At 38.8% G+C, this 288,358-nt stretch overlaps 1 protein-coding gene across 1 annotated transcript; it reads right to left on the bottom strand.

Annotated features, from left to right (window-relative positions):
* Positions 1-56,039: 56,039 nt before the first annotated feature.
* ATP8B4 (ATPase phospholipid transporting 8B4 (putative)) lies at positions 56,040-263,868 on the bottom strand. The gene is made up of 27 exons (XM_061181446.1): positions 263,796-263,868; positions 262,645-262,703; positions 225,022-225,135; positions 222,269-222,367; positions 219,673-219,734; positions 183,154-183,226; positions 174,304-174,374; positions 169,435-169,517; positions 159,327-159,485; positions 152,715-152,803; positions 144,089-144,285; positions 138,267-138,475; positions 135,478-135,521; positions 130,801-130,966; positions 126,011-126,199; positions 114,427-114,542; positions 110,919-111,083; positions 109,837-109,948; positions 107,984-108,089; positions 99,710-99,857; positions 96,702-96,885; positions 95,795-96,018; positions 76,017-76,100; positions 67,267-67,512; positions 61,594-61,732; positions 58,644-58,774; positions 56,040-56,987 (listed from the first exon to the last, which is right to left on the bottom strand). Exons 1-27 carry the CDS (start codon positions 263,866-263,868, stop codon positions 56,706-56,708), a joined length of 3,624 nt encoding a protein of 1,207 aa, XP_061037429.1. The 3' UTR covers positions 56,040-56,705.
* Positions 263,869-288,358: the final 24,490 nt, after the last annotated feature.

The raw sequence follows: 288,358 nt of genomic DNA, 5'->3' as shown, positions 1-288,358 counted from the left end.
ATTTATTTTTGGCTGTGTTGGGTCTTCATGGCTGTGCATGGGCTTTCTCTAGTTGTGGCAAGCAGGGGCTACTTTTCATTGTGGTGCACGGGCTTCCCGTTGCGGTGGCTTCTCTTGTTGCGGAGCACAGGCTCTAGGTGCACAGGCTTCAGTAGCTGTGGTGCTCAGGCTCAGTAGTTGTGGCTCACGGGCTCTAGAGTGCAGGCTCAGTAGTTGTGGCGCACGGGCTTAGTTGCTCCGCAGCATGTGGGATCTTCCCGGACCAGGGATCGAACATGTGTCCCCTGCATTGGCAGGCAGATTCTTAACCACTGCGCCACCCTATGAAGCTAATAAAGCTTCATCTCAAGATTCTTCACTTGTATGAGCTTTGTCCAATGTTCTATACCTAATTTTGTGTTCATGTCATTTTTCTTAAAAGTGCTCCCCTAAATCATATCATATTTATATATGATAAATCATATATAAATCATATAAGATTCAGGTCCCACAAAACCCAGATCTGCCACTGGTCTCTACTTACCCCTGGATCTTCTCTTACCCATTAATTCATTTAAAATCAAAATACAATGAAAGAAGAACCAAACTTACTTTTTCTTTGAGTCTCTCCATCAAAGAGACAATTCATCAAAAGATTTTTCAAAGCCACCTTCTCTTTCTTCCTCAGTTTTTCCCATACTTATATGTGCCATCAGGTTTTCTTATCAATTGATAAAAATCTAGCCCCAAATTAAAAACTTTTGGCTTCTCCCTGTAACTTTATTATCTTCAAAATGGAGGGTTAAGTCAAACTGGGGGACAGCTCTTAGCCTTTCACCATGACTCAGGACGCTGCTAGTCTCCAAATGGAAGAATACAGGAAGGGGACATTTAAGATGTATGTCTTTGTAGCCCCCAAAGGGCTGGACACTTTCTGCAATGTATCATTTCCTTAGGACTGGGGTTTCAAAGTCTTTAGGAATAAAAATGAGGTTATGATCCTAGTGTCAGTCTTTCTGCCCAGCAGAGAGGACCCTACATACATAGTTTTGTGATAACTTTTGCCAGTGTTTACTCACAAGATGAGTCTTCACATACCTGAGTAAGTGATAGCAAGGCAAGGAAACAAGAATAATTGGGCAGGGAGTCGTGACCCTGCCCTACTAACTGCCTATATTGAGTTTGATCATCAGAGGGGCCAGAGCCTGAAGATCCTTGAATAAGGTAAGGGGGGAAGTGAAAGAAGCAGGTCCTCAGAACTATGTGTGGCCCCCTTCATCTGAGCAGCCCAAGTCTTCTCTTTAGCTAGAAAAACTTGTGAAATGCAATTCCTATCTAATCTTCCCCATCTTAGACCTTTTATTTGGCCTTATGCTTTTCACCGTCCCCCCCCCCCCCAGTTTTGTTTTAGGAACTTTGGATATAACCATGTAAGAATCAGCATTAGGAGCACAGGCCAAGCAGTCCTGGGATTGTTTATTATATCTGGCTTCTGTCACTCCTTCTAGCCTTGGGTTAACCTTATTAAGCTTCAATATTCTTATGGACAGAACAGGGTTAGAATTAATGTGGTTGTTAGAAACTAAATGAGATGTCTGTAAAGTCCTTAGCAAATAATAGACATTCAATAAATATTAGCTATTGTGGTTGCTATGATTATTTTTTGGAAGTCTCCTAGACAAAGTGAATCATCAGGTATTTAACAGGTAAGAGCCAAGTTATATAATACCAAAGAGGATGGAAAGACATGCCTATTGCCTATTCACCCTATCCTTTTCCTAGACCATTAGGAGCCCGGAGATGGGGGAAGAGGATGAGGGGCCAGAAACAGGAAAAGAAGGAAACACATAGAAGACAAGTGTGTTGAAAGAATATAAATCCTCAAGGGCCAGAATGGTCTAGGGATAGACTTTGAATTCCTGATGACCATTAGAGGAGCATCCTTAATCTCTATATGAGCACCTTCCTCCAACTCCACAGGGGTTTCTTCCTCCAGATGAGTTTGATGAATCTCAAAGTCTGGGAGGGGCAGCAGAGAAAACTGGAGTCTACAGAATAAGTTCTTCCTATTGGCAGAAGCGTCCTGGTTAACTAGTCAAGTCAGATAAAATATGTCCACTTACTGAAACTAGGAGGTTTATGGCATTTTGAAAGTAGAGATTATTAGTCTATTTCATAAGAGAAAATTGTGAAGGGCTTATTAAATTCAATGTAAGTACCACAAAGTCTCATGGCTAGAAGGCAATTTAAAGACCATTCAGTTCAATCCTGTTGTTTGTCAGATGATGTAACTCAAAGTTCAGAAAGGCCAAATGACTTGCTCATGGGCACATTGCAAGTTTGACCAGGTAACCAAAATAAAATTAGCTGGGACAGACAAATAATTGGCTTGGCTTTTAACTTTTTATTAATTCAAACTTGATCAGTCAAATTGGTTTAGAAATGTAGACACAGATTAAGAAATGCCCGTAAGTGAATGGAAAGAAAATAAAAAGACTTGGATCATATTTATACTGATTTTTCTTCTCTAAAGGATAATGTTTATAAAGACATTGATTCATAAACCATAAACTTTAAGAGGAGGTAGTTTTACATGTTCCTCTTTAATTTTTTTCTTTAAACATGGGAAAGTAACGTAAAATACCGATTATTAGTGTCCTGCTATTCCCAGACCTCCCCTCCTGCTGTGTCCATTAAGGAGCAGCCCACCCCTCCCCATTCCACCTCCAATTAGATTCGAAAGAGGAAGACTTCTTTCCTCCAGAAGAGTAATCAATCTAATAAAAAGCAAACAACAGCAACAAAAAAACAAAACAAAAACAAAAGTTGGAGTTAGGCAGAGGAGGAAGAGGAGAAAAAGTCTTAGTGGTTTGAGGTGGAGGAGGACAAATTTTATCAGGGTGTTTGAGGAATTTGTTTTAAGCTGTATGTCTTGATCTTCTTCAATAGACTTCGTTTCTAATTACTGTTTTTCTCTTAAATTGGACTATGCTTCTTCCAAAGGGCACTTTTGTAAAACAACCTCTCCTAGAAACCTTACCCCTAAGCCTCCCCTTTTATAAGGTTTACAAGTAATGGTTTACTGAAACCAATTTGTACTTGCTCACAAGAGCAAACTCTGGGCATCTCTTTTCAATTCCATTCAGTGGCCTCACATTGGTAGCTTGAAATTGCCATGGTGGAAGTATTTACACCACAGAAATTGGCAAACACTACAGATTAGGGCTTGTTTTTCTCCCCTCAGAGAGCCAGTTTACCAGCACCCACTGGACAAAAAAAAAAAAAAAAAACCCAACAAAAACAAAAAAACCCCACAATGATAAAAGAATCTTCCTCCCAATTCCCATGTTCAGATTTTGTTTTTTAGCCATGATAGCTGTGTTCTCTCTTTGGACTCTCTCCACTGAAAATAAATGCTCCTAAAAATATAGCATTGGGAACTGGAAGAAAAGCAATGGAAAACTAACTTATCAGTTCTTTCAAGTAATAACTCCAGTGTCATTTGTTTGAGTTAACTTAATGTGTTAAAATGTGTCACTTGCGTAACAGAAAAGTAACTGTAGCAATCCAGACACTCCAGTTTTCTTCATTCAAAGGGAGAAAAACCAGCCTTTGTTCCAAGGTCACACTCCATACACTAGAACACTAGCAGCTGTTTCATGAACACGTGTACATGTCAAGGAGGAGAGGTTGAAGGAATGTTTATAGTTTCATTCAAACCCATCCCTCACCATTACAATAACAATGTGTGCTCTAACAATAGATGAATATCGTCATTTTAGTGTGTGAAAGATAGCTTATTTTTTCTTCCTTAAGTATTTAAATTTATTATTATAGCACTCTTCTAGGAGACTTGGCACCTATAAAATATTTTTAAAGGATTCCTATTCCCTTTTGTCATAAATACCTTTAAAAATAATAAAATAACTGTTCCTCTAACTGGAAAAATATACAAGACAAAAGTCTGCACCCAAATTCAGTTAACTGCAGGTTAAAAACCTGCTTGTACATAAGGTCCCTGTTCTCAAGGTATTTGTAGTCTCCTTGGGGGAACTTTTTTGAGAAATTTTGTTCTGAAATTCCTTAAGAATCATAACACTTTTCATGCATAATCTTATTAGTAGCATCTTTATCCTCCTGGCTTAGATTTAACTTATAAGAAAAAAAAAAAGCCAAAGGTCACTTATCGCCAAACCATAAAGTGGGCAATGAAACTGGACAGTACGTTTTTTGGTAAAAAGAAGCAAAGAGAAGAGTAATAGGGCTGTTTTTCTTTCGACTCATAAACTGGCTCTGTAGGTAACTCCAAAAGAGGATTTCTGGAAGAGAACCAGGCAATGTAACATCATCAGAATAAGTGGGTATCTTCCACTCATTCATATAACAAATATTTATGGGGAAGTCGATAAGGGAGATGGCTCATTTGGATGCATAAGTTCTTAATTTCCACTACTTTAATTGAAAGAAATCAGTCTCATTACCATATATCCTATTTATAAAAGTTCTCAAACTTTTTTCATGTAGCATACACTGTGTTAAATGCTTTCCATGCATTTATCCAAGCTCTGTGAGATATATGTCATTGTTACCTTTAATATATAAATGAGAAAACTGAGGCTTAAAGTGGTTAAGTCAGCAGCAGCCTGGAATTTGTAACATGAGTCTTTCTAATTCTCAGTCCTGTACTCTTAACCACTGTTAGGAGATCTTCCTCCTGTCCATACAAAAAAATCACACACTACCTTCCATCGCTAAATGAAAAGCCACTAGAATGAAGCAGGTGAGAATTGAAACAGGAGTTCAGAAGAAGCAGCCACCTGTGTGGGCTCTGATGCAATAGAATTGTGTGGAGGGGCAAAACTTTGGCTCAACAGGATTAGGAGAGAGGAAAGAGGATTGGTTGCAGGCAGCAGCAAGAGCAAGGGCAAAGGTTTGAAGTAAGAACAGTAAGTTGCTTTTGCTAGGGGAGGATACAAAGGAACAGAGCAGAATAGGTAGAATGACAGCAAGGCAGACAGATAAGTGATTGCGAGTGGTGGTGGTAGCCCAGGAAGACAGGGTATCTGGGCAAAACAAACAAACAAACAAACCAGCCATGTTGCTACCTAAACCTAGAGGCAGAAACCAAGAATAGCATCTAGGGCAGAGGTTCTTACCCCAAAGTTCCTAGGGAAATTTGAAAAAAATCCCAGGCCCAGATATAACCCACATCAGTGAATCTGGATTTCTGGGGATGAAGTCCAGGCCTCATTTTGTTTGGTTCATTTTGCTTTAAGTTCCCCCAAAATGAAAGCCACTGGTCTAGCACCTTCCGTTAAAGTAGATGAAGCAGATAGGAATGGAGTTTGAGTACATAAAACACAAGTTGGCAATCTGAGAACCAGGCCACAAAGAGGGACACAGGCAGAAAGGCAGTGAGGATGCAAACATAGACTGGTACCAAGAGATCAGATGGGGTAGAAGAGCCATGACAGAAGTGGACCCTATGTGTAAGCAAAAGGTTTTTGGGCTCAAACCAACTCTGTTCACACCAGTCTGATGGAGAATCACATCCAGATGCAGAGGACGAGTAGAGTGACATGAGTAAAAGTATGGACTCTACCACCTGTGAGCTCTGGGACCCCAGGCAAGTTCCTCGACCTCTGTGAGCCTCAGAGCTCTCATATGTAATGGGAATGCTAATCCTTTCTGCCTTTCAGGAATATACGTACCCTAGGCATAGGAGAAAGGTTATGAGCTGACAGTCCTCTAGGAGATACCAGCTCTAAAAACAGATTGAAAACTGAAGTGAAAAGTGCTCATCCCTGAGAACAAGGAGATGGCAATAGAAAAGTAGATTGCTGCCAGGTGGTAGGAGAGCTCACTCATTTTTTTGTAGTAATGATAGGGAAAAAGAAGCATAACATTTTTGGAAGGCAATGTGGAAAAATATATCACGGGCCAGAAAGATGTTTATACCATTTTATCTAATAATCCCACTCTTGGAATTTATCCTAGAGAAATAAATCAACAGAAGAAAAAGAAGCTACACTGTATAAAGATCTATAATATAAAAGAATGGAAACAACCCAAATTGCCAAATATAGGTCAATGGCTAAGTAAACTGTTAAACATCTACTCAGTGGAATATTAACTTTGGGATTCAGGAACCTTGTCTTATTCATCTTTTGATTTTTAAAAGTTCATCCTTAATTATACAATGAATATTTAAAAACATTTAAAAATACAGAAAAAGTTAGAGTCCCCTTGACCAATCTTAGTTTCCTGTCTAAATGTGCCCACTGTTAACAGTTTGGTATGGACTCTCCCAGACATGTTTTAGTATATTTACATACACACACACACACACACACACACACACATACACATACACTTATGTATATACACATATCTGTAGAGCTATATATTTTGTTTAGAGTGTGTGTTAAGAAAATGCCATCTTGCTGTTCTTGTTTTTCTGCAACTTTTTTGTTTAACATCTTTATTGGAGTATAATTTCTTACAATGCTGTGTTCATTTCTGCTGTATGACAAAGTGAATCAGCTATATGTATACATATATCCCCATATCTCCTCCCTCTTGCATCTCCCTCCCACCCTCCCTATCCCACCCCTCTAGGTGGTCACAAAGCACCAAGCTGATCTCCCTGTGCTATGCGGCTGCTTCCCACTAGCTATCTATTTTACATTTGGTAGTATATATAAGTCCATGCCACTCTCTCACTTCATCTCAGCTTACCCTTCCCCCTCCCCGTGTACTCAAGTCCATTTCTTTGTTGGCTCATTTTCTTAGCAACAAGCCTTGGAAAGTTTCCATGTCAGTACTGATAGAACACATTCTTTTTAGAATGAATATATCTCAGTTTATCTAACCATTCCCAGTATAGATGAGCAGTTATGTGGTCTTCAATTTTCAAGATTACAAATGTTACAGTGAACCCCCTTGTTTCTGTCTCCTGAAGCACATGTTTCTTGAGGGCAGATATGGAAGAGTGCAATCAATGGTTGGGTGCAGAGTGTCTGTGCATTTCCAATGTTAGTAGTTAAATGGCTGCACTGGCTTCCTCTTGGCCAACAGGAGAGGGCAGCACCCATTGTCCTACACTCTAAAGTGGGTGTTATCAAACTTTCTAATATTGCCAATCTGCAAGGTAAACATTATAATTATCGCTTTAATTTGCATTTCCTGACTTCTTGTTAGGGTAAGCCTCTCTTCTGGCCATTTATATATATTTTTTGGCATGTTACCTGTTTGTCACCTTTGCCAATTTTTCTAATTTATCATCATTTTGATATCCCTGTCACATAACAGAGTCAGTTGTAAGGTAAGTGCTCAAATATTTAGTGAATTGAATTATACTACTAAAAATAATAATTAAATCCTCCATAGAAACACAAAGTATTTATGACATAGTATTAAATTGAAGGGAAGAATATAAATTATGTGCAATATGTAACAATATTCATGCATTTCAACATAGGCTGGAAGGGAACACAAAATAATAACAACAAAGCTTTTGAAATAGGAGTTAACATTTACATAGCACTTAACAGATGTTAAGCACTGATCAAAATGTTTCCCGTGTTGTATTAATACCTTTATTCCTCAGAACAATCCCTATTAGATTTCTTTGAACTCGCTAAAAATCAGTTTGTATAAGTGGCAAAGCCAGGATTTGATAAAACTGAGCAGTCTGATTCCAGAGCCTGCATTCTTAACTACTACATTATACTAATATAACTTTTAAAAATTCTTTATCATTTCCATGTTATTATTTTTACAATAAAGAAATACCAGTAGAGAGAGTTTGGGGGGCTTTTTCAGTCATGGATCTTCATGGGGTATCCGCACCTTAGTAGTCATCGTGGCCCTCTACTTTGCAAGTTCATAAACTACAGTCTGACAGTACATCAGTGTGACCAGGTCCCAGGGAACCAAGCCATGTTAACCAAACTCACGAGAGACTGACTGTAAGTCAGAACTATGTCAATTTTGTTCATTGATACTGAGAGCTTTCATTGCCAAGAGAAATGCATTATTCACAGCAGTCCAAACATGCTCTTCCTGCTGGGAAAGTCTAAACTGGAAATCAGATTAAAGATTAAAATTTCCTCAGTGAGAGCAGAGTAAAAGCAATGGGAAATGGATGAGCTTGGGCAATAGTGTCATCACAAAGTAGTTACAATGACTCTCAGTCCACAGACACAGGGGTACAAGAAAAAGTGACTTTTTAATGATGTAATTTCATTCTTAATCTTCCTCCCACTAAACTACTGGGAAACCTAACTTTGTTTTCTTTTTTTCCCTCTCCTCCCAGTGATTTCTGGAATCCTATGCAAAGCCACGCTTTTTGGGGTAGGGGTGGGGGTCACCTGGTATGTCATGTGGTCCTTGATCCTCTACCATCAAGCTACCTAAGTTGCCAGTGAGATATTCTCTGTCCCTTCCAGCATGCTGTCTGCTACTTCTGTGCCATTCATGGCATACAGGAAGCTTTCAACTGCCCCCAGACCCCACTTGGGGCCAAGGCTGCCTGTCATTCCATCAGCCTAGTTGCCTGTGCAGCCATTCCTGGGATGTGGGGTATATGTCCTCTCAATCAGGGACACGTTGGCCTTCATACTTGCCTCTTCTCTCACTCATTCTCCCAGGCAACACCAGGAGAAATGCCTTTCTTAGGTGGGGTAAATCCTGCCTTCATGATTCTGGCCAATTTCTACACTCATTCAGCATTCCTCTCTGGGACTTAGGCTTATGTACCTATCTAAGACAACTATTAGGATACTTTCTTCTTTTTGTACTGGTGGATATCTCCCTTGACATAATGACCTCAGAGACAACTGTTGGCTTGGGGTTGGGGTAGAAAACTAGAAATACTAAAAAAAATTAAGTATAGATCTATGCAGATTTAGATAGGAAGGAACGAAAGAGGGAGAGAGGAAGGAGGGAAGGAAGGGAAAGAAAAGAGAGGAAGGAAGGAAGAAAGAGAGAGAGAACCTCAAGATATGCTGCCACATAACCTCATTTAGAGATGAGAACATCCAAGGCCTTCTCTGGACAATGTTGGTACTTGGTTGGGTCTTCAGTAGCCACCTGCCCTTTTTCTGATTTTTATAACAACTGTACAAAACCTTTGTCTTTCCACTGTTACTTCTGACAGACATACTGCATTTACTTTCCATCATGTTTTCCTTCTGTTGCTGTCCCTGTTGGTGTCCTATGGACAGCCGGGGCCGTCTGCTCGCATAACAGTTGGCAGTACACAGTGAAGTGTCCCAATGTGGTCCCAATGACTCAACGGAAGGGTAGCTGGAATAGCATTATTGAGGCCTTGTTGCCCTGAGGATAGGGCCTGCTTCGTGGGTATACAACCTGTGCCATCAAACATAGGACCCCACACTTGGTTTAATGCTCTGCTATCATCATCCTTAAATTCTTAATAATTTTTTAACAAAGGGCACTGCGCTTTCATTTTACGCTGGGCCCCACAAATTATACAGCTTGTTCGGCCAAAAGGTCATCATCTCAAAAGGGAATTTGCAAGGTCTGCATTTAGACACCTGTCTCCAGGGTTTCTGAGATAGGAAACTATAGAGAGAAACCAGACTTCAACTGCATTAAGGATTCAGTTAATGGCTAATTTGGGTAAGTTTGGTTAAGAAGTATTGATTCAGGTAATTTTTTTCAGTTTCAAAACTCTTGGGCTTTTTGAGTGCTTTTAGTAATTGTAAGAGTCCTGTTTGTGAGCTTAATGTGCATATTATCGTCTTCATTTATGGCTATATCCATACCTTTATTTATGGATGTAGCCCCGCATATACAAACTGATTAGAATAATAGGATGATTGCAAACTATATTAGAATGTTAGAATTAATTCAAACAACTGTTTTCAGAATGACTGGTCATTTACTGGGATGGTGTCTTTCTGTAGCCCAAATGTCTATGGAAGCCTAACTGGATCAATGCCATGAGCCACCCGAAGCTCATAAAGTTTCTGTCCCAGGCTGACTCATGGGTCAATAGGCACCCTTTACCATACGCTTCCCATTAGCTGTGGCATCAATCTGAGACAAGAGCATGACACCTAATCTTTAGGCTCCCTAATGTGGTTTAGAGAGATTGCTGAGAATCAGTTTTATCAGCCAATCCTGCTCCATTCCATCCTGTCAGGGTTAATAAAATACTCAAGGAGTTGTGGATAAGACGATAACTTTATGTCTCCAAAGAGTTATAGTTTTTAAAAATATTTGTATCATTTCCTGTCAAGTGAATAATAACTCAGGCATGGAGTTATTATTAATCAAATCAATGTATTATCCCGCCTGCTTGGGAGAGAAGCCACACTTCAAACTAATCCCGGTATTTATGGGAATTGACAGATGATTCTGTCTTCAGACAAGGATCTATGCAACGTTCCAGAAAACTTGGAATGTCTTTCATCACAGAAGGAAGAATGTTGTGATCTATTTCCTGAAATAATTTATGGCTCTTGGAGATGAGCTCTGGGTACCCAGCCTTCGGCTGACATACAATGACTTCCCCTATAAGCAGCATCATGTGCTGAATGTCTCTTGACACTTAACACATTATGAATGTGACGTGCATATATTGGCCACCAAATCAGGAAGGCCCTATCTTCTCATTAGCACTGCCCTTCTTTCCTTACTACTGTTACTTAAATCTGTCAATAAGGAAATCAGAGTTTTTGTTCTGAACATTTACACAGTCTAGAGTAGAAATGTGTTATGTATTACGGTCCAATGAATGGTGTCCACTGACAAACTCTGAATTTAGGGAGTTACAAAGTAATGGAAAGAGTAGAGGGAGGCTGGAACCATGGGTTCAAGGATTATCCCTGCCATTACCAACTGTCTGTCCGAGGGCAAGTTATAAATACTTAACCTCTCTGAGCTTCATTTTTTAAAATATTCAGATTGAGACTAATGTCCAAGTGTATAAATATACTAATATACAAATTCAGATGAACTGCTTCATGGGGTTGTTCTGAAGCTTAAAAATAGATTATTTCTGTGAAAATGTTTTGTAAGGGGTGGTCTTAAAAACAAATGGTGATCAAAATTAAGACAACATGGGAAGATTCTGTGTAGATTTTATTAATTCCTAAGACAGCAATACTCAATCTTAGCTGCTTTTAAGATTCCCAATGCCCAAGCTGCATTGAGATCAATTAAATCAGAATCTCTAGAATTGGGATTCAGACATCAGTATTTTCTTAAAGCTCTCCAGGTGATTCCTATACAGTCAAACTTGAGAATGACTCAAGGAAAAAGAAAACCACTTTCATGCTTTGCTTCCTGTAGCTTGACCAAGCAACTTAACAAATGATTTGGTTATAGGTTCCCTCAGGCACCAGGGATGCTTCTAGGCACGTTGCAATTGCTAAAGAAATATCTGTTGATAACCCCTCCAAATGACTATGAAAAGAATTGAAAACTCCTCACGTTAAGTCCATATTATGGCAACTCATTTCTTGTTTGGTGAGTTATTTGTGGCTAAAGGATGGTAGTGCCTGTCAAAAAAATTAAAAGAACTTGGCATGAGAAGTCAGGTGGCATGTTGACCACAACCACATAGAAATGAGTAGTGAAAGGAGGCAGGAGAGAAAAATGAAGCTGTGCTGGGGGCCCCGGCCAGCACGTGTGCATGCAGCTTTCCTTGCCAGCATGTGGTGTGCAGCGGGCTGCCTTTGGTGTCTGGCTGATGGTGGAAGATGACAAAAAAGTGTGAAAGCCTTATAAATGTGTCCGCTGAACATCACTGACAAGCAACTGGACTCCAGCTCTCCCATCTGTCTCTGGCAGGGTTGACGTCAGCCTTCCAAGTCTGGGAGAGCAGCTGTGTGATAAATCACTCAGTGGCCTTGGAAAGTTAAGAGTTTTCTTGTGGTAGAGAGGTGGCTGCCCTCCAGGTAGTGATGGCTGTGGGAGAGAGACAGATCCCAGTGAGCAGAGAGTCCCATGCAGGGAACTAAGTAAAGGTTTAGGAAGGGTCTCCAGAAAACCTAGAGGGACCGATATTGTTGCACTGGGCTGGGAATTTTATATATGTGATCACATTTAATGCTCACAGCCATTCTATGAGATGGGTATCTTATTGTCTCTGTTTTTACAGATCCAGAACTTAAGGTTCTGAAAGCTTAAATCAGTCTCTGCAGATCACATATCTAGGAAGTGACAGAGTGGGGGACTTAACAAAGTCAGTTATCTCCCAATTTGTGTCGTCTCTGCCATAAGGCCTTTCCTCCAAAGGTGATCAATTAACAAAGACTTCACTCAAACCAAGCAAATCTTTGTGGTTTCTATCCATTCATATGCCCTTCTCCCATCCTTGAGCCACTACTTATGTTATTTTCATCCCCAAAAGTAAATCAACCTACTATGTGACTGTGTCCTGTCAAAGAAAGCCTTGCTACTTAGAGTATCGTCCAGGAACCAGTAGCATCGCCTGAGAGCTTAGTAGTAATGCAGATCAAGCTCCACTGCATTTTAACAAGATTGCCGAGGGATTCATTAAAATTTACAAAGCCCTGGTCTACCCAGAAATCTTTATCTGAAAAGGAATTTAGATCAGTGATTCTCAAATTTCTATGCATTAGAATTACCTGGTGGTTGGGGGTAAAATGAAGATTTCTAGGTCTTTCGCCAAAGGGTTCTAATTTGGGAGCTATGGTATGGGACATGGGGTATATATGTGTTTTAGCAAAACAGCCCAGCTGATTTGGCTAAAGGTGATCTGAAAAGACGGCTATGATCAACATTGGCTCAGGAAGGTCAGCACCTGCCTTCATTTACAGATGACGAGACTGAGGTCAAGGAGAGGGAGATGATGACAAGGTCACGAGGTCATTGGTGATAGAACTAAGATTAGACTTACGTTCTTGAAGCAGACTAACCACACCAGGTTCAGGACTGTAGGTCTTGGAGAAAATCACTGCCAAGACTCTGCCCCTTTGTTCTTTCTAGCACTTTAGAATTCTTGATACAATTGCAGTTGATTGACTCCTTGATGAGAAAGGAACATTCTGGACATGGTGTTGGAGGAAACAATGGGAGTCACTGGATCTCACTGAAGTCTTTCATAGACCTGGTTTTTAAAGTTTGTTTTATTTTTAATGAGTTAAGGGATTGCTTTGGCAAGCTAGAGAAGCACAGGGACCTGAGTGAAACAGTAATACTCACACCTCCATCTGTATGTGCTTATGTGTACATTATCTCATTTAACCACTGCAATAACCCTGTGAGGTACCATTTTACAGCCAGCAAACTGCAGTCAGGGATGGAACCCAGCCCTCTAGCTTCAGGGATCTCTCTGCTGTACAATTACCACCTTCTGGGGAAAGTTAAGAAATTCCACCTAAAGACTGTAAGCAGTTGGTGGACCATAGTTTGTAAACCCAAAAGACACAATTAAAATCCTGCTTAGGTCATACTTTTAATTTTATCACCCTGACCATGGAACTCTAATATCATCCCTGGCACTTTACTGCATCCTTTAGGAAGAAAGGCAAGAAAAAAAAAAAAAAACTTTGGGGTGCTTTTATTTGGAAACTGTACTTTTCTTTTTGACATGACATAGTGGAAAAAACATAATTTTTTGTTAAATCATGCCTCTCCATTTATTAGTTGTATGATACTGGGAAAGTTCTTCTGATATCTATAAGCCTAGTTTTTCTTATCTGTAAAATGTGTCATTGTGAGAATCATGCAGATAATGTTAATATATAGTCTGACGCAATGCTTGAGATACATGTGAGGACACGATGAGATGATAGTCATCTATGAACCAGGAAGTAAGCTCTGGCCAGATACCGAATCTGCTGGCACCTTGACCTCCAGAACTGTGAGAAATAAATATTCGTTGTTTAAGATATCCAGTTTCTGGTATTTTTGTTATAGCAACCCAAAGGACTGAGATACCTCCTTTAATCTGAAGCATTCCCACAGGCTTTCTTTGTCATGTTTTAGGGACACAGTCCCTCTCCTTTTTTTGTTAGTATTGGGTTGGCCCAAAAGTTTGTTTGGGTTTTTCGTAAGATGTTTCAGAAAAACCCGAACGAACTTTTTAGCCAACCCATAGAATGTTCCTCATTTTGAGGGTTTTTTTTTTGATGTTTCCTTATGGTTAGATTCAAGTTGTATATTCTCAGTCAGAATACTGCATAGATGATGGTGTATCCTCAGGATATCCCATGGAGCCGTAAGATGTCCATCTGCCTCAATAGTCATGTTGATTTTGATTACTGTGTCAAGTTGTTGTTCAGTTTCTCCATTATGCAATGAGTGCTTTTTCTCCATCACAACTAATAGGTAATCTGTGGAGAGATTTAAGACTGTGCGAATATTCTTCTCTTCATCAAAACTTTCCCCTATATTTAGCAGTTATTGATGATTCTTGCCTGATGCAATCTTTACTGTGATGATTGAAAATGATAATTTTCCAGCTCCCATACCCCCGCCACATTTACATGTTGGCTGTCAGCATTCTATGGTAAGCAAGGATCCTCCATTCTTCCTCATTCATTTATTCATTTATTACCAGTATGGACTCATGGATTTAAATTTTTTTCAAAGGTTTATAATTCATCATCATACTTAAATCATCATGCTCAAATTATCCCATATTTGGCCAGTTGGAACCCTTTTCAGCTAGCACCTTGGTCCTTGTGACATGACCCCATCTTTTTTAATGCTTTCTTACTTGCAAGAATAACAATATGTTCCAGGCTCACATTTTACCTACATTGCCCCATCCCTGGGGTCAGCCATATCTCCAAAGAGCCTTGGTTCCTTTTAGTAGTTAATGGTATTTGAGACCAAGGTCTGGGTTTTAGGTATGATCATTGTTACTGAGGGGTCTTTGATTCTTGGCCATTTCAACAGATAGAGCTAGGAAATAGTTACATGAAAATATACCTGTATATATACATATACAAACATACATACAAACACATACATACATGCAAACATATACTTGTATGTTTGCATGTGCATATTACAAGCATAGACATAATTAAGAAATCATCAGTTCACACTGATACCTCTAATTACAGTCTATATCCATGAAGTTCTATCTTGCCTTCTCTCATGCTATATTTGTATGTCCCTTCTGCCACAGTGAGAATTCTGACTCTCATCAACATTAACCCATTTACTCATTTGCTCAATCCTATAGTACATCTAAAATAATTTCAGAATTGCTTTGCTCATATTTCTATAATTGAAAAAAAACTACTAAAAAGAGCTCAGAATTTATTTGTAATTCTCCCCTCACTCCTCATGCTCAACCTTGGCCAAGATTGTGGGTATATGGTCAAAAATTGTGTTCCTAGCCACTCTCCCCATATGACACCTTAGTCCTTTAGAGCCCCAAGGACTGCAGTAAGGAAATAGAGTGGCAAAAGATCTAAATGAATCCAGGATGTCTAAAGAACCTAGGGGGTTGGTGTGTTCTATTCTGAGAGACCCACAGGTCTGCTCTATGATGGGGACCAAGGTTCATGGCCTGATTTGTTTCAATTCTTGTAAAAAATACAAATGGAATTTTTTCGGGCTCAGAAATTAGGAGGCATCCTCCTCCAGATTGTTTCTCTCTTTGATCTAGTCGATCCTCCACTATTTGTGAAGTGAACCATAAATTTGGTCTTACTTCACTTCTCAAAACCTGCAGGCTACCCACTTGTCACAGAAGCCAGAGTGCAGCCTCCCATCTCCAAGCTCATCTTCCAGAGTTTAATCCATGTCCTTTGGACGGGGCCAGTGTATTAACTGGCAGACAACTGGAGGAAACACAATTTTCCTATAACCATTCTGAATTCCTCCTTTGATGTCAGGTTACAATTCTCTCTTTCATACTGCAGTGCACACAATTTCATCTGAATCAGGTCCAGCTCTGATAACCCTGGGAAGCCACAACATGCCAGAGGAGAAAGATTTACACACGCAATTCTTTTCCACAGCAAGAAAATAATCAAGGTAGAAAAGATTGTCATCGAAACAGCTGTGCTTCTTTCCAAGAGCTTTCTGCTGTCTGTTTGAGGTGATACTATTCAGTCTTGACCCCTTTGGTTACAATCTTCTGTTCCTAATCAGTGCATGTTCAGTAGAGAGTTAATAAAACAAATGCAGGTCCCTAATGACAACAGGAATATTATCTTTGGGTAGCAGCAAAATACCCATATGATCATTGATGTGATTTGCACTCCTCTTGGCTTTCAAAAGTGACTGGGAAAGGAAAATAGAGATAGTGAGTGTTGGAGTGTGGCAGTATCTAGTGAGGACTGGGAAGGGACTTTGTTCTAAGGCTTATCCCTGGTCTCAGAGCATGAGTTTGATGAGTGCACCTATCTCAAAATCCTGCCTTTCTTCTCTGTATCTTTTTCCATCTTTATCACAATTTGCTTCCTCTATCTGGGGGGGACTTCCTAAGACAGATTCAAACAGAAAGTATGTTTTATCACAGCACTTCTCCTTCCACTTGAATCTCTACAATGCGCAAGAGTGTGAGTCACGTTTTCCTAGTTTACCTCATCTTTTATGCATACTTATTAGCCATAACACAATTCATAACCCTTGAAATATAAACATAATGATCTTGCTCTTTCCAGTTCTAGCTGGCCATAGCAATCATAGACTGTGGTAGGCAATATTGGAAACTCCCCTTTCCAATGATCTTCACTTTCTGTGTAATTTCCTCACCTTGAGTATGGTCTGGATCTGAGGACTTGCTTCTAACTCATAGAATATGGCAAAAATGATGAGATGTCACTTCCAAGATTACATTACAAAAGGCTGTGATTTCTGTCTTCCTCTCATTCCCTCACTTGTACTCTCATTTGCCCTCTCACCTGTTTACTCTGATGAAGCCAGCTGCCCTGTTGTAAACTACTCTATGAAGAGACCCACAGGCAAAGAATCAAAGGAGACCTCTGGCCATTAGCCAGTGGAGAACCAAGGGCCTCAGTCCAATAGTTCACAAGGAACTGAATCTCATCAACAACCATGTGAGTGAGCTTGGGAATGGATATTCTCCAATTAAGCCTTCAGGTGGGACTATAATCCCATCCTTGTGTGAGACCCAGAGTGGAGGACCCAACTAGGCCAGGCCCATGGAAACTATAAGATAATGAGTGTTGTTTAAGCTGCTAAGTTTGGGGGTAATTTGTTACACAGCAATAGATAACTAATGCACAAACTCTTACTCAACTGTGCCATGAAGCTGACATTGTAACACATCAGTTCATCTCACCAGCTCCACCTGCATTCTCTCACCCTCATGAATGAAGCCCATTTCATTCTGTGTACCTTGCTTTATAATGTCATTCAATTTCCATATTTTCTTGGCCTGTTCCTTAGTCCACTCTGCCACCACTCAAAATCATTTCTGCTGTTGCACCTTAATAACTCATAGCATTTTCCTTTCTCTTTATCATCAATAAGCCTCAGCACATTCTTCCATAGTAGATGCTCAGTAAATAATTGTGGATTGATTTAGATGTAAACATTCATTTCAAATCATTCACTTAAAAGAGTTATTGAATACCTATTCTATGCTAGGTACTAAGAATGAATTGATGAGTAAAAATATACACAAGCCTTGCCCTCATGGAACTTACCATCTAGAGAGGGAGGCTGATATTTGCACTGGTCATTTACACAACAAATGCGTTGGATATTAAGTTCCCTGAAGGAGAGGTAAAGATGCTGCAAGAAGGTTAGAAATAAAGATTTTACCTAGTAAGGGAAATCAGGGGAGATGCTCAGAAAAAGTGATAACTGAGTTAATTTTTCAAAACTGAGTGGGTATTAACTTAGCAAAAGTGAGCAGGGGGTGGGGGGACAGAGGGAGGAGGGAAGCATTCTAGACAAAGGGAACAGAATGTGCAGGGTAGTCTTTGAAGTACTTGAGAGTCCATGAGTCTTGAGATTAAAAAACAAGGAAGAGTGTGATGTGAGATGAGTGAAGAGGTAGATGAGGGTTAGACCTGATCCTATCTTTTCTAGGCCATCTTTGAATAATGGACATTTCAGGAATATCCAGAAAGTTCCTGTACTACAACTACATTCTCTTGGTGTCATTACAGCCCAGCAGGTCTCAAATATGTTTTAGTCCTATTTTAGGTAGCTGTTTTTTGAAACTTGCTTTGATGGTACCCTTGAAAGAAATCAGGACCATGAAAAAATGAAAAGACATGGCCCATGACCACAAAGAGTGAGTGTTCTAGTTGGGGACTCATCATGGAAAAAACTTACCAGTCTCTGAATCACAATAATACAGTGCTCATAAAATAATAAAACAAACCCCTAAATGCCAATAGAGAACTCAAAATTAAATAACCCTAGAGGATAAAGGGGAGATGAATGATGAGTAAATCCCACCTAGTCTTGGCTCCCCCCCAAGCCCACTTTCAAGCCTCTCTTTGGCTAGCCAGTGAGTATCAGTCCTCTCAAAGATGTCTGTGGTACAGTCTGGACCATGAGAGGGGAGGAAGAGATCTCCAAAAATAGAAATGGAGACAAGGCCCTGTGAAACTGATGGAAGATAGCAAGAGAAGAATCAAAGATACTTCTAGGGAACTCTGCTGTTCTCTTAGGAATACTGGAACAGTTCTGCTCATTTTGTATGGAAATGTTAGAGAATGGCAGACACAAGTGACTCATGTGCCTGGCACAAGTTGATGGTCAGTATACACTTACTGAACAGTTGGAGAAGGGTCATTCATCATATAGGAGATCCTTCGCCCACCGTGAGGATAGAGGTTTCCATAGGAGGAATTATATAGCTTATGAACTCAAGGCGTCCTGGAGCCTTGTTTAGAGATTCTGTCTCTCTCTCCTCTCCTCCCTAACTTTAAGATACAGTCAACTTGTATGGATGGCCCCAGAAGACCTCCTGTAAGAGGATAGGTCATATGGGCAGAAGAGGCAATGCATGAGCTTATAAGTGAAAGCCGTGTTCATTAACTCTATTTGGCCATATGAGTGTTGGGAATCTGACTCTTGAACTCACTCCTAAATACTGGGAATTTCAATGGATCTTGGACCACCCTGACAGTCTTCAGTGGTCCTGACTGCAGGATTATAGGCTCAAATGCAACCATCCATGAAACAACAACTTGAACAGCAAATTCCAAATATGCCTTAATCTTGGGGGAAAAAAAATACCCACATGGAATTTTTAGGCATATGCAGATTTTCAGTGATTAAAAATGGCCACCATTTAAAAATTACTTCCTATGTTCCTGGAACACTACTCCATATAAGTTATGTCACTCAATCCACACACAAAGCCCTTTAAGATGGTGCCATCATCGGGGCTTCCCTGGTGGCGCAGTGGTTGAGAATCTGCCTGCCAATGCAGGGAACACGGGTTCGAGCCCTGGTCTGGGAAGATCCCACATGCCGTGGAGCAACTGGGCCCGTGAGCCACAACTACTGAGCCTGCGCGTCTGGAGCTTGTGCTCCACAACGAGAGGCTGCAATAGTGAGAGGCCCGCGCACCGCGATGAAGAGTGGCCCCCGCTTGCCACAACTAGAGAAAGCCCTCGCACAGAAACGAAGACCCAACACAGCCATAAATAAATAAATAAATAAATAAATTTAAAAAGAGTTTAAAAAAAAAGATGGTGCCATCATCTTAATTTTACAGATGGAGAGACTAAGGCTCAGAAAGTTTAAGAAACCTTCTCCAAGATCCCAGAGTAAAAGCAGCAAAGATAGAATTTTAACTCAGGTAGGTTTGTTTCTGGGATTCAACAGCTCAACCCCAGCGTCTTTTCTTCTGGGAAGGCTTATGTGAGTTCCCTGCCCACTCTGCCCCCATCAGACTTTGAATGCACTTTTATTACAAACTGAAAATATTATATAGTAGTAACTTAGGATTTCATGAAATCCCCTTTGAGGGTATTCCCTACCACTGTGCCTGGCACATGGTGGGTCCGCCAGTATTTATAGAATAAATAAATGCACATTAAGGTCGTTTCTCTCTAGGAACAAAGCATGCACTAACTGTAGAGAAGAGAATAGCAATTATGCTCACGAGCTTACTGGAGACTACTTTCTCCTCCCCTTCTGACCCCAGAAGAGGACATTCTTCTCTGAGGCAGGTACCCAGCCTCTTCTGCAGCTGCCACAGGGGCTTGGAGGACCCCTGGAAGCCAGAACCCTCTCCTGTAACCCCCAGCCCCCGGTCAGCCCCATCAGAGCATCCTGGTCTGAGCACTGATCCTGAGGCTGTAGGCACACATTCTCTGGCTTCTGTAAAAACATCTCTCTCCATGGGGCGAGACCCAAGAGTGACTTAACATGACTCAGTGAGAGCCCAGGGAAAGTGAGGGCTGCTGTGGTTTCTCCTCTTCCTGTGGAAAGATCAGTTGATCCTGGGCCTGGGCTTCTCATGGGGCCTGGGCTGCTAGCCTGATGTCTCTGCTCTGTTCACTCGGCTCCACAGCCCCTCCTTCTCGTTCCTCAGGGCCAGGCTGACACCTTAGGGGACTCACATCTGAATCATATCAGGAGGTCAACAGGGAGGAAATGAGAGGTGAGGACAGATGTCCTTTCCCCCAGCTGGGTGGATAACAGTCTTAGTAGTCACAATAACCAGCAGCCTTTGGGCATGTCCGGTATGCCAGCCACTGTGTCGAGGGCTGCAATGCACAATAAATGTTCACTCTTCCTGTTATTGAGTGCTTACTCTGTACCAGTCACTATTCCAGGAGCTTTAGAAGTATTAACTCATTTAATCCTCACCACAATCCCATGAAGTAGGTCCTATTATTACCATCACCATTTTGCAGGTAAGAAAACCAAGGCAGGGAGAGAATAATTAACTTGCTCAAGGCCACAGAGCTGGAATATGGTAGAGAGGGGTTTGAACTCGAGCAGCCTGGCTTCAGAGCCCATTCAACTATTTACATATATAAGCTAATCCTTGCAAAAGCCCTTGCAGTGGTTATTATTCTTCCCATATGTAGATGGGGAAGCCAAGGTTCTAAGGATGTTAAATGACCAGGGTGAGATGTAGAAGCAATTAACTGATATAGGAAGAATATGACTGTGTTCTGGTTCCAGAGCCTGAGCTCATTCCCCAGCATCATGCAGACCTGAAGCTCAAATTGGGTCTCTAACAGAAAATATTTACAAATCACTAGAAGGGCAGAATGGTTAGGGACGGTTCTCTAGAGGTGCTAGGGCTACTGATCTTGTCCTTGCACAATATGCTATTCTCAGAATGGCTGCTGCCGTCACCCACCAACAGGCCAAATGTCCCTCCTCAAAACTCTCACAAATATGAGGCAAGCCAGCCTGGCTCCCAGCTCCACCAAGCATGGCTCTCTGAAACTCACTTCAGCACCCAGGAAGGAGCTCAGAGACCAGGGCACAGGCCCCATCTGTGCTCCAGCCCTGACCTTAAGCTCAGACTGAGAAGCTGCGATGCCAGATGAAACCCCTGATGTGTGTACTATCTTCCCTCTAATTCCCAGCCCCCTCTGTGGTTTTTTAAGGAGTGAAAATGGATGGCTGCCTTTTCAGGAGCGTCAGATGCCTAGTACAAGTGCACAATAATTTTCAGGACTGAAATTTCTGATTACTTGATAGTTTTGAGCAATACCTGGTCCATGGGAGAGGGTCCACGATGCAGACCAGAAGGGGCCACTTGCTTACTTCTTGCCTGTGGGGGAACCATACTCACCTTGATTCCCCTCCAGGCATATAGTTCAAGTTACCTCAGCCAGAAACAGCAACTGGGGCCCAATCTGCACTGTGTCCCCTTCACAAAGGTTTGCATATGGAAAGCATTTGGGGCTGTGTCAGTCTCGGCTGTGGGGACAGGTGGGGCACAGCTGGCAGCCTGGCTCTCAGCTGCCAGGCTGCAGGCAGAGGCCCTGCCTCCTTCTACAAGGTGTTTCCAATAAAGAGGGCACATTTCCTTCATTAGAAAGAAAACAAACCCAAATGGGCAATGTCATGGTGTTTCTCAGGAAAAGAGGAAAACCGTCTTCATATGTCCTCGGTGAGCTCCTCTGATGCACCTTTGTGTGGGGCCGGCATGGGGAAGAGAGCAGTGCATTTATGTGGAAAGCAAGAGGAGACCTCTACAGTTCCACCACAAAACCTGCTTCCCCAAACTAAACGATGCTTGTTTGGCTGCATCATAGACTGTCAGGGCTTGAGGAGGCACAGAGTCCAGCCTCCCTGTTTGGCAGATGAGGACACAAAGCCCAGGGAGGACAAAGAACTCGACCAGCAGTTAGGGCAGAGCTGCAGCTAGAACCTGCAACTCCTAAACCCAGTCCAGGGTGCTTTCTGGCATATTCCATTCCAACAACCATCTCAACAATTGAACACACATCTACTCATGTGTAGTTGATGCTTTAAAGCAATGGTTCTCAACCTGGATGCATGTTGTAAATGCCTGGGAGGCTTTGAAGAAACACCAGTAATACCCAGGAATCATACCCTGAGATTCCTATTTAGTGGGTCTGGCATGAGGCCCCAACATTGGTATTTTTAAAAGCTCTCCAGGTGTCCTGCATAGGATTGAGAGCTCAGGATTGCACTGGCAAATATATAAATAACTCCCAAGCTCACATGCGAGGTGCTATAGATGGTCCAAGAAGAATGCAAGTGTGATCCTGACTGTGCTAACCTTTTTTTGCCCAGGAGACTAATCCAGGTAAACACTACTGTTTATTCCACCTAAGCAAAGCTTGCTCCCCTTTCCAGGCCAATCTCAAATCACCCCTCTTCCATAAAGCCTTTTTAACGAGACCCCAAATGAAGTTGGCATACCTCTTCTCTGAACTCCTACACTACCCACAGGCTTTAGGCAAACAATTCAGCACCAAATTACATATGATTTCTATTGTTATGCTGTAGTGATTATGAAATGGAAGCTTCCATTTATTCAGTGTATACTATGTGCCAGCAACTCTGCTTTATGCTTTCCATACATTGCCACCAATATTCCCAGGAGCTCTGCAAAGAGGGCATCAATATACCTATTTTACAGATTAAGAAACTGAGACTCATAGATGTTAAGTATATTGCTCCAAACCAGATAGCTAGTAAGGACGTATGAATCTGTATGCCTCCAAAGTCCTCTCAAATGCATCATTTTATATCAAATATAAACACTACTTCTTTATTATAACATGTACTCCTGATATATTACTCTGCAAGCTGTAAAGTTCTTTGATGTTCATTCTCTTACTTAATCCTGGCTATAGCTCTGCTATCAGCTCTATTTGACAAGCAAGGGAATTAAGTCTGAAAAATTAGATAAAATGCTCAAAATCCCATGGCCTAGCCAGGAACCCAGTTATTCTGATTCCAAGTGCAGGACTATTTCTACTGCTGTCATATGCCATGTGCCAAGCTCCGTTCCATGTTGACCTGAAGTCCCATGAGGGTCTAAACTGTGTTTTGTGCTTCTCCTGTATTCCCTTTATATACCAGATATACAGCCTGTTGCTTTATTAATTGATTTTTCAAGAAGTAGCAAGAATGTCCTCATGAGGCATTCTGTCCCTAAGGGACCTGAAGAACAGAACGCTAAAAACACTTTTGGGACTGGAAAGAACTGCTGAGGAGGCATAACTGGTTCTTTTTAGTGCCATGACTAAGTCATGTTCTTTAAAAAAAAAAAAGCCTTCCAGTCACTCTTTATGAAGGTATGATTCTCAACGATCTACATCAGCTAACAGAAGCAAAGAGCAATGTGAATTAAGTGACCTGCTTATGATCATGAAATGAACCAGTGGAAGAGAGAAAATTTCCATCTGCCTCCTTCCAAAGTCTCTGATTTGAATCCCAGTCACCTACCTATGACATAGCAGTATCTTTTTATTTATTTAATCATATCCAAACTCATTTCCCAAAGGACTCAAAGTGGTTTGCAATATGAATAGATACAACAAGTAAAGGTAAAATAGAAACAAGTAAAGGCAACCAAGGCTGAGAAAAACGTAAATGTAAAAAGTCAAGTCCAAGGAAAACTACTTTATTAGTCAGATAGGAAACAGTGCCTAAAGCCCAAAACACTGCAGTGAATTTAAAATAGATCTTCCATGCGTGGGGTTCAGTTGATGAGGTGCTTTTAAGGGCTCAGTAATTCCTGTGGGGTTTTACTCCATGCCAGATATTGACCCAGAAGAATGATTAACGCAATGAAACTATAGAATTTATCCCCAGGATGTGGTCAACACACTGTATTCATGCATCTGTAGTTAAATGGGAAGTGTGTCCTCCAAGTCTAACGTTGCCAGAAAGACCACGTCAATGCTTTGCTTTGTGCAGAACAGAATTTTTATTTCAACAAGTCTGAATCATGTCCATTCATTCATTTAGCAAATATTGTGACAGTAAGTCATCTGCCAGGAGCTGGGCAATGCACTGTAAATTCGAAGGCAAATAAGACATGGACACTTTCCCACAGGACTTCTCTGTCAAGAGGAACAAACAGGCTTATAAATATATAATCGGCACAACTGTAAGGGGATTCTAGAGGTATCTATAAGGGGTGTAAAAGCAGAGATGGGGACAACCACTTCACTGAGATTAGCAGGTGTTTCTTATCTTCTAACCAACACAATCTGGTTACAAGAGCACTGGGGTTCTGGGTTGAGGGGGCCATCCTTAGTAAAGTAGACCTGGGGGAAACCATAGCATAAATAACTTACCTTTGTGACTTGCTGAACAGTTCCATATTTCTGATTTGTTTGTGTGAAGAAATAGGCAGGCAAAAGGCAGCAGTGCCAGCTTAAAAATGGAGGCCAGCAGGAACAGGATGAAGGAATGTAAAGGAATACTGTAACAAATATTTTTGTAACATCTAGGTTAGTGAGGCTGATTTCTTGGCATGGCATAGGCATTTTACTCTTGGCAGTCCCCCATATGATAAACGTTCAGAATCAAAATCAACTTTCTAGCAGACTATGCATCCATTCGAACCACCTATGATCACATTTAAAACAAAAATCTAGCATCTTGAGAGAGACGGAAAATGGCAGGTGTGTGTGCAATGATCAGCACCAAAAACTGAAAGCTAGTAACAAAAGTGACCAAATATTTTAATTCTTTGGATCTCTGGTGCAGATTCAAAAATTGGGAGCAATCTCTTCTGGCTGACCTGGCTGAAGAAAACTTTAATGGCTATTAAAAAAATGTAGTATGAATGCTGAAGAATTTACAAATCTATAGCTGCAAAAGCGACCTGCAAATAGAGTTTACTGTGATTCATTCCAGTATATGTGTCTGGAGAACTCCCAAAGCAGAGCTTTATGGAAAACTGGCACATGCTTGGTGTTAGCTCAAGGCAGGTGCTGACTTTCTCCTGTAGAAACGAAAGCAGATATGGTAACTTTTAAAGAAAATAACAGAAAATAACCTGCTCTTTTCTTACTTGTATTAACTCATAGGTTGGAAGTTGAAAAACAAACTTAAAAATCTAAGAATTACTGAATACTGGATATATCAGGGAATCAGATAAAGTGGAGAGCTTTAAAGAGAAGTGTGCACACTTGTGGCCAAAAACTAAGCCACCAGAAACTAGAAAGATTGAACCCATGACTGAAGTGTTTATGAGAGATGACACTGGGTTAAGAGTACAGGCCACAGGGGAACTAGACCCCTTGGGTTAGACTCCCAGCTCCTCCATTGTATGTCTCTGGTCAAGTTACTGACAGTTCTCTCACTTGAAAATAATGACACCTACCTCACCGGGCTGTTGTGAGGATTGAATGAGATAATGCACGTGAGGCGTAGCACAATGCCCAGCACTTAGTAAATGTTAAAATAAAAAAAAAAATTCAGCTGCTGTATTATAAGCATTCTCTCACATAATTCTCACAACCCTGCATGGAATGTCCAATGATCCTCATTTTCCTGGTATGGGGAAGGTAAGTGTCTTAGCTAAACATTCCCACAGGTAATGGACTTTCTAAGTGATAGCCACGCCCTGCCTTCTTCCTCCCCTCCTTTTCCCAGGAAGTCATGCTATCCGTAGTGTAGATAGTCTTTCACTTGTTTCCCAAAACTCAATCTGTCCCATGGCTTTCTCCCCAACTATTCCCCCTTCATAATTCTCCATGATCCTCAAGTCCCTCCTTTTACTATGGAAACATATTTTGTTTTGTCATTGAATTTTTTCATCAACATTTATTTTCAAATTATATTCCATTATAAGTTACTATAAGATATTGGGTATAATTCCCTGTGCTATAGAGTAAGTCCTTGTTGCTTATTTATTTTATGTATAGTAGTTTGGGTCTGTTAATCCCATACCCCTAATTTGTCCCTCTCCCACTCCCTCTCACCTTTGGTAACCATAAGTTTATTTTCTATGTCTGAGAGTGTTTCTGTTTTGTATATACATTCATTTGTATTATTTTTTAGATTCCACACGTAAGTTATATCATATAGTATTTGTCTTTCTCTGTTTGACTGACTTCATTCTATAGGTCCATCCATGTTGCTGCAAATGGCAATATTTCATCCTTTTTTATGGCTGAGTAATATCCCATTGTATATGTATACCACATCTTCTTAAGTCAATCAGCTGTTGATGGGCCCTTGGGTTGTTTCCATGTCTTGGCTCTTGTAAATAGTGCTTCTCTGAACATTGGGGTGCAAGTATCTTTTCAAATTAGAGTTTTGTTTTTTTCAGATATATACCCAGGTATGGGGTTCCTGGATCCTATGGTAGCTCTATTTTTAGTTTTTTTAAGGAACCCGCATACTGTTTTCCATAGTGGCTGCACTATTTTACATTCCCATCAACAGTGTACAAGGGTTCCCTTTTCTCCACACCCTTTCCAGCATTTATTTTGTAGATTTTTTGATGATAGCCATTCTGACCAATGTGAGATGATACCTCATTGTGGTTTTGAATTGCATTTCAATAATTATCAGTGATGTTACACATCTTTTCATTTGCCTGTTGGCCATCTGTATGTCTTCTTTGGAAAAATGTCTATTTAGGTCTTCTGCCCATTTCTTGATTGGGCTCTTTGTTTTTCAACATTGAGTTGTATGAGCTGTTTGTATATTTCAGATATTAACCCCTTGTTGGTAGCATCATTTGAAAATATTTTTCCCAAACTGTAGGTTGTCTTTTTGTTTTGTTGATGGTTGCCTTTGCCATGCAAAAGCTTGTAAGTTTGATTAGGTCCCATTTATTTAATTTTGCTTTTATTTCTTTTGCCTTGGGAGACTGATCTAAGAAATTATTGTTACAATTTATGTCAAAGAATATTTTGCCTATGTTCCTTTCTAGGAGTTTTATGGTGCCATATCTTACACTTAGATCTTTAAACCATTTTGAGATTATTTTTATGTATGGTGTGAGGGAATGTTTTAATTTCATTGATGTACATGTAGCTGTCCAGCTTTCCCAACACCACTTGTTGAAGAGACTCTCTTTTCTCCATTGTATATTCTTGCCTCCTTTGTCATAGATGAATTGACCAGAGGTGTGTAGGTTTATTTCTCTGCTCTCCATTCTGTGCCATTGATCCATGTACATCTTTTTGAGCCATGCTGTTTTGATTACCGTAGCTTTGTAGTATAGTGTAAAGTCTGGAAGGGTTATACCTCCAGCTTCGTTCTTTTCTCTCAGGATTGCTTTGGAAATTCTGGATATTTTGTAGTTTTATAGAAATTTTAGGATTATTTGTTCTAGTTCTGTGAAAAATCTCATGGGTATTTTGATAGGAGTTGCATTAAATTTGTAATTGCTTTGCATAGTATGGCCATTTTAACAATATTAATATTTCCAATCAGAGAACTGGGATATCTTTGAATCCTCTTCAATTTCCTTTACCAATGTTTTATAGTTTTCAGCGTAAAGGTCTTTCACTTTCTTGGTTAAGTTCATTCCTAGGTATTTTTTTGATGTAATTTTAAGTGAGTTTTTTTTTTTTTTACTTTCTCTTTCTGATATCTCACTGTTAGTATATAGAAATGCAAGACATTTCTGTATATTAATCTTGCATCCTGCTACATTGCTGAATTCATTTATTAGTTCTAATAGTTCTGGGGCGGAGACTTTAGGGTTCTCTATATAGAGTATCATGTCACCTGAAAATAATGACAGTTTTACCTCTTCCTTTCCAATTTAGAGATCTTTTATTTCTTTTTCTCACCTGATTACTATAGTGAGGACTTCCAAAACTTTGTTGAATAGAACTGGTAAGAGTGAGCCTCCTTGTTTTGTTTCTGAATTTAGTGGGAAGGCTTTCAGCTTTTCACCATTGAGTATTATGTTGGCTATGGGTTGTCATAAATGGCCTTTATTATGCTGAGATATGTTCCCTCTGTATCCACTTTGATGAGTTTTTATCATGAATGGTTCTTAAATTTTATCAAAGCTTTTTCTGAATCTATTGAGATAATCATGTTTTTGTCTTTACTTTTATTAATGTGGAGTATCACATTGATTGATTTGCATATGTTGAACCATCCTTGCAACCCTGGAATGAATTCATCTTGATCATGGTGTATGTTCTTTTTTATGTATTTTTGGATTTGGTTTGCTAATATTTTGTTGAGGGTTTTTGCATCTATATTCATCAAAGATATTAGCTTGTAATTTTCTTTTTTGGTAGTGCCTTGGTCTGGTTTTGGTAATGGTGGCCTTGTAGAATGAATTTAGGAGTGTTCCCCCCTCTTTGAATTTTTTAGAATAATTTGAAAAGGATAGGTATAAGTTCTTCTTTATATATTTGGTAGAATTCCCCAGTGAAGCCCTCCAATCCTGGACTTTTGTTTGCAGGTTTTTTAAAATTACAGATTCTATTTCACTTCTAGTGATTGGTCTGTTCAAATTATCTGTTTCTTCTGAATCACTCTTGGCAGGATGTATGTTTCTAGAAATTTGTCCATTTCTTCTAGATTGTCCAATTTATTTAGCATATAACTGTTCATAGTATTCTCTTGTGGTTTTTTGTATTTCTGTGCTATCAGTTGTCATTTCTCCTCTATTTTAAATTTTGTTTATTTGTATATTATCTCTTTTCTTCTTGGTGAGCCTTGCTAGAGGTTTGTTAATTTTGTTTGTCTTTAAAAAAAAAAACTCTTGGTTTTATTGATCTTCTCTATTGTTTTTTATCTCTATTTATTTACTCTCTGATCTTTATTATTTGCTTTCTTCTGCTGACTTGGTCTTTGTTCTTCTTTTTCTAATTCTTTTAGGTGGTACGTTAGGTTGTTTATTTCAGACTTGTTTCTTGAGGAAGGCCTGTATGGCTATGAATTCCCACTTAGAACTGCTTTCGCTGCATCCTATAGATTTTGTAAAGTTATATTTTCATTTTCTTTTGTCTTGAGGTATTTTCTGATTTCTTTGATTTCATTGGTGACCCATTGGATTTTTAGTATCTTGTTGTTTAGTCTCCATGTGTTTTTTCTTTTCTCGTTTTTTTTTCTGTGGTTGATTTCTAGTTTCATATCTTTGTGATCAGAAGAGATGCTTGAAATAATTTCTGTCCTCTTAAATTTGTTGAGGCTTGTTTTGTGTCCTAGTATGTGGTCTATCCTAGAGGGCATTCAATGTGCACTTGAAAAGAAATGTGTATTCTGCTTTTTTTGGATGTAGTGGTCTGTAGATATCAATTAAGTCCAACTTGTCTATTGTGTCATTTAGGGCCTTTGTTGCCCTAATTTTTCCAGATTTTCTGTCTGGATGATCTGTCTATTGATGTCAGTGGAGTGTTTAAAGTCTCCTACTATTACTGAATTATTATCAATTTCTCCCTTCATATCTCTTAGTATTTGCTCTATATATGGAGATGCTCATGTATTGGGTGCATATATGTTAACAATTGTAATATCTTCCTCTTATATTGATCCCTTTATCATTATATAATGCCCATCTCTGTCTTTTGCTAGAGCCTTTGTTTTAAAGTCTATTTTGTCTGATGTCAGTATTGCTACCTCTGCTTTCTTATTGCTTCCATTTCCATGATATATGTTTTTCCATATCATCACTCTCAGTCTGTGTGTGTCTTTTACCCTGAAGTGAGTCTCTTACCAGCAGCTTATTCCAGGTTTTTTTCATCCAATCAGGAAGCCTATGTCTTTTGATCAAAACATTTATTCCATTGCCATTTAAAGTAATTATTGATATGTATGTACTTATTACCATTTTATTCCATGTTTTCCAGTGGTTTTTGTATTTTTTCTTTTTCATTTCTTCTTCTTTTTCTTTTCTGTTGTGATTTGATGATTTTCTGTTGTAGCATGCTTGAGTTCCTTTCTTTTGGTTTTTGTGAATCTATTGTATGTTTTTGATTTGGGTTACCATGGTGTTCATGTATGTTGATCCATAGCTTACCTACTTGCTTTAAATTGATAGTCATTCAAGTTCAAACACATTCTAAAAGATCTATTTTTTAAATCCTCTCCTCCACATTTTATGTTTTTGATGTCCTGTTTTATATCTTCATGCTTATACTTCTACTGCTTGCTGTAGTTATAATCTCTCTTACAATTTTTTCTATTTGTTTTTCAATCTATGTACTGGCTTATTTATGTAATCTTCAATCCTTACTTTATATCTGCCTTTTCTATTGTGGTTTTCCCTTTCCTATAGATTCTTAGTACTTTTCTATTTAGAGAAGACCCATCAATATTTCTTTTAGGGTAGGCTTAGTATTGCTGAATCCTTTTAACTTTTGCTTGTCTGAGAAATTCTTTATCTCTCCTTCTATTCTAAATTATTATCTTGCTGGGTAGGGTATCCTATGTTGCAGGGTGTTCCCTTTCAGGGCTTTGGATATATCATGCCACTCCCTCCTGCCCTGCAAAGTTTCTGCAGAGAAATCAGTTGATAGACTTATGGGGGTTCCCTTATAAATGACTCTTTGTTTATCTCTTGCTGCCTTTATAATCCTTTCTTTATTTCTAAATTTTGCCATATTAATTATGATATGTCTTGGCATGGGTCTGTTTGGGTTTATCTTGTTTGAGACCTCCTGTGCTTCCTGTACCAGGATATGTGTTTCCTTTTTTAGGTTTGGGAAGTTTTCAGCCATAATTTCTTTTTGTAATTTAATTTTTATTTTATATTGGGGTATAGTTGATTTACAATGTTGTGTTGTTTTCAGGTGTACAGCAAAGTGGTTCAATTTTACATATAAATATATCCATTCTTTTTCAGATTCTTTTCTGATATAGGTTAATACAGAATTCTGAGTAGAGTTCCCTGTGCTATAGAGTAGGTCCTTGTTGATTATCTATTTTATATATAGTAGTGTATATATGTTAATCCCAAACTCCTAATTTATCCCTCCCCTACCACATTTCCCCTTTGGTAACCATAAGTTTGTTTTTGAAGGCTGTGAGTCTGTTTCTGTTTTGTAAATAAGTTAATTTGTATCATCTTTTTAGATTCCACATATAAGTGATATCATATGATATTTATCTTTCTCTGTCTGACTTACTTCACTTAGTATGATAATCTCTAGGTCCATCCATATTGCTGCAAATGGCATTATTTCATTCCTTTTTATGGCTGAGTAATATTACATTGTATATATGTACCATATCTTCCTTATCCATTCCTCTGTCAATGGATATTTAGGTTGCTTCCATGTCTTGGCTATTATAAACAGTGCTGCAGTGAACATTGGGGTGCATGTATCCTTTTGATTTATGGTTTTCTCCAGATATATGCCCAGGAGTGGGATTGCTGGATTATATGATACTTCTATTTTTAGTTTTTTAAGGAACCTCCATACTGTTCTCCATAATAGTTGTACCAATTTACATTCCCACCAACCATGTAGGAGGGTTCCCTTTTCTCCACACCCTCTCCAGCATTTATTGTTTGTAGACTTTTTGATGATGGCCATTCTGACTGGTATGAGGTGATACCTCATTGTAGTTTTGATTTGCATTTCTCTAATAATTAACAATGTTGAGCATCTTTTAATAACACTGATGAACATAGATGAAAAAATCCTCAACAAAATACTAGTAGACCAAATCTAACAATACATTAAAGGATCATACACCATGATCAAGTGGGATTTATCCCAGGGATGCAAGGACTTTTCAATATCTGGAAATCAATCAGTGTGATACACCATATTAACAAACTGAAGAATAAAAACCATACGATCATCTCAGTAGATGAAGAAAAACCTTTTGACAAGATTCAACACCCATTTATGATAAAAACTCTCCAGAAAGTCAGCATAGAGGTAACCTACCTCAACATAATAAAGATCATTTATGACAAACCCATAGCTAACATCATACTCAATGGTGAAAAGCTGAAAGCATTTCCTCTCAGATCAGGAACAAGACAAGGATGTCCACTCTCACCACTTTTATTCAACATAGTTTTGCAAGCCCTAGCCAAGGCAATCAGAGAAGAAAAAGAAATAAAAGAATACAAATTGGAAAAGAAGTAGTAAAACTGTCACTGTTTGCAGATGACATGATACTATACATAGAAAATCCTAAAGATGCTATGAGAAAACTACTAGACATCATCAATGAATTCAGTAAGGTTGCACGATACAAATTAATACCCAGAAATCTCTTGCATTTGTATACACTAACAACAAAAGATCAGAAAGAGAAACTAAGGAAACAATCCCATTTACCATGGCATCAGAAAGAATAAAATACCTAGGAATAAACCTACCTAAGGAGGAAAAAGACCTGTACTCTGAAAACTATAAGATGCAGATGAAAGAAATTGAAGATGACACAAACAGATAGAAAGGCATACCATGTTCTTGGATTGGAAGAATCCATATTGCCAAATGACTATAGTACCCAAGATTCAATGCAATCCCTATCAAATTACCAATGGCATTTTTCACAGAACTAGAACAAAAAATTGTAAATTTGTATAGAAACACAAAAGTCCCCAAGTAGCCAAAGCAATCCTGAGAAAGAAAAATGGAGCTGGAGGAGTCAGGTTCCCTGACTTCAAACTATACTACAAAGCTACAGTAATCAAAACAGTATGGTACTGGTACAAAAACAGAAATATAGATCAATGGAACAGGATAGAAAGCCCAGAAATAAATCCACACACCTATGGTCAGTTAATCTATAACAAAGGAGGCAAGAATGTACAATGGAGAAAAAATAGCCTCTTCAGTAAGTGGTGCTGGGAAAACTGGACAGCTACACGTAAAAGAATGAAATTAGAACATTCTCTAACATAATACACAAAAATAAACTCAAAATAAATTAAATACCCAAATGTAAGACCAGATACTACAGAACTCTTAGAGGAAAACAGAGGCAGAACACTCTTTGACATAAATTGCAGCAATCTTTTTGGATCCACCTCCTAGAGTAATGAAAATAAAAACAAAAATGAACAAATGGGACCTAATTAAACTTAAAAGCTTTTGCAGCGCAAAGGAAACCCTAAACAAAATGAAAAGACAACCCACAGAATGGGAGAAAATATTTGCAAATGAAGCAACTGACAAGGGATTAGTCTCCAAAATATACAAACAGCTCACACAGCTCAATATCAAAAAAGCAAACAACACAATCAAAAAATGGGCAGAAGACCTAAATAGACATTTCTCCAAAGAAGACATACAGATGGCCAAAAAGCACATAATTTCTTTAAATACATTTTCAATACCCTTTTCTCTTTTCTCCTTCTGGATCCCCTGTTATACATAGGTTAGCATGTTTTATATTAACTCTTGGATCTTGTATTTTGCTTTCACTTTTTTTTTATTTGTCTTTTTGTCTGGTGCTCTGATTGGTTGATTTCCATTATCCTATCTTCCAGATCACTGATTCATTCTTCTGTGTCATTTAGTCAGCTATATATTGCTTCTAGATTGCTTTTTATCTCAGAAATTGAATTATCTCTTTTTGATTTGCTCATCCTGATAGTTTCTAGTTCCTTGTTGCAGTGATCTGTGTTTCTATCGATAATCTTTCTTAATTTAGTTGGCATTTTTATTACCACCTTTTTGAACTTGGAATCTGTTAGACTGGTGAGCTCTGTTTTACTATTTATTCTTTCAAGGGATTTCTCTTGTTCTCTTAATTGGGAGTAGTTCCCCTGCCTTTTAGTTTTACTTAACTTTCTCTGTATCTATGAATTAAGGAGAAATAGTTATCCATCATGCTCTTGAAGGGGTGTTTTCATGTGGGAGCATCACTGTGTAGACTGTGTGTGATCAATGTTTTAGATGTGAGAGCTGGTTTTGTTGTGGATACCAGCCATGTCTTTCCTCAGAGTGTGTTGGCCACTATCACCTTGATAGGGGGTGTGGTTGGTGTTGGGGGATCTAAAGCCTGTGCAGGGTGTGAGGCAGGACTTTCTCTTGCTCCATAGCTGTTGCCGCCCTGTTAGGGGCTGGATCTGCTCCCCAGGTGTTGGAGTAGAAGCCCTGAGGATCGGGCTTGATCAGGTTCCATTCCCCTTGAGTGCCTGCCCTGCCCCAGAGGAGATGATCGCTGAAGCCAGTGAGACCCATGCACTCACAGAGTCACAGAGGACTGATGCTTTGCCTGTGTAGGAATCTGTTGTTCCACTGGGACACAGTCCAATCACGTCCCTCCTCCTATGTGTTCATCTCAGATCTAGTGGAAGGCTGTGGTATGGAGTGGGCAGGGTCAGAGCATTCACAGGTTGTGAGATGGATCATGGCATGCAAGTCAAGGTATCTCCTGCTCTACCACCGAAGCAAGCAAGCCACCACTGCCCCACCTAGCCCACACCCCAGGCTCCCTGGGCTGTCCCTGAGCTGCTAGACCAAGTCTTCACTCTAGACCTGGCTGGCTCAGACCTCAAGTCAAGTTGTGGCATCAAGTGATCAAGACCAGGGCGTTTGCTGGGCTGGAGTGGGGACGGGAGCAGGCAACATGGTGCACCGATTCCCAGTGCCACTCCAGCAATCACTGACAATGGCTGCTGCTGTCCCACCCGGACTTCACTCCAGGCCCCCGTGCTGTCTCTGAGTAGCTATACCAAGTCTTTTCCCAGTGCCTGGCTATCTCAGATCTCACACCAAGTTATGGTATAGAGTGAGCAAGGCCAAGGTGTTCGCCCCGCTTGGATTCGGGAGCGTGGTGAAGCAGCAGCCAGCAGTGCAAAGCTCTCTCCTCCCTGATTGTTGGCAAGCCAGCACTCACACACTCTTCGCAGGTAGAGTCTAGGCTTCCCCAGCCCTTCTTTCTGTCCCAGCAGTTCTCTCAACAGCCAAGGGAGCTTGTCTCCTCCACATAGACCCCAGGACTGGGAGCCCCAGTCTTTGGCTTGACCTGCTCACTCCTCAGGGTGAGGGTCCACCTTTGTGGAATTATTCTTCCTTTCAGATCCCTCCCAGAGGTGGAAGTTCCGACTTTATGCCTTTTTTCCATCCTACCCATTTATGTGGAGATGTTTCTTACAGGTTTGTTTGCATAGATGTTCTTCTGCCAGTTTCCAGTTCGTTTTTCATGTGAATTGTTCCACATGTTTTGATATATTTTTGATGTGTTTGTGGGGGAAGGTGAGCTCCACATCCTCCTACTCCACCATCTTGATCCTGTTCATCAACTTGTTTATGCCAAGGACACACAGGACTACTCCACATTAAGTACTGGTATTAGGGAAACCACCTTGGCTATGTGGATGACAGCCTGCCAGTCTTTGGATACTTCTCCCACCATTATCTTTTCCTTAGTTTCTATTTTTCCATATTTTGTCAGCCTCAAAATATTCCATTCCATATCTGGACAAGGTTCCCAGGGAAGATGAAAACATTTTAGAGATCACAGATGATTCCAATTTCCATTATCAGACTACAGTCCCCTTTAAAGACTACAGGCAGTCAATAGAACCTGCTATGTAACTCAGAGAAGAGAGGAGGCCAGAAGGGAGAACACCTGTTTTCAAATATTTGAGGTACTGTCATGAGGAAGAGAGACTGATTCAGCCTCTTCTCCAAGGGCAGAAGCAGGCACTGGGTGGTGACTGTGGGAACCAGATCTCAGGTTGAGAGAAGGAGCTGTTTCCTCCCAAGGGGGCTGCACTGTTAGGGGGTTGGCTGCCTTGAGCTCATGAACACTGCATCACTGGGAACATTTGAGCAGAGGTTGAATGCCACCTGTAGGCTTGTTCTGAAGGGGGTCCCTGCATGAAGTAGAACGTATACTGTCCCCTGTTTGAATGCAGGAGTGTCACCTGGAATAGTTCTATAGGTGTTTAGCAGATAACTGAAAGAACAGTGAGACAGACTATGAAGAGCAACCTGGATGGGGTATTAGGTGGTGAAAAGAGTGTACAGGCTGAGTAAAGGAGGATGCTTAAGAAAAACTACCCACCTTACCACTCTGTTTTAATCATCACTGATATCCAGAGAAACATAGTTCCTCTTTGGAGCCACCCAGGACTCAGAGAAGGCACTCTACTCGTCCTCTTCCCCCTTTTATCTGGTAGGCCCTCCCATCCAGCAGCAAGTCAACTAAATGCCTCTGGCTGCTCTATGATGCTATTTTGGAGAAAGTCCCCAGGCCTGGAGGATCAGGTAGAAAGTCCATGTAAAGGGTAAGTGGCAGTAAATAAGAATGAGTGTATAATTGAGAATAGCCTTTGGGGGTTTAGATCTAATATCCTTGATTTCAGCCTAAAGGGTGGATGGATTAAGGAACACCACTGAAGTGTAGCTAAAAGGAGGCAGAGTTGGGGGTAAGCATGGGGTGATAAAAAGCACAAGAGCCCGACAAGCAGCTTGGACTGGACGCATGTACCTCACATTAGAACTCCTCAGAATGGGCTGATGATGATGACTACTATACAAAATAGCAAGTCAAAGAATTATTCAGTGAGTATGGGTTTGCTCCACAGAAATTAGATGTATGAGGTATCACATTCTTTTATCTTTCTATATCCAATTAGACTTGCTCTGAACCTCTAGTCTCCCCACCCCATTCCCTTGGCTTCTATAAGAATCTCAGGTCTTACTTGGTCCCAGGAACCAGGAGAGGGCCTAGTCCTTAGTCCCTAATGGATGCTATTATTTCCAAGGCTCCCATGTCACTACTGTTGGTGTCTGGCTCTCCCAGCTCTCAGCTGGCGACAGGGAACATGGACCATTGCTCTGAAGGCCTTGGTACTTGCTGATCATACCCCAGGCATCACTCTACCTGCCACCTCTTGGGGTTTTGGGAGGCAAGTGGGATTAGGATCTCTGCCATCGAATAGAATGCACAACCCCTTCATCTCCCAAGTTTGAGAAATGCAGATCGATCTTTCCAGCATTCAGTTACTAGGGCTTCTCCTTAACCCTCAAAGTCCCTCCTTCTCTCTGACAATCCAACTCTATCTAGGCTCCCTGAGCCAAAAATTTCAAAACGAAGTGCTGGTAAATCTCTTCCTGGGAAAGCGAAATACAGCCCTCTGGAGTGCAAACATGTGGTTGCTCTTCTGATGACCTGGACAGTTTTTAGTTATTTATTTGTATTTATTTAGCTTTTCATATAAGCCAGACACTAGGACAAGTGGTTTTGCAATAAGCATTGTTTCATCGAATCCTCACAAAAGCCATACAGGCAGGTAAGATTACTATTCCAGTCAGATGTGTAAGACAAGTGAAGCTTGAAGTGATGGTTAAGGAACTTGCCTGAGGAGGTGGAGCTAAACCCAGGCTACGGATCCCAGAGCCCTGACTCACAATCACCACACCATCTACTTGCCTCTATGAAATTAATAAATTAATCCATCAATATGTAACTTTCTCATTCTTTTTGTGAGGATGCTACAGCAGAAAATAAGATACAGGTAAATTAAGCAGGTTAACATGCCAGAATGATACCAGTTAAATCCCAAAGACTCCACACAGTAGGGTTTTAAGAACCTAAGATGCTTTCTCAGCACTCGGCAGACCCCATAGGCCCTGGGGAGCTGCCCTGGAGCTTTTTAATCTTCTCTGTGGGCTGCAGGGCGGAGTGGGGGGCGGGAAGTGCATCTGCCTGGGTTAATTGTAGCAGTGCTCTCGTTGTTCTTGGCATCATGAATGCTCTGTGAAGAGACCCTCTGAAGTGTTCCTTTGAGAGAACGCTCCTTGCTTCTGCCTCTCTAGGCTCTCCCTGTCCCTTGGCTGCAAAAGAGATCATTGTGTTTCTTTTCTTTTTTCATAAAAATTAAAAATATTTTCTATCCCCTAATAACTATTAAAACTATTATCCTCTTCAAACATCTTTTAAAAGGTAGTCACCACATGCAGTATTTTTTCACCAGCCATTCTTCAACTTCCTAGAGTCTAGTACTTACTATATGTCATATTTCAATATCTCTGAAATTAGAAATCTTACATGCAGTGGCATCTTTACAACTCTAATTGGCATTCTTTTGTTTTCAAGTAGTGTATAAATGAATGGTGCATCTTTGAAATGATGGCATCTTAAGAGTCAATGAACTATGATATGTATAATGCACAGTGGAAAGATTCCAGATTAGAACCTCCCCAAGGTCAGGTAAGAGAAACTTTCTTATTTATCTAGTGCCCTCGTCTCCCACACTCAGTGCTTAGCCCAGTAGTGCTAAGTGTTTTAGCACATTTCGTTTGAGATAATGAAATGTCTACTAGATGTAAACTATGTGTCAACCTTTGACAAAGTCCTGTCAATCACAAAGGTTCTTCCAGTGATCTTTTCTACCACTGAAAATCTAACTAAACCACGAAACTCCTGAACTATAATTATTTATAAAATTTTTATTTACAAAAATATTTGATCAATAATGTCAGTAATTCATACACATAAGAAATCATTCACAATACCTCAGGATATTTTGTTATTAATGTTGTACAGTTAGAAACTATTCCTATTGTTCAAACACATGGTTTTAGAGCTTTAGAAAACAAATTATTAGCTGATATAGCAAAGCAATACCAAGAAAATATTTTGACCTGCCCTATAGTATCTATGGATTACTTAGCTTAGAAATCTTGTTTTCATCTAGTTCAGACCGAGTAGGTACATTATAAAGAAAAATAGGGATTGTTTTCATATGTGACTTAGAATGTGATCAGAACAGGGCTGAATGCCAGCCTCCATTAACAGTAAGGCAGCGTCAGTCATTAATGGCCCTGTCCATTCTTATTGGTCAGTGTCCTTGCTGAACTGATTGATAATAATTTTAATATCTCTTCCAATCACCTAAGTATGATCCCAAATTAATTCTTCTTCAATCATTGCTTAATAAAAATGTCATCATCTCAAGAAAGTGACAGGAATTTTATTCAGAACTTTTCCAAGGATGTGCTGGAGTCAATGTAATTTCTGTCCAATCACTGTGCATCACTTTGTACTTATATATTTATATAGTGCTGCACACTGAGGAGAGAGTCAGAAAGGGGACCATAAGTAAAATCGTCAACCATCAAAGAAACACCCTACTCTCTGCTCACATTTAAGAAGACAGGGAGCATAGGAACATTTGTGACAAGGATGAAATGACTACATTTCTCCTTGGTCATTACTTTATCTTCCAAAGTAAGTTAACCACCATCTTACTATGCATCCTGGTCCAATAACATTTTTTTTTTTTAATAAACCCAGGGCTGCAGTTTATTAAAAACTTAAACTTGCCCTTATAAACCTTACGGGAATCCGAATTTAGATAGCCAGAGATTTCTGGCCAACTCATCATTATTATTTCTTGAACTCTGGACATTTACGTACGCGGCTCCAAGCTGATTTGCATTCTGCACCAGTTACAGGAATGGATCTGCCAGGAAGTTTTGAAACGCGAGGACAGATAGGCCTCTTTCTTGGTTAATTCATAGCTCCAGTCCTACAGATCAGCCCAGCCAGGTCCTCCAAATCTTTTGCAATGAGCATTTTGAAACACATGGGTCATTTAGTTCTGGCTTCCAGGCAGTTCAGCAAAATGCTTAGCCTAGAGAATTGCAAAAGTTTATGATTTCTCACCGAGGAATGAAATGTGACGCAGTAGAGCGCACTGCAGACATTTAATACCAGATGTTAATGTAAAAATTGGAAAATTGTGGCCTCACATGATTATCTGATCCCTGACCCGCAAAAACCCATTACAGTCCAGAAGCCATAATCATTTCTGGCTTCTTCCACTATTAAACTTTGTGTCTAATTTTTTAAATGTGAAATAGTAATTCTGAGTTACTTAACTGAGATAATTAGATCATATCAGTCTCGAGGCATTTTGCGCACACACTAAGAGAGTAATGCAATTCCTAACCATAAAAATCAGAAGTAAAGCAATTCTGATTTGTTGCATTTTCTAGTAATTAAAAAAAAATAGTGTGAGGCATGTTTATTTCCCTTGTCTGTACTCCACCCCTATCTAACTTCATGAAATGCATAAGGGAAAGGAAGGAAAGGAGGAGATCTTGCTAACTTGCACCAAGAGGGAAAGAGAACACCTGAAATACAAATTTCCCAGCATTTTAACATTTGTTTTCACTCTTTCCCTGAATCTGTATCCTTAAGAAGTAGAATGACTGTTTTAGGAGGAGGATGGACTGTTTAGAAATCCCAGATCTATGAGGAGAGCTTGGTGTAGAATGAGTAGTTGCAGGTAAGAAGCTGCAGATTTGGTGTCACATCTCAGTGAGTTCTAGCTCTTTTACTTCCTGTGTGATTTTGGACAAAGTGCTTAACCTCTCTGTGCCTGAGTTTCCTCTTCCTAAAAGTGGGTTCAACATGAACATTCTGCCCACCTCACAGGGTTGTTGTAAGGCTCAAAGAATACATAAACTGAAAAGTTCTAAATAACTATGAAGGAAATAGCTCAAGCTCTGTTGTTTCAACTGGAATCCTGAGGAAGCTGGGACCCAAAGAATCTCCTCTAAGCCCAGGGACAGGTAGAGAGAACTTTAAAGTGGCCTCTTTTTACTGGGCATGAATATCTTACTTTTATTTCCTTATACTTTCGATATTTTAAAGGGCAGAGAGGAAAGCAGATACAAGATCTTAATGAATCACTAGTAAGAAATTGGTTCAACTGACCCAGACAAAAGCACTTCTATAGGGTTTAGCACCTGTGTGGTGAGGCTGAGAAAGACCTGGAGATAGTAGGACACCAGGGACTGTTCTAGAGAAATAGAAGCCGGCAGAAAAGCCAAGTCCTGCCCTCAAGAGAGCATCCGATCTGATCTCTTTCTCTCTCTCTCTCTCCCTCTCTCTCATTTTCTCTCTCTCTCTCTCTCATTCTCTCTCTCTTCCCCATCTCTTTCTCCCTCCCTCCCTCCTTCCAATCAAAAACAATTGCAAATGCATAGCAGGCAATACTGGCAAAAACAGCTCAGAGAATGAGTGAATAAGAAAGGATCTTTGAGACCATGTGGACCAATTTCTCCGTTGATGGATGGACACTAAGGCCTGGGGAAGTTGGGTGGCATGCCCTGCCCCACACAAATCAGCAGCATCACTGCCACAAGAAGCCAGAGCTTGTGGCCCCCATTTCCAATGAATTTTTTTAATCTAATTTTCATTTTGTATCATTGATTTACAATGTTGTGTTAATTTCTGGTGTACAGCAAAGTGATTTAGTTATACAAATATCCATTCTTTTTCAGATTCTTTTTCCATATAGGTTATTACAGAATATTGAGTAGAGTTCCCTGTGCTATACAGTATGTCCTTATTGATTATCTGTTTTATATATAATAGTGTGTGTATGTTAATCCGAAACTTCGGATTTATCCCTCCCCAGCCCACCTTTCCCCTTTGGTGACCATAAGTTTGTTTTCGAAGTTTGTGAGTCTGTTTCTGTTCTGTAAATAAGTTCATTTGTATCTTTTTTTAGATTCCACATGTAAATGATATATGATATTTGTCTTTCTCTGTCTTACTTCACTTAGTATATAATCTCCAGGTCCATTCATCTTGCTGCAAATGGCATTATTCAATTCTTTTTTATGGCTGAGTCATATTCCATTGTGTATATATCTATATATATCTATATCTATCTATCTATATATATATCTATCTCACATCTTTTTCATCCATTCATCTGTCGACTGACACTTAGGTTGCTTCCATGTCTTGGCTATTATAAATAGTGCTCCAGTGAACATTGGGGTGCATGTATCTTTTCAAATTATGGTTGTTTTTTCTCCAGATATATTCCCAGGAGTGGGATTGCAGGATCATATGGTAGCTCTATTTTTAGTTTTTTAAAGAACCTCCATACTCTTCTCCATAGTGGCTGTACCAATTTACATTCCCAGAAACAATGTAGGAATGTTCCTTTTTCTCCACACCTTCTCCAGCATTTATTTTTTGTAGACTTTTCAATGATGGCCATTCTGACTGGAGTGAGGTGATACCTCATTGTATTTCTGATTCGCATTCCTCTAATAATTAGTGATGTTCATTAATCATTAGAGAAATGCAAATCAAAACTACAATGAGGTATCATCTCACACCGGTCAGAATGGCCATCATCAAAAAATCTAGAAACAATAAATGCTGGAGAGGGTGTGGAGAAAAGGGAACACTCTTGCACTGTTGGTGGGAATGTAAATTGATACAGCCACTATGGAGAACAGTATGGAGGTTCCTTAAAAAACTAAAAATAGAACTACCATATGACCCAGCAATCCCACTACTGGGCATATACCCTGAGAAAACCATAATTCAAAAAGAGTCATGTACCAAAATGTTCATTGCAGCTCTATTTACAATAGCCAGGACGTGGAAGCAACCTAAGTGTCCATCATCGGATGAATGGATAAAGAAGATGTGGCACATATATACAATGGAATATTACTCAGCCATAGAAAGAAACGAAATTGACTTATTTGTAGTGAGGTGGATGGACCTAGAGTCTGTCATACAGAGTGAAGTAAGTCAGAAAGAGAAAAACAAATACAGTATGCTAACACATATATATGGAATCTAAGGGGGGAAAAAAAGGCCATGAAGAACCTAGTGGCAAGACGGGAATAAAGACACAGACCTACTAGAGAATGGACTTGAGGATATGGGGAGGGGGAGGGGTGAGATGTGACAGGGTGAGAGAGTGTCATGGACATATATACACTACCAAATGTAAAATAGATAGCTAGTGGGAAGCAGCCACATAGCACAGGGAGATCAGCTCGGTGCTTTGTGACCACCTAGAGGGGTGGGATAGGGAGGGTGGGAGGGAGGGAGATGCAAGAGGGAAGAGATATGGGAACATATGTATATGTATAACTGATTCACTTTGTTATAAAGCAGAAACTAACACACTATTGTAAAGCAATTATACTTCAATAAAGATGTTTAAAAAAAAATTAGTGATGTTGAGCATCTTTTCATGTGCCTTTTGGCCGTCTGTATGTCTTCTCTGGAGAAATGTCTATTTAGATCTTCTGCTCATTTTTTGATTGGGTTGTTTGTTTTTTTGATATGGAGATGTATAAGCTGTTTAAATATTTTGGAGATTACTCCCGTGTCAGTTGCATCATTTGCAAATATTTTCTCCCATTATGTGGGTTGTCTTTTCATTTTGTTTATGGTTTCCTTTGCTGTGCAAAAGCTTTCAAGTTTAATTAGGTCCCATTTTTTAATTTTTGTTTTTATTTTCATGACTCTAGGAGGTGAGTTAAAAAAGATCTTGCTGTCATTTATGTCAGAGAGTGTTCTCCCTATGTTTGCTTCTGTGAGTTTTATAGTATCCAGTCTTGCATTTAGGTCTTTAATCCATTTTAAGTTTATTTTTGTGTATGGTGATAGAGAATGTTCTAATTTCATTCTTTTACATGTAGCTGTCCAGTTTTCCCTGCACAACTTATTGAAGAGACTGTCTTTTCTCCATTGTATATTCTTGCCTCCTTTGTCATAGATTAATTGACCATAGGTGTATGGGTTTATTTCTGGGCTTTCTATCCATTGATCTATATTTCTGTTTTTTGTGCCAGTACCATACTGTTTTAATTACAGTAGCTTTCTCATATTGTGTAATGTCTGAGAGCCTGATTCCTCCAGCTCCATTTTTCTTTCTCAGGATTGCTTTGATTATTTGGGGTCTTTTGTGTTTCCATACAACTTTAAAAATATTTTGTTCTACTTCTGTGAAAAATGTCTTTGGTAATTTGATAGGGATTGCATTGAAACTGTAGATTGCCTTGGGTAGTATAGTCATTTTGACAATATTGATTCTTCCAAATCAAAGAACATGGTATATCTTTCCATCTGTTTGTGTCACCTTCGATTTCTTTCATTAGCGTCTTATAGTTTTCAGAGTACAGGTATTTTGTCTCCTTAGATAGGTTTATTCCTAGGTATTTTATTCTTTTTGATGTGATGGCAAATGGTATTGTTTCCTTAATTTCTCTTTCTTATCTTTTGTTTTTAGTGTATAGGAATGCAAGAGATTTCTGTGTCTTAATGTTGTATCCTGCAACTTTACTGAATTCATTGATAGACTTTAAAATAAAGACTGTTACAAGAGACAAAGAAGAACACTACATAATGATCAAGGAATCAATCCAAGAAGAAGATATAACAATTGTAAATATATATGCAACCAACATAGGAGCACCTCAATATATAAGGCAAATGCTAAGAGCCATAAACGGAGAAAGAAAATTGACAGTAACACAATAATAGTGGGGGACTTTAACACCACACTTACATCAATGGACAGATCATCCAGACAGAAAATCAATAAGGAAAAACAGGCCTGAAATGAAACATTAGACCAGATGGACTTAATTGATATTTATAGGACATTCCATCCAAAAGCAGAAGAATACACATTCTTCTCAAGTACACATGGAACATTCTCAAGGATAGATCATGTGCTGGGCCACAAAGCAAACCTAGGTAAATTTATGAAAATTGAAGTCATATCAAGCATATTTTCTGACCACAGCACTATGAGATTAGAAATCAGCTACAAGAAAAAAACTGTAAAAAAACACAAACACGTGGAGACTAAACAGTATGCTACTAAACAACTAATGGATCACTGAAGAAATAAAAAAATACCCAGAGACAAATTACAATGAAAACACGACAATCCAAAACCTATGGACGTGGCAAAAGCAGTTCTAAGAGGGAAGTTTATAGCGATACAAGCTTACCTCAGGAAACAAGAAAAAGCTCAAATAAACAACCTAACCTTACACCTAAAGCAACTAGAGAAAGAAGAAAAACCCAAAATTAGTAGAAGGAAAAAAATCATGAAGATCAGAGCAGAAATAAATGAAATAGAGATGAAGAAAACAATAGAAAGATCAATGAAACTAGAAGCTGGTTCTTTGAAAAGATACACAAAATTGACAAACTTTTAGCCAGACTCATCAAGAAAAAAAGGGAGAGGGCTCAAATCAATAAATGTAGAAATGAAAAAGAATTACAATGGACACCACAGAAATACAAAGGACCATAAGAGACTACTACAAGCAACTATATGCCAATAAAATGGACAACATGGAATGGACAAATTCTTAGAAAGATACAATCCTCCAAGACTAAACCAGGAAGAAATAGAAAATATGAACAGACCAATCACAAGTACTGAAATTGAAACTGTGATTAAAGAACTTCCAACAAACAGAAGTCCAGGACCAGATGGCTTCACAGGCGAACCTCATCAAACATTTAGAGAAGAGTTAACACCTATCCTTCTGAAACTCTTCCAAAAAATTGCAGAGGAAGGAAAACTCTCAAACTCATTCTATGAGGCCACCATCACCCTGACACCAAAACCACACAAAGATACCACAAAGAAAGAAAATTACAGGCCAATATCCCTGATGAGCATAGACAGAAAATTCCTCAACAAAATACTAGCAAACTGTATCCACCAATACATTAAAAGGATTATACACCATGATCAAGTGGGATTTATACCAAGGATGCAAGAATTCACTATCTGCAAATCAGTCAGTGTGATACACCACATTAACAAACTGAAGAATAAAAACCATATGATCATCTCAATAGATGCAGGAAAAGCTTTTGACAAAATTCAACACCCATTTATGATACAAACTCTCCAGAAAGTGGGCATAGAGGGAAACTACCTCAACATAATAAAGCCCGTATATGACAAAACCCCTGCTAGTATCATTCTCAACAATGAAAACCTGAAAGCATTTTCTCTAAGATCAGGAACAGGACAAGGATGTCCACTCTCGCTACTTTTATTCGACATAGTTTTGCAAGTCCTAGCCACAGCTATCAGAGAAGAAAAGGAAATAAAAGGAATCCAAATTGGAAAAGAAGAAGTAAAACAGTCACTTTGCAGATGACATGATACTATACATAGAAAATCCTAAAGATGCTACCAGAAAACTACTAGAGGTCACTAATGAAATTTTCTTGATCTCACATTGACTATGGAGGAGGTTTTGTTATCTGCTTTTCAAATACAATCTAATAGTTTTTCCTTTGAGGAATTAAATTGATTTTGTAAGGAGCCATATCACCTTAAGAGATATATATCTGGAAACTCTTATCTCCCTTCCTCGATTCTTCCTCTATTCCTTTCTTTCTCTCTTTATCCCTCTTGCTTTCTTCATCACTCTTTTTCTTTCTTTTGATCATAGATATATATACCTGAGGGCAGATGAGAGAGACAGAAACAGCAGATCTAAAATGGGAAACACAATTTGTTCTTTTTTCCATTTTTTTTATTGAAGTAAAAAAATTGATTTACCATATTGTGTTAGTTTCAGGTGTGTAGAATATTCAGTTCTTTTTTTTTCAGATTATATTCCATTACAGGTTATTACAAAATATTGGGTGTAATTCCTTGTGCTATACCATAAATCCTCATTGCTTATATATTATATATAGTAGTTTGTATCTGTTAATCCCATACTCCTAATTTGTCCCTCTGCCCCTCTCTCTCCCCTTTGGTAACCATAAGTTTGTTTTCTATGTCTGGGAGTCTGTTTTGTATATACATTCATTTGTAATATTTCTTAGATTACACATATAAGTGATGTCATATAGTATTCATCTTTCTCTGTCTGACTTATTTCCCTAAGCATAATATTCACTAGGTCCATCCATGTTTCTGCAAATGTCAATATTTCATTTTTTATGTTTGAGTAATATTCCATTGTATATGTATACCCCATCTTCTTAAGCCAATCGTCTGTTGATGGGCACTTGGGTTGCTTCCATGTCTTGACTATTGTAAATAGTGCTGCTATAAACATTCAGGTACATGTACCTTTTTGAATTAGAGTTTTCATCTTTTTGGGATATATGCCCAGGATTAGGATTGCTGCAGCCAGAATTTGAGGGCCAAGATCTCAGAGAGTAGCTGCATGCATTAAGAGAGTCTCATATTTTACACTGCTTTTTCTCCCAGGGCATTTACCAATTCAAATCATGGGGCATGATAATATGGAAGAAGGTGGCCTAAAGCTGTGGTAATCTCACTGAGCCAGAGAAACAGTACATCCAGGACTTGAGGAGTTAAGTTCCCAGAGAAAAAGGAACCAAAGAAAAGTGAGTCTGACTTTCTGCATGCAGTTTTTGTTTTGGTGCATTTTTATGTCTTCTAAGCTATATGTGTGTAAGTTAAGAAACCAAAAATCAAAGCAAAAAGCTGTTAGCAAGACGCTAAAATGCTAAACAGACATTTTAGTAGCCTTTGGTGCTGACAATATAAAAGCTGGAGTTCAGAACCTTCAAGTAGAAAAGGCCAATGAAATACCCCAAATTTTCAACTGAGATTTTTTTCTTTTATTGAGGTATGGTTGATTTACAATGTTTTATAAAGTTCAGGTTTATGTAATAGTGATTCACAATTTTAAAGGTTATACTCCGTTGATAATTATTATAAAATATTGGCTATATTCCCTGTGTTGTACCATATATCCTTGTAGCTTATACATAGTAGTACCTCTAAATCCCCTACCCTATCTTGCCCCACCCCCTTTTCCTCTCCCCACCAGTAGCCACTGGTTTGTTCTCTATACAGGAGTCTCCTTTTTGTTATATTCACTAGTTTTAGTTTTTAGATTCCATGTATAAGTGATGTCGTATAACATTGCGTTTCTCCCTCTGGCTTATTTCACTTAGCATAATACCGTCCAAGTCCATCCATGTTGTTGCAAATGGCAAAATTTCATTCTTTTATGGCTGAATAATATTCTATTGTATATACATACCACATCTTCTTTATCCATTCATCTGTTGCTGGACACTCAGGTTGCACCCATATCTTGGCAATTGTAAATAATGCTGCTATGAACATTGGAGTGCATTATCTTTTTGAATTAGTGGGGATTTGGGGGTTTTTTTGGGGGTTTTTTGATATATACTCAGGAGTGGAATTGCTCAGTCACAGGGTAGTTCTATTTTAGTTTTTTGAGGAACCTCCATACTGTTTTTCACAGCAGTGGAACCAATTTACATTCCAACAGTGTACAAGAGTTTCCTTTTCTCCACATACTTGCCAACATTTGTTATTTGCAGACTTTGTGGACTTTTTGATGATAGCCATTCTGACAGGTATGAGGTTATATCTCATTGAGGTATTAATTTGCCTTTCTCTGATTAACAATGTTGAGCATCTTTTCGTGTGTCTGTTGGCCATCTGTATGTTTTATTTGAAGAAATGTCTATTAAGGTCTTCTGTGTATTTTTAAATTGGGTGGTTTGGTTTTTTGCTGTTGAGTTGTATGAGCCATATATATGTTACTTCTTGTTTGTTTTTATTGAAGTAGAGTTGATTTACAACGTTGTGTCAGTTTCAGGTGTACAGCAAAGTGATTTACTTATACATATACATATATATCTATTCTTTTCCAGATTCTTTTCCCTTCTAGGTTATTACAAAATATTGAGTATAGTTCCCTGTGCTATACAGTAGGTCCTTGTTGGTTATTTATTTTACATATAGTGGTGTGTATATGTTAATCCTAGTCTCCTATTTTATCCTTCCCCCATCTTTCCCCTTTGGTAACCATAAGTTTGTTTTCTATGTCTGTGGATTTATTTCTGCTTTGTAAATAAGTTCATTTGTATCTTTTTTTTTTTTTAGATTCCACATATAAGCGATATTGTAAGATATTTGTGTTTCTCTATCTGGCTTACTTCACTTACTATGATCTCACTAGGTCCATCCATGTTGCTGCAAATGACATTATTTCATTATTTTTTATGGCTGAGTAATATTCTATTTGTGTGTGTGTGTGTGTGTGTATATATATATATATGCACACATACCTATATACCACATCTTCTGTATCCATTCATCTGTCAATGGACACTTAGGTTGCTTCCATGTCCTGGTTATTGTAAATAGTGCTGCAATGAACATTGAGGTGCATGTATCTTTTCAAATTAGGGTTTTTTCCAGATATATGCCCAAGAGTGGGATTGCAGGATCTTATGGTAGCTCTATTTTTAGTTTTTCAAGGAACCTCCACACTCTTCTCCATAGTGGCTGTACCAATTTACATTCCCAGAAACAATGTAGGAGTGTTCCTTTTTCTCCACACCCTTTCCAGCATTTATTATTTGTAGATTTTTCAATCATGGCCATTTTGACTGGAGTGACGTGATACCTCATTGTATTTCTGATTTGCATTTCTCTAATAATTAGCAATGTTGAGCATCTTTTCATGTACCTTTTGGCCATCTGTATGTCTTCTCTGGAGAAATGTCTATTTTGTCAAATGCTTTTTCTGAGTCTGTTGAGATGATCACATGGTTTTTATCTTTCCTTTTGTTAATGTGGTGTATCACATTGATTTGCATAGGTTGAACCATCCTTGTGACCCTGGAATGAATCCAAATTGGTGTATGATTATTTTTTTTCTATTGTGGATTTTGTTTGCTAATATGTTGTTGAAGATTTTTGCATCTATATTCAACAAAGATATTGACATGTAATTTTCTTTCTTTGTAGTGCCTTTTTTTGATTTAGTATCAGGGTAATGATGGTCTTGTGAAATGAATTTGGGAGTAATCCTTCAATTATTTGGAATAGTTTGAGAATGATCAGTATAAGTTCTTCTTTATATGTTTGGTAGAATTCCCTAGTGAAGCCCTCCAGTCGTGGACTTTTGTTTGCAGGGAGATATTTTTTTGTTTGCTTGTTTGTTTGTTTTTTATTACAGATCCTACTTCACTTCTAGTGATTGGTGTGTTCAAATTATCTGTTTCTTTTTGAATCACTCTTAGCAGGCTGTATGTTTCTAGAAATTTTCTAGAATGTTTAACATAATGTTTAACATTATGTTTAATGTTTAACATAATGTTTCTAGTATGTTTCTAGAAATTTGTCCATTTCCTCTAGATTGTCCAATTTATTTGGCATATAACTGTTCATAGTATTCTCTTGTGATTTTTTTGTATTTCTGTAGTATTGGTTATTGCTCCTCTGTCATTTCTTATTTTGTTTATTTGGATCCTCTCTTTTCTTCTTGGTGAGCCTGGCTAAAAGTTCATCAATTTTGTTTATATTTTCAAAAAACTAACTCTTGCTTTCATTGCTCTTTTGTCATTTTTATTTTATTTTACTCATTTCCTTTCCAATCATTATTATTTCCTTCATCCTGCTGACTATGGGCTTTGTTTGTACTTCTTCTAATTCTTTTAGGTGGTAGGCTACCTTGTTTATTTGAGACTTTTCTTGTTTCTTGATGGAGGCCTGTATCACTATGAACTTCTCTCTTAGAACTGCTTCTGCTGCATCCCATAGATTTTGTAAAGTTGTGTTTTCATTGTCTTTTGTCTTGAGGTATTTCCTGATTTCTCCTTTGATTTCATCTTTGACCCACTGGTTTTTTATTAGCATGTTGTTTAGTCTCCATGTGTTTGTTCTTTTCCCATTTTTCTTTCTGTAGTTGATTTTTATGTTTATACTGTTGTAATCAGAACAGTTACTTGAAATAATTTCTATCCCCTTAAATTTGTTGAGCCTCATTTTGTGACCTGGAATGTGGTTTATCCTGGAAAATGTTCCATGTGTGCTTGAAAAGAATATGTGTTCTGGGTTTTTTGGATGTAGTGTCCTACAGATATCAATTAAGTCCAACCAGTCTATTGTATCATTTAGGGCCTCGGTTGCCTTATTGATTTTCTGTCTGGGTCATCTATCTATTGATGTCAGTGGGCTGCTACAGTCTCCTACTCTTATTATATTATTGTCAATTTCTCCCTTCATGTCCCTTAGTATTTGCTTTATATATTTAGGTGCTCCACTATTGGGTGCATATATGTTAACAAGTTTAATATTATCTTCTTGTATTGGTCCTTTTATCGTATATAATGCTCTTCCTTGTCTTTCTTTATAGCCTTTTTAAAAAAAAAGTCTATTTTGTCTGATATGAGTATTGTTACCCCCACTTTCTTGTTGTTTCCATTGGCATGAAGTATCTTTTCCATCCTCTAACTTTCAGGCTGTGTGTGTCTTTCACTCTGACATGAGTCTCTTGTAGGCAACATATTGAACAGTCTTGTTTTTTAATCTAGTCAGCCACTCTATGTCTTTTAATTGGAACATTTTTTTCCATTGACATTTAAAGTAATTGTTGATAGATATGTACTTATTGCCATTTTATTCCTTGTTTTTCCAGTCTTTTTTTTTTTTTTTTTTGGTTTTTGGTTCATTTTTTCTTCTTTTTGATTTTCCTGTTTGGGTTTGATGATTTTCTTTTATGGTATACTTGTGTTCCTTTCTTTCTGGCTTTTGTGAATCTACTGTAGTTTTTTGATTTGTGGTTACCATGAGGCTCATTATGTTGACCCATAACTATATTTAGTTGCTTTAAACTGATAATAATTTAAATTCAAATACATTCTAAAAGATCTATTTTTTAACTCCTCTCCCTCATATTTTGTGTTTTTGATGTCCTAGTTTACATCTTCATGCTTTTACTTTTACTGTTTACTTTAGTTATGATTGCTTTTACAATTTCTTTTGTTTGTCTTTTAATCTATGTACGGGCTTATTTAAGTGATCTTCAGTCCTTATTATATATTTGACTTTCATATTGGGATTTTCCCTTTCCTATAAATTCTTGATTCTTTTCTATTTAGAGAAGACCCTTCAATATTTCTTTTAGGGTAGGTTTAGTATGCTGAATTCTTTTAGTTTTTGCTTGTTTGATATATCCTTTATCTCCCTTTCTATTCTAAATAATAATGTTGCTGGATAGAATATCCTAGGTTGCAAGTTTTTCCCTTTCAGGACTTTGGCTACATTGTGCCACTCCCTTCTAGCCTGCAAAGCTTCTGCAGAGAAATCAACTAATAGCCTTATGGGGGGGGGGTCCCTTGTAAATGACTGTCACTTGCTGCCTTTAGAATCTTCTCTTTATCTCTAACTTTTGCCATATTAATTATGATATGTCTTGGCATGGGTCTGTTTGGATTCATCTTGTTTGGGACCCCCTGTGCTTCCTGTAGGATATCTGTTCCCTTGTTTAGATTTGGGAAGTTTCAGCCATAATTTCTTCAGATATATTTTTGATACCCATCTCTCTCTTCTCTTTCTGGAACACCTGTTATGCGTAGGTTGGCACATTTTACATTATCCCATAGATAGCATATGTTGCTTTCATTTTTTATTTGTCTTTCTGTCTGCTGTTCTGACTGGGTGATTTCCATTATTCTATCTTCCAGATCACTTATTTGTTCTTCTGTGTCATTTAGTCAGCTATCCATTGCTTCTAGATTGCTTTTTATCTCAGAAATTGAATTATCCCTTTCTGATGGTTCATCTTTATAGTTTCTAGTTCCTTGTTGCAATGATCTGCATTTCTATCAATAATCTTTCTTAATTCAGTTAGCATTTTTATTACCACCTTTTGAACTGAGGATCTGGTAGACTGGTGAGCTCTGTTTCATTATGTTTTCTTTCAGGGGATTTCTCTTGCTCTTTTTATTGGGAGTAGTTTCTGCATTTTCATTTTATCTAATTTTCTGTGTCTCTATGAATTTAGGAGGAACTGTTATCTTTTGTGGGCTTGAAGGGTGTTTTTATGTGGGAGCATCCCTGTGTAGACTCTGTGTGTGTAATATCTTCGGTGAGAGGGTTGGTTTTGATATGGACACCAGCCACATCTTTCCTTAGGGTGCTGGCTGTTTTCCCCTTGATAGGGGATGTGGTTGGTGTTGGGTCTAAAGTCTGTGCAGGGTGTAAGGTGGGACTTCCTCTCTGTCCATGGCTGTCGCCGTCTTGTCAGGGGTGAGGTCTGGTCCCCAGTAGTGAGAGTAGAAGCCCTGATATTCAGGCTCAATCAGGCTCCGTTCCCCCTGAGTGCATGCCCTGACCCAAAGGAGGTGATTGCTAAAGCAAGTGAAGCCCATGCATTCACAGAGGATCGATGTGCTGCCTGTGTAGGCCTCAGCAGCTCCACCTGGATGCAGCCTAAGGTCACATCCCTTCCCCTGTTGTGTTGGTCCTAGATCTAGTGCAAGGCTGTGGTGTGGAGTGGCTGGGCCAGAGCATTCACTAGTCTAGGACTGGGGTTGGGGCTTTGTGACTGCAGGAACTGAGGTGGCTGAGCTGCTGCCAGAGATCTGGGCTGCCTCTGTGGCAGACATCTCCCAGGACCTGTCTACCCCAGATCCAGTGCTAAGCTGCAGTGTGGAGTGGGTGGAGCTGGAGCACTCACTGGGCTGGGAGACTAACTGTGGCATGCTCCTGCAGCTCTGCCCAAGCACTCACTGACAATGACCACCACCACCCTAACTGGGTCACACCCCAGACCCCAGTCTGTCTCTGTGTAGCTATCCCAAGTATTTTCCCAGGGCTGGTTGGCCCAGATCTCATGCCAGTCTATGGTATGGCGTGAGCAGGACTGAGTGTTTGCCCCATTCAGATTGGGGAGTGCAGTGAGGTGAGAGCTGCCAGTGCAAGTCTCTCTCTGTCATGATTGTTGGTGAGACAGCACATGCACACTCCTTGGAGTAGAGCCTGGGCTTCTCCAGCCCTTCTATCTGTCCCAGCAGTTCTCCCAGTAGCCAACAGGGCTTGTCTCCTCTGTGCTGTTCCCGAGGACTGGGACACCCAGATTGTGGCTTGACCTGCTCGCTCCCCCAGGTGAGGGTCCACCAATGCAGAACTTCTTTTCCTTTCAGATTCCTCTCAGGGGTGGGGGTCCCTACCCTACGCATTTTTTCTGTCCTACCTTGTTACGTGGAGATCTTTCCTGCAGCTTTGGTATAGGAGTTCTTCTGCCAGTTTCCAATTAGTTTTCCTTAAGAATTGTCCCATATGTAGATTTTTTTTGATGTGTTTGTATGGGGAGGTGAGCTCCACATCCTCCTACTCCACCATCTTGATCCCTCCTCTGGGAAACACAATTTGTAATTGCCTATAAGAGCTCAAAACTTGGACAGAGACTTTAAAAACACATAGTTATCAACTTTAGTCCTGAATATAGAATTTTTTTCTTTCCAAATAATCTGATAATATTTATGTAAATCTAAAATTTTACTATTCCCCAGTGCATCACCATCACCACTCAGGCTTTTTTATCTTCAGGCTCAAAATAATCCCTGGCACTTGAATGACCTCGCAATGGGTATGTGAGTTCATTTGCATCTCATGGGGCCAAAGTAAACTGATAAATGTGCTTCTCTCACAGCTATCCACATTATCTGTTTATAAACAAACAGCCTTATTTAATTTGAACTGAATTTGCAAACGTGGACCATTCCTACTCTTTCCCATCCCTTAAACATAGGTCAAATTGGTTCATTTTATTCTTGACTCTGATCCTAAGAATGATGTACATTTTCCCTAGGCATGTAAAGGAGAGAAAAAAAAATCAGTTGATCAATGGAACAAAAACTCTCCCCAATGAGTTTCCAATAAAGAGACTAAACATCAAACACCACAAGTGCCAAAATATTTAGTAAAAGTTTGCAAATCTTTCAAAAATGTTACAACGCAGTGAAACTAATGACAAATTAGACACTGAAAACTAACATCTAGTTAAGTCTATGCAGGCATGTAGGAGAACAGGGAATATCTAAAAGCATTATTAACTATGAGTAAACCACTGTATTAGGCTCTTTTATATATATCTCATTTGATCCCATTCAGGAAAAGTTATCCCAGACTTGGAAATTAAGGCCAAAAAAAAAAAAAAAAGGATTGTGTGATCCATTAATATCATGCTAGCCCATTATCCATCAAGCCCACCCAAGGGCCATCTGACTCTTTTGGGAAATATAACTTTGACTAATAATGCAATAAGGACCAGATTAAGGATTCTGTAAAGTTGGAGGATGATTTATAGAAAATTGATAAGGCATGATGATCATTTATTTTTGTTTTCCGATAGAGAAATTTACCTCCAAGGTTATAGTTACTATATAAAAATACCTCCAAGTTATTTCCCTTTAGAATACTAACCAGTTTTAGATCTTACTTTGCAATCTCATTTCATCAATGCCTTTTCCACTGATTACTTAAATTTCAGTTCTTCACATTTGCTCTTATATTCTGATTGAGTTTAATGGCACTTAACTCATCATCTATTCACATGAGAATTATGTTTTCAATGATTTAAGAATTTGTGCTTTGACAATCCTCGAACAACCACATGAGGTAGGTAGTATATCCTCATTTTACAGAGGAAGAAACTGAGTCTCAGAGGAAGCACATTACCTGCCCAAGCTTACAGAGGTAAGAAATAACAGAACTGGAGTTTGAACACAAATATGCTTGAATTCTTTTACAGATACTGTACTGATGACTCACATATGGACTCAAATTTGGACTGGAACATCTCCAAAAGCTCAACCTCATGTGTTTGAATTATAAATATGACAGCTGAATATCAAAACCAAGTAACTCCGAATGACCTAAACCTGCATATTTAAATAAGTAATTAAAAAGACTGTTTATTAATTTGTTTGGTTTCAAATCTGAACTTTTTAAAACTGGAAATGTTGAAAGTGTTTGCACATACATTACATGGAATAGTATCATCAAAGTGTGAAACTCCAGTGCTTTGCTGAGTCCATTAATAGCTCTAGATGAGGCAGAGAAAATAACTGCTGAAGTTGTTACAAAATTCATTGAAAAGTATTTAGAATACTTTCCAGAGTCTCTCTTTGACATTTCATGAACATGTCCCTGAGAATTTTTTGAATTAAATTTGACCAAATTGTCAGCCTATTCCACTGTAAAGATGTTCAGTCTACTTTGTCTCTAGACGACTAGTAGAAAAATGTGGAATACCAACATGTTTTTCTGCTCTTCAGGCATGAAGGTGATTTGTTGTCCTGGCTGAACACACAGGTAGGGATCAAGACTGGACAGTGACAAGCTGCTGTAAGTCTGGAAGCACCTTAGTGTACAATGTGTACCTTTTAAATCTTAAAAGTGTATCTTGGGAACGGCTGATCTTACATATAAGCGTTAATCTGTCACAAGGATGCTTTTCAGCTGGGCTATATACCTTGTGAATGCACCCTTTTATTCACCTGAAGACCCATTCTCTGTATATGCAGATTTACAGGTGTTTGTTTCTCCATAAATAAGATTCTAAAGTACAGATCGATTTGTATCTAGGTTGATAAAAAAAAAAAACCTGTGCTGGTATTGTGAGGGTGTTGTCCATCAACTCATGAATTGGACAGTGACCTCTGACCTGGTTTTCAGTAGAGCACGTCTCTATTGGATGGCACTGGCCACTGTCTGTCTGACACAGATTTAGGTTAAGCGAGGCCATCTGCCCCACCCCTAGCCCCTGATCTTAAACTCTGGAGCCAGCTAATTTCAGCTCCAGCCGAAGTGAAAAGATAACTGTGTGGTTCAAATTCATCTTGACTCACAGTTTCACTGTTTTATCCTGGCTAAAGCTGCTCACTGTGTCTGTGGTTTTCTTACATAAATTTTCAATCCAGCTAGTGCTATTATACAGTGTCTTTTCTAACCCTGATGTCGGGGGTGGATTTTTAGCTCGCATATTTTTTCCAGATGTGATAAGCTCTCCATAGCCCTCTTGGTGAGCAAAAGCATATCCAGATCTTCTCGAGCTTGATCTCCGAGTCTGAGGCTTTCGGCTACGCAGGGGTCTTGCCTTCTTTTGAGCCTTCTGCCACTGGCGGATCTGGAGACAAAGGAGACCCAGAGTGAGATGAAGCATCCAGATGATAGACTCCACGCAGTGGGCCACTTTGTGAAGTGAAAGCCTTTTCTGTAAAAACAACATCAATGATAACCAAGTACTCAACTTCACTGAAAAATCAAGTTTTTCACCTAAAAGCTAAGCAATTTTCTACCCAAAAGATTACACTGGATACTGGTTAGTTTTTATCTCTACTGAGAGACTATTAAGCAAACAAGAAGTGTTAAGACAAATTTCATTATTGTCTCCATCTCATATATCCACCTTAAGTGAACAGGAACATAAAGATTTTCTAACGTGCACCAGCCAGATACAGTCAGTATAAAAATTTACAGACCCATTTGCCCCAAATAAGTCTTTACTCTCTCTTTTAGAGGTTCTCAGGATCCAATAGTCATTAGTAACTGGACTAAGAGAAAATTTAGAAAATGAGTCAGAAAATTTCAAACTCTTGTGGTAGGTCAAAGTACCACGGGATTTTCAGTGTTTTGATTTCTTTGGGGGTTTTTTGTGGTCTTTTGAAGAGCTCAACATTGTTTGGGTGGGTTTCTAGCATTTCTTTCATTTCCCTATAACGCTGAGGACGAAGAGATTCAAGGTTTGGTGCTCAGCACCTTGTTCTTTAGGTCAGCTGATCGATTGCTTGGCTTCTGACTTTCATGTCAGGAGAAAGCCATTAAGCAGAAAATCATGATGTGTATAAACATAGGAAGAAATGAGCATCATCTTCCTTCAGCTCATCCATCATGTTCTGAGTTTACATCAGAATGAGCTCACAGAGCCAAAGGGAAAGGACAAACATAACAGGGGAATCCATGAATCATTTCAGAAGGAATCTCTTGGTACTTTGGCCCCAGAACATGAAGGATTTCATGATAAGGGAATTTCTACCTCAGTTCTTCTCAGCATCATCAGCCTGGTCACTCACCACCTCAATATTTCCCCCTTCTCAAGACATAGCTACAAATGCATCTCTTCTTTCTCCTTTTCTCATCTATCTGGGTCCTGACCTAACTTGACATTGTGTTGCTTATACCCCTCTTTCCATAAAATACTGAAATATGTTCTGTTAATCCCTTGACTTAGGTATGTCTAGAATCTATTCTTTCTGTTTTTCTTCTAACTTTATATTTTCCAATCCAGCTATCATGTTGCTGTTCCCTTTCTTAATCTGTTCAGAAAGTAACCTCTCTCCCATGTTTGTTTAACAATCTGCTACTATATTTCTACAGAAATTTAGAGCCCCTTCACCTCATACTTTGCTTGTATCCCTTTACTTTCCCCAAGTCAGTAACTTTCCCTCTAGCTTGCCTTTGCCTTGGAGCAAATGTCCAAAATGCTGCCAGCAAGCTTGTTTTTTTAAAAGTCGTCAACTTTAAAAAAAAATATATCCAATTTAACTTGTAATTTACAACTCCCCACCTACATTTAGTGTAGACAGTTATCTTCATTGGCACTCCCAGGGCTAGTATGTTCAGTTGTGGGCAGTTCCAGCTACTGTGATGTGATGCCGTGCACCTGTAGGTGTTTGCTGATGGGAAGTTCATTAGCTCTTTTCCGGACTTCTAACCAGGCAGAGGACATGATTCTAAGAGCAAAGAACCAACCCCTCAAGTACCCAGCAGCACTACAACATACCTGATCACTCAGGGTTGGGAATAAATCCACCTTCAAAAATCTGAATGCCACCACAGGCATAACTGAAGCCACTATCGTTAAGAGAATAACAAGCCAGATGCACTTCTGGGTCAAGGAATGTCGTGCATTTCCTATTATTAAAGAAAAGTAAACATTGTGATTATAAATAAAACTGAATTATTGAATTAATTGGTTCTTTGTCTATTCCCATAAGGTCTTTTTAGAAAGGGACTTCTGGACTACCTAGGAGAACCACTGGGTATCTTCCCCAGTATATCATATGCTCAGTGGTGATAAGAATGCAAGAATGGTAAGATCACCCTTGGGAACTGCTTCACGGCCTGATCACTAGGGGACTGCCAGCCAGAGCCAAGCATTCTCTGATCCAGGCTCAGTCCAGCTTCACTCATGAAGCAGAATTCTCTCATCCAGCCTCAAAAATCCCTCAACTACAAAGCAGCCATTATTTTTAAAGGCACATTTACCCTTATGGATTCAAACAAAACTATCATATCAAAACTACACAATGTATGTTCTGGATGCAGGTACAATCGCAAATACTGGTCTTCTCAACTGGCTATGTCATAAAAGGTGAGCTGTATCCACTACAGGGTCAACCTTTTAAATTCAGGCAACAGCCCCCAAAAACCTGCCTCAAAGGGACTTACCAATCTCTCTAGTGTTCACTCGGTTATGAAGTACCCAAGGTTCCAAGGAGATCAGAGATGCTCCTGGGTTTGTGAAAAGAGCATTCTCCACAGTGGGAAACCACTGATTCAGCCATACAATATTCTAGTTCAATAGAGTAGTGAAACTCATTTCCAAGCCTGGAGCCAGTTTTCTTATTTATTTTATACTCACACCTCGTATACTGGGATGTTTGTTTAAACAAAGCAATAAGGGTCAGTAAGGCAGGCAGACAAACTATACGGAAGATGTCAACCCTACTTATGTTACCAAAATGAACTGTTGTTCCTGTTGGTTTTCTAGGCATACGATACCTCCAATTATCCAGGTTCCCCCTCCCAATGCTATAGTTAACACAATTTTAATGGGCTTTGGGTGTGATGCTTGACTCCTTATTGGAATGTCTGCATTTTCTGTCTTAGGAGGATAGACTCTGCCTACCAAAGAGCACTTGATTGCATTTGCCTGGGCAGAAACAAACTTGACTCAGTAAATTAAATGTCTCTTTGAGCTCCCTGAAGCTCAGTACCCCCAGGCATGGCTGGAAAAACAAGCATCACTTTAAAACCACACTCCTGCTTGCTGCTGGCTACTAAGGAAAAAAAAATTTTCTTAAACCTCAATGTTGATTTAAGTTTTGAAAAGTCTCATTGGAACCCAGTAATTAATTCCTGGAATGGCATGTGCTTAGAGAGTGGTCCCCACACAAACTACTTTCTCCAGTTGAGGCATTCCAGTCTCATTATGCATGTTCGAATGCTGTCTTAGGACTGGAAGTCTTCTGGTTAATGCACTGAACTTTCAGATTTGGCAACCAGAAAGAAAAGAAAAAACTTAAAAGTAGTTTAAATGGCTCTTTTTTTCCTAATATGTTTATTCTTATTCACAACCATCATGTTTATACATGGTTGGAATCTTTTGATAAGTAAAGGATTAACATTACATATTAAGTAAGAGAGGTACAATTTAAAGATTTCCATGTACACACAGAGGAAGGCCAAAATTGAATACAATACTCTTAAGCATATACATGCATTTAAATGGAATTGCAATTTCAGGTGCCTTTGGAAATGTATAACCCTATAATTGCTCTTATTTTGCTTTCTACATGAATCAGTCTTCTAAGAATTATTTTTCTAGACTGGATTTCCCAACTAGTGGATGCAAATCTGTCTTGCCTAATCGAGCTCAAGTAGGTTGTCACTATGTATCTCTCTTTTCCACAGTTTGCTGGGATGAACTCAGAAACATCACTGTTAACCAACTTATTTCACACACGCTAGAGATTTCAAAACTTCTTTAAAAGTCTATTAATAGCCCCACTGTGTAAATCTCAGTGGCCCTTGCTGGGAATCATTTTGAAATGTGGAGTGCAATGACAGTATACTCCAAAGATAGACCAGATATATACTCTTTGTAGAATCATAGAATCTCAGGGGTTTAAGGGATTTTAGGAGGTCTTTTGCTACCCATCTGCTGTTCAATGTCCCCAACCAGTAACCAAGCCACATTTGCTTTAATCATCATCTTCATCATCATCGTGGCTAACATTTACTAAAAAAGTATTATGTACCAGGCTACATGCTAAGCATTTCGTATGCATTATGTCATTTAACCCTCACCAATTTCCTATAAAAGTAGGAACTATTAACATCCCCAAGTTTAGAACTGAAGACATTAAGGCATGAAAAGGAAAAGAAACTTGCCTAAGGTCACACAGCTTATAAGTGGCAGAGATGACACTTGAACACTGGCTGTCTAACTACAGAGCCTATTCTTGGTGCCACTCATGGACTATGTCCAGCAATTTTTAAAAGGCTCTAAATTATACATTATTTCTTTTCTAAATGCAAATAAGTTCCACAGGTAAACTTTGGCAGAAATGTTGGTGATAATGTGGCATAAAAGGGAAAGCCTGGCATTTCTTTCTCTTCCCTCTATCATACATGAACTTCACAGGTTTTCAGGTATCCCTCATCTATATGTGCTATGCCTCTTATTTGGAAAGGGACAGACTACTGCATCTGGGCTGTTAGGAACCTGTAAGCAGCTATCTCAGTGATTCTGCATCTAGTAGGGACAGCAAAACCTAATCTTTTGGGGCTCACTTCAAGCCTGTAAGCCCTCAGATGTCTGGCTCAATCAATTCCTAGAGACAGAATTATTGGTCATCCCTAATCCCACCAAAAAAAGAAAATAAATTACAAAGACAAATAAATGACAACTTGACAGTAGGCCCCAGCAAATAGTAGGACTCACTTACCAACAAATGGAAACTGGCTTGGGAAGATGCCAAAAAGGCCATTACTATGCATGGTAAATAAAATGGAGAAATAAGTGGCAATGCTGCCCCAGACGAAGACATGATTAATGATAGTCCAGTAACTGGTATCCAAGGCTATCTGTAAATAAAGTCAAACACAAAGGGGAGATTGTTGAGGATTAAAAGAGCATCATTTTACTGAGTAATGTTTCCTCAGAACTGTTCTGTGAGAAGACAGTTGCACTTGTCTAGTTTCCAGCCAATCATAGGCCTTACCACTTTCTGCACAACACAGGGGACTAATGTGACATTTCTGGTAGACAATTGACTTTAGGACTTATATCTGCAAGCCATTATATCTAGCAACGTTGAGTCAAAAATCAGGAAATAAAATGTTAAACTTTTTTTAAGTGAGAAATAAGAAAGCAGAATGGTTTCTAATTTCAAAGCTACTTTCCTAGTTGCTCTCAAAATTTTTCTATTGGAAAACTATTTTTCATAGTGAGCAAGTGCAACATTTTAAAATCTGTACATAGGGCTTCCCTGGTGGCGCAGTGGTTAAGAATCTACCTGCCAATGCAGGGGACACGGGTTCGAGCCCTGGTCTGGGAAGATCCCACATGCCGCGGAGCAACTAAGCCTGTGCACCACAACTACTGAGCCTGCACTCTAGAGCCCGTGAGCCACAACTACTGAGCCCATGAGCCACAACTACTGAAGCCCGTGCACCTAGAGCCCGTGCTCCGCAACAAGAGAAACCACCACAATGAGAAGCCTGTGCACCGAAACGAGGAGTAGCCCCCGCTCGCCGCAACTAGAGAAAGCCCATGCGCTCAGCAACGAAGACCCAACGCAGCCCCAAAAATAAATTAATTAATTTTTAAAAAAAACTAAAAAAAAACTGTACATAGATTTTCATATGACCATTTTGACACAGGTATAATCTGTTTACATCAATAGTCTAATTCATTTTGGTTATCATTTCTCTTAAGTTATTCAAATAATAGCAAAGAAAAATCCTTAATCCACTCTTGGCATAAAATTCAGAAGCTGGGGTTCATGGTGATCTGGGAACATGCTCACAAGCCCTTCTCCCTTCCAATAACTTGTTATGGCAGCGCAGCTGAAAAAGAGTAACCTGTTATGGGGAAACCAAGAAAGCCACTGGTGAATATGAACACTTGAGTTCTCAGAGAAAAAAAAAGTAGGTTCTAGCATCCTTATTTGCATATCAGAGGCACAAAATGGTCCAAGTGAAGGTTTGCATTTCTAGCACAGTCTGATGCAAGGCCACAGATTTACTGCCTGCCTGAGGGGCTCTACCTACATAGTAAACAGATCCCGCTCTGCACATGGAGACATACTTCCCCTTCCCACATGACGTTTACTGTCCTTTAAAATGATGCCCCATAAAAAGAATGCTGGCAGCCTTGATGAAACTGCAGGGGTGCTAAAGGGACAGCCTTTACTTTCTTCAAGAGGCCTGAGAACAGAGAGCCCTGCTTTCCATGCCTCAGCAAAGAGATGCTGGCTTTCCAGTTCATTTGTTGAGACATTAGACCAAAATCTGCAGCTGTACCTTTCACCACCTGTCAGTTCATCACCATTAAGAGACACCAGTAGCCTGACCTGTGTGGGTATGAGTAGGCAAAGAAAAATCACAACCAATTTAAGAGGACGCAATTGAAAAAAAAACAAGAACAGGTGGCTCCTGTTGAGGCAGAACTAATGGGAAAGACAGACAAGCACTATAACAACAACAAAAAAAGTAATGAGAACTCTTAAGGAGATGCAATTAGATCATAGAAAAAAATTCTGGAAGAAATAAAAGCATTATTTCTGAATTTAAAAATTCAGTAGAGAAACCAAACAATAATAGTCACTGATGAGAACTGAATTAATATTCTGGGAAAAACAAATGGAAACAATATCTCATAACAGGGCAAAAACCTGAAGAAATGGGAACCATGTGCAGAAAGATATGAGACACGGATGGCAAATCCATAGATGTCAGATCCATGGTCCCAATATAAGAAATAATGGCATCGTAGAAAGAGGAAAAGAAAGAAAGAGAGAAGTAGCAATCAAAGAAATGACAGAGAAAACTGCTCTGGGATAACAAACAGCAAAGATTTTCAGATTGGGAGGGTACTACTGTAAATTCTAGGAAAATCAATGAAAGAAGTTATGTTCTGGTGACATTTGTGAAGTCCAAGGATAAAGAACATAAGCTTCTAGACACAGAAGATATTATTTACAAAGGAAAGAGAATCAACTTAATATCAAACTGCTACACTGCAATGGATGTAGTGGAAAATCATTTACAAAGTTCCTAAAGAAAAATGCTCTGATTTAAGAATCTTATGCCCATCCAATATATCATTGAGTAAAGATAAATAAAGATTTGAACTCAAAAGTATAACATCTATGTACCCCTTCTGCAGAAATTACTCAAGCTTAGACAGAGAGGAAAGGATGTTAATGCCGCTCTCAAAATGAGCTTATTCACAAAATTCCTGAAACTTATTCTGCGTGTTAAGGACAGCAGTGTCTGATTGAAGCCATGATTTCATAGTGGATGCCTTAGCTGTGTCAGAGGCTTCCAAGTCACTCCATTATCTCCTCCTCTGCTACAGAATTGAACACAGGGGAACTAGGCATGGAGAGTTCACAAAGCACCCATATGCTTTATTTAGTTGTGAAACAGACAAACAGAACTCCTCTTTGAGTGGAGAAATCTGGTTCTGATTTTGGATGCTACCTGTCTGACTGAATTTTGGACTTCCAAGATGTCAAGTGTTAGATGGCTTTGGTTTGAACTTAATGATACTCACTTAGATGGATCAAGGCATGGCAGAGATGCCATTTAAAAGCAGTATATTTACATTTGATTCATTCAATCTATTAAATATTTATTGGGTCATGAAGAGAAAGTCTGGGGTTTAACAAGATCTTTCATTGGATATAAGAGGCTAAGATTTGTAAAAGACATTGTTTATAGGATAGAAAAAGGACTCACCAAAGGCAATTCAAACTCTATAAAAATTAAGCCCTTGATTTATACTTTCCCCTTCAAAAAAAACACCCCCCAAAAAAACCACACACAAAAAAAGACAAAAAACAGAGGTGACATGGCTTAACGTATCCACCCAGAGGTACAGACTTTAATGGACTGGAAAGCTTTTGTAAATTCTAACTCAATATCTAATGGTATTGTCCACCATTTGCATAAAAGAGGAAATAGAAACAAACTCAAGATGCCTGATGAAGATCAATGGATCATCAAAAATCATTCTTACCAGATGGGAATGTAAATTGGTGCAGCCACTATAGAAAACATTATGGAGGTTCCTCAAGAAATTAATACTAGAGTTGTCATATAATCCAGCAATCCCACTCCTGGGCATGTATCTGGACAAAACTGTAATTTGAAAAGATACATGTACCCCGGTGTTCATAGCAGCACTGTTTACAATAGCCAGGTCATGGAAGCAAGTGTCCATCAACACCAAGTATCCATTGACAGATGAACGAATAAAGATGTGTGTGTGTATGTGTGTGTGTGTGTGTGTGTGTGTGTGTGCATATATATATATATATATATATATATATATATATATATATATACACCCCCCACAGTGAAATACTATTCAGTCATTAAAACAAATGAAATAATGCCATTTCTAGCAACATGGATGGACCTAGAGATGATCATACTAAGTGAAGTAAGTCAGAAAGAGAAAGACAAATGCCATATGCTATCACTATATGTCAAATCTAAAATATGACACAAATGAACTTATTTACAAAACAGACTCACAGACATAGAGATCAGACTTGTGGTTGCCAAGGAGGAGGGGGGTTGGGAGAGGGATGGATTAGGAGTTTGGGATTAGCAGATGCAAACTAGAGTAAGTCCCCTACATACGAACCTTCAAGTTGTGAACTTTCAAAGATGCGAACGTGCGTTCACATGTCCAATCATGTAAGTTAGTTCATGTGTCTGGCGTACATTGTCACGTGTGTGCATCCTCTACAAGTGGTTGTGCTTTTGTGTACTTTACTGTAGAGTACTGTATAGAGTACAGTAGTACAGTATCTTTATTTCAAGCTAGATCTGCAAGAGGACGACTTCATTGAACTCCTTGCTGTGCAACATGAGGAGCTTACTAATGAAAACCTGATGGAATTGGAGGCCCAGAGAAAGGATGAAGAGAGACGAGAGGAAGAAGAAGTAACTGAAGAACCGAAGAGATTCACGATGCAGGAAATGGCAAGGGGTTGTTTTTTATTTGAGGTGGCACTGTTAGTTTTTGAGGCATAGGACCTGAATGTAAAATGGTACGTGAAGGTTGCAGTGGCCGTTCAGAATGCAGTCCAGTGCTACCATGTCATCTATGACTAGAAAAAAAGAGCTACCACCCAGACATCACTGGACTGTTTTTTCAAGAGGGTAGATACATTGAATCCAGCAAGGAACCAGAACCTATGCCATCAACGTCAGGCATGGGTGAAATTGCAGCTTGTCCTCCATCTCCTATTGCTGACAATCGTTCAGCTCTATCACCTCCCACCTCCTCTCCCTCCTCGAGTCAGTAACTCTTCTTGCCTGTTCACTCGATGCCAGCCCCTGTATGCCAGCTGTTGTACTGCACTACTGTACTTTTCAAGGTACCGTATTATAAGATTAAAAAGGTTTTCTTTATTTTTTGTGTTTGTTTTTTATGTATTATTTGTGTGAAAAGTATTATAAACCTAATACAGCACAGTACTATATAGCCGATTGTGTTAGTTGGGTACCTAGGCTAACTTTGTTGGACTTAGGAACAAATTGGACTTACGAACCGAACACACTCTCAGAACAGAACTCGTTTGTATGTGGGGGACTTACTGTATTATATATAGAATGAATAAAGAACAAGGTCCTACTATATAGCACAGGAAACTACATTCAATATCCTGTGATAAACCATAATGGAAAGAATATGATATGTATGTGTATAACTGATTCACTTTGTTATAAAGCAGAAACTAACACACCATTGTAAAGCAATTATACTCCAATAAAGATGTTTAAAAAAAAAAAGAATATGAAAAAGAATATATTTATGTATAACAGAATCACTTTGCTATACACCAGAAACACAACATTGTAAATTAACTATACTTCAATAAAATGAATTTTTAAAAAATCATTCCTACCAGAAAAACTTCTATGAATTTGAGATTCGGATGTGCCACATACATAGCATTGAACCTCTTGATAATTCCACAGAAATGTACTGCCAAGTAAATGTTATATCTCACTTTGAAACCTGGAAGTTACTAAGTCTTATAGAAGTCATGGGAAAGTTTCTGTTATCATTGGAAAAATTTCCTTCCAAGAAGACAGCACAAGGAGGAAGTAGTAGTATAATCATTTCTCTTTACATGCAACGCGCAGTCCCAAGAAGTGATTGATTCATTGTGAGGTTTCCACTAACATGGAGGTTATAGACATCCAATGCTAATCTCCTACATCTGGAAATTTATGTTAAAGCTTCCTGTTTTAATCTCAAAATGTGTAGTTAAAAAGAAAACCCCAGTATTCCTTTAAAATTACTGTCAACAAATGAAACAGAATTTTAAAAGGTGTAAAGCCATCCAATTAAGATATTTTCAACAGTAGGTTACCTGCACACTGACCACAATGACCAAAGACGTGGCCATGGTCACTGCAAAAGACTGGTAGTCTGCAATGTGCTGTCCGTCTTCTCCAGCCACGTTGTAAAAGGCCCCATACGGGATGAAGAAAAGGACTAATGAGGTGTAGATTCCATGTGCCACACAGATGAAAAATTTATGCTTGTTAAAAAGTAGATTCAGCTGTCCAGGTTTGTAGAGCTGGGGACAATCCATGCTATTCTGGTCATTAACATCCTGTCAACAGAGAGTTACTTCAGTGGAAGAGGCTTGAGGAGAATTTAGAGATACCCTGAATTTCCTATCTCCAGAAATAGCACATGCATATCTAAGCATGCCCTAATATACACTACTCATTATTTTGTTTTCATTCCCATAGTAACCCAAAGGATAATAGAATGACCCCTATTTTATATAGGGAACTTGAATCTCCAAGAGAGACTCATGAGAGGCCACACAGCTCTTACGGCAGAACCAGAGCTTGATTGCACGCAGATATTTGGCTTCAAATTGAAGTCTCTTTCCTGTACTCTCCTGCAGCTGCATTCATGCTCCCAGAATTTTAGTACATCCTGTGCAACCAGTGGGCCCCAGGGGTTAATTGCCAAGGCAGTGAGTGGTAGTGACCAGGGGATGTCAGCAGAGAGCTGCAGAGTCAGAATTGGCCAACCTGAGTTCCCAACTTTGGGGGAAGCGTGAGCAGGAGAAAGGGAACTGGGAAAGGGGGAACTGAATGTGGGATTCCAGGTGGAAGGGAGCTGAGCCTGAAGAGGTGAGTCTACCCAGGGAGGATTCCATGGGCAGTTACCAGGTGTTCAGGACAAAGAACTTAGACAGAATGAGAAGGCGTCATGTCTGGGCCCAACAGAGTCCTGGGAGAAACTAAAGCTGTGCTTCTCAAACTTCATGTGCACACAAATAACCTGGGGTACAGATTATAATTCAGTAGGTTTGGGGTGGGGCCTGAGACTGCATTTCCAACAAGCTCCAAAGCAATGCTGATGACCACACTGTGAGCACCACAGCCAAACACCCCAGCCAAAAAGTATGGCAAGGACTGACCACTGGCAACATCACAGGATCACGGGTAAGGTGAAGCAGCCAAAGAGGGAGCAACATAGGCATGAACTCTGGGAGCAGATCAAGTTCCCCTTCCTGCTTGTGGGATGACCCAGGCCTTGCCAAATGGAGTCCCATGAAGAACACTGAAGCAGTCTCTTTGGGAAGTCCATTTTTGAGATGCTAGTGGGTGCTTCTTTCCCCAGTCCAGTGACTGATAAGGTTATATACACAGGCTTTGAAGCCAGACAATCCTGAGTTCAAACCCCAGCTCTGCTGCTTAGCAGGTGTGTAGTCTTGGACCTGTCATTTAACCAGTGTGAGCCTCAGTTTCCTCATCTCCAGAAGTACAAATGACAGCATCTCCCTCACAGGATCACTGTCATGATGAAATGGGTATGTATTCAGCAGAGTTCTTACCATAGTTGTTGTAATTAAAAAACAGATGCTTCTATAAATAATAACAAAAGAATGATGATAGTAATAGTAACAACAGTAATAGTGTTGCAATCTCAGAGTCAAGTGGCCTACTGCTAGGTTGAGTTCTGTCACATATTGGCCATGTGACTTTAGGAAAGTAACCTGAACTTCTGAGTTTTGGTTTCCTCCTTTTAAAATGAGCAGACCCATAGATGGTCACTGAGGCCTTCCAGCATAGCATCCCATGATCTGGAGATCAGTTTAAGTGCCAGAGTTGACAAAGCAGGAAAGGATAGGGGTATATACTCAACTTGATGGCAATAAGGGGCCTTATTATACACACAGTTGACCCTTGAACAACATGGGTTTGAAGTGAGCAGGTTCACTTACACACAGAATTTTTCAATAAATATGTACTATGTGATCCGCTGTTGGTTGAAACTGCAGATGCGGAACCATGGATGTGGAGAGCCAACTGTATAACTATAGGAGGATTTTTGACTGCATGGGAATGGGGCCCAAGGTGAGGGGGACCCCTAACCCTTCTCTTGTTTCAAGGATCAACCGTATAGTTTTTCTCTATATCTCTTAGCCCTTAGGTTGTTTCCATATCTTACTTATTATAAATAATGCTGCAATGAACATAGGAGTGCATATATCTTTTCAAATTAGTGTTTTCACTTTCTTCGGATAAGTACCCAGAAGTGGAATTGCTGGATCACTTGGTAGTTCTATTTTTAATTTTTTGAGGAACCTCCATACTGTTTTCCATTCTGTTCAGATTTTATACTTAATCATAGTTCAGTCTTGGTAGGATGTATGTTTCTAGGAATTTATCCATTTCTTTAAGTTGTCCAATTTGTTGGTGTATAACTGTTCATATTAGTCTCTTATGATCCTTGTATTTCTGTGGTCAGTTGTAATATATCCTCTTTTATTTCTGATTTTATTTATTTGAGTCCTCTCTCTTCTTTTCTTGGTGAGTCTACCTAGAGGTCAAATTTGTTTATCTTTTCAAGGAACCAGATCTTAGTTTCGTTGATCTTCTCTATTGTTTTCTTAGTCTCTATTTCATTTATTTCTGCTCTAATCTTTGTTATTTCCTTCCTTCTACTAATTTTGGGCTTTGTTTGTTCTTCTTTTTCTAGTTCCTTGAGGTGTAAAGGTAGGTTGTTTATCCGAGACGTTTCTTGTTTCTTGAGGTAGGCATTTATTACTATGAACTTCCCTCTTAAAACTGCTTTTACTGTATCCCACAAATTTTGGTATGTTATATTTCCATTTTAATTTGTCTCAAGGTTTTTTTAAATTTCCTTTTTGATTTCTTCTTTGACCCATTGGTATTCAGTAGCATGTCGCTTAATCCCCACATATATGTGAATTTTCCAGTTTTCTTCATGTAAGTAATTTCTAGTTTTATACCACTGTGGTTAGAAAGATGCTTGATATGATTTCAATCTCTTAAATTTATTAAAACTTTTTTGTGGCTTAACATATGATCTGTCCTTTAAAATGTTCCATGTGCACTTGAGAAGAATTTGAATTTTGTTGCTTTTGGAGGGAATATTCTATATATATACATTGGGTGTATCTGGTATAACATGTCATTTAAGGCCAAAGTTTCTATATTGATTTTCTGCCTGAATGATATATCCATCGATCTAAGTGAGGTATTAAAGTCCCTTCTATTACTGTACTGCTGTCTATTTCTCACTTTATGTCTGTTAATATTTGTTTTATATATTTAGGTGCTCCTATGTTGAGTGTGTAAATATTTACAAATGTTATATTCTATTGTTGGATTGATTCCTTTATCATTATGTAATGCCCATCTTTGTCTCTTATTAGCCTTTGTTCTAAAGTCTAGTCTTATATAAGTATAGCCATTCCAGCTTTCTTTTGGTTTCCATTTGCATGGAATATCTTTTTCCAGCCCCTCACTTTCAGTTTCTGTGTGTCTGCATCTAAAGTGAGTCTCTTGGAGGCTGCATATAGATGGGTCTTGGGTTTTTTTTTTTTTTTTTTTTTTAATAAATTTATTTATTTATTTATTTTTGCTGTGTTGGGTCTTCGTTTCTGTGCGAGGGCTTTCTCTAGTTGCGGCAAGTGGGGGCCACTCTTCATCGCGGTGCGCGGGCCTCTCACTATCGCGGCCTCTCTTGTTGCCGAGCACAGGCTCCAGATGCGCAGGCTCAGTAGTTGTGGCTCACGGGCCCAGTTGCTCCGCGGCATGTGGGATCTTCCCAGACCAGGGCTCGAACCCGTGTCCCCCGCATTGGCAGGCAGATCCTCAACCACCGCGCCACCAGGGAAGCCCTTTTTGTTTTTTTTTAATCCATTCAACCACTCTATTTGTTTTGATTAGAGAATTTAGTTCATTTACATTTAAAGTAATTATTGATAGGTAGGTACTTATTGCCATTTTGTTAATTGTTTTCTGGCTATTTTTGTAATTCCTTTCTGTTCCTTTCTTCTTCTCTTGCTCTCTTCCTTTGTGGTTTGATGACCTTCTTTAGTGATATGCTTATATTTCTTTATATTTTGTGTATTTACTATAGGTTTTTGCTTTGTGGTAATATGAGGCTTATAAATAATACCATACCTATAATAGTCTGTTTAAGTTGATAACTGCTTAAGTTTGATTCCATTCTAAAGCTCAACATTTTTACTCTCCCCCCACATTTTATGTTTTTGATATCACATTTTACATCTTTTTATCTTGCGTATTACTTAACTAATTATTGTAATCATAGTTATCTTTACTACTTTTGTCTTTTAATATTCATACTAGCTTTATAAGTGATTAAACCACTACCTTTACTATATACAGTTGACCCTTGAACAACACAGGGTTAAGGGCAACAATGTTCACACAGTCAAAAATCTGAATATAACTTTATGGTCGGCTCTCCATATTCATGGTTCCACATCCGTGGATTCACCCAGCTATGGATTGTGTACCCACACAGTTCAAAACTGTGTTGTTCTGGGCTTCCCTGGTGGCGCAGTGGTTGAGAATCTGCCTGCCAATGTAGGGGACATGGGTTCGAGCCCTGGTCTGGGAAGATTCCACATGCCGCGGAGCGACTAGGCCTGTGAGCCACAATTGCTGAGCCTGCGCGTCTGGAGCCCGTGCTCCGCAACAAGAGAGGCCGCGATAGTGAGAGGCCCACGCACCGCGATGAAGAGTGGCCCCCCACTTGCCGCAACTAGAGAAAGCCCTCGCACAGAAATGAAGACCCAACACAGCCATAAATAAATAAATAAATAAATTTTAAAAAAGCGAATAAAACTGTGTTGTTCAAACCTTTTGACTGAGATTTATTCCTTCACAAGTTTTCTTGTTACTAATTAGCACATTTCTTTTCAGATTAAAGAAGCCCCTTTAACATTTCTCATAAAGCTGGCTTAGTAGTGATGAATTCCTCTATCTTTTGCTTGTCTGAAAAACTCTTTCTCTCTCCTTCAATTCTGAATGATAACCTTGCCAGGTATAATATTCTTGGTGAAAGCTCTGCCTTTCAACTTTGAATATATCATGTCACTCCCTTTTGGCCTGCAAAGTTTCTGCTGAAAAAAATCTGCTGATAGTCTTATGGGGGTTGCCTTGTATATAATAAGTTGTTTTTCTCTTGCTGCTTTTATTTCTTTGTCTTTAACTTTTGACAGTTTGATTACAAAGTGTTTTTCTGTGGGTCTCTTTGGGTTCATCTTATTTGGAACTCTCTGAGCTTCCTGGGTCTGGATGTCTGTTTCCTTCCCAGGTTGGGGAAGTTTTCAGTCATTATTTCTACAAATACAATTTCTGCTCCTTTCTCTCTCTCTTCCCCTTCTGAGACCCATATAATGTGAATGTTGGTCTGTTTGATGTTGTCCTGTAAGTTCCTTAAGCTATCTTCACTTATTTTCATCCTGTTTTCTTTTTGCTGCTCTGATTGGGTGAGTTCCTGCCTTCAAGTTGACTGATCCTTCCTAATGTTTCATCTAGTCTGTTGTTGAACCCCTGTAGTGTATTAATCAGTTCAGCTCTTGTATTCTTCAGCTCTATGACTTCTACTTGGTATTTTCTTATATTTTTCATCTTTTTGTTGAAGTTATTGTGTTCGACCATTCTTCTCCCTCTTTAAGATCTTCTCTCTCTTTAAGATCATTGCTTTCCTCTGCTTCTTCATTTTGTTTGTCCTTTAAACTCTGTTTGTCCTTTGACTCTCTGTGTTTGTTTTCATACAGCTGACAAAACAAACACTTCTCCCTGTCTCCAAGAGTGGCCTCATGTAGGAGATAAACCTTGTTGTTCAACCCTGCCCCAGCTCTTTGTTGTCTCTCAAACCTTCATGCTTGTTCAAACAGCCTATTATATTTTTAACAGCTCTCAGTAGTTGAGAATGTACCAAGACATGTCAGTGTCAGGGTCAGATTACAGCACCTAGATTCAGGCTGATTGGAATCTAGACCCTCAAGCAGCAGTTTTTAAAACCATGCAAATATATACCTGTGGGACTGCAAGAATGAGCCTCGTTGGCCACGAGAACCAGGCAATCTAGGAGGTTCCCTATGCAGCAGTCACAAAAGTCAGTGCTCCAGACTAATGCATAAGCTCTTTTCTGGGCGATAGCAGAAAGCTGGAGCAAGGCAGAGGGAGCAGACCAAGATGGCATCCACAGCTTACACTCCTTTGAGAGCAGCTTCCTAAGCCACTAGGAGTATGCCAAACCTGAAGCCTGCCCCTCAGGATGACGCTCCAGGACAAACAAAGAGGTCCTTTTTCCAGAAAGACTGGGAGTGTGTCTCAGTCTGCTGTCTGTGCAGTGCCCTGGGGGCAGCCTGCCAAGAACCAACTCTTCATTTGCTACTGTTTCATGGGACCCAGGAACGCAAGCCCCCAGCCACAAGAGCCAGGTGATCAAGTGGTGTCCCCTGGGCAGCAACTACAAGAACCAGGGCACCAGACACATGTGAAGCCCCTCTCCAGGAGACACTGGAGCTCTAGCAGGTGGCATAGGGAGAGCATGAAGATACTGCCTGCCCTCTGAGGTCTCTGGAAAGGATGACAGTCAGCCCCTAGATGCATGTTTAATTAGACGGCTGCCCCTCGGGCCTCAGCTATAATGATTAGCTAATAGGCCTCCTTCACAGAAAGACTGAGCTCCTGAGTCTGTTGCCTCTTGCTCTGCCCTGGGAGGGGTGGTAGATATTTAAGAACTCTCTCTCCACTGGTTACAATCCTGTGAGACCCACGAGTGTAAGCCCCACTGGCCACCAGAGCCAGATGATGTAGGAGTGTTCCCTGGCAGCAGCCGTAAAAATCAGGACACCAGATAGGAATATGAGCTCCTTTCTGGGTAACGCCGATTACTACAGTCCCATGGCACCAGGAATGCAAGTTCCCCTGGCCTCCAGAGCCGGGCAGTCAAGAGGTGTCCCCTGGACGGCAGCCACAAAAATAGGGGTACCAGACCCATGTGACAGCTCCCTTTCAGGAGATACTGGTGCTCTGGAGTATGGCAAAGGGAGAGTACAAGGATGGCGACCCCCCAGTCTCTGTCCCTGGAGTGTGTCCCAGCGGGCTCCTAGATGTGTGTGTTAAATAAGATGCCTTCCCCCAGGCTGATGATTTAATATAAGCTGGTGAGCCTCCATCACTGGGCATGATCTGCTGCCTCTGAGCTGGGCCCAAGGAGCAAGTGGGTCTCAGCACACGGGCCCATTCAGAGCCATTTCTTAGATCGCTTCAGTCTTGTGGGTCTTGGGACATGAGCCTCATTGGTTTTAGGAGGTTCATCTCTCAGGTGCAGGTGCAGGTCTTAAATGTTAAGGTGCCCAATGTGGGGTGCACACCCTTCACTCCTAAGGGAGAAGCTTCAGGTTTTGAGTTTTCTCCCTGTTGAGGATTGTCATGCTGAGGGTGGGGGTGGGGTTTATGGTGACATTGTGTGCCAGCCTCTCCAACCGGCTTGCATGTGGTTTTCTTCAGCCAACCTTTAGGGTTTTTTAAGAGAAAATTTTTCCTTCTGTAGCTGTAGACCCACTGTGTCCACAGGAAGAGGTGAGTTCAGGATCTTCCTATAACACCATCTTGAATTCTCCCCTTATTATATATTTTTTCAAATTGTACAATAACCATCTTTTCCCAGAAATGCTTTATTTTTAATATTTTACTCCACATTCTGGGCAGCTACAAAGTACCAAGGAAAGGAACACTTGTAAACATGGGCACTTGGAAATGAATGAGCTTAATCCCTTACATCTAAGCTCTTCAAGAGTTCATTACTTTTTGTAGAATTTCACAAAATATGTTGTTCACAAACTGCCCTTTTTACATACAAGAAGTGAGGCTTACAACTGACTATGGGAATGGGAGAGTAGAGTGAGCTCATAATGCGAAGATTTATATTTTGCAATAGATGGCTTTGGGCCAGAAAATGAGGCCTAGCAAATGGATCTAACAGCCTGGAGAAAATCTGGTCTCTTTAAAAATACTTCAAAAAAATTTTTTAAACAATACACTCTGTGCCATGGAAGCTCCTCTGGCTAGCCTTTCACTTCCCCATAGGCAGCCAGACTTTGTCCCCATCCAGGAAGTACCCTCCAAGGGTCTGAGTGTGCCAAGGATCTACCATTTTATAAATGATTCCCTCCCTTCTCTCCCCTCAAGCACATGGAGCTAAACCAAAGAAAACTGCTCGCTTTCTCTCTCCATGGCTGTGGGGCTCCTCTCCCACAGGCAGGGTGTTCCTCTGGCCTGGAGTTCCTGTTCTGGGCTGTGCTGGACAGTGTCACCACAGATGCTAGCTCTCTGCACTCCAACCCAGCTCCATGATTTTCTATGTATCACTGCACGGTTCTCTGCACTTTCAGAGGCTAATACAGTATTCCCTGGTGTGTGAACCACAGGCACTAGTTCTGAGGCATATTGATCAGTTCTACGTGAAAAATAAATAAGTAAACGTGCAGTTCTGTGAGTTTGGGAAATGCTGGGCTACAATGAAATTAAAGAGACTGTTTCTTGCAGGACGTCTCAGAGCCTTTAGAGAAATAATGTAGGGTGTGAATCTTTAAGAGGATAGTAATCAAGCTCTGATCAGAGGATCTTTTGGGGGAGGTGGGAGATCTGGAAGGGTTTTTGAGCCATGCAATACCTATTAAAACAGCTGCATTCCTAGGACTCTTTCTATGATTCGTGTCTTCTACTTAGAAGCTAAAAGCAACTAAAGGGCATCAACAGAGCAAAATACATTATAAAGGCAGAGATAAACACATACCTGGTCAAAAATCCCCATGGCTAAAACAGGCAGTGATGTGTAGACAATGTTAAAAAGGGTAATGAACCACTGGTCATAGACAGTCTGAAAAGAAATGAACACGTCAGTGAGAAATATCATCCATAGGTGTGAGAATATTCACTTTTAGGCTCTTGGACTGACTATCTCAATTTCCTGAGTTGGACAGGAGTTTGGTGTTAGAGTCAGACAGACATGAGTTCTCCCCAGGCTCTGTCTCTTATCAGCTCCACTGCTTTAGTGGGGTACTAGATCTTTCTAAACTTCAATTTCTTCATCTCTAAAATGAAGCCGTACTCTCACTTGCAGAGTTGCAGTGGGGGTGGATGAAAGGGTATCATACATGCAGAACACATAAAAGAATGCTGGACACACACAAGGCCCTGGCCCCTGTGGTGGGTTATTTCATTCTTTAGGTTTTTAATGGCTTATAATAAGTCCAATTACCTGATCTAAGCGATAAGCAAGGATCCGCTAACATCTTCAGAGGGAGATACAGAAATGAACCTGTCAGCCCCACCCTCTGTTCAAATGGAGAGCTTTTTCTTGGGAGAAGTTTAAACCAAGGTAGACCTGGAACTAGCTGCTCACTACAGTGGGTATAAATAAGTAAGACAATAAAAATATCCCCTCACACCTATAGAGAGCACTTCCCTGCATGAGCCTCACTAAAAGTCAATGAGGCATGTGAAACAGTCATTATATCCCCATTGTACTAATAAGTGCCTAGAGATATAGAAACAGAATGTAATAAGTGTTACAGAGCTTATCACAGGCAAAGGCAAAAATTAAAACCTAGGTCTCCAGATCCTAACCAATGTCTGTTCTACCACTCTGTCATACATTCATTCATTCATTCAATATTTATTAAGAAACCACTATGTGCCAAGTACCAGGTTCTAGGCAATGGTATTTGAACATGATACAATCAGATAAAAATTCCATATGAAATATGCATTGTAATGGTGTCAGGAAACAGACAAACAATTTATACAATAACGAAGATATATATATATATAGTTGGTGAGTGAATGAGTGAGATGGTAATCAGTACTAGGGTGGAAAAGGGATAGGAAATATAGGAGGGCTGTAACTGTGATAAGGTGATTGGAGAAGGTCTCACTAAGAAGTAATATTTGAGAAAAAATCTGAAGGAAATAAAGAACCAAAATTTGCAGCTTTCTGGGACATGAAAATTTCATACTGCAAGTAGAGTGCATGAAAAATCCCTGAGGCAAGAAAGCATGGTATGTTCAGAGGACAGCAAGACAGTCCATCTGGCTGGAGCAGAGTGACCTACAGGGAGTATAATGATGTCAAAGAAATAAAGAGGAGGATCCTATGGAGGTAACCATGGCTTGTTCCCTAAGTAAAATGAGAAGACATTAGAGGATTTTGAGCAAAGAAACATCCTGATCTGATTTGTATTTTAACCTGAGCACTCTGGATGCTGTGCTGAGAATAGACTGAAGAGGGGCAATTGTGGAAGTTGGGAAACCAATTAGGAGGCTACTGCAGTGCTCCAGATGAAAGACGAAGGGGGCTGGATCAGGTGATCAGCAGGGAGAAGTGCTAGATTTTGAATATATTCTGAAGCATATTTTCTTCTTAGGGCAATTCTGAAAGCAATGAGGAATCTTAAGTGCAAATGTTCCAGACAGAGAAACTAAAGGTAGGTTCTACATAGTTATACAGGTAAGGCAATCCTTTAAATCATGTCCTGTACATGTACATTATATTGATGACAAAGTATTTTGGTGTCTTTATTGCTAAATCTGGATTTGGACTACTCTAGGTCTTAGCATTATTGTTTACTCTTGAGATGGGTGTATATTTGTTCAAGGAAAGGGGAAGTGGAGGCCAGTGTTCAAAGGCCAAATCTCAATCTGGACTGTTCTGTTGAAGCACCACAGGTGGTTTTATTCAATACTGAATAAACCAGACACTATGAAAAAATGGTGATTATTGTATTCTGAGCAAGGTTAGCCCCATGGTAAGAAGTAAAGAGCATGGACATTCCCACTGTCAGTCATCTCAAGGAGAGTTCATTCTTAGGGCAAAAAAAAAAAAAAAAAAAAAGAGAACAGAAAAGAGAAGTGGGGTAGATGAGGGAAGGAAGGAAATTATTTTACTCTCTGTGTATCTCAGAGAGTTGAGGCCTGGAATCGACATAGGAAAGACCTGCTCAATGTCATTCTCTTTGAGGGGAGGCTAAAAGACAAGGCAGGAAAGTTGAATTCAACCACCAATAAACAGCTGAGACAGGATTTAGGCAAAACAGCAACATTAGTAACTACCAGCAAGAGGCCTATGCCTGTGACTCAGAATAACCATTCTAGTAACCAGTTTTTAAGTTCTCTGAATGGTAATTCCCTGTTGTTATTCTTTGAGGCCTGTTAAACTCTGTTCTTTGACTCTGACTCTGCTGTGAGGATTTGAAAGGGGGGCCTATGTCCAGAGATGCGCTAAGTGTTTAACAACTAGCTCTTAAAAGAAAGAAAAAGCCCTGATTTGTAGCACTGACCAATTTCCATGGTGTAAATATTTTCCCGTGACTGTTGAAGCAGTCATATCACTGAGTTGAGAGGCGATGTGCCATAGCACGCCATTGTATAGTATTTCCACCACACAGATCCAACAGATAGAAATAACCTCAAAGGCAAAATCAGCAAAATATGGTAAGCTAATTTAAAAGGGATGAGTTTTGAGTATTCATGAACTTCATGTTGCATATAATTTATTTAAATTGTAAGTTTATATAATTTAATTTTTAATAACAGCTGTGTTTAACCACTGGCTCACATAAATCCTAAGAATTTAACAATCAGTTCTTAGGAACCAATATGGGCCAGCTCTAGCATACCACAGCCTATGTTTATGCTTGGAGCAAAGTAGTACAGACAGCAGCAGCCACCCGGAGGATCTTAGACTCAATGTGGCAAGAGAGAACCTACAGAAGGGCAGGGCAATAGCCTGGAGTATCAGGCAACCATGAGAATAGACCAGAAAAGTTTGTCAGCACTCCCTGGAAACCCCAAGATATTTTAGCAGAGGTATCTGAAACAAGCCTGGGTTTATGGTATGCATATAAGATAGGGGCATGTGCCATCAGTAACAATTGATTCATACCAAACTCCCCACTGAAGATAACAAAAAAAAGCTAAGGAAAAAAAGGATCTTCATCAAAGCTTCAATCAACTAACTAGTGGGGAATACCTGTCAAGATAAAGGAGAGGATAAGAATTTAAGAACCACTTCAAGGTGTAGGATGATGTTTTCTTTCTTCAGAGACTGTGTTTATCTCCTTCTATCAGCTGCTGAGGTTGGGATGAAGGCCTGATGTTTTCTGCACCACCCAGCTGTCCTGCCTGTGACCCTATTGCCAGGAGGCTGCCCTTGGGTCCCAGTCCAGAGTGGGGAGTATTTCAACAGGATCTCTACCCTTGACAGGCATTGAACCTTATCCCTCTAGTCTCAGGAAATGATTAAAAGAGAGGATCCTGAGCTTCACAGTTGCCTCCTGTAGATCATCAACATCCTCAGGGCACATGGCTCAGAGCAGTGCAAACCTCCAGGGTCCCAGAGTCCCAGACACCAACTCCTATCTTCTGGACTCCTGTTTGCTCAGCCTCTCTCTCTTCCTTCGGATGAGCAAAGGTGTCCAACAAATCTATTCCTAGAGATACATGTTCAGAATGTCTGCCTTCGTGTACCAGGAGACATATGAAAATGCTCATACCAGAACTGGTTATAACAGTCCCAAACCAGAAACATCCATCAGGAGTGGAATGTAGAAAGACACTGTAGTATATTGATATCATAGAATTCTACAGAATAATGAAAAGCAAGGAACTACAGCTATATCCAAAACCACAAATGAATCAAAAAATATATACAATGTTGAGCAAAAGAAGCCAGACAAAAAAGTATGATTCCATTTCAATAAAGTTTAAAAATGTGCCAGTCTATTCTATGTTGTTTAGAGATTTATACTCATAGGATAAGATTATAAAACAAAGTGATTATAAAATATCAGGGCAATGATTAACTCCAGAGAGTTGGAAAATGAGGTGTGACTGAGAAAAGGCAAGGGAGCTTCTGTGGTTTGGCAACGTCCTGGTTCTTGCCCTGGATCGTGGTGACGTGTTCATTTTACAATCTGTTAAGCTGACATTTATGTATTATGTACTTTTTTGGTAGATTTGTTATATTTTACAATAAAACAGGAAAACATGACCTTATTTTTTAGTCATAGCCTGGCGAGACTTTGGGCACTGGGAGGATTTTTAAAATCCTGATGCCCGTGCCACATCCAGGCCAATTAAATCAGTATCTTTGGAGGTGGGATGATCCAAACATTGGTAATTTTAAAAATTTCCCAGGTGATTCCACTGTGAAGCCAAGATTGAGAATTTCACTTACCGCCATCCAAAAAAAAAAAAAAAAAAAAAAAAGCACTAGCTGACACAAATCCTCAAGCAGTAGCTGATGGCGTCTTCTGACTTTCATTTCTATTCATTTTATGATTGCAGTATGGAAAATATAAGAGGGGGAAAGCAATTAAATTGAAGTCTTATAGCGTCAGGCAGAACCTGGTACTGTCAGATCTCTTCTTCTTCCTCCACCTCATCCACCATCTAACTTCTACTCACTGAGAAGAGATGATTTTAGGTACAAGAAAGAAAGAAAGAATCTGGAAAATTACGACAAGCTAAACTATGAGTAACTGATTAAACCTGAAATTATTTGACGGTAGCATTTGTAAGCTGGCATTCAGATTTGAAGCCTCATTTCACAACTGGAGCAAGAGAAGATAGGAAGGAAAATCAGTGAGAATAAAGTTTAAATGAGTTTTTGCAACTTCTTGAGAGAGTTTTTGCTGCCACACAGAATCACAACAACAAAAAGAAAACTAGCTGATATGTACTGAACACCATACGTACCAGGCATTATTTTAACATATATTGACTCATTAAGTAATCACAACAATCCTGTGAGGTTGGTGCTATCAACAGCCCCCAGTTTACAGATGGGGAAACTAGTTTGAGACCCATTAGGTTAGGAGACTGCCCAACGTCACACTGAACACAAAGATTTTTAAGGTGGGGTATGGAACTTTTAAGGGGTCCACAATGGCAAAACTACTTTCAGAATGATGCTAAGAAGTTGATTATTTGCCCTTTTCACTCTCATTCTCACATGAGTGTATATGACTTGTGATATCACAACCAACTGAATGCAGAAGCAGATATGAGAACCCAGCTGTTTCCTATTGTGCTAAGTAGTAAGAACTTAAGTATAAAAATTGACTCTCGGGCTTCCCTGGTGGCGCAGTGGTTGGGAATCTGCCTGCCAATGCAGGGGACACGGGTTCGAGCCCTGGTCTGGGAAGATCCCACATGCCGTGGAGCAACTAAGCCCGTACGCCACAACTACTGAGCCTGCGCGTCTGGAGCCTGTGCTCCGCAACAAGAGAGGCCGCGACAGTGAGAGGCCCGCGCACCGTGATGAAGAGTGGCCCCCGCTCGCCGCAACTGGAGAAAGCTCTCGCACAGAAACGAGGACCCAACACAGCCAAAAATAAATATAAATAAATAAATTAATTAAAGAAACATTAAAAAAAAAAAATTGACTCTCTTCTCACAGCTTATTTTTTGGAGAGTACAGTAATTTTTTTCATTAAAATATGTCATTTAGGTAAACATGTCATGGGTTCATTATTTTTTAATAAATTAATAAATGTTTAAATTTTTTCTCCATTTTAATTTCTGATATGATAAATATTGATAGATAGGGGCCTGAGATCATAGAGTTTGAGAACTGCTGGCCTAGCAAGTGTCAGGACCAAGTTCCAGCCCTGGTACTCAGCATTCACAGCACTGACCATGGCATGAAACCACCTCTCGATCAGTGGTATCATTTGGCAAGTTTCTTTAAAATCTTCTTTGCTCACATCATTTTATACAGTTGAGAGTGTGCAATAAATACAGTTTTGTATGCTGGTTTTCGTCATTTGAAATGGTAACATTAGCACTTACCCAAGTTAGAAACCTTCCAATGGCTTCCATTTTACTTGGAATGAAATCCGGGCTCTGCACCATGATGTAAAGCTCTTCCTGAGCCATGCTTGTCTGCCTCTTCAACTTTGCTTCACTGTACTCTCGCCCTCACTCACAGAGCTTCAGCTTCACTGATTGTCTTTCTCTAACTTACCAGGCTCATTCCTACATCAAGGGACAATCGCACTTGCCATGCCCTCTGCCTGGAATACTTTAACCCCGGGGTATTCAAATGAAAGTTTCCCTCTAAACACTCAGGACACAGTTCCAGTGTTACCTTCTCAATGAGAACTTCTACATTACCCAGTTCTTTCTTAATAACAATTCTGAAATTAGCTCACTAATTTGCTTCTTTATTATCTGTCTTCATCCCACTAGAATATAATCTCCATGAAACAGAGACTTATGCACAACGCTAACTCCTGTGTCTAGAGCATCATCTAGCCAATGGTAGGTGCTCTATAAATATTTGATGAATTAATTATTTTACAACTTTTTATAAATGTTAGACATTTAACTTGCTACTAGACCCTCCCCTGAGGATGTGCCACAGGCTTCTCAAACTCAGTGTGCCCAGGCCTGGACTCATTCTCACAGTTCCTTAACCAGGCTCCCTTCTTGTGTTCCCTATATCAGTTTCTGACACCACCACATCCATCCCAGGGCCCAAGTCAGAAATATGATCTCTCGCCCTCTCTCCAACACCCGACATCAAATTAATCCCAGATCCCCCTGATTTAACCATGCCAGATGGCTTGTGCTGCAGCCCAAAGCACTCTTCACTTCTGTCACTTTCCTCCTATTGTCCCCCCTGTTGGGATGGCCATCCTTTCCCTCCTCACCTGCTTCGCTCTGATTGATCCTTGAAGGGTCAGCCCAGAGACAGATCTTCTGGGAAGACTTTCTGAGCGCTGCCCAATTCCATCCTCCAGGGCTGGGTTCCAGGCCACTCCTTGGTAGTCCCATGACACTCCACACCTCACCGCTTCATAGCTGTCGACTTACAATTATTTATATGCTGGTTCCCAGGCCCTCCCCACTAGACTTCAAGCTTCTTGGTGAAACCAAGCAGGACCCTGTGGGGCTCCCGGGTGTGGAAGCCTTTCCTTGTCCCCCATTTCTTGTTTGTAGGAAACAGACTCCAGCCTCCATGACCTTCCCTGAGTTCCAAAGGGAAGATTCGAAGAGTTGCTAATCAGGGAAGGGAGGGGATGCAGAGACAAGGAAGGAGAAACAATAGCGCAGCCTTGGGGCAGGTCCTGGTTCTGCCTCAAGGGATACACATAACAATCTCTTTGAGCTCTTTACAGAACTAAAACCCCCAACAGATGGAAGATGTCAGCATTCTTCATTCCAGAGAGGACCACCTGAGGCCAGATTAAAGGAACCAGAGAAACTCATCAAGAGATTACCTGAGACCAGATTAAAGGAGTGCAGGCCCTGAACACACCCTAGTCTTATCAGCAACCCCACCCTTGAACCCTTGCTATAAAACTCCTCACCAAATCCTCCTGGGTTGGGACACACAGTTTTTGAGGGCAGAAGCCTGCTGTGTCCCCCTTTGCCTGGCAAAGCAATAAAGCTATTCTTTTCACGTCACCCAAAACTGTCTCCAAGATTCAATTCAGCACTGGTGCACAGAGGCCAAGTTTTTGGCATCACTGAGAGCAGGTTATACAATTTATTCATCTGTGGGAGCTCAGGAACCTAACTCAATGCCTGGCAGATGGTAAGTATTCAACAGAAGGAAGCTGGTATCTTAAGGGTAAAGGTATTGGAGTCAGAATTCTGATAGAACTGCGTGTCCCTGAGCAAAATATTCAATCTCTCTCAGTTTTAGGTTCCTTGGCTATAAAATGGGGATTTGAGGGGGGCTGTGAGTATGCAATGAAATGAGTAAATGTCAGTACAGCAGCACCTGACAAACAGATAGTGAATACATTTATTATGCAAGGAAGGGAGGGAGGCAGGAGCATGCAAGGATTCAAGCTTCAAGTGATATGTTTAATGGTAAATAAAAAGGTATATTTTCCTACAAATTATACTTTTCTATGAAAATACAATTCTTTATTGCTACAACTCACCATAGACATTTATATCCATAATAAACTGCTATATTAATGAAATCAATAGAAAATTAGAGCACGATTTAAAGAAAACCAAATACCTTGATATAATTATCATTTTCCTCGTGAATACTTAATTATATCAATCACTGTTTACTCTAACTCTAGTTTTGCCTCAAATGTGTTAAACTGAGTCATTCACTTTTAAAAGACACCTTTCCCAGTTATGTATATTGATTTAGCACAGCTTAGGCTTTAGGGGCTTCCATAAAAAATAAAATCACAAGCAGTATTTCTTCTACAACAGGCTTCTTCCTCTCCTTGCAAGAGATCTCCAACTACTCAAATAGTTATCCTAGTAAATGCTCCACTTCCCCTTTAAGTCCTTAGCTACACTCAGACAAGTTTAAAGACCCCCTCTGGTGACTAGGACCAAAAGAGAGGGGCATACTAGCCACATCATGACCCACATGGACCCCATCCCTGTTTCTCCCCTTCCACGCATGCTCAAGCCCTCTACTATTTCCACTACCCCCCCCAAACACTCTCTCCCTCCCTCCCCTCCCCTCACATGTGGGTTGATCAGATGCCCCAAAGATATGGGTGGGGTGAAGGAAGGAGGGGGGATGATTCCTCTGTAGCCTCTCACGTGGGAAGCATTCTGGCCGGAGACTAGACCAGACCAGTGCTGACATTCTGATTTTGGGTGACTCAAATTGTTTGTATAAACAGGAGTCCTGAACAAAAATATTTGTCCTGAGGCCCCCATTCTCCTAGGGGCAGCCATACCACCTCTACTTCCAAATTTTCTGTTACCCATTTCCAATATTCTTAATAAGAGGGAAAAGCCATACTCCTGTGCCATGCCACTAGTCTGTTTGGAAGGCTAAAAGTGTCTCTTCACAGATCAGAAAAAAGACAGTGGAATGTTCATTTTTCCAACTTCACTGTTTTCCTATTTAAGGAAAGCTCCTCCTGGCTCCCTTCTCTGTGGGAGCAATTTATCAACCTTATCAACCATTTTATATAGAGTAAAAATACTCCAGCTATAAATTATAATCTAACAGCTTGGGGAACACAAAATCTATGATTTATAGAATACCACATTTAAATAAACCTTAATAAGGATCTTAAACAGTTACAAAGGGCTTTCTCTTCTGAGACCATTGGCTTAGCTCCTTGTTCAAATGACATGTATTTCCCCCTTCTGCTCTGTGTTGCAAAGGAAAACTATATAATGATATTTTTCTTTTTGGCCTTAAAAAATTTGTCATTTAAAGAAAACACATTGTGGAATAAATATGAGGTGCTTAGCCTCAGCACATCTGTTACTGATTTGTGTAATTAGCAGAAACCCACCAGCAGGATCCAGGAGGAATGGCCCAGACCTGAGCACCCGCCCCTCCCAGGGTTTTCCGCAGAGCACATCTGGAAGGGGAGGGGAAGGGAACTGCCAGCCTGGTTGACATGGGCTCACAGGTAACCAAATCCATGAAGTCATCCAAGCCTTGAGGTTAGTCACACTCTTTCACGTCACTTTCCAAACTTTTCATTATGAGTTTTCTTATATTGTTTGACAGAACTAATGTTTTTCTGGCCTTGACAAGATAATTGTTTCCATATCACAGCAGAATTAAAAAAAAAAAAAGTGCACAGCTCTCTATCTCACTGACAATGATAAACTGTCATTAGATAATATCAGAAGTACACAGTGCCAGTAGTTGCATAGTTTCAAATGTGAATTTCCTAAATAGGGCTTCAACCAATGGTTTTTTTTTTTGTTGTGGGATTTTTTGGGGGGGAGGGAGGCAGGTGGTTGAGGGGTTCTTATGGCTCTATCTCTGGTGGCGGATAGTTTATTAAAAGTCCTGAGGACATAAGGTACTTTTAAAATAAATTACACGTATAAACAGTGCACACAAATCCACAGCGGATTCCACGAAAATCATGCAGGCTTTGATAACAGATTGAGATAAAGCACGTCCTTAGAAAGGATCCATGATTCAGTTTTAAGACTTATCTGACCTTTATCCAAACCCCTCTGGTCCAGAAATCTGGTTGGAAATCTCATCAGGGCAGATTATATTTAAATGGTCTTTTAGTGGCAGTTTGGTTGGAGTGTTTGCTGGCAGAAGGTGGCCTCCAGCTTCCCGATGATTCCAGGAGGAAGTTGCCGCCTTTCTGAGGATCTAAGCTGTGGGAGATACTCCCTACCGCATAAGCTCTCTCTCAGTAAGAGAGTTCATTTTCTCCCCCATAGTCCTAGCATACTGACTGTTTCTGGACGTTTCTCCTTTAGATTCCAAATAAAGCAAACATTTGCCTGATTAGGGGTTAGGAGAATACAGTTTTTTTTTTAAAGATATCGCCATTCTCTCAAGTCTATAACAATTCCAGTGGCCATTTATCAAGCGGAGCAGGAGGACCACTGAAGAAAAAGTCAGAAGGCGTGATGAGCTCTAGTCTCAGCCTTGTCTACCACTGATCGTCAGCTCTTGGGGAACTCAGGTTCCTCCTCTATAAAAATGAGGGGCTAGGGGCTTCCCTGGTGGCGCAGTGGTTGAGAATCTGCCTGCCAATGCAGGGGACACGGGTTCGAGCCCTGGTCTGGGAAGATCCCACATGCCGTGGAGCAACTGGGCCCGTGAGCCACAACTACTGAGCCTGCGCGTCTGGAGCCTGTGCTCCGCAACAAGAGAGGCCGCGATAGTGAGAGGCCCGCGCACCGCGATGAAGAGTGGCCCCCGCTTGCCGCAACTAGAGAAAGCCCTCGCACAGAAACGAAGACCCAACACAGCCAAAAATAAATATATAAATAAATAAATAAATAATAATTAAAAAAAAAAAAAAAATGAGGGGCTAGACTCATATCTCTGACATTCCCTGCCAGAGCAAAGATTTTAGATTTCCACAAGACATACACTTTCTGTTCTGTGTCCCAGCTACTTCTCCCAGGAAAGCCTACCCAGCAAAGGGAACAAAAGGAGTCTGGTCCCTCCCAGGCAGATTCTTTCTCCATGGGTCCTAAAGCAATCACAACAAAGGTGAGGCACTGAAGTCAAGCAGAGGAAAGTCCATAAACCAAACACAACCCAGCATGCACCACGTCATCATCCATCTGAGATGTCCTAAGTGCCACCATCTCACGAGCAGTGAATCGTCCCACCCACCGGCCCCTTGGAGCCTAGCACGCCACAGCTGGATGGGCTTGCACACCTGCCTCAGCCCACCTACCAGGATGGGGCACTGCCTGGAGTCTACCGGAGCTATCATCAGAGAGAATAAGAGACTGGAAAAAATTCACCAGGCCCCACGAGACAGGCCAAGGGAGGAAAGAAATAGCACATGTCACTTCATTAAGTAATTAAACTGGTGCTTTAAAAGTCAACAATGTGTCTATGAAAGAACAATCTATTTACATTTGGTCAGGTGTTTTTGGCTGCAGAGTAGATTACTTCAAAGCAATCTGTTGAGAGACGCAGGGAAGAAATATTTAGGTGCTTATGAATCATGCTGAGATTGGACAGGGTTGGTCCTAAGATATGGCCCGTCCATGGCAAATTTAATTTTAAAAAAGTCTTGGTGAAAAAATAAGCGAAAGGTGACTACAGAGTTATTCAACATCAGTTTCACATTTATGAAAGTAAAATCGTTCCCAGACTGTTAAGTTCCCTGAGGGCAGGAACTGCATCCCTCTGGTTCATTCTTGTGTCGCTGGAGGCCTGCAGAGCCCTTGGCCCCAAACTGGTACTCAGTCTATTCTTTTGAAATGAATGAGCATTCAGAGACTATAGGTTCTGTGCTGGAGGATGTGAGTGAGTCTCATTCCTGTGGGGATTAGACAGAGAAGTGACTGCAGATCAGGCCTGCCAAGCAAGGGCCTCTGAATACATGCCTGCTGTTACTGAATCTGCCGGGTCCTGGAGATTTTATTACTACTGGCTCCATTTCACCGTGGAGCTTTCAATTCCACTGAAGCAATTTAGGAGAAGGATGGCAGCGGTGGGAAGACCTTAGACGGCCGACTTTCATTAACAGACTGGAAGTAAGCAGCTTTCTAATGGGCTCTAGGAGCTAAGAAAGGCTTGTCGCCCAACATGTGGCTTTGGAGGCCCAAGCCAGCTAAATGATTTCGATGGGGGAAAAAGTGTCACTGCAAAAGTGTCCCCTATTCAAAAATTCTCATTCTCTGTAGACTAGCATTTCTCCCAAATATGTTGTTTTCTTTTCACTTGCCTCATTTACAGCATATTGTCCTTAGAAAAACAGGGCTAAGAAAAAAAGCCAAAAGATTTTTCAGTTAAACCTGTTGTTAATCAGGAGTTTCTAGTGAAAAACAGGGAATGGAAAAGAGACAATGATCCTGACCAATCTCAAGTCCATATCCGAGTTGCTGTCACAGCCAGTTCTCAGTATTACTAACACACCAGCCCGCTCACATGGGGGTGGGGTGGGGGGAGACCAGCGTTTCCATCTTTATAGTGGTATAACATCTGTTCTAGAAGATACTTCTTGCTGTATGCAATAAGTAATGCCATGCAGTTTTTTAAAGGTATTTCTGAATGAGTTGGTTTTAAATGGAATTTTAGAAATTAAAAAGAGGTTAAATTCAGCTAACTGCAGGTCAGTTGGAAAGTGTTCAGGTATGACAGGAGGCTTTCCCTCCTTTTACTCTAGTCTCACACCTTTACACAAACCAGCCCCTGCACCCCTGCAGGTAGCTACACCTGCAGGCCTCCAGACCTCCGCTTAATTTTGAAAATGTTCATACACTCACTTGAGATTCATTGAGCCCCTGAAGTCACACCAGATCCTCACACATTCCTCCTTTTCCCCATGCTCTCATACTAAGTTCAAATACAGTACTTCTATCAGACATATTTGTGCATATCTTTATTTCCCAATGAGAAAATGAGTTCCAGGTGGGTAGGAACTTGTCCTATTCATCATTTTGTTTTCTCTTCCCAAGACAGTAAACAAGCATTCCTACTAGCAATACAATGTTGTGTGACTCATGGCTATGAGCAAGGGATGAACTATTCAATTTAAAATGACAAAAATTGTAATGTTTATAAAATCAGAATAAACAATTTGTAATAAATTCATATTTCAGAATGCCATTAAGAAAAATAACATTTTTGAAGAATGTAAAACAAGAGGGATTTCTCAAAATGTGGTTTTTTAAAAAGAAAAAAGCAAAGAGTATGTTCTCAGATATATAAAATTCAATATATATTCACATAAAATCATGTTTATAATAAGGAAAAAACTTTGAGGATAGTGAAAAAGATTTTACAGAAGTTTAAATGTAAACCTCCCCCCACACCCCTGATTCCTTTAGCATATAAAACAGAACTAACTTATCCCTGGACTAGATTTAATTAAGAAAATGGAAGTTTTTGAAAGAGAGGAACATAAATAGCCTGTTCTTCTTGGAATAATATTCTTAGCACCATTTTGTCCTTTGTACATTTTACTGCCTCAAAACATTGAAACTAGGATAAATAGTTTTGAAACTGTCAGAGACATCTAATCCAGAATTTCCCTAAGTGGGTTCTATATGGTACCATGTAGTTCTGTAGGACTTTATGCATGTTGCTTGGGGAAAACAAGGTTCCATGCCACATGAGTTTGGGTAATAATACCAAATATCATTGACTCCGAGACACTATTTATTCTAAGAAACACCATTATTGATGCCAAGATTAGACCAAATGGGGAATCTAACATTCTCATAATGCTAAGGCAGCAAAGGGCTGAATCTTTAGTGTGAGAGTAAAGGAGAAACAAATCTTTATGCAGAAAGGGACTGCAAGGAAACTTGCCTGTGTCAACCTTGGAACTAGCTAAAGGGAGAGACAAAAAAATTTCTCCTGAAAACTTGACACTCAAATGGTATTCACCAGAGTTTACATTCCAAATTCAAAAAAATCCTGGAACAGAGAGAAAGATCTCAGGTAGGTAGTATCCCCAGGGAACTGGCAGATGCCACACAAATGCTCTCTGGAAAAAAAGAGACTTCAGGAGTGATGTCATCAAGATGGCAGCATAGGTCATTCCCAGCTTCAGTCCCCCTCACAAGAAGACTACCTAGCAACTATCCACAGACAAGACACCACTGTGAAAATCCCAGAACTGGGGGCTGAAGCTGAAGTGCCCTGTTGGATCACAGAGACTGAGAAGCATCACATTAGAAGGGAAGGAGGAGCAACTATACCCTGACTGTGTCACCCCTCCCCCAGGCCAGTACAGCACTGCACCAAAAGGGCCCCTCTGGGCCTATGGTTTCTCCACGGGGAGAAAGAGAACCCAAAGTGGATCAGATAGAGACAGATAAGGGGGGGACAGGGCTTACAGCAATCAGCACTCAGCAGCACTGAAGCAGAGATGCCAGCCAGGGGCTCTGCCCATCTGCAGAACTGAGCCAGTAGCCCCTTCTGGCCAGGGACTTTGTTTGGTCCAGGCAATTCTGCCTGATATGGGTACCCAGTCAACAAGCTATATTTGCTGTGGAGACTGTTCTGTGGCCCCACCTAGGCAGAGAAGAAAATTCACAACCTGCTGAGTATAGCCCCCAGTCCTACCCAACCAGGAAGCCTGGCCAGTGAACCCAGGTAGCCAGGGAGCCCTCCATGCTACAGCCCTGCTTACACAGAGCCCCAGGCCAGAAGGCCTACCCAACTCTTAAGTATAGCCTCTGGTCTCATATAACCAGGGAGTCAGAACAGTGACCCTGGGTAGCCTCAAAGCCCAGCCTATGGTACCACCCAGTCGAGAAACCCAGTCTACAGCCCCACCCTGAAGCAGAGCCCAGCATACAGAACTGCCCAATTGCTAATGCTGCCTATAGCCCAGCCCAGTCAGGGAGCTCAGCCAGTGAGTCCACCCAATCATGGAGCGTAGTCTGTGGGTCCCATGTGATGCGGGAGCCCAGACAGGGACCCAGTCCAACTTTGGGACACACCCTTTGGTCCCACCTTATCACAGAGCACAGCCTGAGGTCCCATCCAACCTTAAAGCTCTGCCTATGGCCCTGCATAAACAAAGAATCCAGCCGTGAGCACCATCTGGTCAGAAAGCACAGCCTGAAATGTCATCTACCATGAGCAATCACAGAGCCCAGCCAGCAGCAGCCCCCTGACCTCAGAGCATAGGCAGTGACTTCACCCAACTAGAGACCCTGACAGCAAACCCCACTGCCCACAGATGCTGCCAGCTGACCCATCAAGTACCCCAAGGTGCAGGAGATCTATGAACTGTCTGACAAGGAATTCAGAATAATCCTCTTAAAGAATTTCAGTGAACTATAAGAATACATGGGCAACTAAAATTAAGAAAACAATGCATAAACAAAATGAGAAGTTCCACAAAGAAATAGAAATCATCAAAACAAACAAATAGAAATCTTACAGCTGAAGAATACAATGAGAGAAGAAAGCAATAAAGAGCATCAACAACAGACTCAACCAAGTAGAAGAAAGAATCAGTAAACTAGAACATAAGTCATGTTAAATTATCCAAGCTCAAACAAAGAGAAAGTAGAATGGTGATCTCCACAGGCTGGAGAGAGAGGGAAATGGGGAGCTGTTTTTCAATGGATATAGAGTTTCAGTTTTACAGGATGAAAAAATTCTGGAGATCTGCTGTACAACAACGTGAATATACTTAATACTACTGAACTGTACACTTAAAAATGGTTAAGACAGTAAATTTTATGTTTATGTTTTTTACCACAATTAAAGATATTTTTAAATTATTTTTTAAAAACTGACATAGACCACAATTAAAAAACCTACTTCATATGGTTATTATAAGTATTGAGCTAATACAGTCAAAACATTTAAACAATGCCTGGCACATAGTAAGTGCTCTCTAAGCATTAGCTATACTTGCAATTTGCTTTTATCCCTACTTGTTGGTGTCAGCAATATCATGATTCCACCTAGCAGATGATATCAAAACATTTATGCCATTACACGGGCACTGTCATTGACTTGCTGCCTTTTCTTCTCCAACAGACAATAACAAATTACTACTTGCCACTCTCCTGACAAGCCTATCTACTTTTCTGAAAATCCTGGAAATAAAACCTTCAATTCTCCACAATGTGGACAGCTAATAAAATTTGTGAGATCACATTTTGCCATGTCCATGAAGAATGCACCTCTTAGACATCCCTTTCCGTACCTGAGATATAAGTTCCAGCAGGCATCACAGTCTGACACATACAAGGGCTTAGTAAATATTCACTGAATGAATGAAAGCCTTAAATAGTAGGATTCAGGGATCCTGTCCAGTAAGTATAAATCTAAGTCTCAATTTGATCATATCATCATAAAAATTAGGGCAAAATGGGTAGCAGTCCGAGATTTCTACTCAGTAGCCCAATTGGTCTTACGTGGTGACTCCTCCCCTCCTTAAAAAGGATTATTGGCTTATTTAAATCAGCAAAGACCTAGGCAAAGCAAAATAAACCAGGGAAAATTCACTCTATGTCTTTCCTAGAATGAAGCTATATATAAGAAATGTATTACTTGTGGTCCAATTAGCCATCATATATTCATATTAACACCACTGAAAAAAGACATCTTTCTACTTTCTGGAATCAATGCCATAATCACACTAAGATCTTAAGACACTGAGCCCACAGTGCTGGTCAGGCTGCACACATTTACACAGACCAGATGCAAAGCCTGTAGAGATGGCCCTTGGTGCAGGTAGAGTAAGTGGCACCTGCAGGAGTGACTGGACGCATGTTGGAAGGACTCTCCTTGCTGGATCTACCTCAAGCAAGCACAGGAAAGGACTCTAGAAACAACCAACAACATTGAAATGACTATACGCCTTCTATATGCCAGGCGCCATTCAAGACTATAGGCTGTATGGATGACTCAGATGTGCTTCCTTTCCTTGAGAAGCTCAGGGTTAAGCTAGATAAAATCATAAGAGACTGGGTGAATTGGGAAAAGAAATCCTCTCCCCTGAAACAGATACCCATTTTTCTCCTGACCTTGTCTTAGTGCATGTATAAGCCTCAGGGGCCATGGCTTTGGCAGGGTTGATAAGAAGATTCTAAGCCCTCTGGAACAATTCTTTTGGGGGGAAAAGCTGTTTGCTTAACTGGCCCCTCTGCCTCAGAAAAGGTGAGTAGAGTCCAGAGTGGACAAAATGAGAAGTCAGCAGATTGGATTTCACTCTGGGCTCTGGGTTCAAAAAGGATACCTTCAGATTTTCTTCTATATTGGCCGGCCCCATGGTTTCAAAGTATGGTACCCCACTTGCAACATCAGCGTCTACAGGGAACTTGTTAAAAATGCAAATTTGGGGGCTTCCCTGGTGGTGCAGTGGTTGAGAATCTGCCTGCCAATGCAGGGGACACGGGTTCGAGCCCTGGTCTGGGAAGATCCCACATGCCGCGGAGCAACTAAGCCCGTGAGCCACAATTACTGAGCCTGCGCATCTGGAGCTTGTGCTCCGCAACAAGAGAGGCCGCGATAGTGAGAGGCCCGCGCACCGCGATGAAGAGTGGCCCCCACTTGCCACAACTAGAGAAAGCCCTCGCACAGAAACGAAGACCCAACACAGCAAAAAATGAAAATAAATAAATAAATTTATTAAAAAAAAAAAAAAATGCAAATTTGGGAGCTCTGCCTCACACCTACTGAATCAGAAAGTCAGGTGGGGCCCGGGGAGCTGTGCTTCAGAAGCCTTTCAGGTGATTCCCATGCACGTTAAAGCTTGAGAACCACTGGTCCAGATCAACTCACTAGCATCAGGAAGAACACAGAGGCCCGTTTAGGACTGACAATGGATTCAAATGAAGATTGTGCGATGAACTAGTTTTCAGTGTAAATAATAAAATAATAATAATAAATAATAAAACAAAGAAGAAAAGAACACAGAAAAGAAACATGCTCAATTAAATCAAACATTTAAGAAACCTAATTACAGCCAGGTGGTGTGTCTTATAGCTGAGTTTATATCAGATACTCATGTCTTTGGAGCAATCATTGTTCTCCCTTGCTGTTCTCTTTTAAACTGAAAATACTGTTGAGAAGATTAAAAATCTAGTTGCTTAACATTTGACTCTGACCAGTTTTATCAGATCCTGAAAGCAGAGCAGAAAATCACCTAAATGTAGAGATTAGAAGTCACTGAACATTCATTTCAACTTCATAGTTTTAACAAAGACAACTTTGGCAGTAAACTTGCCTATCCAAGCTTGGTTCGTCTGCCCATTCAAACCACTAACTACTCCTCTGCGTCCTAAAAGCTCTAAATAAGGGTTAAGGCATCTCTTCTGTGTTTTGTGATCTTTCAAAAGCCCCAAACTTTTACAATATGAAAACTGGATCTCCCAAAAACACCACTTAGCAAATAGCCTTGCTGCATTCTCACGTGGAGGAAAAGCCAACAGCCTAGGAGGGCACAGGCCACATTCCCATGCTTGTCTTTGCTGGACTAAGGTGGGACGGTGAGCAGGTAAATATCCTCACCCCAGCGCCTTCTCTGAAGTGGCGCTAAGAAAACTTTTATTTCTGAGAAACTAAAATCAAGACTTTGCTTTACTTCAACTGTCTAGATATTACCAAAAATACCAACAAAAATATCAACAGAATCTGCTTTTAGTTTGGGGAATGTTATTCTTAAAAGAGAAAATTAGAAATGGGTATGGATGTGCCTTTAGGAAATCTCAACTTCTCAGAAAAAGGGGAAAATGTACAAAACCTATTTTCATTACAAAAAGGACTTGCTAATCTCCCTTGGCACATTTAAGATAACATAAAATGCCAAGATTTAATTCATACTCAATTTTTCTGGAATAAAATAATTGAAAAAATTAGCTCCATGTATATCATTGAAACCAGTAACTAAAACAAGAGGAAGGAAGAACAATTGAGGAAATCTCTAATGATAGTTATGGTTACCATTTCATTCTCAAGGACAACCTTTTTCTTTTGTTGCTGTTGTTTAAAATATTGATGCCATTTTTTATTCATAAATATATTTAAATGCTATAAGTCTTACATTTCACAGTTGATACCCAGGGTCAAAACTTTCCTGATATCCAAGATATGGGGTTAAGTAACCTTTAAAATGTCTAAAAGTAGATATAAAAATAGAATCCTAATTTACAAATTTGCTAATTTTTCTTCCTTGCTACCAGCGTAATCTATGGATCACTTTTTAGCTGATGAATTGCTGTCAAACAGCCTTGAGGTCAGGGTAGCAATTCCTTCCCCTGATTTAAAACATTTACATTCAGTGTGTTGGGTGAGTGATCATCTTTCCAACAGATATGCCTCAACTTCTCTTATTAGTGTTTCTCAGATTCTGAAATAAAACTCTGCATCAAGCTTACCTGTCATCATACCCAAAATTTCAATAAAGACTTTAAAATGCATAGGAAGGAGTTGTCATTAGTTACTATGTAAATAAGCAAAAAATAAAACTCTAGCTAAATATATATTCTTCTTGGGTTCAAAGCTCAAGTCAACTATCAATTACATAATTTGTCACACTGTCATTAATATTAGACATATAAAAATGATCTCTATTGATTAGTAAAGAGCCATGTATAACAGTCATCTACAATCCAGGGGATCGTATAAAAGAAAGAAACTTTTTTACCAACCTGGGCTGAGAAACCACAGAAGAAACCAAACCAGAAATGCACAAGTGTGAATGCAAAATTCTTATAGAAGAAATAGCATAAGAATTTGCACATTCGGAAATAGGACCACCTTCCATGAACAAGGAGCAGCCTTTGGAGGTATCTAAACTGTGCAAATGCGTAGTCGCTGGCTAGGACTGCCTGCAGTCCTTCCTGGCCGCTGATGCCGACGCCAATGTGAGCACCTACAAAGGAGAAGAGGGACAGTTTCACTCCCCAAACAAAGACACAACCTTTTTGGGGAACCTATCACTCCTCTTTCTTTAATTTATTTTTTTATTTTTTGGCCATGCCACTCGGCTTGCGGGATCTTAATTCCCCGATCAGGTATCAAACCCGGGCCCCCAGCAGTGGAAGCGCCAAGTCTTAACCACCGGACCGCCAGGGAATTCCCCTATCACTCTTCTTGTATGTTATTATTTATTCACAGAAACCCATAGCATTTATAATTTTTCCCATACATTATCTCATGAAACACTCATGACAGGTATTTATCCTAGTTTTACAAAAGAGAAAATTGGCTCAGCAAGTTCAGTAACTTGAACAAAGTTTTATAATTTGTAAGTGGCAAAGCTGGGACTAAACCTTAGTGTTGGGACTGTGTATCTAATGTTCATTCCTCTACACCATAGCTACTTGTTTCTCCAAACAGTGACCAATACATAAATGATTTAATTAAAGACAAGGTGTTTTCTTTTTTTTCTTTTAATGAGTGCTAATAATGGTGGATGAATTGAGTCCTAAAAGTATTCATTTCAGAAACACTGGGAAAATTAAATTGCAATGCAATCTCCATTACATATTGCCAAGTGCTGAACCTGGGAGCTCCAGGTCTGCAGCACGCCCCATTGAGCAAATGTCCCCTTACTTTTGATCATGCTGACGTCATTGGCTCCATCGCCTATGGCCAAAGTGACAGCATTTCTGTGCTTCTTCACCAGCTCTACTACTTGAGCTTTCTGGAGAGGGGTGACTCGGCAGCAAACCACAGTCTTACACATGCAGGCAAGTTCTAGAAGATCGTTCTTGACATCATTTTCTAGAGCATGGGCCTATGTTATTTTTTTTTTAAATCCACAATAGAACGAGAAATAATAAATGAGAGATGTCATTTGGGAAGCAGATTTCTTGTTTCTCAGCTGATTTCTCAACAGTTTAATTCACTTCAACAAGTCATTGTTGACTCAGGGCCACACAAACAACAAAAGAAAAGAGTATTGAACTCCTACTTAGTGCCAAGGAATTTTACCATAAAAGTAAAAGACGCAGTGCCCTGTGTGTCTTCCTTGATGCATTATCATGCTGCATTGGAGAGATACAGTTGAATGCCGGAAAAGGTCCGGAATCCACTAAAATAAGGAAAAGCAAAGGACAAAACCAATCCGTCACCTCACCAAGTTTAGAATGAACTACAAAATGATGATTTGTTTGTTCTACATGATGACATTTTTGTTTCCTTTGCACTGTTGTTTTGTATATTTAGTGTTTTTTGTTGTGGTTGTTAATGTGAGAGCAAATGAGAAGCAGATGATCTGGAGATTAGCCCTTGAAGAACATAGTGACTGAAATCAAGAGAGGCCTGTGCAAAGGGTGGCATGCAACCTGTTTCTCAGACAGGGTTCCCCAACCATTTACACCCTTGCACTTCTCCAAATACATCAGAGCCTTTAGACATACCAAAGAAGGACTGAAAAAGAGAACATAATCCTTTGCAATTAACTACAATTTTTTTCTAGAAAACATCTCTACATTATTTAATAAACACATTAAGAGAAAACAGGAATCCACCTAAACTTTGACTCATCATTATCTTTGAATGAATCTTTAGCAAGATGTTCACAGCGCATTCACACTCTGGCCCCTATATTCCTTTTGAGTCTGTCTTCTACCACCACCTTCAGGTTTACTCTTTACTCCTGTCAGGCCAAGTTGCTTGCTTCCATAATTTGGCAGGTTCTTTCTTGCCTTTGTGCCTTTGCACTTGCTGTCTCCTCTACCTGAAAACATCACTTCCTCCAGGAAGTCTTCCCTGATTTTCCCATGAGGAACTAAATGTGCTGCTTTGCCTCTATGCTCTCAAAGCACTGTGTCCATTCTTCCTTATAGTATTTGTCATACCACTGTGAGATTAGCTCTCACCAGATGACAATCCCTAAAACAAGGACTGTGTTCTCTTCACATCCTTATCCTCAGGCTCTAGCATGGTGACCTGGGCATGCTTAATGAATGTTAATGGGATGAATGGAAGGATGGGGGGATGAATGGAAGGATGGTTGAATGAATATAAAAACATGACTCTAATGTAGAAAATTCTCATGTCAAAGCCTACAATTCTTAGGGGAAATTGTGAGTTAGCTTTCTCAAATATAATTACCCTCTCTGAAAGAGAAAGCGTATTACTAACTGGCTGTCTTGCTCAGAATGGTTCCCATCTCTCTCTTTTCTTTTTTCTTTTTTATCAACAAGTGAAAAACCTAGACACAGACGGTGAGAAAGAAAGACCCAATTACATCCTGCAAAGCATCAAGATTTGAGCAAATTGGAATCATGATTTTTTTAAAAAAACTTCTGACCATACTAGCAGAAACACAGTCAATTCTCCTTAAATTAAAAATGGCATTTCATGGTTTCATAAGCTTCAGGCTTTGAAGCTGAGGGGGTTCTTGAAGAGTGTCTATCTTAGCTCTTTCTTTCAACAGATTTAGAGACAGAGAGAGAATCATGTGTGTTATCACCTTAGTACTCTAACTGCCCACACACCGGCCTCTTTGAGCCTGAGGGAAAGTCAAAGCACAACTCATTAGGGACCCTTTCCCTATTGTGGTTGGTCCCTGGGCAATTCAGCTCGAAGACCACCAGCTCTAAGTCCCAGCTGACAGGCTTAGAATTTTCAGTTGCTGCTCATTTGTGCAAAGGAGAAATTCGTGTCATCTGGACAAACTTTCAACTAAGCTTGGCCTGCAACTGAGCTCTGTAACTTTCCATGGTGTAGAAGGCAACACATCATTACGTCTGGAATCCAGCTGGATAACGCTCTAAGCACTAAGAGCTAACAGACAGCTGATCACAAGGGGGGAGATACAATATACTCATTTCCAACTTCTTTTGTCCTCTAAGAAACTGTCTATAAGAAGATACGTTTATTTTCCAAACTCCGAAAAGTGAAAAATGATCATCAAAGCCGGAGAAAGATGTGAGATTAGCTCTTTGTGCATATAAATGATAATTTCACTGGAGTACAATCAGAGCTTTTGTTTTCTAAATTAGAAACTCAGAAGAGCTTTTGATATTTGTTCAAGATTTGGAACCTGAACTACATTAAAAGTACAATGCAAGTTTATTCTATTACGACAAGAACCAGATTTCCTAATCAAAGCAAATTGTTTGGCATCGCTCTAAAATACTGCTATTTAGAAAAACCACTAGAGGTATCTTAATGGCAATAATTTGGTGTGGTAATTATATGAAGGTCAGGTTGTGCTCTGCAAATCACGAACATTAGCAAGAGCAATAATTGCAATACATCCATCCAGGTTCATTATTTTAATTAAACAACAGGGAGCTGTGACACTCTCCCTCAGAAAAGCACTTAAACAGTACTGCTAAATGGTCTGTAGTCATTTAGACAAGATTGATATCCTCTGAATTCAGTATTTCTTCAGATCCTCCCCTTCACTGTGGTGGTTCAAGCAATAATGTATGAAATATATATTAGAAGTTTCCCTTTCCTTTGCAAACAGGAAATCAGTGCATATGCCCTATTTCTAGTAGTGTCATTTGTTTTGAATACACAAAAGAAGATTTCATTATGACAGCACAAAAGAAATGATTATTGGGGTGGAGAAAAAGAAACAAAAAAGCCTTAAGTGAACTCACCAAACTGTGGCCATTTATGATTAAGGCATAATCCCCTGTTACGGTTTCTTCTACAACTGAGTCCAACTCCAGCGGCTGCTTTTTTTCAAAAACTACATGGCCATTGGAAAAACTTCTGTTTTGTCCAAACAAATTTTCCTTTGCTTTCCTTAAAGGAGAGGGGAGGAAGGCAAATCATAACAAAGTATACAGAGCATACCTATTAACTCTAAGGAGAGACTGGCCTAGAGGTAAATTCATTTCATCACTATTCAGACAGACTGCTGCATGAGATACAGTTTCAGTAAGCTAGCTGGATAATTCTTTGTGATGAGGATACCATAGCAAATTTGCAAATTCCAGGAAGTAGGAGGGTAAACATAAGGAAAACAGAATCATCTCAAACGTTTTAAATTACCTAAAAGCTAAATCATCATCTTGAGCTGGCTTGAACTAGGGGCTCTTGATAAATTTGATACGTAAGGTTACCTGAGCTTCATGGACTTAAGAACCACTGATCTGGCACCTGATGTTGTTAAACAGTGCAAAGGGAAAGACTAAAGACAACTGATGAAATCTTCTAGGAATTCCAGGGAATTCTGTATATAAAATAAATTAATCAACTTGTAGAACAATGTAATATGATCCAACTTAAAACGGCAGTCCTCTGAGAAGCACATCTTTTAGAAATTTGACAATAAAAACAAATAATGGCATTTACTGAATTGGCACAGTCATTATAACATAATGGAATATTTTAAGTGAAAATTGTACTCATCAGCTGAAACAATAGAATAAATCTTCTGGGAAAGAAACTACAGACACCAAAGTGTAGAGGGTGGTTCCAAATGGAAACTCTCTCCAGTGTCCTAGATCTAATCAGCACTAGAATAACCCTGCCCACAACTCAACCATCTCTGCTGTTTAAGAGGAAGATTGTACGGTGACTTAACACCGTTAGAAGTGGCATTTTATTCTTCTCTTCAAAATGGAAAGACAATGCCTTTAAAGGAAGGAAAATTTCCTCTCTGAACCCCTTGGATGACAGGCTCTGAAGTAACATAGGGCAAGCTGACATGATTGCTAGAACTTTCAGTCACAACCAGGGAACTACACAGTCAGCGCTCCGGAAGTTGAGTGCCAAAGCCAGCCACCAACACTTTAGGCCACAACTAGCATATACAAAACAAGTGCCCAGGACAGAATGGGGAGTGAGAGACAGGCCAGAAAATGGATGTTTTGTCTTACAGCAAAATGAAATGGTTCCCCAAAGACCCATCTTATGTAGAAAGCATTTATTTAAATGGTTTTTTGCTGTGGCTCCTCTGAAAGAAGAGAATGTTCACATTTCAAAAACAATCATTTTACCCCTCAGCTTTCTAATTATTTGAAAATGTAACACTAATTGTTTACAAGTTAAGTTTTTTTTTTAAAAAAAACACATCTTCTGGCTCAACATCTCCTTCTGCTGTCCAGGACCAAAATCACATCCTGCATTTAGGAACCCAGAGAACCCAAAGGTTACATGCCCTTGGCACCAGGGATGATGATATTATACGTTTTAGCAATCAGTTTGCAGAATCAAAGAAAAAGATTTATAAAGTCAGAGTGCTATGTGTGAAGTTTAGGGAGTTAAGGAGGGGAGCAGGAGGGAGAACAGACATGAAAAATCATTGTTTTAAGTGGGAGATGCAGGGCTTTTGCATCAGATAATCATGTCAGGGAATCCTCCTCACAGACATGAAAATTTACAGTCCATATAATGAAGAAAGCAAGAGAGACAAGTTCCTCCAAAATGAACATTTCTCTGACAGTGTTGCAGAGCTCATAAATTAGGTCCTCAGAAAGCACCAAAGGGCAAACATCTCCTGAAGTTTCCTTTTCAGTAAAGTTCTCACTTGCTGTATAAATGACTCAAACTCTGTTTTCCCCCAGAGAACGAAAACATTCCAAAGAAGGGTGAAGTTCATCAAAGTATTGGCTGAAATTCTATTTACTTAGGATTTTTTTCCCCTAAACTGTCTTCCTAACTTCTCACATGAACCCTTTTCCGGGCAGAAAAGGGACAGTGTTTCCGGCTCTGCTTAAATTCCCACCGCACTCCCTCCACACAGGCCAGCCCTTTGCCCATGCTCTATAGCTGTCATTTCTTTTTCTTCCTGGAACTTAGCTCTTCAAACACCAGCTGGTCCTCGCCAAACAATTTATTAGGAGGGAAAAAGCGACACATAACTCCCTTCGTGGAATATGAACTATACATTTTTGCAGGCATGATACACAATGCTTTACTACAGAATACAAGTAACAAATGCTAAAACAGAAGAGTGCCTGATTTTTCCAAGCTCTGTAATGAAGGGCAGTCTGTTACAATGTTGGCATGCAGAAAGGCATTATCGGTTGAGGCGACTTTGGCATTCACAGCCCCATGCCACCACAAACACAGCAAAGCACAGTTAGGCCCACGTTGGCTTACATGCAATCTATAAAGAAAAGAGATGGTAGGAGAAAGAGTCATTTTGTCAGTCTTCTTAAGGCGCTCTATATTCAAACCTTAAAACGACCTGTTAGAAAATAGAATGAAACCATGACGTCATGTTTAGACGAATACAATTTTGACTTTGATATGAGCATTGGGCTTGAAACCTGGAGATCTGGCTTCACGCCCAAGGTCTGCCTCTGATATCTCATATGCCCACAGTTGAGTTATCTGACCTCTAGCCAATTGATTAGTCAGTTACAGACCCAGGCGAGAACCCAGGTCTTCAAATTCCTAGTGCTCTGTCTACTGCACCAAAAGGTTTACACATATAGTTAGCTACAGGCTGCCTCTAGGTTGGGAAAAAGGCATAGTGCTAGAGCACCAGTTAGGGGAAAAGAGTACCCTGCCAACAGTAGAGAAAGGGAGAAAGTACATGAAATTTTGATGTCAAGCCCGAGTTTCATCCCTTATTAACTGTGTGACCTATAAGATACTCAACCCCTGAAGCGGTATCTTTATTAGAATCTAGGGGAATGATACCAGCGAATCACACTGGTTGATACCATTATGAAAACTCGGGCAGCTGTATCAGGCTGTACTGGAAGGTCTCCAATATTACTGAGTACTCTAAAATTTTACAGTTTATGGTAGAAACTAAACTTACTAAAACATTTTGCCAGGGTGACTAGAAATTGGGAATTAGAAACAAGGTGCATCTTGTTTGGCCTGCATAATGTTTAAAAAGAATCCGTATGAATTTACGGACAACGTGTTGTTCGTCTTCACCAAAGCCCCAAACACTCCATAATGCCTTGTACAGCCCAGATCACACAACTAATATTACCTTCCTGGCCCTGGAGCCATTTGCATTTATGAACCCTGCTCATTCAAACAATAACTTTCCATCAAGTAGGTGTGCAAAAAATGCAATATGTATTTTGTTGATGAAAGAGGAAATGTCAGTTCCTAGGTATATCACTAGGATACTACTCAGAAGCAGTAGAGTCACTTCCTGGTTTAATTAATTTTCCTAACAATAAAACATGTGATCAATACAACAAAAATGAAACATGTAATGGGTTTGCTTGTCAGCCCAAGCAAAATGACATCCTCAGTCCGCTTTTCTTTGGGCAGAAGACATATGTATTGAGGAAATGTAATCAATGCAGTAATCTTTGGAGAAAGCATGACAGGGTTTAATTGTAGATTTCTGGGCATGCCCTGAATACTAAAGCAGCTATGGCAGCAAAGTTAACCCAGGACTCAATGTGTCTAAAACATTTTCATGACATTAGATTTGAAACAAGCTGTATGCATGCATGATATGCATGAAAATTACATATCAATGTTTATGAAATAATTGAAACATATTTGACAGGTTTAAATATGAGCATTTAGGTCATTTCCTCCCAATAGTTACTATCACTTAGATCCTATTCTTTCTGATACTTCTTTTTAATGTTTTTGCATGAACTCCCACTGAACTCAAAGGTGTAACACAAGAAAATTGAGTGGTGTAAATTTACGATTTCAGTATTTCATCCCCCAAACCATGGCTTTAGATATAAGTAGCCAAGATTAGGATTATAGAGAGCAGCAGCTCCAGTAATAACTTTTCTTGGATGTTGTTTTTTCCCCCTAACATTAAGCAAATGCATACTATAAATGTATTGATTCTTCTCATACAGAATTTTCTATCATTCATTGCCTCTCTGTCGTAGAGTCTCAGAATGGGGTAATTTCCAAATCTGAGTTGAAATATACATTATTTGCCAGCAAGTTAAACAAGGTGGCCTCAAGAGTCCTGAAATAATTAGTCTAGATGGAAAATCTTTATTTTTTTCCCTCTGAATATTTTTTTTCTTCTCACTAAAAAAAAATGGAGATAATCTTTTGGCTTTTTTCCTAATTGTAAAAGTATTGTATGGACGCTATTACAACTTCAGATAACACAAAGAGCCATAACGAAGAAAGCAAACATGATCCATAATTGCATCACCAAGAGAGAACAACTGTATGTATATGATCTCGAGAACTTGATGGGGAGGTAGGTAGATAGATATGGATATACATGTATAGTGTTTTATACGTATACATACATACATACATATATACTTTTTTTGAAAAAATGGATCATGTTATGCATGAAATTTCATAAACTCATTTTTCACTTAAATATATCGTGGACATCTTCCAATGTCAAAAAACACATAATCACTTTTAAGACTGCATAGTCTCTCACTCCATCTATATATCGTAGTAATTAACAAAATCCCTGTGGCTGGGTATTTGAGCAATTTCTAATTTCCTATTATCATAATCGATGCCACAATATGTATGTATGTATACAAACACACACACGTACACACAAACACACATACATTTGTCCATTTATTTTTCTTAAGGACAATTCCTAGAAGTAAGAATCATTGGGTCAAAACTGTGCACATACATAATTTTGAAATATATTGTTAGTTCACCCTCTAGAAAGTTTCTACCAACTTACACTCCCAACAACAGTATATAAGAATTCATATTTCTCCACATTCCTTCCACGTAATGACAGTTATGTCACCTACTTAGTCAACCACATGTGGCTGGATAAAATCTTGAGAAATTAACTTCAGTTCCCCACCCCTTCTGCAATCATCACGGCCACCACAGATGACCCTCTCTGTTTACTCAGAAACATACCTTGCCTTGGGGGATCTGACAGAGCCAAGTACAGAGAAAACAAAAGAGTCAAGATTTTGTTTTCTGAGTACCAAAATAGACTCCTGAAACTCATAGCAGCATTGTCATCCTGAATTCCAGCAATCTGGAATTCCACTAATTGGGCTTTTTGAGAGGGAAGAGAAAAGTTTCTTCAAGTGTCAAAAAACTAATCCTTAAAGGAATCAGGGCATAAAATGTTGCCCTAAGCAACAGACTAGAAAAAAATGACTCCTTTTCTCCATTTCCCATCCAGCCTAGAGGAGAGGGACTTTGAAGAGGAGGTTAGATGTTCGTGAATCACTAAAAGAAGCCTGGGTGCTGACCCACACCCTGGACTGGGAAAGGATAATGGAATTCTCAGATAAGTTTTTGGGAATCTGAGTATGGACGCGTTGTCACTGAAGCACGGTGACATGGAGGGTAGTAGAAGAAAGGGATTTCAGGAAGAGAGGTAACCATGTGAGAGCACTTCTCAGACACAGAGAGGTAAGGAAGAGCCCCTAAACTTCTATGTTTCCCCAGGAGGATGCGGAAGTCAGCCAAGAGGGACAGCCAGCAACCCAGAGACCAGAGACCAGAGACCAGACAGGGACACAGAAATGGGAAGTGCCAGATGCCACAGGATAGACGCTGAGGATCAGCGACAGGTAAGGCAATTGCCCATCCTAGACGTGAACTAAATTTACCCAAAGTGCCTAACTTAGTTGTTCTGTCATCAGGCAGAAAAGGGGTTCAAGTTCAGTTTTAGAAAATTTAATGAGTTCCTGTTCTTGCACAGCTCAGTGTATTCCAGGCTGTGAAGTCAGACAAGCTAGAAATGACAGAGCCTCCGTCTACGTCTCTTCACATCAAATCGAATTCCAAGTCCTATCCATTCTACCTCCGAAACAGCTGTCAATTTCATTCCACTTTTTCCTTGCCCGTTCTTACCACCTCGCTGCCTTAGTTCAACCCTCATCACCCCTAAACTTGAGTATTCCAACAGCTTCTTGATCCATCTCCCCATCCCATTCATTTTTCCATCCAACATACTCCATCTATCCTGCCACTAGAGTGTTATTTCTAAAGTGCAAAATTGGATTTGTCTCTTTTCTGCTTAGAAGTCCTCTCCATCCATCCAGTACCTTCAGGATAAAGTGTATTCACTTTGGCTTAACACTCAATCTATCACCACTTCATCTCTGAAAAATTATCCCCGCCCATAACTCTGTAGTACACTCCAGCTACAACTTGACAGGTTGCTCCTGGAATATAACATATCTTTCACGTCTGTATGCCTTTGTGTGTGCTGTTCCATCAACCTGCAATATTGTTATTCAATGTAATCAACAGAGGAAGAGGATCCGTAAAATTTGTACTGGGAGTCACCATGTTGTTTTCAGTATCTTAAGAAGGTTAATGAAAAGTGTAGAATTTTCTATGATAAGAACGTAGAGATTCCCTAAGTTTTTAAAGTTTTATTTTCCTTTCAGCTACCTTACATCAACCTGGTGTAAAAAAACTGCTATATCACACTGGTTAGAAGCTGTGACTGAAGATTATGTGTGTCTTTGCCAAAAAAAAATTAGGAAATCTAATTAACTGTGACTGATATAATTTTATTATTATTATTTATATAATTTTAATAATAGACTCCATAGGGTCTATTGGGGAAATATTTTTAAAAATTAGTCCTTTTTGGTGGAAAGATTGAGAACAATGGCTGAAGAAAGAGGGCAAGAGGAAGGGAGGAAGTGGAAAGAGAGGAGGGAAGGCAAGACGGATGCTCACTGAATGGCCGTAAAGCTTTACATTCTTATATTAATCCCCCAAATAAAATAATTTATAAGGTAGGTATTTGTATGTTGTCCCATTTTACAAATGAGGAAACCAAACAAAGAGAGGTCGAATAGCATCTCAAAAGTCACTTAGCCAGCCAGGAGCACGAAGACAAGATTCCAACTTGGCTCCAGTTAACACAGAGTCTGTACTCTTCCTCTTACACCTGCTGTCTCTCCCTGAAATCCATTCTGCTCTAGTTGCTAACCTGGTGTCTGACCTCAAGTGAAACAGCCATATGCCTCAACAACTGCATTTTTTATATTAGCTATTTAAAGAGAGTAAGAATACACCCAAGGTGTGTTTAGAGAGACACGTGACAAGTGAGTGGGTGCACAGGCTCTGAGGCCACGCTGCTTAGATTCAACCCCAGCTGAACCACTGACCGGCTGTGAAGCTTTGGGCACATTGTTTACCCTATGTGTGTCTCAACTTCCTAATCTGTAAAACAAGGATAATGATAACGCCTTCCAGTGGGTTGCTTTGAGAATGAAACAAGAGAATGCATGTCTACTGCTTACCATAGGGTCCCAGGCACTATCTCAAAGCATTTAGCAATAGGCTCGTTAGAATCCTGATCTGTTTACATTGATCTTCCTTCAGCAAGAGTTAAATTCCCCCCAAAACAAAAAGTCATTTAAAGAAAAAGATTTTCTCAAGGTAAAAAATTTAATTACTATTCATTATTAAATAAATTGTTAATATTTTCCCAATAGACCCTATGGACTCTCTTGTTAAACTTATAGAATTAATAATAATAAAATTATGTCAGTAATCATGAGATTTCCCAACTTTGATTTGGCAAATACATATGGAGTCTCCAGTCATAGCTTCTAACCAGCATGATATAGCAGTTTTCTAGAGTGAGTAAGACAGTGTAAAAAAGTTGGGAGATTCCATCTATAAGTATCAAGTGGGGTGCTGACAGTTAAGGCTTCCTTTCTTTTCAAAGTTCAGGAACAAAAGTTAAATGATGGAGGCACGTGAAGGAAGCCCATCGTGCCCCACTGCTGCCCCTCGAGACTGTAGCAAAAGCAAGCGGCAAAGCAGTTGGCCTCTAAGCCATTTGGCCAGACCCAAACTGGGCTGAGTTTAGAGAAGCTCCTACGAGCACCAGCAAGCAAAAATTGTTATAAGACAGCACTTTTTGAAGTTCTGGGGAAATAATTAGGCAGACTTTTAAAATGTTCTTCTTCAAATGGGATTTTCCTCTTTCTCTACTATCAGATCTTCCTTTCCCCTCCCCCTCCCTCTCTTCCTTTCCTCCTTCCTCTAGCACTTACCTGAGTTCTTCTCTGACCTCCACAGCTGTGTTCCCTGCTATGATGAACACATCATTCATGTCATCAGTCAGCATGTTGCAGGCATAGCCAATATTGATGGCAGTTTCTGACACATAATAAAGCCGACTTCAGTTAGAACATTACTTAATAACGTAAGTACCTTCTCATAAAAGTTTTGAGGCCCTTGCTCTATTTCCTTACAGCCTACAGGCCTCCTTAACTTCAAAGGGGGCATGATCGGTGACAAAATACAAGAAGCCCAGGGAGAAATTCAAAGATTTGTTAAATCCATGGAGAAATAGCAACATCTGTGAATCCTCAGCATTCTCATCTAGTTTTTTAAAAAACTTTTTGATTCCCAAAATGAGTACTCATGAAAATACCCCAAGATCTTGTGATTAGTAAAATGTATACATTTAAAAAATTTTACCAGAAGTCTCAAATACTGCCTTTAGAGAGCTGAAATACTAAACTTAGCTATTATTCAATCTGATATAATAGACAAATTGAAAAAAAATCTCACAAAATGTTCATTTGAACAGCAAAAATGATCTTACAAAATTTTTTAGTTCTTCCACATGCAACATTGCCATATTTCCATTAAGTGAATAGAAATTTGGAATTTGGCTATCACCTCAAAAAAAACCAGGACTGCTGCTACTAGATAACTAGAGTATTACATGATATTGACCAGTCCTTCCTCTAATTTTGTAGAAATGGAGCCGCTAGACTCCATAGTTAAGTACCTCCTTTCATCTGCAATATAATCATCTGATTCTAATTTTACTGAGTCGTTAGACTTCAGCGAATTCTATAGAATCATTAGGTTTGTCCTAAGTCAAGGAAGACAATTGATAAAACCTCAGCATGTCCTTTGTAGAAACCACAGAAATGAAAGCTAAACAGTAAACTTGTGGATATTCATAACTAATTGAACAGCTGTACCCACTGATCAACATCAAACTCTAGGAAGTCTAATAACACAACACAGAGCTCGACTCTCTATGGTTTATTTTTTGTAATCAGTGATTTGAGTGAACATATAGAGAACTGATTTGTCATATCTGCAAATACTCCAATGTTCTAAAAAAGTTAGATAGAATCTTAAAAACATGTGTGCCAGTTAACTGAATATTTCTGGTCCACTGATGGCCAAGCAGAAAATCATTTTTGTTTTAACCACTGCTAGCAATAGATCCAAAATGTATTGATCCCCTTTTCTTTCTTAGGAAACACAGTATTCTGAATGTAATGATTCTTTCTCTGATGACTTGGCGTATTGTCATGCCTGAAAGTGGGTCAGCTCTCCTTGTACAACTGCATGGGCAGTCCTGGAATTCAGCCAGATTGCACTGGTACAGCTGTGGTAGTTGTTAAAATACCAAAATATTTCCATACCAGCTGATAAACAGCTGCTTCCTTGAGCCTCTCCAAAGCCTACCCCTCCTCTAAGATTCCCAAACCTTCCTACCATGAAGAAACTAAAGAAGTAATGCTGAGGTCTCCAATGTCCTGCTTCAGAGCTGTGTCACTCCCTCTCCTAACCAGGAGCAGTGCACATACAAACCAATAGTTCAACATTTTTAATACCATTGTTGCCTATGGGTATAACTATTATTTTTAAGAGGCAATTGAGCTGAAACTCAGCTGGCCCCAGGGTATACTATAGAAGATATTTTGTTAGTTTGATAGCAAATTCTTGCAATATATGAGCTTTCCTTTTTGTATTTCAACTCTTTCCTATGCGGAGGACTGGGCAAATGTCTCCTTAATTAAGCTTTCTGGTTAATTAAAATTTTACCACAGAAATTACTGCCCCCTTGTCAAAACATCATCATCTATTTTCAAATTACCTTGTTTGTCTCCTGTTAGGACCCAGATCTTAATATTGGCTAGTGATAAGCTTGTAACCGTTTCAATAACACCCTCTTGTAACTTATCTTCTACAGCAGTGGCACCTAGTAGCTTCATTAAAAAAGAATACCTCATGTTAATGCATGCAAAAAATACCCATAACATCCACGGCTTTCAGTCACAGAGTTTAGAGGTCAAGGGACATGAATTGAAGATGGAGAGTATGATGCACTGATATAACAAGCATCCTATTACGTACAGAGGTGCGCTGGGAAGGACCCTAGAAGGAGGTTCCCTAATCAAGGCAACTGATGGGCATTCCAATTAATGCAGAGATCCTGGGAGTTAGAATTTACATGAGGGATCTGATATGCTCAGATAACATATTAGCATAATACGGGCTTCTAAGGACTTAAGAATCCCCCAGTTATATTAACATGGAAGGGTACAAAGGAGAGCCCTCATCTCAGAGTCAGGATCACAAAAAAAGTAGAGCCATTCTCTTAAATTAACAAACCATCAGATGCCATAAACTAAAAAGTGAAGGTTCTTGTGCAATATTTCATCCAAAGATGAGCAAGGTGTGCTCCCTAGTGCCTCACAATAGCTAAGCATCCTGGCCACTAGGGCCTCAGGGAAGAGTAGTTTCTAGAATATATCACACTCTGGACAGTACAGATATCATCAGAATCTCATGGGTCTAGGATGGCTTACAGCTAGAGCCCCACTCTTCATGGCAAGTTTCCCTGCTCTAAAAAGGTGGGTTATAAAGCATGGAGGAAAAAAAACCAACACATAACATCAAACAAAACATGACATACAAGAGGCTGACAAAGAATAGGGAGTCTACTACCTTCTACTCTTGGGGGACTTCCAATTGCATAAGCTACTGTTAATAGAAATAATCCTCTGGCCACATATGGCAAGCTCAAAGTCAACATGTAAAGCATGATTCATTGTTTGAAAGAGTAACATCTGCTGTGTGCAAGATGATTTAGCCAATGGATTATTCCCATGCTAGATCTCTAAACACATATTACCCCTTCTGTAAACACAAACCATCATGCTTCTAAACTCATACCATCAAATCCCTTTCAATTTCTTCATACAGCCCTGCTATCCGTTCATCCCTGTCATCTATGGCAGCATTTGCATCTTCAAGCATCTTATGCCACTCTTTGAAGTACTTGTCATCCAGATCTCTGTATGCGATGGCCAAGGTTCGAAGGCCTTCTCCTGCAAATTCCTGCCAGGGCAGACGGAGACTTAGGAACCATCCCAAAACAATAGTCACAGCAATAAAACAACAACGACAATAATGGGTAAGAAGTTCTGCACTCAAATTCATTTTATCTCAAGAGCACTACTTAGTCATCCTGACCTCCAACTTTCTAATCCCCTTGGAAAGGGGAGATGATATTTTTATTTTGTGTTTTGTTTGGGTTGAAACATTCAAGGGACCTAGCATTCCCCCTTAAGACTGCTGAAATGCCCTCTGAAGGGTCCTAGTTGAGAGGTGATCAATGGTGCCCACGACTTGAGATAACCACTTGAAGCAACATATTGGTTTCTAACCTATCCTCTGCCTGAAGGAAGCACTGCTGGCAATGTGAGGGACCCAGCCTGTTTCAAGGCCTATGCCCCTCGGCTTTTAGGGGAGAAGAAAGGACTCTCAGAGGAGTCATAGCTCTCAAATCAAAGGTAGGAGGCTCTCTCAAGGGGCTGCAGCATGACATCTCACCAAAGTCTTGTCACCTTCCTCCTAATAATACAGCCACGTCTAAAATTAACTCTGTCTTACTTGTGTTTATGTTTGAAATTTTCCACAATAAAATACATTTATTCAATAATAGATGAATAAATAGATGTCAGGTGATAGAAATTTAAGGATGTAAATTAAAGTTATAATAATAACTCTAGGGGAAAAGTGAGAGAGAAAGGCAGAAAAGTTTAATATAAATGTTCGCTTCTGGGAAGTAGTACTAGAAATGGAGGCTGACTTTTACTTTTCATCCTAGAACTTCTGTAAATCGTTTTTTGCTATATTAAAGCCTAATTCTAATAATAAAACTGTTGAAAGTTTAAAGTGACAGTCAAGTCCAGTTAGTTTTTTAAAAAATCATTATTTTTCTAGAAACTATTTTCTATGGAGTTAGTATTTAATAATAGGTCAAATTTATCAGAGGATCATACTCTTCCTTTAGTGCCTCAGGAAGCCAACAATCTTAAATTATATCTCTAGTGCTTTATCCTTCTAACATGAAAATAAATAAATAAAAATAGGAGGCTGGTAGTTGCTAAGTGTTTCACACAGCTGCAATAGCTAGAAACATATGTTGGTTGAATGCTTGGGGAAATGCTAAAAACCTCCCACTTTGCCTAGGCCTCCGGTGGTCATTTTATGGGCCTCTACAGTGTAAGCATTTTCATAGCCATTTCTGCTCCTTTGGGCATTGCCACAGAGCATGTCTTCTCTGTTGTGTTCTGGCTTATGAGACAGACACAGGTTTGCAATCAAGCATAAATTAAACCATGACACAACCTAATTAGGTAAATGGAAAGAAAAGTCAGTGCATACTGCAGTGATGTGGTTTAGCCCAGAGAGTCCATGAGAAAAATTATCCAAATTTATCTCGTAGGCAGTGGTAGCACTTTGGATATTGCAATCACATTGTACAAGCCCTCCTCCAAGACCACCACTGGGTCCCCTACTGATCTGAAAATCTAGTTACTGCCTTTTATAAGGATCTTTTGTCCTCTTAATTTGCACAAACACTTCTTTGACTTTAACTTTTTTTTTTTTAACATCTTTATTGGAGCATAATTGTTTTACAATGGTGTGTTAGTTTCTGCTGTATAACAAAGTGAATCAGCTATATGTATACATATATCCCCATATCTCCTCCCTCTTGTGTCTCCCTTGCAACCGCACTGGGCATTACAGTGCCTTTCTCTTTGTTCTGCACAGCAGTGAATCAGCTCTAAGATGACACTACAAAAGGGGACAGATGATTTAAGTTATTTAATTAGTGCATGAAACACAAGTTGAATTCTAAATGAACATTTGAACAAGGTCGTTTCCTATCATTAAACAATTCAAAAATCAATAATTAAATATAAATTTAAAACCACAGAATTTAGAAGTCAAAATGAATAAAGTGAATGAAGCGAAAGGAAGTCATATTGATACTACCTGGAAAATAAATCTTTTGCACAGAAACATAAAAAGATCAAATTTGGCTTCCCATACTTTAGTATGAAAATCCAGGGCCTTGGTGTTTGAGCAATGGCAAAATCAAATACTTATGATGCCAATGTTGTTTTCATAAAAAAAAAAAAAAAATTTAAAAAGACCATGCTAGCCTTCTGGAAAAGATTAAAAGAAAATCAAGAATGCTCTATTGGAAAGACAAAAACAATAGCTATGTTTGTAACCAATATTACCAAACCATCATTCTTTAAACTTAAAGTCAGCCAGAGTTTTTTTATTTGTTTGTTTGTTTGTTTAAAGATTCAGGGAATGTTTTATGTTAAATATAGGGCTTGGCAAAGAAAATGAATCCTCAATAGTTGGTGTTTTTTTTTTTTGGAAGTTTTTAAAATTTTTTAAATCTTTGTTTAACATCTTTATTGGAGTATAATTGCTTTACAAAGTTGTGTTAGTTTCTGCTGTATAACAAAGTGAATCAGCTATACGTATGCATATATCCCCATATCCCCTCCCTCTTGCGTCTCCCTCCCACCCTCCCTATCCTACTCCTCAATAGTTTTTTAAAGGAGAGAAATCAAGGAGAAAATAAGAGTTTTGAGCAATTGCCCTTAAATTTCATATTGGGTTAAACAGAACCTCAAACAAATAGAGACCCTTGAATCTCAGGTTTAAATCAGATAATGTTCATATTAATTCATAGACTCCTACTCTTTTGCAAAAAAAAAAAAAAGCTGTGCCAAAGACCATCCCTGCTCCCTTTACAACGCTTTTGGAAAGAAACTATGCATAATCTTAGGATGTATGCATTTGGTAACTTCAACCTAGGGAACACTAGTGATGCATCATGATTTATGACTTGAATAAGAGAACCCTTAGAGAAGAAAGTTGGCTACAGAGATTATTTTCCCCTCACCACATAAACACGACCCTGAACTATTCCCTGGAGGTAACCATAAGAGATTCCATTAGTACCAGACACATCGGAACCCAAGGGAAAGCAACTCTCCAGATCCTCTTCCCTAAACCAGTCCAGTCACCCAGGTGAAACAGTCCCCAGCTGTAGGGAAGTTAGAGCAGGTTTCCCTTGGGGTCTTGAGTCTTCTCCTGGCCAGAGTTCAGGAGCCCACACTTAGTGGCTACTTCTCAGCTGCTGTGTGTTAATCCACCTGCGGTGAGACTGACCAGACTCTCAGCAGGGTAGGGGGTAGGTCCACATGCCAGTTTCTAAACATTCACTGGCACAGTTTCCTGTGGAACCGTTCTTCACATGCTTTCTATTTCAGAAGTCAGATCATTTAACTGATATTTTAAAAATAAGACCTAACCATAGGAAGCAGCCAAAGGGCCACCGTGCTAACCTTATGACAGAGGCACTTACACTGAGATGGTCTGACGTCAAAGTCGGGAGGTCTTCATTGGATGGATGAAGTCTTTCAAACAGAATAGTGTCTGCTCCTTTGGAATAAAGCTTTATCTGTCCTTCTGGGTTTCGAACTGAAAAAAAAGTTGGGAAAGTAGATTATATTCAGTGAAATCCATCAAAACTTGACTGTCCCTGGGCTCTAGCCAGGCAAGTTGGAAATGGGCATGTTTTAGCCAGTAGTAAAGTATTCAGTGCCTTTGGTTAAAAGGTCATTACCTAAGTCACCTGGCTTTACTCCTGTTTCATTAACTTAGAAATATTCCATCTACAGGAAAAAGTGTTTTCATTCTGATGTGTACAACCTTGTTATTTTCCTTGACTACTATTTCTGAAGGGCTGATACATTTAAATTAAGCCTTCTCTATTGAGCAGAACTGAGAGCTTTTTTTTGCCTGTCTCCTAAAGTGAAATTCAAGACTGACTGTAGGAATCAGCTATCAGTGTCATGCCAAATGATCTCCATATGGAATTCTAGCCATTCAAAGCCATGGTTTATGCATTAGTTCACAGTCCTTGCTGACATATTTCTTCACCCTCCTTTACTCCTGGGAAAAGCCCTTTCATTCTTGGGTCACAATCCTGGCTTCAAGCACACTTCACAGGGGGCTTTCGAAATTAAAGTTTCTATCTTCTTCCCACTGGAAGTCTGTATTAGTAGGGCTGTGTTTTTAACCTGCCCCCCAGGTTTGGGAATGACAGCCTTGACTAGGCTCCAATCCCTCCTCTCCAATCCTCGTGCCCTCCCCTGGCTGTTGCACATATTGCTGTCAGACAAATCTTTCTTTAAGCTAATCTTTCCTTACGCCTGCCTTTGCAGGCTTGGTTTTACAGCTTGGCAGATACCAGACACCTAATTATTTATTGAATGAATGAATGGATGAATGAATGAATGACATAGCAATGTATTTCTCCCCTACTATTTCTGAAGGGCTGATATAATCTAGGACAACTGCCTGTGTCACAACTTCATGGTCTGAACACTGACCCTCACAAGCTTCATCGAGTCAAAGATTATTACATGCTTTCCACTCAATTATACCTTTTCTCTAAAAATAGAATGCCTCAAAACAGATGAACATAAATATTGACTACTATTAGTTTAAGAGGATAGAAAGTTTAGAGCTTGATTTAAAGGAATATAAATACAATAGTACAATAAATTACTTTTCCCTCTAATCTTTTCTTTAATTGAAGTATAGTCGACATACAACATTATGTGTTACAGGTGTACAATATAGTGATTCACAATTTTTAAAGGATATACTCCACTTATAGTTATTATACAATATTGGCCTTATTCCCTGTGCTGTACAATATATGCTTGTAGCTTATTTTATACATAATAGTTTGTGTCTCTTAATCCCCACCCTTAAATTTCCCCTCCCCCCTTTCCTCTCCCCACTGGTAACCACTAGTTTATTCTCTATATCTGTGAGTCTGCTTCTTTTTTGTTATGTTCACTAGCTTGTTGTATTTTTAAGATTCCACATATGAGTGATATCATACAGTATTTGTCTTTCTCTGTCTGACTTATTTCATTTAGCATAATACCTTCTAAGTACATCCATGCAGTTGCAAATGGCAAAATTTAATTCTTTTTTATGGCTGAGCAGTATTCCATTGTATATACCACAAGATATATACCACATCTTCTTTATCCATTCATTTGTTGATGGACACTTAGGTTGCTTCCTCTAATCTTTTTTTTTTTTAACATCTTTATTGGAGTATAATTGCTTTACAATGGTATGTTAGTTTCTGCTTTATAACAAAGTGAATCAGCTATACATATACATATATCCCCATATCTCCTCCCTCTCGCGGCTCCCTCCCACTCTCCCTATCCCACCCTTCTAGGTGGTCACAAAGCATCGAGCTGATCTCCCTGTGCTATGCAGCTGCTTCCCACTAGCTATCTATTTTACATTTGGTAGTGTATATATGTCCATGCCACTCTCTCACTTCTTCCCAGCTTACCCTTCCCACTCCCAGTGTCCTCAAGTCCATAGTCCATTCTCTATGTCTGCGTCTTTATTCCTGTCTTGCCCCTAGGTTCTTCAGAACCATTTTTTTTTTTAGATTCCATATATTTGTGTTAGCATATGGTATTTGTTTTTCTCTTTCTGACTTACTTCACTCTGTATGACAGACTCTTAAGTCCATCCACCTCACTACAAATAACTCAATTTTGTTTTTTTTTATGGCTGAGTAATATTCCATTGTATATATGTGCCACATCTTCTTTATCCATTCATCTGTCGATGGACCCTTAGGTTGCTTCCATGTCCTGGCTATTGCAAATAGAGCTGCAATGAATATTGTGGTACATGACTCTTTGAATTATGATTTTCTCACTTCCTCTAATCTTTAATAACCCTTAGTCAACACGTAATCTAATCCAATTTCCTCCTAGCTTGAATAGATGTAATGCACTCTGGAAAATTTTTTTTTTTTTTTTGGCATTTAAAGTGTACAATCTATTCATTTAAAAGAAATCATTTAAGTGGTAAAAAATGGTACCCATTCTCACAGTTTTGTATATCTAGGATAAATTATTATCCACAAAAATATGTTACAAATATTCACTCAAAAAGAAAGAGAAAATTTGGATTAACCCATTTTAGTATACAAATTTAATATCAAAGTCTCTATCTAAAATTGATTTGAATAAGTTCTGTTAGCTACTTCTAGGTTCTTTGTGATGTAAAATCTTTTAAAGCATAAAAATCAGCCTTTCTACATTATTCCATTAGACATACATAGAAGTTAAAAGAAATGAGAAGACAGAACAATCAACCAGGAAGGTGAATTTACTGAGAAACAGTCATTCTTTCTCCCTCCTCCCTTTCTTTTCCTCCTTTTCCAGGTCTCTTTCGGTTCCAATCAAGAGAAATCTTGAGAGTTCTGAGAATATTACTTTGAGGGCTTCAAATCACCATACCTACATCCTCTGCCACAACTACACACACAGGAACAAAAATAAACCTCTGCTATCTACTCATGTAGGAGGGATTCATGCAAAATAAACTCCTACATGGAGACCAACAGGTGAGTTTTCTATCTGTTCTTTATAATGTCCTTGCATTATAGTAAATCCCACACATTATGAGGCAGAAGTGGTTATGTGGGCTTTTCCTTGAAGTCAAAAAACTTGCATTCATTTCAAGTACCTGGTGATCATAGGGTACAGCCAGGGAAGGTGCCATCCCCCATGGGGGGGGGGGTTGGTGGCGGTGAATGGGCTCCCGCAACCATGCACCTCCTGATGTACAGATTCTGGAGAAACAAAGGGCGGTCACACCACAGTCAGCCTGTCAGGCTGTCGGGCCACTGGGCAACCCGACCAGCCTGGAAGTGCCCCATCAGTTGCTGAAAGCAAAACTCTGTCCCCCCTCTGAAGCCAGGCAATTTGGGCCAGAGAGTCAGAGGAGACCGGTAATCAACTCCTCCTCTCTGCTCACCTCCTTGGGGTTACAGCAACCCCATCTCCAAACCCAAATCTGACCCTGGAGTGCCAGAGTGGGAGTGGCAGGTGGGCTCTGCCAGTGCTTCAGCGCCCTCTGGAGGTTGTCTGCTCTAATGGCAACTCTCTGCCCTTCCTCCTCCTCCTTCCCTAGTCCTGGGGGCTGCCTTGGCCTCCCGCAGCTGCTGGCCTGATTTTACTCTTCTTTTTTCTCCAATTACAATGAAGTGTCTTACAGAGGTTTGGAATCTCTTGAAGAAGGAAGATCTTTTAGTCAATACACCTTAACCATGAGAAGCTGGTTTCAAGAATGAACCTGAAATACTGTATTTTTCTCCTGATGATTCCAAGGAGAGACATCTCAAGTTTCTAAATCATAAGAAAAACCAAGTCATAAATATGATATTCTGAGCCAGAGATGAAAAAGCAGTTTTTAGCACCCCCACCTCATGTCATATGACCAGGGTTTAAGTCAATCAGCTGCCACTGGTTTTTTTTTTTTTTAAATCAGTCATCAATTTTATACACATCAGTGTGTACATGTCAATCCCAATCGCCCAATTCAGCACACCACCATCCCCACCCCACCGCAGTTTTCCCCCCTTGGTGTCCATACGTTTGTTCTCTACATCTGTGTCTCAACTTCTGCCCTGCAAACTGGTTCATCTGTACCATTTTTCTAGGTTCCACATACATGCATTCATATACGATATTTGTTTTTCTCTTTCTGACTTACTTCACTCTGTATGATAGTCTCTAGATCCATCCACGTCTCAACAAATGACTCAATTTCGTTCCTTTTTATGGCTGAGTAGTATTCCATTGTATATTTTTTTATTAGGATTTTTATTAGGATTTGTCTAGGGCTTATCTTATCTTCTAAGACCCGTAGTCAACTTTTATAATTTCCAGAACATTTAATCCTAGGAAAGTCTGTCTCTTTCTTTTCTTATACAACAATCCAATTTAATAATTTCACCCATATTTTCTCCCTTCCATTACCAGAGCTATAAAGGCAAAGTGTATATATCCCACATTTGCCAGTATGACTTCTCTATGACTGTTTATTTCTTATAGTCCAAGGTAGGATATCGGTTCTCAAACTTTTTGGTCTCAGAACCCCTTTACACTCTTAAAACTTCATGAGGACTCCATATAGGTTCTATCTATCAATATTTACTGCATTAGAAATTAAAACTGAGAAATTTTATTGTATCAATAGCCTTAAGACACTAATTATAATATTACCAAAAGAATAATTATTATAATAACAATAAACCTATTATATATTTACATAAATAACAATTCTATGAAAAATAACTATATTTTCCAAAACAAAAACACTTAGTTTAGGGAGAGGCATTGTTTCATATGGTTACAGATATCTTTATTTTATTTATTTATTTTTTTGGCCATGCCACGTGGCATGTGGGATCTTAGTTCCCAGACCAGGGATTGAACCCACACCCCCTGCTTTAGAAGTGTGGAGTCTTAACCACTGGACCACCAGGGAAGTCCCTTACAGATCTCTCTAATGTCTGGCTTAATAGAAGACAGTTGGATTCTCATATCTTCTTTTGCATTCAATCTGTTATATTATCACATGTCATATGGCTTTTGTAAACCTCCACAATATACTCATTAGAAAAAAAATGGAAAGACAAGTAACATTAGTATTATTATGAAAATATTTTTGTCCTTGTGCAGCCTCTGAAAAACTATCAAGTTTTCCTAGGGTTCCCCAGACCACTCATTGAGAACCACTGGTCTAGGGAAATCACAGACCGATCTTGATTTGTGCAAATCCCTCACCATCTCTTTGTCTCAGTTTCTACTTGTGAAAAGGAGATGTTTAAACAACCTAACTTCTAAGGTCTTTCTAGCTCTACAGTTTTCTGATTTAATAAAGATTTTCCATATCTGATGCCTTCTCTTAACTCAGCATTAGCCCCTTTAAATTTTGAGTTTATGTAAACCCAATTTCATGGAATCCTGTTTAATTTTACTCACTAAACATTTCCTTTAGCGGCTCAGCAAGTTTTATATCCCTTTTCATTCAAGGCTTATAGTCACTTCTGCTAGGAAATCTCTAGGCTAATAAAATCTCAGTCATTTCAGAAGTTAGCTTTTAAAAATAAATTAAAAATAACATAGCAGTTTTAAATGTTCAAGATAACATGTGGGCAGAGCCTGGACAAAGGTCATACATTTTTAGTTATAGAATCTGCTTCCATTGCCTGTCCTTTAAATACTGGTGTTCTTCAGAGATTTACCCAGGATTGACTTCTCCTCCCATCCTTCACACTCTCATTGGGCAGTCACATTCTTTTTATGGCTTCAGTTTTCATCGACAGGATGATTGCTCTCAAATGTGTATCTCCTGCCTAAATCCATTTCCAGCACTCCCTCTGCCTGTACATGCAACTACCAACTGGACATCTCCTCTTAGATGTGCCCAAGCACATCAAACTCAAACTGGACACGTTATCTATCACCAATGACTAGTTACTCCTCCTATGTCTCCAGTCCTAATAACCAGCTTCAGGACTTCCCTGGTGGTCCAGTGGTTACGACTTCACCTTCCAATACAGGGGGTGCGAGTTTGATCCCTGGTCAGGGAGCTAAGATCCCACATTCCTCGCGGCCATAAAAAAAAACCAAAACGTAAAACAGAAGTAATATTGAAACAATTTCAATAAAGACTTTAAAAATGGTCCACATTTTAAAAAAAAAAAAAGTCTTTAAAAAAAAATAATAACCAGCTTCAGCATTCACTCAGTCTCCCAAATCAGGTATCTGGCCATCACTCAAAGCTCCTCCCCCTTCATCACCCATACATCCAATCGAAGCCATGAACTTCTCTCTGACACCTTCTCTCTTGCCTAGATTAACACATTAACCTAAATGGTTTTACTCATTCCCTCCAAACTCTTCTGCAATACAGCCAGAGTCATCTTCACACTACCGCTTAGAATCCCGCAATAGCTTCCTTCTGCCCTTAGATCAAGTTTGGACTCTTTAACATGTCATAAACAGGGATCATCAGGCCCCTTTTTAGCCTATTTCCTATCCTGCTTCACCATTTTCTCCTGGATGCAACCACAAAATACATTTTTCAATTTCACATTCTCCTTTAGCTTCAAGTTCCTGGAACATGGTAGGTACTTAATAAATATTTGCTTGATTGAGTTGAATTGTAATTATGCAAAATTCGTTGAAAGCAGCAGCTATCCTTTGTGATACAAAGGAAAGAAAAAAGTCAGAAATGGTTCCAGGTTTATGCTGTAAGGGTAAATACAATAGCAACACTGTGAACGGTGATGAATAATTCTACTTTGTTATATCTCAGTTGGGTGGCTGTTCATACATCCACATAGAGAAATTCCTGTCACATGTCAGTGTGATTTGTACTTTGATAATCCTTAAAAGGTTTAGCGTTAAGAAACCTTTATCTAAAGATCTTGTAAGGGCTTTACAAGGAGCTATTGTAATCTATTCTTCTTTAATAATTATCTGCCACTTGCCCCTATTAATAACTATCTTTGAATTTTATCTCTGTATTTTTATTTACATAATTAGTAGCATTAATCCTTCTAAAACTACATACTGAGATTTACATGCTTATCAATATAGTATATTCTATACCTTCTGACAAAATTCTTTATAGAAATCTATTTTTATTTAGATACCTCTGGATTAAATCAGGGCTGTTGCCCCAGAATGAAAGTACCACTGGTACTTAAACTACACATACATGATTCAATGAATGACTGTCAAAAAAAAAAAAAAAACCTTGAAGAAGGAGGAGAAGACCTAAGAGGGGGAGGAGGAGAAAGAGAAGCAGCTGCAACAGCAACAACAAATGTCTGAGCCTTCAGGTCGGGGTGTTGCCCAACCAAGCCCCGTGACAATCATGAGGCTAACATTGTTTTTCACCTTGTTATCAAACAGAGACTTGTCTACCCTCGTGGAGTCTCTCTTTCAAATTCCTCCTGATTAAAAAACAAACAGAAATGAAATAAAGCCCCAAGCCTCCATGCATTCTGTGGTGGAACATTACCTTTCTTCATATGGGATCCATTAAGGCAAACATCCGATGTTTGTGGTTAGGCTATGATTTCCCCATAGCCTGTAATGGTGACCAACACTGGGGAAAAGCTAAAAGTTTCCCTGTGTAGCAATCTTAGGTTTTGTCAACACCCTCAGAGCAAAGAGAAACCAGTTCTGGGCCAACCCAACATCAATAACACTTGCCCTGAAGCTGTAAATGGAAGATAGTTCCTGCTGATACAACATTAGGCCAACACCCAGAGCAGCATGTGTGCTCATCAGTAACACTGATAGTGACTGCCTACAGCCTGTTGTCAAAAAAAATAAAAATAAACATCCTCAGATGATGTTTGTTTCCTGCTGAGAGCAATCACCCAGAGCTAGTTTCTAGGAGTTAGAGACCAAAAGCCCTGCTATTACATATACACACATGTTTTTCAGAGTAAAAATTGATTTAATATGATGATCAGGATATTCATAAGTTACAAGGTGTTGGGTTAAATGTTATTTAATGAACATTCATAGAGAACCCACTGTGTGCTAAGCTCTGTGCTTGGCCCTGAGTAATTTATGAAGACTATGGCACAGCTCCTGCCTTCAGGTAGCACCACTCTAATAACAGAAAATCGTGAGCATCCCGGGATTGGCATCACACTGGTGCTATGAACAAGGTGCTCTGGGGAACAAAGGAGAATGCGGTTATTCGGAGGGTAGGAAAAGAATTGAGAGAACAGGTAATACCTGAATCAGACATTACCAGATGAGTATGAGTTTTCCAAGAAGAGAAGAGGAGAAAAGGAGAGGTCTAGGCTGAGGAAATAGTACATGCAAACGGTGTGAAAGTGCACAATGCATGCCAGGAATGGTGAGGTCTAGTGAGGCTGGAGCACATAGTTTCAGGAAGTGGAAGAAAAGCAGCTTAATGTCAGATTGCAAACAATCTTGAATGTCATGCTAAGGACATCCTTTAAGTTCTAGGAAACCAGCAAGATTTTTTAAGTTGGTGATGGCAAAATCAGGCCAACGTTTTAAAAAGAATACCCTGGTGTCAGCACAGAGGATTCTTTTAAGGGGAAACAGGTTTAAAGATATTGCAATAATACAAGCAAGCAGTGATGAGAGCCTTAACTAAAGCAGTGGCACTGGGAATTAAGAGAAAAGGACAGTAGGCTTTTATGATAAAAATGGGGTTTTGAGGCTTAACTAAAGCAGTGGCACTGGGAATTAAGAGAAAAGGACAGTAGGCTTTTATGATAAAAACGGGGTTTTGAGGCTTAACTAAAGCAGTGGCACTGGGAATTAAGAGAAAAGGACAGTAGGCTTTTATGATAAAAACGGGGTTTTGAGGCTATTTTTAGAAAGATTACTCTGTTGCCTTGAGGAGGAGAGACTTAGAAACAGGATGACTACTGAGGATCCTATAGACAAGGCAAGAGATGCTGAAGCCTGAATGAAGAGAGTAGCAGAGTATCCCAGGGGAAAATAATGAGTAGTATTTGAGGATCTCCTAGTCCAGGGCAATGGTCCCCAGACTGGTTCTCTGCCCAGCAGCATCTGTATCAGCAATACCTGGGAGCCTGTTAGACATGCAAACTTTTAGGCCCCACCTCAGGCTTCCTGAATCAGAAACTCTAGGGCCTAGGCCCAGCAATTTACATTTTAACAAGCCCTCCTGGTGGTTCTGAAGGGAGCTGAAATTTCAGAATCACTAGCCTAGGGGCACAAAGGAGATGGAAGTATCAAAAGCAAGTGAGCTACAATAGGGATTAAGAGGCTAGATGTTGGAGAAAGATGTTCAAATATTTGAAACCTGGGTTCAGATATTTCCTCTGCATCTTACTGGACTTGTAACAAGTTGTGTGACAATCTTGGGCAGGATACTTAAAATCCTTGAGCCTTAATTGCCTCATCTCCTGATTGGGGGTAATACACTACTGCAAGAATTTAATAAAATAATTCATTGTAAAGTGTTCAGTGCACTCACACAGGCATATAGCAAAAGGTAGTTAACAATTTTAATAAGAACTACATAAAGAGCAATAGTTGTGAGAAAGAAAGCTCTATATTAGACATACAAAATTTGAGGTAACTGTAGTACAACCCAGTGGCAGAATCCAGGAGAAGGCTGAAAGAGTGTGTGGGGACCTCAGAGAGAGATTGAAACTGAAGAAAAATATGGGAAGGACACAGAATATAGGCAATAGCTACCATCATGTGAGTGGTCAAGATTATCCAAGGAGAGCACAGGAAGTGAGAAGAGAAAAGGACACCAACACTGAAGAGTGGGACAAAGAATAGTCAGCTTGAAAAGGAGCTTGAGAACAAAAACACAGGACAAGAGGAGAACCAGGAGCCAGCGAGCTCACAGAGGCCAAAAGAGGAGTGTCGAGAGAAGAAGGTCAACAGTCCCAAATATCACTAAGTTTAAAAAGATAGAGAGATGATAGTAGAAGATAGATGTTAGATAGATAGAAAGAAAAAAAGGAAGGAAGGGGGGGAGAGAGAGAAAGAAAGAAAGACAGAGAGAGAGAGAAAGAAAGAAAGAAAGAAAGAAAGAAAGAAAGAAAGAAAGAAAGAAAGAAAGAAAGAGAAATGAAGGGAGAGAGGGAGGGAGAGAAAGAAAGAAAGAGAGAGGGAGGCAGAGAAAGAAAGAAAGAGAGAAAGAAATAAAGAAGAAAGAAAGAAAGGGAGGAAGGAAGGAAGAAAGAAAGGAAGGAAGGAAGAAAAGAAAAGAAAGGGAGAGAGGAAAGAAAGAGAGAGAAAGAAAAAGGAAAGAAAGAAAGAAAAAGAGAGAGAGAAAGAAAGAAAGAGAGATGGAGGGCTATTGCATTGGGCAGTTATGAGGTGATTGCAAACTTCTGAGAAGGCATTTCTTTTTGAACAGTGGAAGCAGAAGACTGACCCTGATAGGCTGAAAGGAGAAATCAAGGTAAGGATCAAAAACTGACCTTGAAAAATTAAGTTGTGATGGAAAGAAGAAAAATGGGGTGGCAAAATCAGTGGAGGTCAGAACATGAACAATAATCTTTAAGGAAACAGGATGATGACAGAGTTGCAGGCTGAAGGAAGGAGCCAGTGACGAAGAATAAGGAGCAAGCAGGGAAGGAAAAGGGATGGGAACAGGTAGAATCTTTAGCATTGAAAAGGAGCAAGAGGAATTTTTCTCTGAATCAGGAAAAAGACTGAGTAAAGTTATAGCTTGGGGATGAAGGAGGAAGATGGGGAAAAGGGTAAGGTGATAGTGTGCATCTCTGAGGGCCTCTTTTTTTAGAGAAATAGCAGATGAATTTAGCTTCCAAGAGTAAAGGAGATTCATGGCAAGGTTGAGGACTTGAGGAAAGGGCAAAGATTTAGAACACCTGTTATAAGGACTGGAAAAAGGAGCAAAATAAGTGAGAGGGACATTGATGCAGCACTGAGGGTTAGCACTGACTTAGGAAAGCATGGATTTATTGTGGTGCTAAATTCAGTAATGGGTGATCATCTCCAGCAATGCAAGTGAACAGAGTCAATGGATAATAATGAGAAGACTGATGATGATTTTCACAAAACAACAATATCAACAATAATTGGCATGTGCCAAGTAATTCAGGAACTCATCCTGAGCCAGTGCTGTGTAGTGAATGACCTTCCTTCATAGTCAGACCTCCTAGGTTTAAATCCTAGCTATTCTGTCTCAAGCTATGTGACCTTGGGAAAGTTACTCAACCTCTCTGTTTCAGTTCTGTTATCTTTAAAATGGGCATAAAAATAATAGTACCTACTTTGTAGGGTTGTTGTGACAATTAAATCAGTTCATTCATGTATAGCACTTAGACCAGTACTGGACACACAATAAGCCCTTGTTACATGTTAGTTATACTCACCACTACTTAGTTGAGGCTAAGTTGAGGATAACAGAAGTTCAAAGGTTAATAAATATCACAACTCTCAGCACATAACCAAGAGTAAAATCATCCATGAGAAGTTTCCATATAACCATAGTACTATCAAGAGATCAAAAATACTCTCAGCCACCAACCGTACCTATGACAGACATCCTTTTTCTGAAATTGTTGAAATCCAAAAAGGCAAGCAACTGATAAGTAACTAGTGTTCCCAATTCTTCTATTGTTATTGTCTCTGAGGTCCGAGACTTAAAAATGAACCCCAAATTTTTTGCAGCAGTCACTAGGGCCCCTTCATCAGGTGATTGAACTTGGTAAATCAGCTGTCCTAAAAGGAAAAGAAACAGGTGGATTAAATAACAACAAAAAAAGGAAAAGAAACAAAAGTATTAATACTGAGAATAATAACATTCATAGAACACTAATGCCAATTCCAACTCATTCTATAACACCCAACCCAAGTGTCAGCTCTAGAAATCAGACCTTTTCCACTCACCAACCAGGTGACCAGGTGCCTGTGCTGTGGATCCACAGGACACCATGTATACCACCACTGGAACCCTTGTCATCTTACAGAAAAAGGCTCATTCCTGAGCCTACCTCCCTACTATGCTGAAAGTTTCTTAGGGCAGAGACCACACCTTTGTATTTTCAGTGACTAGAAATGTGCCATGAAAGTTTCACATACTAAAACACTTAATATATATTAACGCACATAATCCTCATGGCAATGAGGTAGGGATTATTAAAATTATTACAGGCATACCTCGGAGATATTGCAGATTTGGTTCCAGACCACTGCAATAAAGCAAATATCACAATAAAGCGAGTCACATGAATTTTTTGGTTCCTCAGTGCATATAAAAGTTACATTAACATTATACAGTAGTCTATTATATGTGCAATAGCATTATATACAAGAATGTACATAATTAAAAAATACTTTATTGTGAGAAAATGTTAATCATCATCTGAGCCTTCAGTGAGTCATAATCTTTTTGCAATAGTAACATCAAAGATCACTGATCACCATGATCACCATGACAAATATAATAATAATGAAAAGGTTTAAAATATTGTAAGAATTACCAAAATGTGACACAAAGTGAGCAAATGCTGTTGGGAAAATGGTGCCAACAGACTTGTTCGATGCAAGGTTGCCACAAACCTTCAATTTGTAGAGAACACAGTATATATGAAGGCAATAAAATGAGGTATGCCTGTATTTCCATTTTATACTGGTGAAAACTATGACTGAAAATATTATGTGATTTTTGCAAGATCACACAGCCAGAGTGACAGAGCAGACATTCCAAATTCCTCTTCAGTCTGCTACTAATGACCATTTTATGAGAACGCATACAAGAAATCCCTTGAAATGTAAAGAATGAAACCAGGATGTTAATGATTGGTACCTGGTATTGTGTATGTGTTGGAGTGAGGGTGAGAGGGGAGAAGAGAGGAAAAGAATGAAGTGGGGGGGGGGAAAAAAACATAAAAATACACTTTAAAATCAGCATCAATAAAGTAAGCCTTTCTATATAAAATTGTACTACCTTTGTATGTAAAAATAAATTAGAAAAAGTAGGCAGAGCTAGATCCATATTTACTGATTTATAGTAATATACAAGATAAATTGTTCAGAAAACTAGTTGCATATTAATCTATATATTATGATTCCTTTTTGTTAAAAACAAACCACCTACACATCTACATACATTCATATATAGACAAGCAAATAGAAAGTGTGAAAGTATGCACACCAAATGTTAACATTGGTTACCCCTGTAGAGGTGGAATTAAAATTCAGGGAAGAAATTATTAGCTCTGCCTTTATAAATCTTTGTATTGTATGGTTTCACTTGCTACAATAGGCATAAATTAATTTTTGAAATTCCAAAAAGAAAAAAAATTAAAGCAATTTCTTGATCTACCCATGAAATGATATGATAACTCCCACTTCTGGCAGCACTGTGGAGTAGGTGCCAGGATCAACCTCCCCTGTTGCAAAGAGCTACATATTCCATAAAGACAAAACATTTAAATATTTTTGAATGCACCCAGGACTGGCTAGAAAGCAGTCATTGTTCAGGTCAAAGACTGAAAAAAAAATGGAATAAAGGCAGGGCATTTTCTAAACCAAGAGAACTTGCTCATTGGTTTCCAGTCTCTCAAGGCTTTGGTTAGAAAAGACACAGGCCAGGGAAAGAAGTCTAATGGGAGACCACCTCTTAAAATTGAGCCCCCAGAAAGGATACTCTCTCAGTATAAAGGTAAACTGAAAATCAGTGCCCCCTTAAGAGTCATGTACGACAATGTTCATTGCAGCTCTATTTACAATAGCCAGGACATGGAAGCAACCTAAGTGTCCATCAACAGATGAATGGATAAAGAAGATGTGGCACATATATACAATGGAATATTACTCAGCCATAATAAGAAACAAAATTGAGTTATTTGTAGTGAGGTGGATGGACCTAGAGTCTGTCATACAGAGTGAAGTAAGTCAGAAAGAGAAAAACAAATACCGTATGCTAACACATACATATGGAATCTTAAAAAAAAAAAAAAAAAGGCTCTGAAGAACCTAGGGGCAGGACAGGAATAAAGACGCAGACATAGAGAATGGACTTGAGGACACAGGGAGGGGAAAGGGTAAGCTGGGACAAAGTGAGAGAGTGGCATGGACTTATATATACTACCAAATGTAAAATAGATAGCTAGTGAGAAGCAGCCACATAGCATAGGGAGATCAGCTTGGTGCTTTGTGACCGCCTAGAGGGGTGGGATAGGGAGGGTGGGAGGGAGACGCAAGAGGGAGCGGATATGGGGATATATATACGTATATGTATAGCTGATTCACTTTGTTATAAAGTAGAAACTAACACACCGTTGTAAAGCAATTATACTCCAATAAAGATGTTTAAAAAAAAAAGAAGAAGAATGAATATTGTCAGTAAACTAGAAATTTGAGAAATGTCTGAAAGATAAAAAGTAGATTTGATAAATGAAGAAATAAGAAAGGAGAAAAACACAGCTCAAAGCATGTGAAAAAGAAAATTAATACAGAGGTAAGAGCAACCCCCAAAGAGTCTCCAAATCAGAATCAACAAATGAGAAAAGCAGAAGTGGTCTTGGAAGCACCATGAATAAAATTATTTGAAGAATTCCATTCAGCTCTCCCAGACCATTTGGGCTCCTCCTCCTGCCAGCTTACTCCAAACAGCAGGCTGCAGTGACATTTGCCCCAGGATGAAACCTTGAAAATGTTCTTCTACACAAAGTACACAATCCACCTAAAGAAACTTTTAAGATTTGAATGCTGGGGCTGGAGACCAAAGCTGAAAACAGCCAGAAGTAGCTTTAGAATTCCACAAGGATAAGAGAAATAAATTAATGAGAGAAAGGAACTCCATGACTCTGATATTTTCTTCCAGCCCAGACCTTAAGTATAACTTTGTCTCAAATTAGGGTTCTGGCACAGAGTCCTAGCACTAGATCTGAAAAAGTAAGATAGCTAAACCGAGGTATCATATGAAGTCCAGGAGAGGGGAACCCCATACCCAGAAGACGATCTATGTATTGTGCCTCTCCCCCACAATCTTGGGAGACAGGCCACTGTAATCAGAACCTACATTCACCAAGAGGCAAACAGGGATTCTCAAACACAAGTAGGAACAGGCAACCACAAACCATCAAACGTTTGAGAACGACATGAAAGTTAGACACAGAACTCAAAAAACAACATTCCATAAAATGAAACATAATAGAGGAAACAAAAGAAGATTTCAAATTAAGAATAATTAATATCCTCAAAGAGATCTAAGAAAATATCATGATATTGAAATAAAAACAGATAGCTATTAAAATAAAATAGAGCTTTAAAAATGAAATAAACTCAAAGGCAGAGATAAAAGAAATTTACTTGAAGGCATTGTGCTATCCTCAGATAAAAATATAATAAATCATTATTGGCATTATTATTATAAATATCAGTTTAAGTTATAATTATGTGAATCCTCACAGCAATTAAAATCAGAGGAATGAGTTAGTCCATCATCATCAAGGACAAAACTATGGCTTGAATGCAGTCCCAACAAAGAAAAAAAGAAGAAAAATATATAGAGAGAGAAAGAAAACATATATTCAAATGTACATATGCACATACACACATACATATATATATCACACACTTACATATATACAGTCTGCAGACTATATATATTTCACTTTTGAGTTGAAATTACTTGAGTGGTAATTTTCACCCAACAGGTGATAGTAGAAAGAAATAAAACTTGTAAATGGAATAGACTGGGCCCAAATGGAGTGAGAAGCCAATTCACCATCCATTGTCCACCTGCCTCATTGCTTCAATATTAAAGCGGCCCAGCTGATTTTGTTCTCTTCTGTGAACCCTGAGCTCTGAACAACCATCCTGGTAGTGTGGAACTTGTTCATAATGGGGACTAAACACAAGTATTCTATCAGTGTAAATCTGTCCCATTACTGGGAAAATTCATTCTAAGCATATGCCTGATGGCTATCCGCATCTATTAGATGTGCATGTTAATAGCGAAAGCTAAGTGGCTCAACGGTGTTTCTCTGATTGTCCTGCCTACCAGGAAGCTCACAGTCAAATACGGTGCTCAATCATAAAAAATATTTCATCCCCTTTAACTGGCATATCTAGGCCCTCATCTTTTTGTTGTTCCTATTTCTTTTCTTTTTCTTTTCCTTTAAGTCTCTCCATATCTTTTGGAAAACATTCAGGATATAAATAAATACAAAGAAAAGTTAGTGATAGGTAAACCCCTCATGCAATGCTATATTCTGAATTAGAAAATCCTTCCAATTCCAAACATTTTTAATAAAAATATCAATACTGATTTAAAAAACAAGGCTCACTACTCAGACACACTTTGCACTTACCTGCACTATTTTCCTCTGACATTACGGTGTGGCAGAGTGCAAGTAACCTAAGGAATTCATGCACTTTGGGATCACCCATTTTAATGGATTCCATCAGATGGCGGTCAAAAAATTGAAATGTTCTGTCTGCTTGGGGGTTGACTGAGAAACCCACAGCCTCTTTTTTCTGTAGGAGAACAACAACAACGAAACTGTAGACTTCATTCCAACAACAATCTTTTAAAATTCAAAAACACTTTCTCTAAGTATTTTTAGTGCTTGTATGATTTTTCAGCCTCAAAAGCCTGGCACTAAAATGGCTTTCTGTTTCCTCATTACCATTAAATATTATCTTCTCATTTCAGAGCTATGTAAACCTTTATCACCAGAGCAGTAAACCTTCCAAAAGCATACGGGGAAGAAAAATATCCAATGGATGTACAGATTCTCAAATGTTTACTTCAACTCCAAAATACAAAGAAGCCCTGAAAACTGAAAGTTTTTTTCAAAACTTACTTGATGGCAAAACCTGACCTGACTTGACCTCATTTTGGCAGCAATATCTGACCTGGAATGGTATGTGCCTAATTATAGACTTTTAAAAGTCTACTTAGTGTGAATTAATATTTTCTGTTATAAAAATATTAATGTGTTTGATTACAGAGTACTTTCTCTGATCTCACTAGAGTTACTGCATAATATCATGACAGAATGAAAATCAGGATCTTGAGATATTTGTACTCACGTGTTCACTGCAGCATTATTCACAATAGCCAAGAGGTAGAAACAACATAAATGTCCATCAACAGATAAATAAAGAATATGTGGTTATATATATACAATGGAATATTATTCAGCCATTAAAAAAAGAAATCCTGTCTTTATGCTATGACATGAATGAACCTTGAAATGAACCTTTCATTATGCTAAGTGAAATAAACCACTGACAAAAGAACAAATATTGCATGATTCCATTTACATGAGGTATCTAAAGTAGTAGAATTCACAGAAACTGAGTGTAGAACGGCAGTTTCCAGGGACTAGAAAAATGGGGAAGTGAGGAATTGCAGTTCAATGAGAATTACAGAGTTTCAGACATGCAAGGTGAAAAAATTCTGGGATCTGCAGTACATTGTACTCATTGTTAATAATAGTTTACTGTCCACTTAAAAATTTGTTGACTAAAAGAAAAAAAACAAGATGAAAGAAATAGGGTTCACTAAAGAACAGAACAAAATAGTAGAAGATAATTCAATACTAAATAAGATCTCTGTTAATTCACTGACTTCTGAAAAGCACAAAACGTACTTCTAACTTTTAAAAGTTTATTATTCAAAGCACTAGACCTGTGATCATGTCTTTGCAAGGGCAGTTAATGGGAAAATACTTTTAATATACACTTTGTCTTGGAGACCGCAGAATAATATTTTAAATATAATACTTATATATCCAAGTATATGAGAAGACATACCAGTATACAAGATACTCCATTAGTTGTGTTTATCCCAGAATCATGGAGACTTATTTAATCACAGATTGTTTTGTTCATGTAATAAAGTTTGAAAATAACCACACATTAGGGGGAAAAAATGATCAACTCACTAGTAAGGAGTAAAATACACACTGGCTTTAGACTTCCCTAAACCCTGCCCAGGGAAGAAACTATGACTTAAAGAGATTACAGCCTGTCAAACTGTCATTCAAATATAAAGTCAACAGATAGTTCTGAACAGATATTTTTCATGAACCCGTCTTGAAATAGTTGTGAGAAAGAAAGTTTCTTTGTTTCTTTGAGGATACTTCAGCCAAATAAGAGATAAGTGGAAAAACAGTGGGAAAGGGAGTAGTTAGTGGTAAGCACCAAATCTCTCTAACTGGAGAATATAAAATAAATAGATTAGGATGGCAAAACAAAATGTATATATTATATACATTGACTGTGTAGAAAAGACTGCTAAAAATTAGGAGAAGATCCTGATTTCCTCATTTTAGTATCTGAAGGTCAGACGATATCATTTAAAAACTCAAATCAACTAAGAGAAATCTACGTATATTTAAGATTAAGAAGCATCATTAATACAAGTAGTAGGAAAATATGAGGGAAAGAAGGATAAATATAATAATTTTACCATTTTTCATATTAGGAAATTGATAGACACTGCTTATGAAAAAAGAATTGAGTATTGTATAAACTCTTGAAAGTATACAGTAGAGAAACAACAAAATACTTTCCTAAATATTACAAGAGAAGCACACACACAGAGCAGAGTCCATATGGAGAATTATTAAAAATTATAAAGACACAAAGTATAACCTAAAATATTTAACAGAGCCAATGTAGATGGCCCAAACTCACTTATTAAAAAATTGGATGCAAAGCAAAATCCAACCCTCTGCTATACATGAGACATATCTAAAACAAAGTTATTTAGGAATATTGAAAATAAGAGGTGGGCAAATGCAAACCAAAAGAAACCAGGAGGGGCTTCCCTGGTGGCGCAGTGGTTGTGAATCTGCCTGCCAATGCAGGGGACACGGGTTCGAGCCCTGGTCCGGGAAGATCCCACATGCCGCGGAGCAACTAGTCCCGTGAGCCACAACTACTGAGCCTGCGCGTCTGGAGCCTGTGCTCCCAACAAGAGAGGCCGCGATAGTGAGAGGCCCGTGCACAGCGATGAAGAGTGGCCCCCGCATGCCGCAACTAGAGAAAGCCCTTGCACAGAAACGAAGACCCAACACAGCCAAAAAAAAAAAAAGAAACCAGGAGACATGACCTCAATATTAAATAAGGTTGAATCCAGGCCAAGGAGAATTAAATGAGTCAAAGAAGAGCACATTCATAATAAAAATATAACCACTGTGAACATCAATGCACCTCAAGATAGCATCAATACTCATAAAATGAAGACTTCAGGGTATATAGGAGCTAGAGAGAGAGAGAAATTATCAGAACACTTTAGTTAACCTCTTTAATCCAAACGATAATATAGATAAAAGATAAATAATGAAACAGAAGGCCTAAATAATATAATTAATAAGGTAGAACTAAAATGACATACAGCTAATTTTATACCTTGAAAACAGAAAATACATAAGCTTTCTTTTTAAGGACCCTGGAACACAGACAATAATTGATCATATTACGCCACAAAGAAAACCCAAATAAATTCCAAAAAAGTAGAAATAATACAAATCTATTCTTTTTGTTTTGTTTTGTTTTGTTTGTTTGTTTTTATAGTTAATAATACTTTATTTTATATTTAACCGTTGCTAAGGGAATAGAATTTCAAAACTCCCATCACAAGAAAAAATAACTTGTAATTACAGTAGTGATGGATTTTTTGTTTTTTGAATTTTATTTAATATATTTTTTTATACAGCACGTTCTTATTAGTTATCCATTTTATACATATTAGTGTATATACAAATCTATTCTTTTATTAAAAGTACAATAAAGGTGGGGGGGGAGTCCCAACCACTTCGAAATTTTGAAGTTCTTCCTTAAAAACTCATGGTTCAATGTGGATATTCAAATTGATATAACAAAAATAAAGATACTTTAATACACTACAGGCCAAAATCCATGTAATTAAAACTAAAACAGTGTTCAGAGGGAAATTAATAACCACAAATACTTGTATAAAAAAAGGAAAGAGGGACTTCCCTGGTGGTCCAGTGGTTGAGAATCCGCCTTCCAATGCAGGGGACGTGGCTTCGATCCCTGGTCGGAGAACTAAGATCCCACATGTTGTGGGGCAACTAAGCCTGCACTCTGCAACTAGAGAGCCCACGCACTGCAACTACTGAGCCCACGTGCCACAACTAGACAGAAGCCCGTGCGACGCAACAAAAGATGCTGCGTGCTGCAACTAAGACCCAATGCAGCCATAAATAAATATTTTTTAAACCAGGAAAGAACAAAATTTTTTTTTATTTTATTGAAGTAGAGTTGATTTACAATGTTGCAGTTAATTTCTGCTGCACAGCAAAGTGACTTTTTACATAGTCTTGTCAAAAATCAAAAACTTTGATAAAACATTGTGTTGGTGAAGGTAGGAGAAAGCAAGCACTCTTGTACATTGCTTGTGACAGGGTAAATTGATGTAAATTCTAAAGAGGACAATTTGGCAATATTTATCAAATTATAAATGCACATATATTTTGATTGAGCAGTTCCCCAGAAATGGAACTTGTTAGAGAATATAGGATCCATGTGATATAATGTATACACTGTTATTTTTGCTGCATTTTCTTTACAAGCAAAATATTGAAAATATTCTGAATGTCCATTCTTGTCTCCTTACATAAATTAAGGAACATTGGTATAACAGACCATTATTCACCATAAAGAGAATAAGGGAGCACTTTTTTTTCACTGATATAGAAAGATCTTGATCATTGTTGAGGAAGAAAGTTAAGAACAGTATGTATAGTTCACTACCAACTATGTAAAAAATGGAGAAATATATTTGCTTGTATGTAATAAATATTTCTGAAAGAGAAAAAAAACCAGGGAACTCTGTGGTTGAGAAACCTGGATGAGAAGGAATTTTGAACCATATGAATCAATTTTTTTAATGTTACATATTAGGTACCTCATCTGGTCATAGTGGAAATCAGGTGTTAGGAACTCATCATTTCTTAAAAGCACATACAATTTGAAATTAAAAGTAAGAATGAATTTTATCACCTCCACACCTTAGTCATGTCTGTCTTCTGACCCAGGACATCATGTACTTCGCCTGACAAAACAAAAATTGAGAATTAAAAATAAATGAAATTGAAACTAGATTTAGTCATTTAGTTTTAAGAAATACACTTGTTTATTAAAGCACTACTACTAGATGACATCATGAGTTCAAACCTAGACATTTTAAGGCGTGTTTTCAAACTGTAACGGTAGATACAGTGATTAACACAGAAAGATACTCATGTTTGCCCAAGACAGAACTAAAATGCAGTACACATTAAAACAAAATAAGATCGCAATCATGTTTTCCTGTAAATTTTATCATTCTGTTGTTACCATTATCTATGATGTTTGCAAGAGACAAATTTTGTTTTTCACTTTATACCCACTGTTGGGGAATCCAGAATGATATCCAAGACAGACCAATTCTCATCAATGCTAGAGCTTGGTGAGTACATCTTTGTCTATCTTGGTTTGGGCCAGATCCATCTTTAATATCTATAATGGCAAGGTCAAATTAACAAGTAAACATGAAACCACGTCAGAGCCTTCTGCAGTCAGAAAACATAGCCACCTATGTGCCAAACATTTAAAAATAACTATTCTTAGTATAAAGCCAATATGTGCTTATTACAAATATATTGGAAAATATAGGCGTTTTAAAAACAGGAACGAAAACCTGTAAAAAAAAAAAAGAAATAAAACAAACAAACAAAAAAAACAGATTTTCATTCCTGTTTTATAGAGGACAGGACTGAAGAACAGAATTCAAAGTGACATGATTCAACTAAAACTAAAAAGTCAGCATAGTAGGTTTTTTAATTCAAATCTCTCTCTTTTCACTACACAATACTGTGACCCAAAAACCACTTGATTGTTTTTCTGGGGCTCAGGTCTAAATCTAGAATACTGTGAGGCTGCTGTGTGGGAAGAGGCCCTGAGCTAGAGAGTGAACCTAGCCCAGCACCTGGAATTTAAATCCCAAACTCACCACGGTTATGTGCCAGTCATTGCCCTTTATGCTATAACTCTGATAAATGTTAAAAGCAAAATAAAACTGTCTTTGTGTAAAATGGTCCTCCCAAAGAAAACCTCTTCACAAGGCTGGTGATGAAAGTGAAGAAAAATTGAAGAAGTCTAAGAAAATAATAGTTCTGAGAAAGAAAATAGAAGCTTTAGATAAATCAGAGTAGAATATCAAATTTTCCCAAGGCCTGGATGTATGATATAAACAAGGCCAACTGTATGGGGGGGAAAAGTGATTCTGGAACATTCTATGAGTGCTTTAGTAATAGTAAATGTATTATAAATTAGAATGGCTATATAAATTTAAGGGTCTAAAGGGATTACTTAAATCTTTCAGTTACTTTCCTGCCTTTTATGAGGGAAATTACAAGCTATCATGGGATTTGTAAATTTGGAGATTTGCAAAGATCTTGGGATATATACTTTGTGAAAAGCAAGGGACTTCTCTAAAAATCACCCTGTGACAAACATATCTACAAATAAATCTTGGTCCACGTGTCTGATAATTTCTTTAGGGTCATTTCCTAGAAGGGATATTATTATAATTATTATATTATGAATAAGTGCCATGGCAAAAGAATCCAAAAGGTCTACAAAATTCAAAATATCTCCAATACTCTAACAGAAATTTTCTCATTTAAACTGCTCTTTGGATTGTATATTTTGAAAGCCTCTGAAAATAATATCAAAAGAATAAATTTTAAGAAAAGGTTCTATTTTATCACCTTAATAAGAGTGGTATCAGAAACGCACAATGTAACTGAGGGCTTGTGGAAGTCCAGCTTGAAAATCATCTGGTCCACTACCAGAGAAGGGTGGGGCAGGACAGGGGCAGGGCAGAAGAGAGGTGAGGAAACCATGGCGACCATGGGTTATGGGGTTGGGATAGCAGAGGGAGGTCAAAAGGTAGGAGAGTATGAAAATCAACTTCTTGTGTTTCTTAGTTTTGTTCAGGGTCAAATCTTAACTTTAAAATATTTGGCAATGTGTGAAGTTTCCCATCAGGACACAAAGGAAAGTTTTCCCTCTCTTTCTCAGATTTCCTTTATTTCCTGAGATGTCTGTATTGAGAAACTGTACACTCAGAGTCCAGTGAAGTGAGATTGGGAGTCCAGAGGAACCCGACAGGACCCTTCCAGGAAGCTTCCGTGCTCTCAACAGAAAGAACTGTCTGCTAACTAGCCAAAGTCGGGGTGACAAGGGTCACATATAACTAGAATGCCTGAAAATCCAAAACAGAGCAGGTATCCTAAAAGAAGCATACAAATAGGAACTGGATATTGATGAAACAGTTTGACCACTCAGAGTAGCCCTATACAGTGTGAATTCTCAGGAATGAATTGTAAATTCTTATGAATACAGACACTAACATCAATTCCAGAGCTGTTAGGAAGCAAGTATAAAATACTGCTTTTACTGAAATAAATCAGGCTATGAAGAACTTGTTCTCCCTGGGATACGGGTCTATCAAGCACCACTGAACAGATCACACGGTTGGTGCACTGAAAGGAACCTCAGACAGTATCACGTCTAACCCCCATCTCTACCCATGAATGGTAACAGATCCAAAGTATCATCTGAATTATTCAACATTCATCCAACAAATATTTAGCAAGCGTTTATTATGTGCCAAGCACTATGTTATTAGATGCTGGTGGTGCCCATATTCATCAGAAAAACAGAGATTTTTTAATTAAAAAATAAAACAGTTCTGCTTATTTTTTTTAAGGACTGTTAACAATATCAGGAAAAAAGGAACTGTTTCCCTTACCGTAGATTCTCCCATTAATGGAACATTTTTTAAAAGTCATGATGTTTTCAGTGAGGGTACCCGTTTTGTCAGAGAAAACATATTCAATCTGGCCTAGTTCCTCATTGAGCGTGGTCGTCCGAGCTTGAGCAGGTGTTGCCTTCCCAGAGTAATACATCTTCCGATCCCAGTTTATAAAATAACTGTGTCCCAGACGAATTACTTCCACACTTTCATCATTAAAATGGAAAAAAACGAGAAATACTCCATCAATTTCAGAAGATACAAAGCTTTGCCAAAGCAAGAAGTCTGCCAAAGTCTTCTGAGTTTAGAAGAAAATGTGGATGCTCTGTCTCCAGGTCTTAGTGAACTTCAGAGGCATCTCAGCAGTCTGTTCATAAAATGTTCTAAGTCATTTCCTTGTAGCACCTTGAAACAATGAGCTGGCTTTGCATAAAGCCTTAGGGAATGTTCCATGCTTCTCTACTTACATTAAACAGGCCCAGTAGAGATTTCTCGTATAGCATTTTAGTTGTTTGATGTGGCTTCACTTTGCCAAAAGAGGTAGAAAGGAGTATCTCCATGAAGCACTAAGCAAACCATAATAGCTATTGAGTAAAAACAGGTTGTGTTGTCATATTACTTTGCCCATTGAAAAGAGCATTGTCTCATGATCTAGTGGTGATTTATGATTTTCCAGCTCTAGAAGTGGAATTTCTGAAGCCAAGGGTATAATCGTTTTCAGTCTTTGTACACAAGCCCAAATCAACTTCCAAAAAGGTTACAACAATGTAAGTTTCTACCATTAGATTACTGAAAATTATCTTTTAGTCTATGCCAAGTCAAATGGTATCTCATTAGTGTTTACTGCATTTCTTTTCTTATCAGTGAGTTGAATTTTTTTTTTCAAATTTTATTGGCCAGTTATATTTCTTCTCAGAATTATCTAATTGCATTACCTGCCTATTTCATCTTTCCTATTCAGGTATCAGTGTATTTCTTATTGATTTGTAAAAATTGTAGATATATATATGGCATATGTATCTATATACATTATGCTAATATGTTACCCAGTTTATCATTCATCTTTTAATTTTGTTTCCACTATTTTTGACACAAAGAAGTTTTCTCTCTTTAATCAATCAAATTTATCAATAGTTTATAGTTTCTGTTTATAGTTTCTTTTCAGGGAGCTTTGCTTAGGCCTTCCCTATGGCAAGATTATATATATACAGATATCTATACTTTTCTTCTAGTTCTTTGTTGATATTTTCCCCACGTTTAATTATTTATTGCAATTAGAATTTTCTGACGGATGTGCATAGAGAAGCTAATTTCAATTTTTACAAAGTTTATTTATCACCATTTGAACATTGAATCCTTTCCCCTACTGTGTTGAGATTCTTCCATGTCACATATAAATTATTTCTTCAGTAGAATCTGTTTTAGGCATTTCAATTTTGTTCCTTAATGTGTTAATTAATGCACCTCTTGTTTTCATTATTGTAGCTTTATAAAATTTGGCATACCTGGAAAGAGGTAAGAAAATCTTTATTCTCTTCTTTTTCAAAAATTCTTACCTGTAATCACTCATTTATTCCTCTTGAGAGAATCAATGTATTCATCAAATAAACTTTAGAATCAATGTATCAACTTTCTCATTAAACTTATTTGGAATTTTTATTAAAGTTATATTAACCTCTTAATTATTTGAAAAGAATGGATATTTTATAACATTTAAACACAACTTCAAGAAAAGGGATGAATCTCCCCAGGAATTCAATTTTGAAAAAGTACTTCTATTGGTAAAGAGTTTAGTTTTGTTTTGCTTCTCTTTGTTTTTCACAAAGGTCCACACCATAGCTTGATAGATTTGTTCCTGGATATTGTATCTTTTTATTGATTGGAAAATTTTTTAGTTGCTTTTGGCTTAAAGGAAAGTGTTTTTAATACTAAAAGCTTTTCTTAATATTAAAAAAAGTGATTATGTTACAAAATACAACATTGCACTGAATTATCTTACTAAGAGTTTTACAGAGTTATTCTTTTGGGTTTTCTAGGTTTATAATCACATTGTCTCTGCTCTTCCTTTCTAAGAGATTTTTTTCAGTTTCATGTTTCATTTTGTTCATAAATATTTTAGTTGCATGTGTTAGTACATTAACAAGAAGATCCAGAACAGTATAAAATAGTAATAATAAAGCAGGGACCCATAGCTTATTTCTGATGTTAATGGGAATTAAGCTTTGGTTTTCTCATCTGTAAATTGAGAAAGTTAACAGCAGCCTGATTATGCTAACTCTGAACATTTGTCTCCTTAAAGACAAAAGATGACACCCAAGTCCTTTCTGGGCACTAAATCCTATGCTTATAGTTCTATAAGTACATGAGACATCTATATTTCCCTCCCCAGCAATGGTAGGGTGTCAGTTCGTTTTCTAACTATTTAAATGGTAACACTTTTTTTCACCCAAACTAAAAAATCACACTATGACTCTGTAGAATCATAAGATATAAAAATGAATGTCATATTCTGCATGTATTTATTTATACCTTATCTTATCATGATTTATTCTTCATATCATTCCCACCCCACTTCCTTGTAAGTTCCTTGCTGGCTGTTCTAATTCAGCTTTGTTCTTCCTATTCCATTCACTCAGAAAGCATTAGCACTTACCATGGACCAGGCAGAGTGCCTTACCTGTCATAGGCAGTCAGTTAGTGTTGAATGAGAAAGCTGACCCTCTATTCCCTAATTGCGCCAAGAAGGACATTAAGACCTAGAGAGGTTAAGTGACTAACCCAAGGTCACACAAATAATTAACCACAGAACCAAGACTAGAATTCAGGCATTTGGTAAAGTCAAGGCAGACCTGACCTTAAGAATGCCATAAAAATGGCATTATGCAGGTAACTGATCAATCACTTGAAGCTTTCATTTATCTAAAAGTAAAGTATCTCCCTAAAAATCTATGCAAAATTAATGGAGAACAGAATTTGATCCTTTTGTGTTGCAGTTCAAGTCAGTGGAAGTACTCTAAATTAATTTGAATTCTTAGACCTTAAAATAGGCTGTAGAGATGCAGAGTATCCTTTTTGTTTGGGAAAAGAGCATTTAGGAGAGTCACAATGGAACATTTAGCTCTTTGTTTTCTAATAGCAGAGAAAAGGAGACAAATGCTCAGAGTCTGTATAATCAAGCTGCTTAGTGTTTTCTGCCTGGACGCTCAAAGAACAGGGCTTATGATTCTGCCCATTCTGAGGCAAAATAAGCAACGTGGAAATGAGTTTCTTTTGTTTTGGAAAAAACACTAACAAGCTAATTCCTTGGGAGTACAACAGCTGCACTTCTTAAGATGATGTATTAAAAAACTGTAGCTGGGTATGTTTTAACACTACAGATAAATTGACAGCATAGAAATACCCTACCAAAATCAATGTCCTATGCTCACATAGAATTTTTAAGCATTCAAAGTAAATTCTACACTTTTATCCTCAAGTGACATGGCACTAATTTTTTCCTTGTACCTATTCAAAGGCGTAATGGAAGCTTTTGCAGAAGGCCTTCATCCCTCCAATCAGAAATACCTGGGATTTCTCTTTTTCCAGATCTCGGTCTTAGCAACCTGAAATTCCCTGGAATGCTTTTTCCCTCAAGCTGAACTCAGAATCACTGTTCTTATTTGGTGAGCAAAAATGCTCACATTTATCTTCATCAATACCATGGCTTAGCAACAGGTAGAAAATTCTAGCCTCTTTTTTTTTTTCTCTTGATGTCTTGGCTGATTAATAAATCATGCACAGCTCAGACACAGACAATGTGCCAAGTGTTAGAAGACTTGGGTTTGGATCTTGGCTCTGTCCCTAACCAGCTCCACAATCCTGAAAAAATCATCTCATTTATAAAAGAAGTTCAGCAATAACTACTTCAAAAGATTTTGGGGAGACATAAATGAGATATTGCATGTGAAAGCACTTTATGTAAAATATGAAATGCTATCTAGAGGTAAGGTGATATTATTTGGAGCAGAAAGGAACTCAGAAATCAACTATCTCAATCTGCTCATTTTAGAGCACATATTTCATAGGCAAACTAAGGCACAGAGAAGCCAAGTGCTTTCTCCAAGGTCACACAGCTATTAGTGGCAGTGACAAGACCAGAACTTGGGCTCAGACTATTCCAAATAGGTTTTCTTTCTGCCACTGTGGGGGACACATTAGAAGGAAAAGGAACCTGGGAATCCAGCCTTGGTCTTTAAAAAAAACAATCTTAAAAATCATTAAATGAAAAATGCCAATGCACTTCAAAGAAAGAGTGTATACGAAATACACTTCCTTCGTGAGGACACATGAAACTGCACGTGTGCAGATGGTAAGGCACTATGAGCATTTATTGTTCATTTTAACATAAAAGGAAAGCTATAAAAGCTGACCATAGGTCCTCTGGCAAAGAGCAGGATTTACTACAGACTTTATAATTGGATACAAGCATGAGAGGTCCTCAGAATCAACGATGAGCCAGTAGGATACATTTTAAATAGAGCCTGCTCTGACCACAGCTCCAGAAGGCCCAAAGCATTTTGTGGTGTTGTGGCCCCATGCCACTACTTCCAGTCAATTTCCCACAACTTGACATTTCAGTTTCCTGACTGTTCTCCAAAACAAGGGTGGATTTTGTGCATTAAACTTCCCTTATTTCATCATAGCTAGGATTTTGGAAAGAGAGAAAAAGAAGCTCGTAAAAATTAGTGGGGATTTAGAGCTGGTGATTTTGTTTATTGTTAAAATACTGGTGATGAAGAATGTCAAACAACCAAGTCTCATCTTGGCTCCAGTGTCTTTGGGACCATCTGACTCAGTCTTGGTAGGATTAGGATCAAGAAGTTCTCAGGTACAGATTCTAGGGCCAACTTCGAAGCCTTATCAAATATATATATATATATAAAATATATATATATATATATAAACACACATACACACATACATATATGTATATACATATATATATAGAGAGAGAAACAGAGAGAGAGAGAGAGACAGTGAGACAGAGAGACAGAGACAGAGACAGAGAGAAGTGTGCTTATGTATAGATAGATAGGTAGACCATTTTAGCTCTAGTTTGTAGGACCAAATCGAGAAATGACAGATCAAGTTGTAGAGGGAGTTATGAACCATACTTCTTATTCAACAGTGAATAAGTGCCACCAACTATATTTCAACTCCTTCATGTACTCACTGATAGTTACTAATAATAATAGTAAAAATTAATATTCATTAAGCTCTTACAATGTGTCAGGTATTTGTCTTAGAGCTTTACAGGTTTGTTTATTCCTCATACAATCTTTTTAAGTAGAACTATTACTTTCTCTATTTTTAAAATGAGGACCCTGAGGTACTAGAAGGTGAAGTAACTTGTCCAAGGTTATGGAGCTAGTAAGTGGTAGAATAGGGTCTGAATCCAGGTATCTGGAGCCAGACGAGTGCCAGAGAGGCACCATCTCAATAGATCTCCCCAAATATTCTTCCATTTCTTTCCCAACATCAACCCAATTCTAACTCATCAGGTTGCATGAGATTATATCATAGTCCATGTATTCCAAAGGAAAACATTCCTTAGAAACCAAATCAAGAAGAAAATAGAATGCATTTTTTGTCATTTGAAAATGTAAAAGTTAAACGATTTGAACAGCTTAGTTGCCTCATTTGTAACAGATGTAGCAGATCATGAGCAGTTAGAGGGAGACATCTATCTCACTGTTGTAATTTTAAAACAAAAAAAATGATTACACAGAACAAAGGCTTTTGATGAAATGGCTTCACCAAAGTATAAACTCTCATCTTACCTCACATATAAAGAAATTGGTACAACTGTGTTGAGAATAATAATATATGACCAGAATGTTAAGAATCCTGAGAACACAGAGTTCTTCTCTCCTTCATTCCAAAAGAGGAAAGTTCTGAATTTGTCCCCAACTTGATTCTCCCAGATTGAATTTCCTATTGCAAGAATAATTCCCAAGCATATCAGAAACCCAAAAATCTGAAATGAGAATAGAGGTCTGGTTAAGGTTAACTTGAATCCCAAACTGGTCGTCATATCAAGGCAATCTAACACTTCGAACTCCAAGAAATGTCATTTGAAAAGCAAGTTATGCAAAGCTCGTCTTACTTATCATTAATCATACAAGTAAAATGTAATATATTTATGTTGGGAACTTGGCTAAATATTTTACATACATTTTCTCACTTAATTCTCCCATTGACTCTCTGAGATAGGAACAAACATTATTCACACGTTACAGGCCAAAGCCAAAATAAAACAGAAGCCCAGACAGATTGTATAACTTCTTTATGGTCACAAAGCTAATAACTTCACATCCTCTATTTGTGAAGAGTGCATATATTTAAGTGGCTTAAGTAAAGAAGATCATATGTACTGATTTGCTCTGGTCAATCCCAGTTTACATCTATTTTCCAGGCGTAATATTAATAGTATTCCCTTCTTTCACCTTCAAAAGCATCCTGTTTGAATGATAAACTATATGGTAACCCAAGGAATAAAAGCAAAAGGAAGAAAATATCAGTAATAAAGGACTGTCTCAGACTAGTCAAGTCTCTTGGCTACAGACCTAGCTGCACAATCCTTACTTAAAGTCAACAAGAAAGATAAGGATTAATTAAAATACGGCATGACATATACTAACAGTTTTCAGGTTGCTTCTGAGATTTAAAAAAAAGTAGGAAGCAACCTGAAAACTGTTAGCCAACTCTTACATTGTGATTAGTATCAGTATTAGCAAAGCAGACATTTTAGAGGTAAAGCAACTAGGAAGACAGCAAGGCCAGTCCCTTGTAAGTCCAAAATCCCGAACTTGGAAAGGAAGGACACAAAGTCACCAAACACATAACACCTGAGCTGAACACAATGTTCTGGGGACCTTGCTAAGTGTCACCGTGTTAGGAACAGATACCAGTCACTGTTGAGGGAGGAGTGGGGCTAAAAACAGGAACGTATTTCTCTCCTATTTCCTTTTTCCTCCAAGAAAGAATATTCAGGCATTCTAGGACTGCCTCCTTTATTTGCTCATGGACAAAATAGGCACATAAGAAGACAAAGTTGGGGAAAACCTGATTTAAAATATATTAGTATATTAATATACTTTAAATCAGGAAAACCTGATTTAAAGTATATTAGAAAACCAGGTATTAGAGAAAAGTAATACTGTGAATCCCCCAAGTCCAACCAATTTGGTACCTGTCCCACAGTATCCTCTTTCCTTTCAACGGCTAACACTACAAATTAATGGAGGTAAATTACTTTAAGAACATTAAATTTGGTGATGCTTGGTATCAAATAACCTAATTTAGGATGGACTCGGCTTCTAATTCCCCAAGGGATCATTCAATTTGCTAGTAGAAGAAGCTAGAACAGTGCCTGCTTCACAACCAGTAAGCTTACTCTGTGGTGGATACATATACAATCCCCATGCACGCCCTACAGGTGGGCTCAAGGCCGTTTAAATGGGGAATTCTAGGAGGTGGGCACAGACTCCTTCTGGGAATGTCCCCTTGGCCTCATGGACTCTATGGGTATGAGAGGAGGAAAGCCCAGGTCTGAGGGTGACACTGAAAGTAAAACACAGAGTCTGGCCAATATTTTGTGCCCCAAAAGAGTTCATTCCCTTTTTTCCTTATTCAGGGTCCCACCATTATGTATCAGTTGAGCAAATATTTACTGAGCGCAGATTCTTTAACGTTACTTGTGAGTCTGTGATGCGGCTGGTAGGGAAACATGGTTCAAAGTCCTCACTGTCCTCATATTTCAAAGTCAATGTTCTAAACTCAACCCTAATATAAGGAGGCAAAGCAATATGACACAAAAGTCAGATAACACTCAGATCCACAGTATGAGGAAGCACGAGATTAACCAATGAAAGGGTGGGATGTAAAGAAGACCTGACTATTTGGAGTTCACAAGTGCTAGAGAAAATCATTTCAAAAAATTCAGAGGAGAGCACTTTTAAGGGTCTGGAGGAAAAGGAAGCTTGGGGGTCGCAGAGAGAGGGTCCAGGAAGCTCGTGGCAAGAGGCTCTCAAGGTAATAGCAGAGATTAAAGAACTTGTCTGAAGTTAAGGAACTTCTGGAGAGAGAGGCTTAAAATTTGGATGCATACCGTTTCTTTAAAAGGGGCAAGATGGCGGAAGAGTAAGACGCGGAGATCACCTTCCTCCCCACAGATACATGAGAAATACATCTACACGTGGAACTGCTCCTACAGAACACCCACTGAACGCTGGCAGAAGACGTCAGACCTCCCAAAAGATCTCCATCTCAACATCAAGACCCAGCTTCACTCAACGACCAGCAAGCTACAGTGCTGGACACCCTATGCCAAACAACTAGCAAGAGAGGAACACAGCCCCATCCATTAACAGAGAGGCTGCCTAAAATCATAATAAGGCCACAGACACCCCAAAACACACCACCAGATGTGGACGAACCCACCAGAAAGACAACATCCAGCCTCATCCACCAGAACACAGGCACTAGTTCCCTCCACCAGGAAACCTACACAACCCACTGAACCAACCTTAGCCACTGGGGACAGATACCAAAAACAACGGGAACTACGAACCTGCAGCCTGTGAAAAGGAGACCCCAAACACAGTAAGATAAGCAAAATGAGAAGACAGAAAAACACACAGCAGATGAAGGAGCAGGGTCAAAACACACCAGACCTAACAAATGAAGAGGAAATAGGTAGTCTACCTGAAAAAGAATTCAGAATAATGATAGTAAGGATGATCCAAAGTCTTGGAAATAGAATAGACAAAATGCAAGAAACATTTAACAAGGACGTAGAAGAACTAAAGAGGAACCAAGAAACGATGACAAGCACAGTAAATGAAATTAAAAATACTCTAGATGGGATCAATAGCAGAATAACTGAGGCAGAAGAACGGATAAGTGACCTGGAAGATAAAATGGTGGAAATAACTACTGCAGACCAGAATAAAGAAAAAAGAATGAAAAGAACTGAGGACAGTCTCAGAGACCTCTGGGACAACATTAAACGCACCAACATTCGAATCATAGGGGTCCCAGAAGAAGAAGAGAAAAAGAAAGGGACTGAGAAAATATTTGAAGAGATTATAGTTGAAAACTTCCCTAATATGGGAAAGGAAATAGTTAATCAAGTCCTGGAAGCACAGAGAGTCCCATACAGGATAAATCCAAGGAGAAACACACCAAGACACATATTAATCAAACTATCAAAAATTAAATATAAAGAAAACATATTAAAAGCAGCAAGGGAAAAACAACAGATAACACACAAGGGCATCCCCATAAGGTTAACAGCTGATCTTTCAGCAGAAACGCTGCAAGCCAGAAGGGAGTGGCAGGATATACTTAAAGTGATGAAGGAGAAAAACCTACAACCAAGATTACTCTACCCAGCAAGGATCTCATTCAGATTTGATGGAGAAATTAAAACCTTTATAGACAAGCAAAAGCTCAGAGAGTTCAGCACCACCAAACCAGCTTTACAACAAATGCTAAAGGAACTTCTCTAGGCAAGAAACACAAGAGAAGGAAAACACCTACAATAACAAACCCAAAACATTTAAGAAAATGGGAATAGGAACATACATATCGATAATTACCTTAAATGTAAATGGATTAAATGCTCCCACCAAAAGACACAGACTGGCTGAATGGATACAAACACAAGACCCATATATATGCTGTCTACAAGAGACCCACTTCAGACCTAGAGACACATACAGACTGAAAGTGAGGGGATGGAAAAAGATATTCCATGCAAATGGAAATCAAAAGAAAGCTGGAGTAGCAATTCTCATATCAGACAAAATAGACTTTAAAATAAAGACAATTACAAGAGACAAAGACGGACACTATATAATGATCAAGGGATCGATCCAAGAGGAAGGTATAACAATTGTAAATATTTATGCACCCAACATAGGAGCACCTCAATACATAAGGCAAATACTAACAGCCATAAAAGGGGAAATCGACAGTAACACAATCATAGTAGGGGACTTTAACACCCCACTTTCACCAATGGACAGATCATCCAAAATGAAAATAAATAAGGAAACACAAGCTTTAAATGATACATTAAACAAGATGGACTTAATTGATATTTATAGGACATTCCACCCAAAAACAACAGAATACACATTTTTCTCAAGTGCTCATGGAACATTCTCCAGGATAGATCATATCTTGGGTCACAAATCAAGCCTTGGTAAATTTAAAAAAATTGAAATCTATCAAGTATCTTTTCCGACCACAACGCTATGAGACTAGATATCAATTACAGGAAAAGATCTGTAAAAAATACAAACACATGGAGGCTACACAATACACTACTTAATAACGAAGTGATCACTGAAGAAATCAAAGGGGAAATCAAAAAATACCTAGAAACAAATGACAATGGAGACACGACGATCCAAAACCTATGGGATGCAGCAAAAGCAGTTCTAAGAGGGAAGTTTATAGCAATACAAGCCTACATCAAGAAACAGGAAACATCTCGAATAAACAACCTAACCTTGCACCTAAAGCAATTAGAGAAAGAAGAACAAAAAAACCCCAAAGCTAGCAGAAGGAAAGAAATCATAAAGATCAGATCAGAAATAAATGAAAAAGAAATGAAGGAAACAATAGCAAAAATCAATGAAACTAAAAGCTGGTTCTTTGAGAAGATAAACAAAATTGATAAACCATTAGCCAGACTCATCAAGAGAAAAAAGGAGAAGACTCAAATTAATAGAATTAGAAATGAAAAAGGAGAAGTAACCACTGACACTGCAGAAATACAAACGATCATAAGAGATTACTACAAGCAACTCTATGCTAATAAAATGGACAACCTGGAAGAAATGGACAGATTCTTAGAAATGCACAACCTGCCGAGACTGAACCAGGAAGAAATAGAAAATATGAACAGACCAATCACAAGCACTGAAATTGAAACTGTGATTAAAAATCTTCCAACACACAAAAGCCCAGGACCAGATGGCTTCACAGGCGAATTCTATCAAACATTTAGAGAAGAGCTAACACCTATCCTTCTCAAACTCTTCCAAAATATTGCAGAGGGAGGAACACTCCCCAACTCATTCTACGAGGCCACCATCACCCTGATACCAAAACCAGGCAAAGATGTCACAAAGAAAGAAAACTACAGGCCAATATCACTGATGAACATAGATGCAAAAATCCTCAACAAAATACTAGCAAACAGAATCCAACAGCACATTAAAAGGATCATACACCATGATCAAGTGGGGTTTATTCCAGGAATGCAAGGATTCTTCAATATACGCAAATCAATCAACGTGATACATCATATTAACAAATTGAAGGAGAAAAACCATATGATCATCTCAATAGATGCAGAGAAAGCTTTCGACAAAATTCAACACCCATTTATGATAAAAGTCCTGCAGAAAGTAGGCATAGAGGGAACTTTCCTCAACAGAATAAAGGCCGTATATGACAAACCCACAGCCAACATGTCCTCAATGGTGAGAAACTGAAACCATTTCCACTAAGATCAGGAACAAGACAAGGTTGCCCACTCTCACCACTATTATTCAACATAGTTTTGGAAGTGTTAGCCACAGCAATCAGAGACGAAAAAGAAATAAAAGGAATCCAAATCGGAAAAGAAGAAGTAAAGCTGTCACTGTTTGCAGATGACATGATACTATACATAGAGAATCCAAAAGATGCTACCAGAAAACTACTAGAGCTAATCAATGAATTTGGTAAAGTAGCAGGATACAGAATTAATGCACAGAAATCTCTTGCATTCCTGTATACTAATGATGAAAAATCTGAAAGTGAAATTAAGAAAACACTCCCGTTTACCATTGCAACAAAAAGAATAAAATATCTAGGAATAAACCTACCTAAGGAGACAAAAGACCTGTATGCAGAAAATTATAGGACACTGATGAAAGAAATTAAAGATGATACAAATAGATGGAGAGATATACCATGTTCTTGGATTGGAAGAATAAACATTGTGAAAATGACTCTGCTTCCCAAAGCAATCTACAGATTCAATGCAATCCCTATCAAACTACCACTGGCATTTTTCACAGAACTAGAACAAAAAATTTCACAATTTGTATGGAAACACAAAAGACCCCGAATAGCCAAAGCAATCTTGAGAACGAAAAATGGAGCTGGAGGAATCAGGCTCCCTGACTTCAGACTATATTACAAAGCTACAGTAATCAAGACAGTTTGGTACTGGCACAAAAACAGAAATATAGATCAATGGAACAGGATAGAAAGCCCAGAGATAAGCCCACGCACATATGGTCACCTTATCTTTGATAAAGGAGGCAAGCATATACAGTGGAGAAAAGACAGCCTCTTCAATAAGTGGTGCTGGGAAAATTGGACAGGTACATGCAAAAGTATGAAATTAGAACACTCCCTAACACCATACACAAAAATAAACTCAAAATGGATTAAAGACCTAAGTGTAAGGCCAGACACTATCAAACTCTTAGAGGAAAACATAGGCAGAACACTGTATGACATAAGTCACAGCAAGATCCTTTCTGACCCAGGTCCTAGAGAAATGGAAATAAAAACACAAATAAACAAATGGGACCTAATGAAACTTAAAAGCTTTTGCACAGCAAAGGAAACCATAAACAAGACCAAAAGACAACCCTCAGAATGGGAGAAAATATTTGCAAATGAAGCAACGGACAAAGGATTAATCTCCAAGATTTACAAGCAGCTCATGCAGCTCAATAACAAAAAAACAAACAACCCAATCCAAAAATGGGCAGAAGACCTAAATAGACATTTCTCCAAAGAAGAGATACAGATTGCCAACAGACACATGAAAGAATGCTCAACATCATTAATCATTAGAGAAATGCAAATCAAAACTACAATGAGGTATCATCTCACACCGGTCAGAATGGCCATCATCAAAAAATCTAGAAACAATAAATGCTGGAGAGGGTGTGGAGAAAAGGGAACACTCTTGCACTGTTGGTGGGAATGTAAATTGATACAGCCACTATGGAGAACAGTATGGAGGTTCCTTAAAAAACTAAAAATAGAACTACCATATGACCCAGCAATCCCACTACTGGGCATATACCCTGAGAAAACCATAATTCAGAAAGAGTCATGTACCAAAATATTCATTGCAGCTCTGTTTACAATAGCCAGGACATGGAAGCAACCTAGGTGTCCATCATCGGATGAATGGATAAAGAAGATGTGGCACATATATACAATGGAATATTACTCAGCCATAAAAAGAAATGAAATGGAGGTGTTTGTAATGAGGTGGATGGAGTTAGAGTCTGTCATACAGAGTGAAGTAAGTCAGAAAGAGAAAAACAAATACAGTATGCTAACACATATATATGGAATCTAAGGGAAAAAAAAAAAAAAGAGGTCATGAAGAACCTAGTGGCAAGATGGGAATAAAGACACAGACCTACTAGAGAATGGACTTGAGGATATGGGGAGGGGGAGGGGTGAGATGTGACAGGGTGAGAGAGTGTCATGGACATATATACACTACCAAATGTAAAATAGATAACTAGTGGGAAGCAGCCGCATAGCACAGGGAGATCAGCTCGGTGCTTTGTGACCACCTAGAGGGGTGGGATAGGGAGGGTGGGAGGGAGGGAGATGCAAGAGGGAAGAGATATGGCAACATATGTATATGTGTAACTGATTCACTTTGTTGTAAAGCAGAAGCTAGCACACCATTGTAAAGCAATTATACTTCAATAAAGATGTTTAAAAAAAAAAAAAAAAATTCAGAGGAGAAAAAAAATTCAGAGGAAAGAGATAACCATGGGCCCAGGATGTTTAGAAGTCTTCATGAAGGAGGTGAACAGTGACTTGGGCCTCAGAGGATTTATAAGCAGAACCAGCTACGTACGTAATTTTCAGGGCCCAGTGCAAAATAAAAATGCAGGACCCCTTCTCCAAAAATTATGAAGAATTTCTACACAGCAACAACAGATCAATAAGCCAAGTGTGAGGCCCTTCTGAGTGGGGGCCCTGTGTGGCTTCATAGGCCACATATCCATGAAGCCCGCCCTGTCCACAAGCTATGTAGAGAGGGCATGAGCAAATGTAACATGAACAAAAGACCAAACTACCTTAAAAATTATGTTTTGTTTTTTAAAAACAAATGGTCTTGCAAGGCCATGAAGGCCTCCATAAGCACTAACCTACGTCTCATAAGAAACTCTACCAATGGTTGAGAAATCATAATCTAGGAAGTAGAAGACAGTAGAACTGGGCCCCAAATGCAAAGTCCCCAAATACAAATTCCACAAGGAGAATGTAGATTTCTGAAAGAATTCCCAGAAGAATGTAAGAAATATATTAATATAACAATGACTAATGATAGTGCCTAATTTTGTTACGGTAACTTACCCATAATACTAGAGTATTCATCAATCTATCAATGCTTGTCCTCTTAAACTTTGTCTTACCACTGTTCTGCATTAGTTTAGTATCAGGACCTGCAAAAGAAAAAAAAAAAAAGAAAGAAAGAAAAAGATATAACTTTGAAATGATTAGATGATGTATTATTATTATTATTATTATTATTATTAATTCCTACTTATATCAAATGTTCCTGAAAGGAAAATAATATGTTTTTTCAAAATAATTTGACTTTTCTTAAGAGCAGGATTATTATTAAGTTGTTTATGATTCTCATCTGGTGGCTTAACAACAATCCTGGAAATTGCAAGGGAACTGGTCCTCTTAGAAGGGGATAAATCCAGACATAACTTGCAGCTAAAAGGTTTAAGAAATGCTATTTTTCAAAAATCTGTGTATGGATGTACTTATAGTTTGAAGCAATTAAAGGTTAAGAAGTCAGTCAAACTGAGGAATAATTTATAAATGTCTAAAAGAATGTAGTAATAAACACAATTCAGAACACTAAGGTCAAAAATGGAAAGTTAAGAAAAGAAATCAAATTCTGGATGTGTTTCCCAAAAAGATGTGAGGTGACTTTAATGGAGAAACTAAAATAACTCCAAACAATACAACAGCAAGTAATTTAAACCTTTATTGTGTATTGAACACTATTTATATAATATGCATTTTTTGTAAGGGCAAGAATTGTCTTAAATTCTGTTAGATTTATTTCAAGTAATTGTCTTAAATCCCATGTTAGATATTTACTAAGTGCCTTGTTCAAGAAATTCTGAGAATACTATTAACTGCTTTACAGGTAGATTATTAGCGGATTAACAAAGAATATTAGATTATATTGCTAAGGAAATTCCTTGTGGACAAAGAAGATGCTCAATAGAAGAGATTACATTTTAATTATATCAGATTTCCCTAGTCTTCCCTCTCCACTTCATCTTTCCACAATTATCACCAATCCGTACAGCCACTTAAAAGCAGAGGAGAAGGGAAAGGGAAGAAAAGAGAGAAGCGGGGCACACATGGAATTATATGCCATTCTAGAAGTCAGGGAAGCATGGGAACATCCTTAAAAGACTCCTTTACTTGAAAGACAAATTGGAGCAAAGATTGGGGTCTCAAACAATTCACTGTCCTGAGTTGGAAATTGTACCCCAGTGTCCTATTCCCAGCCACTACTGTGTAAAGGAGACCACCCGCATTTTCTCAGAATCGTTTATTGAAATCATATGGACATTGAGGGTGGGAAGTATTTCTTTTAGTAAAGATCACAAAGAGCAAATAGAGTTTGTGATCGCTAAAAGCTGAAATATTGACAGACCAGTTTTGTGCCAAAAATTTACATTTCTTAGGCATACATACACACACAGACTAGCAAAGAATCCACTGAATGGGTTCTTAAGCACTTATTTAAATATATCCACAGATGTTGACACACACACATCTCTTCTTCCCTTCATATTCACAGTCCTGAGAGAATTTTCCATACTCAACAGCCTCTTTTTCCTTATCTCCCACTCATATCTCAAGCTAGTTTCTGGGCCAGTCACTCCACCAAAACAAATCTGGTCTTACCATCAATATCCTCCATGCCTTCTTGGACCTCTCAGCAGCCTTTGACACTGTTGACTACTCCATCCTTTTGAAACACACTCTTTCCTTAGCTTCCATTTTGCATGTTCTGCTTTCCTGCCTACCTCTTTGGTAGCTTCTTTTTTGTCTTCCATTATGCTCATTCCTTTCTTCCCAGCCATTAAATAGTGAGACTTCTTTAGAATCAGGCATAGGCCATCTTCTCTTCTTTCTCAATCCACCTTCCCTGAGCAATCTCATCTAAGACCACAGCTCCAATTAACATCTGTAGGCCAAATGTATATCTCCAGCTCAGATCGCTCCTCTGAGCCCTAAACTCATATATTTACATCCATATATTTGATTGCCTGTATGATATCTTCACCTGGTCTTTCTAAGGCCCCTCAAGTGGTCCTTGTCAAGCCCAACTTGTGACCTTTCTCCAGGGTTCCTTATCTCAGTGAATGGCACCACTATCCATCCAGTTGTGAAAAGTGGGAGAAACCTAAGAGTCTAATCTATCACATCACTCCCACCCTAAATCCAAAGTACCGTCATCTCTCAACTGGACGGTAGTAAAAGCCTAGCAACTTTGTCTCCCCACATCTACTCTGCCACCACCTGAATCATACACTAAATATACCAACTTTAAAAATACTGTAGGCAGGAGTGAAACTTTCAAATTTAACACTTACACACACGTCATCTGTTTGAAAAACTTGCAATGGCTTCTGAATGCTCTCAGGATAAAGATCAAAATTCTGGATACAGACCAGAGGACCTGTATGTTCCGGCCCCTATCCCTGTCTCTAGTCACATGTTCATCTCTATCCTCCAAGTTTTCCATGCTCTACACTGGCCTTCTTAAGTTTTTTTGTTTGTTTGTTTGTTTGTTTTTACCTCCCCAGCCTCATTCCTACCATAGAGCCTTTGCCTATGGCGTGCCTTTTAGCTAGCTTGTTCTTTCCCTTCATATTCCTCCACTACATACTCCTGTGAGTTCATGTTCTTTTTCTTCAGAGCACTTGTCTCAGTTTGAGATTATATACTCATTACTACAATTATTTAAGATTAATGTCTCTCTCTCCTACCAGACTCAAAACCACATGAGTGAAGAGACCACACTTTTTTTGTTTACATTCTTAATTGCAAATAAGTAAGTAGCATAGTGTCTGCCACATAGTAGGTACTCAATAAATAACTGTTTAATGAATGAATTTATTTATTAAGTACCTGCTATGTTTTAGGCAATGTGCATATGTCCTTTTCACCTATTATCTCACTAATGCTTAAAACAAGCCAAAAAAATAGGTACTATTATCCTTAGTTCACTAATAATGAAACTCAGGATTAAAGAATTTAAATAACTTGCCTGAGATATTTTTTTTTGTCTAGTTAAGCGTCAGAGCCAAAATTAGAACCCAGATATATCTAATTCTAAGGCTCTTGCTCTTAACCACTATTTTTAAAGCTATATGAAATAGTCCATTAATTCATTAATTCACTGACTCATTCAAACAATGTGTGTTTAAGACTGTGACTCATTCAGAGTCCAAACAGGAAATAGATGACACAATGATCAAGGGTAATTAGAGAAAGGTTTATTTATAAAGGGAATCTTTACAAAAGTGTGAGTGGGTGTATCGGAGGTACAGAAGTAAAAGGTTAATGCAGTAACCAAGGACTTAGTAGCAATCAAGATGTTTCTCTATCTACACCAGAAGGGTAGGATGAGGGGAGGGGGCGGTTATTAGACCCTAAGGAGAGAGTTGTGTAAAGTCTGCAGCCTTTAGAGGAAGAGTGACTTTATGTTGAGGGACCCAGCCAGCTTGAAGGTAGGCAGTCTGGGGGAATAAATACCTTGACCTCAATCTTCCTTTGATCTCTTCCCAGGGACCCCCAATGATAGGACCAAAGTTCAAGGAAACCTATTAGTGTAAACCATACAAGTCAGCCTCCCAAGGCAGAGAGAAGAGCGTGAAATGGTGAGAGTAGATCTGGAGGGGCAAATGGAAGACATCACAAAAACCTACTATGCACAAAAACCTACTATGCACCAAGATGGTGCTGACTCCTATGGATGCCTTAAATGAATAAGACTTCTGACTTGTACCCTCAGAAACAGGACTTTCTCCTCTCTTGAGATCAAGGAAAACCACACCAGGGCGGCATGGCCTAGCTGTTAATGTATATTAGACCCTCATAAATTATAGATTTGTAAAGTAAACCATGTTTATGTCAACTATACTCCTTGCACAATCCTTAGTGGCAGGTATAACTAGAGTAATAATACAGAAAGAATAGTTAATAATTTGTTTTGGGTAACTTTCATAAGATCTAGGTGTCCACCTAGAACTAGTTCCCCAAATTAGATGTCTCATGACTTAGGGGTTCTGAGACACTCATTTGTTCAACTCTGACATTGACGAAACCAACGATTCCTCTGCCTGCTGTTATTCTAGTTGAACTTTCTATTAACGTTTGTGACTAGACTAAAGTCAATGTAGGCATGCTCTGCTTTACAAATACCTGCCTCATGAAGATCCCCTGCCAGTGAGCATCAAGGTCACATCACAAAAGAGGGTGATGCCCCACTCCTCCCTGTTGAGATCCAAGAGCAGTACATTTTCCCAACTCTCAGCCTATGGCGCAGACAATGCGCTCTGAATTGATGCCGAAAGAAGGGAGACGCAGGGAAGGAAAGAAAATAGCATTTGTCAAGCATCCTCTTCCATATGCATTGCCTCACTGAGCCTTTACAGTGACTCTCTAATGTACTCATTCTTATCCCCATATTATAGCAGAGAAAACTAAAGCTTAGGAAGTTTAAGTAACCGAGGTTTAACATTCTCCAGCTGGTAAACAAATCTAAACCCAGATCTGTCCAATCCAAATTCTGTGAACTATCTGTTACACTTTTTTGGAGGGAGACCTGTCCAGCTTACCACTCCACTTTCTTCTATGTAGGAGCATTTTCCCACAGAGCCAACATTATGAAGGAAAGCTTGACCCCTGAGGGGCTCTCAGCAGCTGTCCTAGCATAACATGCTATAGCTGAACCATACTTCCGAATTAGTCATTCCAAACAAGATCACACAAATGCAAACAAAAGTTTGGGCTACAGCCCACTCCTAGGATAATGCACCCCCCCATTTCTCTAATGATAGGGAGCAAACCAAGAGGGTCCTTCACATCAGAGGACCTCTAAGAAATCTCCCCTTCATTAAGTGGAAAGACTAAAGGGGGAAGGTAAAGAGAGGTTAACGTATAAGCCTAGCACTCTTTTTCTCAATACAAGATGCAAATAAGGAAATAGATGATCATAGGTTTATTCCCCTGACTAAAGAGTAAAAGCATCTGGTGAAAACATTATGAAACCAGATTCATCCCCAGATAAAACTGTATATACAGCCTCATTTCTAGGGATTTCTCAAGTCCTTACAATGGCAATGCCCCAAGCAGCAAGAGCCTTGCTAACACCCACAGCTGAGAGTATTTAAGAGGAATTGGGAGGATTTCTCTAGATTTGGAACAGTTTTGAGTCTTTAATGAACATTTTGTTACTGTTGAAGGAAGTCAGTTAAGAAGAACATTCCAGTTTTGATTGCACATATAGTCAATGGGCCCAAAACACATCTTAATTTGGTGTCACAATAAACAGGATTTTTAAAAAATCAAGGACTGGCAATTGAAGCCATGAGTGAAATTTGAGAGGCTTTACGAAATGGTGCTACTGTAAGCTTCCTTAGCAGGAGAGTGCCATCTTGGGCCCTTAGAGACAAAGTAGAGACAGGAAAAGTGGCAGCAGGCAGGGGAAGAGGCACTCCCCTCCCTCCCCCAAGTCCCATCCCCACCTCCAGCACGCACAGTCTTTCCAGGACCCGCTGTCCTGCTGACGAATAGTAGAAGAAGCTCTGAAATACACACAGAAATGACTGCAGGATCTCTAAGAAGGCTTTTCCAAAAAGATTGCTTGAACTTGGCAAACTACAAAATTAACAGCAGAGCTGGGGCTTTCTTTCATGCTCATCTTCCACTTTAAAGGCAGGCTGATTAATACATATAATGATGGGGATGATTGAGACGGGGTTAGAGAATGAGAAATTAAACAATAGGTATCGTAAATAGTGCTACAATGAACGTTGTGGTACATGTCTCTTTTTGAATTAATAGCCAGGACATGGAAGCAACCTAAATGTCTATCGACAGATGAATGGATAAAGAAGATGTGGCACAGACATATAATGGAATATTACTCAGCCATAAAAAGAAACGAAATAGAGTTATTTGTAGTGAGGTGGATGGACCTAGAGTCTGTCATACAGAGTGAACCAAGTCAGAAAGAGAAAAACAAATGCTGTATGCTAACACATATATATGGAATCTAAAAAAAAATTAAAATGGTACTGATGAACCTAGTGGCAGGGCAGGAATAAAGACGTAGACATAGAGAATGGACTTGAGAACACGGGGCGGGGAGGGGGAAGCTGGGGCGAAGTGAGAGTAGCATGGACATATGTACACTACCGAATGTAAAATAGCTAATGGGAAGCAGAAGTATATAGCACAGGGAGATCAGCTCGGTGCTTTGCGATGACCTAGAGGGGTGAGATAGAGAGGGTGGGAAGGAGGCTCAAGCGGGAGGAGATATGGGGATATAGGTATGCATATGGCTGATTCACTTTGCTGTACAACAGAAACTAACACAGTATTGTGAAGCAATTATACTCCAATAAAAATCTATCCAAAAAAAAAAAACCCAGTAGGTATCTAGCATCTGAGTAATTAAGGCCCATGCACTCTTAAGAATAAGTTCATGATGTCAGTGTTTCCTTGCAGAGTGGGGCCACACAAACTATTTCCAGAGCAGCGGAGTCTTATCCTGGTGCCCTGCACTCTGCAATCAACCCAGAAGGGCACCTTGCACGCAATAAAAGCACCGTGCTCATCCAACCTGGAGAGCCGCAGACTGTGCTCACGCAGATCTCAGGAAGGGCTCTCCCATAACAGACCCTGGAGAGTCTTCTGTACCTGCAAAAATAACCATTCCAAAACACCAGCTGGTATTTCTCAGGACACAGCCCCTCAGGATTATCTTTTCATTGTTGAGGGAGTGCTTGCTGCCCTTCCAGGAGAGGACTCCGGTGAATTTATCTAGTTTGTTGTTAGGCGCCTCACAGACAACAATCCCTGTAAAATACAAAAAACAAACATCTTTATGACTCACCTCAAACTCTCTTTAGAGGTCGACAGTACTGCTTTAGCACCCAACTTCTAACATACAGTACACTTTCCTTCTCTTTTGGACAGCACAGTGTTATATATACACATATGTACATATATCCTAGGTTGTGCTAGGAAAAATCATCTGGGAGGGGTACAAAGATGGAAATCAATCAGATATTTTGAAACATAATTTTGTGCACTGTCCAAATAAGAACAGAAACCTCAAGAGCCATGGGATGTTTATTCCTTTAAAAAGAAAAAGAATCACTAATCTCTACTTTTGGTTTGTAACAAATGATTTTTGAAAAGATAAAGCAGGGATGATCCTAAAAGTTTTTCTTATGTCATCTCTTTTTATTTAATGTAACTTTCATACAGGTTAAAGTGGCATACTTCCAGTTTCACAACCAAAGTTAATTGGGTCTTTCTAGGCTGATAATCAGAATTTCGGGGTTCCTACTATATTCCACCCCCAAGAAACCTGGGTCTTGTTTGCCACATGTGCCTGAGAATGCGTGTGATTCCTTTCAGCTGTTCTATGCTTCTTATTTTGATTAGATTCAGAGATCTGGGGACTCTCAGAGGCACCATATAACTTGCCCCAAACTGTCCAGAAGATGTTTCTAGTTTTTTTTTAATACCAAGCCCATCCCAAACTAAGGGCATACTCATTCTAAATCAATGAATCAATTCGTTCCATTATTTCAGTAAGGAAATACACTTTTAGGGTGAGGGTTCTCTTGATAGAAAAACAAACAAGAAATAATCTTTCATGGACCCTGTCACAAAATATATCTATTAGATTCAAGTACATTTGCATTGCAAACAGTTGGGGTTAACTTTTTATAAGTTATGAGTACAAAGATTTGAAAGACAGAGAGAGAGAGGAAGAAAAAGAGAGAGGGAAGGAATGAAAAAGGAGATTGAGGGTAGATCCAAACAGGGTTCAAGCCAGCCAGGGGTAAGATTAGTGTCTACAAAATTCTCTCTTGAAAACAATAAAAATACATTTATTTAATCAGAAGCCAAAAGGGTAGATTGCAACATAAAAAGTGGCATTTGGAAAATGAAAAAAGGAAGCATGTCTTCAGCATTGACTGAAGGGAAGAGAGGCCAGCCAGGCCTACAGAACCTTGTATTGCACTGTTACACCCCTAACAAACACCTCCTGAACTTAGAGGCTTCTTAGATGGGCTCCCTTCCTTAGTAGGATGATATGTTTTCCTTTTAAAACTCATGGACCGAGGTGACAGCAGCCAGTTTTCACATGGCCTGATCACTCCTAACCAACCAGATCACTAATATTCATAGACCTTGCTTGAAAAAACAAAAACAAGAGTCTGGAAGGAATGAGAGACTCGAGGGCTCTGGGCTGCTTTTCCAACTCCATCTACCTTTCTCCAGTATCATAAAAGTGTCGCTGACTGAACACCCCTAACTGGGACACACACTGGCTTCTTCCCAGACATCCACTGCTAACTGTGAGCGTGCTGGCAGGAGGATTTGGATGAGGCTAAATAACCTGTACAAAGTCACTTTTTATACGAAGGGAAGTGGCTAAGTCCTTGTTTGCTCCCATTACAGCATATATCACAGATATTCAAAAGTAAATGAAAACTGATTTCAACTGGCCCAAGTTGTTTAGACAGTTACATTGTGGAAGAGAAGACTTTTTCTAAACTCTAAGAATTTCAGTATCTTTTTTTCTTGACCAATAATGCACATTCCTGAATTTTGTAGAACCTTGAATTGGGTGTCACCAGCAAAACCTACATAAAATTATGGGTCGACAGCACCCCTCAAAGCTTATTCCAAATTCTTGACCCAAGACTCAATTTCTCAGGCTTCAAACTTGGCCACTTAAAAAAAATAAAATAAAAGTGCTTTGGGCAAAAACAACATGATACACAGTTCCTGCCAACAGGAATATAAAAAACAGGCTCATTTGATCATTTTTATTGTCGTAAGCAAAGACTGACATGGAGGCAAATACAGCCTTGAACATGTTGGCTCGCCCCTCCCTGGCCCCAAGGCTCATCCACTTCTGGCCTGACACCAAGGGTGTGGTTCTAGACAGAAACAGGCAGTAAGGCCAAGGGGCTCTGCCTCAGTTTTTGGAGGCCCAACTCCAATGCAGCCCCTCTGGAAGAGTGTGAGCCCAGTGATTTAAATACATACTAAATACAGGGCCTAGTCAAAACAAAGTGGCAAGAACAAAGCCAAACTACTTTTTATTTTAATCTTTAGAAGTGCTCAGCTTCCCCCTTTTAGCCCTGTCAGCACAAAACACAAGCTTCCCAATGTCTTTTCTGCCTCTTTCCAAAAGGGGTGAGCAGGTTTCTTTGAAGGGAGCACTAGATTCACTTCTATATCCCCATAACCCATCATACTGGCTCCATAATAGGATCTTAATAAATACTTGTTGGAGAGATGGATGGAAAGATGGTTTCAAGAGAGAGACTGGGAGATGATATGAGTATTAGAGCAGATCTAAGATGAATGAAAGAAGTGGTATATTTCCATGGTAATATGATAAAGGGGATTGGAAGACCTAATCGCCCAGCATCAATGGGGGACTTAGGTTGGCCTAACTCTAAAGGGATACAAATAGATCTGAGAACACTGAAAACAAGGTGGGCAACTTAAAGCACATCAGAAGCAACCAAAACTATATTCCTCACATAAAGCATAATAAGGACTAGAGAAAAACTGTGGGACCTTTCTTCCCTTTGCTAATTGTGTCAAAGAGTAAGAGGCAGTAAACAGTCAGATGACAATGGATGAGAAAACAGTTTAGGAAAAATGGCATTGTTTCTCACATAATTATTCACTGAACACATGTTTAGAGAACAAAGTCATCTTTAATGAGCAATAAAATAACTGGGAAAAAAATCATGTCAATAATGAAGTATAAATATAATGAAACTAGCTAGTCACAGTTGTTTGCTTCTCTGAAGATAACAGACATGTAAGCAGATAGCAATTCATCCAGTTTGCAATCACACAGAAATACTCTAGGACATACCGAACAAAATCCACAAGATTTCACTCTGAACCCTGCTGGCATTCTAAATTTAGTCAGCTGGATTGTTGGTTAATTACCATCCTAATAACCTTCTCAAACTAAAGTGTTTATCTTAAAGTGGAAATCTATAGTTTATCATGAAAATGGAATTCAGTACCCAATACTTCAAGATTTTTCCAGAGCAGTTGGCTTTATTTCTTTATGGATTATTATTAGCAATGCTTCTTGATTATCTGCGCTACAACTCTTCCCTAAGACAATTACCTATTAAATAAGACATCATGGGACTTCCCTGGTGGTGCAATGGTTAAGAATCTGCCTGTCAATGCAGGGGACACGGGTTCGATCCCTGGTCCGAGAAGATCCCACATGCCGCAGAGCAACTAAGCCCGTGCACCACAACTACTGGGCCTGTGCTCTAGAGCCTGCGTGCCACAACTACTGAGCCCACGAGCCACAACTACTGAAGCCCGCGCGCCTAGAGCCCATGCTCCACAACAAGAGAAGCCACCGCAATGAGAAGTCCATGCACCACAACGCACCGCAATGAAGAGTAGCCCCCGCCTGCCGCAACTAGAGAAAGCCGGCGCGCAGCAACGGAGACCCAACGCAGCCATAAATAAATAAATAAATACATAGGTAAATTTAAAAATAAATAAATAAGACATCATCATTGTTGTTCAAGAGTTTCTCCACCAAGAGCTTCTTAGAGTTTAGAAGACTGCCCTCTACTGTTGCCCTGATGATTGTGATAAATACTTATTTTTTCTTAGAAAGAAGAATGTCACCTTCCCATTTTCCAAAACCTCATTATTCTTCAACTATTAAGCCTTAGCCACCCATCATCACCACCATAATGGCCACATCAACACCAGCAGTAAAGAGAAGAGTTATTCCTCCTCGTCTTCACAAGGCATCTATGCCTTACACAGTCACATCGGCTTTGCTGTTAGGCTGTGCTTCTGTCCAGGTGAATAGGAAACATATCTGATAAGTTTAAAAAGTCACAAGATGCTAACCAAGCCTTTCTGTGTGTTTGTTTTTTTTTTTTTAACCAAAAAGAGATGCTTGTTTTTCTGTGTTTTAATTACACAGATGCTCTTCTTTAGAAAGGATCACAAAAATACACAAAGATTCCTGAAATAAAGAGTCAACCTTTCCCTGGTTCGAAACTCAGTATTAACAGTCATACAAAATATGTAAACTTGTCATATTTGCAAAAAAACAGATCTTAGTCCAGCCAGTAACAATAATGCAAAAGACTCTTAAGCACATTTGGACAATTTACATCCGGGGCTTTCCTCAAGGCATAATAATGACCAGTTTACAAATGTATAATTGAAACTATTTCCAGTTATTATTTGTAAATCTTGTCAATTCCTGTAAGACTTCAACATGAAAAATCAAGATCCACTCTATTTTTATACTTATTATAATTTTAAGTCAAGTTATGTATCTTTTTTTATAAAATTCAACAGACTACATATCAATTTTTTTCTGATGTGTGAAATGTATAAAAATATTTATATGAGAACTTTTCAAATAAATGGATTTACCTACCAAAACCCACCTCTGTCTTGCGTGTGCTGGTCTCTACGTTTGGCCAGCTCTTCTATGAGCTCTTCTTGGGGATCCTGACATTCAAGGTCACTGAGAACATTTGCTACTTTTTAAAAACATGATGATGTCATCTGAGTCCTGGATGGACTTGATCTCTGGAAATTCATTTTGCATTTTCAGGTTTAAAATATTCTTGAAATGTATATCTTGCCCTGATCAGGAGCTAAGCAGTCATGCTGATTCCCCTGACTCTCCCATGCTGCAGTTTAGAGCCTCTCATGTCCTTTCATAGACTAGGCTTTGCCAGCAGTCCTAGGTTCATATTCTAACGCCTCCACTTAGTAACCCTGGGACCTTGGGAAAGTTATTCAATTTATCTGGGATTCAAATTCCTTGCCCATAAGTTGGAAGTAATAATAATCTCTTCCTCCCAGGGCTGTAAGGATTTAGTAAGATAATATGTGCAATTACTTAGCATGGTGCCTGGTACATAGTGAGTACTTCTTCATGTGTCAACATCATGTGTAGGGCCTGAGAACTTCAGGACTTTTATCTAACTAAAGGCTTCTTTGGGAATGAGCTCTTGTTCAAGTCTGTCTTCTCCCCTGGGCTATAAGTGCTATGAAAGCAAGGCCTGCGTCTGACCTATTAACCACTGTATCCCCAGGCTTACTAAACACTGTATCCCCTTGCCATTGTGTTAAATATACATTTAGTGGATAAATGAACAGGTGACTGAGTGAATGGATAAAAGAAAGAAAAGAATGAATGAAAGCTCATGCCATGCCTGGGCTTCTCTGGTGGCGTAGTGGTTAAGAATCTGCCTGCCAATGAGGGGACACGGGTTCAAGCCCTGGTCCGGGAAGATCCCACATGCCGTGGAGCAACTAAGCCTGTGCACCACAACTACTGAGCCTGTGCTCTAGAACCCTCGAGCCACAACTGCTGAAGCCCGTGCGCCTAGAGCCCATGCTGCGCAACAAGAGAAGCCACCGCAACAAGAAGCCCTTGCACCGCAACCAAGAGTAGGTAGCCCCTGCTCGCCGCAACCAGAGAAAAGCCCGCGTGCAGCAACGAAGACCCAACGCAGCCAAAAATAAATAAATAAATAAAATTTTTTAAAAGTAGTCTGAAGTGACAATCTTTAAAAAAAAAAAAGCTCATGCCATGACTAAAGAGGCCACCAACAAGACACTGTCCTTGGGTTTAAGAGCAAAAGTGGGGAGGCAGGGAGACTTACAAGAGACATCCTGGAGCCAGACCCATGTCAGTTTTGACTCTTGGTCTTGTCCCCAGTTTGGAGTTCCCAGTGGGGACTTCTCTAGGGTTAGGACTGGGAAACTCAGGTCTTCAGCTACTTAGAACATGTGATATGTCCTTATGACACAAGGACAAAAAACTGTAGTTTGGTGTTAAGAAAGTATTTTGACAAATCTCAGAAGAAAAACCACATGGTAACTAGAAGCAAAAATAAGGCCATACCCAGATTTGCCCAGGAGTCACAAGCTAAAAGATATTCTTAGCACAGACAGAAAGGGCATGCCTCACATGTCTGTCTCATCTATTAGACCTTGCCATAGCCAGGCAGGGCATTTCCAAATGTACACAATGCTGATATCATACTTTTAATTTAAGTTAAAAGATGCAATATCTGGTTTTAATTCCCATGATTCAAGGAAATCTTTTTTTAGTCACCAGAAGAAAACTTGAAATCTACTGATATCCCATTATGACAAAGGTTAACAGAGGAGACATAAAAGAGGGGATAGAAGAAGACTGGAGCAGTAAAAGGATCAAAAGAACCTTGATAATACATGTGAAGATGTGTTATAATTCTACATACTTTGTATTGCATCTTGTCCTTAGGGGTGCTTAATGAATAAACTTAATAAACTAATTAATAGAGAGAGAGTGATGAAAACAGAAAAGATAAAAAATAACAGAAAAAGAGACAATGTGGGTAGAGGAGATAAGTAAACTAACATAAAGAGTGGAAGAGGAAGATGTAAAGAGAATAGTTAGAAATAATGCAAAAAGGGAGGAAAGAAAAATGGTGAAATGGGGTCATTAGAGAAATGTGTGTACATAGTATATGGTATGTGAACGTGTGTGTCACAGAGGCAGGGAGAGACTGAACTTAAAACTAGGGCTTGGAGAAAAGGCAATGAAGGAAAAGTTGAAGGTTATAAGAAAGCAAAAGCAATCGTGGGAAGGATTTGGGGTTTGTTAACTGTCCCAACTCTTTCAAAGACTTTTCCACATCTTGCATCACTCTCTTTGTCTTTAAATTTGGCTGCCAACAGGGGAAATCTAATGTGTATATTGTATCTAATTTACAGTATTTCCCCCTAATCCCTCTGTTCATTTTCAGATGCTTTCTTGGAAACAAGAAATCATATTTTAATATGGCTAAACCCACAGAACATCATATTGCCTTGAACTTTAAGGTAGATTGAAATTCAACCCAAGATTTAAGAATGAAAGAGTAACTTTAGCAGAAATCTGGTATTTAGCCCAGAAGCGTACCAGCCTCATAAATTTGGCATTACATGTTCTCTGAAAAGTGACCACAGTTTACGTATAAATGAGAGACAAGAGAGGTCTGTGTTGCCTTTATCCGGGAAAATGATTATATGTTGGAGATTTGGTGAATTACCTGTGCTATGTGAAGTGAATTCAGGCCACAACTATTAAGTAATAATTATTAATACACTTTTAAAATAAATTTTATGAAGCATTAACAAAAGACTATTTATGTATATATGCAAGTCCTTTGACCTCTCAGGACCTGTTATCCCATCTGTGATAAAGGAATTATTTTAGGTGAGGAAGTATTTTCCTGTTTCAGCCCAAGCAGCACCACTTGTACTGGTTTAAATTTGGGATTTTTGTGATAAATTGTGTTTGGAGAAAAGACTCTGAAGAAAAGACATTGTAAAACCACCAGATGACCCCGCTCCTAGCCACTGCCCTCCAGGAGAAGGGGACCCAGCACCCTTGCTTTGTCTTACAAGTTCCCATCAGGAAGCCTCCTCCTCACCCCATCGTTTCACACTCCACTCTCAATCCCCTAGCTTAGGCCACTCTTTTGCTCTATCATGTCTCTCTGGGGCCTGAGGCTGATCCTGTCCCCCATTCTCCGGCACCTGTGACCATTTATTCATGCATTCAGCAAGTATTTATTGAGCACCTATTCTGTGCTAGCCTTTGTTCTAGGGACTTGGCATATATCAGTGAGCAAAACAAAGATCCCTGCGCGGCTTACATTGCAGCAGGTAGAGATCGACAATAAATAATAAACAGAAAATAAGCAATTTGTAGAGTATGCCAGATGGTGATAAGTGCTATGAGAAGAAAAAGTCAAGCAGGGTAGGGAGGACTAAGAGGTGTATAAGGAGTCATGCTGAGAAGGAGGATTCTTGGCCCCATTCCTGCAGTTCCAAGTAAGAAATCTACCTAATCCAGCCTGGCCCTTTATATACTATCCTGGAACTGACCTATGGTCAGAAGATGTGTGTGGTAGAGACAGTACTCAACAAATATCCATACTCGTTATTTCCCAGCCTCCCTTGCAGTTAGGTCAGGCCCATGTGACTCACGCTGGCCAACAAAACGTGAGAGGAAGAGCAGCTGAAAGTCAGTTTGTCTCTTTCATCTCATCCTTACTCTGATGTGCTCACCTTAAAGGCCATTAGTCTAGGCATCACGGCTACGAGATGAAGAAGGCCACCCAACCTGCATCCGATGTGACATGAGGAAGAAATAAACTTCAACTGTTTATGTCACTACGATTTCAGGGTTGTTTGTAACTGAATCATAGTGTAGGCTATCTGTACCAGTATCCGTGAAAGAAAATGAACTGGTAATTATAACATCATTTTCTGCTTTTTGATGGTAAAGTAAGCAAAAAGTCATGAATTTTTACCTCCTCATAGACTGACAGAGGTGTAAAGGTACAATTCTGCCAGGAAAGAAATGAGTAAATTACATTTAGGTTGCCCTTTTAGGACTCCATAAATATTCTACGACATATTTTAAGAAAGTATTTTGATTCATGAACACAATTTACTTTTCTTGGATTCATGTAACAGTAACATTTCATTGAAAAAATTACTTAGTAGAAAATGTGTAATTTGTTTTAAGCTAATCAAAATATTTCTTGGGCCATTCAGTTTCCTGGCTATTCCCCTGACTTAAATCTCACACTGGAGAAACAATTTTTTTTCTATAAACATTTTCTACAACACCACTCATTTAAGAAAGACTAAAATATTAGCAGTACCAGAGGGAGTTTACAAGCAAATGCAAAGCACAGGCAGTATAAGCTCTAAGCTGTCCACTGAGAAATTTTAAAATTAAATTTGCCTGTGCTCTAACTCATGGGATCATGCTAAGACCCTTGTCCACATTTTCCTTTAGTGGACTCCAAAGAAAACATTTTGAAAGATAGTCTCAAACTCATACATATTTGTTAATAAATAAAACCAATCTATATGGAAATACTGATATTCAAGGCCAGACCTATAAGTGTGTAAAGCAAGAAACCACTGAGGGGTGCCAGAAAGGCCCCAAAGATTCTCCCACAGTCTGTCAGGGTGCCTAGAATCCTACCATTAATGGCTCTCTGCTTTGAGTCGAAGGATTTTGTTTCTCTGCAACAGCTTTAACAGAAAAGAACAAGACACAGCTGGAGTAGAACAGGCAAGAGAGACCATGCTGAGGAGCAGGGGACTGGGTTGAAAGATGTGAAGATGGTGACAGCAAAACCATGGTCTAAAATAAAGTGCAACAGCTGACCAACTGATTAATAAATCAGAATATTCTTCTAGAACACCTGCTATCTTTAAGACATTATACCAGGCACTCTGAAAGACACAGAAATATATGAGGCAGGATTACTGTCTTCGTGAAGTCTGCAGTCTAGTGTTTGGCCTTTGTTATGGAGCCAGAGAATGGATGGTTGGTTAAAGCTAGAAATAAGAGTGTGGCCTGTCTTCATCCTCAGCATGTCTGCATAAGGCTCCAAGGAGACCTAGGTCAGGCAATTGAAGGGTATTGTGGGACTAGAGAGAACGAGATCTAGAGAAGAGGAAAGAAGGATGAAAGGAACGATGAACTGATAAAGTCATTCTCCCCTTGGAGAGTAAAAGAGTAAAACACTTTTACTCTTTAGTGTGAGAAGAGATTACAGGCTTTGATGCCTGGAGAATTTTATGCCTTTCCACCAAATAAAAAGAAACATAAATTGAATTTCATATAATTAGTTTGTTACACTGCTTTGTTACAAAAGCTTTTTGAGATTTTTGTTTGTCAGTTTTAAACACTTACCATCAAACTTTGCAAGTCTGCTAATATCTGCTCCAAGTTCAGAGGTAAGTGATAACGCATGGCGCACTTTAAGGTTCGTTTCCCTGTGAAATTAATTGACACGGCATGAACTCTTAAATGGAACAGCCCAACAGCATCTTACACAAAGCCATCAGGGACACTTCAGCAATCTCAGCACATGCAAAACCCAACACAAGAGATTCAAGAAACTCCCTCTGAATGTCATTCACACCTCCCACACTACCTCGGGAAAATGGACAGGGCTTTGCAGGCTCCTAAGAGTTGGCATTCCACCCACGGCACATCTGTGTAACAACAGAGTAATCTGTTTTGCTATTTGAAAAAACAGAGGATGTAATAAATATGCTTTCATTCAAACCTACTTAGACATCATGCATGAGTTACAAAACACATTAGGAATGGGAACACAGTTGCCAAATAAAGGAGGCCAGTATCACTCCAGAGTCTGCTATCTATGTAGGAGTTTTACTTGTAAGAGATGGTCATGGCTCATTTCACAGTAGCTGAAATTCAAATGGGAAAAGGAATACAGCTTTCTTTTTCTTGGAGAATCAAGCCAAGAATCCCGTAAGTCTAGAATCATACAACTAGACAAGAACTAAGTAGATCACAGTGAGCTGGTCATCTTCCTCCAGGCAAGACCACATATACATTGGACAGATGGCTCTCTGGTATTCGTGAAATGACCAGCAGTGAAGATTCTATGGCCATCACTCAAGTTTTGTGTTTAAAGAGTTTGCAATGCCAGTTTCCTCACTGAGTTCAACCTAATTCTCTTCTACCGTAACTTAAGATCATCTGTCAGAGTTCTACCTTTATGGAATGTTTAGTAGTGGGCTCATTCAGTCAACAAATATTGATTGAATATATACCATAGTCACTCATGAACCTCAATGCAGCCCCTAAACGTTATTGTCCTCTTGCAGGAAACAAGTGGTAGGTAAAAAAGCAAATATCGCCTTTTAGAAGTACAAGCCAAACCATGAAATAATTGAATTTAGAGAACTGAGCAGGTACCTGAGACTGCATTTAATCTAAACTTCCCATGAGTGAGTTTCACAATGATGTTACGACAATATATACCCAACCCAAGGAATGCCTATTGGTGAAACAGCTTTCTGCAGGAAACATTAAGTTGAATGTATAATTGAAATGTCTTTGTTTAAAAGTAATCTTATTGATCTAAATCTATCAATTCATAGGAGGCAGAGATGAGTAGGGATTGAAATAGTCAAGAATAACTTCATAATTGAGGCAGATATTGAGCTGGGCTTGATGGAAAAGAGTGAGACAGTGGTGTTGAGGTTAAAGGACCAAAATGAGTTTGGTCATTTAAATGACTTTTCAAATAATTGAAACAGTCAGTCACACCAGCTGGACCAGACAGCCCTCCTTCCATGACCATAAATCCCGTCACTCATCAAAGTTCATCATCATGTTAAGTTACTTCCTCAGGATTCTCTCTACCCGCTCACTTCCACTTTCAGGTGTGGAAGCTAAAGGGGAAGAATAATCACACATAGACCTTACTGATAAAAAAAATTTCTTTTCCAAAACTCCTGATTACTACCTTCAGTGTCATGCCATACTCTTCCTTAATCTGCCTCAATATCTTGATAAACTTCAAAATGATTTTCAGCATAAGAAACAATACAGAAAGATCCTTTGTACCCTTTACTCAATTTCCCCTCTGGTACCATCTCGCAAAACTATATCACAATATCATGAGCAGGATACTGACATTGACAGTCAAGATCTAGAATATTTCAATCACCACAAGGATTCCTTCAGTCTCCCTTTATGGACACACTCACTTCCCTGCCTCCTGAAACCCATCTTTAACTCCCAGCAATCCCTAATCTGTTGTCCACTACTCTAATTTTATAGTGATGTTATATAAATGAAATAATACAGTATGTGACCCTTTGGGATTGGCTTTTGTCCACTCAACATGATTCTGTGAAGATTCATCCAGGTTGTCGCATGTATCAATAGTTCATCCCTTTTTATTGCTCAGTAATATTGCATGATATGGATATACCACAGTTTGTTCAACCACTCACCTGTTGAAGGACATATAAGTTGTTTCTAGTGTTTGGATATTACAAATAAAGCTGCCCCAAACATTTGTATATAAGTTTTTGTGTAAACATATGTCATTCCTCTGGGATAAATGCCTGGGAATAAAATTGCTGTGTGATATGGTAGTTACATGTTTAGTTTTTTAAGAAACTGCCAAACTGTTTTCCAGAGTGATTGTAGCATTTTACATTCCCATCAGCAATGTGTGAGTGACCCTGTTTCCCAACATCCTTGCCAGCATTTAGAGTTCTCACTATTTTTTCTTTTAGCTATTCTGATAGGTGGGAAGTGATATGTCATTGTGGTTTTGATTTTAATATCCCTAATGGCTAATGGTGTTGAACATCTTTTTGTGTGCTTATTTGCCATCTGTATGTCATCTTTAGTGAAATGTCCCTTCATGTCATTTGCCAATTTTCTAACTGGATTGTTTAGTATTTTCACTGTGGGGTTTTGAGGATTTTTAATATATTCAAGATACAAGTCCTTTGTCAGGTAGATAGGTTGCAAATATTTTCTCCTAGTCTGTAGCTTATTTTTTCATCCTCTTAACAGGGTCTTTTGCACAGAAAAAATTTTTAATTTCATGAATTCCAGTTTGTCAAATTTTCCTTTTATGTATTATGCTTTTGGGATCAAATCTAAGAACTCTTTGACTAGCCCTAAATCTTGAAGATTTTCTACTATGTTTTTCTCTAAAGGTTTTATAGTTTTATATTTTACATTTGAATTCAGTTTCCTTAATAGTTACAGGGCTATTCAAATTATCCATTTCATATTGGATGGGTTCTGATAGTTTGTTTTCCGATGAAGTGGTCCATTTTATCTACTTTGTTAAATTAATGTGTATAGAGTGGTTTGTAGTATTTCCATATCCTTTTGATGACTTCAGGATCTGTCATAATATCCCCTGGTTCATTCATGATATTGTTAACTTGGGTCTTCTCTCTTTTTTTCTTTCCCTGTCTTCTTAAAAGTTTATTTTATTGATGTTTTCAAAGAACTAGCTCTTTGTTTCATTGACTTTTCTCTATTGTTTTTCTATTTTCAAGTTCATTGGTTTCCACTCTTTATCTCCTCCCTTCTGCTTGATTTGAGTTTATTTTGCTATTTTCTAGGTTCATGAGATGGAAGATTAGATCATTGATTGGAGGCTTTTTCTCTTTTCAAGTGTATACATGTATTGCTATAAATTTCCCTCTTAGCACAATTTTAGCTTCTGCCCAGACCAAGGGTAAGATCACACAGGGTGAACTCTATTTGGATAGCTCAATACAGCATTTATTTCAAAGGCAGTGGTTAAAACCATGGGCTCTTTTGTCAGCTGCCAGGTTTGAGTCCCGGCTTCACTCTCTAGAAGTTTGGGACAAATTCTTTCATCTCTCTAAGCCTTCATTTTCTCACCTGTACAACAGGGCTTATATAGTACCTACGTTTGGATTAAATGATGAAATTCATCTAAAGCACACATATAGTATCTTTAAAATGTAAACATTCAATAAATATTTTCATGTCAGACAGACAAACTGAATCCACTGAAACAGAATTACTATACAGTCTATAACTAAATTCCAAATTAGCATCAATGTCAAAACTGCATCCTACTCCATTTCTCTCTTATCTCTCTACATCTTCATTTGACCCAGTTCCAAAAGTTGCCTTCTAAAGTAACATCAGTCTTCTTTCTTCAAGGGATCTTGATTGTCACTCCTCTCATTTTCCTTAGAGAATCACTTGAAATTAAAAACAAACAAACAAACAGAAAACCCTTCCAGGGAATCTCAGTGAAAAGTCCCTGTGTAAAGCTATTTACGTATATATGTTTAGCTCGCTGTTTCTGAAAGAAATAAATTCAAGAGAAAAAACAGAGGTTTCACAAGATCTGCAAAGTAATTAGCAAATGGACTTTGCAATTTAGAGTCTTATTTCTTCCAAGAAAATAAAATGAAGAATTAAGGCCTTTTTAGATTTTTTTTTGATTGAAGTAGAGTTGATTTACAATATTTCAGGTGTACAGAAAAGTTCTTCAGTTATATACATATATATATATTCTTTTTCAGATTCTTTTCCATTATAGGTTATTACAAGATATTGAATATAGTTCCCTGTGTTATAAAGTAGGTCCTTGTTGTTTATCTATTTTATATATAGTAGTGTGTATCTGTTAATCTCAAATCCCTAATTTATCCCTCCCCCCTTCCCTTTGGTAACCATAAATTCGTTTTCTATGTCTGTGAGTCTATGCTTTGAAATAAGTTCCTTTGTATCATTTTTTTTTAGATTCCACATATAAGCGATATCATATGGTACTTGTCTTTCTCTCTCTAACTTACTTCACTTAGTATGATAATCTCTAGGTCCATCCATGTTGCTACAAATGGCATTATTTCATTCTTTTTTATGGCTGAGTAATATTCCATTGTATACATATACCACATCTAAGAATAAGGTTTAAGGTTTAAGTTAGGTCCTGTTTCTAAAGCTATTACTCTTTTTTTTTTTTTTAACATCTTTATTGGAGTATAACTGCTTTACAATGGTGTGTTAGTTTCTGTTTTATAACAAAGTGAATCAGTTATACATATACATATATCCCCATATCTCTTCCCTTTTGCATCTCCCTCCCTCCCACCCTCCCTATCCCAACCCTCTAGGTGGTCACAAAGCACCAAACTGATCTCCCTGTGCTATGTGGCTGTCTAAAGCTATTACTCTTAAATAAATTGAAAACCAATCTAAATAATTATTTTGACCTTAATAACTTACCCATCAAGCTCAGCAGTTTCAATATAACAGAGGCCATGTGGCTCACTACTTGATAGGAGAAGCAGATCAGCCTATTTTGAAAAATGAGGATAAAGAATACTTGAAAAGAGAAGATTGATTGAAAGCCTTCTACACTGTATCATCCCTCCACTACTAACGAGCCATCAGAGCCTTAGAAAAAAAGTGAGAGGTGAAGTTCTGTTCCACCTCTCTACCATATGCTCTGAATCAAACCCACCCTCTACTTCCTTGCTCCTGGTTTGCATGCCCTTGACCATCAGAACATAAGCAAGGGGAGAGATAGCATATAAATTAATAGCCACTTTAATTTTTTTAATAGAAATGTTTAAATTTTTATATATTTCTACATAAAATTTATATATCTCATAGAAATATATAAAATTCTATTTTCTTTCTTTGATAATTACTAATGGGAAATATAAAACTTTCCCCAATAAATAAGATAACTGGAAATACTTATATGCACATACTTTAATTCCGTGGTTATCAGTTAAGAGTGGAGGCAGGAAAAGAAGATGGGGAAAGACAAAAGTAATGAAGGATGGAGGAAACTGAAAACAATAGAAAAAATAAGAGAGGCAAGGAAATTTTTAAAAGAGAAAAGGATTAAAGGAGGAAAAACAAGATTAAAACATAAACAAGAGAAAAGAAAAAGATGGTGGCGTGTAAGAAAAAGGAAAGAGAAGAAAAGCAGGGGCTAAGCAAGACGGCAGGATAGAATAGAGAACATGGTAAACAGAAAACATTCAGAGGTGGGAAGCTGGTCTTTCACAGAGATTAATTATTCTATTCGGCCATCCATTTGTGTTTTGGAAATGACCCATCACAATTCAGTTTTAGAATTCTGGTAGCTTTCTACATTGGGAAATTGTTTATTTGAAATTTCAAAATTGATTTTTAAATGAGGGTTTTTATGAAATTCTGAAGGTTTTACATGTTTAAAAAGAATTGACTAAAATTCTAGCAATTTAGTTTGACATATTAGCCTAACAATTTTTTAGCTCTGTCTAAATGTACAACTGGCATTCCAAAACTGTAAACGTTTCTTACCTTTGTTTTTTAAATATTTGAATTGCCCCATTCTCAAACCTTGGAGGTTAAATCTAGAATCAATCCACTCATTTCATTGTCTCAAGCTTTTAAATTTTCAACTCAAAAATAGGCGTGGTGTAGGTGCATGTGGGGGGGAGGGGGTATAGTTTTGTCTAAGTTGTAATAAAACAGAACCAAAAAGCAACTCAGTGACAACCCCTAACCGAATAAATGGGTTTGCACTATCAAGGCTCCGCCTCAACTCTGGATGAAAAAGCCAGAAATGCCTGTCAAGGCAGAAGTTATTTATTTTCTGACTTCTCACAATGTGACCTGAGCAAGCCCGCTCTGAAGAGAACATGTGAAGAGCGTATGCCACTCTTGAGCCAAAAATTACCCATCTTGAGTTTAAAGTGAAAAAATGTTATGAAAATTTACCTTGACTTTATTTCTCACATTTAAATTTCAATGAATAAAGGCACAATAGCAGTAGAGCTTCATGCTCTTTGGCCTATGGTTCTCCTCCCCAAGTTTAACAGGATCATTTCAAAAAAAATCCAGAATTCCCTAATTCTATCTTCTGTGATTGAAATAGTTATGAAGTTTAGAGAAAGATACCCATTTGTACCTAGAGTTGCTTTTCTTCAAAACTCTGCCTAGTAAGAACCATTACTTTTTTCTTGTTACAGTTTAATTTTGAGCTCAGCTGCCTTAAGACATATTTTCGATAAACAAAGGGAGGAATTGTTGGCCACAGTTGGCTCAGAACATGTGACTGAGTCACCACTGCCACCTTCTGACCAGACTCTTTCCTAAGCAGTGACTCAACTTCCTAGAGGCATAAACTGAGAACTGTAAACCCCACGGGTTCTGGGCTAACTCTTCCTGTTCTCTCTACCCCCTGGGAACCTGGGACTTCTACCTTCCTGTCTTCTCCCTTCCCCGCCTCCTCCTGTCACCTCCATTATCACCTTTCTCTATGTCCTCTGAACCTTCCTCCTGTTTTCCCACTCCCTGATCTCTGTCCTGCCTTCCCTCATTCTTCCTCTGTTCTCCCTGCCCCACTGCTGAGCCTTGGTCTTTCCTTTTGCTAACTTCTCCCTTCAAGTTTTTTAAATTCATTAGTTGAGGAGGAAGTGTGAAGGGGCAGGACCATCGGGGCATCCAGTGGAATAAGTGACCAGCTCACTCATCATCATGCCGTCCTATTTCCATGTGCACTCAGTAGTCATGCTGGAAAGGAAGGGCAAGAGAGCTGTAGTAACAGCCCTGTTAGTCCTGGGTTGCCCTTTGGTCAGAGGTTCTGGGAAGGGAGTGGGGCAACACATGGGTGGTCTTAGGGCCCAACAAACCCCATGATTCTGTGAGCCTCAGGTCAGTCCTCCTTAAACTGATCCCTTTAGTATCTCTCAGGGACCCAATTCCTAGTCGATCCAGAAACTGGTGTTTGAGCTGTGGGTGTTTATAATACCAGTAGCCAAAATTTGGTGAGGACTTACTATGTGTCTGGCACTATGCCAATAGCCTTACATGCAATATTTTATTTAACTCAAAGAAATCCTGAATGTAGGTCTTGTTATCTCCACTTTACAGATAAGCAAAGTGAGACTCAGAGGGGTTCAGTAACTTGTTTGCGGCCACATAATTAAGTAGGGCACCAGGATGTGAATCTAGGCCATCTAAGGCATTTACTGCCAGGAGTACTAAATTAAATAAAAACTTCTTACCTTCAAGGATTTTATAGTTTAGTAAAGGCAGAATATGACAAGGGTTCTAAGTGTCTTATTAACAAAGTGCTGTGGGAGGAATGCAAATGAGAAAGGGAGTATGTCGGGTTGGTAGTTGAGGAAGGGCCTAATGGAATATTCTGGACGGAATGGAGGGCAGGTCTCCGCAGGCAGAGGCGTTAGCAGGAATGCAGCACGGGGAATGGAAGGTGTGATTATTGGAACTCACGGGGGGACCAACCATACCCATCTTCCTTAGACCCCCATTTGTACTTTCTGCTGTCAATTATTGGTGCCTTTTCCCCACGCCCTTCCAGGAAAGGCTCAGCTATGTCTCCCAAGAATTAAGGAATGTTTTTCAACACAATGTTCCTTCTCCCACCTTCCACAGGTAACAAAAAGCCCAAGCAGGGGCTTCACGGAAACCTGAAACAAATATACCAGCCAGAGGAACCTTGAAAACCTTGAACGTCTTTGAGTTCTAGGCACCAATGACACTGGACTCCTAGATTTACTAGGCAAGATTAATGTTTGTTGAATTAAAGAACAAATGAAGCAAAACCTCCAGTGATTATAACACCTGAAAGCTGTAGAATTCTTTAAGGGTTTACAAAACACTCTCGCATAACTGCGTCACTTTATTCTCTCAACAACCCCATTAGGGGATAATATTGTTCCCATTGTGTGTATAAGAAACCTGGGAAGGTAATTTCTGGCCTCACAAGCACTAGATGAGCTAAATTAACCCATGTAATGCCCATAGCCTTTACAAAGTCATGGTGAAAGTTTCATCACATGTAATAGAGGATCCCCAAACTCCAAGCAATATAAGGCCATACTCATGGCCACATGGAGGTTAAAGGGCAAAGCTAGAACTTGGAACTCTGATCCCAAAATGTATGCTCTTTCCACTGGTTGGCTACAAAATCACTGGAATACAATTATGAAAAACTGACAGCATTTCACTTCGTTGGTGTTCAAAAACCAAAACTACAATGGTAAAAGAATATTGGGATTCGATTCATGACGTGATGGAAAGATAAATTTGTAGAACTGGAACACCATATTTGGATCTCCCTTCATTTTTTTTAAGCCATTCTCACATGTGGAATTCTTCTTTATCATCTACAAAATTATCTTTTCTTTTATTCTTTTACAGTGCAAAAATAAGAATACAAAATGGCTCATGCAGTATACTTATGGAAAAATATGTTGATGTGGACAAAAGTCAGAATGAAGTCATAAAAATGAAAATGGGTAAGATTATAGTTAATGTTTTCATTTAAAATTTAAATTTCAGATCCAGCAAATGCATGTTGAATGTCTCACATATTTTTAAAAAAGGAAGATTTATTTCAGCAATTAGAGTAAAACAAGTAACTCTGATTTGAAGCTGTAAAACTTAAAATAACTGAAAAAGGCAATTCAACCACAAAATGGCCTCCCCGGAAGGATGTCCAAAAACAGTGCTGAAAAAGACTGGAGAAAATGCCCTGATGATGGGTCAAGAGAAAGCCAAAGCCTGCCCATGGTCAGCACTGGAGTTTAGGCTAAACTAGCCCTTTCATTTCTTAAGGTGAAATTTTCAGTTCTGTAACAGAAGAATGTCTTTGTTTTAAAGCAAAAATTTACTGTTGTAAACACCTAAAACATGAAGGCCTTTTTGTGGAGGGGATGGAGGGTGGACTGTTTTTCAAGTAAGCTAAACAATTAAATTCATGTGATGTTCAAATATGCTCATGTCCAGTAAGAGGTTTATTTCTACCACCAGATGAGAAAAGCCAAACAAGACAAGAGCACTGCTGTCAAATAAAGGAGGAAGGTAGGCCTGGCTCCCAGGGTCCAGGATCTGGCAGTATTAAGAACTCTGCAGTGTGTTTTTCTCACACAGTTTACTTAATTCTTCTAATGCAAGTCAATCTCATTGTGATAATTGAATTATGCTCTATGTTTTTTTTTTCTTGGTCCTGAAGTAAAAATAGGAGCTCTGGAAATTCAGCTCAAAAGTGTTTCAGAGTTTTTTTTAAAAAGGTAAGGGGCAGTTTTCCTTATTGGGAAAACAAAGGTGAGTAACTTCTGAACATGCCAGCTAACTGGTCATCTCAGGCAAGCTCCTTTCCTTGCTTAAAATGTACTGATATGGTGACATAAATCCAGTTAGAAGTTCTAAATTTGGACAGCTAGAGGTTATGCATCAGAATTGAGTGCAACATTCTGTGGCCACTTCACCTCCATCATCCAAGCCTAGAGGCCCTGACTCTTGAAGCCCAGTCGCAAGGTAATCAGGACCAACTTTTCCAATGGAGGCAGGAGCAGCATATGGTAAAGAGAGGGGTTAAAACTCCTGGCTCTCCTATTGACAAGCTATCTGATGGCACTGTGCCTCCATTTTCTTATCTGTAAAATGGGAACAATAATAGTACATAACCTGCCGTCATTGGGATAATGTGAGGATTAAATGAGTTAAGTCATATAAAGAGCTTGTAATATTGGCTGTCATGTGGCACACAGTCAATAAAGGCGAGCTATTATTATCATGATCTTCATGATCTGGTTTCCCAAGATGTACCTCTGTGCAGTAACTCCAAAGTGAGTCTCTTTTAGAGACCTGTGATTGTTGCTCCCCAAATGTAAGCTCTCTGACAGCCCCTGCCAACTGATGCCAGGGAGTAGGAAGTTGTATTAGTACTTCTAAGTGATTACAGCAGTTCACCCACAGAAACATTTATTTGTCCTAGAAAACCGTTTCATAGGTGCCACGTAGCCGCACATGGATAAACTTTGAACAAAGTGACCTAATCAAGAGGCACTGTGGTGTTTTGGCATTTGAGGGAATCCCTTCCTCACTTATCCAAAGATTAAACCGACAAAGCTATAATTCTATGAGTCAGACAGAGATCAATGGAGATAAAAATATCATCTTTGTCACTGATCAAGCTATTGGAGACCAGGCTTTAGGTCTGTGGGCCCAGTGGGCTGGCTAACACTTCACCACTGTTAGACTCATCTAGTCATAGTTGAAGCTCTCTGGAAACTACCTGGACCCTCCCGCTACCCCCACCATGGGGATTTACTCCTGTAAAATTGGTACTTCGAACGAGCAGGGCAGAATGTACTCTCTGTACACAGACAGAGCCCAAAGAGAAAGGGAAGGAAGGAGGTGCCAGGTCATGCACACCACTCCCTGCCCCAACACTCAACAATCGGAGAAGTCACTCCTGGGAGAGGGGAGCAAGCAAGGGGGTGCAAGACGCTCAGTGTTATTTTGGGGCTGCCCTTCCAAGTGAAAACAGGAAGAACGAACCTAGGAAAGAGTAGGGAGTAAGCATATCTACCCCATCACGTAGCCACAATAGAAAGGCTACATCTGCACTGTCCAGTAAGGTAGCCACAAGTCACACGTGGCTATTTAAATCTAAATTAATTAAAATTAAATAGAATTTAACATTCTGTTGTTCTAGCCACATTTCCAGTGCTCAGTATCCACAAGGTGCTACTGGCTGTTCTATATTTGGATGCACAAATATAGAACATTTTCTTCACTGCAGAAATTTTTATTGGACAGTGCTGGGACACGTGAATCACTGACTTCATGGAAACTCATCTAAATGTGGGATTCATTTTAAACCAATGATAATCATGCGTGCATGGAACTGGTTTCCTTCCATGTGATGCTTGCACTTACACTTGACTTCCACGCTTCATTCCACAGAAAGGTTTGCAATAACAAGCAAGCATGTGTTATTTTCTATAACACAGAAAATACAACTAAATTAAAAACAAAGACCAAGGGAAGTGCATATTAGAATATTAAGGCTAGAGGGCAAGTTGGAGCACAGATATGCTGTCCATGAGGTCCTTGGAGTTAAGAGATTTGAGACACAAATTTGACTCCTGCCTTTATGGGATTCACCTCAAAGAATCTGATAAATGAACATACTAGAGTATAGTATCAGTGAATAAGTGAGTTCAGTCCAATATTTACCCCTGTTAGAGTATATCCATAGGGCTCTTAAAACACATTATTTTTACTGAATACCTTAAGCAGAAATTCCCTAGCATTTCCCCTGAAATATTCAATTCCAAACAAAATAATAGTTAAGTGTTTGGGATACTTTAATTTTTCCTAATTCCACTATATCTAGCACCATGCCTAGCATAAAGTAATTTCCAAAAAAATTTTTTTGAATGCACACATCCTAGAATTCTATATATGCCCATTAAAAAAAAAAAGTTAAGATTATCCACTAAGAAGCACCAAAACTTTTTCATTGTAATTATCTTAATTGAAAGTAGAACCAAAATGAGTTATATGGAGTCCTTTCTTCTTAAGCAAAGAACCCTGAATATATGTGATCTTTTCTTAATTAGGGCATATTAGTACCTCATGGATCCAGAACACCCTGAATTTTGGAAATTTATATCCACTTTTCTTTTTTTTCCTGTCTTCTTTCTTAGAAAAGATTGACATTAATTCATTCAGCCAACACTTACTGACTGCCCCCTATGATCCTACATGACACTAGATGTTATGGACCAGGCAAATCAATGTGCTCTTTGCTCGTAAGAATCTTGTAGTCTAGTCTCAGCTCAGACAGAGAATCACAGCAACTACGGGCTGGAAGGGATCTCTGAGATCACATAATGCTCTTGCACCTTGATTTGACATGTGAAGAAACAAACAAAAGGCAGAGAAGATAAAGTGACACACGGAAGGAATGGAGCAAAGACTCAGTTCTCATCCAATTCCCCACCCAGTGTCCTTACACTGTATTTTACACTGAGCCTCAATCTTTCCCACGGGGTATGTTCTTCTAACAGATGCTACCCTCAGTGTACTGCTCCTAGTATTTAATGAGCTGGAAAATAAGCTTGACATGCTACTTTAAATTGTGTCCAAAAAAGTAAATAGGTTTTGAAACCCTGGCAGACTACCCTACGTCTAAGGAACCCAGGTTACATCGGGTGGACTTTGAGACCTCCGTTTTGGCTGCACCAACACCTTTTGCTTATTTTTGGCTCTCAGCTATTTTCCAGAGGCTTGAGGTTGTCAGAGAAACAAGCACTTCTCTATTTAAAGTGTGCACTCTTTCTGAATGGCCTATCCACTGACTAGTCACCTTAGCATGGGTTGTTCCAGAGAATCAGTATACACAGATGATACATTAATGAAAGAAGACTGTTTCTGAAAGTGAATGTTTAAGAGTCTTAACTGAGTTGTTCTTGTAAATAGATCTTGGGGCCATTTGTTTTATGCTGTGGGAAAATGTCTCAAATTTAATGAAGAACACAGCTTGATAAATAAAATGGCATTAACACAAAAATTTTCATGAGTAATCTAATATATATTTGACATAAAGACTACAATAGTTAAAATTTTTAATCTCTGATCTGGATAGCTTTTATAGCCTTGCATTTAATACGAGCTATAGTTAGTCACATATATTTTAGTTTTAACTGACCCCTTGAATTTTTTTAAGGAAACGGTAACACAGGCAGCTTGAGAATATAAATTATAGTGCATTTGATATACAAAGTAAAACCTCATAAATAGCATTTATTAAGAACATTCAATCAACATTTTCTGATCGTGATTATTCAGGAAAGAACATCCATTTTCTCTTTCTATAGTTAATCTTTTCTTCTATGATACTGCATATTAACATTATTAATTCCGTTATTGGGGGGATAATATTCAAACTGGGGGGATAATATTCAACCTATGTGAGAACAAACTATTTTTAAAGTACTCTGGAGCATTTTAAAAGCTCTTATTTACATCAAACAATTGACAGCCTGATTTTAAATATTTTTTACCTATTAATTTCCCAAAGGAAATAACAAGGTGATAATCACTCAGCCTTATCTGAATTATCAGGTTATTGAAAGTAATTAATCAATATGTCTTTCAAATATTTTATAATTGAGACTTTTTTAATAATACATCCTGGTATTCCCTCCTTAATTACGCTAAATTAGCACAGATTTACTAAATTTGCAAATGTAAATATTTTAGTACATATGCTAATTTAACCTGAGATAAATTTCTTAAACGATACTAAATACTCACAGCAACAAATTGGTTATTTTCTAATTTAATGATGTCTCCCACTTTGACATTCATCCATTTTTCATTCTGCAGTCTAAGAACAAAAACAAAATTAATTGTTTTCGGGAACAGAGAAGAATCAAGAGAATGTATTCACAATGGAGCATCATATGACAGAAGAAGCAGATAAGACTTTTTTTCTAGAATACTAAATTCAAAGAACCTTGCATAACAAAGTCTTTTACCTGAGTGATGTGGGAACTAAGGCCCAGAGAAGTCAAGTGATTTGCCCAAAGACACCCAGTGAGTTAGCTATCCCTGGGGCTAGACTCAAAATGCCTAACTCTTGGCTGTGTGCTCTTTCCACCACCCCATGGTACCAGCTTTATACAGCAGCTATTAACTCTTACTTGCATATCCTTGGGCAGAATGTTAAAAAAAAAAAACTCAGGGGGAAGGAAAGAAATAAATTCAGTCATTAACATTCTTTTCAACCTCTATATTAATAAATATAAAAACATCACTGCTGTTGTCTCAGAAGTCTGTTTAACTGGAGGCAAGAAATGAAGGAGACAGAAGCAACGGGGCAATAGCTAAAATGAAAGTAAGAGGAAAAGAATAAAAATTCTGGAAAGGACAAGAACAGCAATGGGTGACAAAAGAAGCCTTAGAAAACTGAACAAGAAAGACCACCTACAAATCATCCACAGCACTCTGGCCAAAGGGCAGGCTTGGTGGCTTTCTAACGGCTAGGACCAACAGCTCAGAATTGAGAACACAGTCAAGATGTTGCACTGTTTTCTTCGAGGCTCACGTATATAATGGAGTCGCAGGTCTACCCTTCACCAAGTTCAAAGGGGTTTATGACAAAAAGCCATTGTGTCTAGTTGGTCAGGCCCCTCGCAACAGTTAGGCAGACAGGCCATCTGGAAACAGACCACCTGTGGCAGTATCCGTGATGCTAATCATCCCTTCTGAAGTTCTCTGAAATGTAAACCAGCTTTGTTTTCCAAGTTGGAGACCTTCATCACACTTCTTTCTCAGGATTCCCTTCTAGGAGAGAAGGCTGGGACGAGTAGGCCAGGTTCCCCAACAAGTTAAGGTGGGCAGGTTAATTTCATTGTGCAGTTTTTAAAAAACAACCTAATTTACTTCTTTTATAAGCTGGAAAACAGTTTTAAATATTTATACAACTGTGAAATATGCCTCACACTATCAACCCCGCTGGGTCATTTGGCTTAAACACTCAAAGAATTTCTCTTTAATACGGATCCAAGTACATGTTGTTCTGGAAAGTTTTCAATTGCAGCATTTTCATCTCTAGCCAGAATTCAATCATTTTTCCAATGCCATACTTTTCTGCACTTTATCTAGTTCAATGACAATGAAAGACCCTAGGAAGTCTTTAAATCTCATTTTATTTATTTTTACAGGTATGGATAGATTATGTGCTGGTCTGTTTCTCCTGGGGTATCTCCTTTGGAGCGTTAGTGATATTTCTCAGGGGACAGTATCTTAGATAAAATGAAAGTGCATCTGCTTCAAGAAGAAGCTGAGATGATACTAAGTCTCATTTGCAAACTTCTATTCCTCCTACCTGTATACTATAAGCTCTACAAAGGACCACGTCCTACCTCTTCCACCAAAATCAAAAAATCAACCCAAGTTAAAAGGAAACTCTACAGGATCTCTTATACATTTTAAAATGCACAATTGAGAGTTAAGTTTGCACAGGTAAGTAACAATAGCCACTATTTGGGGTAATAAATTCTAACTTGTCTAGTGTCATAATATTTCCCCCCATAAAACCAAAGTAATTGGAAATATGTTTTTAAAAGTCTGGTGATATCCATGGGAATTACTTGAATTAACTGCTACACTTGGAAAAATACTGGAATAAAATCTCTTTAAGAAAAAAATTTGCAAAATCCCAGGGCATGCAAAGAATCCTTGATAAGGAAGAATCTGATATGGTCAATATGGATTCCTACTGGGACAATACAGAGAAGTGATAAAGCAGAGAAAAATCCCTTCCCTCATGCCAGATTCTCATGCCCATTCTCCTCCTACCCACACGCACCGTTATCTGTATTTTACCCGCTACTTTCTAACGTATTAAATATTTCCAAAAACAGGAAAACACTCAGAATAAATCATCTGACCAACCCCCACTAAGATCTGACCATTAGTCTGCTAATGTCATCCAACAGGCCAAGAAAGCAGAAAATATCTGTAATACCATGTACGAGCCCAGTCTCCCTTACTTTATCTCACTCTACTCCTTTTTCTCTCTTTCTCTCTTGCCACCTGTCTGCCCTCTGCCCAGAACATATACCTCGGAGCTCCTCTTCCCAAAATGCCCCTTTGTAATTCCAGATATCTTCCAACACCTACTCTTATCCTTGGTCACCTACCCCTTTCCACCTATTCCAATGGAAATTCCTTCCCTAAAAATGAGCACTCCAAACACTTTACTTCCAAAGTCTATGACTAACAGTATTTGAAATCTTAAAAACCTTCTGGTATGTACATGTACAAATTCCGCAGGACACAATATCACCTCTGTGGGCTATGAGCTATAGAGAAGTTCACAAGGCAACAATGTTGTTTGTGACAAAATTTTTCAGAACTTGAAGCAAAATATTGTTGCGAAGGTACACAAACATGGGAGAAATTTCCTCAAAGGAAATATTATCCAAAACTAATGACCAATATGACAAAAAACAGCAAGTGGTATTCCCTGGATGTTGACCCTGACCCTAGCGCTATCCAACTATTTCATCAATAACCTACACAACCAACCCACAGACACATTTGTCAGACTTGTACACAGCATCCTACCAAGAAGAGAGCATAACTCTTACAAAGAAGATTGTGATAGAAAGTTATGACTTGAAGAGGCTACCAGAAACTGAACAAAGAGGAAGAGGAAGAAGTACAAAACAGATTATTTGGGAGAGGAGAAAGTAATACTCTACAGATGTAATTAGGGTTTTGAAGAAAAAGGGCCTGGAGACATCCGTAAACCATATGTTGTGTGTGATGTCTTGGTTAAGCCTCTTATTTGAATATATATCTGTAGAACAATCAATATGTATAACACAATCAGAGGAGTTTTTTTAATGTTATTTCCTATTCTTTCTTACCAGGTAATTATAACTGCATTTAACTAGGACCTCAGAGATACACTTCAGTTAGCACTAAGGATCATAGCTACAAAAGTACCCAAACTTACTAACAAGTATAAACTGATGAAGATCTGCAAAGGAATTTAAATCGAATATATTTTAAATCTCACCATTTTTCTTTTCCTACACACTACCACCACCACTGACTTCATAACATCAAAGACATATCAGAAGACTGGAGGGACAGATAGGAAAATTTCCTTTAAGGTTCATCTTCAAAACATTTCTAGACTTCTAAGATTTTAGCTTGTATAGTAATTTCATTTTGCCATCATCCTGAAACAACGAAAACAGACACTCCCTGGCCCTCCATGTGTGGTGCAGCTGTTCCCAAGACTCATGTTTGAAGCAAGCTTGGGTCATAGCTCTGTGCAGGGAACACAGGGTGGCCTTGTGAGACGTGAAAATGACACTTGGCTCCATAGACTCGGCACCTTCAAACTTTGCTTTTACCATTGTCAAGAAAAGCCCTCCCACTCTAGTAGAGGATTTGTAGTATATAAATACTCGGAAAGCAAGTTAATTCATGTAATTGCACTGAATCAAGAAACTCCAAGATTTTAAAATATGCTTCAATTATCAGTATCATCACATAATTGCTTCAGGTTTTGAAACGGAAATAATCTAGCTAATGCTTCTTTGAACCAGATTTTTAAAAAATAGTTGGGGTAATAAGTTAGCTTTTACCTTATAAGCTCACAAGCCAATCACTACATAATAAGCCAAAATTCAAGAAAAGGACTCATAAAATTCAAATTCCAAAGGTACCATAAAACATATGGGGTTAATTGTCACAGAATAGTGACTAGAATTATTCTGAGGAAAGAATTTTTAAAAACACACCCACTAACTATATATCTACTCTCAGAACATCAGAGAATCTGAGTTCTGAGAAAAGGTGGTGAGAGATAGCAACTGTATCTAATAATTGTTGATAAATTTGTCTGAACCTGCTTCTTCCTGATAAGGCATAGCATACTAGGAGCTGCTACAATTTGCTGAGGACCTCCTTGAGAAAATGAGAGTGGGATAGCACCTACCATTCTCCATGTCACTGAACCACTGGCTCCAGAGGCTAGAAATCAAGTATTTACCATGAGCAAGATACCAAGCCCATTGCTGAAGCTTAAGGGGCAGAAGGAAGAGATCTTCATGGGTCTCCTCAAGGCTTCTGTCATCCTTTCCACAATCTAATTCTCCTGATTGCCCATTAGCATCACAGATTCCTGAAAAGAAGATTTCCTCAAAAGCTACAGAAGTTATGTTGGCACACTAGAGAAAGAAGATAATAAAGAAGGTCAGTATAATTGACCTCACCTAATTAACCAAAAAATCCACATACACTGAGCTTGCTTTCTTCCTTAATCTCAAGCCCATGTCAGATCTATAACATACAAAAGTATTCAACTGCTCATACAGACTTCGTTTTATTCACCACTGTATCTTCAGGACCTAGAATAATGCCTAGTTTAGAGTAGGCATTCAGTATTTGTTGAATGAATGATAAGTAAATTAATGAATATAGAATCATTATTTCTAAAAACAGTTGTTGAATGATAGCATTTCCCTGAATGTCTAATAAGAATTATAGCAGTGGGCTTCCCTGGTGGCGCAGTGGTTGAGAATCTGCCTGCCAATGCAGGGGACACGGGTTCGAGCCCTGGTCTGGGAAGATCCCACATGCCACGGAGCAACTAGGCCCGTAAGCCACAACTACTGAGCCTGCGCGCCTGGAGCCTGTGCTCTGCAACGAGAGAGGCCGCGATAGTGAGAGGCCCGCGCACCGCGGTGAAGAGTGGCCCCCGCTTGCCGCAACTAGAGAAAGCCCTTGCGCAGAAACGAAGACCCAACACAGCCAAAAATAAATAAATAAATAAGTATTAAAAAAAAAAAAAAAGAATTATAGCAATGAACAATTTATTTAGTGCTTACTGTACTCCAGGGAGTGTGCTGATCCCTTCATGTATAGGGTTGCCAAATAAAAATAAATGACACCCAATTAAATATGAATTTTAGGTAAACAACCAATAATTTTTTAGTTTAAGTGTGTTCCATGCAATATTTTGGATATAGTTATACTAAAATATTGTCATTATCTGCATTTCAAATGTAACTGGATGTCCTATATTTTAACTTGCTACATCTGGCAACACTGAATAGTATCTTATCTCATTTAATCCTCACAGCAGCCCTATGAGATAGGTACTGTTTCTACCCCCATTTTAGCAACTTTAATCAGAACAGAAAACTGAAGTTCAAAGAAATTGAGACCTTTGCCCTATTTTGCAACATCTGTCAAAAATTCAAATGTCCACATACTTTGACATTCCACTTTAAAAAACTGATCATACAGGTGCTCAAAGATGGATATACAAGGATGTGTATTACAGTATTATTTGTAATAGCCATCTATGAGAAACCATCCCTGCCCATCAATAAGAATTAGATAGATATACCAGGGTACACGTATCCAATCATGGCTTATCTACTCAATGGAATACAATGCAGCCACTAACAAGAATAAGATAGGTCTATATGCGCTGATGTGAAATATCCTCCAAGTTACATTATTAGGTTGAAAACAAGCACATGCACAACACTGCACAAGTGTTGTAAGATTCTGTGTTTTGAAGCAAGGATAAACCTACACATATGTCTGTTGTTCCATGCATAGAAAATTTCTTGAAAGACACACAAGAAACTGTTCACTGGTAGCCATTAGAGAAAGGAAATGAAAAGGAGAACCGGGATGTAAGGGAGACTCCATTTCACTGTACACTTTCCTGGACTGTTTGAATTTTTGGCATTACAAATATTGGTATTTTAAAGGACAACTGGAGAGCTAAAATAGAAGAAAAGATAACTCCTCCAAGTTCACATGTGAGTGGCAGAATCGGAACTACAACCTGAGTCTGCCTGACTACAAAGCCATGCTTTTAATAAATCTATACTTATTGTTCTTTTTTTAACTTTATTTTCCATGATAATTATGTATTGCCTATTTAGAAAGAGAATGGCCCCTAAGGAGCTGAAGAGATTCAAGCACAGCGATAGTGCAGACTCCCAGCGTTTCAATCCAGCCGATCCAAAGACAGCTGGCCGTCATGGTCCCCTGACAAAAGTGTCCAGTGGACAGCAGCAGTTCCTGGTTCTTTTCAATTCCACTGCTGTCAGAGCCACACTACAGTAAGAGATACAGTTTGGCCCTAATCCTCTAACAACAGACTGGTGAACAGGATCTCATTACACTGAGAATGAGCATAATACATCTTTGGAATCTATTTATTTGGAAGAATGCAGATGTTTTCCTCCTTTTCCTCCCTTCTTATTAGCACCATGCTCATGCTGAGGTAGAACCACACAGGAAGGGTTAGGTCTCACACCCATTTCGTAGGGGAAAAGGGTGAGAAGAAGGAGAAATGATAAGTTATAATCCTACAGCACGGATAATATCGTTTAACAATTTTCTGAGAAAAAGTAATCAATATCAGAGAGGCCCTGCCTAATTTGTACAAATCCTTGTAGAGCCTTTTGTGCATTATTTGGGTGCAGAAATACACACACAATTTGGCCTTACTATTTTGAAAACAGAATGATCAATTCACTTACTAAGTTTTACCTGAACAATAAATAAGCCCATTGACAGTTGCGCAAAAAATCTACACTCTTTAATCATTTCCATAAACTGAAACACTTCCCCTGAATGAGTCTCCCTAGATCCTTTCTGTCTTCTCTGTAAATTCTTAGAATTCCATTAATATATGGCTAATAGATGAAGAAACCCCAAGGAAATCAAAAGAAAATTACTTTAAAGGAAAACTATTACATCTGCTCTCACATACTAATGCTGAGGGAATACCTTAGATTGACCATGGAGAAAACAGAGTAATTTAGGCCTAGGTCACATTCCTGGGCAGCAGAGTCAGAGGGAGATCTGTGTGGAAGAAGTTTATTGGCAAGTTCTCTTGGGAATAACACCTGTGGGGAGTGAAGGAAACACCTGGGCAGAGGGAGGAGTTAGGCTGTTGATTCAGTCACAGTAAAGGCTCAATCAAGCCCAGGGAAGCTCTGGAGCTGGAAAGGGCCTTCAGAGTTGGATCAAGGGGACCAGGCCTTTATACCTTGGCTTTGTTCAGTCATGGGATGCGGTCTGACCCCAGCAATGAGGTGTGACCTTAAGAAAAACAGCTCTCCTCAGCCAAGGGCAATTCCCAGAGAGAGCTGACAGCTGAGGGCTGTATGTAGGCAGCACGCCCAGCAGCTGGAGAAATACATTCTGCAGTCTGGAGGAGGGATGTACGTGGAACAGCAGAGCACCTTCGACAAATTGGGAGCTCACTTTCCAATTTTGCTATCAACATACTCTTGTAATTAGAATATTCCTTTTTAATTCTAGGCTATTTCACCTTTAGCTCCAATTTCAATTCCATAAAGTCAATACAACCAGCTGCTATGAGTCTTTAAGCTCCCTACCTCCATTTAAAAACTTTGGGGAAAAAAAAAATCTGTGAAACTTTGGGTCATCCTTTTTTCCAATGATTATTAAACGAAGTTAGAAGATAAAACTGTATTACCTTACCATTAAAAATATTCTACAGATAACCACTGACTACCCAAACATCCTAAGAGCAATGTCAATGGGAAAAATCATTATTCCTGAAATATTCCTACTATGAAGAACATTTTTTTTTAACATCTTTATTGGAGTACAATTGCTTTACAATGGTGGGTTAGTTTCTGCTTTATAACAAAGTGAATCAGCTATACATACACATATATCCCCATATCTCCTCCCTCTTGCGACTCCCTCCCACCCTCCCTATCCCACCCCTCTAGGTGGTCACAAAGCACCGAGCTGATCTCCCTGTGCTATGCGGGCTGCTTCCAGCTATCTATTTTACATTTGGTAGTATATATAAGTCCATGCCACTCTCTCACTTCGTCCCAGCTTACCCTTCCCACTACCCGTGTCCTCAAGTCCATTCTCTGCATCTGTGTCTTTATTCCTGTCCTGCCCAAAGGTTCTTCAGAACCAATTTTTTTTTTTTTTAGATTCCATATATATGTGTTAGCGTATGGTATTTGTTTTTCTCTTTCTGACTTACTTCACTCTGTATGACAGACTCTAGGTCCATCCACTTCACTACAGATAAGTTAATTTTGTTTCCTTTTATGGCTGAGTAATATGCCATTGTATATATGTGCCACATCTTCTTTATCCATTCATCTGTTGATGGACACTTAGGTTGCTTCCATGTCCTGGCTATTGTAAATAGAGCTGCAATGAACACTGTGGTACATGACTCTTTTTGAATTATGGTTTTCTCAGGGTATATGCCCAGTAGTGGGATTGCTGGGTCATATGGTATTTCTACTTTTAGTTTTTTTAAGGAACCTCCATACTGTTCTCCATAGTGGCTGTATCAATTTACATTCCCACCAACAGTGCAAGAGGGTTCCCTTTTCTCCACACTCTCTTCAGCATTTATTGTTTGTAGATTTTAAAATTATGGCCATTCTGACCGGTGTGAGGTGATACCTCATTGCAGTTTTCATTTGCATTTCTCTAATGATTAGTGATGTTGAGCATTCTTTCATGTGTTTGTTAGCAATCTGTATATCTTCTTTGGAGAAATATCTATTTAGGTCTTTTGCCCGTTTTTGGATTGGGTTGTTGGTTTTTTTTGATATTGAGATGCATGAGCTGCTTGTAAATTTTGGAGATTAATCCTTTTTCAGTTGCTTCATTTGCAAATATTTTCTCCCATTCTGAGGGTTGTCTTTTCATCTTGTTTATGGTTTCCTTTGCTGTGCAAAAGCTTTTTAAGTTTCATTGGGTCCCATTTGTTTATTTTTGTTTTTATTTCCATTTCTCTAGGAGGTGGGTCAAAAAGGATCTTGCTGTGATTTATGTCATAGAGTCTTCTGCCTATGTTTTCCTCTAAGAGTTTTATAGTGTCTGGTCTTACATTTAGGTCTGTAATCCATTTGGAGTTTATTTTTATGTATGGTGTTAGGGAGTGTTCTAATTTCATTCTTTTACATGTAGCTGTCCAGTTTTCCCAGCACCACTTATTGAAGAGGCTGTCTTTTCTCCATTGTATATTCTTGCCTCCTTTATCAAAGATAAGGTGACCATATGTGTGTGGGTTTATCTCCGGGCTTTCTATCCTGTTCCATTGATCTATATTTCTGTTTTTGTGCCAGTACCATACTGTCTTGATTACTGTAGCTTTGTAGTATAGTCTGTCATCTGGGAGCCTGATTGCTCCAGCTCCATTTTTCTTTCTCAAGATTGCTTTGGCTATTCGGGGTCTTTTGTGTTTCCACACAAATTGTGAAATTTTTGGTTCTAGTTCTGTGAAAAATGCCATTGGTAGTTTGATAGGGATTGCATTGAACCTGTAGATTGCTTTGGGTAGTATAGTCATTTTCACAATGTTGATTATTCCAGTCCAAGAAATGGTATATCTCTCCATCTGTTTGTGTCATCTTTAATTTCTTTCATCAGTGTCTTATAATTTTCTGCATACAGGTCTTTTGTCTACTTCAGTAGGTTTATTCCTAGGTATTTTATTCTTTTTGTTGCAGTGGTAAATAGGTGTGTTTCCTTAATTTCTCTTTCAGATTTTTCATCATTAGTGTATAGGAATGCAAGAGATTTCTGTGCATTAATTTTGTATCCTGCTATTTTACCAAATTCATTGATTAGCTCTAGTAGTTTTCTGGTAGCATCTTTAGGATTCTCTATGTATAGTATCATGTCATCTGCAAACAGTAACAGCTTTACTTCTTCTTTTCCGATTTGGATTCCTTTTATTTCTTTTTCTTCTCTGATTACTGTGGCTAAAGCTTCCAAAACTATGTTGAATAGTAGTGGTGAGAATGGACAACCTTGTCTTGTTCCTGATCTTAATGGAAATGGTTTCAGCTTTTCAACGTTGAGAACGATGTTGGCTGTGGGTTTGTCATATATGGCCTTTATTATGTTGAGGTAAGTTCCCTCTATGCCTACTTTCTGGACAGTTTTTATCATAAACTGGTGTTGAATTTTGTCAAAAGCTTTTTCTGCATCTACTGAGATGATCAAATGGTTTTTATCCTTCAGTTTGTTAATATGGTGTATCACATTGATTGATTTGCGTATATTGAAGAATCATTGCCTCCTGGGATAAACCCCCCTTGATCATGGTGTATGATCCTTTTAATGTGCTGTTGGATTCTGTTTGCTAGTATTTTGTTGAGGATTTTTGCATCTATGTTCATCAGTGACATTGGCCTGTAGTTTTCTTTCTTTGTGACATCTTTGTCTGGTTTTGGTGTCAGGGTGATGGTGGCCTCGTAGAATGAGTTTGGGAGTGTTCCTCCCTCTGCTATATCTTGGAAGAGTTTGAGAAGGATAGGTGTTAGCTCTTCTCTAAATGTTTGATAGAATTCGCCTGTGAAGCCATCTGGTCCTGGGCTTTTGTTTGTTGGAAGATTTTTAATCACAGTCTCAAGTTCAGTGCTTGTGATTGGTCTGTTTATATTTTCTATTTCTTCCTGGTTCAGTCTCGGAAGGTTGTGCTTTTCTAAGTATGTGTCCATTTCTTCCAGGTTGTCCATTTTATTGGCATAGAATTGCTTGCAGTAATCTCTCATGATCCTTTGTATTTCTGCAGTGTCCGTTGTTACTTCTCCTTTTTCATTTCTAATTCTATTGACTTGAGTATTCTCCCTTTTTTTCTTGATGATTCTGGCTAATGGTTTATCAATTTTGTTTATCTTCTCAAAGAACCAGCTTTCAGTTTTATTGATCTTTGCTATCATTTCCTTCATTTCTTTTTCATTTATTTCTGATCTGATCTTTATGATTCCTTTCCTTCTGCTAACTTCGGGGTTTTTTTGTTCTTCTTTCTCTAATTGCTTTAGGTATAAGATTAGGTTGTTTATTTGAGATGTTTCTTGTTTCTTGAGGTAGGATTGTATTGCTATAAACTCCCCTCTTAGAACTGCTTTTGCTGCATCCCACAGGTTTTGGGTCATCGTGTTTTCATTGTCATTTGTTTCTAGGTATTTTTTGATTTCCTCTTTGATTTCTTCAGTGATCTCTTGGTTATTAAGTAGTGTATTGTTTAGTGTCCATGTGTTTGTATTTTTTACAGATTTTTTCCTATAATTGATATCTATCTCATAGCGTTGTGGTCGGAAAAGATACTTGATATGATTTTGAAGAACATATTTTGATGAAAAATTTGCAAGCAATTACCTTAGCCTGAGCAGATCAACCATTCTCTTCACCTAAATTACCACACCTTATTTTGAAAAATCAGAGAATATGCTCTTACCTAGTTCGTATTAAATGACAACCTCTATTTCTGAATAATACTTCCAAAAAAGATGGTTCCAATGGAGGAAAATAAAACCTGAGCATTTTGGTTCCAGGATAGAAGGCCTGTATTATGTTTTCCCATTGCCTCTAATGATGTTCTTAATCATATTTCCTACATAGAGCCAAATTAAGAGAGAAGCAAACATATGTTAAACCAGAAAAAAATAGTTGCTTAATATGCCAAGTAATAATACGTGCCATACTGACACAGACAGAGCAAAGGTGTCTCTAGGTGGTGTCTCTTGGGGGTGTGATTTGTTTCGCTCTGGTCAGAGAACCTAGCATCTCTGGAAATAGCATTCCTGACTCTGCAGCACAAAACACAGCTGAGGATATCACTGCAAGATTGGGAGTTAATTTTCTTACTAGGTTTGCAGTCACATTAAGTCCTAAACAATTTTTAAGAAAATGTTAAAATGTTACTTTAAAGTAGGTTGTAATATTTATCACTTCAAGTTCCTCAGAAATAAGATAGCATGTAGGTAGAATTCTTCATTAGATCATCATCCACTGGCATGTGAGGTACCATCACCCTTCATTTAATGAGTTCAAGACTGCTCCATAGGGGACTTCCCTGGCAGTCCAGTGGTTAAGACTCCGTGCTTCCAATGCCAGAGGTGCAGTTTCGACCCCTGGTCAGGGAACTAAGATCCCACATGCTGCATAGTGCAACCAAAAAACAAAAAAAAGACTGCTTCATACATATAAAATGAGCATTCTGAGCCAGGCATTGAGCTGAGTGTTGAAGCTACAAGTAGAATTAGATACAGACCGTGGTTTCAAGAAACCTAGAGACTAGTGGGATATAAATCTGGCTCTTAAATAACCCTAATTAAATCATTTTTGCTTTCTAATACCTAGAGCATGTGGACATTCTTCCACTCAGCAGTGAGGAGTACCTGTACTTCAATAGAATGATCTCAGTGTTAGATTGTTTGCCATAAAGCTGTCATCAAAAGCCCAGTGAGAAAGGTGACAGACCAGAGAAATTGTCTAATAAAGGATATATTAAGTTTCATTCCTCAAGATATTCCCAGCTTTGTCCCCTTATACTGTGAGCTCATCAGAAAACTATATGCCTGGACTGTATTACTCTGGTCCCTCTAGACTTAGCTTCTCAGAATCATGACTTAACGTCACGCCAACAGATTTCAATCAGGATTTACTTGTGGTCATGAGTAAAATATCTCTGCTTTCTGAGTCTTCAGCCATTATGTCATTCACATTTCTCTCAGGACCAAGATAAATCTTATTGCTCGCAATTACTAGAATACTTCCTTTCATTGGGCCATCAGTTTTGTACCCTAGACACTTTCATTATGAGGAGAAACAAAGTTCAAGGTAATGTTTGAAATTCATGAATGACAAATTCTAATGGATTGTTTAAACAAAAACTAGGAAATTTTAAAGTAAAGATTCTGTCCTGGGAGACCAGCTCGATGCTTTGTGACGACCTAGAGGGGTGGGATAGGGAGGGTGAGAGGGAGGCTCAAGAGGGAGGGGATATGGGGATATACGTATGCATATAGCTGATTTGCTCTGTTGTACAGCAGAAACTAACACAACGTTGTAAAGCAATTATACTCCAATAAAGATATTAAAAAAGAAAAAGATTCTGTCCTTTGAGGATGACATTGTAGGGAGAATCTTGATACTTTCAGAAAGAGAATACTATTCAGAATGGACCAGAAGTAGGAATCAATTATTTTTAATCCTTACATTCTTAAAGAGGAGAATCTTGACCTTAAGTTTATGAAAGACATGATGTAACATAGTAGAAAGAGTCTGTGTCATGAGAAGCAGAAGACCTAGACTTGAGCCTAAGTCTACTACCAACCAACCATGTCACTTGGGCAAGAAGCTGACCAAAGTGAAATTGGCCACAAAACTGGAATTCCCCACTATCACCTACATTAACTGGCTCATACCAACTCCTCAGAATGCTTATTTATTCATAATACTAAGCTTTTAAAATGGGATAAACCCACCTGACATTTAAACATGTATCTATGATGACACCTGTGAATTTTACAGAAGTTTATGAAGAATTTTGTAAACCATAAAATAACATATACCTTAAAGTATTGTGACTACTTATTATTAAGCACCTCATTATAAGGATGGTACATTCCAATTTTTAAGTCTTCAAAAGAGCTATCTATATTTAGTATCTCCACTTCAAGATTGCCCCTGCTTTCTCCAATCAGGATTTTGTCTCCATCCCTCCAACTGCAATCCATCTTCATGGTGTTAAATCCAAGAATCAGTTCTCAGTCTTCATTATACCCAGCACAGTTAACCACCCCCTCCTGCTTCAAACACCTTCTTTTCTTTAAATCCAGAGTGCCACATTCCCTTGGTTTTCCTCTTACTTCATTAGTCACTCCTTCTTAAACCCTTAGCCAGCCCTTTCTTTTCTTCACATCTTCAAACCTTGGAGTGCCCCAGAGCTCCTCTCTTCACTCTCTAGAGTCTGGACTCTCACCCCAGGTGGCCAGATGACTTTCAAATATATCTTCAGATCAGACTTCTCCCCTAAGCTTCAGCTGCTCATTCTACAGCTCTACAGAATGGTTAATATCTCAGTAGAACTCTGGTTTCCCAGTCCAGTCAAAAGAAGTCAACACCACAATAACACACTCCTTTCCCAGTTTTCCCCATCTTGGAACCTCGGCCAAGAACCACTCCTCCTAATTTCTCTCTTCATACACTTCCAACATGGCAGCACTCCTACTGGCTCTACCTTCAAAATACATCTCCATCTGTGGGTATTAGATAATGTTAAGGGAGTACTGCTACTTCATTGGGTGTAGTAATGGTATTATGGCTAAATATATTATAAGTCTTTATCTGTTCAAGAGAAACGCTAAAGTGGTGTTTACTGATAATGTGGTATGACATATAGGATTTACTTTTAAAATACCCCAGAAAATAAAAAGTGAGAATAGATACAAAAATAGCAGAAAGTTGATGGTGTCTTCAGCTGGGTAATACATAAAAAAGAGTTCATTGTACTGTTCTATTTTCATGTGTTTGACAATCCATAATAAGAAATATTCCTACTTTGTATCTTCTGCACTACTACCACCATCATTTCACCTGGGCAACAGTGGAAAACTCATAATTTGTCATCCCCATTCTGCTCTTGCCCTTCTTTGCTGTCTACTGTCCACACACCAGCCAGAGAAATCTTTTGGTCACACCATGTAATTCTCCTGCTTAAAACCAGCTTCACATTACATTTAGTATAAAATTGGAATTTCCTACCATGATCTATAAGAATTGGCTCTTGCCAGCCCCTCAGAACTCCCCTTTATCACAATACCTTAGCCACAGTAGACATTTTACTGTTGAGTTCATTGCCACTTTGGGGTCTTTATACTTATTGTTTTTGCCCAAGATCTTGGCATGGCTAGCTCCCTCTCAACTCAAATCTTATCTCCTTAAGGGACCTTCTTTGGTCACCTTATTTATTTATTTATTTATTTGTTTCTTTGTTTTTCAGATTTGAAGGATCACTTTTATTTTTTTAATTGAATGAAAGATTCTTTAAATTCTGTAGTGCTTTACAATTTTCAAAAGTTCCACACACATGATTTCATATAACCCCATAATAACCCCCTTTTTAATCCCCTGTCCCTTTATTGCCCCCCTTCCCCTCTACCCACTGGTAACCACTAGTTTTTTCTTTATATCTGTTAGTCTGCTTCTTTTTTGTTTTATTCACTAGTTTGTTGCATTTTTTAGATTCCACATATAAGTGATATCATACAGTATTTTTCTTTCTCCTTCTGACCTAATTCACTTAGCATAATGCTGTCCAAGCCCAACCACGTTGTTACAATGGCAAAATTTCATTCTTTTTTATGTCTGAGTATTCCATCATATATATATGTATATTCCCCACATCTTCTTTATCCATTCATCTGTTGATGGACATTTAGGTTGCTTCCATATCTGGGTAATTGTAAATAACACTGCTATGAACATTGGGGTGCCTGTATCTTTTCAAACTAGTGTTTTTGGTTTTTTTGGATATATACCCAGGAGTGGAATTGCTGGGTCACACGGTAGTTCTATTTTTAGTTTTTTGAGCAATCCCCATACTGTTTTCCACAGTGGCTGTACCAATTTGTATTCCCACCAACAGTGTAGGGTTCCCTTTTCTCCACATCCTTGCCAACATTTGTTATTTGTGTTCTTTGTGATAATAGCCATTCTGACATGTGTGAGGTGATATCTTATTGTGGTTTTGATTTGCATTTCTCTGATGATTAGCGATATTGAGCATCTTTGCACGTGCCTGTTTGGCCACCCTATTTAAAATCATCTCCCCACCTCTCATCCTATTACTATCTTATTATCCTATTTTGTTTTCTTAGTTGCACTTATAACTGAAGTTATAACTGAAACCATCTTACTTATTAATATTTTGTTTATTGTCCATCTTTCCCACTTGATAGTAGGCTCCTTAGGGCAGGGATTTTTCTGTCCTGCTCATTTCTATATCCTTAGTATGTAGAACAGTGCCTGACATATATCAGGGGCGCAATACGTATCTGCTGAATGAATATTTGAATGGACTAGTTATTTACATAGTTACTCGTGCTGTGTGCTTAGCACATTTAGCTCTAGGGTTGCAGTGAGTAATAGTTCCACATGGCTACACCTGCTGGGAAGGCCCTAAAAATCTAGTAGAGATACCCACAAAGTACAGAAAGATAGTTAGTATAGGATGAATCATTGCAGGGCAAAGGATAACAGTTTAGAAAATAAAAGCATTATTCATTTTCCTCAAAGTGTGTACTTATGAGTTCCGTTTCTTAATGGCTGTAAAGCAAGAGGCATATCCCAAAGGGACGCCAACTTCTTTCATAGATTTACATTTCCAATTTCTTCATTATGATCTACGTCACGAATGTAAGTTGCTGGTTAAAAGAGTAAGTGGATTCTGCTGAATTCAACAAATATTGAACACCTACTACATGTAAAGCAGTAGACCAAGCACTGAGAATAAACACAGTATGGTGCCTGGCCTGAAGAGGACTTCCCTGGCGGTGCAGTGGTTAATAATCCGCCTGCCAATGCAGGGGACACAGGTTCAATCCCTGGTACGGGAAGCTCCCACATGCCGTGGAGCAACTAAGCCCGTGCACCACAACTACTGAGCCCTCGTGCCACAACTACTGAAGCCTGCGCCTAGAGCCCGTGCTCCGCAACAAGAGAAGCCACCGCAGTGAGAAGCCCACACACTGCAACGAAGAGTAGCCCCCGCTACTCTTAGGGGGGAGCCTAAAATAGACTATTAAACTGCTGTGCTTAACTCTAGCTTGGTGACAGGTACCTGCTCTGGGAGTAAAACGAGGGTACTGATCATTCTACCTGACTGAAATAGATATTGGAAGGATTTCCAGAAACAGTTAACACCGGAGCCGAGCACTAACGGATGAAAAGCGGGGAAAGGAAAGTGTAACGTTGCAGGCTGAAGTAAGGCAAGTAGCTCCATGTGATTGTAGATAACATTAGAAAGACTAGCTGGAAGCTTGATGGGAGTAGGCGCTTTGATGGTAAGGATAGAATAGGACGTTACTAAGGAGTTTTGAGCAGCAATATGTTTTGATGTGAGTTGTTTTGTTGAAAGAAAACTGTCAGGAATATATTTGGCTTAGCATAACCCAGTCCTGCTTAGAGGAACTATACTCGACATGCACACTACGCTAGCAAAGACCCTGAAGTACTATCTCTGTACACCATGTAGGGATGTCATTGTTTCCCACTGGAAAAATTTACTAGAAGACAAAATTTTAAATATATTCTCAAACAGAGCACAAAAAATACTATAGACCAACAAAAGGCAATGAATATAAATAGACAAGTCACTAAAAAGAGAAATAATACCATTGATAAATACTTGAAAAAATAATCACCTTCACTAGAAAACAATGAATTTTTAAAACAAGACATCTGTTATGCAAGACAACTTATGCAGTTGGCCTAGATTTTCTAAAAGATAATACTCAAAGTTGTAATGGTGCTGTGGTAAAACCACTTGTTTGTTCAAATGGGAGGATAAATGGGCACAAAATTCCTAGAAAGCAATTTAACAGTATGTATTAAGAATCTTTAAAAGAGGCAAAGTTTAGATTTCCTAGAAATATACCCTAAAGAAACAAAGATATATATGAAACTTACATTCAAAAATGTTTCTCTGAGAATTATTTATTAAAACAAAAAATTAGAAACAAGCTAATTTCCCAATAATAAGGGAATGATCAATTATAGCACATCTATTATTTAGCTATTAAAAATGTTTTCAAATAATTTTTAATGACATAAATGAGTTATATCAAAAGAAAAAAGTAAAATACAAAGCTATATATATGCATATTTGCAAAAAACAAAAAAATACAACACAAGGGATAATACTTTTCTCCAAAAAGTAGAAATTTTGATTTTTCTGTGTTTTCACATTTTTTATTGATTAATTTGCAAAAAACAAAAAAATATAACACAAGGGATAATATTTTTCTCCAAAAAGTAGAAATTTTGATTTTTCTGTGTTTTCAGATTTTTTATTGATTAATTTGCAAAAAAAACAAAAGAATACAACACAAGGGATAATACTTTTCACCAAAAAGTAGAAATTTTGATTTTTCTGTGTTTTCACATTTATTATTGATTAATTTTAAAGATTCACCTCTTCCAGGAAGCCTCTTCTGACCCCTAGACTGGGCTAAGTACCCCCTCTTCAGTACTTCCATGTCAGTCCATGAAAACCCCCATCATTGTTCACATTATACTGAAACTACCTACTTGCTTATCTCTCTCCCCACAAAATGAGAATTCATGAAACTAGCAATGGCATTTTAATCATCTTCGGTACACTGAAGATACTCAATATTTAGGGAACTAAGACAGACCTAAACATTCTTCTTTGGCTCAGAACAGCCATATGTCTGGTTTTAATAGTGCTGGGACAATAATTCAAGTGGCCCCAACGAGACTGGCTCTATTGTTGAGCCCTATCCAAGCCAATAGGGTTGGGTGTAAGCAGGATCTGTAACATTCTCCCTTACCCCAACCTAGGACATGAACTAGAACTCCCAAAGTAATCCACTCTACCTGGACCCTGCAGGCCTAGGTAAACCCAGCTTCTGCTGAAGGTCCTAACACATGCACTGCCTCATCCGCTACCCCATAGACCACAGCTCTGGAAGTCCCTGGAACAGCTGAAGGCTTGGGTCGAGGGTTGGAAGATCAAATGGTAGTTCCACTTCTCATATTTTAGAGGCAAGAGGGATGGTAAAGGCCTTCTAATATAATCCCTTCGTTTCTCTCTGGCATTCCTCAAGTTCTCAAGTTCTCTAGAATTTTCTGATCCCTGGATCCATCTAGATAATAGATAGATCTGTCTAGAGTAGACTCTGGTTTTCTTCGTTAGAAAGATGAAAACTTTCTGCCAGAATGTTGCTCTTAGAATTATTTTGTGGAAAATACTCTACACTGTGTGCTCCACCCAGCTCCAGGATGAAGTTTTTCTGCTTCAGAGCAATGACAAGATGGCTTCTATGCTTGTCACAGCCTTTTATGCTTTCTAGCTATCAGGGGGTTTCAGGCCTTAAGGTTTTATTTGTAATCTGCTAATATATATCTAAATATGTATATAACAATCTTTTCTCTTCCAAATTTCTTTCCTAATCACAAGAGCCACTGCTGGGAATTGTATTTTCGACTTGGTTAATTGGGAGATTTTAAGCCAGGGATGGTGGCCAATAATTAGGTACCATTTGAGTAGGACTTACATTAGGTCGACATTATCAGTACCAGGTTTGAAACTAAACATGAACAAATCTGCAGGCCAATTCTAAGTATTTATGCTGTGATATTTTGTATTTATTTGCATAAGCTCTGCTATAATTTCTACCATTTTAGACATCTAATGTTCTAAAATGCTCTCTACTTTAAAAGGCCTATACTGAGTATTGTTTTCTTATCATTCTTTGTATCTCAATTCCAGTCTTCTTTCTTCTTTACTCCTAGAAGAAGAGTGAGAAAAGTGATATAGAGAAAGGACAAAATTTGGAATGAAGAGAAAAAGAGCAAAAACTCTGTAGATGTTCACCAATACACAATGAAATGGCATCACTGATAGTCTATATATAAGAAAGAATGACAGCATCTCTGTGCCTTGGCACCCACAAGAATTAAGGCCAAAGGCAAAAAAAAAAAAAGTCTATGGAACTACTTTCTATAATGAAGTGTCAGGTGAAAAAGAGAAAGCCCAACACAGAAAATAGGACCGATGCTGAGCATATTTCTCAAAGTGGGAAGTGATGTTGTAGCATATGAGTTACCTGAGGGGGAGCAAACAAAGGAAGCCAGGTCCCTTTTTCTATTTATTCTTTTTCTTCCTCTTACTGGAAAATTAGGTTCTATTATTTTTTTAAGTATTAACCTATTTCTATCATCCAAGTTTCAGAAGGAAATGTTAAGTGAAAGAGGGCAAATTTCCATTAAAATCATATACCTAATAACTTACATAGCTGTCACCCCAAAACCTATTTCTAATAAAGCAAGTGTTGGCAGAGCTAAATCCTCAAGGGGATTAAATCTGGAAGGTCCAGGCCCCGCTGATAGAGGCAGTAAACAGACTATATGGCAGAGGTCAGTAATTTCCAACAGATATCTAATAACCGAGTCTAGAAAGAAGAAAACCTCAGCTCTCCCCTTTTGGCAGAAAGCTTTACTTTTTTACATTTTAAAACTCTTTACAGTTCATATGGTTTCCAGACCTGCTCTCCAGAAGCGAGGGCAGTTTCCTGCCTGGGTCTCTCAGCTCCCCACATGTGATTTCTCAGGCAGCCAGCCAGATGGCCATTTGATTTGAAAATTAAGCCTTAAATTTAGCAGTGTGAAAGCGGAAAGTATGTCTGAACACAAATGCCTGGCACGGGGCAAGGTAACCAGATAAGGCAAGCTGGGTTAACAGGATTCATTAGCCAGGCAATTCAGAAAGTCCTGCTGGAGGGAAACATCTGCTGCAGACACAAGGAAGCCCATCTCCGCATCCCCGTCTCAGTGTCCAGGGCTGCCCAGTTTCCCACATTTTTGTTTTTCTGACATGCTACAACCTGGGAGCAGCTGAGAAAGAAACAGTAAGCATTGTTTCAAATACTTCCTTGAGCTCTGCCAATTCAGAAATGAAGCCCAGATGGAGCTAATCCTCCCTCTTTCTTTAAATGTCAGGCACAGTCTCATGCACCTTAAGGTGCAGAGGCATCAGGGAGATTCCAAGTAACAGAGAGCATTTGGATTAAAGATGGGTCTGGTATCCAATGACCCTATAGCAGACATCATTCTCCAGTGGTAATGACAGCAGACAATGATGTGCACAGAACATGCGCTATGTGGACACCTCCTCTTGTCTCATATTAGTTGCAGGGAAGAAGGAGGGTAGAGAATACTAAAAAGATATTCTGGTCTTGCCTCAAAATGATTTGATTAATTTAAATGCATTTGGTTCATCCATCACACAATTATTGAGCATCAGTTACATGCAGGATGCTGTTCAGTCAGGTGACGGAAATAGAGACTGTCTCAGTCTCCAGTAACTCACAGTGGCATGACAGACAGACAAGCACAGCGGGACAAGCCCCCTCACCCAAATCTAACCTGGCCCCCTTCCACTGGCTCTTCCTCCACGCAGCAGGCGTGAGCTTTTCCAAAGGCAAATCCTTCCATGTATTCTCTCTGTTCTTAGGAAAAACACTCAAACTCTCAATGTGGTCTTCAAGGCCCTGCAGGCTCTGACTTCTGACCACTTTTCCAGCCTCACCTCACACTGCTTTTCTCTCAGTCTTGCTCTTTGTGCTTCTGCCATTCAGTCCCTCATAATCGCATCCTCCTTCCCTCCACAGGGCCTTTGCACATGCTGCTCCCTCTGTCTGTAATTCTCCTTCTCATCCCATCACCCCACACACTGTCTGATTAACTCCTAGTTGTCATAAGTTCTCAGCTTAAATTTACTACTTCCTCAAAGAACCCATTTCTAAACTTTCTTACCTCTGTCTACTGCCCCCGCCACACACACACAAAAAAACCCTTTCTTTAGAATCATAGTCTTTTCCTTAGCAGCACTTGCCTTGGCATGTAATTACACACTACTTAGCGTGACTGCAGTGGTTCCCCCTTATCTGCGGTTTCACTTTCTGCAGTTTCAGTTACTTGCAGCCAACCGCAGTCTGAAAACATCAAATGGAAAATTTCAGAAATAAGTAATTCATAAGTTTTAAATTGTGCGCCGTTCTGAGTAGCATGAGGAAATCTTGCCCTGTCCTGCTCCATCCCACCTGGGACGTCAACCGTCTCTTTGTTCAGTGTATCCCACCCTTTAGTCACTTAAGAGCTGACTAGGTTATCAGATCACTGTCAGGGCATCGCAGTGCTTGTGTTCAAGTAGTCTTACTTTACTTAATAATGGTCCCAAAGTGCAAGAGTAGTGATGCTGGCGATTCAGATATTTTCTTACTGTGCCTAATTTACAAACTTTCTCATAAGTATGTATGTATAGGAAAAAACATAGCACATATAGGGTTTGGTACTATCCACGATTTCAGGTATCCACTGGAGGGGGGGTGGTCTTGGATAAAGGGAGACTACTGTATTTTATTAAGTCTACCTTCCCTGCTAGACACTAATCTTCATGGTTGCAGAGACCATGTCTATTGGGGTTCACTGCATTTCTAGTACCTAACACAGTACCTGGCATATAATAAGCATCAAAAATATAGACAAATAAATGAAAGGTAAGAAGACCTTTATGACATTATGTGCTATGATAGAGACAAGCAGAATTTGTGGGAGTGTCTGGTCAGGGCATTAACTCTGGCAACCTTGTGCTCTGAATTGTCTTCTGACCCTTTCTGTTACAATTTCTCCCATTTGGAAAACAATATCCTCATTGTTAGAAGATCCTACCTTTAAGTCCCTCTCTTCTTTCCCTAAATCATTCTGTAACTTTCTTGTATCTAACTCTCCTCTTCCACTATCATTTTTTATTATTATTATTTTTATTACCATTGTATCTATCCTTACATTTCCAACCTCCCATTCTGTGTTAATTCTTTTTATCCTATAGAGCCTCTGACTTCCCTTCTTAGGCTCCTCACCATCACTACAAAGGTGAAGAGGATCACAGAGTCACAGTACCTAAGGGCTGGAAGGGACCTTGAAATATCCGGCCCAATGGTACTCAAACTTCAATGTGCATAAGAATCCCATAAGGTGCTAATAGAGTCCTATCCCAGACTCAGAGATTTTGATTCAGGAGGTCTGGTAAAGGCAGTCCTCAGATCTCATTGTTAGAAGCACTAAATGGTCCAGTAATGCTCATGTTGGCCCCTCAGGGGCCACCACTGAGAGTAAGAAGGCAGCTGAGGACACCTGCTCTGGGGCCCCAGCTATACTTGTATATGTTCTATATATTGGACTTCTATAAAGATTTCTTTTGAAAGTAATCTGCTGATTGGAAAAAGTTTTTAGATTACTGATATCCAACTCCCTTGTTTTACAGATGAGAAAACTGAGGTCCTTGGTCCTTAGTCACACAGCCAATTTAGTGACAAAGCAGGGACCAGACATCAGCTTCCTGACACTAGACTGGTGGGCTTTCCCCAATACCCTCACTGCTGTGCCATCCGGCAGTCCTATAATGAGCAGCACATATATGACAATGGCAGTCATAGCTGGACCACATTTTACCAAAGCACATAGTTAGAAATATGGGAAAGAGATGAGGGAGAGAATGGATTTATGCTAGCTCATCTATTTCTTTTTTTCATCCAGCATGTTCTTAACTTCCATGTGCAATAAACCTATGAAGAGGTAGTTATCCTTTATGACCAGTACCCTTCCCTAATTCTCTTCTGCTCTCCCTATGCTCTCATCCCTCCATTCAATTAGCTCTTCAATGGATGATCTTTGCTGGGAGCCAATTCTTCCATGAGTTATTCTGACATAATGATATCTCTGCTACTAGCCTCCCAAAACTTGGGTTAGGGTCCTCCCATGTGTGTTCTCCCAGAGCACCTCATGCTTCATTTTATCATGGCACCTATTGCTGTAAAATAATAGTCTGTTTATTTGTCCACCTCTTCCCCTGGACTCCAGGCTCCTTTAGGGAAGGAACATGGGTCTTAATAATCCCTGTATCCCTAGTACCTAGCATAATGGCTGGTACAGAGAAGAGTTACATAAATGTAGGTTTAATGATAGATGGGTGAGTAGTAAATATGAGTCCCTGCCACCACTCTCAAGTCCCCTGTAAAATGTCTACTTCATGTCTCTGATGAAGCCCTAGCATGTGTAGATTGACACACAGAGCAAATTAGATTATCTGAATGAAACACATCTCCTATTGCCAACACAGCCCATTCGATTTCGCTGATGTTCATGTGTTCTCCTCCATGAAGTCCTTTTAATGTCAATTTCACTTCTCAATGCTTCATTTTTCTTCTTTACCCCTGGAACTCCCCCATACTAGGCTTGACACTGGATATTAGTCAAATTTAAAACCAATAAATGCTTATTTTGAATTAATGCTCACTTTTCTGAAGCTTAGACAAAGTATACTTTACTGCACATATATTCTCCATTAAAAAATACTATCAACTTTCTTCACATCTTCAAAATCTATTCTTTCTCCATCATTAGAGTCCATTCCTCCTGCAATGTTCAGCATCACAATCCCAGTTACACTCTCCCTTTCTTCCTTACCTCTAGTAACTAGTCCACAATGCCACTGCCAGAGTTTTCTTCCCATGTGTTGCTGACAATATCACTCTTACAGCCTCCAAATTTCCCAGATGCTTCTGAGTCTTTAGATCTAATTTAGAGATCATTATTCTTACTTTCTATTCACACTGCCCTCTTTTTTTTTCTTCCATTATTACACCTCTATTCCTTGTCAAAATTCAAGAGAGAATTTTTTAAGTTCCTGACATGGAATAAGGAACTAGATCTTAGTTTTAGACAATACTGCTCAAGTTTAAAGGTGGTTTAATGTTCCCCTGAATCACAGCTTCAAGGCACCATTTCCACCCAGGCTCCCAAATCCTACTAAGGTTTTCTACCACCTGGCTTTGGTTTATCAACAGAGCCTGTATACCAACAAGAATTTTTGAAAGCTGCACGTTCCTAATGAGATGAGTCATTTTGCTCACTCATCTTACCTGTGAGTAAAAACAATGAAATGTGAGAGTATCCTGCAATTCTAGAGATAAACCTATTACATACAATATAGGTATGATTGCATTCTATTGGGGGCAGAAATTACCTTTTATTTAACTCTGCACCCCCAGCACATAGCATTCTGCCTGACACATGGTAGGCACTTAATAAATGTCTACTGAGTGAAAAAATGAACAAATGAACAAACACAGAACCTCTGATTAAAAGCTAAAAACCAGTGAGCATTAGTTTCCTAAGTCCACTATAACAGATTACCACAAACCAGGTTTTAAAACAGTAAATCTTTATTCTCTCACAGTTCTACAGGCTGGAAGTCCAAAATCAAGGTGTGTGCTAAGTGGTGCTCTCCCTAGAGGCTCTAGAGAAGGAACTGTTCCACACCCCTCCCCCAGCTCCTGGTAGCCTCAGGCATCTTGATCTGAGGCTCTATAGCTCCAACTTCTGCTTTCACATTATCTTTTTGTCTGTGTATCTTCTTCTCTGCTCTTCTCTTATACACTTGTGATTGGATTACCAGGATGATCTCATCTCAAGATCCTTAACTTAATGATATAGGCAAAGACCCTTTTTCCAAATAAGATCACATACACAGGCTCCAGTGGACCTATCTTTTAGGGGGCTGGGGGCATCATTCAGGCCACGACAATAGGGTATAGTATAATCTCAATTATTTTTTAAATACATAGTGTGTGGAGGAGTAGAGAGTAATAAGAATAGGAGAAAACAAAGTTACAAAGATGGGAGAGAAAAGGGAGTAGTAAAATGCCTTCACAAGTTCACTGTAGTTCACTCTGATCTGGATAATGGAATCAAGAGAAATTTCTGTATTTTCTTTATACTCTTTTAAGTTTTCTTAATTTTCTACCCACAAAAGACAGATAATATACCAACCTAAAATGCATGGGTTGTTCTTGGATTGGAAGAATCAACATTGTGAAAATGACTATACTACCCAAAGCAATCTACAGATTCAATGCAATCCCTATCAAACAACCAATGGCATTTTTCACAGAACTAGAACCAAAAATTTCGCTATTCGTATGGAAACAAAAAAGACCCTGAATATCAAAGCAATATTGAGAAAGAAAAAAGGAGCTGGAGGAATCAGGCTCCCGGATTTCAGACTATACTGCAAAGCTACAGTAATCAAGACAGTATGGTACTGGCACAAACAGAAATATAGATCAATGGAACAGGATAGAAAGCCCAGAGATAAACCCACGCACATATGGTCACCTTATTTTTGACAAAGGAGGCAAGAATATACAATGGAGAAAAGACAGCCTCTTCAATAACTGGTGCTAGGGAAACTGGACAGCTACATGTAAAAGAATGAAGTTAGAACACTCCCTAACACCATACACAAAAGTAAACTCAAAATGTATTAAAGACCTAAATATAAGGCCAGACACTATAAAACTCTTAGAGGAAAACATAGGCAGAACACTCACATGACATAAACCACAGCAAGATCCTTTTTGACCCACCTCCTAGAGAAATGGAAATAAAAACAAAAATAAACAAATGGGATCTAATGAAACTTAAAAGCTTTTGCACAGCAAAGGAAACCATAAACAAGATGAAAAGACAACCCTCAGAATGGGAGAAAATATTTGCAAATGAAGCAACTGACAAAGGATTAATCTCCAAAATATACAAGCAGCTCATGCAGCTCAATATCAAAAAAACAAACAACCCAATCCAAAAATGGGCAGAAGACCTAAATAGACATTTCTCCAGTGAAGATATACAGATTGCCAACAAACACATGAAAGAATGCTCAACATCACTAATTATTAGAGAAATGCAAATCAAAACTACAATGAGTTATCACCTCATACCAGTCACAATGGCCATCATCAAAAAATCTACAAACAATAAATGCTGGAGAGGGTGTGGAGAAAAGGGAACCCTCTTGCACTGTTGGTGGGAATGTAAACTGATACAGCCACTATGGAGAACAGTACGGAGGTTCCTTAAAAAACTAAAAATAGAACTACCATATGACCCAGCAATCCCACTACTGGGCATATACCCTGAGAAAACCATAATTCAAAAAGAGTCATGTACCACAATGTTCATTGCACATCAATTTACAATAGCTAGGACATGGAAGCAACCTAAGTGTCCATCAACAGATGAATGGATAAAGAAGATGTGGCACATATATACAATGGAATATTACTCAGCCATAAAAAGAAACAAAATTGACTTATCTGTAGTGAGGTGGATGGACCTAGAGTCTGTCATACAGAGTGAAGTAAGTCAGAAAGAGAAAAACAAATACTGTATGCTAATACATATATATGGAATCTAAAAAAATGGTTCTGAAGAACCTAGGGGCAGGACAGGAATAAAGATGCAGACGTAGAGAATGGACTATGGAATTGAGGACACTGGGAGTGGGAAGGGTAAGCTGGGAAGAAGTGAGAGGGTGGCATGGACATATATACACTACCAAATGTAAAATAGATAGCTAGTGGGAAGCAGCTGCATATCACAGGGAGATCAGCTCGGTGCTTTGTGACCACCTAGAGGGATGGGATAGGGAGGGTGGGAGGGAGACACAAGAGGGAGGAGATATGGGGATATATGTATATGTATAGCTGATTCACTTTGTTATACAGCAGAAACTAACACACCATTGTAAAGCGATTATACTCCAATAAAGATGTTAAAAATAAATAAATAAATAAATAAATAAATAAATAAAATGCATGGGAGAAATGAAGCCATTGAGATTATCTCAGGAGATCTAAAGCAAAATGCCCTTGTAGTAGAAATGTGTATACAGTTCATCAGCAGTAAGTAGTTAATTGACAAATGTTGTCAAAACATTTGTTTGGTTTGGTATAGACAACCAGTGGGCTCTGACTGAAACCAAATTTACTCACTATAATATTATGATCTCTTTCAGCTTTCAGATTTTAAGATCTTAAGATGGTTTTACAGTATTAAAGTTAATGTTCTAAAATCTCCAAGGCCTCTGTGGTTTAGGTTTAGGTTTGTTTTTTCAAAAGAAATTCTAGATCTCTCCCTATGACAACAGAGAAGAGATACATAAACCTATTTTTGAAAAAGAGAATCAAGTTTTAAATGTTACATAGAATGTGGTGTATTTTTAACTTCCATTGTCATCTCAGATAAGTGGGTCCTAGCTCCAGAAGAGCCTGCTATTTTGGTGAGCAGCTGCATGGGTTTGAGTTCAGAGCCAAGGCAGAACCAAACTACTCTGATTAATAAAAAGGAGACAAATATGAGGGGCCCCAGATACTGAGAGGAGACTGGAGACAGCTATACTGAGCACTGAATGGGGCAAGGAGAGATGATAAAGGCCAGCAGCAGAGAAAGAGAACTTTGGGGAAGAAAAATGTCAAAATGGGATTTCATACTGTTTGCTATGGAGTTTGTGAAATAAACTTCCTCATTTATATCCCCCACAAAGTCTTCATTCAACTCTACCTTGCTCTCTAATGCTTTCACCTGGGGGGTTCTTCAAGGGAGCTTTAAGAGGAGAAAAAGAGAGCCACTAACATCTGGGTTATATAAACTTTAAAAAGAAATTAGGAGATGCCACTGAAAAAAAACCCATGTGCAGAGTTTTGAAAGTACTATAATTTCCTGTTATTTCAAGATGCACCTCATTTGGGGAAACAGTCACCATTTAGAAATTCAACACAAAAAATTGTATTCATGCAATGTAATAATTGATTACAATGGAAAATCACTTATAAGAACTACAACAATGTCATGGCTCACATACAGAAACCAGCGCACTGGCAAATGGACGCTTCCATTTGCAAAGCTGACATGCAGAATCGCCCAAGAAATGATCAGTCCAAGACTTAAGAAACTGAAATTAATTTATTGGGGGTGAAACTATTTTTGAAACACTTTTACTCTGAGTTAGCACTGTGAGCTAAAAATTAAATCAATTTTAAACCATTTGCACTGAGTCCAAAAAGTACTGAGACTACTCCCATTAGTTTGCTTTTGAATTCATTGTCATTTAAGCCCATAATAGTGTGTTTTATTAACACTGTTTAAAAAAAGAATCAATATTTTTCACCTCAAATTTTCCTTTCAAATATGCAGATTTCTTCATATAGACCCTGAATAGCTGTCCCCTAGACCCAATGGCACCATCATAACATAAATTATTTACATGTGCTAGAGGTAAAAAAAAAAAAAAAAAAAACTGAGTTGGTGCTCTGCCTTGTGTTTAACCACAGAAGTCTCCACTCCCCCTGCAAGTCCACAGGCCCTGATGAAGACGAAATAACTCAAAGCAGGGTTCATCTGTTCTCCCATGTAATCAGTAGAATTCCAGAACCTTGCACGTTCCCACTCCCCCACTTACAAGAAGCACACAGACATACTAAATATGTGTCAGCTTCAGATTCATTAAGTTCAATGACCTTGGGCATTTTTTGTTGAGGGAGCTCAAGGACAAAAAGAGCATATTTAATAAGAATAATAAGCCACTCTTACCCAAGACCAACATTTTGGATCAAATCCAATACAGGGGGATAACATCCATGAATTACTCCTCTCCTGATTAAGGTATTGCCAAGAATTCAACAGCAAATGATAGTGCTTTTGATCACAGGTCTACATACCTCTAATCTGGGAGGACAAAGAAGATGGGAAGAGTTCCTTCAGAGCTGCCTGAAAGGATCTGCTAGCCACACTTCTGAATCTCTGCCCAAATTTACTCAGGGAATTCTGCAAACCAAAACTGATGCAGATACTTTACAGATGAGTGCAATATAGCTAGTAATTGCAATATAAAACTTATATTCAAACTGTTTCAAATTATTGATGTTTGGGGATTTACATGTGTCACTAATACATTTTTTAAAGCAGAACATTTTGGGGTTTTTTTCATATTGTGCTATGATTAAGAAAAGATAAACTTGAAACTTGATGGTTGGTGGTCTGACATGAAACCCTTGTTTCTGGAAACTCCCATGTGTGACGGAAGTGAAACCTCCCATGCTTTAGTCAATATGCCCAACCTGTTCCTGCTCACACTTAAACCTTCTGATAAAAGTTGCTATCAGTAGACTGAGTAATAATGCTTCAAGTTCCAATTACTTAATATAGGAAATAACAGGTTCAATGTAATCATTCTCAGTGGATTTTGTAAATATATCACAAAAACCCAGTCTTATGGAAAAGGGTAACTATCAATTTAGAAAGATGAAGAAACTATACTTTAAAATTAAAAACAGAGTAAATATCAAGCAATAGGGAAATGGTTATGTGAATTATAAGACATGAACTCAAAGGAATGCAGCCCTTAAAACTGCAGCCCTTAAAAATTAGGTATATAAAGACAATAGAAAAAGATTCGGAAAACGGTAATGATATGATGTGAAGTAAAAACAGAAGGAGGTCTTATTAAAAAAAAAAAAAAAACGGAAGGAGGGAATTCCCTGGCGATCCAGTGGTTAAGACTTGGTGCTTTCACTGCTGAGGGCCCGAGGTTTGACCCCTGGTCAGGGAACTAACATCCCACGAGCCATGTGGTACAGCCAAAAAACAAAAAGTAAAAAGAGAAGGATAAAAACATATACACACAATTATGAGAAATCTTGGCATAGAAAAAAAAGACAGAAAGGAAATATAAGAAAATAGTAATAATTACTTTTGGATAGTGGAAGCATGAATGTTATTTTCTTCCTTCTACTTTTTCCTATTTTCCAAACTTCTCTTAATGAACATATGCTACTTTTATAATGGAAAAAACCCCTACATACTAAAGAAAAAAATGAAACGAAATTTTCTATCCTAATATCCAGTGGGAGTTATCACTTAAACCAGAAAAGTTGATTAAACAAAGAGAAAATTTGCACCTACTGAAATAATATATTTGTTTGCATACTTATGCAGCATCCAGGAATACCAGACTTGAAGAGTACAGACAATACTCTGCAGTAAAGAAAGCCCTTGTCTCTCCCTATAAATACTCACAGTTTCCAAATGAGAAATGATTGAAGAAGATTGATGGGAAGAGTTCTGTGAAAGAGCCTGGGAGATTTAAGCCAAGTGTACCAAAGCTCAGGAAAGTATAAAATGGAATTTGTTACACAAAAAGCTGATGGGCAAGAGCAGTTTGAAATCTACAGAAGGCGGGAAAACATCCCGCCTGAAAGAGGGACGATTGCACCAGAGCATCTGAGCTCAGATTGTTCTAATGCACAAGTGTAAGTTCACAAGATGTTAGGGAAGTAAAAAATAGTAAGAAAAAGTAACGCTGACTTTATTTGTTCATAGTGACACGAGCCACTATGCCGACAGCCAGCAAGATCAAACAGAGAATCCTGAGCTGAGAATCCAGAGGCCAGGCTTATAGCATAGAGCTCATTTTCTTCTCGGCTCAGTTCTCTCACCTGTAACTAAGAGCAGTGCCATCCAATAGAAATAGAAGGCCAGCCACAAATGTGGACCACAAAGGTAATCTTAAATGTAAAATAGATAGCTAGTGGGAAGCAGCTGCATAGCACAGGGAGATCAGCTCGGTGCTCTGTGACCACCTAGAGGGGTGGGATAGGGAGGGTGGGAGGGAGACACAAGAGGGAGGATATATAGGGATGTATGTATATGTATAGCTGATTCACTTTGTTATACAATAGAAACTAACACACCATTGTAAAGCAATTATACTCCAATAAAGATGTTAAAAAATAAATAAGTAAATAAATAAATTTTCTGGTAGGCACATTTAAACAAGTTTTTCAAAAGGTAAATTTAATTTTAATAATATGTTTTATTTAACCCAATGTATACAAAATACTATAATTTCAAAATGGAATCAATATAAAACAAATTATTAATGATATATCTTACATACTTGGTACTATGCCATCAAAATCTTGTATATACTGTATACTTAATAACACATCTGAATTTGGACCAGCCTCATTTCAAGTGCTCAAGAGCCACATGACACTAACGGCTACCTAGCTGGGTAGCAGAAGACCTCCACACTCCTTCCCTTGTCCCAAATCCATACGACTAGAAATGCTGATGGGACAGAACAAAAATTGGAAGTTGCATAAATACATGAAAGTCAGAAAATGATTCAGAGTTGAGGACAACACATGTAATGGGGAAAGAAATAAAAGGTGAAAATGAGAAAAATTAAATTCTGAACTTCTGAAGGAAAGAAAAATATGGCAAAATAATTATTGATTGGCCATGTGTTTGACTAAAAATGTGAGCCTTACTACAAAAAAAAATGTAAATCAGCATTACAGAATTATTCCTTTGTGAGGATTTATGTGAAAAACTATGCTTATCATTTTAAAAAATTAATGGAATTCCTTCCCTTGGATGTCTTTTAAAATTTGAGAGATACAGGCATAGAGATACAAGTGTAGGTAAAGAGATGGCCTTGACTAGAGGTTCTCGATTGTGTCTGCATAGTAGAATCATCTTGGAAACTTTATAAAACACCAGAGCCTCCCCTGCAAGCCCCTCATTTACTTGCTCTGAGCATGGCTGGGGTACAGATACAATGCGCAGCCCAGGTTGAGGAGTGTCGTATGGGATGACCTCTGCGGGAACTTTCAGACTCCCTCTCACTGCCCCTCACCTGCGCAGGTGCTCTCATGGTGGCCAGTGGCCCGGGTTGTTAGCATAACCTGAGAAACCCTCAAGAGAAACACTAAGTATCTCCTGGTACGTTTTCCACAGGTTCAGTCAGCAGACAGCACTCATAGCCTGGGGGAGAATGTGCACTTCCTATACAGCAGGCACAGTAATTTCTAGAAATTGGAATTGTTCGCTTCTACTTAGTTTTAAAACTTAAGTCACCAAAAGATTTTATCAAAGGCTAATTCAACACCTATTTCTTAAGCACTTTCGCATATTTAACAGATTGTAGATACAGAAGATTGGTCCTGACTGGAGAGGAATATAAGTAACAAAACCTTGAAAAGGAAGGTTATAAAGGGAGAGTTTTGTCTCTCTAATTATTGTGTGGCTTAAGTTTACATTGTTCATTCGCTTGCACAATGCTAAGAACATAGATGAATAATGCTCCAGGCACTAAAAGTGAGGATATATATATTTATTCACATATATATTACATTTAGATAAAAAATATATATATATTATGTTTATATTTCTATAATTGTGTACAAAGCCCTTCAAATGCAAAATAAATAGAGAAGAAGTGGTCAGACCACAAAGTCTACATTTACACATCACAACACGAGTAGGTAAAAGTCTAATTTAGGCTCTTACTTGCCATGGAACTCTGGACAAGTCATTCCTTTTCTAGGCCTTAATCTCTCCATCTCTAAAAAGAGGCACTATCACCCACACCCTGGGGTTTTATGAGAGTTAAATGTGGAAGCACTGGAGCCCACACATGGTAGTCACTGAATAAACGTGTGTTGAATCTGAATGTAAATGCCATGTTCCTTGCTTCTGAGCGCAGAAGAAGGGAGACCTGAAGGCCAGAATGACAAGTAATTGCCCAGAGTAGCACATCGATCACTTACATAGACCAGGTTTCCTGACTGGTGCTTTCATCGTACCCCCTTTCCCTCAGGAATCTCCTCCCCGAAGCTGACCATGCCTCCCCTCCCTCCAGGACAAGCCAGTGAAGGCTCCTGCCCTAGCATGAACCTCAAGTCCAGAAGCCCTCTGCCAGAAGCACACAGGGAAGCCACAGTGCTTAGCAGTGCCCACCCCAGTGTGATACCCACATCCAGCAACATCTGGATGCCTCTGATCCCCTCCAGGCTTTTTACTTTATCCGTGCATCATGACCCATTGGTGTCTAGCATAGACCCAAAAGCACTTTCCTAACATTTTCCATTAACATTGTCATGGGATTAAGTATGCATTAACTACCGTCTTAGATCAACTTCCCTAAAAGCGGATCCTGAGATGAGGATTCATATGTAAAGGGTTCTTTAGGAAATCACTTCTGGGAGAAACTGGTAAGGAAGATGAGAAGCAACACATGCAAGGGTATGACTGCAGGCAAAGTTCCATCCTCAGCCTGATCTCAACAGGCACTTGGGGTGCTAATTGCACTTCAGAGCTTGTCCAACTTGAGGCAGGGGTGCTGCTCTTTCTTACTCCTGCACCAATTGGTCATTGGCTCCAGTAGCCCAAGGACAGTGCTCTGAAGAAAGGAGCAAATAATGCAGACAGGAGCTGAGGGTGAGCACAGGAAGACAGTAGTGGTCTGCGCAGAGCGCTGAGAGCATCCTCTACGACCACCAGCTCCAGAAGAGGACTCAGAGCTCCCGGGGCTATCTCAAATCTGAGCCCATTTGATTTCTCCAACTTCTCAAATTCCAAGAAGTGAAAAGCCAGTCTCCATAGCCTGAGAACATTCTGCAAAGACCAAAACCCCAGCCACTGGAATTGGCAAGTAATGGGACTCAGCAAAATTTTACAGATCAAGCTCCTCTGGTAGATTGCCCTCTCAGCAAGAATACTTGTTACTGCTCAGTTTGAAAATTCCACAGACACTGTGCTAGGCTCAAGGGACACAGACATGATCAAGAGAGATGCCCTAAAGGAGCTCACAGTAGAAGGTAATCTTACAAATGGAAAATCTTGCGTGATTTTTAACCGAATCCTAAAGAATACTCCATTCTCAGTGATGTGTGCTTCTACTTTCAACATCACAGGATCAGCAACAATACTTTTCAAAACATCACCCCATATCAAATTACAAAGAGATGTTACCTCATAAGGAATAGACAAGAAGCTAAATGAAACCACAAGAAAGTAAGACCAATGCTACTTCTAATTATAATGACAATGATAGCTAGCATGTGTGGGACACATACAATCATCAAGTTTCTGAATATCTAAGTTACTGCATACTCCCATGGCCTCCCGGTAGAGGTGTCAATATCTATCACTGCCCAAATATTGTCACAAGATTTAACTGGTAATTTGAGAGACATTAAAAGATATGCTCAGGCTATTAGTTCAAATTCATTATGTAATTGTACATATTTTTAACATACTTCATGAGAGATGATACTTCAAAGTAATGAGACTGATTATCAAATGTTCCTTGGGGAATTAGTCAGATCATATTGTCAGATGTAATTCCCAGTCAGAACTGCAAAGCTTGAGAAAATCAGGATAGGCAACAGTCCAGCTCAAAGTCACACACTACATTAGCTTACAAAGAGTCACCACCTCTTAAGAACTTGCTCAAGACCATAGAATTATTCAGGGTCAGGACTAAACTCAAGTCTCCCTGAGTGCAAAACCCATACTTTTAAACACCATGCTATAGTGGCAACAATTCAAAACCTGCTGACATTGGAAATGAAGCACATGGTTCCAGACATCTTTATGGCTTATCCATGTCACGTCAAGATCACACTTTCAGAGGCTGTGTTTCTACAACTGTGGTTTTAGATTAAGATCATTTTTTTTCACTGTGCATTTAATGCCATTTTCTAAAATAATCCAATAAAGGAAAACTATATGTATTCATTACATTATTAATAATCAGTCAATGTTTTGGTTGCAGAAGGAGATTACTTACTATAATCCTACGAGTTATTGTCTAGACTACCTAGCCCCTCTTGATATCCATTTCTTGGAATTTTCTATCTCATGTGATTAATATGTTTTATGATATTCCCTTTAAAAATTACGTTCTTCACAGTATCCAAGTGCTTCCAAATCATCAGCAGATGTGACTGACTGCCAGATTAAAGTACAATGTTAAAAATTTACTTTGTCACATGTTAAAAAAAAAGGGACAAAGAAAGAGACTAAGAAACATGGAATGAAGGTTTGAAATTTCCCTTTTTGCTAAGTTTTCTGGAGGTGTTTTTGCTGTTGTTTGTGTATAAATACACATTTTAAACCATTTCAGATTCAAGAACCATTCCCGTATATATTTCTTTATAGATGGATGAATTTAACAGCAATTCAAAATCTGTGTTATGGTGGATAATTCGTTCTAAACTCAACTATCAAGTTAATAAAAAATGCTTATCACTATCACTTGATATGTGTTGAAGTCTCTCTAGCAATATTCCCAGAAATTACCAAAGCAAATTATTCAAATACATTAAACATCTGCTACAAACATCACATGTGTGCCAGTTCTGAATAGTATTAGATCGAGAAATGAAAAGTAACAATAATATGTCTGTGTTCCACAAAGGAAACTCCAAAGGAATTTGAAGTAAAAGTTGAGTGGGTAGCACAAGCATTTGCTGAACTTAAAAAAGAGCCATGAAGATACAAAGGACTTACACTGTAATTTTTAATAAGTTAAAGGGGGAGGGGCTTCCCTGGTGGTGCAGTGGTTAAGAATCTGCCTGCCAATGCAGGGGACACGGGTTCGATCCCTGGCCCGGGAAGATCACACATGCCGCAGAGCAACTAAGCCATGCACCACAACTACTGAGCCTGCGCTCTACAGCCTGCGAGCCACAACTACTGAAGCCCACGCGCCTAGAGCCCCTGTTCTGCAACAAAAGGAGTCATGACAATGAGAAGCCTGTGCACCGTAACGAAGAGTAGTCCCTGCTTGCTGCAACTAGAGAAAGCCCGCGCACAGCAACAAAGACCCAACACAGCCAAAATAAAAGCAAATAAATGAATTTAAAAAAAAAAAGTTAAAGGGGGAAAGAAATATATATTCAATTAAATGTGAAAGCCACCAATTGTCCAGACCTGTTTTATGACCAGACATCTTAAAAATAGCATAAAGAATATATTTCTTACTTGCTGTCAATGAGCACTTCAGATTGCCGATTATTCACTTGATTATCACTCTTGTGGCGAAACTGAAAATCAAAGTGTTTGTGAAAAAACATATTAAGTCATACTTTGTCAGCACAAATAGTGACACTGAAAATACTTTGAGTTCATCTGCTTGGACAATATCACCATCAGTCTAAAATGAGCATGACTTATGCTTACCTTGGACCCAGCTCCACGTGTTCTAAATCTGAACCAAGACCCTTCCCACTAAACTTCATTCTAGGTGTCACCAATGCAACAAGTCTAGCCACATGCTCTTCCAATTCCCACACATTTATAGTTGCTTCGAAGAAGACAATGTGCCCTTTACTCTGCCACACAGTTCCAGAGAAAACCATACATTAATTTTGATGTCTTCAACAAGGAATGGGGCTTCCATTTCTCTCACATATGTGCCCAATACTTTACTGGAACATCATTCATTCTGTTTTATGGATTTCTTTGAAGTCAAGCAATTACTTGTAACAACACGTATTCTTGTTCTCCAGAAATTCTAATTGTTAACAGTGATCTTATGAAATACTGAGCATTTAAAACAAAAATCAGAATACAATACTGAACCACATTTGGTGTGGATTTATGTTTTTATGCCCAAGTGATCCTATTTCTTATTTTGTATTCCAGTAATGAAAATATCTTATATTGCTTAGAAGAATCCACATATTATGAGCCTTCTACTAAACTCATAAATTAGCGGCCATTCAGATAAGGCTTTCTACATGAGCTGCCAAGACCAGATAGTAATAGGCTAAAGTAGAGATAAGATGTTATTTCAATCAATTAGCCTAAATGCACAGATGAACAGGAGATAAGAAATTTTGATTTTATATATTATAATCATCAGGATTATTACTTTTTCCTTTAAAAAAAAACTCGTAATATTGTATCAATATCACAATATATAAATTGCTTCCATCAGCCCTTCCCTTTTTCAACGTCCCTCCCAAATTCATCCCAATCTTTCTATTAGACTGTGCTCAGTGCCTACAATTACACTGATTGCCAGGTATAAGTCAATGAATATTACTAGGGAAAAAAAGATCCTTAGCATTGGTTAACATGAAAAGAGTTTATAGTACTAGTAGAGGAGTAAGTTAAGCCAGCCCATCATTGGCGTGCAAACTTCTTTCCACCAACACTGCCATAGACGGGGAACATCATTTTGACAGAATATATAATTTGACAGGGGTGGAGAGTCTCTGCTCCTCCATACCTACACCCTGTCCTTCTACACTCTGCCCTGTGCCAGGGGAAGCTGACCTATTTAATCCTTGCCCTTTGGCTATTGATCGGGCTTGGCCAATAGGTGGTACTGACAGAAACTCATGGGGTCAGAGGAGAGGAAAATGGGGTATGTATTCCTGGCTTCTTTTGAGCTGAGTCAGCAGTGGCCACTTCCTCTACAGGTAGCCCTCAGCTACAGCTCCAGGTCCAGCAATTGCTTCCTCCTTTTGCTCCTTCAGGTCTAGAAGTAGTATTGCCACCTATGTTGTTGCTACCCTATGTGCTTTTTCTCACTCACAACCCTTTAAGTAGTCCATTCATTATTAATCTTTCTCCAATCTACCCCCATTCCAAGGTGACATCTCTTTCCTGCCAAGACCCTGACTAACCGGCACATACTATCACAAAAATAAAAGCATATTCAAGCATTAACTGCAGAAGACACAAAAAGAGACTTAGTATTTAGTCACATCTGTATCTAACCTGAAAATAGTCCCCTAAATTGACTAGCTGGCATCACAGAAAAGGACCAAGCAGTTTACCACCTAAAAGCTGAGGGGCCCACTCTCTGGGCCTCAGGATGCTCAGGCTTTGCCAAGGGGTCTTGGCACTGGCACAGATGGAGTCTGGAAGGACTAGAAACGGTAATCCCATGTATGAGTTCAGAGGAGATATAAATCTGTCAGTCACTGGCAAATAGAGAGTTATTGAGGCTAGGGTGCATGCAATCACCTAGGAGAGAATAGAACTTGTCTGGATTTAGAATGTTTGGTTTGCCCAAGGCTTTGTTTTAAATCTTTGAATTTGAATGACCTTTGGATTATGGAGACTTCAAAACTTTCTGCTGTCTTATACCTTAATTATTTACATTAGTTGCCCGACTTTTGAAGTTATTTGATATTGTAATTTCTGGTATAATGAGCAGAGGATGTGAGAATGCCTAATATCTACCAACTCCCAAAACTAAGACAAAGACTAGAGATATAGGATAAATAATACTTCACTAGGTGGAAGCAGGTTTGTGATCTAATTCTGGTCTTACCACTAATTGGTTGTATGTTCATTAGAAAATCTTTAGTTCCTTACAGGCTTTAGTTTCCTCAAGTATAAAATGAGGGTGTGAGTCTAGTTATTGAAGCCCCCTTGCTATTATCATAAACAGGTTCTGGCTCTATGACATCTATTTTAATCATCAAATAAGTAACCATAGAGTTTCTTATGGTATTTACCAAAAGAGCTTCATTCAAAAATTTCAAATGGATCTCTATTTTCTACTGCTGAGAGGTCACAATTGAAACTGAGACCTTAGGAATGCTCAAAAGCAAATACTTACATAATCATCTGTGGCATCTTTGACAGCTGTCATAGTTACCACCAGGACCAAAGGTACAATGGTGGTAAACCAGGTCAAGGAGGAAATTTCTGGAATCAGCTGAAACAAATATTTCAAGTAGTTTAGGGCTTTTAAATTTCATAAAGATAGCTTTCAGTTTTTGTCAATTTTATGACTTGACAGAAATTAATGAAATGATATTCAGATATTTGTACAAATAAGGAACAACTTTTCAATAATTTAAGTGTTTGCACTCAGGTATAAGACACATAGAAGTATCATTGAAACAATTTTCAGACTGCCTGACAAAAATTAAATTTTTATAGCAAGTTGAGAAGTAAGCTCCTTGAAATCTTTCACAAATGACGAACTTTCTCTAGGATGATAAATGTCACCTATCTTTTCTCAGCTTCTCATTTCAACTTTTCACAGTTTTACCAACTCCTTACCAATTCCCAAAGAGAGAATCTTTGAGCACCTACCTTGCACCAGACACTGTGCCAAGTACTTTTAGATATTATGTCATTTGATCCTCAGAGAAGTTTTTTGCGTTAGATTCTGTACCAGAGGTGTTTTGCACAAACCCAGAGTGCTTACATTCCATGTAAATAGCACCCTGAGTGCACAGCATAGAATACACTGTGAATGGCAGCCTAGAGTCAGGAAATGCCACGGCCCTGGGTATCATTTTCCCATTTTATAAAAAAGGTATCTGAGAAGTCAAACAACTAAGCCAAGAACATACACTGCTAAAACTTGAACCTAGGTCTATTTAACTCCAAAGCTTGGACCTGTACCTGTAAAGCCACCCATCTGAGAGAGACATAGTAACAGTTGACATGACTCCCTTACAAAAGTAGTTTTCAAGTGGAGTTCATTTTGGAGCTACGTCAGGGCCATCAGGCGGGGAAGGATGGGTGGAGATGGTCAGTGTGTGGCAATCAGGCCCCTTCGAAACAGCACTACAATAAATTTATTGTAGTGCTGTTTTATGTAATTTTATGTAATAACTTCCAAATAAAATTAAAAAAAAAAAAAACAAACCTCAAAAGCCTCTGAAGTACCAACAAAAATATTAGTCTGGGTGGCAGAAAAGCTGGATTCTAGTCTGAGTTCTATCATTAACTCATGGTAAAACCTTTACACCTCACTTAACTTCTCCAGGTCTCATTTCTTCACCAATAAAAGAAAGGAGGTTGTACTGAACCATCCCAAAGATCCCTTCCAGATATAAAACTCTCTGAACAAGAGCCTTTGGCCATAAATAAGAAACCCATTAGAGAAATGAGCTCAAAATTCTAGGACAGTGTAAAGGGTTCTATGAAGAAACCAAAATTCATGGGGGAAAAAGAAAGTCTCCTCAAAAATTGTAAGGTATACTTTCACTGCTTTTTTTTTTCTTGTTCAGCGTCCAGTTCTTCTCAACTCTATCCTTAATTCTTAAAGAACTACCCCACTCCTCTACTTTGAGTACACGTAATTTTGGTGGACTGATTCCATCCAGCTGGCTCCTAGGCTTTGGCATGTGATCTAGGTCAAGGCAATTCCTGAGCCACAGTAATTGATTTAGGATAGGAAGGTAACAGCATGGTCCAATTACAACTAATCCCAAGACTTGCTGGAGCAACAGAAAAAGTGATTCATTCTCATTCTCTCTCTCCCTCTCCCTCTTTACTCTTCCCCCTCCCTCTTCCTCTCTCCCCTTCTCCCCCTCTGCCTCTGCCTCCCTTTTACATGGGAGTTGAAGCTAGGAGAATAAAAGTCTAAAGTTTTCAAGGAGCACCAAGTAGAGAGGGCCTGTAAAGTAAACATGGAGGAAATAGAAAAAGAGAAGTCACATCCTGTTAAAATAGTTTGCCCATGAATTGTCATACATAAAATACACTAAGTGAATTTAGATGTCTACCACTTACAACCAAAAGATTCTTAACACAGTTATTCTATTGAATAAATAGTTATTCAATTAAAGAAAAAATAGTACTCAAGGTATAATCCAGATTGTACATATCTAGTCCATCTTCTTATTTTCTATAATTAACACATAGCCCAGTACATTCTGAATCTACCAGTTTGATCTGAGTAAATCATTCTAAAGTAAATACTAGGTAAATAACTGGCTAACATGAGCTGTTTATATGTATGTACATTCTTTGATTTATGCCCTTTCTTCCTAAAATATCAATAAAAGCTGAAATTTCATTTAGGTTCAAATTTTAGTCAAATGGGAAGAAAAAGAAAGGTTTCTAACTACCAATTAACCACTCAAAACTATCAAAAATAGTCACAGTGAAATAACATATAGCATACATCATTTATTATATATATATATAAAAAATTCATCATTGTTCTTAGATGTAAATGAAATTTGCCAGATTAAGTTCCACAAAGTACTACTCAGCTAGACTCTTTGCTTCAACTCTCTCAATACCCATACTGTGAATGTGATAGGGAGATAAAGAAAGGAAGGTGGCTATGAACAGTAATTATTAGGCTCTGGTTTGGTTCAAATAAAGTACAAGGCAGCATTTTAAAATGACCTCAGTGTTTAAAATGATGAATGTACTAGTTTTTACCCATTCCTAGCCCTCCCACCCTTGTGGAGAGAAACAGCAATAATAACTAAATAATTAAAAATCTGATAAAGCTGATTTTCTCTAAGCATGAACATTTAGCTAAGTAAAATAACTTATTTTTTCAAGTTATATGAATATTTTAAACAAACAGATGATGAAGAAATACAACCTAAACATTACCTGTAAAATCAGAAGGAAAAGGAAATACACATTTGCCACTCTTTGAAACTGTTCAAATAAATTAATGGGCAAGAAGGTGAGAATGTTGTACTTGGATGTGTGGATACGATTATCCTGAAAAAGAAACAGCATCACATTAGTTTGGGGCGAAGCACTGCTCATTATCAAATAGCTCTAAACTTACAAGACTGAGCATGAGTTATGCCAGAGCAAGAACGATAAGCCAACTATCTAGGAAATTTCAAACTCTGTGTGGGCCAAGGGTTTCATTTTTCCCAAGATGACATGCTCCTGATACTACGTGCAATTACTGTTCAACTCCATAAAATCATCCATGACTAAAAAATTTATCAAGTGCAAAAGTCTGCCCCTGACTTTTTTTATTCTTATGCTTCATTCATTTGGCAGGTATTTCTTGAGAACCTACTGTATGCAGACACTGAGCTCATGCTGGATCTCGTGCGGTAAGAAGGGACTTTAAGGATCACCTGGTTCACCTTCCCAAAGCATGACCCTTTAGATAACTCTGACAAGGGGCCCCTAGGTCTGTCTTTGAAAGTCTTCTGATAGGAAACTGACCACCTTGCCAGGCAGCCTATTTCCATTTCAGAATGGGAATTGCTAGAAAGGTCTTCATTATGAGAGACTCAAATCTGCCTGCCTGTAAATTTTGCCATATGCCAAATTCCATCCCTGGGGCCACCTAAATCAAGTCTAAGCCCTTTCCATGTTGACAACCTTCAAATACTTGAAGATGACTCATAGGACTCCCCTATATCTTCTCCACTATGATCTAGACATTCCCGAAACCCTCAGCCATTCTCCATGACTTTTCATGGACATCTTTTCCAGGTCAGCCTCTTCTGCATCCATCCCAATCTTTCTGCATCTCTCTTAAAACATGGTGTCCAGAACTAAACACATACTGCAGATCTGCTTCAACTGATCCGTGTACAAAAGAAACTTTGATGTTCCATATTCTGGATTATTGTACTAATATGCCTTAAAAATTCATTAGCATTTTGTCAATTAATCTCACTGTTTATTCATATTGAGGTTTTTTTAATTTTAGAATTTTATTTTATTTTTTTATACAGCAGGTTCTTATTAGTTATCCATTTTATACATATTAGTGTATATATGTCAATCTCAATCTCCCAATTCATCACACCACCACACCCCCCTGCCACTTTCCCCCCTTGGTGTCCATACGTTTGTTCTCTATATCTGTGTCTCTATTTCTGCCCTGCAAACCGGTTCATCTGTACCATTTTTCTAGGTTCCACATATATATTCATATTGAGTTTTGATGAAGTAAAATCTCTAGGTCATTTCTTCATAAATTACTATCAAATCAGGGCTCCCCTTCCTAAACATTCACAGTTGATTTTGTTTTAAATACTGATGATTTTTCATATATTCCTATTATACAAGCCAAATGAAAGCAATTAATCTTGAGTGTTCTATCCCAAAGTAGTAAACATTCCTCCCAGCTTTATGTCATCAAAAAATTTCAAACACATGCCGTTTATATAGTCTTCCAAAGTTATGTAAAACTAATACATTAAAAAGTTCAGAGCTAAAAACCAAAAAACAATTTTTTAATTAAGGAAATAAAACTATGGCAAGCTACTAGAGACTTCTCCACAGATTAATGTTAATATCTTTTTCAGGTGTTTATATCTACCTAACTATATTCCCATGAGGCTTAACTCTATCTTATTCACAAAGATAGCAGGAGAAATTTGGGGTGACAGATCTTACTGACATTCAGAATCAACATACCCAGAGAATTTCCATCCACTAATATTTTAAAATGGAGGTTAGTCTGTGTGACCTATTTTTTTTAATTTATTTTTTACTGAAGTATATTCTATTTACAATTTTGTTAGTTTCTGGTGTACAGCAAAGTGATTCAGATATATATATATTCTTTATATATATATTCTTATGTATATGTTCTTTTTCATATTCTTTTCCCTTATAGTTTATTACAGGATATTAAATATAGCTCCCTGTGCTATAGAGTAGGACCTTTCTGTTTATCCATTCCATACATAATAGTTTGCATCTGCTAACCCCAAACTCCCCATCTATTCATCCGCCACCCCCTCTTCCCCTTGGCAACCACAAGTCTGTGCTCTATGTCTGTGAGTCTGCTTCTGTTTCGTAGATAGGGTCATTTGTGTCATATTTTAGAATCCACATATAAGTAATATCATATGGTATATGTCTTTCTCTTTCTCACTTACTTCACTTAGTATGATAATCTCTAGGTCCACCCATGTTGCTGCAAATGGTGTTATTTCATTCCTCTTTATGGCTGAGTAGTATTCCATTATATATATATATATATATATACCACATCTTCTTTATCCATTCGTCTGTCAACGGACATTTAGGTTGCTTCCATATCTTGGCTATTGTAAATAGTGCTCAATGAACATTGGGGTGCATGTATCTTTTCGAATTAGAGTTTTGTCTGGATATATGCCCAGGAGTGGGATTGCTGGATCATATGGCAACTCTATTTTTAGTTTTTTGAGGAACATCCATACTGTTTTCCATAGTGGCTGCACCAACTTATGTTCCCACAAACAGTGCAGGAGGGTTCCCTTTTCTCCACAACCTCTCCAGCATTTGTTATTTGTAGACTTTTTTATGATGGCCATTCTGACCAGTGTGAGGTGGTACCTCATTGCAGATTTGATTTACATCTCTCTAATAATTAGTGATGTTGAGCATCTTTTAATGTGCCTATTGGCCATCTGTATGTTGTGTTTGGAGAAATGCCTATTTAGGTCTTCTGCCCATTTTTTGATTGGGTTGTTTTTTGTTGCTGAGCTGTTTGTATATTTTGGAAATTAAGCTCTCTTCAGTCGCATCATTTGCAAATATTTTCTCCCAGTCCGTAGATTGTTATTTCTTTTTGTTTCTGGTTTCCTTTGCTGTGCAAAAGCTTATAAGTTTGATTAGATCCCATTTGTTTATTTTTGCTTTTATTTCTATTGCCCTAGGAGACTGACCTAAGAAAACACTTGTATGATTTATGTCAGAGAATGTTTTGCCTATGTTCTCCTCTAGGAGTTTTATGATGTCACATCTTATATTTAAGTCTTTAAGCCATCTTGAGTTAATTTTTGTGTATGGTGTGAGGGTGTGTTATAACTTCATTGATTTCCATGTAGCTGTCCACCTTTCCCAACACCACGTGCTGAAGAGACTCTTCTCCATTGTATACTCACACCTCCTTTGTCAAAGATTGATTGACTATAGGTGTGTGGGTTTATTTATGGGCTCTCTATTTTATTTCATTGATCCATATGTCTGTTTTTGTGCAAATACCATGTGGTTTTGATGACTATAGTTTTGTAGTATTGTCTGAAGTCTGGGAGGGTTATTCCTCCTGCTTTGTTCTTTTGCCTCAGAATTGCTTTGGCAATTCTGGGTCTTTTATGACCCAGAATTGGGTTCCATATAAATTTTAGGATTATTCTAGTTCTGTGAAAAATCTCATGGGTAATTTGATAGGGATCACATTAAATCTGTAGATTCCTTTGGGTAGTATGGCCATTTTAACAATATTAATTCTTCCAATCCAAGAGCCTGGGATATCTTTCCTTTTCTTGAATCATCTTCAATTTCCTCTATCAATGTTTTATAGTTCTCAGCATATGTCTTTCAGCTCCCTGATGAGGTTTATTCCTAAGTATTTTTTTTGATGCGATTTTAAAAAGGATTGTTTTTTACATTCCCTTTCTGATATTTCATTGTTAGTGTAAGGAAATGTAACCAATTTCTGTATGTTAATCTTGTATCCTGCTACCTTACTGAATTTGTTTATCAGTTCTAGTAGTTTTTTGTGTGGAGTCTTTAGGGTTTTCTATATATAGTATCATGTCATCTGCTTATAATGACAGTTTTACCTCTTCCCTACCAGTTTGAATACCTTTAATTTCTTTTTCTTGTCTGATTGCTGTAGCTAGGACTTCCAATACTATGTTAAGTGAGAGTGGACATCCTTGTCTTGTTCCAGATTTTAGCAGGAAGGCTTTTAGCTTTTCACCATTGAGTATTAATTTGGCTGTGGGTTTGTCATAAATAATTTTTATTATGTTGAGATATGTTCCCTCTATACACACTTTGGTAAGAGTTTTTATTGTGAATGGATGTCAAATTTTATCAAATGCTTTTTCTGCATCTACTGAGATGATCATGCGGTTTTTGTCTTTCCTTTTGTGGATGTGGTGTATCACATTGATTGATTTGCATATGTTGAACCATCCTTGTGACCCTGGGATGAATCAAACTTGATGATGGTGTATGATCTTTTTTATGTGTAGTGGATTCAGTTTGCTAATATTTTTTTTTAAAGTTGTTTTTTGTTTTAATTAATTAATTAATTTATTTATTTATTTTTGGCTGTGTTGGGTCTTCGTTTCTGTGAGGGCTTTCTCTAGTTGCAGCAAGCGGGGGCCACTCTTCATCGCAGTGCGCGGGCCTCTCATTTTCGTGGCCTCTCTTGTTGTGGAGCACAGGTTCCAGACGCGCAGGCTCAGTAGTTGTGGCTCATGGGCCTAGTTGCTCCGCGGCATGTGGGATCTTCCCAGACCAGGGCTCAAAGCCTTGTCCCCTGCATTAGCAGGCAGATTCTCAACCACTGCGCCACCAGGGAAGCCCAGTTTGCTAATATTTTGTTGAGAATTTTTTCATCTTTATTCATCAAAGATATTGGTCTGTAATTTTCTTTTTTTGGTAGTGTCTTTGTCTAGTTTTCGTATCAGGGTGATGGTGGCTTCATAGAATGACTTTGGGAGTGCTCCCACCTCTTTAATCTTTTGGAAGAGTTTGAGAATGATCAATATAAGTTCGTCATTGCATGCTTGGTAGAATTCCCCAGTGAAGCCATCTGGCACTGGACTTTTGCTTGCCAGGAGTTTTTTTTTTTTTTTAAATTACAGATTCCATTTCACTTCTAGTGATGGGTCTGTTCAAATTATCTATTTCTTCTTGATTCAATTTTGGTGGCTGTATATTTCTAGAATGTTGTCCATTTCTTCTAGGGTGTCCAATTTGTTGGCATATAATTGTTCGTAGTATTCTCTTAAAGTTTTTTTTTTTTTCCCTGCGGTATCGGTTTTTATTTCTCCTCTTTCCTTTCTTCTTTTGTTTATTTGGGTCTTCTCTCTTTTCTTCTTGGTGAGCTTGGCCAGAAGTTTGTCAATTTTTTACCCCTTTAAAGAACCAGCTCTTTGTTTTATCAATTTTTTTCTACTGTTTTTTTTTAATCTCTATTTTATTTATTTCCTCTCTGATCTTTATTATCTCCTTCTTTCTGCTGACTCTAGGTTTTGTTTGTTCTTTTTCTAATTCTTTTAGGTGGTAAGTTAGGTTGTTTATTTCAGACTTTCCTTATTTCTGGAGGAAGGCCTGTATCACTATGAACTTCCCTCTTAGAACTGCTTTTGCTGCATCCCACAGATTTTGTATGGTTGTGCTTTCATTGTCATTTGTCTCAAGGTATTTTTTAAATTCCTCTTTGATTTCATCATTGACCCATTGGTTTTTTTTAGTACCATGTTGTTTAATCTCCTTGTAATCATTTTTTTCTCATTTCTCTTTCTGTGGTTGATTTCTAGTTTCATGCCGTTGTGGTCAGGAAACATACTTGAGATAATTTCTCTCCTCCTAAATTTGTTGAGGCTTGTTTTGTGTCCTAGTATGTGGTCAATCCTAGAGAATGTTCCATGTGCACTTGAAAAGAATGTGTATTCCATTAGTTTTGGGTGTAATATCGTGAAAATATCGATTTAAGTCTAACTGTTCTATTGTATTATTTAGGATCTCTGTTGCCTTATTGATTTTCTGTCTGGAAGATCTGTCCATTGATGTGAATGGGGTGTTAAAACCTCCTACTACTATTGCATTCTCATCAATTTCTCCCTTTACATCTGTTAGTATTTGTTTTATGTATTTGAGTGATCCTATATTATGTGCATATATGTTAACACATGTAATATCCTCTTCTTATATTGATCCTTCTATCATTATATAGTGTCTTTCTTTATCTTTCTTTGTGGCCTTTGTTTTAAAGTCTATTTTGTCTGATATGAGTATTGCTATCCCTGCTTTCTTGTCATTTCCATTTGCATGAAATACCTTTTTCTGTTCCCTCACTTTCAATCTATGTGTGTTCTTTGCCCTAAAGTAGGTCTCTTATAGGCAGCATATTGTAGACTCTTGTTTTTTTTACCCAATCTGCCACTCTATGTCTTTTGATTGGAGCATTTAGTCCATTGACATTTAAGGTAATTGTTGATAGATATGTATTTATTGCCATTTTAAACCTCGTTTTCCAGTTGGTTTTGTATTTATTCTTGTTCCTTTCTTTTTCTTTTTGTTCTTCCTTTTGTGGTTTGATGGTTCTCTTTTGTATTATGCTTGTGTTCTCTTCTTTTTGGTTTTTGTGAACGTATTGTATGCTTTTGATTTGTGGTTACCTTATTTTTCAAGTATGTTAACCCATTCCTATATCTACTTGCTTTAGACTGGTAGTCATATGAGCTCAAACACATTCTTAAAAAAAATCTATATTTTCTTACTCTCCTCCCCACATTTTATTATTTTGATGCTCTTTTTTACATCTTCATGTATATCCTTCTGCTCTTCATTGTGGTTATCATCACTTTCACAAAATTTTTAAAAATTTAAAAAAAAATCTGTGTACTGGCTTAAGTGATTTACTTTCCAATTGTGATTTTCTCTTTCTTATAGATTCTTGCTTCTTTTCTACCTAGAGAAAACCTTTTAATATTTCTTTTAGGATAGGTTTAGTATTGCTATATTCTTTTTAGTTTTTGCTTGTCTGAGAAATTCTTTCTCTCTCCTTCTATTCTAAATCATAATCTTGTTGGGTAGAGTATCCTAGGTTGCAGATTTTTCCCTTTCAGGACTTTAAATATATCTTGCTACTCCCTTCTGGCCAGCAACATTTCTGTAGAGAAATCAGCTGCTGGCCTTATGGGGGTTCCCTTGTAACTAACTCTTTTTCTCTTGCTACCTTTAGAATCTTCCCATTAATTTTTGCCATTTTAATTATAGTATGTCTTGGTGTAGGTCTGTTTGGTTCATCTTGTTTGGGACTCTCTGTGCTTCCGGTACCTAGATAATCTGTTTCCTTCTTTAGGTTTGGGAAGTTTTAAGCCATAATTTCTTCAAATACATTTTTGATCCCCTCTTCTCTTCTTCTCTTCTTACCTATTATGTGTAGATTGGCATGCTTTATATTATCCCATAGGCCGTGTATATTGCTTTCTTTTTTTTTTCATTTTTCTTTCTGCCTGCTGTTCTGATTGGGTGATTTCCATTATTCTATCTTCCAGATCATGTATTCATTCTTCTTCATTATTCAGTTTGCTACTTATTGCCTTTAGCTCAGCTTTCATCTTAGCAAATGAGTTTTCTAATTTTTCTTGGTTCCTCTTTATAGTTTCTAGTTCCTTTTTACAATAATCTGCATTTCTATCAACAGCCTTTCTTAATTCCTTCAGTATTTTTATTACTTCCTTTTTTAACTTGGGGTCTATTAGACTAGAGAGGTCTGTTTCATTGTTTGTTCTTTCAGGAGAATTCTCTTGATCTTTTAATTAGGAATGGTTCCTCTCCTTCTTCACTTTACTTATATTTCTCTTACTCTATGTGTTTAGGAGAAACAGTTATCTACTGTGGTCTTGGAGAGATGTTTTTATGTGGGAGCATCCCTGTGTAGCCTTGAATGAGTCTAGTATTTTTGGTGTGTGGGCTGCTTTTAGTATGGATGCCTGCTGCATCTTTCCTCAGTGTGTGCTGGCCATTTTCTCTTTGGTAGAGGGTGTGACTGGTGTGGAGATGAGAGCCTGCACTGGATATTGAGGGCCTCTTCTTTGTTCTGTGACTGTCATAGTCCTGTCAAGGGCAGGGCCTGCTCCCCAGTTATTGGAGTAGAAGCCCCCAGATCCATTTCTGAGCTGTGGTGTGAGGTAGGCAGGACTAGAGCACTCCTGCTGGGGGATGAGCCACTGAGTATTCCTCCCCTGGAACTGTCCACCAGTGAGTATGCTCTGTGGTGTCGCCTGATACAATGTGGTGTGGGCTCACAAAGTACACAGTCCTGCCTCAACTGTGCGAATGCAGGCAGTTGGCCCTGGTGTTCCTCCAGTGTTGTATTCACAAAGCCACCAGCGCAGATCCGTAGGTGCAGATCCACTGAAGTCAAGTACCAGGACCTCAGCAGTCATGCACCTGGACCTGCCATGGGAGCTATGGAAGCAGCCCAGACACGGCCCCACCTCCATGTGCGCACGCCTGCCCGCAAAGCCCACGGCTGCTAATGCCGGACCTGCCACAGACACGGGAGCACCCGTAGTCCACTCGGATATCCTGCACACACTGAGTTTACACAGGCCCCAGTGGCTGTGGTGTAAACCTGTGGATCGCACAGCCATGGAGAGAGGGCTCAGATTTCAGCCCTGCTTCCTACATCATGCAGCCCCTGGGGATCAGCTCTGATTTCAGCCCCGCCTCCACCTGTGGGCAATCCACTGGCTCTTGCACTCTCCCAGAGCTCATAGAGGTGGAGCCACACCCGCTGTGAGCACACCAAGAGTGAGGCTGCTATGGTGGGGGCCCCGCTCCTCCCTTCATGCCCCCATTAACAATGGCACTTCACTTCTATGGTGGGCCTGGGCTCCTTCCATGTATACTCCCTGATTGCCACCTGTATCACACTCCAGCCACCTCAGGCTGTCTCTGTGCAGCCAACCCCAATCCTCTCCCTGGGTCTGTCCTTTGAAGCCTGAGTTTCAGCACTCAGCCCCCACATGCACCAGCAGACATGCGTCTAGGGCTGGGGACAGAAGGGAGCTGGCACAGACCATCTATACTGGTCTTTCTCTGTTCTGCCTGCTGCAAACCCACTGCTGCACTCTCCTCTGAGCCTCTGAAGCTCCCTTTCTGTCCCAGCTGATCTCCCCACCAGTGAAGCAACTTTCCAGGGTAAGGGAACCTCTCCTCTTTCACAGCTCGTTCCCAGAGAAACAGGTCCTATCCTGATTCTTTTTATTTTTATTTTTATTTCATCCTACCAAGTTATGTGGTAATCTTTCTTGCAATTCTGGCTGTCTGAGATCTTTTGCCCACATTCAGTAGGTATTCTGTGAGAATGGTTCCGCATGTAGATATATTTTTGATACACTTGTGGGAGGAGGTGAGCTCCACCTCCTTCTATTCTGCCATCTTGATTGGAGCCTCCTGCCGTGTGACTTGTTTTAAATGAACCTACACTGACTCCTAGCAATCACTACTACCTGTTTAAAGAAAATACTGTCATCTGTTAAATGGCCATTTTTAACATCTACCAGCAATCAATGCTTCCAGCTCTGTGAAACAAGCTGTGGGAGGGTAGGAGAGGTGTCAATAGAAAGATTGCAGCTTAGTTGGTCTGATGCATAGGATTGCGCTGAAAACTGTCTGTGAGCTGATGATGACTATTTTGCAGTGAGTTCTCTACCCAAGAGATGGACTGGGTAGGAAGGCTGTGAGAGCTGTTGGTCACAACACATTTTTCTAAAAAAGGGACTTGGAAAAATAATGGGGAAGAGGAAAGCTAAGGAGAAAAAGCAGTTAACCAAAAGGATCACATATTCCTAATTCTATTTTATATTTTCCCTCTAAGTTGAAACTAAAATAGAGGTTAAGCCTATATCTTGCTAAAAGACAGACAGAAAATCTGCTGGGACCATGACATTCAAAACTATAGCAGGAATTATAAAGAAACTCTCCTACAAAATTGAATTCCACATAGGTGAAGAGTAAATTGTATGGGATAAAGTGATAATGCCAAATGGGGACTGTGACATTTCCATTTAAACTGATGTATAGCAATGATGGTGTTTGTTCTACGGGCTCTGTTGTGACTTAGTCACAGATTATGTGAACCCTCATAGCTGACTGGGAACAAGGAACAAAGGCTCCCCCTCCTGGAGAATCTCTGCACCCTTTTACCTTTCTTTGTTTTTCAATCGAAAGGAAAAAAACGTTTCCATTTCCACTGTCTTATCCAAGAATGTGAGCGTCAGTAAGACCTTAATATTCAGTCATTTCATTGAGCCAGTCTATTGGCTTACAGTCAAACTTTATCACAACTCACTCTATAATACAGCACGGAAGATCTTCACCACTATCCTCTTAGCACTACTTTTCCATGAAGGACTACTAGAAATATCCCAATTCAGAAGAAAGGAGGAGGAAAGCAAGGAGAAAGGCGAACATCTAGGGAATCTGTAGAGCATCTTTAGTGCTGACATACATCAGCCTGGAAGTCATGGCTTTAGTCTGTTAGCCAGGTGGACCAGTTAACGTGACCCCATGATAAGGTAGGTTTAACCACACGGTCACAAGCAATCTTGGACCAAGACAGGCCTCTCATGTGGTGGAAAAGAGCCTGACCCTAGAGGAGCATCAGGGATCATCTTCTCCCTGTAAGAAGCTCACTTCCAAGAGGAAGAGGGCAGAGCTGAGCTGAAGAGACCTACATATTCCGCCAAGATTGATGCATCAAGTGAATAACTCCACGTCTCATGGGGCAGAGTGAGAAAACGGGTGGACAGAGAAATGTCACCCCAGTAGAGACCCCTCCATCTGGAAGGCAACATCAGAATGAGGAAAAAGCATTGCTCCTCTAAAATACATTAATACAAAGACCCTGAGATGAGCAGAAGGTAGCACATCTGCAGATCTAAAAGAGGGACTAAGAGGCTGGACTACAGAGGTCAGCACAAACTGAAGTTAGAGAGAGAAGTTTCTTGCAATCTATACTAAGGATGTTTGTCTTTATTTTAATGTCTTAAGTAATCCTGATAAGATTCTAATTTTAGACGATTACCCTAGCTATGGGGGCAGTGGGGGAGGGGGAGAACAAAGATGGAGGTGACAAAGAACAGACGTGAGAAGACCAATGAGGAGGTCTTTCAGTTAGTACAGATGAGAGATGATGGGTGGCTTAGACCGGGGTGATGGCAGAAGGGGCAGCAATGAATAATAATAATAACAACAACAACAATAATAATAGCTGATATTTATCAAGCTCTTACTGTGTGTACTGTTCTAAGAGCTTTACATTTCATAGCTCATTTTATCCTCACAACATTCTTATGAAATAGGTATTATTACCCCCATTCTATAGAAGGGAAATCCAAGGTACAGTGATATTAAGTAGTTTACGCAAGATTGCACAGCTTATAAGTAGTGGAACCAAGATTTGAATCAAGGTACTCTGCTTCCAGAGCCCATTCTCTTCACCACTGTGCTTCTCCAGTTCACTGCAAAGCAGATGTCTCTTCTGCTTTCAGAGCAATCAGCCCTTGCTTTCTCCTCTACTCTGTATTTCTGGCCTGCTGTCACTTTCTCACCAAAGAAATACTGTCATGTCTACCCCCTCCTCTTGAGTCAACCCCCTCAGTAGGAGCCCCAGTTACCTACTGCCTAATGTATGACCACACATCCTTGTACTCCCTTTCAATCCCCCTCAAAGCTCAATATATGCGAATAGTATAGCTAACCACTCCCTTATTTCAGCTCTCCAACAGAAGCAGCAAAAGTCCTTTACATTTGCAACACTGACTACTTGGTGGAGGGGAAGAATAAAGTAAAAAATGATATATTCTTCAAGGGGGCCATCAAATAAAATATTCATAAAATGAGAAGCATTATTTTTTAAAATCAGATTTTGTTCTGTAATCATATTGCTTAAGAAAACAAAGCAAATAGACAGTAACAAACACTACTAAACTAGGAAACAGAGCATTTGAGGAGTTTGCCTCAATCCTTCCACTGGCAAAATGGAGCTAATAATATTTCTCATTATATATTTATACAATTGTTGTGGAGATAAGGTGATATCATAGACATGAAAGCATCTTTGCTAAGTTGAAAAAATTATACAAATAGAGGATTTTTGTGAGCAATCCTCAAATAACCCAAATGGGTTTAGGAAATCCAATGTCCTAGGCAGGATAAACCGGGTATGCCATAGTAACAAACAATTCCAGAATCTTCATGGTTTAACATAATAAGGGTTTATTTTTTGCTCATACTACTTGTGTAGCATGAGCCAGCAGGGAGACTCTGCTCATCATAGTTACTCACAATGGACCAGCCACCATCTCAAACACTTCCAGTTGCAGTACCAGAGGGAAAGAGAAAGTTCTGAAGAGTCTCACACCACAAGTTGATGCTTCAACCCAAATGCTCACAGCTCATTGACCAGAAAGAGTAACCATGTGTCCAAAAGGCAGAAAGCCAGAAACACTAATGGCCACCACTAATGGCTATCACAACCAGAAATGGAAACTAACCCTAATACCTGAAGAGTGCAAGACACATCAGCTACAAAAAGTAAATATCAAAAACAAACCTTAGTGCTCCCAATCCAGTCCTGTTTTAATGCCAGGTATAAGAGACACTTGACTATTTCCCCCTTCCCCTCAGCTAACAGTGCTCCAAAATTTCTTAGTCCTGTGATCTGGATGGACTTAACTCCCCTCCATAACTCCAGGGTCAAGCCCAGATTAGTTTAAACCAACTACATGGCCCATCCTCTTAATTACAATTTTGATTTCAGGGATTAGCACGTCACTATGTCATGTAATTAAGGTCTTACTAACACTCAGTTCTGGGAATTTGCTGGAGATGTAGGCTTTCTCTCTCTTACTAGATTCCAATCTGGAAGCAAGTAGCCTTAGCAGTCACTGACAGCATCTTGGGACCATGAGTGGAGGAGGCTGCAAAGAATAAATCCTGCAATGAAGATGCAGGGCCAGGAAATGCAGAGAACAAAACTAGACCAAGCCTCTGCTGGGGCTAGCCCTACCTCTGGACTTTTTAGTTATATGATCTGTCCATGTATGGTATTGTCTAAGTCAATCTGAGTTGATTTTTCTTTTACACCCAACCAATCGAATGCCAGGTAAGACCGTTAATTATATACAAGATCAGTTTACATTTTTATATAATAGTTTACTTTTATCTCTATATTTGCTTTAAACAGTGAGTCATGGAAGGCTGAGCCTAAATGCGTTTGGCGGTTGTCTGGGGACACTGCCTGCGTCTGTGAATCCCACAGGCCAAACCCCAGGAGCTTTCGCAATGAGTACCAAATTTTCAGCACTAGCAAAAGATCTTCCCACATTTGAGGAAACATTTTTATGTCATGACAGGTATAAAAAGTAACCGAGGGATCTTGAGCGGGGAAAAAGCCTGTTTTTCTTACCAGAAGAGGAGACAGATATAGTACTGTTACAGTACAATCTGGATTCCAGAGAGAGAAATAGCCCTGACTCTTAAGGGAGAGATTATCTCTAAACCATAAAATGAAAACCAAAAAGAGACTGTGCCCACAGACTACTTGCATTAAAAAGGAAGTGGCCTAAAGGCATTTGCACCATGCAGGAAATATGCAAAACGCCCATGTTTATGCAAAGATCCCCAAAGAATGCATGTATGGGGCAAGCGGGACTGGAGATTGGTTGTCTGGCACCTCACTGGTACCAGGCAGAAGCACAACTCCTCAGTATTAGTCAAATGTTGCCCACTGAGGAGTTGGGAGGAATGGAGAGGTGATAATGCTCCTCTATGAACTATTAAGGGAGGGTCAACCCACAGAAGGGGCTTTACAGAGAGCTGTCAACAAACCTTGGCTACAATCATTCTCATCACCACCATCAGCAGAAGTATAACATTCTCCTGAGCCTGGGCTCTCCACCAGGAACAAAAACTTGTGGGAGTGAAAGAGCAGAGGCCACAATTCCCCCAACGTTCATCTATTCATTCAACTAAGGGCCTTCTATGTGTCAGGCACTGTGTCACTGAGCCAGGACTACAGAACTGAATAAAGTTCCTACCCTCCTACAGCAAGTTTGCACTTTAGTTGTAGAGAGAGAGGCAGACAATAAACTTGTAAACTGATGACACAATTTAAGATAGTGATCAATGCTATGAAGAAAACAGTGAGCAATAGAGCAGGAGCACCTTGCCTGACAAGATTCCCTTAAGAAGCCTGCTTGCTTGGCTTTCGAGGTTAATGCAAACTCAAGATTACGCTCTCTGATGAGACCGCTGGGGTACCTGTCCCCCAGGGGATGCCCCAAACAGTTCTTCAGGCTATCAGGAAAAAAAATTAAGAAGAACTTCCATAATATATTTTAACAAAAAATTCAAAAGTTAAGGTTCCCTGATGTTTAATGTGCAGATTGTCTTTATTATATATGTATACACATACATAATCATACAAACATATATACATTTATATAAATACATATATATGTAAATATTATAATTATATATATATAAAGTAAATATGAGTATATTGGGAAAGTTTTCTTTTTACAAGTAGGAAGCATGCTCAAAAAGTTTGAAGACTGTATAGTTTTGCTTGTTATCATTGGTGTATTTGTCTATTAGTTTGGTTGCTCTCTTTTTTTTAATTACTTTTTTATTTTTTTATTTTAATAATTTATTTTTTATTTTTTATTTTAATAACTTATTTATTTTATTTTTATTTTTTCTTTCTTTCTTTTTTATTTCTTTTCTCCCTTTTCTTCTGAGACATTTGGCTGACAGGGTCTTGGTGCTCCAGCCAGGTGTCAGGCCTGAGCCTCTGAGGTGGGAGAGCCGAGTTCAGGACATTGGTCCACTAGAGACCTCCCAGCCCCTCATAAGATCAATTGATGAGAGCTCTCCCAGAGATATCCATCTCAACGCTAACACCCAGCTCCACTGAACGACCAGCAAGCTCCAGTGCTGGACACCCCATGCCAAACAACTAGCAAGACAGGAACACAACCCCACCCATTAGCAGAGAGGCTGCCTAAAATCATAATAAGGTCACAGACACCCCGAAACACACCACCGGATGCGGTCCTGCCCACCAGAAAGACAAGATCCAGCCTCATTCACCAGAACACAGGCACCAGTCCCCTCCACCAGGAAGGCTACACAACACACTGAACAAACCTTACCCACTGGGGCAGACACCAGAAACAATGGGAACTACAAACCTGCAGGCTGAGAAAAGGAGACCACAAACACAGTAAGTTAAGCAAAATGAGAAGACAGAGAAATACACAGCAGATGCAGGAGCAAGGTAAAAACCTACCAGACCAAACAAATGAAGAGGAAATAGGCAGTCTACCTGAAAAAGAATTCAGAGTAATGACAGTAAAGATATCCAAAATCTTGGAAACAGAATGGAGAAAATACAAGAAACGTTTAACAAGGACCTAGAAGAACTAAAGAGCAAATAAACAATGATGAACAACACATAAATGAAATTAAAAATTCTCTAGAAGGAATCAATAGCAGAATAACTGAGGCAGAAAACAGATAAGTGACCTGAAAAATAAAATAGTGGAAATAACTACTGCAGAGCAGAATAAAGAAAAAAGAATGAAAAGAATTGAAGACAGTCTCAGAGACCTCTGGGACCCCATTAAATGCACCAGCATCGAATTATAGGGGTCCCAGAAGAAGAAGAGAAAAAGAAAGGGACTGAGAAAATATTTGAAGAGATTATAGTTGAAAACTTCCCTAATATGGGAAAGGAAAGAGTCAATCAAGTCCAGGAAGTGCAGAGAGTCCCATGCAGGATAAATCCAAAGAGAAACACACCAAGACACATATTAATCAAACTATCAAAAATTAAATACAAAGAAAAAATATTGAAAGCAGCAAGGGAAAAGCAACAAATAACTTACAAGGGAATCCCCATAAGGTTAACAGCTGATCTTTCAGCAGGAACTCTGCAAGCCAGAAGAGTGTGGCAGGGCATATTTAAAGTGATAAAAGGGAAAAACCTACAACCAAGATCACTCTACCCAGCAAGGATCTCATTCAGATTCGACAGAGATATTAAAACCTTTACAGACAAGCAAAAGCTAAGAGAATTCAGCACCACCAAACCAGCTTTACAACAAATGCTAATGGAACTTCTCTAGGCAGGAAACACAAGAGAAGGAAAAGACCTACAATAACAAACCCAAAACAATTAAGAAAATGGTAATAGGAACATACATATCGATAATTACCTTAAATGTAAATGGATTAAATGCTCCAACCAAAAGACATGGACTGGCTGAATGGATACAAAAACAAGACCCATATATATGCTGTCTACAAGAGACCCACTTCAGACCTAAGGACGCATACAGACTGAAAGTGAGGGGATGGAAAAAGATATTCCATGCAAATGGAAATCAAAACAAAGCTGGAGTAGCAATTCTCATATCAGACAAAATAGACTTTAAAACAAAGACTATTACAAGAGACAAAGAAGGACACTACATAACGATCAAGGGATCAATCCAAGAAGAAGATATAACAATTGTAAATATTTATGCACCCAATATAAGAGCACCTCAATACATAAGGCAAATGCTAACAGCCATAAAAGGGGAAATCGACAGCAACACAATCATAGTAGGGGACTTTAACACCCTGCTTGCACCAATGGACAGATCATCCAAAATGAAAGTAAATAAGGAAACACAAGCTTTAAATGACACATTAAACAAGATGAACTTCATTGATATTTATAGAACATTCCACCCAAAAACAACAGAATACACTTTTTTCTTTCACTTTCTTCAGAATACACTTTCTTCTAGGATAGATCATATCTTGGGTCACAATTCAAGCCTTGGTAAATTTAAGAAAATTGAAATCATATCAAGTATCTTTTCTGACCACAGCACTATAAGACTAGATATAAATTATAGGAAAAAATCTGTAAAAAATACAAACACATGGAGGCTAAACAATACACTACTAAATAAGCAAGAAATAACTGAAGAAATCAAAGGGGAAATCAAAAAATACCTAGAAACAAATGACAATGAAAGCACGATGACCCAAAACCTATGGGATGCAGCAAAAGCAGTTCTAAGAAGGAAGTTTATAGCAATACAATCCTACCTCAAGAAACAAGAAACATCTCAAATAAACAGCCTAACCTTACACCTAGAGCAATTAGAGAAAGAAAAATCTCAAAGTTAGCAGAAGGAAAGAACATAAAGATCAGGTCAGAAATAAATGAAAAAGAAATGAAGGAAACAATAGCAAAGATCAATAAAACTGAAAGCTGGTTCTTTGAGAAGATAAACAAAATTGATAAACCATTAGCCAGGATCATCAAGAAAAAAAGGGCGAAGACTCAAATCAATAGATTTAGAAATGAAAAAGGAGAAGTAACAACTAACACTACAGAAATACAAAGGATCATGAGAGAATACTACAAGCAACTATATGGCAAGAAAATGTACAACCTCGAAGAAATGGACAAATTCTTAGAAAAGAGCAACCTTCAGAGACTGACCCAGGAAGAAATAGAAAATATGAACAGACCAATCACAAGCACTGAAATTGAAACTGTGATTAAAAATCTTCCAACAAACAAAAGCCCAGGACCAGATGGCTTCACAGGCGAATTCTATCAAACATTTAGAGAAGAGCTAACACCTATCCTTCTCAAACTCTTCCAAAATATAGCAGAGGGAGGAACACTCCCAAACTCATTCTACGAGGCCACCACCACTCTGATACCAAAACCAGACAAAGATGTCACAAAGAAAGAAAACTACAGGCCAATATCACTGATGAACATAGATGCAAAAATCCTCAACAAAATACTAGCAAACAGAATCCAACAGCACATGAAAAGGATCATACACCATGATCAAATGGGGTTTATCCCAGGAATGCAATGATTCTTCAATATACGCAAATCAATCAATGTGATAAACCATATTAACAAATTGAAGGATAAAAACCATATGATCATCTCAGTAGATGCAGAAAAAGCTTTTGACAAAATTCAACACCCATTTATGATAAAAACCCTCCAGAAAGTAGGCATAGAGGGAACTTACCTCAACATAATAAAGGCCATATATGACAAACCCACAGCCAACATCATTCTCAATGGTGAAAAACTGAAACCATTTCCACTAAGGTCAGGAACAAGACAAGGTTGCCCACTCTCACCACTATTTTCAACAGAGTTTTGGAAGTTTTAGCCAGAGCAATCAGAGAAGAAAAAGAAATAAAAGGAATCCAAATCGGAAAAGAAGAAGTAAAACTGTCACTGTTTGCAGATGACATGATACTATACACAGAGAATCCTAAAGATGCTACCAGAAAACTACTAGAGCTAATCAATGGATTTGGTAAAGTAGGAGGATACAAAATTAATGTACAGAAATCTCTTGCAGTCCTATACATTAATGATGAAAAATCTGAAAGTGAAATAAAGAAAACACTCCCATTTACCATTGCAACAAAAAGAATAAAATATCTAGGAATAAACCTACCTAAGGAGACAAAAGACCTGTATGCAGAAAACTGTAAGACACCAATGAAAGAAATTAAAGATGATACAAACAGATGGAGAGATATACCATGTTCTTGGATTGGAAGAATCAATATTGTGAAAATGACTATACTACCCAAAGCAATCTACTATCAAGATTCAATGCAATCTGTATCAGACTACCAAAGGCATTTTTCACAGAACTAGAACAAAAAATTTCACAATTTGTATGGAAACAAAAAAGACCCTGAATAGCAAAAGCAATCTTGAGAAAGAAAAAAGGAGCTGGAGGAATCAGGCTCCCGGATTTCAGACTATACTGCAAAGCTACAGTAATCAAGACAGTATGGTACTGGCACAAAAACAGAAATATAGATCAATGGAACAGGATAGAAAGCCCAGAGATAAACCCACACACATATGGTCACCTTATCTTTGATAAAGGAGGCAAGAATATACAATGGAGAACAGACAGCCTCTTCAATAACTGGTACTGGGGAAACTGGACAGCTACATGTAAAAGAATGAAATTAGAACACTCCCTAACACCATACACAAAAATAAACTCCAAAAGGATTGGAGACCTAAATGTAAGGCCAGACACTATTAAAGTCTTAGAGGAAAACATAGGCAGAACACTCCATGACATAAACCACAGCAAGATCTTTTTTGACCCACCTCCTAGAGAAACGGAAATAAAAACAAAAATAAACAAATGGGACCTAATGAAACTTAAAAGCTTTTGCCCACCAAAGGAAACCATAAATAAGACAAAAAGTCAACCCTCAGAATGGGAGAAAATATTTGCAAATGAAGCAACTGACAAAGGATTAATCTCCAAAATATACAAGCAGCTCATGCAGCTCAATATCAAAAATACAAACAACCCAATCCAAAAACGGGGAGAAGACCTAAATAGACATTTCTCCAAAGAAGATATACAGATAGCCAACAAACACATGAAAGGATGCTCAACATCACTAATCATTAGAGAAATGCAAATCAAAACTACAATGAGGTATCACCTCACACTGGTCGGAATGGCCATCAGCAAAAAGTCTACAAACAATAAATGCTGGAGAGTGTGTGGAGAAAAGGGAACCCTCTTGCACTGTTGGTGGGCATGTAAATTGATACAGCCACTATGGAGAGCGGTATGGAGGTTCCTTAAAAAACTAAAAATAGAACTACCATATGACCCAGCAATCACACTGTCATATACCCTGAGAAAACCATAATTCAAAAAGAGTCATGTACCACAATGTTCATTGCAGCACTATTTACAATAACCAGGACATGGAAGCAACCTAAGGGTCCATCGACAGATGAATTGATAAAGAAGATGTGGCACGTATATACAATGGAATATTACTCAGCCATTAAAAGAAACGAAATTGAGTTATTCGTAGTAAGGTGGATGGACCTAGAGATTGTCATACAGAGTGAAGTAAGTCAGAAAGAGAAAAACAAATACCCCATGCTAACACATATATATGGAATCTAAAAAAAAAAAAAAGTTTCTGAAGAACCTAGGGGCAGGACAGGAATAAAGACGCAGACGTAGAGAATGGACTTGAGGACACGGGGAGGGGGAAGGGTAAGCTGGGACGAAGTGAGAGAGTGGCCTGGGCATATATACACTACCAAATGTAAAACAGATAGCTAGTGGGAAGCAGCCGCATAACACAGGGAGATCAGCTCAGTGCTTTGTGACCACCTAGAGGGGTGGGATAGGGAGGGTGGGAGGGAGACGCAAGAGAGAGGGGATATGGGGATATATGTACACCTATAGCTGATTCACTTTGTTATATAGCAGAAACTGACACACCATTGTAAAGCGATTATACTCCAATAAAGATGTTAAAAAAATTCTTTTTGAAGATTGTCAGACTAAACATTGTCATGGTCAAAGGAAATGAATATGACCCATGTGTCACCAAGACTTGGACACAGAATGGAGAACGTGTGACTGTGTGTGTAATGGTGTCTCCGTGTCACACAATGACACCAGCTAACAGGTATTGTCTCCTTACACGTGCCAAGCACTGTGCTGAGCACTGTACATACATCATCTCAGGTAATCTAAAAATTCAGGGAGCTGTTACAATTTCAGCACCATTTTACAGATGAAGAAACTGAGGCCCAGAGCAGTTCCTAGGGTTGCCCATAAGAGTTACGCTTCATAGAGTCATGTATTCTCCCAAATGGTATGTGTTTCCTGGGAAATGAGTCAGAAACAAGGAGTCCTTTGACTCTCTCTCGATCAATGAACTCACTGACCCTCGTAGAACATTCTTCAGCTGGTGAAGAAAAGAGTCTCCCTAAACTAAAGCACACTGAAGGGTGCACACTAATCCAATCAGCTAAAGTAGTCGCTTTCAGCCTTTTCAATCTAGGGAGAATGTCACAGGGCTTGTCTAGGGAGTGTCATTTCCCATCTAGACCTCAGAATCACAGACAGTGGCAGCAAGCTTTCAGAATGGTCTCAGTCTCGCCCCAAAGCAATCTGCCTGACAATGTCATAAACCTTGTTCTGTTTTCCACTCTCAGGCCTTGGTTTAGTGTTCCAGCATCTTAAAGACTGTTCTAGAGCTAGTAAGTGGCCTATGAATAGTAATATATATACAAAAAACTAATATTGGACAATTACCAGGGGAACAAAATAAATTTCCCTCTGACATTAATTTAATTTTTTTTCTCCAGGGTGTTTAGATGCATACAATATAAAAGACTTTTAAATCGTTCCAGATAAAATGTTAACTTTTCTATTGTGACTTCTGAAAAAGGACTAAAAATGCTCTTAAAATTATACAGAGGGAGACAGATCTAGTATACGCCTTCTCCAGAGAGATAAGAGGTAAAACAAAAGAAAGGCATAGAAAAGAAAAAAGAAGTCAAATGTTGTATTTCAGTGGGACTTTCACAGGGCATCCCTAATGATTTGTTTGTCTTCTAGTTCTGCTTTTCCAAAGTTCTTCTATGCCTCCCCCTTGAAAGTCTGCTATCTGCTGGGGAGCAGGCCTTCAGCTTTGGCTCATTGCTTCATCTCAGTCTAGGGCTTTAGAGGCCTTGGACGACCAAAGTGGGCATTTCTTTGAGTTGATGTGCGGCTGGCTTGCTGAACTACAAGGGCGCCTTTGGATAACTTAGTGCATACAAACCGCTTTGTTTATTAGGACTAAAAATTAGACCATGTAGTACAATCTGGGAACTAGGCCAAATTTCAGGCAGGACCTCAGCATTTATGACAATAACAAAGGCACAGTGGAAAAGTCCAGTTAATGAGGAAAGGCACCCATAAAGAATTTCCCAAAGGGCGAAGGGGTTATAATAACATACTACATATAGTCTAATCCTTCCTAAGACTCTACCTCTTATACTAGGGTTCTACACAAATAACACCAGCTCTGGGGAAGTATGCCATTTTCTCCTGAACCCCTGAGGATCAGATGAGAAATGTGTGCAGCTCTGAGTTCTCACCCTCTTCAGGATGCTGGGGCAACTCGGACCCCTGGCCAACTCATGGAGGTGTCCTCCTCCAACATTCTAGGCTTTCCTGGCCTCCAGCCCATTCTCATTCAGGGTAGGATGATAAATCTAAATTTAGACAAACCCACACTACCTGGCTTTGTGATTTTGTTGTTGTTGTTGTTGAGTGGTGTTTGTTTGGGAATAAAGGTATTGAAGGGAAAGAACAGAGGACAAGTTGGGAAAGAGGGAAGGAAAATTGTCTACATGGAATGGGGGAAGAGAGAGGCTTTAAAACCATCTTCTATCATTAAAACACAATAACAATAATTTATAAATAAATGGAAGTGTCAATCTTTTATTTTTTTGTGACATTTAATGAATTTTCATCAAATTTGCAAGTTTTGCTTAGGATGGCTTAGGTTAAAATAAAGACTACCCTAAATTTGCTTCTAGTAATTGGCAATGGGATTCCCTAATGACATACATAAAAGTAGGCAGTTGTCCTCTGTAGGAGCTGACAAATAGATTCATTAAGAAGCTCAAGCGAGTGCTGAGCAGAGCAAGAGCTGCCAAGATGTGAACAGAGAAAATGCACAGTGGTTTCAAATGTGAGTCTCCAATCAAAACTCACTAGGACATATGGGGAGGGAGAAGGGTAAGCTGGGACAAAGTGAGAGAGTGGCATGGACATATATACACTACCAAATGTAAGATAGATGGCTAGTGGGAAGCAGCCGCAGAGCACAGGGAGATAAGCTCGGTGCTTTGGGACCACCTAGAGGGGTGGGATAGGGAGGGTGGGAGGGAGGGAGACGCAAGAGGGAAGAGATGTGGGGATATATGTATATGTATAACTGATTCACTTTGTTATAAAGCAGAAACTAACACATCATTGTAAAGCAATTATACTCCAATAAAGATGTTATAAAAAGAAACTCACTAGGACAGATACACTAAGTTTCTGAACTGATTTGCAACTGGACTGCTTCTCAGAGGAGCAATTCCAAGAACCAGGCTCCAGGGCAAGTTACAGTGGGCATTTATTTATTTAGTAGTTAATGATCCACCAATGCATCCTAGCTGGGGAGGCCAGCTAGGAAGTGTACAACAGGGTACAAAGCTGCTTTGAAACAAAGCAGACCAGATCCTTTCCCCTGCTCCCTGAATAAATGAATGGATGAATGAATGAGGGGCTCCCAACTGCAGCACCCGCACCTTCTCCAACATCTCATCCCACATCCTTCAAATTCCTCTTCCACATTTCTCCTCCTGATTCACTCCACCTGGGGTAAGTGTTCAAAAGCAAAGGTCACCCAGACCCTTATACAAATGTGCTGGTTTCGGGGAGGAAGAAGCCAGAGAGGTTGATGGATTTGGCAGAACAGAATCAGGAGGTATTTCATGAGAATGGAAGACTGTGCTCTGTGTCCCTCCCATGGAGGGTCACCAGCGGCACCAGAAATAGGACAAGGAATTTGAAGGGAATAAAGGAGGAAAAACCTAAAGGTGTGACTATGGCATGTAGCCTGAAACCTTTTTGGGAAACCGGTTTTCCCAAAATGGTTACTGTTTATAACAACAAAGAATATCAAACCCATTTCAGATATTATCTTCCCTCAATAGTCCCTTCCAGTGAGATGATTTGCTTATATACTCAGTAAGGAAAGTGACATCCAGAAAGCCAGAAAACACTTGCATAGGCCATGCCAGAGTCAAGGCCCATGGCACAACGCAGGCTTCTAGGAAATTTTCTGGTTCCAGATCTGAAGAAAAGCCCTCAGGGGCCTGTGGTTTAGCTCCTTGAAGGTTGATATGAATGAGTCTTATCTACTTCTATGTACCTCACCCTTGTGCCAGGAGCAGAGCAATTCCTCAGTAATTTTTGTCCCTAGTAATTTAATTTGTAATAATACTTAAAAAATTTTAATAATAGTGTTTTTTAAATAAGTGCATGAATAAATGAACTAATAAGAAGTTCACTGTTGCAATGATCCAGAGAAACCTTCTACCAAAAAAAAAGTTCACACCTATTAGTATATGCCTGGCAATGTGCTAGGCATGGGGTAGGGGGTGAAGGAGGATATAGATGCATCACTTTGTGTTAAACACTGTTCTCTGGCCACTGTCCTCCATTACAACCCTAATACCCAGGGAAAACAACACATTAATTTCTAACATGCCAAGGTGAGGAGGATATCCTTCCTATGAGAAAGATCTAGGAAACAAGAAAGCACCAGGCAACTAGGCAGACATGGGGAGTAAGATTTGGGCAAGCACGCTTGAAAGCAGGAGATGTGACACAGTCCACCCATAACTAGCTTCAGCTGAAAGCACTTCACTTACCATTAGCATATAATTGAGGAAGGGGCTGATCACAACCTACAGTGCTAATCACTGCGAATTCAAACTGGATTTTGCATTTGTGACAAAGCCCCACAGTTTCCCTGAAAATGCCACTGAAATATGACAAGTTTCTGTTGCAAAATTACAACATAAAATACTTTCAACATATGCCTTCTTACTCATGACAGACACACACAACCATTTTGACAGGAGCTATTGTAAAGAAGAAGGAAGAGGCAGAGAACAGAAGGAAAGGGAGGGAGGAAGGCAGACATGTCATAAAGAAAGGAGTTACATATGGAAGAGGACAAATCAAACCTCAAACTTCAGATACAGAGATTAAGAAGAGCCTCCTTGCATACCTTGTTTCAGGAGATCTTCAAGAGCTTCTTGAAGACCTTTTCCCCCCAAATCTAAGTCATATTCACCATAAAGAAACAACAATCCAATTAATAAGGACTGGGTAAATGCTAACTGTCCCAGAAGATAACTGAAAAAGGAAAAAGGGAGGGCTTAAAGTCCTGAATCTGAAAGGTGGCTCTACATTTTACCAACTAAGTGGCCTTGGAAAAAAATTTTAGTCCCGCCAATCTTCAGTTTCCCCATCTGTAAAATGTGAGTAATAATATTTACCATGCAGAGTTGGGAAGATCATATGAGGTAATGCATATAAAAGCACTAGCACTGTGCTTCCTAATTAAATACTTTTTTCCCTCCTCACCTCTTTGCTCTTGCCAGAATCTTCAGGGCACTCCTAACTGAAATAAGAATAGAGGATCTGTCCAGTGCTTCTGAAACTCAAATGTGTATATGAATCATTTGGGTTCAAATGCAGATTCTGACTCAGTAGTTTTGTGATGTGGCCTGAGATTCTGAATTTCTAACAAGCTCCAGGGGAGAAGATGATGCTTGTTAGAGGCCCGCTTTTCAAGAAGCAAAGTATTAAATAGCCTCTAAGAGTTTTGATAAATACAAATTTCTATGATATAAGAAAGGTACATGGGCTTCCCTGGTGGCGCAGTGGTTGAGAGTCTGCCTACCAATGCAGGGGACACGGGTTCGAGCCCTGGTCTGGGAAGATCCCACATGCCGCGGAGCAACTGGACCCGTGAGCCACAACTACTGAGCCTGCGCGTCTGGAGCCTGTGCTCCGCAACAAGAGAGGCCGCGACAGTGAGAGGCCCACGCACCGTGATGAAGAGTGGCCCTCGCTCGCCGCAACTAGAGAAAGCCCTCGCACAGAAACAAAGACCCAACACAGCCAAAAATAAATTAAAATAAATAAATAAAATTTAAAAAAAAAAAGAAAGGTACATGTATTTTTCAAAAGGCTGTGCAAATAATTTAGTGAAATTCGTACATATCCAAAAAAGTCCCATTTGTCCACTATAGATGAGGAACTTTGTGAGATACTTGATTTCACCAGTAGACTATGGAGAGGAATCAACATCAGAGCTAAAACACTGAAATGCCTTACACCACTGCTTAGACTATAGAAAGAAAATGTCCTTTTGACTCAGCTGAAGATATTTTTCTAGATTTCTCATTCAATCCTTAGAAAAATACATTGGATGAAAATAAAAATCAGAGATTCTTCATGCATTTTCAGTTACAGCTCTGGCAAATAAAAAGATCAGATCAAGCATTAAGTTGGAAAACAAAAGACCGTGGAAGAAATTCCACAGGTATGTGGAGGCACAGGGGAGCATGGCAGGAAGAGAAGGGGAAGAGGGCAGGAGGAACCCTTTTTTAAAAATGAAAAAATGCAAAATGCAAAAAAACTGACCATTTGCACAGGAAACAACATATAGGCCCTGTATAGGTTCAGGAATTTATTTATAATTATTTGTTCATAAAGCATAAATTTAGAACTATTCCTAATATCAAAATACTTTAGTTATTTTTAATAATCACACAAATAAAATTCACATTTGAATTAAACAAACAAAAAAAAATTCAACTGCCTTTCATACTCAAAACATTCAATTCCAGAATAACCTAGAACTTTTGAAGGAGCACATCATTTTCTTCAGTCAGTTTAGGTTTAGATGGACTTAAAGGGGACTGGTACTGGGCTTTCTGAGTAGCCAATGGTTCCACAAATCCAGACAAGGGTTCAAAGTGCAGTGCAAATTAGTAAGTTTCCAAATCAAGTTAGACCATTTTTATACTATATAAATGCAACATGGTATATTTTTCAAAAGACATTTATTAACAACATGAACAAGTTTTTTAAAAAGAATTTATCTCACAAAGCACCGAGCTGATCTCCCTGTGCTATGCAGCTGCTTCCCACTAGCTATCTATTTTACATTTGGTAGTGTATATATGTCCATGCCACTCTCTCACTTCGTCTCAGCTTACCCTTCCCCCTCCCCCTGTCCTTAAGTCCATTCTCTATGTCTCCCTCTTTATTCCTGTCCTGCCCCTAGGTTCTTCATAACCATTTTTGGGGGTTTTTTTGGTTTTTTTTTAGATTCCATATATATGTGTTAGGCATAGGGAGGGTGGGAGGCAGACGCAAGAGGGAGGAGATACGGGGATATATGTATATGTATAGCTGATTCACTTTGTTATAAAGCAGAAACTAACACACCATTGTAAAGCAATTATACTCCAATAAAGATGTTAAAAAAAAAAAAGAATTTATCTCTTATTAGAAAATTATCTCCCTTACCCAGATATAGTGAAAACATTAATTGTAAGTCTAACGCCATTCAATTTTATACTTAATATTACAATGTCTTGTACTGTTATTTCATTTCTGTATATAAAATAATCTCAAAATCTCAAGGGGACAGCAAATCCCTGAGGAGCTAAGACCCTACCTTATACTTTTTTAAGTCTCTAAAGGATTTAACAAAGTGATAAACAATTCCTAATTACTCAATACAATTGAGTGATAAACCCAATTTTTTTAAGTGCAAAATAATACATGAGGGAAATGCAATTCCCTTTATCAGAACAAACAGGAGCTAATATAATTGTTAGTAATTCACAACACGAACAAGTAATTTCCAGTACATAACTTCAAGAAGTACATTTGCCAAAGAAAGATAGGCTCTAGCATAAATATAGATTTTTCACATTTTTTAGCATAACATCTTTGTGCAGTTCATTAACTTTTCCATATCAGAGAGTGAGGGAGAAGAAAAAAAATCAAACATTCCTTCAGCTTATTTTCTCACCTAGAAAAGTCTGAGCAGTGCTTTCTCTGCTAGACATTATGAAGTCCAGCCCATTTGTGCTCCTAAACTCACAAATGTCTTGCTTATAACAATGGCGTTTTTGTGGCATTTGGCCTACAAGAGTGTTTAAAATATTGCAGCACAGGACTTTGTGGTTTGCAAGAATCATAGAAACATGACTTGGAAAGGAATCTTCAAAGTTCAATTATTCATTCCATCCTTCATCCATCATTCCATCCTTCTGCTTCCATATAAAAGTTATCTAAACCAGCAGTATAATAGATTTAATATTTTTTTAAAAGGCTCTCTGCTTTTTAAGATAGAGAGCAATAATATAGCATAATTAAACAGAAATTGGGTTGGCAGCCAGGACAGTTAATTATAGAAACTGGAAACTAGTTAAGGCAACAAGACATAATTATTAATGGCACAATGGCAACCTGTTGGGAGGTATGATATGGCACATGACTCTGTCCTCAACTGTGTTGTGCTCAATATTTTAATTAAGAGCTTATATTGGTGACTCTTAACCTGGTTGCTCATTAGAACCACATGGGGAGATTTATTTTTAATACCAATGCCTGGACTCCACCCCCCCAGAGCCTCTATTTTGATTGGCCCATTGGCTTAGAATTCAGTGAAGATGCAGAAGACATGTTCGTAAGTCCACATGTGACACAGCAGAGTAAGGCCTGTTCTACGACAAGCAAGATGCAGAGATAAATGTGGCACAGGCCTGATCATTAACAATGAAAATGAGATTAATAGCAGTCAACAATCACCAAAAAGCCAGAGCAATCTTGGGCTGCATTAATAATCCTTCTACTTCAAGCTGATCAAATAACTTTAGGAACATTGCTTGACTTTGGAGCAACCCACTTTAAGAAATGATAGCAAAGCTGAAGCTCTTTGAAAAGAAAGGGAATTGGAGACGATTGTTCTGGAGACTAGTCTACTCAGTGAGCCAAACATCAGAAGGGTTGTCACATGAAATAGGAGACACATTTGCTCTGCTTTGGCCTCAGAACAAAAACTAACCCAATGGCTAATAAAGCAAAAGAAGATCAATTTGGATCAAATGATGGACAAACTGTCTAATGATCAAAACTATGCAAAGACAGAAAAGGCCCTTTTCAGAAGTGGTGTGTTTTCCTCCTCTAGAGGGATACAAACACAGACTGGATATGTCATCACTAAAAATTCTGTGGAGAGAAGTTGGTGGAAAATTTTAAAGGATAATTCTACGTTGAGATTCTATGATGAACTTCAGCTAACTTCCTTACTGTACCAGTCAGGCTTTCCCATTTGTATAAAACAATTCCTCTTCCATGCACTCTTGGGCTATTGGGACAGGATGATGTCACCACCTGTAGCATATCTAGATTGTACCTGGACAGCCACATCTATAATGAGGTGACCTTGATTCACAGCAAACTTTACAACCAAAGAGCACACATAAAACCCAGAACAACTAGGGCTGCTAGAGATGTCAAATCAGGGTATCAGCAGGTAGAAATTTAGATCACCCATCTAGATATAAGAATCTGATTGCTGTTCTGTGCTTCAAAGAACAGTCTCTCACCATTCAAGCCAGAACATTCTTACAAAGATATACACACATTCTTATAACTACAACCCTTCCTACATGCACATAAACATGCAACACACAAACATTTATATATATGGCCCCTAATCAACTCCTAGTATCATTTTTAAATTACCTCCAGATTTAACTTTAATGCCTAAATAGTTTACTTTTGTAAGACACTGCATATAGAAAGTCAGATATAAAATTCAACAGTAACCTGAGCACAGGTTTTATAATAGGAGACATGAATTTGAGACTACATTGTTAACACAAATGAATTGATTAATCTTTCCACTACAGAACATAAAATGTGATAGTTACTATCTTTTAATAATATGAATCACAGAAACAAACTATCTGGTCCAGTAAAGAAAATTAGAAAACAGGGTTAAAAACCTTGATACCGTTGGGGTTGTGGTTTTTCCGTTAACCTCTCAACTGTTACTGAACTTGCCCAATGTTATCCACGTGATTGATTTATGGATTACTTTCATAAACCATTTTCCAACAAAGGAAACTGCAGTTGTAGGTCTTGCTTCACACAGAAGGTTACTTTCCTTCCTGCTCCATCTTTTCATTTCTCAGTCTTAGTTTAAATCTGTCCCACCACAGCGAGGCTACAACAGAGCTCCAAAATTCTAACACCAAAATTAGCTTATTTTAACTCTTTTAATTCCAATTACACATTGTTTGGAAACTTTTAGATTTTATATCATTGCAATGAATAAAGTAAAAGTAAAATAAATAAATAAATAAACCTAATCTACATGGCTTTACTTGAAACTTACTTCACAGAGAAGATGGAACGGTACTAGTTTATGAGGATGCTTAAATTACCTCAAGCCTGCAACAGGTAAATGACAAACACTTCAGAGTTTTATAGCTTAACTGGATTTTTTAATTACCTTAATGTGCCATTTTAGAACGTTTAGGAATAGGAATTCAGAGGCTAAAACAAAAGATTAAAACAGATCAACCAAATCAAGGAAACAAAAACATCAGACAAATGCTTAGCCAAAGAATAACACTATTTAAATAAATCAGATGTCAAAAAGATAAAACATTTATACTTTTAAAGTCCTGAATCCAGAATGAAAATGAATTTGAGAGATGTCCAAAAATTATCTTTTCTCTTCAAGTAATTATTTATAAAGAAAGATAAAAACCTCTGTCATGTAGAAGGTAGAACAATTTACACGGATATTAACAGCACAAAAAACAGAAGAAATTTCAATGTTTGCTAAAAAGCCATTGCTACTATAGTAACGTCGCAATACAAAACACGCAACAACCAACAACCAGAAACCAATAACAAATGCAAGTTACTGGCACTTTCCACAACTAATTCGAGCTTGGTCACAGAGTTTGTCATCATCTGTACTCTTTGGTTGGTGCAGAAATTGCTTTGATTATCAGGCTTCTTGGTGAGGATCTACAGCATGTTGGCAGTGCAACTATACTGCTCATGAAAAAAAGAAAGAGAAATCCAAATTTTCCATCGGGCCAAGGATTAAAGCAGGACTAGGATGTGTCCCAGCATGTGGATATCCCAAGAGTCTCCCAAAGAAAATGTTTAGAGTTTTACCTTCCCACAGGCTTTTTGTACTTGGATAGTCAAAACGTCAGAAAATTGATTCAAAAATGTTTCACTTCATTTCAATGAGCCTGAAAGCTTAAATACTATTTCTCTTTTTTACTGCAAATTATTAATGAAGGGGGCTATACCCCACTCCCTTCTTTTTTTGCATGTTTTTTCCCCTGTCCTCTGACTTCCAAACCCCAGACTTCTAAAAAACTTTAAACTGCTTTCTTCAGGTCCTCCAAGTGCTTCCTTCTGACTTAAAGATGTTTTGCCTTAGCTCATGAGCGCCTAGCATCAGATATGGTTTCCCGCCCCCTGTTCCCTGAGGGGCTCCACCCTGCACCCCACCCCACCCCAGCTTTCGTCTCACCCTTCCTCTGCTTTCCTCAGCTCTCCACTGCTTCTTGGGCTCCCTCCCTCCCCCTTTAACTGTGGGGGAGTTTCTACCGCCACACCTTTCAGCCGTCCAGTCTTCAGTTCTATTTCTTCTCCTAGCTTTAAGCACCTCCTTCCAATGGATATCCCTAACCTACAACTCTAACCCCACCCAAGTTACATTCCATATTAACCTGGACATTTCAATTTGGATATCGAATCTATTTAATCCCAAGTGCTAATAACATCCTTTTTCACTCTGTTGACTACTCAGCTCCTGAGAGCCTATTATCTCATATTCAAATTCTTTTTTTAAACAGTCAGGTCTCACCTACCCGAACTATCATTTCCCATGACACACCCTAATTCCTATGAGTTAGGTTGGACTTCGGGACTTTGCTCCTGTCTCTCGTTCCTAACAGCGGTGGTACAAATAAACAAACGAGGCTCGAATCATTTCCCTTTTCCTCTGGTGACACTTCCTCAAATACTTCACTCACCCTTCATTCCCCTAACACTTACAGGCCACAACACACATGTAAAATTTAGCATTACCTTTTCAGTATTACCTATTGTCAAATTCGTTCTTATGTCCTGGTCTTCTCTTCTGGAGTAGATTATACATGCTCCTTGAAGGTGGAAAGCAAAATTTATACCCGCTTTTTTAATAACCCCAGTAGCACTCAACACATTGCCAGTCTAAGCAATAGGGCCTTCTAGCATGCAGTTTGGGGCCCACCTAAATATGCCCTGCCCATCCCAGTTTCCTCATGTGTTTCTACTCCTTTGAGCTTCACACTCTTTTTATTCATGGCCTCAAAACCTCTTTGGAAGGTGATTAAGTCAAAAAACACACACGTTACTAGGCATAGAGCAGGCACATTGCGAACATACTGAATTTTAAAAATCATTTCTATTAAAAAAAGGGACCAGGACTCATCGATTCACCCACGCACACAGGAATACAGGTTTTACAGTTATGCCAGTCTGGTCTCAGAGAAACACAGACACATCATTACAATGTGGGTCTAAAGAGGTCCGGTGACTGTCCAAGCTCACACACCCAGAATGATGGTGGGCCATAATTTTTTACTACACTCAAACCACTGATTCTGAGTTAAAAGAGAAGTGACTGTGGAAACACAGAAAGCCCCATTTAAGTGGGTGGGAGGGACATGGAAGGGGCTCATGCTGAAGGGCATCTTGGTGGCATCATTGTCACACTGACTGCTAAGAATCAGCCATATTGCCACACTGAATGAACACTTTTTGGAAAACCCAAATGGTCATTGTTCTACCAATCACAAAAATCATAAGAGCAACAAGAGCTTCCATCCAATAACCATAATATCAACAAGCCATCTCAAGATTCTAGGAGTGAATTAAGGTGTTCGAATCACAGTTTTTGGATGGAAAGCTTTCTTTAAAAGCATCCAAGGGCTTCCCTGGTGGCGCAGTGGTTGAGAATCTGCCTGCCAATGCAGGGGACACGGGTTCGAGCCCTGGTCTGGGAAGATCCCACATGCCGCGGAGCAACTGGGCCCGTGAGCCACAACTACTGAGCCTGCGCGTCTGTAGCCTGTGCTCCGCAACAAGAGAGGCCGCGACAGTGAGAGGCCCGCGCACCGCGATGAAGAGTGGCCCCCGCTCGCCGCAACTAGAGAAAGCCCTCGCACAAAAACGAAGACCCAACACAGACAAAAATAAATAAATAAATAAATTAAAAAAAAAAAAAAAAGCATCCAAAACTACTTGGCTAAATTTTCACCAACTTATATAAGCCTGTACACTTCCTGAATAGGATCAATAATTCAGCTCAGGAAAAAGCCCTTTAGAAACTTCCCATCTACCTTCGTGCATGAAATACATTCAGACAGAAGTTAAGTGTTCACGTTTACTGAACTTTCTGAGTTAGGCAGGATAAGTTTCTCAACACTCAGACGAGTTCATCCCCCTTCTCAAATTCTGTTAGCGTTCAAGAGAATTGAATGGGGGTAGGGTATGCCTGTGCTGATGTGAGACATAAAAATAACGAGCCAGTGGGAACCAATGTTTTCCAACATTTTTTTATTTTTTAATAAAGTTGGAAAATAGCTATAATTAATCCAACACTTTTTCTGACATTTTTTGACATCGACACATTTTAATACAACTGTTTTCAGTACTTCTACCATTCACTCTGAACTCCTTTTAATAGGGATCATGAGTGGCTGTCTGGCTCGCTCTCACGTTTTTCTAACATTATTAACATATTTTAATACAACAACTGTTCTCATTACTTCTATTATTCATTCCTATCATTAACCAAGAAAACTTTGAACTCCTTTCTAATGAGAATAATAATTCTAGCATTCGGCTCACTCTTCCTTCACTCTCCAATCTCACTTTGTGTTACACATCTTGGCAGTCTGAAATCCCACTTGTTTTATGTTTTCCACCTTCCAGTTTTCACAATATCATGTGTCATTTCCCAATTAATTTCACTTAGAATCATTAACCTTGTCTTTTGTGTTCTAAAAGCTTTATCTTTTAAAAGCACTTTTGATCATTTTTTAAGCCTGTGCTATGTCCTATAAAGTGCTTTGAAGCTTAAGGGTCTGTTGATAAATTAATGTCCTCTAGGTATTGAAATATCTTCCTTCAGCCTTCAAAGAGAAAAGTTTGCTTGGCCAGTCTTTGTGTTTGTGGAAATCATACCAGTTATCTGAGCTTTGTGTAAATTTTTCTCCCAAGTTCTCATCTACAAATGCTAAGGGTAAGATTTAAGGTCATTCTTAGCCTCACATTTGTAAAATTTTATATCTCCTTTATCTGCCTTTGTCTTCTGAGTATAAAAACCTTACCAGCAGGTATGTAAGAGAAGGAGAGGAGATTCAGAGGATTTGTTTGGGGGTTTTTTGTTGTTGTTGCAGTTTGCCTTTCAAGATTGGTCAAAAGAACAGCAGGGTATCATGGAAACAAAACAGGCTTTGAATCTGGCCAGTCTAAATTAGAATTCTACCTATTAGCAGTGTGACCTCAGACAAGTTACTAAGTGGAACTCCACTACAACCCTCTGGGTTTTGTGGAAGATTAGTTATATGTGTAAAGTACCTGGTACACAGCTAGACTCACAGCTGTAAGAATGGGAGCCAGTATCCAGCTGTGTGACCTTGAGTAAGTCACTTAAGTGAGATCTCTGTGCATCAATGTATTCATATACAAAAGTGAGAATAAGTAAAGTGTTCTCTTCATAGAGTTGTGAGATTAAATTAGTTTAATATAATACAGTGCTTAGAACCCTGCCTTTCAGATGGTAAGCACTATATATGTGTAAGCTACTATTATTATTATAACTAACTTTGTTATTATCATCACTGTTAACCATATATCTGTCAATATCCACACTGAGAGTGTCAGAAATATTTCCTGAACTCATCAAATGCTTTGCACAGAGTAGGTAATCAATAAGTATCTCATCAAATTATTATCATTGCCATATTGCTTATTCGGCAGGTGCAGGGGGCTGTTCTCTACAACCACAGTTGTTTACACTGTTAATTTTCTTGCTTTAGGTGCATTAGTATCTCTGCTATTGTATTCCCTGCATAATTTATCAGCAACTTCCACACCTTCTGTATCACAGATTTGCTAACTTTTCAGCATGATAACTGCAGCAAAAAGTTCACAACTTTAGCCAACTTCTCAGTATCTTCTGAACATTATTTTCACTGATATCTTACTTTATCCAGTACTTTATAGGGAATCTAAAATTTATCGTGCATACTTGCCCACAGCCATGTTAGGTTAAAGAAAAAATCCATATAAAAGGTTTAGCATAGAGCCTGGTACATAGTAAGCATCTAATATATATTAGCTAGTCTTACTATTATCAAATATTTATATAAATTATTTCATTTAACCCTTTGGTAGATAATCCTATAAGGAAAATTCCCCATTTCACAGGTGAAATTAATGATATGCAGAAAAATAAATCAAGATCACAAGTTAGCAAACGAGAAAGAGAAAAGATTCAAACTGTGGTCTATCTTATCCCCAAACACTCTTTCCACTACATTTGAGGAAACTTCACCATTGCTCCTTTCACCTTTTTTATAATTTTCAGTTTATTTCCATCTCCTTTTCAGCCTTATGCGGGAATACTACTTCATCAATTATTATAAGCATTCTCGCTGAGATCTGTTGGGGTTTCTTCAAATCCATGTCCATTTGCAGTAATACCCTTTAAACTAGGCAAGACTGAGCAAAAGACCCGTGGGTTCTGCCTTTCTTAAAAGGATAGTCCACGTATGACGTGCTCAAAAATCCTTAAAAATCAGATAGATATAGATTCAAATCCCCTCTCTATAAAGACTAGCTCATAGAGTCATTGTGTGTTACTCTACTTCAGTCTGTTCAGCAACTCTATGAAATAGGTTCTTTTATTATCCCCAACTTATATCTGAATAGGCTGAGGCTGAGAAGGGTTCCACAGCTCACTGTCTGGCCAGACATCCTGTTGGGAGTTCCCAAATCAACACACCACCAGCCAGGTCTAGTGGGGACCCTTGCTCATTCTAGGAGGGCCTGGCTCATCCCCTCTGAGCCACGGTAGGGGTCATTAGACCTGAGATACTCATGCCCCTCTCTCCTCTGCACCTTCCCTTTCTCAACTTTTGCTGTCATTCTTGGTTTTGCCAGCCCATAATGGGTTTTGGTTTTTTCCTTAGTATGTTTTAACTCCGAGACAAAGCTGCCTTATTCCGTCTGCTGTAGCTGCAGAAAATTGTTCCACTGCCTTGTCATTGTTAGGAAGCCCAACAGGAAACCCAGCCCCAGCTACACACCTGTGTGCTTTTGTTCAATATCATGCAAGCTCAAGAGAAAACCATCTCTGTATCCTTGGCATGTTATTATTAAAAGAAAGATCAAAAGCAAATGTGGCAAATGGTTGACATCTATTTAATCTGGGTGGTAGGCACACAGGTGTCATATTATTCCCTGTACTTTCCTCTAAGTTTGAAATATTTCATAAATTAAGTAAAAATAACTATAAATATAAAAGACTGTATCATCTTACAAAACGCAGACAAAATATGGCTTTCCTTATCTAGTTACTACTCACAGAATGAAAATACCTCTTACACATTGGAAAATAAGGATAAAGCCAACTACGTAAATGCATAATTGCCCAGTAGTAGATTACTTATTAGTGGGTTTTTGCCCCCAAGGTCTTAAAATATAGACAACTACTCCTCTGATTTAGGGTTTGGTGGTCAAGGCTTTCAAGGGTCATCCTCTAGAGCTAAAGAACTGGCGGTAGAATGGATAGAAAGGCATGGGGCCAAGTCTGGTGATGACCAGAAGGGCTAAATGACCAGCGGTTAGGAGGCTGCACAGAGTGGCATTAATCACCATGGAGAAAGTAGTCCCCAGTCCCCCCACCCCTGGCAACAAAGCATATTCATCAGCCTCCTGTGAGGGATTCCTTCTCTCAAGGACAGATTTACCTGAACCAAGCTTACAAGACTGATGAATAAAATCAGGGTGCCAATATATTACTTTAATGAGAAATCTGTCATAGAGGCAGTGTGCTGACTCCCTGGAGAGACACTTACATTGAACATCAAATTATAATCACAAGTTTACGTGATTATCACAGTATGAGAAAAGAGGGGTTGTTAGCTACCTCTACTGGTATCAAGCTACAACAGCCCAATGTAGCCATCCACACATATGGAAAAAAACTGCCAACAGGAACTAAATACTAAAAATAATCCATTGGCCAAAATTCTCTCTCCTCTAGCTAGTTCCTAGATGGAGACTGCCAAAGTTTGCCCCATGACACTCACATTTCTATGCGTTGATAGTCATCAAACCCCTCTGTGAATTGAGACTTTCTTTCATTAATGTGCTGGTATACTCAATCACAGCAGGTCTTCTAGGCCACATGTCACCTACAGCATCAATTCTACCAGTTATCTTTCTTAGAACTTATTTTAAAAACTTCATGTAGCAACTTAGGTTGAGTCAAGGAAAGATGAGGAGATTTTTATGAGGGCCCATGAAATAATTCACAAAGTGCTCACCAGAGTATCCCAGGTTTCTAGACTAGCGCCAGTCACTTAGTAGACTCTCAATAAATATTTCTTATGTGAATGAAGAAAACTCTCATTAAAAAAAAAGTAGTTCAGTACAAGCTTAAAGATCACACATTTTAACTAATCATTCTCACTGCTCACTTGATAAATACAATCATTCAGGTCTGGGAACTTTCTCCTACATGCACTTTTCCACATTCAGCCTGAGTTGCTTTGAGAAAATCCCCAAATGTTATTCATCACCCATCAGCCACTATTACCACTTCTGTCACCAAGTACTACCATGGAGGCCTGCTTTCATAGCATTCTTACATTATTTGAGTGCCCAATGGGCACCAAGATGAATTAAGCATAAATTCTTGAGAAAGAAGATACTTCATCTTATTCCCATACCAATATGAATACCTACCACTCAGCGCAGAATAGAAAAAAATGTATAAACATTACTAAAATCTGAATTTATGGAAATATATGGCACCTTGCTATTAAAATGGGCCAACAAAGTTTTTAGTGAAATCAAAGTTCTAGAAGGCAAGAATCCTACTATCCTTAAGATCAGACCTGCCCCAGCATGTGTGTGCTATGAGTGTTTTACTCACTGTGTACTGGTACTTCTCATTATATTCACGGTCATTGGCTTTTACTATCCGTTCCACTTCTAAAGAGAGAGAAATCAGGTATGAAATTAAATTTTCAACCAAAAGAAACATACAACTCTTTAAACTAATATCAAATAGGTTACTTTGATTGTCATCAAGGTTACAAGAATTCTTTCTTTTGAAATTTGAAGGGCATTGGTTTTTTTCCAGCCTAAATGTTGGAACGTGTATTGGAAAATCCCAAAATGGAAAGCTGAAATGTTTTTCATTGTCTTTCTGATGCCAGCCATAAAGCAAAACAGTATGTGTCTCCAATTTCTATATCCCTTCAACTCCACAAAGACCCCTTCTGTTAACTTCAAGTAGTTCCTAAAAAAGAAGGAGTTGCTAAAAGTCAAATGCCACACTGGAAAGGAATCTTTTTTTGTTTTTGTTTTTTTGCTTCAGAGTTACAAGATATAACATAGCCAAACAAAACCATACTGAAGTGGCCTGTGAGGTCAGTGACCTTATAGTCACAGAGCCAAAGGTGATATTTCTAAACAACCCATGCATATTGAGAGGAACTTGACATTATCAGGGGACTGAGACCTACCCTTAGCTGGAAGTGGCCAAAAAAATAAAATCTCTTCTGAAAGTAAATGTAGAGTCCCGGTCCAAGGTAGCAACTTAGGAAGATCCTGAACTCACCTCCTCCTATGGACATACTGAATGTACAGATATATCTGGAACAATTTCCTCAGAACAAAACCTAGAAACTGGCTAAGAGACTCCTTCACATCAGGCAAACAAGAGGGAAACCAATCAAAGCAGGTAGGAAACGCTGAGACACAATCTCACTATAAACCCCACCCTCAGACAAAGCAGGAGGCAACTCAAAACCCAGAGCTTCAACCCGAGGAGCAAAGGGCTCAGACCCCACATCGGGCACCCGCACTTTTCAGACAGGTACCTGAGAGACAGCCTCCAAAGCATCTGCTTTGAAGACAAATGGGGCAGGGCTGTGGCAAACTGAGGAAGAGCTCTTAAAGTGCCCTCAGGCAGACTCACCCCAGGGCCCAGCACAGAAGCAGCCCTTTGAAAAGCACCAGAAAAAGACTCACTTACTAATTTTAAAGCATTGGTCTAAGGGGCACGGACCTCTGGGATACTCTCCAGGGACGGTGGCTGGTGGGTACCATCTCCCTGCTCTCCCTCTGCCTTGTTAATGCGGACGGGCGCCATCTTTTTTTTTTTTTTCTCCTTTATTCTTTTTTTTCTTTTTTCCCCCTTGTCTTTTTTTTCTTATTTTTCTTTTCTTTTCCTTTTCTTTTTTTTTTTATTTTTATTTTCCACTGGGTGCCGTCTTTGTACTCCCCCTCTGTCACACTGCAGAGCCCCAGGATCTCCTGGAGGGGAGCGTCAACACACACCTGGTGCCCCAGTTTTTACATCTGATGCTGGTTTTCACAGCTGCCACCCAGGGAACACTTCTTGATTGCCTGACTCTGAAGGCCACGGGCTTGTGTTTCTGGATCCCATGGGACTGTAACAATCAAAGATTCTACTCTTGGCAGACTACCACCCCCAGGGCACTGCACAGACAGCTGACTGAAACACATTCTCAGTCTTTCTGAGAAAGAGGCCTGTTTGCACATCCAAAAGCTTTGGCCTGTGGGGCAGGCTTCTGGTTTGGTACTCTTATAGGGGACTACGGAGAGGCTCTCAGGGAATGGAGGCCAATGGACACTATCTTTGTGCTCTCTCTCTGCCTCGCTCCAGCTCACCAGGATCTTCCAGAAAGGAGTTTATGCCCTTCTCTGGTGCCCCAATTTTTCTGGCTACTGCCAGGGGACACTTCTATATCACCTGAAAGCAAGTACAAATAACAAAACAATAGGACAACAAACCCAAAGATTATCATAGTGCAGAAATTAAAATTTGTAGAGGGCAAGAAAAGACAATGCCCCAGAAACACCAGCAGAGCATGTTCTTGTAGTAAGGGTAGCACGTTCTTGCTCCGTGTTTACTTAATCTAGAGTTGGCAAAAGGGTAACAGTGGAATAATGAAAGCTATGGAAGGAAGATCAGCCAAGTAACCAACAGACATCAATGTTGGACTCTCCTAGTAACTAACTTGACCATCTCAACCTGGGAGTCCCTTAATCCCACAGTTCCCCACCTGGGTAAGTGACAGGTTGTAAAAAGTATAGGGATGTGGTAAGAGTCTGACTTTGGAGAAGGTACATACAACCACAGAGATAAAGGAGACTGGAGAGTGGAAAGTAGGGATGAGGAAAGGAAGAGCAAGAGAAAAGCAAAGAGAAGGAGAGCTGGAAGTAGGAGAAGCTGGAGATGAGAAAGAAGAGGGAGATGAACAGGGAAAGAAGGAAGATAGGAAAATATCTTACCACCTGCTCCCTGTATGCCAGGCACCATGAGTTATAAGAACTGATTCCTTTTTCCCAAAAGTCCAAGAGGAATCTAAATGTCTCTACAGTCCCTGTGGCTCAGCTTTCAAGTATGAAGTTCACCTCTGAGGACTGCTCGTGACAAATGACACCCTGTCTTTTGTTATGGTTGGGCTCCTACTATTTGTAGAGTGTTTATCTGTTTGATATCCGCCTACATGGCTTCCTTCTTTACCATCTAATAAAGTCAGTTCCCTGTGTATAACTCTGAAATTGAGAACCCACCAGGAAGCAACCTCTCAACCAACCATCCCCTGAAAGAAAGATTTCAAAGTCTGACTGTAAAAGCATCATCCTCTCTCATCATTCCCCAACAAAGAGCAAAAATATCAAAGCCCAAAATGGAATTTTGGAGGCTGAGAGACTTAAAAGCTTAGAAAGCTAGATGATTTGTTTATTCATCCCCACCTTAACCCAGGTATAGTAAAACTGCCGACAGAAAAACAGTGGATATTACTGGGGCGGGGCGGGGGGGGGTCTCTTCTGCATGGCGAAGGCTAACCTGGCCCACTGGCCTCCTGCATGTAATTTACAGATTAGCTTATATCAAAAATCAGACGTGCTAACTTGTATATTGATGGCTTTAGAGCATATACATTCAGATGATGATCATTTTTAAATTTCACATTTATATGAAGCACATCCAAGCATAGAATTCTATAGTTCTGTGTCTAATTTTACTTATTCCAAACACTAGAATCTTGACTCCTGTCCAGTGTCTCCATGTAACCACCCTCCCCAAGGACTGAGAATAGCCCTTTCCCAAAGTGGCCAAAGAAGTAATTTCTGTGCTGGGAAAGTTTGGATCCTCTCCTGGGTATCCACATTGCTCTTATCCCATGAGACCTTGTCAGAGCCAGTAAGTCCTCTCCTCTTTTTGCTTCTAAAATCTTCTTATTAAGATTTCATCTTTGTCTCTATACTTCCATTAAGTATTATCTTTCTGAACTGAGCCTTCATGGATAAATTCTGGGAGAAGATTTTCCATCCCTTCACTAAGCTCTGCAAAATTCTGGCTTTGGGTTTTAAATCCCTACAGTTTTCTGCGTTTAACCTGAATATGCTAGGCCTAAATTGTCTTTGTAGGAATTCACATTCTTCCATGTGCTACAACAGTGCATGAGGGGATATAAACCCCTGTTGGCAATAAGTCACATCCTGCAAGAAGGGGAAGCTGAGCACAAATCCCCCATAAACAACGCTCACTATGGATTGCTCAGAGGTTCAGTGACTTAATGCCCAACAGTTTGTAGGCATCCTTCCAGGTGTGAGAGGAATGAAAGGAAAGTGCTCATCAAGGGATTTATGAGTTAACAGAGTAAGCTCGTTCCTGCACAACTGGTATCACTAAATGTGTCTGGTTCCAAAAACAAGTAAAGTGATACACATGGATGTATAAAATATAGTAAACCAGAGTATGTTTACAGTGGAATGAAAGAACTTCCAGTTCAAGTTAGCATGTCCTTCTACCTCCCTTACCTCTCAGGTCCCACTGAGATGACAGAAAATATTTTTTTAAGAATAAAAACATAACAGTGCTGGAAAATAAGAATGGGGCTATCAGAGGCTCATAAATTTTAAAGAAAGTCTACAAAATAAAATAGAAATCAGATGGGATCAATTTGACCAAAAAAAAAAAAAAAAAAGATAGGAACAATGCTAGCCAAAAGACTTAGAAGAGTTGTTTTCCCAATGGAGCCCCAGAGAAGTTCCAAATTCAGCCAATAAATACAAAGATTGAGAGTGTGTTGTAGATAGGGTGACAGTCCCAGTGATGCCTAATGTCTTGGCAAAATAATTAATAGGGTGGCCTTTTACTCTCAAAAGTGTCTCAGTTTGGAACATAAATTATCTGATCACCTTAGTTTTGGAGAATTACCAAAATAATTATAATTGAGCCAGTTGGGCCCTCTCACACACCTCTCCCTTACCCACTGAAGAGACTAGGCAACATGCCTAGGGAAGAAACCAAGAGGGGGTGTTCAGGCCTAAGAGAGAAGAAGCTCTGAACCTCCACATCAGCTACAGCAGACTCAGGCCCTCGTAAAGCCTGCCTTACTGAGGCAATTGTGGGATTTGCCGGATACGCTGACTAAACCACAATGCTATAGACTGAATGTTTGTGCCCCTCCCAAATTCATATATTGAGACTTAATCCCCAATGTGATGATATTTGAAAGCTTTTGGAAGGTAATTAGGTCATGAGGGTGGAGCCCCAATGAATGGGATTAGTGTTGTTAAAAAAGAGGCCCCAGAGAGCTCTCTTGCCCCTTTCATTATTTGAAGACACAGCAAGAAGATAACCATCTATGAACCAGGAAGCAGCCCTCACCAGTCCCCAGATCTGCTGATGCCTTGATCATGGACTTCCCAGCCTCCAGAACTGTGAGAAATAATTTTTTATTGTTTACAAGCCACCTAGTCTTTGTACTCTGTTATAGCAAACAGAATGGACTAAGACACACAGAAAAACCTCTCTGTGTGCTGGCTATATCACTGGTCCTCCTATTTAAAGGAGAGGCCTGACAGGGAAAAAGACCTTTGAAACTGCACTAATCCATCTAGTCCTTCATTTGTAAATACAAACCAGCAACCATAAGTCACCAGACATCTGAGAAAAACCAAGAGCACAAAACAGAAGGATCCAAGGGGAAGAGATAATGCTGAAAACAGGTGGGGAAAGGGGGTTGTTTTTCTTTTTAATTCTAATTAGTACCTCAAAGAAGACACAGCATCCATGAAACAAGAACAAGCTGATAGGAACAAAGAAAACAGAGAACAAGAGAAAGCTCCTGGAAATTAAAAATATTTAATGCACGAACTGTATAGTAAGAAAGACAGAATGAAGAATAAGACTTAAGAAATCTCTTAAAATATATAAGAAAATGACAAAAAAGAAATGTGAAAAAAAAAACCACTTAGGAGAAAGGAACATAAACAATGGATGGGAGTAACTAATCAAATAAATAGAAGAAAATTTCTCTGCACCAGAGTAAGACAACTCTTCAAAGCAAAAGGGCCATCAAGTGCCAGTCAGGATGAATGAAAATGGACCTACAGAGCTTCATAAAATTTTGATAAAAAACAAAGAGAAAAATATTAAAAACTTCCAGAAGGAAAAAAATGGGTAGCCCCAGAGTCATAAGAATTAGACCAACATGAAATTTCTCATCAGCAACAAGGATGATAGAAAACACAGGAGTGATGCCTTCCAGTTTTAAGGAAAAAATGTTTTTAAACTTAGAATTCTATACTCAGGCAAATAATCAATCAAGTATGAAAGGGCAATAAAAACATCTTCAGACATGCAAGAGCATTTACACACAAGATCATCTCCAAAATAATGTAATGTTGTACTCAAGAATGTACAACAGGAAAAATAATGGTTTAAGTTTTTAAAGTAAAGTTGAGTGGAAGAAAATATAGAAGGATGATGATCAGCTAGAGTCCCTAATGAAAATAAAAATGCCTGACATGATGACCCACACACCTGTTCCAGGTGGACCACCAATTCTACAGAAAAAGGGAAGGCCTGTCTATTGCCCTTTACTTCATAGTCTGTAAGGTAAAAATAAACTAATTTCTTTGGGAAAGTACAATTATGTGTTAGTTGTTGGCTCAAACAATAATTTCTCTAACAATTCCTCATAAAGTAGTCATTGTTTGAGATAAAGAATATAATATGAGAATTTTAGAGCTGTGTTTTATAACAGGCCTATGGATATCATCTCAAACACAATTCCAAGGGCCCAATGACAGATTCTCTGTACTCAGTCCCTGCTGAGCTGATGAAGTTCAGAAATGTATTTTAGGATATTTAAAAGAGCAAATGAACTACACGGCCTTCGAGCGATCATCCTAATTATTATTTCTCTCAACTGCACTTGCGCTAAACACTAAATGACTATAAGCTTGAGATTGAACTTCCTAGAAAATACCTGGAGAGCTGCTATGCTGTGCTGCTAGCTGAGTATAGATGTGTAAGACAGATGAGCAACGCTTAATAGTGTTAGCATTCTTTTGTGACAGCTGAGGAGCCTACCAAGACACGTGTTTGGATAGGAAGCCATCCTTCACCATTTCAGTGAGCCAAGACAATAGCCATTAGCAGAGGCAAAATTATCTTAGACATTGTTTTTAATCTGCTCCAGAATATAGTAAAAGAAGTCATTAAACCTTCAAAGTTCTGTTTCACACAGGGTGTTGGAAATAGTCTTTACTCCCCAAATCTCATCAAGGCCAAAATAATTTGATGTCTGCCTCAATCAAATAAAATATCAATGAAGCACTCATAGAATGCTTATCTTTGAGCCACGTGCTTCCTGTTACATAATCCAAGATAACTAACTGAGGATACCTCACCTATTTTAGGAAATGGTTATTTATAAATTAGTTAAATGTTAGGGAACATTTATCAAAAAGAGTAACCTGAGTTTCAGAATATGACCTGGAGGTACCCACTCCCTCCCTGAAATAATTATCTTATAGGGCTGACAGTTTGTTTGACTTGGTTTCAGACAATAAAACCATATCCATTTATGTATGCATGTATGCTTGTCTTTCCTTTTCGAAGGAGGAGATGCATCTAGAAAAATCCAACAGTGTTATCAGATAACTAAGGCCTAAGTTTAAAAGGTGGGAGAAAAAAAGGGGGGGGGAATTCCCTGGTGGGCCAGTGATAGGACTCCATGCTTCCACTGCAGGGAGCCCAGTTCAATCCCTTGTCTGGGAACTAAGATCCCTAAGATCCCAGAATCACGTGGCGTGGCCAAAAAACAAAACAAAACAAAAAATTTAAAAAGATGGGAGGGACCTAACACTACTCTGCTGGGAATTTTTAATTGCAATCAAGATGCTGTTCTCATGTCACCAAGACTTTTTAGACCCATAAAAATAGGTTTGATGAAAGAGCCCTCAGAAGAGGCCAGGATCACAAAGCAAGAGGCCCGAGATCTTCCACCAAACCATCTGCGTGAGCACATTTTTAACTCAGGACCTCTCCTTACCTATGCTTCCTCTGTAAAATAATGCCACTTTCTGTTGCCATCATTAAGTGAGAAAATGTAGGGAAAGCACTTTATAAACAGAAAAATACTTGAAGAGTATTTTTTTAATGAAAAAAAATAGCAAATAAGAGATGAAAAAAAGGAAATCATCCAAGCTTGGCTAGTCAGTCTTAACGTCACTATTACTATTATTGCTGAAGAGGGTCTGAAGTAATTTTCTGAATATTCTCAGTAGAAATTGACAAATGCCCATTGATTCTACTCTAGGTCCTCAAAGGCAACATCCACTTCCTAATCTGGGCTCTTCTCCCTCATAACAAAATAAATTTTACATTATCCAGCTTCCACTTCCAGGAGACAAGAGAAGACAGGTCACTTACATCTTTTTTGATGAGTTTGTCTCTGAACAATGCATAACACCTTAGGGTTTAAGACTAGTTAGTGAATGCAGCAAGAGGGAAGTAAAGGGAAGATTTAGGAGGCTTCCACCAGGCCCATGAGTGATCACAGCAACTATGAGCCCATAATTAATGAACACACTGTCTTTCTTCAATTAACTCCAGAGCATTTTGTCCTTTACCAAATGTGGTTTAGGAGGCAGCCTCCAGGCAGTTGGCTTTAGCTCCCCAAAATCATGAAATGATGAAGCACCACAGAGAATTTAGGGGTCTCTGTATATAACCCTGATGGCATGGACTGATATTTCCTTATCAAGGTTGGTCCCAGTCCAGAAGCTGAAGAAGGTCTTGAAACATGGAGAATCACTTGGGGTTTGGGGTTGTTGGATTTTTGGGGTTGCGTCAGAAATCTCACAAAAATTCCCTCAAGCCAAATCAATAACTTAAGCTTTTTCCCTTCTTAATTTTCTTTCATTCGTCACAATCTGGTCTGTGGTTGGGAGCCAAAGCAATTCATTAAAGACATGAGGAAAGAACAATGAGTAGGGAGAACTTTAAAGAAAAGAGTTCCCCAGCCTTCAAGATTCCCTGATTTGATTCCAAAAGCACATTCTGATACAATTGAAAAATATGTGTCCTGAATCAGGGTTTCCTACTGAAACCCAGTGGTGACCTGCAGCTGCTGGGATTTATTGACATTTCAGCAGCAAACTAAAGAGAGAATCGAGGCAAAAAAAAAAAATCTTTCCACAAGTTTTAAAAAAATTCTTGTCCTCAAAAAAGAGCTTGGAAACAGAATTAGGGGAGTCAAACAAATACTAAAGGGCCTTGGGTTTGTTTTCCTCTGGGCTGAGCCAATTTGCTCATCAGGTCCAGATATTTGGAAAATTTGATTTATTGGGAGCTTTGTTCCACTCATGGCTTACGATAGCTTCACAAAGAAAAATAAAAATATTTTACCAATTCATTCTTCTTCAAGCATACGTGAATTATATTATACACATTACAAGTAAAATCGACAAAAATTTTCTTATGAGCCCTCACCATGTGGTTTTCTGTAAGTATAGATTCACAACTGGAGATTTAAGACTTACTGTAATATAGTGAAGATAATAACAGCTAACATTTATTGAGCACTGGTTAAAAGCTAGATACTATATGAAGTGTTTCACATGCATTAACCGTCAAAACAATCCTATTAGGTACGCACTATTATTAGCCCCACTTTACAAGTGAGAAAAATAAAGGCCTAGCACAATTATGCAATAGAGTCAGATTTCAAACACTGAACTTCTGACCTTGTAAAAGGAGCTTGGAAGAGATTCTAGGTATAAGGAGATGGTGGGTGGTACCATGCAGAGATGATTGGGAAATTGTAAATTAATGTATGCCTGGGTCCAGAGGTCAAGGAGAGGGAGAAGAGGCCTCTCTAGACAAAAGTGATACTCCAGGATGTACTGCAAGTCACAGGCTCCTTCCCAATTAACCTTGGTGCCCTGGGACCTCTTACATTTCATTCCTTCCAGCCTTCTCTCTGCCTCACAGTAGAGGCCCCCTCAGAGAACCTGACTGCCCTCTCCTTGGAGACTTTCAGCAGTCATTGCTGAGAAGACTCTCCCAAACCCCTGCCCAAAACTTACTGCTTTCTTATCAACCTTTCTCTTATGGATCCGATGCTAGACTGCTGGTTTTTTAATCTACATTCTTTTACAATTTGATCATCTACAGCAAAAATTGCATTGTTATGAACTATGCCACGATCAGAATGTTTTCTGTACAGATGAAAAATAGCTATATTTTTCTATAGCCTGCCTATGCAAAAAAAAAAAAAAAAAACCTCAGGATCTACCCTAAGGATCCCAAGAGCCTAGAAAAAGCTGAAGGACATTTAATTTCCCTTTGTGAGACACATTCCAGCCATCCAAGGGAAATCAAGCCACCTGTCACAAAGTGAGAGGAAAGAACCCCAGGTGGGGAAGACAGAGACACGTGAGAAGGAAATCTGAGGAGGGTTCTTATCTGCTTCATACCTTATCAGCTTACACAGGAAGCTGTGTTTCTCAAAGCTTCTGTTTATCGTTTTGAGATGCATAGGGCTATAAATATGAGTTTCTTTAGTACATACTGGTTTCAGGTCTCAATCCCTGAAACCGTGTGGCAAATAAAATCTGCTGGAGCCAAGACAAAGTGATTTATTGCAGAAATGTTTAATGAACTCCTTTGAGCAAGGCTCTATTCTAGAGAGTGAAGGAAAAACAAACAAGACATCAATAGTCTTCAAAGGGTAAACGTGTCTACAATACCTGCACAGCAAGGAAGCAGAAGAGAGGCCTAGGGAGCCACAGAAAGCAGAGAAAAGGAAAGTCAAGCCCAGGTGGGTGGTCAAAAGGCAACCCCACCTGTCCTAGGCAGCTCTGAAGGGAAGTTAGTCAGCTGTATACAAACTGTGGAGTGTGGTAGGTTGTTTTTGCCAAGCACCTTATCTAAGCTGAGCCATAGTCACTTACTGAAAAGAGAAGACATTTGGTAGAGGTGGTCTGCCACCTGAGACGGGGTGAAATATGGGCTTTGCAAGAGGATATCTGCAGTTCCTCCTCAGATGTGCCTTCTAGGAGAATACTGGACCAAGTGTGAAAAGACAGAAAGAAAAAAATAGGGGCTTCGATTTATTTACCTATTCGTGAAGCATTCAGATAATACACATTTTAAAGGAGATAAAATAGAGCCAGAACTTATGGCAGAAAAGAAATCTGCCTACTTCTCCGCCCCTCCTCTGCACACACTCTGGTCCAAGCCACCTCACCTCTCCTCCCAGCTGTCGTAATAACCCCTCCTCAGGTCTCCTCACTTCTACCCCTGCCCCTATCATCTATTTTCAACAGAGCAACCAGAGTGACCCTTTTAGAATTGCATGAGTTTCCGATTGCTGCTCTAGCAAATCACCACAAATGTGTTGCTTAAAACAACACAAACATATTGTCTTATTGTTTTGGAAGTCGGAAGTCCAAAAATGGATCTCACAAGGCTAAAATGAAGGTGTTTCTTCAAGACTGAGTCCCTTCTGGAGGCTCTAGAAGAGAATCTGTTCCTTGCCTTTTCTAGCTTCTAGAGGCTGCCCACATTCCTTGGGTCATGGATGCATCACTCTGACTTCTGCTTCCACCATTACATTGCCTTCTCTGATTTTGACTCTGCTGCCTCCCTCTTATAAGAACCCTTGTGATTACAATGGGCCCACCCTTATAATCTTTCCATTTTAAGATCCTTAACTTCATCACATCTGCAAAGTGTCTTTTACCATGTAAGGTCACATAGCCACAGGTTCTGAGGTTTAGGACATGGACATCTTTGCAGGAGGGGGCATTAATCTGCCTACCACAAAAATCATCTCTTTTCTCTGCACAAAATGTCCAGTGTTGCCCTATCCCAAGAGAGAAGCCCGCTCTTACAAAGGCTTCAGGGCCCTGCTTGATCTTCACACACCCACCCTGTTACCTCTCTGACCTCAAATCACTACCAGAAGCAGACCCTCCATGAAGCTAATGAAGCTTAAGCTTCAGCTCACCTCACTTGCACTTTCCATCCCAAGGCCCTGGGAGTAGCACTAGAAATTTGTTTGCATTGCTTTTACTCTGTTTTGCTTTTTGATTTGCAATGTTAAAATATTTTAGCCACAAGAGCTAAGACCATTGTCTCCTCCACTCTATTTCCTCCTGTCACATTTTGCCTCGTGTGAGACGATGCTGGAATCCACAGGAGGGGCTGTCAAGTGGGAAATACAGAATCACCCAGCATTGCAAGATGAATGTGCAGGGCCCAAGGTCATACGGCAGCATGACTGTGTCTGATAGCACCTGGCACCAGAAGAATGTGGATAATGGAGGAGACGGGTTTGCAATACAGAGCAGAAGTTAGCCTACACGGGATTCTTCCAATCATCACACATGGAAAATTGTATGGGGAAGATTTAACTTTCATCAACTACTAGTCAAAACAGAATTTATCTCATGTTAGCAGTATTAGGAGAATGAACTGTTGAGTATCCTCAATACTATATGTAATAAGCATATCATATATTTTTTTTTACATGGGGATTGAAAAATATAAAATTTATTCGGATTCCTGTGCTTATAGAGCACAAACCAATTTGTACTAGTACTAAATATAGTAAGTACATCTGTCACAGCTCAGATATGAAGGAAACTTGATGGAAGTTTTCCCAAGGTTGACAATTCTAAATCTTTACATGACATTATGAAGTCATGAAGATGAAAAACTATTCTAATCTATCATAAGCTAACATAATTTTTAAACTAATTTAGATTAGTTCAAGATGGCGGCGTAGAAGGTCGTGTGCTCACTCCCTCTTGCGAGAGCACCGGAATCACAACTAAATGCTGAACTATCATCTACAGGAAGACACTGGAACTCGCCAAAAAAGATAGCCCACATCCAAAGACAAAGGATAAGCCGCAATGAGACAGTAGGAGGGGTGCAATCACAATAAAATCAAATCCCATAACTGCTGGGTGGGTGACTCACAAACTGGAGAACAATTATTCCAGAGAAGCCCACCCACTGGAGTGAAGGTACTGAGCCCCACATCAGGCTTCCCAACCTGGGGGTCTGGCAACGGGAGGAGGAATCCCCAGAGAATCAGACTTTGAAGGCCAGTGGGATTTGTTTGCAGGACTTTGACAGGACTGGGGGAAACAGAGACTCCATTCTTGGAGGGCACACACAAAGTAGTGTGCCCATCAGGACCCAGGGGAAGGAGCAGTGACCCCATAGGAGACAGAATCAGATGTACCTGCTAGTGTTGGAGGGTCTCCTGCAGAGGTGGAAGGCAGCTGTGGTTCACCACAATGACAAAGACAGTGGCAGCAGAAGCTCTGGGAAGTACTCATTGGTGTGAGCCCTCCCAGTGTCCACCATTAGCCCACCAAAGAGCCTGTAGGCTCCAGTGCTGGGTCACCTCAGGCCAAACAACCAACAGGGAGGGAACTCAGCCCCACCTATCAGCAGACAAGCAAATTAAAGTTTTACTGAGCTCTGCCCACCAGAGCAACACCCAGCTCTATCCACAACGAGTCCCTCCCATCAGGAAGCTTGCACAAGCTTCTTAGAGAGCCTCATCCACCCGAAGCCAGACAGCAGAAGCAGGAAGAACTACAATCCTGAAGCCCACAGAAGGAAAACCACAATCACAGAAAGATAGACAAAATGAAAAGTCAGAGGACTATGTTCCAGATGAAGGAACAAGATAAACCCCAGAAAAACAAATAAATGAAGTGGAGACAGGCAACCTTCCAGAAAAAGAATTCAGAATAATGATAGTGAAGATGATCCAGGACATCAGAAAAAGAATGGAGGCAATGATTGAGAAGATGCAAAAAATGTTTAACAAAGACCTAGAAGAATTAAAGAACAACAAAAAAAAGAGATGAACAATACAATGACTGAAATGAAAACTACACTAAAAGGAATCAATAGCAGAATAACTGAGGCAGAAGAACGGATACGTGACCTGGAAGACAGAATGGTGGAAATCACTGCATGGAACAGAATAAAGAAAAAAGGATGAAAAGAAATGAAGACAGCCTAAGAGACCTCTGGGACAACATTAAACACACCAACAACCACATTATAGGGGTCCCAGAAGGAGAAGAGAGAGAGAAAGGACCCGAGAGAGAAAATCTTTGAAGACATTATAGACGAAAACTTCCCTAACATGGGAAAGGAAATAGCCACCTAAGTCCAGGAAGCACAGAGAGTCCCAGGCAGGATAAGCCCAAGGAGAAACACAGCAAGACACACAGTAATCAAACTGACAAAAAACTAAAGACAAAGAAAAATTATTAAAAGTAACAAGGGAAAAACAACATAAAAGGGAACTCCCATAAGGTTAACAGTTGATTTCTCAGCAGAAAATCTGCAAGCCAGAAGGGAGTGGCATGATACATTTAAAGTGATGAAAGGGAAGAACCTACAACCAAGAATACCCTACCCAGCAAGGATCTCATTCAGATTTGATGGAGAAATCAAAAGCTTTACAAACAAGCAAAAGCTAAGAAAATTCAGCACTACCATACCAGCTCTACAACAATTGCTAAAGGAACTTTTGTAAGTGGGAAACACAAGAGAAGAAAAGGACCTACAAAAACAAACCCAAAACAATTAAGAAAATGGTAATAGGAACATACCTATCGATAATTACCTTAAATGTGAATGGATTAAATGCTCCAACCAAAAGACAGACTGGCTGAATGGATACAAAAACAAGACCCGTATATATGCTGTCTACAAGAGACTCATTTCAGACCTAGGGACACATACAGACTGAAAGTGAGGGGATGGAAGAAGGTATTCCATGCAAATGGAGATCACGAGAATGAGAGAGTAGTAATATTCATATCAGACAAAATACACTTTAAAATAAAGACTGTTACAAGAGACAAGGAAGAACACTACATAAAGATCAAGGGAACAATCCAAGAAGAAGACATAAAAATTGTAAATATATACGCACCCAACATAGGAGCACCTCAATACATAAGATTAGAAATCAATTACAGGAAAAAAAACTAAAAAAATACAAACACATGGAGGCTAAACAATACACTACAAAGTAACCAAGAGATCACTGAAGAAATCAAAGTGGAAATCAAAAAATATCTAGAGACAAATGACAATGAAAACATGATGATTCAAAACCTATGGGATGCAGCAAAAGAACTTCTAAGAGGGAAGTTTATAGCAACACAATCCTACCTCAAGAAACAAGAAAAATCTCAAATAAACTATCTAACCTTACACCTAAAGTAACTAGAGAAAGAAGAACAAACAAAACCCAAAGTTAGTAGAAGGAAAGAAATCATAAAGATCAGAGCAGAAATAAATGAAATAGAAACAAAGAAAACAATACCAAAAATCAATAAAACTAAAAGCTGGTTCTTTAAGAAGATAAACAAACTTGAAAAACCTTTAACCAGACTCATCAAGAAAAAGAGGGAGAGGACTCAAACCAATAAAATTAGAAATGAAAGAGGAGAAGTCACAATGGATACCGCAGAAATAAAAAGCATCATAAGAGACTACTACAAGCAACTATATGACAATAAAATGAACAACCTGAAGAAATGCACAAATTCTTAGAAAGGTATAACCTTCCAAGACTGAACGAGGAATAAATTGAAAATACGAACAGACTAATCACAAGTAATGAAATTGAAACTGTGATTAAAAATCTTCCAACACACAAAAGTCCAGGACCAGATGGCTTCACAGGTGAATTCTATCAGACATTTAGAGAAGAGCTAACACCCATCCTTCTCAAACTCTTCCAAAAAATTGCAGAGGGAGGAACACTCCCAAACTCATTCTACAAGGCCACCATCACCCTGATACCAAAACCAGACAAAAATACTAGAAAAAAAGAAAATTACAGACCAATATCACTGATAAGTATAGATGCAAAAATCCTCAGCAAAATACTATCAAACAGAATCCAACAACACATTAAAAGGATCATACACCATGATCAAGTGGGATTTATCCCAGGGATGTAAGGATTCTTCAACATATGCAAATCAATCAATGTGATACAACATAGTAACAAATTGAAGGATAAAAACCATATGATCATCTCAATAGATGGAGAAAAAGCTTTTGACAAAATTCAACACCCATTTATGATAAAAACTCTCCAGAAAGTGGGCATAGAGGGAACCTACCTCAACATAATAAAGGCCATATACAACAAACTCACAGCAAACATTCTCAATGGTGAAAAACTGAAAGTATTTCCTCTAAGATCAGGAACAAGACAAGGATGTCCACTCTCACCACTATTATTCAACATAGTTTTGAAAGTCCTAGCCACAGCAATCAGAGAAGAAAAATAAATAAAAGGAATACAAATTGGAAAAGAAGAAATAAAACTGTCACTGTTTGCAGATGACATGATACTATACACAGAGAATCCTAAAGATGCTACCAGAAAACTACTAGAGCTAATCAATGAATTTGGTAAAGTTTCAGGATAAAAATTAATGCACAGAAATCTCTTGCATTCCTATACACTAACAACGAAAGATCAGAAAGAGAAGTTAAGTAAACAATCCCATTCACCACTGCAACAAAAAGAATAAAATACCTAGGAACAAATCTACCTAAGTAGGTAAAATACCTGTACTCAGAAAACTATAAGACACTAATGAAAGAAATCAAAGATGACACAAACAGGTGGAGAGATATACCGTGTTCTTCGATTGGAAGAATCAACATTGTGAAAATGACTATACTACCCAAAGCAATCTACAGATTCAATGCAATCCCTATCAAATTACCAATGACATTTTTCACAGAACTAGAACAAAAAATCTTAAAATCTGTATGGAGTCACAAAAGATCCCAAATAGTCAAAGAAATCTTGAGAAGAAAAAAAACAAAGAAACGGAGCTGGAGGAATCAGACTCCCTTGCTTCAGACTATACTACAAAGCTACAGTAATCAAGACAATATGGTACTGGCACAAAAACAGAAATATAGATTAATGGAAAAGGATAGAAAGCCCAGAGATAAACCCACCTATTGTCAACTAATCTATGACAAAGCAGGAAAGGATATACAGTGGAGAAAAGACAGTGTCTTCAATAATTGGTGCTGGGAAAACTGGACAGCTACATGTAAAAGAATGAAATTAGAACATTCCCTAACATGATACACAAAAATAAACTCAAAATGGATGAAAGACCTAAATGTAAGGCCAGACACTATAAAACTCTTAGAGGAAAACATAGGAAGAACACTCTTTGACATAAATCACAGCAAGATCTTTTTTGACCCACCTCCTAGAGAAATGGAAATAAAAACAAAAATAACCAAATGGGACCTAATGAAACTTAAAAGCTTTGCACAGCAAACGAAACCATAAACAAGATGAAAAGACAACCCTCAGAATGGGAGAAAATATTTGCAAACAAAGCAACTGACAAAAGATTAATCTCCAAAATATATAAATAGCTCATGCAGCTCAATATCAAAAAAACAAAAAACCCAATCCAAAAATGGGCAGAAGACCTAAATAGACATTTCTCCAAAGAAGACATACAGATGGCCAAGAGGCATATGAAAAGCTGCTCAACATCACTAATTATTAGAGAAATGCAAATCAAAATTACAATGAGGTATCACCTCACACTGGTTAGAATGGGCATCATCAGAAAATCTACAAACAATACATGCTGGAGAGGGTGTGGAGAAAAGGGAACCCTCTTGCCCTGTTGGTAGGAATGTAAATTGATACAGCCACTATGGAGAACAGTATGGAGGTTCCTTAAAAAACTATAAATAGAATTACCATATGACCCAGCAATCCCACTGCTGGGCATATACCCAGAGAAAACCATAATTCAAAAAGACACATGCACCCCAATGCTCATTGCAGCACTATTTACAATACCCAGGTCATGAAGCAACCTAAATGTCCATCAACAGACGAATGGATAAAGAAGATGTGGCACATATATACGATGGAATATTACTCAGCCATAAAAAGAAATGAAATTGAGTTATTTGTAGTGAAGTGAATGGACATAGAGTCTGTCATACAGAATGAAGTAAGTCAGAAAGAGAAAAACAAATACCGTATGCTAACATATATATATGGAATCTAAAAAAAAAAAAATTTCTGAAGAACCTAGGGGCAGGACAGGAATAAAGACGCAGATGTAGAGAATGGACTTGAGGACACGGGGAGGGGGAAGGGTAAGTTGGGATGAAGTGAGAGAGCGGCATGGACATATATACACTACCAAATGTAAAACAGATAGCTAGTGGGAAGCAGCCGCACAGCACAGGGAGATCAGCTCGGTGCTTTGTGACCACCTAGAGGGGTGGCATAGGGAGGATGGGAGGGAGACGCAAGAGGGAGGGGATATGGGGATATATGTATATGTATAGCTGATTCACTTTTTTATAAATCAGAAACTAACACACCATTGTAAATCAATTATACTCCAATAAAGATGTTTAAAAAAAAAATGAAGATGTGGTACATATATACAATGGAATATTACTCAATCATAAAAAGGAACGAAATTGGGTCATTTGTAGAGACGTGGATGGACCTGCAGACTGTCATACAGAGTAAAGTAGGTCAGAAAGAGAAAAACAAATATTGTATATTAACAGATGTACGTGGAATCTAGATAAATGGTACAGACAAACCGGTTTGCAAGGCAGAAATAGAGACACAGATGTAGAGAATAAATGTATGGACACCAAGGGGGAAAAGCAGGGGTGGGTGTGGGAGGCATGAATTGGGAGATTGAGATCGACATATATACACTAATATGTATAAAATAGATAACTAATGAGAACCTGCTGTGTATTACAGGGTACTCCACTTTGCTGTACAGTAGAAACTAACACAACATTGTAAAACAACCATACCTCAATTTAAAAAGAAAAACTGATTTAAAGAATGTGCTAGAGGAAAAATTGAATTATCTTTCTAGTGTCTCTATAGAAAATTATATAACAAAATAATGGTCATGAAAGAGGCAATAAAAAAATATGGGGCCAAAAATACAGGAAGAAAGGTATTATAAAAGTGTATCAGGCAGTGAATTAATGAAGTTATTATGGTATTTTTCTGGGTTTTGTGAAATGTATGGTATGTTTCAGATTTTCAAATTTGTGATATATAGGGATTTATTTTCTCATGCTAAATGAACATGTCCTTTCATACCTAATTTTGTATTAGTTTAAAGCCTCAAAAAACTGGATCCAGCCATGATAACCACCCTCCCCCTTGCTCATTCAACTCCAGTCACAGTGGCCTCTACGTTGTTCCTTGGACATGCCAGGCCCACTCCCACCTCAAAGCGTTTGCACTTGCTGCTCCCTCCACCTAGAATGCTTATCCTCCAGATAACTACATAGCTCCCCTCTCACTTCTTTCAAGTCTTTGCTCAACCATGTCTTTCTCAATTCAGCCTTCCCTGATTACCCTTTTTAAAACTGCAGCACTTCCAACGTACAAGATGACTTACTTATTCATTTATATTGCTGACTATCTTTCCCTCTCCCAACAAGAATGTAAGCTCCATACAGATTGAAGGTTTTTTTTATTTTTTTTAATCTGTTTTGTCCGCAGTTGTTTTTTTCTGTTTGGAACAGTGTCTGGCACAAAACAGGTGTTCAGTAAGTATTTGTGAAATGGCTGGCTGGCTGACTGGATGAATGGATAAATGAATAAATGAATGAATGAACTATCAATCAAAGTTTAGATTATCTTAAGACAACCTGCACTACCACGGTGAGACAAGATCATTCCAGCCAAAATCACTGAAATGTGATGTCTTAATTGGTTTATTTACTGCATGAAGGTAGATTTACAATTCATAGTAGGCTTTTAATTTCTGAATTATTAAAAGTATTTTTCTTTATAGAAAATACCATGTTTGGGACTATCTCATAAACTTTCAGATTTCATTCCACCATCAAAAGAAAATCCAGATTTCAAAATTAAGCCAAGAAATAAAAAATTTTATTTTCCTTTAAATTAGGAAGTTCTGTTCGAATGAATAGTGAAAGCAACATTAGTTGAGAAGTAGGTCCACCAGAGAACTATAACTCAAGTAGCATTTAATAAAACTACTTAAAATAATAATGACAGCCACCATTCATTAAGTGCTTGCTATATGCTAGATACTGGCTCAAATACTAAATTAAAGGTGCGTTCTAAGGTGTGGGTCTATGGAAGGAATATAAAAGCATTTTTTAATAATAAATGATTATAATTCTTGGGATGAAATTTTTCAATTAAGAAATTTTTTTACAAAACCAAAGTATGACAATTAATATTCTACATTTGGGAATCCTAAATAATAAAGAAATGGAGAATTGAAGCAATGTATTTGGAAATATGTTCTAAGCACAATAAGTATGTATGACATAGACTGCTATTCTGAGTCTTATTATTTTATTATTCACTGTAATGAGGTAGTTCAAGATAGATTTATATTTGTGTATGTGTCATAGCTAAAGTTTAAACTCATTCTAGCAGATATTACTCAGCCACAGAAAAGAACAAAATATAATGCCATTTGCAGCAACATGGAGCGACCTAGCAATTGTCATACTGAGTGAAGTCAGTCAGACACAGAAAGACAAATATCATATGATATCCCTTATATGCAGAATCTAAATAAAAAGTGTACAAATGAACTTATTTACAAAACCAAAGTAGAGTCGTGGATGTAGAAAACAAACTTATGGTTATGAGGAGATAAGGAGTCGGGGTGGAGGGATCAACTGGGAGATTGGGTTTGACATATACTCACTACTATATATAAATTAGATAACTAATAAGAACCTGCTGTATAGCACAGGGAACTCTACTCAATACTCTGTAATGACCTATATGGGAAAAGAATCTAAAAAAAAAAAAAGAAAGAGTGGACGTGTATATATATATATATAACTGATTCAGTTTGCTGTACACCTGAAACTAACACAACATTGTAAATCAACTATATTCCAATAAAATTGTTTTTAAATTAGAAGAAAAAAAAGAATATAATAATAATGGATACATAATAATGAATCCAACCTGGCTTATATTTGTCTTTATACCCACACAATTGTAAAACATTATTTTTAATATTTTTTGGAGGAAGGGGTCCATGAAGGCCCCATGAAAGACATAATGTGACCTTGGTCTGATTCTTCCCATCCCATACCCCATGAGCATGCTAAGGGCTTCACTGTGGAGTAATGCAAGTTGCTCCACAACCCTCACATTTTGGAATCAAGAACAGCTTTAGCTAGCTTAAAGAAAGCTTCAAATTATCTACTTTTTGCTTCCCATATTACCAAAGTACCTAAAATCTGAATTAGGTGTTTTACACATGAACAATGCTCTTCCTGATTGCTTTGTAGAAAAGCACATATACGCTTTAAAGTAATTGTCTCTGGACCTCCCATTTGAGCTTATACAGAAAGGGTGAATTACAAATAACAAATAGAAAATAGATTGTAAGCATGTTTTAAATACTTGACTCAATTAGAATTTTTCACATCTTGAAGAATGTGGGATTTATGTGAATATGGAGATAATAAATAATAAAGCATATATCTAGGAGAAAATTTTTGTTTTCCCACAACACTCATGGTTGGCTTGTTAAATTCTGACATACATCATCAATGTCCCAAGCTTCCTGATAATGTTGTAGAAGTTTATATAAATGTAAGTGCACCTTTCTTAAATGTTGCAGATATTAAATAACTCATTGAGGTAAAATATCACTTCTGCATGATTTTGCCCCTGACAACCCCAGGCTGATTAGAAGTTCTTTAGTCTGTGCTCCTCTGGAAAATATACTGGTAGTGATGTTTAGTAAACTGTTATTAAGTTATCATTGTTACTGTAAACTTATTTGTGTGAGGATACATGTGTTTTATTGAATCATAAAAAGCTACGTGAAGTCAAGAAAAGTTGGCACTACCTAGCATATCACAGGCACTCAAAAATGTTTGTTGACTAACTGAATAAGTAAATGAATATTTTAGATTGAAAAAGGTCTCCAGTCTATAACCAGATCTATAGGAATTGATATAACCTAAAGATGCCTCATTCCCAATCACGATGATGTAAATGATGGTGACACCAATGTCAGTCCCTCAAGTCATTTGGCCATTCTAACAAGTCCAAGAGGAAGGAACTGACCTCAGCTTTCTCTGCCAATCAGCACCACAGTGGATACAGACCCAGCTATGTGGCCAAAACATTTAGCCTCATTACACAGCTATTTACAAATGAGCTATTTACAGCTCATTACAAATACCTATGACTGACTGTAAAATGAAATTCCGTATGAGGAAGATCAGCAAGTTGCATTCCCCATCAAAACAGTTTCAAGTAACTAATTTATTAATTGTCCATTTAAAAAAACAAGTATTGGGCTTCCCTGGTGGCGCTATGGTTAAGAATCTCCCTGCCAATGCAGCGGACATGGGTTCGAGCCCTGGTCCAGGAAGATCCCACATGCCATGGAGCAACTAAGCCCGTGCGCCACAACTACTGAGCCTGTGCTCTAGAGCCTGCGAGCCACAGCTACTGAGCCTGCATGCCACAGCTACTGAAGCCCATGTGCCTAGAGCCCATGCTACGCAACAAGAGAAGCCACCACTATGGAAGCCTGCACACCGCAACAAAGAGCAGCCCCCGCTCACCGCAACTAGAGAAAGCCAGTGCACAACAATGAAGACCCAATGCAGCCAAAAATAAATAAATAAATAAATAAACTTTATAAATATATGTATATAATCTATATAGTATTTGTGTCCAAAATATTCAATCCAAATAGATTTAGGAGCTGGACTGGACTTTTCCAAAATTCAGTATAATGAAAAACTATTCTAAATCTAAAAGAAAATAAAGGGATTAAAAGTCAAACACAATGTGTGAACATTGGTTAGATATTGTACCAAAAATAAAAACAAGCTCTGAGACATGAGATGTGGGGACAATTGGGGAAACTGAAAAATGGAATGTATGTTACTTATTCATCAATGTTACATTTCTTAGGTGTGGTGATGATATTGTAGTTAAGTAGGAGAATGTCCTTGTTCTTAGGAGATCTGTGCTGAAATATTTGGGGTGGAATAGGGAGGGTGGGAAGGAGATGCAAGAGGAAGGGGATATGGGAATATATGTATACATATAGCTGATTCACTTTGTTATACAGCAGAAACTAACACAACATTGTAAAGCAATTATACTCCAATAAAGATGCTTAAAAAAAATATTTGGGGGTAAGAGTCATGATGTCTACAACTTACTTTCAAATATCCTAATGAAAACAAAAAGTGTATGTGTGTGCATGTGTGTGGGTGTGTGCTGGTGGCAGTGAGGGGGAGGAGAGGAAGCAAATGTGGCAAAATGGTAATAATTGTAGAATTTAGGTGAAAGGTATTTGGGTGTTTACCATTCTTTTAATTTTTTTGTAAAATCCAACATTTTCAAAATTAAAAGTTAGAGGAAAATGTAAAAAAGAATAATGTTATAGAGAAAGGTTTAAAGACAGAAAAGGTATCTATGATTACAGTATTATGTTTTAAGAGCTGGTTCAAAGTAATGCACACCATAGTTCCATTTGGGAATATATGGATGAATATACGTTAATGTATTAATAGAGGTCACTGATTGGAGCCCTCTAAATTGTGCAACTTGGCTGTCTGGAGTGTTTATCTCTAGATTGTCCAATTACAGTCGCTTCTATTTTCTTATTTTTATTTATAAAAAATTGCTTATTTTATACATATACATTCACATATATGTACAAATTATTTTAAAAGAGTGGGAATGAACTTATCAAAACCTTGCAACAATATATTCTGTTGGAAACTTGTCCCTGTCAAAACTGGTTAATCTAATGTTTACGCTATTAAGATTATACCAGTGACTGGATATAAATAAATCATTTTATTTAAAAAAGAAAAAAACGATGACAATAATTCTAGACTCTTAAATTGGCACTGGGAATATGAAAGTATTGCCCCAGAGGGCATAACTAATGACCTATGGCTGCGAACTACACTGAGACAGATTTCAGCTCATTATGAGACTGAACATTGCCATGAATGTGTCCAACAAGAGAACAGACTGAACCATGAAATAATTGCCTATCAAAATAGCTTAACCACCTGTCAGAGATATGATAAGAAGGAGGGATAGGGTATTAGATATACTCTAATCCAGCCTTTGGTCTCTAACAAGTCCATAGTCAAAAATAAAGAAAATAGGGACTTCCCTGATGGTCCAGTGGTAAAGAATTCACCTTCCAATGCAGGTGACGCGGGTTCGATCCCTGGTCGGGGAACTAAGATCCCACATGCCGTGAGGCAACTAAGCTCATTTGCCACAACTACTGAGCTTGCGCACCTCAACTAGAGAGCCCACATGTTGCCAACTACAGAGCCCCTGCGCCCTGGAGCCTGCATGCCGTAACTAGAGAAGAGAAAACCCGCACACCACAACTAGAGAGAAGCCTGCACACCTCAATGAAGAGCCCACGCACTACAACAAAAGATCCCGCATGCCTCAGTGAAGATCCTGTGTGCCACAACTAAGACCCGATGCAGCCAGAAAAAATTAATTAATTAATTAATTAAAGTTTTTAAAATAATAAAGAAAATAGCAGTAATAAACTGAATACATTTCCATTGAAGGAAAAACTACACAATACTCTGTCGCTGACTAACAAGACATAAGACAAGATTAATACTCTCTGGTCAGGATGCTGTATTTTTTAAAATTGGAATACTATTAATACTGTTCAGCTAGACCAATTACTCAACCAAAAACAAAGTGTGTTACTTGCCATCATGAACCCAATTTCTAAACATATGTACTTAGTCTTAAGTGTTGGTGTATTCATACAATGGAATACTGTTTTAAAAGAAAAAATGAAGAGGAACAAACTACTGATACATACAACCATATGGATATATGTCAAAAAAAACTTATGCTGAGTGAAAGAAGCAAGACACAAGAATATATGCTGTATGATTTCATTTATATCGATTTCAAAAACAGGCAAAACCAATCCGATAGAAATCAGAAGGTGGTTGTGTAGAACACAGGGAGAATGAAAAAAAAGGGGCACAAGGGAACTTTCTCAGGAGACAGAAATGTTCTATCTCTTGCTTTTTGGTGGTAATTACACATTTACATACAACCGTTAAAGCTCATCAAATGGAACACTTAAGATCTGTGTGGTTTTTGTTTATAAATTACACCTCCATGAAATTAAAATAAATATTAAAAAATCATATTTGCTTTGTGTCACCTAAAGAACTCAATACTTACCAAGTGATTTCTTTTTACTGCAGAACATTATTGCACCTGATTTTTTTTCACCAGGCCTCAACAGCTGGCCTACATAAGAAAACAAGAAATGTATGCAACATTAGTATTTGAGAAATGCTCATTAACCATAAATTGCCATCATTCAGCTTTCTTCCTAGTCAAATCTAGATGACTAGGAAGTCATTAACACAATAAGGAATAATAGACTCCATTTATGAGACTTAAATCTAACAAGATAAGAATAATTCTATAACTCACAGACATAGAAAACAAACTTATGGTTACCAAAGGAGAAAGGGGGAATGGATAAATTAGGAGTTTGGGATTAAAATATACACACTACTATATATAAAATATATAACCAACAAGGACCTGCTGTATAGTACAGGAGTTATAGTCAATATCTTATAATAACCTATAATGGAAAAGAATCTAAAAAAGAATATATATATATCTGAATCACTTTGCTGTACACCTGAAACTAACACACCATTTTAAATCAATTATATTTCAATAAAAAAAATTTTTAAGGAAACAAATAATTCTATACAAAAATTATCTATTTGTGTTATGGCAGCTATATGGAACAATGTAAGGTAAGCACAAGTGTGACATTCAATTTGGCATTAAAATGGAGCCAAATTTTCTAATATATCCAAAACCCTGTGAATCAGAATATCTCAGAGGTGACACTCCATTACCTGCCTTTTATTCAAGTACCAAAAGTGATTCCTTCCCAAAACAGTCACCCAAGTCCAGGAAGTGCAGAGTCCCATATAGAATTAACTGAAGAAGGAACACACCAGGACACATAGTAATCAAATTGACAAAAACTAAAGACAAAGAGAAAATATCAAAAGCAACAAAGGAAAAGCAACAAATAACATACAAGGGAATCCCCATGAGATTATCAGCTGATTTTTCAGCAGAAACTCTACAGGCCAGAAGGGAGTGGCACGATACATTTAAAGTGATGAAAGG

Source organism: Eubalaena glacialis, chromosome 2, assembly GCF_028564815.1.
Source record: "Eubalaena glacialis isolate mEubGla1 chromosome 2, mEubGla1.1.hap2.+ XY, whole genome shotgun sequence".
Taxonomy (NCBI): Eukaryota; Metazoa; Chordata; class Mammalia; order Artiodactyla; family Balaenidae; genus Eubalaena; species Eubalaena glacialis.
This window is presented reverse-complemented; position numbering and strand designations above follow the sequence as displayed.

Coding starts and splice junctions, on each gene's coding strand:
- ATP8B4 (XM_061181446.1), bottom strand. CDS start 263,868: ATGGCGCCCGTCCGCATTAACAAGGCAGAGGGAGAGCAGGGAGATGGT. Junction 138,476..144,088: donor CCAATTTCTTTATATGTGAG/GTAAGATGAGAG, acceptor TAATGATGAAAG/TGTGGAAGTAATTCGTCTGG. Junction 58,775..61,593: donor AAGCCAGTTTCCATTTGTTG/GTAAGTGAGTCC, acceptor CTTTAATAATAG/GAAATGCACGACATTCCTTG.